We start from the raw sequence: 244,532 nt of genomic DNA, 5'->3' as shown, positions 1-244,532 counted from the left end.
GATTCCATGGCTCCCTTTCCTTTTGCTTTTTCTTGATGTCCAAGAATACTACTGGAGGTTTATTCTTCTCCTTCCCTTACTTCTAGGATTCATTAATCATTAGCTGCATTTGAATACTCATTGGGACTGCACTGTCCTGGACTGGAGAAAATAGACTGTGAGGAGGATTTCTCACAGGGCAATATGGATTGGGGTCTTGGAGGGTTGCTGTAGAGTGCTATGGCCTGGAGAGGCATATGATGAAGGAAGAAGGTAGTGACCCTCTGTGCAGTACATCAGTGGAGTATAAGAAATTGGAGGGGGAACATGTTTTTTGTTGAAAAGGTGCTGTGACTCTGCTTTATCAGGAGGTACTTCTATGTCCGGTGTCCCGAGAGAGCCAGAGGCTGGGGAGTGCCATCTGCTCTCTTATCAGAAACCGCGTAGCCTTCTCTTCCTCTTAACTAATACTCACATAATCATAATCACTAGAAGCCAATTCCTGGGATATGGCAGAATTGTGCTTTTAACATCTTAAGGTTATATGCCAGCGCATGCATATAAGCGTGCATATTAAGGCAGGCTTGAGTAAAGGTAAAAGGAATCAGCTATGACTATGCAACAAGATACAAGAGGTTATTGGAAGCAAAAAAGTGACCTTCGAAAAGCTGAAGTCATATGCAAATGAAGAAAATAGAAATATGTCATAAACCCTGGCTGATAGCATGTAAAAATATAATTAAGCAGGCCCAAAGAAAGAGTTGGAAGGAGCAACTTGCTAAAGGACTCTAAACTAGCACTAAACCTTCTTTAAACACATCAAGAAGCTCAGTAGAGAGTGTGTAGGGCCAATCAACGATCGTAGTATAAAAGGACCACTACAGAGAGCAGGTGACCTTTTCTGAAAAGACATTGGCATTCACTGTGGAAGGAACTGGGAAAACCCACGTGCCGGAATCCTTTTTCCAGCAGGGGACCTGACTGAAACTGTGACTTTAAAGGAGATTTTGTGACGAATTGGCAGCATGGATGTTAACAAATCACCAATACCAAATGTTATTTCATCCAACCAGTTCTAAGAAGACTTACATTAGTCCTTACTGTAGTCCTTGGTACCCGAGGGCTGGAGCGTGGCAAGTAGATACCAGTTGTAAAGTAGTTTTCAGAGAGAATCAAGGGAACTACAGGACTGTAAATCAGACCTCTGGGCAGATTTGTGGAAACTATAATAAAGGATAGAATGAGCAGTTACCTGGGCTAATACAAGTTACCTCAGGAGAGCAAATGTGGCTTCGAGAAAAGGGAAGTCCTTCTTTGCAGTCCTCTTGGAGCTTTTTGAAGGGTGTCAGCAAGTATTGGGATAAAGGCAAGCTGATACAATCTCCTTGGACTTACAAAGACATTTGACAGCACCCTGATCAAAGTTTTTGAGGAAATTAAGTGGTCATGGGATTAAAGAGGAGGTCATTTTATGGGTAAATAATTAGCTACAAGTTCGGAAGCAGAGGGGAAGAGAAGTGGTTGGTTATTACAGTAGAGGAAGGTCACCACTGTCGTTCCCCAGGGCTCTGTTCTGGGATATCTGTTGTTCATTACACTCTTAAGTGACTTGGAAAAGAAGCGAGCAGTGAGGTGAGACAGTTTGCTAGTGTTATGAAGATATTCAGGGCAGTTAAGTTCAAAGGCAGACTGCGAAGGACCACAATAGGCCCTTGTAAGACCGAGTGACTAAGAAATTAAAAGGTAGATAAAATCTGGCTCCTGTAAATGTTAAATGATACTCATGGAAAAAAACAATCCTAACTTCACATGTAAGATAGCCTTCACATGTAAGCGATGGGCTCTGAGCTTAATATTACCATTCAGGAGCAAAGTCTTTATGATAAGCATAATTGACACAGAAAGGGTGGGAAAGGATTGACCTTGGCATTTCTTCCAGTACAAGAACAAGTGGCCATCAAAAGGAACTCATAGGCCCTGGGTTCAATGCTAGTGAGAGGAGATGGTGCTTTGCACAACAGATGAACTTTTACGACTCCTTGCCAAAGGATTTTTGCATTATGGATGCAACAGTTTACACGGCTTCAAGGGGAGAGTGTAGAAATATTTAAAAGAGAGATTCATTCAGGATTAATAGACAAGCCACTCATAAAAAACCCTGAGCTGAAAATAGTCAAATTTTGAGAGAGCTTCCTATACACTTGCTCTGTTCTTGTTCTTCCTTATGTATGCTTATGGCCACTGGTGGTGACAGGATACTGGGATAAATGGACTTGCAATCTGAACCAGCATGGCTATTTGTATGTTCTGATAATCATACCTGGAAAGCATATTTGTGAAACCTGAGGAAATGGGCTCATGGCAGTGTACCATCAGCTCTAGACAGGCTATGAATAGGACTAAGTGTGGAGCCTTACTTAGGCATTCTTAGATTACAAAGAAGCCTCAGTGTTAAAAATCTGTCTCTGGGATCTCACCTGCCATACAGATCCTTAACTGCAGTCATGAATATGTGGTTTATGTGGCTGTAGAGGGGCCCTCATCTTGGAAAAGACAACCCTGAGGTTTTATTTTCTTCTCTGTGTTCTCTTCAGCTCTTCTGCTAAAGTGATATTGACCAGTTGCCATGAGCTCCTGTTGGAGTGGCATTCCCCAAATAATTTCCATATATTTACAAAATTTATTAAGCATTATATCCTTGGGAGCCAAATAGATCCCCTGCTGATACCAGACATTCTCCGCTGTTTAAATCTCATAGACGGAGTGGGTATTTGGCAGCTCACCAGCTACAGCTAATGATGGGGTGTCAGCACTGAAGCAGAAAGATGTCAAGGTGTGGGGGCATACAGAGAGCTGGATGAGGCTGCTAGGTACGATGGGACAACTTTATAGGTTTGGCAGTAGGCCAGTTCAAGTGACCTGTGTGTTGCTCATTCCAAACTGCTTACAGGAATGAGGTTCAAGCACAAGATGCTCTACAAGTCATACCTTAATTCCCTATCATGGCAGCTTACGCAAGTCTCAGGCTTATGTGAACCAGCACATGAGGAATATGTACAAAGAGTGCAAATTCCGGTCCAAACTAACTTGGGGGATAGTATGGACATAGCTTGAGAGTCTCTATGCTTCCTTCTGCGTGTACTGTCATCTAAAAGCTAGCCCAAATCTGACTGCTGCATCATAAAGCCATCAGTATACCTAATTCCTGGAAGCGTTATTGCTGTGTAGGATGAAATATATATTGTTTCCTCACTGGGAACTAATACAAGTTGAGAACAGCCAGAATGGCTTTAGCACAGACACCTGTCTGCCTTCTATGATGAGATCACTGCTTTGGGGATGAGGGATGAGGGATGAGGGATGAGCAATGGAAATTGCTTATTTTGACTTTAGCAAGACTATCAGCATCATCTCTGGTAGTGTACTTGTAGACAAACTTGAGAGATATGGAGTGGGTGGGTGGACTACAAAGTAGGTGGAAAAACCAGTAGGCTCAGAGAGTTGTGATTAGTTCAAAGTCCAACTGGCAGCCAGTTATGAATGGCGTTCCTCAGGTTAGATACTGGGCCTGGTACTATTTAATGTCTTCAGTGACAACCTGGATGATGAGTTAGAGTGTATCCTCACTACATTAGCAGACGACACTAAATCGGGGGAAGAAGACGGTGTCCTGGAGGCTAGGGCTGCTATTTAGAAGGGTCTGAATAGGCTAGAGAAAGAGGCTGACAAAAACCCCTTGAAGTGCAAAAAGGCAAGAGTAAAGCCCTTCATCTGGGAATGAAAAATCCCATGCAACAATACAGGTTGGGGACTAGCAGGCTAGAAAGTGGCTTTGCAGGAAAAGGACCTGGGGGTCATGGTGGACAAGTTGAACATGAGCCAGCAGTTCACCCTCGCAGCCACAAGGCATAGTTGCATAGTAGGCTGCGTTAGTAGGAGGGTAGCCAGCAGGCCGAAGGAAGTGGTTATTACCTCTCTATGGCACTCATGAGGCTGCGTCTTTAATACTGTGTCCAGTTTGATATTCCCAAATGCAGGAAATATTAATGACTAATGCCCTGGAGCAAGTCCAGGGGAGGAGCGCTGAGATGACTTGGAAGCTGCAGCATGTGACAATATGAGGAGGGGCTGGGAGGACCAGATTTGTTCAGTCTGAAGAAGAGAAGGTTAAGGGGGACCTAACTGCTGTGTACAACTTTCTAGCGGGGAGTTATAGAGAGAACGGAGCCAAGATCTTCTTGGAGATCCATGACAAAAGGAAAAGGGGCAATGGATGTAAATTGCATTAAAAAAGTTGTATTAGCTGCTGTGAAAAAAAAAAATTCATGGCGGGTTGAACATTGGAGCAGGTTGTCCAGGGAGGCTGGAGGGATGCAAAACTTGGCTGGAGAAAGCCCTGAGCGTCCTGATCTAACTCTGAAATTAGCAGTTTTGAGCAGGGGATTCAACCTAATGACCTCCCAAAGTCATTTCAGCATAGAGTATTCTATGATTCTAAGGTCTTTATAGCACATGTGTTATAGTTAAATCTCCAAAATATGCAGTGGTACGTAAGGCTTCTGTGTACTGACTGCAAGAGATAAATTTAACTCACTGTGAGAAAGTTTGTTTCATGGTATACCTCAGCTCATCTTTTAGAAGAAAATAATAACCAGATCAGCAGAGATATTAACTCTCAGCAACTTGATTGGTTTACTTATATTCTCATATTTTCCAGGACTGCATGGGGAGAGGAAAGGTAATAAATCTTAGAGACATTATCACTTTAATTTTCATTTAATTAAGTTAAAATAAGTGAAACATATAATGAAAGTCGCATAATCTAAGATAAAGGAGCAAAGCAAAAAAACTTAATGATATCTTCAGATGAATTATTTGAACTGAAAGCACAGCCCTGAAGCTAGTATACTTATTAATGTACCAGATAAAATTCTGTTTTTATTTACATATTCTATTGTGGAAAACAAGATACAGTAACTGTGATATAGCAAAATTATAATACCTGAGAATATACCAATGAAGATGAATATGAACTGTGGAGTGAAAATGCCTTCCGTTGCAGCTAAGAAGCAGATTGACTAGAATTTAATGATATCACAGATAATTCTGTGATTAGCTCTGAACTCCAAGAGCGCTTTTGTTGGTTACAGTGGGATCTCTAGGATAAGGCAAAATTCATTGCGTAGGGCAGTAGTATCAGAATCCAGTTTTTACTCAGCTTGGATTTGTATAAAACCCCCTACCACTGGAAATTGAAAGAGCAGCATATTCACCTTCTTTTAAATATCAGTAGCTATTGATGTTGGTCAGCTATGAATGCAGAATGTCAAAAGAATAGCATAGAGAGTATTATTGATTAAAAATATTTTTTAGCTTTCTTTTACTTGTAGCAGGCAAGTTCCAACTGGAAGATCAGATAAAAGGCACATTTGTGCTTCAAATCAACAAACTGGCTAATCATCTCCAACTTTCAGTGACAGCAAATCTAAATATTTGCAATTGCCAGGTAAAGTATTTATTTTATCCAATGTAAAGACCTGTAGTGTACACAGCTACCTCTGAGTTGCGTAATTACCTATATTTTCAATGAAGAAAAACATGCTGCTAGTACATGATTTATCTCATTCTAAAGCAGACATCTAAAATAGGCCAGGTGAATCATGCCATAGAAGAGGTTGTTTCTCTCCTTTGAATATAAAGAGAGTCTGGCATGACTAGCTCAGATGCATAAGTGTACACAATAAATATCTAAAGTTAGGTAAGAGGAATCCTATCCCACCTGTTTGCACAAGTATTAAAACAGAATAATTCTAATATAATATTAAAAAGAAAAATGAACAAACCGTCCCCAGGCTTTAAAACAAGTTGTTTTAATCTTGAGCAATGCAACTCTTAATTTAGGGTTTGATTCAACTCCCATTGAAGTCAATAGCTGCATGTTTTAAGAAGAATGTAATGAGGTTTGTCACTTATTTGTGTTTACTCTGTCATCAAGTATACTTAATTAAATTTAATGAGAAATGGATACCTAATACTTAAGGAGAAACACATGGATATTCTGTATATGCAGGTTATATTAAATAGGATTTTTTTGTAAATTAGTTTTTTTCCCTTCCCCCTTTTAAGTAAAATATGTGTGAGTAGTCTAGATAAATCCTTAGTTTTATATATATTTAACAATTGCAATGAAAGCAACACCAGAAACTACAAATGTTGGTTCCTTCTGCAGGATGATTAGCCCTTTAATTAATATGTGTAAAATAATAAACAGAATCCAACATGATGGTGTTTCCCTTTAAGTGACAGCCCTGCAACTTCCTTTGCACTGTGTCAGTTTTGCAGAGCGCCTCGGTGACGGACCCTGGCTGATAATAGGTGTGCAGTACTGTTTGTAGCACTGAGTACAATGGAGTTTCAATTAGAAAAGGAAAGTCTCAAAAAAAACTTTGGGGGCCTGCTATAGCTGGTGAAAATGAATGGTTACCTAAACGAACCTAGGTGAAGGTTTACCGTGTAGCCAGGATATAATACAGTCCTGGTGTCAGTGTGGGGACCTGGAGGAGCGGTGGGCATACAGCTGTGTGACTGGGACCACAGTCCAGGATGTATGACGCAGGAGCGTTTGCTGGCACTGCGCAGGAGCATTTGCGGACACTAATGGCAGAGATGAAGCCAGGTGATTTGTCCTCACTTTCCTCCTTGCTAAATTCATGGTAAACATCTAACTGACTTCACAGTTAATTTGTATGTGCAACTAGTGTAAAGGTCTTGAAGAAGAGGAGAGAGGGAATTCAGCTGAAGGAAGGAGTTAGGATCTGAGTGAGATGTGAAGGCTTCCTGTTTCCATCTGTAAAGCTGCTCCAGAGTAGAACAGGCAGAAGAAAGAGTGGTGACCTTCTGAGGCCAGAGCAAAGGCTAAGAGCCGTGTGAACAACAACAGAAGAGAAGGCCAAATTTCCTCGGCTGTGAGTAGCAAGTTCCCCAGCCAACCCCTATTTGACTCTCCTGATGTAAGGACAAAAGAAGTCAAGTTCTAAATACATTGCAAACGGAAGTAGCAGCTCCACATATTAATAATTGGATTAAATTAAAAGAATTGGATTGCCATGGGAGTGGCAAGTGAAGGACTCATCCCAGTGCACCTGGTAGTACAAGAAGAGGACCTAACCAGACGGGGGAATCTGAAGTGAGCAACTACTGCATGTCAGAAACAAACAGTGATGCAAAGTAAAATGCTTTTACCTTTACTCTACCTGCTCTGTTCTTGTGGAATGAGATTTTTGCTTAACAAGCAAAAGTTATCCTGTGGACTAGCTCTGTTTACCGTGGCATTTCTAGCTTTCATCCACTCATCATCCTGGCTACTTCTTATTGCAGGAACGAAATCCAACTACTTGTGGGCGTCAGTCTCTGTGAGTGTGTAAGTGCGAACTGTGCGCTCTGTGGAGTCCTTCAACGATGACCGCTGAAGATAATTACATGCAATGCTGCTGGGGTAACTTCAGCACCTTTGGTGCTCTCCTCCTTGGTAAATCTGTGCTTGAATTGTTCTAATTGTGTCAACCTGTATTTAAGAAAAATTGATACAGTCTTGCTGAAACTCTGGGTCCTGAAGGGATGCAGAATTAAGAAGTCCTTCCTGTTCCAGTTGTATTAATTACATTAGTAGTTTTCCTGCAAATTACCACTTTGTTAATTAACCCTATAGACATTGTATTTCATACTGAGGAAACATGAGGTATCATACACAGTAATGTGTAATACGTTACTCTAGTTTCTTACAAGGAATAAAGAAAAACAGAGAAATAAGATCTATAATCTGCAGGGAGGATGTTAGAGGCTGCATGTACATATATTGATACAATTGCTGCATGTTCTGGTAACTTTTAATGCAGTGACATGCTGAAGAATTTATGTATGATCTCATTTTCTTGTAATACCAGCCATTAAAAAAAACCTACCACTGAAGATATGACCAAGAAGGCAAAGCTGAGCTGAGCTTTACAGGCAAAGCAATTTATATGATTTGTATATTCAAGAAACAATTGTATTCAGTCTGCTCTGCTGGATTTGATGATGGAAAAGTTGCCACATGATCAGAATGGGAACAGTCATAACCAAATTAGTAAAATTGCACAATATAATGATTTTGTGCCATGTGTAGCACGGGTATTCTGCCTGTTATTACAGACTGCTTTGCAGGGATCCAACCACTTGCCTACCGAGCAGGTCCTTTGATGCCCGTCCTATTGCATTAAAGAGATTCTTATAACCAGCTTTGCTGGTATGTCTGATGTCCTGTTTTGAAATCAGCTGCTGCCCTAGGAAACAGGAAATTGCACTGCTAGGACTGACTACCATTTGTGTCTTAGCACTTTGCAAAGCAACATGCTGCATTGCCTGGCCTGGGTGACCCCCTATTGCTCAGCAGCTGCCGCAGTGTACCAGCAGCAGCAGAGCAGTAGTAGGGCTCCTTGCACAGCTGGAAATTTGTGGCTGGTGCTAGAAATAATACTGATTGAAAACTGGATGCAATTGCTGCCTAGCTCTGCTCAGTGGTAGCTATGGGTTGAAAACTGTATCAGGACAACTTATTGTTTACTCCCTTGAGCTTTCTCTCAGTGCTGTTGCAGACTTCCCCCGCTTCTGTGCTTTCAACACCATGGATTAGCCACCCCTTTAGCTAAGGTGCCTGTCCATATCCTTGGCTGCCTGGTTTTGGTGATAGTATTCTTTAAGTAGGAATACAAAAGTGGCAATTGTTTCTTCCCATTCAGCCAAAAAGTTATTCTAGAGGCAGTTAATAGCTGCCTACCACCTTCTCCCTTGTATGGGCCGGCAGCACTGGTGATGGCAGCTGCGTTTTGCGTGATCCTAGAAAGCATGATGCGGTTAGCAGCTGGACACGCTTTCCTGGGGATGGAGATGAGAGAACAGTAAGAAAAAAATAAAGTGATATGTTTCGAAGGAGCAGCTGAATCCTGCTACCCAGAACAGCAAGGTTTCTCTCTTTCCCCCTAGACTTTGGCACTGTGATGCCTGGCAGGAGATGCTCAAAGAGGAGGCAGAAATACTTCTGTCCCTTTGCAATTAACGCCATAGTTAATTGCATGGCAGACATATATTAGCTCTGAGTATCAAAAACACTTTTTCATCTAAACACCTTCATTCAAGGTCAGGAGCAAAACAACTCTTCCTCCATGCTCTGATGGTGACACTTCCGCCCATTTGCAAGCTGCCCTGGTGACACAGCATGGGTCTGCATTAGTGCAGGAAATGAAAACTCTTTGTGAGCCAAGCCTAGGGTAGTTTGAGTGCTCATGGTCTGGTGCTGCTGAAGCAAAAGTCATCACAGGAGAAGGAGGACATCTGTGTGAGAAGAGCTGCCTATAGAGGAGCCTGTCATCTCTGGGGAAGTGCCTGGGCGATGATATAGCACTACTTTGACTTACAGATTAGTTCAAAATCTGTGCTATGTTAGATGTGTGACTGATGCTTAGCTAGGAGAGAAGCATACTGTTACAGCCGATCTTTCTAGCTCTTCACTTCCAGTCTTTACTTTTCTTAAGCAGAGTAAACTATAATTGCACCGACGTGCATGTTGTATCTGCATTCAAAATTTAAAAACTGCCATTGAGCAGCCACGGTGGCATAAGGCAGTGGAAGCTAAGCTGGGCAGATGTGTGGAGGGAGAGCAGGGAAGCGTAGGGGTAGTGGGAAGAGAGCTGCCCGGGCGCAGCAGTGCTGGGCCAGGGGCCAGGCCCAGGGCAGGCTCGACGGTGGGGCCGAGTGTGGGGTGCGGCCCCCGGCACCGCTCCAGAGGTGAGGCAGGCACCCAGACATGAGGTGCAGGGTGGGGTGAGAGCAGCCTGTGCGCTGGCTGCATGCCCGGGGGCTGCTGCAGCCCGGAAAACGATCAAGAGGAAAAGAGCAAATGGCCTGCCGAAAGACCTTCTTACCCCGTGGTATACCTTTCTGGTGCACTAGATGGTGGAGGCAACTGGAAAGGCTGAGGGCGGACCAGCACAGGCTCTAAGAGAGGCACAAGTTCAGTGCAGGGATTCAGTGAATGATCATGGAAAGTCTGATTGGGGCAAGAGTCCAAAGAGAAAGAAAAAATGCCAAATTGAACCTGCAGCTTCCAAACTCCACAATTTCTAGTGTCAGTGACTAGCAAGGAGACAAGGAGAAACTGGTGGAAAGGGTAGTGGGACAGCTCTGGAGAGGCTAACAGATCACTTACATGGATAAACGATGTTTAATCTGACAAAGTGCTGGTGCATAGTTGACCCAGCAGCTCATTTGGAATAACTTTAACCTGGCAGGTTAAAGGTTTTGAATAGGTCATTGGTTTTTACTATTAACCTAGTACTATTAACCTAGCTGCAGGAGGCTTCAACTTCGCTTTAGTGTATGGTCAAACGCGGGACTGACTCCTAGCAAGGGAAGGGTGAGGGTGTGGATTTGATTGTGTTAGAATCAACCTGCGGGAGCAGGTGCAAAAGGAACCGAAATGCTAGAAGTAGAGTATCAAAGTACCAGACCCCACTGGTACTGGGGTCTGAAGCTGGAGGAGCACTGGTACTGTGGTCTGAAGCAGAAACCAAAAGAAGGAGTATTTCTTAGCCACTGTCTTACATCCTTCTTCAAATCATCTATTAGATTTTTAAGTTTACATTATTTAATGATATATAATTCTCTATGAATACTGTCATGTATGTAATTGTTAACTGACAGAAAATAGTAAAAATCAGTTTTGTGTTCACTATTTTATTCCGCTATAGGAATAAAACAAACAGTAAAACAGAGCACTGGAAATGCTACACGAGCCAGAAATTCTGAACTTAGACCAATCCAGAAATGTGATTAGACTTCTGAACACGGAAGTAACCCCCTGCTGTTTTGTGTTGCTACTATATTTAGGAAATAGGACTTTGGACAGATTATTTGCATAAAAGGGTTATGCAGAGAGATAACACATTCATAAAATCATTTTTTTCTTCCAGTGAAAACAATCCTCACAAAATACTCCTGATGCTGTCTAACTTCTTGGCATAAGGGTCAGCATAGCTTATATTTACTGAGGTATTTGCAAACTCGCTCAGTAACTTTGTTAAATGGGGATCCACTTAACTATCCACCTAATGCTAACAATTTGATAGTAGTTTCAAAAAATAAGATCTTGCTCTAGTGCAAAATGATTGTAAAGTGAAGGCATTGTTAATGAAAATGTGAGCACATTGTATTCACGTGTTGATAAATGTAAACAATTGTCCAAAGTACAAGCAGTGGAGCAACGGAACTCATCTCACTCAACGTGGTGTCAGTGCAGCTATCCATTTCAACGTTTGTGCATGATGTCACTTCAACAGCTGTAGAATGGCTATAAAACAATCAACACATCCTGGTAGGTAGCTATACCATGGATATAAATCATAAGCAACTTGATCAGCAAGGCAAAAACCTATAGTGGTATTTGAGAAATTATCACTTAACTCTATTGATTATATTGGAAGCTGTTGGAAGACCAACATTAAAAGTTATTAAATAAGTACATACATACTTTTCAAATCATTAAATAAAATCACCCCAGAATATACCAGTGGTTTCAAAGATTCTGTTTTCTACGTAAGCATAAACTGGTTTTGTCTGTTTTGGAACACAGAAGAAGAGGGGAACCTATGTCGCCGGTTCTCATGTCCTTGGATGTCCCACAGTCGGGCATTGAGTCAGAGGAAAGGTCAGCTAGCATGCATATAGATGCCATAAATGGACAAGCATAGCTTCTCCCTTTCTGTTAATTCTGCACTGAAAAACTGTAAATGTTGAATTCTACATGAGAAATTGTTTAAATAATAATATGTTGGTAACATTTGATAGGAGTCTTTTGTCTCTTGGAGGCTAAAATCCAGCCCATAAAGTACCTTCCAAATTTGCTTGTAAAGGCTGCATTACGGTATTAAAATGAAAGCCTGAAATGCTGCTGGCTTTTGTTCCTTTTGTAGTCATCTGTTTTTCCTCTCTGTTTTATTATTTCCAAATTTACATGCCTCAGAGGTAAAATGATTTGGTTAAGTGATCATGTTAATAAAGTGTGAGCTTATGTTCAGATAATGGTCTCCTACTGCTGAAGATAATCATGAAGTACTTCCAAAATACTTATTTTTAAGTATTTTTAACCCATTATTGGATTTGCAGGGGTTTACACCCTGTTGATGTTGACATTAGACAACAGAATGTAAAAGAAAATTAAGCTTCAAGGTTTCCAGGGCAGCTTCTCTCCACCCACGATAAAGTTAATTTATTTAACACGGAAGTGTCAAATGTGACTATTCAGATGCTTCAGAAGTAATGCACTGTGAATGCTTCTTGCACATTTAAGCTGCTAAAGACAAAAGAAAAGGTGCTAAATTTGCAGGCATAGTCCTTTAACAATCTGCAGATCGCCTGCCACTTCCCCCTGTAGCAGGGGCTGCCTGCCCTCTGAGCACAGCCCCTTCCTGGCGGCAGGGCTGCTGCTCCCACCGGCTCTCCTGCAGCGTGGCGTCTAACCTTTGGAGGGTCAGTAAAACACCTCTCATTTCAGCACTCCACCATTATGTTGGCAAGCAGGGTCTGGGGCCACATAGTGCACGGAAGCGTTTGCCTGAACTCCTCAGATAAATGCCTCGTGCATAGATGTGTGATTTGGTTGTTCATCAGGTGGCCAGTCTGTAATTCCTTTCAAAGAGACAATTAGTTGTCTATCACTGGATGTGTAAAAGCTTTTCTGTCTTTTTAGAAAAGAGCGTGTTTTTCTACAGCTTATTTTTTGCCACATTGTTTGCGATTTGAATTTATGCTCACTTCCTTCATGAGTTACAGAATATCACCGAAGAGGTGTTTATTTGGCTAAGCACATCATTCCCACCCGTACTGGCCCAGAACTGACGCACAAGGCCTGTTCATCCTGTACGAGGATTTTTGTGGGCCTACAGAATAGAGTTATCTGTTCCTTCCTGTAGAAGATGCCTAGCTGAACTTTGGAGGATTGCGAGCAGCTTTTAAACAATCTTTCTGTGGTACCAGCCTGTCTTCCCTGTTGCATTTGCTGCCCGTTGAACCCCTCCCTGCAGCCGCAGTAATTGGATTCACGGCAGAAAGGCATCCACAAGCAGGAAGCTTCTCGTTAATATTACTGCAAGGAATGGGGTGGGGTGGTTAGAACTAAAATGCAAAATAACTGCTACCAAGAGTGAGGATCAAATGATGTGATGAATGAGTGATGAATGGGTGGTTTTGCGTTTTATTGCTTTTGAGAAGCAATCAGAGGGAAAACAAAACAAAACACAAAGAAAAACAGGTTTTTAATAAGTTAAAGCTATAGGTCTCGATTCTCCAGTCCACTCCGTTCACTGTATATTGCACTGTCTAAAAACAATTCCATATTAGAGAAAATACATCCTTTTCAATTCAAATGCCTCTTCCTTCCTCTGAAACTTAAACTGTAATATCTGACTATGTATCCTCTATTTTGTCCTCTGCTCTTTTGTTTCTTTTCAAGCAACATCTGGCTTTTTTGCATATCTTATATAATAGCATAATATGCTATATTATCCTGTTATATATTATGCCACAATTTTATGTCGTGGTAAGTAAACACATGGTCAGTAAGCATAAATTTACAATGAAATACAGTAACTAGAATAATGGTAAGAAGAATAGTTCAATGGAAGCTTTTTGTCAGCCAAAATTTGAGTTCCTATTAGGTTTTCTGTGTCTCCCTTGATGCTATCCCAAGCACAGAGGCAATGCTTGATGAGGAGACATACTGTTGTGAGCGCTACCTGTGATTAGCTGTGCTTGTAAGAGCTTTTCATTAATTTTAGGGAGCTACATTCTTTCCATATTTAAGTATTGCAAACTGACTAAAATCTAAGCCTCATGGAAAAACATACCAAAACGCCAGTGAGGTCTGGATTTCACATTTTGGCAGTGTTTAAACTTGCAGTGTTCCAAGGAGAAGCCAATGTTTTGGTTCCTCTTCTCAGAGGAGTTAAGTTACTTAAACACCCTTTATTTAACCTTTTTGTGCAGTGAGGGAACTACTTTTTCCTCATATCACAAAGCTATTGAGGGACTGGATAGTATGAAAAATTCAAATCGAATGATACAGATTGGATGTGAATTAAAGCATGCAGTTTTCTGCTGGACAGATCAGGAAGCCATAGCATAGTTTGTTCTCTTTGCATTTCACTGAATAACACAGAAGTAGCATAGTAATGTTGTAAGTTTATGGCCCCAAACTGGACTGAGGCAGAGCATGTTACAGAATCACAGAATCGTTTAGGTTGGAAGGGACCTCTGGAGATCATCTAGTCCGACCTCCCTGCTCAAGCAGGGTCACCTAGAGCATGTTGCCCAGGATCACATCCAGACGGCTTTTGAATATCTCCAGGGAAGGAGACTCCACTACCTCTCTGGGCAACTTGTTCCAATGCTCTGTCACCCTCACAGTGAAGAAGTTTTTTCTCAGGTTCAGATGGAACTTCCTGTGGTTCAGTTTCTGCCCATTGCCTCTTGTCCTGTCGCTGGGCACCACGGAGAAGAGACTGGCCCCATCCTCTTGACACTCCCCCTTCAGATACTTGTACACGTTGATGAGATCGCCTCTCAGTCTTCTCTTCTCCAGGCTGAACAGCCCCAGCTCCCTCAGCCTTTCTTCAGAGGAGAGGGGCTCCAGTCCCCTCATCATCTTTGTAGCCCTCCGCTGGACTCTCTGCAGTAGTGCCATGTCTCTCTTGTACTGGGGAGCCCAGCATTGGACACAGTAGTCCAGGTGAGGCCTCCCCAGGGCTGGAGTAGAGGGGCAGGATCCCCTCCCTCCACCTGCTGGCAACACTCTGCCTAATGCAGCCCAGGATCCCATTGGCCTTCTTGGCCACAAGGGCACACTGCTGGCTCTTGCTCAACTTGTTGTCCACCAGGACTCCCAGGTCCTTCTCTGCAGAGCTGCTTGCCAGCAGGTCAACCCCCAGCCTGTCCTGGTGCCTGGGGTTATTCCTCCCGAGGGGCAGGACCCTGCACTTGCCTTTGTTGAATTTCAGGAGGTTCCTCTCCTCCCACCTCTCCAGCCTGTCCAGGTAGGTCCCTCTGAATGGCAGCACAGTCTTCTGGTGTGTCAGCCACTCCCCCCAGTTTAGTATCCTCAGCACACTTGCTGAGGGTGCACTCTGTCCCTTCCTCCAGGTCATTGATGAATACGTTGAACAAGACTGGACCCAGGACTGCCCCCTGGGGGACACCGCTAGCTCCAGGCCTCCAAGTGGACTCTGTGCCACTGACCACAACCCTCGGAGCTGTGCCCTCCAGCCAGTTCTGAATGCACCTCCCTGTCCGCTCGTCCAGCCCGTGCTTCCTGAGCTTGCCTAGGAGGATGTGGTGGGAGAGAGTGTGAAAAGGCTTGCTGAAGTCCAGGGAGACAACATCCACTGCTCTGCCCTCATCTCCGCAGCCTGTCCTTCCAGCAGAGAAGGCTCTCAATCAGATTGGTCAAGGATGATTTCCGTTTGGTGAATCCATGCTGACTACTGCGGATCACCTTCTTGTCCTCCAGATGCGTAGTGAGGAGCTGCAGGAGGAGCTGTTCCATGACCTTTGCAGGGGTGGAGGTGAGGCTGACAGGCCTGTAGTTTCCTGGCTCCTCCTTCTTGACCTTTTGGAAGACTGGCGTGACGTTGGCTTTCTTCCAGTCCTCAGGCACCTCTCCTGATCTCCAGGACCTTTCCAAGATGATGGAGAGTGGCCTAGCGATAATATCTGCCAGCTCCCTCAGTACTTGTGGGTGCATCCCATCAGGGCCCATGGATTTATGGATGGTCAAGTTTGGACAAACGATCTCTAACCTGATCCTCCTCGAGCAAGGGACGGTCTTCCTTTCTGCAGCCTTCCTCTCTTGTCTTCAAGGTCTGGACTTCCTCAGGACTGGCCTTAGCAGTGAAGACTGAAGCAAAGGCAGCATTCAGCAACTCTGCCTTCTCTGTATCCTTCGTCACCAGGGCACCCGCCCCATTCAGCAGCAGGCCCACGTTTTCCCTCGTCTTCCTTTTGCTATTGAAGTATTTGAAGAACCCCTTCTGGTTGTCTTTGACATCCCTTGCCAGATCTAATTCCAACTGGGCCTTAGCCTTCCTTGTCGCATCCCTGCACACTCTGACAACGTCCCTGTATTCCTCCCAAGTGGCCTGTCCCCTTTTCCACATTCTGTACACTTCCTTCTTCTGCTGGAGTTTTGCCAGGAGTTGCTTGCTCATCCATGCAGGTCTCCTGCCCACTTTGCTGGACCGCTTACTCAGAGGGATGCACTGCTCTTGAGCCTGGAGGAAGTGATGCTTGAATATTAACCAGCTTTCTTGGACCCCTCTTCCTTCTAGGGCCCTACCCCAGGAGATTCCTCTAAGTATGTCCCTGAAGAGGCCAAAGTTAGCTCTCCTGAAGTCTAGCGTTGCAATCCTACTCATTGCCCTGCTCCCTCCTTGTAGGATCCTGAACTCCACCATCTCATGGTCACTGCAGCCAAGGCTGCCCCCAACCTTCACCTCTCCAACTAGACCTTCTTTGTTCGTTAGTACAAGGTCTAGCAGCGCACCTCTCCTTGTTGGCGTCTCCACCATGTTAGCAGAGACTGAACGACTGCAGCTATCGAGCTTCCAGCTTCGCAGGAGCCAATGTTCTGTGGAGCTGTGTAGAGCTCTTTGTACTTTTTTGTTGGTGGCGTGGTGCTGTTTTTTTTTGGGGGGGGGGAGGGTCAGTGGGTAAACATGTACAATTTTAATCTGAAATAGAGATACCGATGTGATTAAAAAGTAAAAGTGAACTAACTTTTCAGGACCTAGATCCCAAAAAAAACAGCCACTGGACACAATTGCAAAATTTGTTCAGGCTTTAGCTCAGCCTGTGCTTCAGCCACATCAGCTGCAATAATTCGCTTCCTGAATGTTCTTGTTGATGCTAAAAGGATTTAAAGGATTGCTAAATGAAGTGAAACTGGAAGACTAATCTGCCGAGAGACTCAGTGAAGCTTTTTAGGTCCATGTTTTCACGTGCCTCTGAGTTTGCGTCTTTACATTTTGGCTGGTGAACTCTTTGGGGAGGGACTGGGGGGAACCAGCTCCAGCTGATAGGCACTTAAATGTCGTGTCTGCATGTCACGCTCCTGTTACAGTCAGTGGAGATCTAGTCAATGCAGCTCATGGACTCTAGAGGTGACCAAATGAGATGTCTCTTTCACAGTGAGCCAAATAGCTCTACGGGGTCCAGCGGCCATAAGCATCTGGCGCCCTAGAGTGGATAGGCACCTGCATGGGGCTGGCAGATACAGCACAGGGCATATGGGGGACCTGTGCTCTTCTGGAGAAGCAGGTGAAACTCTGGCAGGATGCCTCAAAGCATCTCAGATGGCACCAGAGAAGTATGCATGAACGAGTATGCGTGAACAAGCCCCTCTATTCAGATGCCTACATGTACGCGTTTACAATCTGGAGCTGAATCCTACCCCTTAGATCTGATTTTCAAGAAATGTTAAATCATAACGTTAGTTTGCCTAACAAAGGTTAGAATTTCCTTTAAAAGAAGAAGAAAAAACTTCCCTTTTCCCTTTTTCCTGTTTTCTTACAACCAGTAATCAGTAGTACAGAAATGTTATTGTCATTAGCTTCAGATATGGAACTCTTCATGCATATGGCTGTACTCTGTTCACCGTGGAGCTGACCTAATACTTCAGTAGGGAACTGCAGACAAATCCGCACCACTTCACCTCCACGCTGGTCCCCTTAAAGAAGACCATATACCCTTTCCTTGCATTAACATGCGTAAATGGGGAGATCTAGTGCAGCATCAGTTTGGGGCTGGTGTGGAATAGTGTCACCACTCTGAAGTCTACGGGATAGCAGTGATTTATGCCCACTGAGAAAATGGCTTACTGCTTACTGCTTTCTGGAATGCTGCTATTGCTCTTGATTTTTGGAGGTCACAATGGTTATTCATGACTCTACAGATACATGGTAAAGTGACAGTATAATTTTCACTTGTGTGTTGACAAGATCTTCTGCTTGAGAAAAGTGGTACAACTGAAATAATAAAGCATGAGGATAACTGTATCTTTGACGTGAATCTACAATTACATCAGGGATGAATTTGGTTTGACAACTTTAACGTTCATGCAGCTGTTATCCATAAGGGTCCATGCTGAATTCCTCCCTGAAGACAAGTGCAGGGATTGTCAGTGCAAATGGTGGAGTGGGCATGGGTCTGGCCACTCCTCTGCTACTGTAAACAGGCGCTGCCAAGGCAGTCTCTCCTTGGTTTGGTTTTGCCTTCAATACAGCCCCTTACTGTGACTCACTCCCATCCTATGTCTCCTGTCTGCAAATGGCCTCATGACCCATTACTATGAAATATGGCTCTAACGAATATAAACATTTACATCAAGTTTAATTACTACAGCCAGAAATATGCAGAAAGATAGGAAAGGTTGGGTGGATTACGCTTCACGGCCACACAAAGAGGTATTATTAAATCATTATAAATAGGAGAGAAATGTGCACCTCAGAGTTGAGCAATACACCTAGTGAATAAACTACAGAATCAACATAATAAGTTATGACTCTTTTGCCTAACACAAGAACAATCAAGCGTATGAACACAAGAATAATAAGGTATAAAAGCCTGCTGCATAAATGTACAGTGCCATTTTTTACATACCGGGCAAGAGCTAAATATATTGTGCTGTTAATGAACTGAGAAAAACAACACATGAACTGTCTCCTTGAATGACTCTGAAATGCAAAGAGTCCAAGAAGTGCGCTAACTGCAAGTCCTTATTTCCCAGAACGTTCATTTCTAATTATAGGATGGCATTTTAAGCAGTGTGTCATTTTTATATTACACCTCAGCAGCAACATCATGTATACCGGACTGTTTCTGTAATGGTTTTTCTTCCAAAGTGTATGATTGTCTGAAAGGTTGAATAATCTTGCCTACTTTGAATTGTCTGCTCTATGTCTGATTTAGATCCTGACTCAGGAAATCAGCTCAGTTTGTGAAAGAACCATCAAACACATTCAAAATTAAACCCATAATCATGGCGTGCCCTGAACTGGGTGGATAACCTCTGCCGCGGGACTATATACAGATCCTGACCAACAAGAAAAGGCAAGCTGGATTATTTAATGGTTCTTTTTAGCCTGTATCTATTACAATCCTAGTTTATTAGTCAATTTTATTGCTACAGGTCCGTGACGGCCCCTAGTGGTTCAGATATACTTAAACACCATCTTGATCCTTATGCTGAAAGCTCTGCAAAGTGCTACGGGGCAAACAGTAGGAAGCAGTGAAATGCCAGGGCTTGCCGACCCTGGGCGTGTTTGACGTTTCCGAGAGGGAAAACATGTTTCAGCAAACCCCATCATGGGTTTCTCGCAAGATCTGTCATGCTTATATTTTTCATTAAAACCCTTTTTGTTGGTTTCGAGAGAAAAAGGTCTCTATTTTGTAGCTGTTTGTTTTAGCCTCCATCTCAAAGCATTCAAAAAAAGCATTGACATATCATAATCTTCTGAAGAAGCAGATGGTTTTATTTAAAGACTGAGAACCTTACAAAGCAAATCACCCATTTTTGTCGTGATCCTAACCGGAAGACCACAGCACATCAAGGAGTTTGTGATCCAGGTAACGCGAGCCGGTGCAGGCCCGTGTGGCGTGGCGCTGTGCTGCACGCATGGCTGGGCCTGCAGGCCACGCTGGGCTGTGCGTGACTGTGGTCCTGGACGGCCTTCGACGGCCCACCACAACGAGGAGCTTGGGGGCAGCTCCCACTCGGCACCAGGGATGGCACCAGCTGCCTGTCCTCGGCTTCATCTGAAAGTGAAGCAGCACGTTCTCATGTGAATGTCCTTTTGCTTGAGAGTAGAAATGATGAATAGGATTGCTTTATTCTACGAAAATCCTGTAAGAGGTCTGAAGACCAAAATGCCGGCAAAGCTCTTCACAGACGGGATTTGCACCGCGTGCCGTCCCCTGGCTGGAGGTCTGTCCGATGCTGCACAGCTCGGGGTTCCTCGCATCTGAAAGTACGTCAGATTATCTATCCTCTTTTTCCTCCTAGTGTTTGCTCTAAGAAACAGCATTTTAAGCAATACCTTAGAGAGTCTAAGTGCCTTTCTTAAACAAACACTAGCCATGGTGCCTTGCACCCATGCACAACAATTTTTAGAATTGGTTTCCATTTTATAGGTGGTTCAGGTGTGTTTTCACTGGAAAGAAGTTTCTTTCGAGGGCCCTGCAAACTAAATCATGCATATTATGATCAACAATAACATATCAGAAAAATCCCTTTTATCAATAACAGGACAATAAAGTCCTTTGTCTTTCCAAGAAGGAATATGTTTATACCATCTTGATAAATAGCTCTTTAGCTTGTATCCTAAAACACTGCTTTGTATCATCTAGCTCTTCCTGACCTAAGTGTCGGTATTCTTTGGCGTTTCTACAGACTCAATAGGGCTGTTTTGCTTTTGGTTTTGAAGAAGCACGGTTAATTTTTCCACATCACTGTGGATGTCCATCACTTTGTCTGCAAAGTCCTGTTTGTTTATTTTATTGTTGGGAAACATCAAAGGTATTTGGAAAGCAATTATTTAAACTGAGGTTACCATCAATTACACCACACAATGTTCTTGACCCTAACAGACAGCATTTATTCATCGTAATTTGCCCATTTGCTCAGACCAGCAGGAATTATTGAAAAGGGTTTTTTTCTAATATGTTTCTGAAAATCCAGTTCCACTTTTAGCTTTTAAATTTAAGATTTTGGATGATAACCCTTTTCCTAAGTTTCTTAAGTTTTCTTAAGGGTTTCTACACCCTCCAGTTTTCATTCTCCTCTGTAGACAGCAGGTGTGCCTCTTTCTTCTTAGAGCTGTATACCCTGGGCCTGCACAAGAGTGCAGAAGTTTCTGTTTTAAACTGACAGCACTGAAGCACTGATTTTTTCAGATTGCAGCGCTCAGAGCAATACTACTTTTGACTTTTCTATTTGTCTTTGCACCTGACAGCTTGCATCCCTGTGTTTCCAGCTCCAGTGACCCACACCGGTCAGTGCTGGTATTCTCTGTGAGTTCTGAACATTTGCACAGGGGAGGGATCCATCCTTCCTCCTGATCCACAGACATTGTGAGGTCTGTCACGGGAAGGGCAGTGTTCTTGCAGCCTGTCCAGGAGGTGCTATACTTTTGAACAATACAATGAAAATCTTTGTAATACATACAGTCTTTCGCATACTTGCAAGTCCATCGATCATTTTGGCCATGGTAGAGTCACATGATGAAACTACATGTTTTGGGGGAAAGGGACAACTCATTGAGATCTCTCACCATACTGTGGTTAGTGAGGTTTGTTTGTCATGTGGCTGAATTTATGACATTAAGAATCTAAAGAAAATTTCATTGCAAGGTTCACTTTCACTGGGGGCAACTGCCCACGAGGGAGCAGGGCACCGGGGGCAGCCGGGGCAGCTGAGCCCCAGCATTGGGCACCGCCACGGGGCCGGGGCTGGGCCGAGGCTGGGCCAGGTGGGTGTCCACGGGCTGGGGTCTAGGGGGCCCGTGGCTGGGCAACGGCAGGGCTGTGATGGGGCAGCGACTGATAGCCCCAGGCTGGGCTGAGACGGGGCCTGGGCTGCGTTGCGGGAAGGCCCAGAGGCGGGCAGCGACAGACTCCTGAGACCTAAATCTTTCAGAGCACCTCTTCTCTGAACGACCACCATACCTAATAATGCCTATTTAAAGTGATTTTTCTTTTCCCCAGTAGGATTACCATTTTTCTGCCTCAGTTTGTACATTCTTTAGCCAGATTAATCTTCATAGTAATTTCTTACAGATACATTGCTGTTACTAAAAGCATCGTTCTTGTGTCCCTGGCCTCTTCCTTGGGGAGATTCTCCTGGGACTTGGCTGTTTCATTGAGAGAAGTTTTAGGGGGATTTCATGGACCTCTTGTGTTTTTGGGGCCGCTCTCTCTGGTGTGCTGATTACTTCTTTAGAGAGGGTGATCAAGATTATTTAGAAAAATGAAAATAAAACTATTTAGTGCAAAATAATCAAAGATTTATTGGAACCCCCCCAACTTTAACTTGAGCGCACACAACTTTACCTCCTCCCCCCCCGTTTTTTTTTAAAAACAAGCCCTTATCTTAAATTCCTGCAGGGCTGCAGCGACGAGGCAGGTCCAAGGTCAAGCTAGGAAGTCAGCCTACAGGGAGGTCCAAACCAAAGCATCTATGGCCCAAAGCAAGCTAAGCTCGTGCCCAGAGCAGCTACGGCATAGCTCAGGCAGGGAGCGAAGCCCCAGGGCTGGGCTGAAGTGGGGCTCCGGAGTGTGTGGGCTGAGGCTCAGGGGGCCAGTAAGGGCTATTAGTGCCCTCAGGGCTCTAACGATGGTATCTGCTGCCCTGTGTTCTCCTTGCCACCGTAAGTAGCCCTGGCCAGACTGTTTGGACACATACACGTTTGTGCTTGTGAGTATGAAAGAATGAATGTGAATGAGAGAGTGAAATCTATGAGAGAATGATGGTTAGTGAAGTCAGTTTTATCTAAAAAAAAAATCACCTCCTTCTTCTATATGGTCTTGCGTTGAGCTTTGTTACATTTATTGCTACTTCCACACTCCCTCCCTTCATTTCCCCAAGATGCAAATAAACAGCGACATATGAAGCATTTATTTGTCAATTTGTAAAAGCAAATTTTTCTTCTTTCTCATGCTTTTTATCACTCAAAAGGATCTCTATTTTTGCCACAGGTGTAGAAATAACATTATACCAAAACAATTGAAATAGTTCTGCATATTATAAACAACAACAACAATTAACAGGGTAACATTTTTTCCTGTATATAAGGCAAACTTTTACAAATCACCCTTTGTTTCTCATGCAAGTCCGTAAGCGTGAGAGGGCAGTTGGGAAAAGAGACAAACAGTGACTCACGGGCCTTTGCAGATCCCCAGATCTCCCATTCAAAGACCCCGGGAGGCTCTCCAGAATTGTACCTTCAGTTGCAGGATGCAGAACAGGCAGCTTCTAACTTTCTGTTTTTCATTTCCTGGTATCTGAACCTCTTGGCTACCTTGTTCCAGGCTGTAGCAGCAGAAATTTTATCTAGGAGAGTTTTTGTTTGTTTACTTACTTTTCTGTTGCAGGCCGACTGGTAGAAAAGTTTCAAGTGGCAAGTTAATCCCCACAACAGTCTGAGAGGGTTGGGCTGAGACTTTGCCTTATGGGATGCTGTAAGGATGGGAAAGATGTGCCAAGCCTCAGAAGCACATCCTTGGGGTGGGAATCCAGGAGACAGCTACCTCCTGCAAGCACTTTTACCAGGTACTTCTGAAGAAAAACTTTTTTAAGAATATAAACTGCAGTATCCTTCCTTATTTACCTCAATAGCAAATAAATGCTGGAGAAAATCATTGCATTCAAACCCGGGAGGAGAGACCAGGGCATGTTTAATGCAGATTTTTCCAGCCCTTCTTGAAATTAGAAACTTAACGTATTTTAAGGGGAAAGCAAACATTTCTGTCATCACAGGTTTCCCTGGTCCTCCCTGAGGAGGAGGGAAAACATCTTCAGTGATATACTCATCATATGCATGGCAAAAGTGGAGATAATTAACAGCCACTCCCTTACGCCTTCAGCCTTCTGGTATCCAAACCTTCATGAGAGACAGTAATTATTTTGGGAGTCTCTCCCTGTTACCCTAATCAACAGGTTTACTTCCTTCTCATGTCACAGACACACACATCTCATAACACAGATAGAAACAAACGTTTAAGCTTTTCTCTTCCTGTTGTGGCACAACAGTTTGGGAGCCTGCCTGTGTTTTTATTTCGGTGTGCTGGTGGAGTGCTCGAACAGACTCAGCGTTAACTTTTACGGCTGCAGAACAACTACAAAATAGCACGAAAAAGCCCTTTGCAGTAGGGAGATGTTAAGAACCTGTGCACCCAGAGACAGCACAAAATAAATTAAGAGGTTGATTAAATTTAGTCACTTTTGGAGATACGTGCCTCGCGAAGACCACCCCTACGCTGCAGAGCCTAAAACAGCTTTGCACGTTTGTCGTTTCCCCTGTGATCTCTCTCTAACCCTCTGCCAATCTCAAGGCTTCGAGCTAAGGTCAGTGAGATTAATTACAGCTCTCTTAGGAAGGATGAGGGTCAAAGCTTATGTCAGATGGAGCCTAAATCCAGCACCTTAAACATATGTCCAACCATACATGTTTCAAATGTTTTTTGCTTTATTTAACTTGGCACTTTTTTGCCAGCATTGACTACCAAATAAAGCACGAACAGACTCATCACAGAGGTCCCCCCGGTGCCCCAACACTGCATGGCAGAGGACAAGATTTATGACAGTAACCGGGGAGATACGGATTTCCTTTTTTATTCACTCTCAAGCTTTTCTCTACCCACCGCTCTCTGCAGCCCCGATCGCCGGCCACGCATTTGGCCTGCGGCGCCCGCGGCTCGTCGCTCTGGTCGGACACCGCGCGGAGCGGCGCGTTTCTTCCCCTCCAGCTCTGCTGCAACCGCGCAGCAGCCGCCGGCCAAGCGCTGCACGGCCAGCGCGCGCCGCCGTGCCCGGCAGCCCCTCCTGCCTGCGGGGCGGCCCCGCTCCCTCCCCCGAGCCGCGGTCCCTCCCCCGCGGCGCAGCCGGCTGACGCCAGGCGCCGGCGCCGGGCCCGCCCCTGGCGGCGGCGGTGCGGGTCACACGCGGGCCGGCGGCGGGCGGCATGGGCCGGGCCGGCGGCGGCGAGGCTGGCGGCGGCAGGGTGAGGGCGGCGGCGGAGGTGGACCCGGTGCGCGACTTCGAGCGCTGGAAGAAGAAATACGCGCGGCGCCAGCGGAAGCTGCGGCTGCGGCGCAAGGAGCGGCAGCGGCCCGAGTGGCTGGTGGAGCGCGAGGGCATCGGCCGCCTGGTGCAGCGCTACCCCGAGGTGCGGCGGGGCCGGCGGGCCGGGAGGGCTCCGGCAGGCGGGCACGGCGCGGGGGCGACGGCGGGGACAGCCGCCCCTCGGGCAGGAGAGCGGCTCCTCTGCCGGTGTGGGGGTGGGGAGAGCGGGGGGGAAGGGGGGGGAGACCGGGGAAGGGGGAGAGAGAGCCGTGGGGGGGGGAAGGGGGGAGAGAGAGCCGTGGGGGGGGAAGGGGGGAGAGAGAGCCGTTGGGGGGGGGAAGGGGGGAGGAGAGAGCCGTTGGGGGGGGGAAGGGGGGAGGAGAGAGCCGTGGGGGGGGGGAAGGGGGGAGAGAGAGCCGTGGGGGGGGGGAAGGGGGGAGAGAGAGCCGTGGGGGGGGGGAAGGGGGGAGAGAGAGCCGTGGGGGGGGGGAAGGGGGGAGAGAGAGCCGTGGGGGGGGGGAAGGGGGGAGGAGAGAGCCGTGGGGGGGGGGAAGGGGGGAGGAGAGAGCCGTGGGGGGGGGAAGGGGGGAGGAGAGAGCCGTGGGGGGGGGGAAGGGGGGAGGAGAGAGCCGTTGGGGGGGGGAAGGGGGGAGAGAGAGCCGTGGGGGGGGGAAGGGGGGAGAGAGAGCCGTGGGGGGGGGAAGGGGGAGAGAGAGAGCCGTGGGGGGGGGGAAGGGAAAGAGGTAAGAGAGACCTCTGAGGAGATGGAGGGGGGGTTGTGAGGAGAGAGCGAGTCGCAGTGAGGAGGGGGGCGTGAGAGGAGGAGGAGGAGGAGTGGGGTCTGCGAGGAGGAAGGGTCTTGGGCCGGGTGCCGGGTGCACCATGGGGCTGCGGGGAAGGGGAGCGCCCTGGCTGTCCTGCGGCCCGCAGTAACAGGTTCGTTGGGTCGCTGCCCTGTGTGGGGCAGGCACGGTGCTCCGTCCCCTGGGTATCGCTGCCCCGTCCCTCCGGGGACACGAGCAGCGGAGCCGGAGCCGTAGGGATTGGCGGAAGGTGCCCTAGTCGTGGATGGTGACTGAGGTGCTTCCTGCGTGGCGTTACACCTCCTGCCCGCTTTTGCGGAGTTGCAGCTGCCGCTGGGGTCTGTGCTGGGTTACAGAGCGCTCAGCATAGCTGGTGGTGTGGCCTCTTTGATGGTTACGTTCTGATGGAGCAGAAGGTAGTGAGATTAGGCGCAGAAGCAACACATCTGTTACCGTGGAAAGGTGGTGATAGCTTCTTTGGTTAAGATTCAGCAAGTTAATGTTGTAAAGCTTCGCGTTGTCATTTGTTTTGCTGACTTAAAAGCAAAGAGTATGCTCCAAAAATGCTCAAATTACTCTTTTGAATTATAGGTCATGATTGATATCCTCATTTTTTTTTCCCCGAGAAGCAAGCTATGTTGGTCGTATGATTAAAAACTGAAGATCATAGCTATATAAACTATTAGTACATTTTGTTGTAGCTGAGTTTTGAGTCTCAGCTTGTTTTAGCAGTATTTTCCCATTGACTCCAGCGATAAACTTTAGATGCTGATTGGGAAAGCAGGCTACCTGAATTGTTTTACAGAGCTTGTGGCAGGATCCTGATCCCTGGGTGCTGAGCTTATTGTTTCTCTACAGTGTCAGTATCCTGCAGTAGATTGCTTTCTATTTCTGCGTCTACGAACACAGACAGGAGGGGAGATGGGTAATGTGAAATTAATTTTGTATATTATCAGGCCATAATAGTTCCTACGCTTGATAATACTTTTATAATACCTTTAGGCATTTTATAGCAATCTGTGGCAATCAAAGGCAATATCTAGTTGTCCTTGCTTCTCTATCTGTTGTTTTGGAGTTCAGTTACTGGTCATGTCATACTATGTGCAGCTGACACAGTCATCCGTCTTATAGATGAAGCGGCTGAGTTCTCTGGATGGCAAAGTAATTTTCTGTATGGGAGCTAACGTAGTAGAGAGAGATATTTGCAAAGACTTAAGAAGTATATTCCTGTATATTGAAATAGAAGTATAGGGATTTGGAAGTATGGAGAGGCAAGAGCAGGATCATCGCAGTCATCAGCTGGAGGAGGTGCTGGTGCTTTCGAGTACATTATATCTGTGAGACTGAATGGCCAAATATGACTGTCATTTGCCCTTACTTGGTCTTGATTCGTTTGAGGAAGATGACGACGATGAACATTTAATTGTTTAAAAGGATGCAACAACACTACTGGGAATAAAAGATTTATGCTGGGCATTTGGTTTCACGGTTGAAATGACTGAAGTCTTTTGAAACAATGACCTACTCCGGAAAGCCAACATTTCTTCCACTTGATGCTGCCTTTGCCTATTCGTCTGCTATACTTGTCTTGCTGTATTTAAGTTGTATGTGTGTATTAAGTCCCTGCACACAGACCCTGTCTATTATATTAGTTCTTATGGAATAAAATTAATTTGCTATCTGTCATGCCACTAACCACTGCACTTCTCAGGAGTGCATCCGCAGCAGATAGCAGGACGTGACTGCGTCACTCGCAGATGTATATGCTCATGAGATTTAAAAGGGACGTGAGTGATGAGTGAATGAAACTATTTGTGTTCTTTAAGGGAATGATGCAACACCCCCCCCCCCTTTTTTTTTTTTTTAATACTGAAGTCACTATTCCTTTCCCTCCCATCCACATAAGTTCTAAGGTTGTATCTGGATTGTGGTGGATAGACATGCAGTCCTCTGGCTTTTTAGTGTAAGTAGGCCTCATTCTTGTTTTCTGGAGTAGTCTGTTCCTCTACTCCTACCTAGCCTTAAATATTTTTGCATAATATTTAAATACAGTCATTTTTCCCTAAGATGCATCGTGTGCGTTTGATGTTTATGTTTTAATTTTGTGTCAGTCTACATAGATTTCTGTTTATAGTGGTCTTACAGACACTTTGTCAATTAATTTCACGAATATTTGAATTTGTTCACCATACGTATGGATGACTGTTACCAGTGTGTTTGCAGAGATAACCAAGATACTTCTGTTACTGGATTTTTTTTCATCGTCCTCTCTTGTCATGTGACGGAGAATGTGTGGCAGCATAAGTAGAAAACATTAAAGTTAACCTCTGTGTCCAGGTTTTGAGACCATTATCTGTGCTGTTGATCCATCATGTTTGTTGCATGACTGTACGGCTGTTGGTGAACGTTTTTTTTCCTCCATTCAGCTGTATTGGTGAAAAGTATTACTGTTACCACTCCTAATGTGCTGGGGAGCTGTTTGTATAAACCCTTTCTAGTCTGCTTTATATTGAATTAGTCAAGTTAGATCAGACTACCATTTGAAGTGTTTGAACTGAGCTGGCTATTCTTACCTGGAGTGGATTAGAGAGAGATTCAGAGGGACAGGTTTTTGCAGATTAGAGGAGGTGATAATTTCTGGCATGGGGGCAAACTTAGTAGTAAAAGTTGAAGTCACTTGTTGAAGTAGTGAAAGTAGAAGTCACTGACTTCCACTGCTGCATGTAGATCTGGTAGACAAGATCTATCAGTTGCCTGCAGTTGAAACAGTAGTTTGAGGAAAAAGTTTACGTTAGAATCTTTTTTGCAGCACCAAATCTTCTTCCTCTTTCCACCTAGATTTCTATGAAAATGAACCGAATTGGTTAAAAATAAGACAATTTTTTCTGGAATTTAAGAGTACTCCAACACACCATTCTTGTGCTCCTGAAAGTTTGTAGGGCAGAGAAATAATGCAGGAAGCTTGGTGACATGGCCTTCCCTAATGTTCCTGTGCCTTGCTCTTTTAATACTTTTCTCACCTTCTTTCCTTCTTGGAAGTCTTTAAAAGAGCTTGGCTTATGCATGCTATGATTTTTAAGTTGATTTGAAAGGGTTAAAGGCAAAGAGCAGAACAGTATTTATCTCTGTGATTAACACGGTTTTTATTGGATGATATAGAGTTAAAGAGTAGTTGTCCACTGGAACACTTAGGGCAACCTTAATTATTTAGAACAATTACATGAAATAGATTATTGTGGCAATATGAATCACAAACTTACTAAAATCTATCCCCTTAGTTGCACGTAATGGATTACTTAAATTCTTTTCTGATATTAGTAAAATAGTTTTTCTCCTGTAGGCAAATTACTTTCCTGTGTGGACAGTTTCTTGGTTGAGGTTTAACTGGAGCTCTCTACATCTTTGAGTTGTGATCCTTTAACATTACATACTAGTAGGATTGCAAATTATCCAAATATGCAATATTGCATGCAATATAATGTCTGCAAAATCACTAACCAAACTGGAGATGTATTTATTAGAAATTCCAGTTTGTTAAACTCGGACAAAGGCTTCAGCTCTCTGTAGTGATTTCAGATGGGAGTGTTTTTCCCTCAGAAATGTACCAGCTTTTAAAGTACATGTTTCTCAGAGCCAAAGCAGATTTTATAAAAGTAATCACCTTTTAAGAAAAGTTTGGTAATGGCTTAATTTCTTTGTTAGGACACCCTGAAAGTTTGAAAGGTACCCTGCAGGTGGTTTGTCTTGAAATGTGTCAAAAAGCAGTTTTAGTAAAGGTGTCATTGCCTTTGATCTAAAGACCAAATTCATGCATTACTTCCTTGATGTTACTAGAGAGAATTCATCTAAAAAGAGCAGTGTTGTGATCTATCTGCTTTAAACAGGTACAGACCCTCCGGAAAATATAGTTTTCTATAATAGGCAGTGTTCCCAGAATAGCTGGTAATTCAAGTAGCTATAGTCCTGATTTGACAGCTCAGGAGCTCTTCATTTGAGGCTTTCTCTGGAATTGCTACGGTAAGTTGTCAGGAACATCTACTGGCTATTATGTGTCTGAGGACCGTTTTGCTTTGTCCCTTTGTTGGGAGATTTCTGTTCAGCAGTCTGGAGATAAATGATACCTGTTAGGAAACCTCGAGTTGTTAAGCTCTGAGCTTGACATTTGGAAATCTCAGTTTAGTAATGCTAGTCAGTGTGCATTTAAAGCAGTGTAGTCTACCTTCCTGTTCATCCATTCAGCCTTTATAGATACACTACTCTTTTTTTCCTGTGTAGTATTTTTTTCCCCCCTCTGATTTCTTTTCTTTTTCTGTCTTGCTACTGTTGAGTGGTGTGAAGTTTGCCAGTAGTAGCTGTCCACCTTTTTTGACTCTCTTATGTCAGCTACAATGAATTTGGAAGTACCACATTCTTCTTATTTCTGTACTTGACATCTCAATATATTTGTAAATCGTTTGGCTAACTTGTGGACTGAAACACGTGCTCATGGGTGTGCATGTGTGTGTGGGGGAGTTCCCATTTCTAAAGTATGCGCTGGAGGTGGACATATGTGGAGAAGTAAATCAGTACGTCTGTTAGGACACTAACTACCTGTTTTTTAAGTTTTGTACCCTGCATGGCAGCTGAACAAAACTGAGTACACCAAGGTTGGTGCATCTGTTAAACTTCAGAACTCAATTGGATTCCTCCTGTCCCAATCTGATAGCTGTGAGGCTGCTGCAGCTCTGCGTCCCCAGGTCCAGCCAGAGGAGGGACTGAGGGACTGAGTGTGTTCACACACGTGAACAGCGTGGGTGACCAAATCCTGTTCTCTCCAGCTGATCAGGATTGATGTCCACTAGTGAGATATATACTCACAAAATAGGAATATATACGCACAAAATGGGTCTCTCCAGTAGCTGGCCTCAGCCACCCAGTCTATCCAGTAGCTGGCAGCAGAGCCCAGTTTCTCCAGGTGCTGGGTCCTGGACTGTCGAGCCCCTGAGGTTCATGGTCCCGCTCCAGTCACTGGCACTCGGCTCTCTTACCCTGCTTGCTGATGAGTCCGGCTTGAAGTTTGCTAGTGCTCTCACCCACAGGCTCAGATCAGAGAGTGCACCCACACAGAAGATAGTTAGAAACAGAATTTAATAAGAATATCGGATAGGCTATGGTGACCAAGCGCAGGGCCCGGTCAGACGAGCACGCTGACCAGCCAGCTCTTTACCCAGGACTGGCCCCTTTTATCCCCTTTTCCCTTGTTATTCAGAGTTATTTCCTAAATCATTTGTTTACCAGGCCTTTATCTTGGAGAAGGAACAATGCACGCATACAATTATTATTATGCCTCTGACAATAACAACACAGAGCTGAGATTTTTATAGACTGAATTTCAGTCAGCTAAAATTGCTTTCAAGTTTTCCAGGTATATCACTTTATCTCTAGAGTTCAGATGGTAGTGGTTTGGAATAGATGAACTCTCAGGTGCGTGAAGGAAAGCATTAGAGCTTTTCTCAGCTTCTCTGCTACTGTCTTTCTACATCTTACATCCCATCAGGAATGGGAAATAATTTTCAAGCAAGTTCTGATTCAGTTATGAGCTTGTTATTTATGGTATTGTTTTCTGTAAAACATGCTTTTTCTAAGAATTAAACTGACAGCCCCAAATTTGCAACGGTAATGTAGAGATGAAAAACTTTGGGAGCCCATCTCTGTAGTATGATTTACAATGGAACTAGAAAGGCCAAAATATTTTAAGGAAAACTTACTTATTTTGCCTAGGGTTGTGTGTTTTTCCACATAAATGAAAATAATTTATCACTAATAGAGACAGTTTGGTAGTTGTGAGCTTTGTAGAAGTTTAATCGTACTCCAGTACTAACCTCATTTAATATAATGTCATAAACATTTATTTTATGGACACTGTTAAGAGAACAAGTGAGGAAAGTGGAGAGTTTTGTGATGCAAGTGTGTAAGCTGTTTGAGTTAAAAAAGATGGAAAAGATAGTGATTTATAAATTAACTTTGTCTTTGCAGTTTAGACAGAGATGACTTGTGAGGAAGAGTTACTGTGAGGGATGAGGTGGGTGGTGGGTGGGTATGTTGTTGGAATCAGCTGTGGGTAGTAACACACTGCTGGTCTGCCACAAAGTGGATCTGATGTCGCAGGGAAGCTGCGATACACATCATCTTATTTCAAGGGATCTGAAAGTATAGATGGGGCAGATGGGACGACTTACTTCTAGCAAGCTTGTAGGCTGTAAGCAGGCGGCTGGCAGTGTTTCCATGTGTTCCTTGCAGAGGAAAGAGTCTACCTTTGTTTCTGGGAACGTTAAAGGCTGGGTTGCTGCAAGTGCGCTTCTCTTTTGCAGGAAGGTAGTGACCATGTATTTTGCAGCTTAGCCATTTTTTTTCTTAAACTGAAATAATTAAAAAAGAAGGAAGAGCTCTTGCTCTTGGGGTTCCAGTTTATGGACTGTGACTATCTCTGCTCCGCTTGTAGCTTGCTAGCAGCTGCGGAAACAGAAACTACTTCTCTGTGGATTTGCCTGGAAAAATGAAGTTATACTTAGCAGTCATGGATCATAAACTCAGTGCTTGTTGCAGCCACACAGAAATATGAATTATTTGTCTAGTTATTGGCTAGTACTTTGATGTAAATACTTTATTATAGTCTCTGTTGGCAGTTAGTCTGACTCGGACAGTTTGGAGAAAAAGGCTGTAGAAGTTGTGATTTTAGGAATACTATTTGTAAAATACTTAGCATGAGATTTAATCGCAGGTTATGCCTGCAGCTTGCAGTGTGCTGCACTGTAGAGATATTAAACCTTGCTTGCATATGGCAGTATCTTTTTAAAGTGTGATTTTTTTTTTTTCCTCCCCCTTCTGAAAAATAACTGTCAGATTTTTGACCCCCCCCCCACCCCCCAAATGAACTGGAGCAAGTTCAGGGGAGGGCCACCGAGATGGGCAGGGCTGGAGCACTTGCCCTGTGAGGAGAGGCTGGGGGAGCCGGGCTTGTCCAGCCTGGAGCAGAGATGCCTTTGGGGCTTTGGGGACATCTGACAACAGCTCCCAGCGCTTATGAGGTGATCTAGAAGACGCAGCCAGGCTCTTCACAGGGTTGCATGGCAAGGAGGAGGAAGGTCAAGGAGCAGGAGTTAAAACAGGAGAAGTTCAGAGTGGAGACAGGGAGAAGCTTTGCCCCCTGAGGGGGGCAGTTGGGCAGTGGCAGGGGTTGCTCAAGGGGCTGTGCAGCCTCTGTCCTCAGAGGTTTTCAGGACCCGACAGGACGAAGCCCTCGGCATCTGGGTCTGATGTCAAAACTGACCCTGCTTGCGAGCAGGAGGTTGGACTGAGACCTGCTGAGGTCCCTCCCAACGTGAGTTATCCTGTGATTCCATGATGATCTGAACTTTAAATCACGCTGTGAACCTGCCTAATTAGAGTACGTCTTACAACTTCCTAAACAGTTTGTTAGAAGAGCGGTTTGACTTGGGTCAAACTAGTACAGATTGCAAGGCCAACTGACTTCGTCAGGTCATACTGAACTAACAAACATTTATGTTAAACAGCAACTTAAAAATGGTATTTAATTTCCATATGTTTAGAGTTTAGCACTTATTAAATTTATTTTATTTCAGATAAATGTAAATGAAATTCAAAGATTTTCAGATTTTCCACTGTCAAAGAAAACTCTAAAAGGTAAGCATTTAAGTTTTCTTCGGAAAGTAACTTAAGTAGAAATTCATATAGCGTTTGTTTGCAAAGAAAGCAATTTTTGCTTTAAACTGATTTTAAATAAATATTACCATATATAGCATTTTCCAAATGGAAAAATACAGCATTAGGCAAGATAAAAATAAAGTTTTCTTCCCTCTCTTCTGCACCCTAATACTAGGATTGCAAGAAGCTCAGTATCGCATGGTAACTGAGATTCAGAGGCAAACCATAGGTTTGGCTTTACAAGGTAAAGATGTTCTTGGAGCTGCAAAGACTGGATCAGGCAAAACTTTGGCTTTTGTTGTCCCGGTAAGTAATTTACATACTTCCATCTACACTTAGGCCAAGTTATCAAAGAAGCCTTGGGTGTTAGACAGCTTAGGTTAATGGATCCTGGGAGAAAGGGTAAAATTGACCTATGTGCTCCAAGATTGGCTCACTTAAGAAAGCTGCCTGAGGTTTTGGATTAAGTGTATTTTTGTCCCTAGAAATATTCAGTCATTTTGAAATTTTATTTTGATCCTCACATTAACAGACCCCATGTGATTCAGGAAGTGCTTTATTTTTCTCTCAGAAATCTGTCTTCCTTGTGCAGCTCTGCTAATGTTGTCTGATTCTATTAAAATTTGAAAACCGAGTGTATGAAATGGGTGAAGTTCCTACAGTTCCACAGGCTTTTTTAGATCAGTGGTTTTCGCCTCTTTAAAATTTTAGGCTGTAGACCTTCTATTGCAAATTTAAGCATAGTGACTGTAGGCTTCCTTTTCTTGGTCATTTTTTGTGGAAAACGCTTCCAGATTTGATCAGGAAAACAGGATGCAAACTCCTGCCGTGGATAATAAATGCTTGAGTGTTTTACTCCAATCATCATGCTCTGTATTTAATTTCTTAAATTAAAGAATAGGAAAAAGTGTACGTGGCTTCAAAAATATTCTTGCAAACTTGAGGAACAGAACAGAAGTGAGATTGCTCAATTAGTTCATCTAGAAGTAGAGTTTTTTGTCTTAAAACATTACCCTCCTTCCCCAAAACTGTTTAAAATAATGGGGAGGAGTTGGACAGGTGAAGAGTGAAGAAAAATTGTATGTGAATGCTAAACAGTATTTGCTATTTCAAAATACTTGAGGTAGGATGATCGGACCAATGAAATCTTTGTGTTAAGATTAGTTGACTAAGACAGTATTTCTGCAACGTGAATTCATTAGAGGAGAAATAATCCTGGATCAAAGTGTACAAGACCTTTAGGCAGAATGCTGTCTGTATAGCATATATGCATAGTACTGCTCTAAATCTGAAACCAGAATTATTAAGGCTGGATTATTTGGCTTTTTTCTAGCTGCTCTTTCTGGTTCCCACAAAACCTTACAAGCACGGAAATTTCTCCTGTGTTTCTGCATCTGATTATACTGATTATATACTATTATTATATACTAGTCAATCATATACTATATATAATGTATAATTATATACTATATACTATCTACTATTGATTATAAACTTCTTTCCTGTGAGCACTGGAAGAGGTTGCCCAGAGGGGTTGTGGAGTCTCCTTCGGTGGAGATACTCAGAACCCACATGGACGTGATCCTGGGCAACGTGCTCTAGAGGACCCTGCTTGAGCAGGGGGTTGGACTAGATGATGTCCAGAGGTCCCTTCCAACCTTGGCCGTTCTGTGATTCTGTGTGATTTCTATTCTCACATAAGTGAATCAGACTTGATTTCCAGATTTTAGCAGAGTAGGATTAGTTGTGCAGTGGAACTTCTACAGTTTACAACCCATTGCTGTCTGTCATAGATTGGTACTGGGGACCTTTACTTCAGCAAGTATCGTTGCCCTCAGTTAGAACTGATATATAATCAAACTGCAGGAAATGCATATTGACGTTTCTCAAATCATTATCTGAATTAACATCACTTTATCTTTTTTATGGCTTTTTTTTGTTATGTGTTTTCCCTCTGTGGTTTTGTAATGAGAAGAAAGCAATTTTTTTTCAGGCTTTGGAAATCTTGTATCGCCATCAGTGGACTTCAGCAGATGGATTGGGAGTTTTGATAATATCGCCTACCCGGGAACTGGCATATCAAACCTTTAAAGTTCTGCGTAAAGTGGGAAAAAATCATGACTTCTCAGCTGGCCTTATAATTGGAGGAAAGGTGTGTCCTCTCTCTGAATCTGCATAAATGAACAAATAAGTGCTAGTTTTGGAAGGAAGCCCTTGAAGGGAAAAGTCAGGGAAAGCAGTAGTTCGTGGGAACCTCTTAGTGCACAGACAGGAAAATGAATGGGTCACTGTCTACCTTTTGAAGCCTTTGTGTATTTATTATCTTACTAGGCTGTGCGACTGGATGGAACTTCCTGCCAAGCTTTCAAGGACTAGCCTTTAATTTAGATTATTCTGAAATACTTTTTTGCTCAAGCCAGAGGTCTGAGCATGCTAAAGACATGATGCAGTATCTGCGTAGAAAGAGGAAAAGAAGCCGATCCATGACTGTTTTTTTTCTAAAAATCATTAATAGATTAAGCTGGCCAGATCATCTCTACCACTAGACTGCTGGCATGAACAATTAGAACTAAACGGATTTAACTTATTTTCAGGATCTGAAAGAAGAGTCTGAGAGAATCCACCACATCAATATGCTAATTTGCACTCCAGGACGGCTTCTGCAGCACATGGATGAAACTTCATATTTCTATGCATCTGATCTACAAATGTTGAGTAAGTTTTTAAGTATTTGAAAGTACTCTGAAATATTTTGTAATAGTTGATAACTGTGTGGGACATTTTTCTTGGCTAAAAAGTTCATTCTGGTTGTGGTATGTAGATGAAACAGCGTTTCAGTTCAGATATGCAGAAATTAAAATAGAAAATAACAAAACCCCTTTCTTGTGTGCCTTTTCTCTCTCTCAAAGCAATTGCTGAGCGTGTTTTCCTTAGGATGAAAAGAAAAAGTAGATGAGTTAATAAGGGACCCAAAAACAAATATGGCATCCCATTATAATCCTTTAGATATGTGTTGGCTAATGCTGACCTTTTCTTTTTGGCTATAGCTCTCTTGTTTTGCTTGATAGGATAACTAACTATATGAAACATTTACTACAGTGTATGTATTTTGAGCCAGTTGTAGAAAATATTTTTCTCTGCATTTTGAGCCGGATTGCTGTTTCTTTCTTTGTTGTGTTAGGCTCTTGTTTCTTTTCATCCTACCAACCTGAATACAAATTCAGCTTATTGAAAAGCTTTGCCTGCCTTTAAGAACTGTGCATAATCTTTAGCATAGCTTGAGGAACTTAAAAGCAATTAAGAAGCTAATGAAGCTGATAAAAGATGAAATTAAGCTTGCTACACTCACTACAGTTCATTGCGGTTAGACAAGAAATGCAGTAAAGATAGGCCCTTTTCTTAATGCTTTGTCTCTGTGCTAATCTGTGTACTCGCTATATATCAGTGGTAAATTTAGCTTAGATACAGGAGAGTCTGTTTTCCTTGGTCATGAATAGTGCAGCACTATTCTTTGTTTCATGGTTTTGTTTCTGTAGTGGGACAGGGATTTTATAATTTGTAGTTTATCTGCAAATTACTGGAAATGCTGATCTTTCTATACTTTAGTACGTGACGCTGAGGGTACGTAATGTTATGGGAAACGCTGTGACTTCTCTATTGCAATATTTTTAACGTTTTATGGAGTATGTGAGTAGCTAAAGAGAATTCTACAGTACACAGCAGTTAATTCTTTCTCTGCAGCTTAAGTAGGCATTGATTTTTATATTATACAGCTCTAAAGTCTGAATTTTATACAAAGCTAAAAACAATGTCTCTCATCTATTTTTCTCAATTCAGTTCTTGATGAAGCTGATAGAATTCTAGACATGGGGTTTGCTGAGACAATGAATGCAATCATAGAAAATCTACCTAAGAAACGCCAGACCTTACTTTTTTCAGCAACACAAACGAAATCGGTGAAGGATCTTGCACGGCTGAGTTTGAAAGATCCAGAATATGTTTGGGTTCATGAGAAAGCCAAATTCAGGTACGTCAGAATAATTTTTCTAGACCTCGGGTTTAAACAGGTGCTGCTTCCCTAACTGTCATCTTCCTGAATCAGAAGTTAAATTTTGCTTCCTTCTCCTTCCTTCAATTTCTGGTCCTGTTGCATGCCGTTCTGAAAGTAGGGAATTTTCAGATAAGGCATTACTTGTTGTGACTGATTTATTGCAGGGAAGCTGAAGCTGCACCTTGCTTGTAGCTCCCCAGGCAACTTCTCTGACTAGTAGTTTTTTTTTCAGGCCAGCTCCAGGAGTGGGTTATAGCCTGGACAGAGCAGTCTTCTGGCTGTAGCAGCAGTCATTTCTTGGTTGCTGCTTTTTTGTTCTTTGGCTTTCTTTCCTCTCCTGCCTCCAAACTCACTATGCAGGACCACCATACCAACAAATAGTGCTATGTTTGTTGGACAAATACGGTTCTTCTGTGTGTCTCTGGTAAATCTGGTGTTCCAAGGAAATGCTGCTCTATTGGGTGTGTGCAGAAGGACCGTCTTGTTTGCATGCTCGGTATTGGGTGCCCTTAGGAAAACATGTGACGTTTGTTCATGTGCGAGACCTGAGTCTCGTGATTCCAGACATGCAGGGTTTGCTGTGCATGTTCAGGACTCCAGCCCTGCGCAGATGAAGTAGGTTTTTTTGTCGTAGAGTTTGGACCAGAATAGGAGGTCCTCCATGGAAGTATATGATCTGCCCAGCTTAAAAAAAATTAACGTGACCTTAAATGCAGAAAGGTGCACAGAGTTCTTAGTATGCTTTTTTTCTCTCAAAAACTGAGTGAAGACCACTATTTACAATTCTGCATTTCTGTGGGCTCTAGTCTCTGAGTGACAGATTGCTTATAACAAGTATGATTAAGTTTTTCTGTTTTATGAAGTATGCATATATTTGCATATGTAAGATGCAGGTGGAGGAAGGTGAAGCACATGGTAAAATGTGAGCCAACAAGGAATAGTCAGTAAAATGAACAGCAGAACTTGAATGAATCCTCAGGCAGGTTTTAGCTGTTTGATGTCAGAATGTCTCTTTGTCCTTTATTAAGTAAGGGATCTCAAATAAATACAATTACGGGGAAAAAATTGTGTGGTTAATATCTTATAGCAGAAGAGGATATAGAAGCCTAGTATATAGTCTTCAGTTTGAGGATTGACTATACATCTGTTTCACAAATCTTGCATTTTTGTGAAGTCTATTTTAAAGCACATTGGAATTTTTGAGATAACTGAAGAGGTGCAGTTAGATGATGAACTGCATCTAAAAAGGAACATATTAATTTGTTTTAGAATTACTGCCTTTGTACATGGTTTGGTGTTATCTTAAGGAAACCGTTTCCTGTGAAAGTTTTACAAGGTGAAAGTACTGTGGTATAATTTAAAGTGACTAGTGGAATAAAAATTAGAGCAATGTCATGTAACTTTATTCTCCCAAGTGGCATCTTCAGTAAAATAAAGTAATTTTAAATACCCTTGGTCTGTCTAAGGTGGAGTAGAGGGACTGAGAGAGAAGAATATTTAAATGCATTTCAAGGAAAAATATGTCAAAGAATATTCTTTTCTTTCTTTGTAAAGAATTGAAAGGTGAATAAGGACGATGATTTGGGGCTTTACAAAGTCACTTTGCATGTCAGAGAGTGATCGGTAAAAATACATCAATGCCTTTTTTTGTGCATGATTAGACTGTGCTTTGACATTGCCTTAGCACAAATGATGGTTTAATAGGACTAATAGACGAAATTGCATTTTAAGTCGAGTCAATTTGAATGTCGCTGCTTAGACATGGAAAGAGTTTGGCCAGCTGCTAGTAACTGAATTTAGAAGTCAGAAGGTTTTTTTTTTTTTTTTTTCCCCCTTCTCTCCTTCCTCCCTTTCTTCCAGGATTTTAGTTAGGAAACTCATTGCTCTTTCAAGAGTAGCTTTCCATTGGAGCTGCTAAGAGTTTTTTCTGCAAGTGGGAGAACCTCCCAAACTTAATGTGTTATTTTTTTCCCTTGGATATTTGTCAGACACTCTTGACTTGAAAGAAAGGTCAGCAGCTTTGTAGATATTGTATGCCTATATAATCTTTTTTTCTGTTGTTTGTTCTCTTTTTAATGTTATGGGAAATATGGTATCTAAATATACTTTTTTTTTAGTACCCCGGCAACTTTGGACCAGAACTATATTGTTTGTGAGCTTCAACAAAAAGTAAACATGTTATACTCTTTCCTGAGAAGTCACCTGAAAAAGAAGAGTATTATCTTTTTTGCAAGCTGTAAAGAGGTATGACTATTTTATTTTTTTCCTTGTAACTTATTACAACTACTAAAATTAAGATGTTCGTGTGGATATCAAAGCATCAGAGAGGTGAGATGCTGGATAAGCTTGCAACAGGAAAAGTGGGGAGGAGCTAAACCTTACCCACATCTGGCTACATGTCACACAGGGCTGATGAGACAGCCTGGGTGTCCGGAAGCGCGGAGACCCGGGCTCAGCGCGGGAAGGTTCCTGCAGGGATCTGTGTACTCAGAGATTGTTGTGCTCTGATGTTGAAAAAGAAAGCTAAAGGCTATGTAGCTAAGAGCCAGCTAATATGGTTTTGTCCGGTGAGGCGTTTCATAGTTGGGTTACAGAGTGTTTAGTAGATGTATCTGCTTTTTTTAAAAGCTTTGAAAGCTTGCTGTAAAGAAATTCTAATTATGAAATAGTGTGTGGAAGAGTTTTTCCTATGATTATATAGGATGTAATTCTTCAGATGCCTGCTCATGTAACTGTCCTGGGAGTATTTCTTTGAAATTATTTGTAAATGTTGGTATGGCAGATATTCATTCCTCTGACTGTGTGGAATATTTTTCCTATATATTTTCAGCAGATTATTGTCTGGTAAATATTCATTTTAGTTTTTGCACTTTTGCAAGAGGTTACAATATTTCTGTTGCTTTGCAGTTGGCTGCTGAGTACAGTGAGGTTGTAGACTTATTTCTGCAGAAATTCTCTCTGAGCCGCAGCTGTTACTGCGATATATGGAATTTCTGCAACTATTATCCTAAAAATTATTAGTTAGCAGTCTGCTACAAAATAATGCTGCACCATGGTACTTCATGTAATAATAAACAGCCAGTTTTGTTTTACTGTTTCAAGCTTCAGCAATTTCTTTGAGAAAGACAATGTAGACTGTTTGAAGTGCAAGCATAAGACGCTACACCCCTCCAGTGCTGTCTAAAAGCAGCATTTCTGATGGACTTTCCATATTTCGGTCTCTTGCGGACATCCCAACTAGTTGTGCCCCAAATCCTTTCTTTTAAGAATGGCATGCCTTTCTGTGGCAATCTTTCCCATGGTCCATTTCATGTTACAGCGCATGGGTGTGTGACAGTGCCTCTGAATTGCATGTCTTCTCTCTGATGTGGCGAAAACTGTACTTCGCTTTATGTGCTAAGACTGTAGCTGTCTACTGGATACAATCATTACCATGTAATGTTACATTTGTTTATTTTCTTCTGATTTGTTGGCAATAGGTCCAGTATTTGTTCAGAGTGTTCTGTAAGCTTCAACCCGGTGTGCCTGTTTTGGCACTCCATGGCAAACAGCATCAGATGAAGAGAATGGAAGTCTACAATTGTTTTGTTCGGAAAAAGGCAGCAGTACTTTTTGCTACAGATATCGCAGCTCGTGGCCTCGGTAGGTACCCATTAAAGCATTAGAATATTCACAAAGTGATGATCCGGTCCTGTTCAGACTTTATCAGTGCCAGTGTGCTCTTAAGGCCATGTTCATTTCTTACAAATCATATCGTAGTTTGTTACCGCTGTATTTAAAAGCTCATTAGGGTTACTCAGAAAGAAAAAGGTATGCTTCTCAAAGAGTTCTGCTGTTTCCTCACCAAAGAGAGGTGCAGTTCATTTGTGCTTAGTTTTCCTTTTTGTCCCTGAAGGACCTAAGCTGTCGTTAATCTTGTAAAGCTGTTTTTTTTCTCCAAGTCTGTAGATAATCTAGTTCTTCCAGCAATGTTGTGTGACAAATATCCAGAACAAATAAAAATGGAAATGATGATACGTAGGCTCCCTACGCGCCTTAAGGCAAGATTTCAGCAGCTTTTAAGTATTGTCGGTTATGTCTGCGTCCTGTGAGTTATTCCAAAGTACATGAAAAATGGCTAATCTGCCTCTAGAGGGAAATGGAAACTTAGAGAGACTTTAATATCTGTGGACTGCATGTGGGATTATGGGACTTTAAGGAGGCAAAATAATAGATGAGGCAAAAGCAAGAATATTTTATAGGAGCTGTTTTGGCTTCAGTTTGTCTTTTCTTCGGTCATTAATTGCTAGATTATAACTTCTGCAAATGCTTTGCTACTTACGACTTTTTTAAATATTTGATAGAAGAATTTTGAATATATGATAGAAGAACTTTTCCAGGAGTCTACTTGTGTTTCTTTGGAGTAGCAAACTTTCATTGTCCAAAACGTAAGGTGTTGTCGGTACATTACAGGAGGAAATTGCTCCAAAATGGAAGCGAGCAGAAATGAAAACTGTTTATCATACCTTCTACATGGCTGAAATCTTGCTAGTGAGGAATTCATGTGGGTATGGTTGCCTGGGTTTAGAGGGTAGGTATGATTGTGGAACGCTGCGTTACTACAGACTTGGTCAGGAAGTAACAGTGGCTCGCTACAATGCAAGTTAGATGAAATAGAGCAGTTGGAAATTGCCATTTAAAACTATAATTCACTTTGAATATTGAGTTCTTGGTCCGGCTTGGTGACCTTCCCTTCCTGTCATTGAGAGGGACTATGATATTTCTGTACGTGGCTAGCTAAAGCAGTGGTATCTGACCACAGCTCACTTCAAACCCCAATAGTGTAGAATATTGAAATTCCAGGTAAAAGTAGGTCAAATCCTGTTATTTAATTATTAAATGTTGTGGTGTCTTATTATCTGTGTGACGCAAAACATTTATCTTTCCGTGTCAAGTGTAAAATTGTGTTCCATTCGGTGCACTTTCGTAACTTAGGAAATGAAGACACCGTTAACTTTAACTTTCTTTGACGAAGAGGATGGTTGTTTATAATGTGCTAATACATACGGTTAATTTTATTTTTAACTCAGAAATGGCATGCAGGCAGTGTCTATAAGTTGATATCTAAATGATAATTCTTTACAGGAAGTAATTCTTCAAAATAACGTGTTACTCTTGAGTAGGAGGATTTTGAGTCCAGAGAGCTTAAAATTTAACATGTTTTTTCTTTACATAGATTTTCCCGCAGTGAACTGGGTCATTCAGTTTGATTGTCCAGAAGATGCAAATACGTACATCCACAGAGTAGGAAGAACAGCCAGGTTCGTATTCATTTCTGATTAATATTTTAATATTAAAAGCTACAGGCACTGCTACTTGGCTAAAGACTTGCTTGAAGGAAAAAAAAAAAAAAAAAAGAGTTGGAAGGAAAGAAGGCTAAAATCACCAGAAGACCTTTTGATTATTTAAAAGAAATGCTTTAACGTAATCAGAGACTTATGATGTCTAGTTTAATCTGACAGACAAGGTTAATAGTGAAGAAGCAAAAGTCATCTTTTGTACTTGGCAGGATTACTGCAATGGCTGATTGGACCACTTGTGTGTGTAGAAAAGCTTGTGTTGCCACTGCCATTTACAGATAAATAAAGCTTTAGACTTTGTGGATCCAGTTTTTTTCAGTGTCATTGGAGACTCATCAAAAGAATCATATTATTTCTGCCTTATTTTAATTTGGGAAGTAAGGAATCAAATGTTAATTACTGGTTATTTTTTTAATTTGTTAAGTCTTTTGTGGAATTATATTCTTGAGTTTAGCTTTAATTTAAATTATTTGTGGCCAGGCCTTTATAAAGAAAGGGAGTTACCTGGATACGCTATGGCAAACTGGTCCTTGATCTCTGAGGTTGATTTTTTTTTTTTTTTAAAAAAACAGGAGTTGTTATGTTGTATAATTCAATAAATTAAGAACTTTAACCATTTATCTGAAGGATGGAATGCAAGACCTGGCATTATATCTTGTACCTAATTTATTTAATATGTTTGTAGTAGGGCTTTACCATCTACTTTGCAGCAAAGGATGAGGTCAGATATAATGACTGAACGGTCTCTTAGAACAGGATATCAGTACTTTGTACTGCAGGGGTTTGAGATTTGTGTTTGGATTGGACAGCAGTAAGTTTTGGTGACTCATTAGTAGGAACACGTGTACTTTCAACGCTTTTTCCGAATGTGGAGTTTTTAGGTATGTATGTATTGTAATCGGTTACATCTCTGCTCCACTTTTCCCTATGTCTACCTTTTTCCTATCTACCCTTTTCTTATAGAAGGGAATAATAGTTTTTTTTAATAGCTTTTGGAAATATGTTAGCTGTGAGCAAAATCAATGCATGTTCTGTATAATTAGATGTAATATGTAGTCGCTTACGTATTTGAATTTAGCTAATCTCATTGGTCCTGGCTAAAAAAAGACCATAGGCATAGTTAGAACTTTTTTTAAAAAATCCCGTGTAGCTTCTGCAGAAGGCTTGTAATTTTGTATGGTATGCTGTATGGTATACTGTCCGTCATGGACGGGAAAACAATATATATAGCATGGTTTAACTGGCAGCTTTGAGAAGGATTGTTGAACTCTTTTGTAGCTGTGTTACTAAGTTGAAGTACCTGTCCGGATCTGGAGTCCTTAGGCATTTTCCTAGTACTTAGTAGGTGCTGAGAAGAATGATTGTAAGCAGCTTTAGAGATGGGGAACAGCTATATAAAGGCAAATAACCACCCCTTTTTAACGCTACTTTTAATAAAATGTCACTCTGACTAGCATGTTAGCCTTGCAAGGTTATGGGTCTGTCTTCAGAGCCTCTTGAATACAACCTTCTGTGGTTGCTTAAGGAACAGATTTAGGCAGAGTATGGGGGCAAAGGGTCTACTCTGCAGTACATCAGCTGTGCTGCATATCTGTCCCTTGCTTCGCCAGGCTGTCATTTAGATGTTTCTTTACATGAAACTTTCAGTAGCTGGATCTTACTGAAATTATAAGCATATCTGAGCAAATTATCTGAGCTGGCAGAACTGTGGTTGATATTGAAAGCTAATTCTTTCTGTAGGAAAAGCTTTGCCAGGTACTTTCTGTCTCTTAACCTCATACAGAGATCAGTGAAGGTCCTGCTCTACGTTGGACTTTCATTATGGAGAAACGTACAGAGTCTTTGTCCTGAAGTTCACTGAACAAATCTGTTTCCAAGACTACAGTTAAGGGCATGAACTAAACCACTGAAAATAAGATAAGGAAAATACCTAATAGTTTTAGGTATATACCGTGCACTAAGTAAATAATCTAATATTGAGGAAGAAATGTCACTTGTTTTCAGAAGCAGCAGCTAGTATGAGAGGAGCTCATATTTTCTCTTTAAACTTAATAAAAATTAACTGCAGTTTAATAGTTGTCATTAATGAGGTTAGAGACAATTACGAAGTTTCATGGGTTATGAGAGTGTATAATTGCATGGAATGAAACCTAAATTAAATATCTCAGCTAATTAGGAGACTGTTAAGCTGTAACTGAAACTGGGTTGCTGAATACTGTCTACTTTTGAAATCAAATTATTTTGTGACTCAAAAGTAAATATGAAAGTCAAGAGAAAATATTAGTTTGAGATGGGGGTTGAAGAGTATTTGACTAACAGTTGTTGTGGTGTTTCTACAACACTTTTACACTTTTGCAAAGCCTTACCAAAAATGCAAGACACTGATTGATTTAAATGGATAAGACCTCTGTGTTCCCTAAGTAGGATTTCTCTTGCACTTCATGCTGCTGTGGAACATAAATTGCAACTTCTGCATTTTTTGTCTTAGGGTAAAGTAAAATCAAGAAAATCTGGGTGTTGTCCAGTAATGCTTTTACTTTATAGCAGAGCTGGCATCTCCTAGGAGTGTGTGCGTTTTTTTTTTTTTTTTTTTTTTTAACTTGGAAGATACGCTACTATTGTGGTGACTGGAAAAAATGTGGAAACTATTTCCTCCAATTGCATTTTTAAATATTTATTTAAAGTCTAGCTGGTATAATAACATGATTTTCTGTAATACTGAGAATATTGCAACCATATCCTTAAATATTTTGTTGACTATGTTCTTGTCATACAGTCTCCTAGCAAAGACTGCAATGTAAACTATTAGATCACAGTGATTTTCCTGTGGATTTTAGTTTAAACGTTCTAAGCAAATAAGAGATACTTCTAAAGATGATCTGCAAAATTCAATTCTGGCTTTTAATTTCTATTGATGCCTGCTGTTCTCTAGCCCATGAAGCCTACTGTTGAAAAAATTCCTTCATCAGTTTTGTGAAACAAAACTGCAGTGCCACTAGAGGACAGCAGAAGATAATAGTTTCTGAAGCACAACCATATGCGTTTCCCCTGCCTCCCCAACTGTCTTTCCAAGCATAACTTGTAAGTTGTGTGGCATGAAAAGGAACATATATAGGAATGTTTTTCTTTCAGTCATGATTGCATTGACAAGTAGGATAGATATTGGAAGGTCTAGTCTGTCTTTCTGTTCATGCATAAGTATCTTGTATTTTGGATGTACTCGTGTCCTTTTATCCTGGCGTGTCTCAGTAATTAATTTCCTTCTTTCCAAGCGTTATCTGCCTCCTTTCCCCCCTTCTTCAGAGGAGACTATAGAAGCTGTTACTTGAGTTTAGTGATTTTTCTGTGTGCAGAACATTTTTAGACACTGACAGTTAAATGTAAGACAATAAATCTGTCCCTCTGCAGTTTTTATAATCACTGTGGTATGTCCAGATCTTTATATAAACTTCGAGTCTGGCTAAGTCTCAGACTTCTGATATTAATGGTATTTAATCTGGGCTAGGTTTTTTTAGGTGCTTAATCTGAATTAGGAAAGCCACTGTAATTTTTTTTGTTAAATGTAGTATATGTATGCATATAAGCATGCACATTCAGTCTAACTGTACATAAGCTCTATCCTTTAGGTAAATTATATTCTGAAAATAAATGGAATAAAAGAATCAGTATTCTAAAACCAGGATACTGTAATGCCTTTACACTGGCTGATAATGTCTTTATACTGGCTGATATGATCATCACAGCCGAAAAGCGTGAATAAAGACTTAGAAGATCTGTAGTCTTTTTAATGTGTTGTGAGTACTGAAGAATGTACGCACAAGTTTTGGAAAGGTGAAAGGGGTCATCTGATATTACTCTGTCATGAAGTAAACTGCTTTGAAACATGCTCTTTGGGGCTCCCCTTAACTGCACATTATAGGTATGAAAGTGAGACTAATAAGCCTTTAGAATAATCTGTCCACGCGGGACTAAAGCATTTAAAAACGTGAGTGACTTAACGAAACAGTTTTTCAGTGGTGGTAGCTTGATTTCACATTGGGAAACGTGTCTCAGAGATGTGTGTCTTGGGTTGTCAATGAACTGCGTAATCAAGATGGCAGCTTCTTGTTTGTTTGTTTTTTTTTTTTAATATTAAAGACTTGCTGAAGCACTTTTACTGATGTTTCTTTAAAAAACAATTGTAGTATTTAAACCATCTCTTATATTATATTGCAGTCAAGTCATTATCTTAAGTAAAGTAAAAATAGCTGCCAGTGGAGGTCACAAGAAATTGTTGACACTACATATTTAACTTGCAATGTATATTATTAAAAATCTCTAAATACTGTAACCTACCTACGTTCTTGACAGTATCCTCTGGGGCTACAGTTGCGTTAACTGGAACTATATTATCCGTTAGAATTTTTTTCTAATAATACGATATGAATGTTCTAATATGCTAAAATATTAAGTGGCGGTGGTTATTACGTACTGATGTGAAACTATCCTGGAAGCTATAATAAAAAAGAGAAGCACATGTATTTCAACGCAGTAGAGTGGACACAGCTGCTGTGGGAAATGGATTGCTTGCAAACTAGCTGGAGGACTCAGCAACCTCCCAAGGCCTTTTAATTCAATTTGTTTTGAAACTAGCATGATAAGGTTTGTGAGCCGCTGTCTTTTCTTGTCCATTATTTCTCCTGACTAAGTCTGCTCAGCAAACAAGATGAGCTAGTATGACTGAATGAAGGGGGTTATGATATTGTGGCATACCTAAAACCTAGTTACATGGTTCTCATAATTTGGCTATAGATATAAATGGGCCCTATTGTATAGACGGAAGGAAGAGGATATGAAGGGATCAAAACAAATCCCTACAAACCCTCTAAGTGGTCTCTAACTTGATAGTAACATTTACTGATGAGTTTTTTAAGGTCTGACTGAACGAAGGTCTGTAGACTTTAGACTGAACTAATGCCTAAACAAAAGAGAAATAGGAATGAATGAAGTACTGGAACTAGGATAATGTAAAAACAAAGTGAGAACTGCTTTAACTTAGTTTTTAGTTTTAAATGCTCTGTGAAGTGTCAGGTTATTCACAGGCCATGATAGAGAGAGCTCTTCCCAGCAGTTTAAAAACCTTCATCTGTGGGCATAGGCTGTCTACAGCGTTTGTTCAGCTGTGTTTGGAAGTAAGCTTTCTGCTCTAGTGTAGTTTTTGCTGGGCTGCTTTGGTAGGATTTACCTTTGATGGTACAGCCCAGTTTCCAGTTAGCAGTGCAGACCACTTGTTAAAGATCGTTGTTTTGAAGAAAAAGATGTTAAAGAGACCATTGATTATGTAGATAGGATAGAAATACTGATATTCATGCATTTTTCTGTGTTCATTTGTCACTTTAAAAAAAAAAAAAAAAAGGAATATCAGATTCCCACAGTAGGGAAGAAATCCAACAGTGTGAAAAGTATAATAAACAGTAGATAAAACTCTTCTTGCTCATGGGCTAGGAAAAACAATTTTTTTTTTTGTTGAAACTTATATGTCACCAATCCCTTTTGTGACAGAAGGCCCGGAAGGTAGTATAATTGGAAACAAAATTTTGTCTAAGTTGAGCCCAATATGAGGGAGCTAAAGTTATTACTTTAAGAAGTATATGTAAAAATGATAGCTTATATAATCAGATGTAATAGTTGAATTTTAAAACAAAACTATGACTTACTGTATTTCTGTGGAAGGCCTTAGGGATAAGTATAGATATTATTTTCTCTCTGTTGAAGGGTAGCCTGTGGGTGAACAGACTTCTTCATATGAGTATTGGATTGAAATAAGACTTCTCATAATAAAAGTGCCCATTTTGACTTTTTTGGGTTATATTTTCATAGCTGTTTAATATTATTCCTTTACATAAAAAGTGCAGCACAGACAAACGTGTGCATCAAATTGAAATTTTGCTTCACTGCTTTAGGTGTTTTATCAAGGAATTGAAAATCATTAAAAAAAGAAAAAGTAACATGCTAGAATTATTAGCAGTTGTTATTAAGTGTGATTGTTGAGGTTTGTAACTAACTTATTCAAAATGTAGATTGGGAAGTCACTGTTTATAACCTACCTTTTAAAAATTAGATCTATATTTGCATACACAGCTGGTGATTCTCTATTTTCAAATACTTCTTATAACAGGTGAAGAGTTACTATGCCTGTTTTTTCCTCCTCCTCCTCACATCTCAATTGCAGTCTTACGTATATCAATAAATATATAGAGAATTTCAGTGGAAAAGTGGCGCCCTCATGCTCTTTCCACCTTTACAGGGATAGGTAGATAGCTGTAGAAGCAAAGATCTGTGCTATTTTTGAATTGTTTGTCAGTTATTCCATATGACGGAATTGTTTCATTCTAGATTCTTAATGAAAACTAAAACTGTATGCAAAGGCTTAAAGAACATTGTTGTTGTAGAGTCAATTATTCAGAATACTTGTGTTCTGAGAAGGGTCTGTGCAGTGAATAAACGATGGCTTTATATGCTGAATACTTAGGCTTCCCTATGGAACTAACTATTCAGTGATTTTGCACTCATCGTTGGGCCATCCTGTATGATGAATTAAAGGTCCTGTGGAAGAAGTATGAAAACATGTATTTAGATTGGTATCATAATGCACATGCAAAAGGGGGCAAATTTAATGGCCTTAGTTTTGATGCTAACTATTTGAAGTGGTCAAATAGTGTTCAATTTGAAGGTTTAGTAACCTTAATGCTTTTGTGTTTATTATATCTCAGTGGCCTGACATACACTCAAAATTTCATCTCATCTTTTTTTAATTTACGTTGTTCTGGGTTGCTCTTACTTTCCATTTTCTTTAAGCTCTGCATCTAATAGAAATTTGAGTGGGAAACACAAGGAATGGCCACCCGTGGTGCATTAATTTTATTAATCTGCATATAGTCTTTTTTGGAAATGCAATTTTTGATTTGCTAGATATGAGTGTTGGTTTTTTTTTTTTTTTGTTTCTCAGGCCTTTCAGAAATCTTGACTTCCTAACAATAGCTAGATGGACGTTCTGGTCGCCATTCCCAAATCTTCAAAAGTGCTGGCCTCACGCTATTTTCATGATGTTTCCTATTATCGTCTTTGATTTTTGTCCGAGTTTGAACAAAGCATATCTTCAGAGCTAAGTTATTTAATAAGTGAGATCGAAACTCAGATCTTGAGTTAGTAGCTATGTAGGACTGGAGTTCAATCATCAAATTAATGCTAGGAAATCCAGTCCTATATAAATTCTAATAAAGTAATGTCTAGTTGTAAATCTCAGAATTTTTCCAAAGTCAGTGAAATTAAAATTTCAATTTTGTTAAGGAACTTAATATTCAAAATCAAATTATTGAAGGACTGAACCATAATCTCGGAACCGATCACAACGTTTCTTCGATTTGAGTCCATGCACACTGACTTTCTCCCCGAGGTGTCGTAGAAATACAACAGAAATGTTATTGAATAGACTTCAAATGTAATCATTACGTTTATTAGATATGGATGATTACCACAAATTTTTTTAATGGTATGAGGCAGGCTTAACTCAGGTCCTTATAAGACAGTATGCAGCAGAATTTCAACCATTAAAATTCTTCCTGGTCTTTTCTCTTTATTAATTTTATGAGCATTTTATGTAGTTGTGGATCCATAGCTATGCCTTTGTCCCTGAAATAAAGTAATAAGACTGAGACTTCTTCTAGCAAATGACAGAAAAAAATATATTAGAAAAGGAACGATCTCAGATTCTTCAGTTTTTTCAGCTTTCCGAAATTCTGTAGAACTGGAGCTTGGACTGCAGACAGGGACCCGGAAAGCAGCGTTTTGCCTACTGCCCTTGGCTCTCTGTAGTGAATTTCATCTGAGGGAGAAAGAGCCTTTTCAAATTTGATTTGGTGTCCTTGATGTCTGACTTCCTTTCCCTGAAGGAATCTGCTTTCTTGAGTTTCTGGAATACTGATGTTCCCTAAGATGGCTTGTTGGTTTGGAATGCAAGGTTTTAGGGATGTCTTTAAACTCAAGAGCTTTTCAGTGGTACCTTACTTCTTCCTAAGTCTTTTGACAAGTAAGCTGATAGCGTATGTTGATGCTGTGCATGGTGGCCCAGTTATGCTTAAATTAGATCTTCAGTGGCAAAGGTCTGCTTGGCAAAGTCATATTTAAGCAACAGATGGGAAAAAATACCTGTATTTTTGGTTATGGACGTTGATTTGTGACCTTCAAAAGTATAGAAATTCTGTACTTGGGTTCCTTGCATAACTTTGTGTGTGGTGAATATCTTCAAAAGCAGTCACCTGCATTATATTGAGTTTTCTGGAAATGGGAAATATGCAAACACAGGAAACTGTCAGGCGAGTATCTCTATATCTGTGACCTTCCTACCCCCAAATTTTACAGATATCTTATATGCGTCTTTCTCCTTTGCCAGTTTTAAAAATAGATGATTTTGTCCTTGCCAAAGAAAACAAATACTACTTTTAACTCTCTTGAAATTTGGCATCAGTTTGTATCTTCTGAAATGTAAACGTTAGGGAAACAAGTTCCAATACATCTGTTCAAGATGGAATCCGTATAGTACTTCCTTTACGGCCCGCATGTACACACAGACCGTCCTTACAGTTCTCTGCCCCTTACTTTCCCATCGTTTTTTTTCCTACCAAATGTCTACCTTCCTGCAGAACACTGTTGCCTGATGACCATCAATCAGACAGTTTCCGCTCGTATTTTATTCTGGTATCACCACGACTCATATATGACTGACAATTAAGGTGATACTTTTCACTGAAGTGTATGTTGCAGTGGTCATGGTGGGGACATAAAATGGCTCTGGCTATAGTTACAACAGGCTCAGCTCTGGCCGCACGATATGGCGGAACTGATTAATAACCAGATTATATTTTAGTTTGTTGCCTTGATGATAATGGCGGTGTCAGTTTGCTTTAATAGTATTGGTTAAGGGTATGCATAGGCTTTGGCTGGTAGTGAGCAAGGTTGGGTTAGCATGAACTAAAACTTACTGTGTTTGGCCTATGTGAAAAGAATTTTTTCTCATCCTGGCCTCAGCGTGGGTTGCCATGCTCTCCGTTACTTCCTGCTTCGTACCAGCTGGCAGCTTGGGGCGATTTTTAGCAGATTAGGATTGAGTCTGTCATGGTGAATACAGTATCCTCTCAATTTAGTGGCTTTTTTTTTTTTTTAATTGATTTCAAAGGAAATGAAATTATCCTGCAGCTCTGCATATTTCTTTGCTAGGGAAATAGTGCTGTTGATGTTCTTCGCCATTTTTGTCTACTTTTAATTAGTCAGTACCAGGTTGTCTTAATTTATCCCGTTTCTTTCTTATCCAGCCTTTGGTGATTGCCCTTTTTTTGTAGGTCATCTTTCTCATCTGCAATCAGTGTAAATATGTCATCCTACCCTTTGTTTTGTAGTGCTAATGATGTTTTGTCACTGCTTCCTTTCTTGTGAGTCAAAAGTGGATTGCAGAAAAATTACTTGCCTTTTTGGTAAACGCTGAAGCCTGTGTCTTGAATAAATAAATGGGACAGGTATGAACTAGAAGTATATGAATACATGTGCTTTTAACATAAATGTTCCCTTTTGTTGACAATTTGAAGGCTGCAGTCAGCAAGAACGAGGAGAACTTCTGGCTTCTTCTCTTCTGCAGAAAGACATAGTCCTTCCACAGAAGAAATTTTGTAGCTGTGGTTGACTCTTTGCTGTTTTATAATATTTAAAGGTGTAAAGGTTTTATTTGTGTCTCTTGGAGAAAAAAAAAATTACAGGAATGTCCTTTTTTTTTGCCTTTAGCAGAGAACTTTTTTCCTTTAGGAGATGGAAGGATTTTTTTTTTTTCTCCTATATTTTAGGCATTGTAATAGAAATGAAATTTTGAGCAAACAGTTAAGTGTTCTTTTCTTTTTATGACACTTTTCAGAGGCTTGTGTTGTGAGTTTGCAAATAATAGCAGTTTTTACTATGAAAGGCAGAGGGAAAACACTTCTTTGGGAAATTAGGAGGCTTTCCATGGCAAGAAACACCCCTTTTTTTTGCAGGTTGTCTTTTTAAGACCATAGCTTTCTTATTAGCACATTTGTTACTAGATTATTCATTTCATTTTGAGAAGTATGATAAAACTTTGCCCAAGTAAAACTCCTGTTTTATAGGCTTACATTTTCCTCTCTGTAACTAAATACCCATGGGAGAGGCTAAGTAGATACAAACCTTTCCAGATGGTGCTTAAGATAACTTGTTTTTCAGCTTACTCAGATCAGTAATGATTTCATTTTTGTTTTTAGCTCTGAAGAACAGCATTAATATTAAACCAGTGGTTTTCACACTTAATTAAATCACATTTGTTGTTTCAGTCAAACCACCAAGGCAACTTACTGTTCTTCTTCCTTTTCTATTCAGTTTAATTTAAGTGCATTTAAAATATTGACATTTAAATGAGTGAATGATTTCAGAATATCTAAGGAGAATGCTTGAACTGCTTTGATAGTTATCAAATGTCTTTCTGTCTCTTTGAATTTCTGAATGCATCAACTCTAAGGAATATTTTTAATGTTGCTTTTTTTCCTTAGTAGTTGCCAAAAGATGAGAAAGGTTTGTATATCTCTCTCTGTTCTTTATTTTATTGTGATTGTTTTCCTTTAGCCATTGTACTCTTCTCTCTGCATAAAAGCTTTGTAAGATTGAATGTAAGCTTTGAAATAGCTACTCTCCATACATACCAGGTTTAATGCTTTCTTTTTTGAATCATCTATGGAACGTGCCTTCAGAATTACACGTCGCGAACTGATGAAAAGATGTCTGACTCGGCACAAAATGTATTTAGCACTAATAGCACAAGAGTACCTTTCACTAGTCAAATGAAAGGTTCATCTGATCTGTATGGTGTTTTGAGTGGCCTAGTGGATACTGAGGAAAAATCATAGTCTAATATGCTGTGGGAATTGTCATTGTACATCACTGCAGCGTTCCGTCAGCCCTCGATGGGTATTTTTTTCCATGATTTGTATAGCACAAATGTGTATCTTTTATAATATGTTTCACAGAGAACACAAGAAATACGTTAAAGCAGTGGTTTAGGAATGCTAAGTCAAGCGCTCAAAGATACTAAATGCTGGAAGCAACAAACCTGTGTGAGCCACTTCCTAACTTTGACTACATTTAACGAACCTACAAAGATCATCCTTTGTAGATGTTTATGGGATGTGATTGAGATCTTTTTTTTAATCTTGATAAATGGGGAAGATTCTTACTGAGAAACTAAACAAACATTTTTTCCAGATAGCAGATTATTCTCATAGACCTTTTCTGAATTATTTCCTCCTATAGCATCTATTTTGAAGAAAAGAACAAAACTGTATATGTTATTCGATAGAAAGAACTGAAGACACTGTTACTCGCAGCAATACCATCTCTGTTCCCCTGTCTGATACAAGCTTTGGGTAGATAAGAGAATATTTTCTTCCGTATTTCCAACAGTTCATTGGGAGTTCAAGTTCATTTGATGAATAATTATCTGCCCTGGAGCTGTGCCCATCAGTTTTTTGCCATAAAATTCAAAGTCCTCCTTGGTTCAATTGTTTTCCAGGATTCCATTGCCTCTTCAAACAGTGCAGTGTGTGACATGCACCTACTTTTATTGAAATACCATTTTGAATTTGGCTGTGGTTAAAATATATAGAGCTGTTTTGAAGTGTGGACTTGGTCTATATGAAATAGATAGTCCAACCTTAATTACTGTGTAAGGGACCCAAACAGTCAGTGACTGTTTTGTCAGCACTGACTTGTGGTCCCTTACCGTGTTACTGAAGATAATAAATTGCCTCACCCCACACGTATGGGTTGCTTTAGAACTTTTTCAGAATGATCCTGCAGGGTGATATTTCTACATCGATAGTGTTTTAGACCTACTAATTAAAGGGATTAAACTCAAGTTAATATATTACACATTAGTTTTTGTACAGTACCTCAAACTCCTAGACCTAAATAACACTTTTGGGCAGAGTCCAAATGTCTTAGCATTTGTTTCTTCTCACTCTTACCAAACACTCTAAATTTTCATGATGTTGGTGTGTGACAGAGGCTCTTCTCTTGTGTCAATTTGATTTCCCTGTGAGATTCTAGAATGTCAGTGTTAAAATTTCAGGATGAAAAACATTTATAAGGATTAAAAAAAGGGATTTTTTTTTTTTCCTGGAATTATCTTTAGAAAACAATCTGCAAACCAGTATACCCAGGAACATTTTATTGTGTTTGGCAAATTCATCAAATGAAAGCAGAGAGCTGTAATGAAAACTGTCAGACTGTTTTTACTGCAGATTTTGTGGCTACTTGCATTGCTTACTACACTGTGCCAGATAGTGCTTGTAGTTTTCAAACAGTTTTGCAGTACAGTTTTTGCCAAGTGATAGCTGTTTTTACTTGGAGAAATGTGGTCTCCCTACATTCCATCTCAAATGGTTTTTTTTATCAGTTAGTGATACAATTCTCATCTAGCGTGCCTGAGGATATCCTTCCATACTGTCTGGCCTTGCACTTAAAGCTATCTTAAGTCAAGGAGCCCTGGCTCCAACACTTCCTTAAATAGCATTTCTATCCCCTTCTCCATCCACAAAGAGGCACTGGTGTTTTCTTCTATCACTGCTGAGTTTTTATTGGAAAGAACCCTATATATGTGACCTAACTTGGACCAATCTTATTCTCTATGTGGTTTCTAACCCAAAGACAAAGTAATAACATTTCCTATCTTCCCGCTGAAACTTCATACCTTTTATAAAGCTCTCCTTTCCTTGATGTTTCTCTTGATGGAGAAGAGTTAATGCAATTGGAGCACAGATCCAGCCAGAAAGATGTGATGGAGTAAGAGAAACCAAAGACTTGCAGAATGGCAAGAAAAGAATGGATTAGTGATGGACAGAAGAGGGAGAGGTGTTGATACAGAAACAGATAAACAGATTAAGAGTAGAATAAAGATAGAGTGAACAGTAATTACCTTACAGAAAACAAAAAGGATACTCAGATATGTTTAAAATAGATGAAAAGTTTTGCCGGCATAGAAGAAAAAGGAAAGCATGACCGGAGTAGGAACAAAACCAAAGGCATGTTAAGGTAGCAAATGATTTGATATAAAATAGCACTTGAAAAAATAATATAATGAGTAATTTGTTTCAAATAAATGCACTATTCATAGTCATAGCAGTTCATGTATTACAGTCTGCTCCTCCCAGGGATCCTGAGAGTAACTTTGTTAGTTTATTGTTGCTCTGCAGGATGACTGTTTTCTGTCTTATTTTGCTTTGTCCCACAAGTTACTCTCCTCAGCTGTGTTGGGTTCTGCTCCATTTTGGCACGTTTCTGAAATTAAATGACTTGTTGTTTTTTATACGTGAGGACTCTATGCAGTATCTTCCTAGTAAGCTGTTAACTTCTTATTAGCTCTTAAGCATATAAAGAAGAATGAATATACCTGTTGCAATAAATGTGGACTTAGATCTAATGCAGATCAGCTAATCCATCACTGTACTACTTCTATAGTAGGATTTACTGTTTGTTTACCAACACTATTGAGTAATTTGTTCTCCGTGAGCTTCTTCAATTTACTAAGTTCACCAAAAGTAGGAAGTGACACTTTGTTACCTCAAGAAGGAGGTTACTTCAATAAGATGGTTTAAGAACAAAATAGAAGAATTCTTATTTTTTTACCAACCCTAAATCTGAGTAACTGTCAACTCAGTTACGTTTGATGCATCTGTTAAAAACATTAATGAGAGAATGCCAGGTATGGCATTCATGGAATTGATCTGTTTGTATTTTTTCTTTTGCACCTAGATGGAAGAACTGCTGTTTTTATGGTTTTTTCTTTCAGTGATGCCTTTGTGACTGGTTAGACCACTAGGCTTTTTTTGAGATACAAGTAGAAATTATTTGGGATGAAGGCATTTAATCCTTTCCTAGCCTTTACCTCCTTTCAGTTGGAGGATGTGCAAATGAGAACCAGTGGTAGCCAAGTGTTAAGAAGAGTTGCCTTTTGATGAAGAGTGAATACAGTTAACTAGATCTGCTGGTATTGTAAGTTTTGATTAAGTGCCCTTGGATTACCACAGAAATGTTTTTAATGCAGAGAAGAATAAGAGCAGCTGATCTGAATCCCTGTCTTAGCTCCAGATAGTTAAGGTTCTGTATATAGTTTTGATACTAGCTCAAGCGGTGGTGTTGACAGATCACTTAAATGATTTGCCTCCTTTTCCCTTTGTTAAGTGAGGATTGTTGTCTGCTAATTATATTTGTTTTCTTATAAGCACTCAATTTCTCACTGGTTATTGAGAACTGTGACAAAAATGTGTATTTTTGTATGTTTACTTAGAGCCTCTTTTGTTTTGTTTTTTTGTTGTGTCTGATCAGATACAAAGAAGGTGGTGAAGCTTTGTTAGTATTGCTTCCTTCAGAAGAAAAAGGCATGGTGGAACAACTGGCACAGAGGAAAGTACCTGTCAATGAAATCAAGTAAGTGACCAATGGCTTGTCTGTAATTTGGCCTCCTTTCCGTAGGAATATTATATGATAGGTCTACTACAATTGTGATCTAGTCAGGTGCTGAAAAGCCACATTAATTGCCTGTAGTCAGACAAAAAATGGAGATCACTTGTTTTTGACGATATTGTTCAAAAGACCTTGGGAGGTTACCTGTTCCATCCTGCTTCCCAAAGGCAGGATTGGCTGCACAAATCATTCCTGACAGACACTTGTTTAACTTGCTGTTGAATATCGCCACAATTTCCCAAGGTGATCTCGTCTATACTCAACCGTTCCTGCCATTAAGGCTTTTCTTCAAATGTCTAATGGGCATCTCCCTTGTAGCAATTTAAGTGAAATATTTCTTTTGTTCTGTGCCAAAAATATATGGAAAATGACTTATTCCCTTGCTCTGTGCAACTACTTTCTACCTAATTGAACATTATCGTACTACCTTTTACCTTTTCTTCTGCAGATTAAAATATTATTTCTTTAATCTTTCCTTATATGATTTTTAGACTTCTTATCAGTCTTATTTCTGTTCCCTGCCTTTTCATTGTTCCAGACTATTTTTCCAATGTGTTATAGTCTTTCTGAATCAGTTAGTTGAAGGGTAGGAAATAAAAGATGGGACTAAATGATCCATTTTTTTTATAATGGAGAGGGTATATCAGTGGAGTCCTGTAGGGATTTATACTAATTGCACAAATGGAAACTGACTTTAAAAGAGTTAGAAAAGGAGATAACAATACCATGTAACAATAAAAAAGCATCTACGTTTCCAATATCTGGTAAATGCGGAGTAGTGCGCATATATAAGAAAGACAAAAACCCTAAGTGTACAAATAATAAAAAAAAAAAGAAGAAGAAATCAGTGGTGATTTCTTAGTTAGCTATTATAGTTTGGAAGGGTCCTTTGTTCTCTGAGGCTGTCAGCCCAATGCTAAATCAAAAGGGCAAACAAAGTGAAGGAAATATGGGAGAGGAATTGAAAGCAAGCCAGAAAATATGCTGTGATCTGATTAATTTTGAATACTGATAGAGTTCAGGTTACCCCATGCCAAAAATCATAGATTAGAGCTAGAAAAATGCTGGACTGACAAAGTCAAAAATAGTTTCCGTGCATGTAGATATGAGGAGGACTAGGACTGTTTTATTTTGAAGAGCTATGATTTGAAGGGGAAGATTTGAATTTCTAAGCATGAAGATAATTAACTGTATGCAGAGAGTGACTGTGAAATAATTGTTTTTGATAACAAAACAAAATAGGGTGAAACTTTAAGCAGTTATCATTACCTCATCATTTAAACCTTCATGTCAGCTCAAAATTAACTATGCCCTTTTCTTTGCATTCTAGTGTGATGCGTGATGGCAAGAAATGGAAATTTCTTAAACTATTTTTTTAAATTCCGTTGCACACATGTTTATTTCAAAACTTTTTTTCCTCATAAGAAGTGCAAGTGAACATTATACTTTGGGACTTGCCATTATTAATATCTACCAAATATGAGTGTTTCATGGCATCAGCTTTTTCAATTGCAAGTTCAATCATAGGATGCGTTAATGAAAGTCAGGGAAGGCTGGTCAACTATAATTTGATATGGTGGTGACTTATAGCAAGCTTCCCTTTTATTTTGTTTTCAGGGAAAAAAAAATTTATATGATCAATTCTGTGATCAAAAGTGGTGTTGGGGAAGGTAGAAATTTGGAATGATAGCTAGGTACCTAGCCTGATTGTGGTAGAACTTTTAAATATTTATAACCACAAAATAGTGACTATTTCTACTGAATCTTATTCTTTTGCAAATATTCCAATATTGAGCTTCACTAGGCATGTGACGATGAGCCGGACTTTCCTGACTGGTTTCCGTGATGGTTGCCATTTTCCTTACCACAGTAGGATGCTGTATTCCAAACATGCCACATCTGGGCACAAATTCTCGTCTCTGCATGGAGTGGAAACTTGCATATAGCACTTTCCAGATTTAAGAGTGGTTTTTAAGTCTGTGTGTGTGTTTTTTCTTTTATTTTTGCTACAAAGGTTGTGTCATTTTGGGAGCATTTGCAAGCTGTGCTTAGGAATTTGTAACAAACTCAGTACACAGCAGCTGATGATGTAAAAAGACCTTTATCTGCGCAACACTGGTGTCCGTTCTATGTTTAATATGCATAAGGTTCAAACATAAGATTATTTTTGCTATTCTAGCAAAAATAAAGACTAGAATGGATTTAAACAACTACCGGAGAGTCTAATTATACCAAATGGTTTCTTTTGACATTACTGTAAACATTTACCACAAAAAAGAATGTGGTCGAGATCAGTAAATGAGCCATATTCTTTAAATCTGAAATTTTTTTTTGCTTTTAAGTATCACTGTGCCTTAAAAGGATCTGTTGTACATGCACCACAGTCTAAGAAAATGGTCTTTTTTTCCAAACATTGTTTTTCCTTCTTAAAATGATAGTTAATCGAGTCATTTATCTCATTTTAAGTTTCACTAAACAAATGTCTGATGTAATGCGTTTGAGAAATACTATACCTTACTTTGGCAGCTAAGCTTTTAAATTCCTGAACAATATGGTTAATTGTGTGAGCAGCTTATCCTAGAACGTCGTTAAAAGGCCTTGTGTTCCTGTGTGTATCTATGTGACTCCAAATCGGTATTCTTGCACCAAAAAAAAAAAATTTAATAAAACGAATATTTAATTTTTCCCCAAATATCTCTTGTTTATTACCCAAGTTAGATATATGTCTCTGGAGGCACACCCATGGCTGCATCTCTAGCACAGTCTTGTTAGCAGATGTTACACCAACTGAAGGCTCCTTTCACTCTTTCTAAAACCCCCTCAAAAATCCATTCATATACCAATTAAATTCAAAGCCCTTGGAGTGTGTATATATATAACAAATAAGTAATTTTCTTAACTAGAACCAGAATAAACAGAACTTTGATAATATTTTTTACTGCCTACCTCTGAGACCGCTTTTCGGTCTGTGAAAGGAACCTTATTGGTAATAAGGGGAACGCTTTTACATAGAATTGCCTCTCTGGTGTGATTAATGTTAAACGGATATTGCATCATACTTCCAAGAGACTAACTAAGCTTTTGGAAGTTTTTATTACTTGCAGATTTCAAACTAGCTTCATCTTAAAAGTTCTTAATTACAGACTTTCTTAGTTGCTTTTCTTCTAGCCAGTTCCCAATTTAAAACAATCCTGGTGTGTTTTATCAGTCATTAAATTGTTGAAGAAGTTCCATCAGCCCATGAAATATTTTCCAAGTTTTGAAGTTTTCTTGTGTTGTGTGTGTATATTCATCTAATTATGGATTCTCAGTAATTGATATAATTGATTTGTGTAGAAAGTTAGAATGAACAGTTGGCATTGCTCATTGAAAACAGACTTTAACTTTTCAGATTTCTGAAATTCACTCTGAAAGCTTTTTAATTCTAAAACATCACTATATTGAAGTGTTTTGCTGCTCTTGTTAAGCAGTGTCCTGCATGGGGATCAAGGTTTTATGTTCCTTTCCTCGTTTTGTATCTTCTGACATACAAACAGCTGTTGAAATCTCTTTATTTCTTTTCGATAAGGCTTTTAAAATAATTACATAATGGGAAGGGAGAGGAAAAGAACTTTTACAATACATTTTCAAAAGCTGGAGATGCTAGAGTTTGATCTAAGTTCTCCATAGAGCCTGTTAATATACCATTCTTTTCTAATCAGCACAAGCTGCAAATTTATAATTAATACTTTTAACAATACATCATGTTTTTCTCCGTTGTTCGAACAGAGCAAGAGAAAATGTACAATATGAAATAATAAATAGCATACTTTAGAGCACTCAAAGATGACAGAAAACTACTTTGAAACTTTAAATACTACATGCATATTTATAAGCAGTCTATAATTTCAAAAGTTTTAGATGCAAACTGTAGACTCAAATTGTTTTCGGTGGTACGTTGAGACTGGTTCCTCACATCTAATTTTGTTGAGTATAAGATAAATGAGCTGCTTCCCAAGGGCATGTCCTAACAAATGTTTGTGCCTCTAGAAAAGTTTAGCAAAGGAAGGAGGTGCGGTGCTGCTCTGTGGCCCAGCGCTTCCTAGCCCTCCAGCCTGCCAGATTGTCTCCTGTAACTGTAGGTAGCCAGGACCAGACAGAAAGCGCTGAGCGGTTGAGGCAAGAAGGGGCTGCTCCTTGGAAGCTGGCTGAAATATAGGAAAAATTCTACTGCTGCTATATCAAAACAGTATATGTGATACAAATATATACATATATTTTTGAGTCAAAATTTACCTTTTGGATGTTATTAACAAAAATGAGTGGTGGTGGTGGTGGTTTTTTTTTTTTTAAACTTAAAAATTGCATGCAGTGCGTGCTTAAACAAATAGCAATAAGGTCTTCGCGTTGGTCACCTTAGAAGCGTCTTCATGTGGGTGTGCTCTCTGAGGATTCAGTGTTGGTTGAATTATCTTTCCAAAACCCAGGTGTCTTTGGTAGTGTGTAAGGTTAAAAAATATTAATAAGATGGAAAGAAGAGTTAAAATCACTTCTAGCTCGTTCTATGCAATCTTGCAAGTTCAGAACATTAGAACAAATTTTCCTGCTGACATCATAAATTGTTTGAACTGCTCTTTCCTCTAGCTATATTGTATACGCGTGAAATGAGGATTCTTGCCTGATTTCTTAAGAATGCTTACAAGCATTCTTAAACATTACTTGCTGCTATAATTACAGGAGAAAAAGAGCTAAAGCTGGAATTTGCTAGGATACCTGTCTTACTCCCAGTGCATCTCCATGATGTGCTGGAATTTCTGAATCGTACGTCCTCTGCAAGTTTTATCCCTCCTCTAAGGAAGCCTATGAAGAGCTTACCTCTTGTGAAAGCAGAGAGGACTCTATGTGCTGTTTTTCCTATGAAATTGTTATTCAATAGCAAGCTACGCTCTGTAATATAGTGCATTATGCAATTTATCTTTTTCTGATGTTCTCTAAAAATGAAGTGGTACCAGGAGATTCACTCTTTAAAGGCCTTTGAAATATGAATAAAAATTTAAAACGTGCAACTTCCATGTGCTGCAGCTAACTATGTATTTTATGTGCTTGAAAGTGTAATGGCGTGTATTATTAATGCAATACCTATTTCTTTTCGGAAGTTATGTTTAAAAAAGAAAAGTGCAGGCATGTTCCCATGGGTTAGAAACTGCTGAAGCCTTTTGTGTGCTTTGCTGTGCTGATCATGTTTGAACAGCTGCATGTAAGGCAAAGTATTTTTAAGCCAGTGACTGATAAAGGGAAAGCACACTGTGTTAGGGTACGATTTTGGCAGGGTGTTGTTCTTTGTTGATGCCTTTTTTCCCTTTTTCTTTTTAATTCCACTTTGGAGAGGATGGGGGAGTGTGTCTGGTTAAAGCAGTGCTTGCATTCTGATATTGAAAACGGGAATACACAGAGCGTGTATCGACCAGCAAACTTGCAGAGCAGATACACCTGATCGGTTCGTAAGACCAAGCAAGCAGAGTTCATGTTTACATCGTGGCACAATCAGATGTGGCCATTTATGCAACTGCTAGGCGGAACAGTGCCGTTCTGTAAATGCAAAATGTGTATACACAGAGCAAGAAAAGAAAGAAACAACCTAGCTAGAAGGACAGACTGTATCATCAAATCCGCCTCTTTTTTTTTCTGTAGTTTGCTTTAGCTTGCTTACTCTTAACTGTTTAAGCAAGTTTATAAATTATGATAATGATTTAAGTTTTTAGATTTATTAAGTTTGTCTCTTCGAGTAGTCACATGCACAAAATTAGTGCAGGGAGCTCTATTCATTCGGAAAGAAACATGCAAACTCCCTATTAAAACAATCCATTTTAACGATGACCAAGTTTCCCATTTTTTTGGAATCCCAGCATGCGACAAAGAAGATAGAGGATGGGTGTCATGATATAATACTGAAGCGAGAAGAATCCAGTATTATGACTTTTTTGAATATTCCAGTTTGCAAATGTATCCATTCATTAATAGATGCGTAACCTCAGATTGCACTCAAGGCACCAAACCCTATCTGTTAACATAGTATTAGAGTTACATCAGTGTCTTGCCTTGCTTTTAACTGTAAATATTTTGTATCTTTTTCAAAGCCTTTTATTGCAGATTTCAACAAAATTAAGCTAAATCTATGCGTAGGCAACAAATGTTGTTGTATCTTGTCTAAATTTGTTTTCCATTATGCTTGGAGCCCCACTGACATATGGTCTCCTGTAAATATTTAATCACATTCTTACAATATTCAAGCCATTGTAGAAAATAATGAGTAGCAGTGGGCACAGGTGAGAACTGGAGGTTGCTGTGTGCTTTGTTTGACAGTGAGTCAGTTGTGACTAGACTTTGAGTACAGCTCTAAGACCAGTTTTGCATTCACTTAGAGATTTCATGTAGACTGTTTCCCTTGCTTATTTATGAGAATGAATGTGAGACTGCCAGATGTTTTGTTGAGATCAAGATATGACATCTGCTGTTTCTTCCTATTCTTAAAACTTGTTATCCTACTATGAAGGGTAGTTATGCTTTGCTTCTCAGTGAGCTATGTTGGCTGGTACGTATCCACTTTTTTTTTTTTTTAGGTACTTACAAATTGCTTTTTCAGTATTAAGAAAACTGTTATAATTGTTTAACTCTTCTTTTCCCCCCTTTGAAAATGAATACTGCGTTTACCTGTTCTATCTCATGGAATCATCAGATCGTCATCAGATGAGTTCTCAAAAATAAATACAACTATATCTCAAAGTATCCTGGCTTATTTTGTAGTTGCTAGGGAGCAAATTTCTTTTGGCCCACCTGATTATCTAAGTACCTGTTACCTCGTGATTTCCTATTCTGGTGTGAGCTTGGACGGTGGTGTAGCTGCTGTAGCTAGCTGTCTGATTGCAGCTGCTACTTTCAGTGAAGACAAGGGAAAAAAGGCTCTGAATAATTTAAGTGTTTTGATGTCATCTCTTACTACTTTCCTCATAACTTAACAGCAGTCCAGCAATTTCCTGGGCCATCTTACCACCAGTGTTAGTTTTAAATGCTCTTTGTTATTTGTGTTGTCCTTTGTTCTTTGTATCTCATTTTGTGCCTGTGTTTCTTAGTGTATTCATGCTATTTCTTATACTTGTCTTCAGTTCGACTTTAAGATTTCTTCTTGAGTTTCAAGTGATTGTAAAGCTATTGATTTCATCTAGCTGGAGTTTTTACTCTTCTTTCTGTATTTCCTCTGCAGTGAGGTAGTATATTTTGTGTTTATACTTTTAATATTATTCAATATTAATTAAGTCATTGCATTTATCTTGCTGTTCTACCATTTTTCGTGTTAGGATCATAAATATTTTCATTGCCACTCTTCTTAACTGCTGTTATCTTTTTCGATCTTTGGTAGAATAAAATCTAGAAAATCTTCCTCTCTGTTTACTTTTTCTACCTTTGATGTCATATATGCATTCCAAAGAAGATTTGTTGGTCAGTCTGTGTCCTGCTGAATTTTTAATGTCTCTTGTTACCTGTTTTATATCTTTACATATTCAGAGCAAATTATATGTTTGCTCGAAACTGGAAGTCGGTATTTGGTCTTTGACTAAACTGAAGCTAAATAACTCTTGCCTGCACTACAGCCTTCTAACACCTGTATCTGACAGTTATGAAATTTAAATAGTGAGGGAATAAAGCTTGATGTCTTTGTAAATTAAAGCATTCTTTGGTAACAAAACCCCCTGCTTAATTGGTGCTTTCAAATTTGGAAACAAATTTAGATCATCCTAATGGCTTACATTACAAGAAATGACTATGTAATGTTTCTCATCTAGCATTTTAATTAGTCATGTTTTCTAGACTAACTTAGTGCAAGGTGAAGAGCTCTGATTTTGATTTTATTGTCGTCTTTTAGCAAAGACTGCATCCTTTTTTGTATGTTATGAGATGACATGACATGCAACAGCAAGAACTAGATTAAGAAATTTGGTAGTTGTGCATCTGTTTTGACCTTTGCTTGAGGGGTACTTTCCTACCATGTTTGGAAGGTTGTATGATATGTTTGGATGGCACTAGCAGATAGGAGACAGAAGTAGGTGAGAAAAGACCCAGGCAATTAAACCTGGAAAAATGCAAATGTCACCGGAATAAGTATAAAAATACAGAATTTGAGAAAGGACTTTCATAAGTTTTTACTAGGTTTAATGGCATTTTCTGTAATACGACAACTGTTACTTATTCACTGGATCAATATCTTGAGGAACTCCAAAATCTGTTTAATCTCCACATCCTTTACTTTTACTCATCTGAACGTAACAGAGAAGTACTTTAATTTCAATGCTGCCAGGCAATGGATCTTTAAACTCTGAAAAATGCTGAGAGATTTCCTTATGAAGGCTGCTATAATTCATTATGCTTTTTAATTTCTTTCTCAACATTTTATGAGTTCGGGAAGTATTTTAATGTTAATTATGACTTTACTTTGGAAAAAGTTTCACCTCTCTCACCGAAAACTTGCTCTGGATAAAAATTCTGAGCTTTTTGTTTGTCTCCTCTGTATTATTCATTTGAGGAGTGTACTCTTCATCCTGAATATGGTTCCAGTCTAACCTTGTTCAGAGAAGTGATAGTTTTATGCGTATTAAAACAGTGTAGAGGAAATGAAGATACTCCTGAGAACTTAGCAGGGGCTTCTTTGTGCATATTCTAATAATTAAAGCTAGTTTTCTTCTTTTTATTTATTAGAATCAACCCTGAAAAACTTACAGACATTCAAAAGAGGATGCAGGCTTTTTTAGCCCAAGATCAGGAGTTAAAAGAGAGAGCTCAACGGGTAAGTTAATGTACTGCAATTCCTGAGGGCGTGCTGGTTGAATAGAACTGCTATTGAAATAATTGACCTACTGATATGTACCCTATCAATGGTATTGGGAACTGCTAAGTCGTTCTGTTCTTAAACTTTAAACCCTTGCATCAGTAGAAACAATGATCGTATCTTAATGTTGGTGGTAAATATGTCTGTAAGGCCTGTGAGAGCTGAGTCTGAACCTGGGCTCATGCCCTTAGAGTCTGAAGATCCATGTGACCTGCTGCTTTACTGCCCAAGTTAAGACATAGGCAGGAACCTGTTTCATTTTAGAATCTTGGGTACAAATGTAGTTACTACCTCACAGGAATTTGAGTCTTTTTTTTGTTTATTTATTTGTTTTTGAGTATTTCCCAGCTGTTTGAGTCGAGGTTGGAGGAACCTTGACAGGCTAGAGAAGTGGCCTGACAGAAACCTCATGAAATTCAACATGAGGAAATGCAAAGTCTGCACGTAGGGAAGAATAATCCCATGCACCAGCACAGGCTGGGGGTTGGACCTGCTGGTGAGCAGCCCTGCAGAGAGGATCTTGGGATGTTGGTGGATGCCAAGGTGAGCGTTGGCCAGAAGTGCACCCTTGTAGCAAGAATGCCAGTAGTATCCTGGGCTGCATTAGGCAGAGCATTTCCAGCAGGTGAAGGAGGTAGTCCCCCCCCCGCCCCCCGCCTCTTCTCAGTGCTGGTGAGGCTACGCCTGGAGTGCTGTGTCCAGTTCTGCGCTTACCCTGTGCAAGAGAGGCATGAACCTGCTGGAGTGACCCTTAACGAAGGGCCTTGAAGATGATTAAGGGACTGGAGCATCCAACATGTGAGGAGAGACCGAGAGAGCTGGGACTGTTCAGCGTGGGGAGGAGCAGGCTTACGGGGATCTTATCAATATTTATAAATACGTGATTGGCGGGTAGTAAAGGAGAGAAGCTAGACTCTTCTCCGTGGTGCCCAGTGAGGGGACAAGAGGCAGTGGACACAAACTGAAGTGTAGGATATTCCATTTAAACGTAAACTTTTTTCCTTTGAGGATGATCAAATATTGGAGCAGGTTGCCCAGAGAGGTGGTGAAGTCTTCATCCTTGGAGATATTCAAAGTATGTGGTCCTACACAACCTGCTCTAGCTGACCGTGCTTTAATCTTCAGAGGACCCTTCCAAGCTCATCTGTTCCATGATTCTGTAAAGCACTAAGTTTTAATTCACTGCAAATGTATCTCATTTCCATTGTATTTCCTCAGTAGCACGATGTAGAATAGGACTGTGTACCCTTTTCAGTTCAGTAATCCATTTAATTGAAAGGATTGATAAGTTAGTAGTTCTTCTTGATAGGAAGTTGATAGACCATTTTGAAATAATAAAAAAGGTTACTGAAAAGTGACAAATTTCATTCCTGGGCCTAAAAAGTTAACAATATAAAACCATTGAGGCCTCACATACCCATATATTGAATCAATATTTTTATTATTGTGTCTTTTGAGTATACTTGACAGCCTTTCCTTTCTCAGGTGGAAAATCTATATCATTGAATTGAATAAAACCCTTTAATTTTTGTTTGGTTTTAAATGAGAACCAGAATAGGTTAGAATAGCTTTTCCTGGGAAGATGGAAAAGTGTATGAATGGGATTTCTTTGCTATGTTGATTAATGTTGGGAGAGGTCCATGAACAACAGGTGAATTTTGCTGAGAGGTTTGGGAAAGGTAGAAGACGTATAATAGCTCGGATCTAGGCAAATTTCTGGACTGGAGTAAGGTAGTTGTAAAACGTGCTTCCAAATCCTGCCCTAGAAAATGGCCAATGAAACCTTTGCTGGGCATTACTCTGCCTCTTCTGTTTGTGTTTGCTGACTTTTCCCTGGTCTTATATCATCTTTAGATTGTGAGCTCTTTGCACTTATATCTTGTGTTGAATTTGGCATATTTTTGAAGCACGGTCAATATCATGAGCCTACTGTTTCTGCAGTTACCCTGCATGTCTTTCAGCAAGATTAGCAGTTCAAATTGAGATGCAGGGAAACAAGATGAGAGGAAAAATCCTAGAATCTTTCAGGTCTTTTATATTACAGAATCACAGAATCGTTTAGGTTGGAAGGGACCTCTGGAGATCATCTAGTCCAACCTCCCTGTTCAAGCAGGGTCACCTAGAGCATATTGCCCAGGATCACATCCAGACGGCTTTTGAATATCTCCAGGGAAGGAGACTCCACTACCTCTCTGGGCAACCTGTTCCAATGCTCAGTCACCCTCACAGTGAAGAAGTTTTTTCTCAGGTTCAGATGGAACTTCCTGTGGTTCAGTTTCTGCCCGTTGCCTCTTGTCCTCTTGCTGGGCATGCATATTATAGATATAGATCAAATATAAGTAGTATTATCAAAAGCCAAAGGATCAGAAATCTGGAAGTGCCAAAGCCTGAGAAATAAAAGAAGCTTTCAGTGAAAAGATTGCTGAAATTCTGGATTAGTGTAATTTTCTTTATTGTCTGAGCTACTATAAAGATTTATGATACCTGAAGATATTCTGGTGAACCTGATGAGTAGAGTACCATGAGAAGGGGATCATGGACATTTGAGGGCAGACTAAGAGTTGCAGCTTTTCTGCTGAACTCGGATGTAGAATGAGGCAAGTTACAATGTTTGAAACTCTTCTGGTGAGATTCATCTCGCTTAACTTTGGATGTACTATATCTATATCTGAGTTAGACTTCCTAGGCTTTCATTTATAGGCAACAGAGAAATGAATGCTTCTAGGATGCCTTCTGAAATAAATACCTTAAAAATTCATCTAGGTAGATGAATTTCATAGATGAAAAGTCCTTTAGAACACGTTTCCTCTCATTGATTGTAAGGGTAGCCTGCAAAGCCTAGCTTGGATGTCTGCAGGAAACACATTTACTGGGTTAGAGCAATATGTTACTGAAAAAGGAGCCTTAAATCAGACAAAATGCCTACGGAAGTTGCTGAGAGATTTGTAAATGAAATCTCTAAGGAATGTTCAGGGGACTATTCTTAAAACAATTTTTGACTTTAAAGTATCCAATATTGCTGTGATGCACAGAATATTACTTGTAGCATGTGGAATATCAGTGCAGGCCTCATCACAGCATTTTGCAGACCAGATAGACTAGTGACATGATCATTTGCAACTGCCACAGGAAGTTGCAGCTATACGATTTACATCAGAAGTGACAAAGCAGCTGGCTAGGGGAGGATGAAAGTAGGAGGAAGCCAACATCATCTTACTTGGAATGAAAACAGTAATAAACCTTTTTCTTCTGTTTCCGGCTTTGATTTTTTAAGATCCTTAAAAAGGAGAGGAAGATCATTCTAAATTGAACAAAAGAAAATAATGAAAAGGTTTCAAAATAGCAATAGAATTAAATCAAACAGAGCCATTTGTCAAAGTGACAGATAGAATGTTGAATTCATTTTGAAAATCCAGTCTTTATTACCATTTCAAGCCTTTTTTATTGTCATTTTTCATACATGTTATAGCAGTGCTGTGTGATCTTGCAGATAAATTGTAAACAGATCCAGTTTTTGAAAAATATGGGGAAGTAGATTATTGTAGCAGGTGCTCTCCCTTCATAGGATGTGTGTTTACTATGTAAATGCCCCCCAGTAGTCTTCCATATCAGTTTGAATTAAACAGTAATCATATTGCAGCTGAAATCTTGACCTTAGAACCTTATTAGGAATGCTGGGTCTGTCAAAGGCATGTGCATTATGCTGTCTAGCCTGCCTGTTTCAAGCTGCCTGTTTCTTGACATTTATAAGAAGTTTCCTTCTGGAGTTCCAGAATGGAGCAGACAGCAGAATCACAGCATAGATACGTGCAAAAGTCCAGGTAGGATATAGTTTACTACATTGATGACATAAGATGTCAGCGTTTTCACCCATCATTTTGGGGCCCAAATGTGAAAATCCTGTTTGGGAAGCCTTTTTCAAAAGGAGAGAATTATCTTTTGTTTAATATCACAGAATCACAGAATGGTTGAGGTTGGAAGGGACCTCTGGAGATCATCTAGTCCAACTGCCGTGTACGTGTAGGGTCACCTAGAACATGTTGCGCAGGAAAAAAAAAAAAAGAAACCTGAAAGTGATACCAAAACAGCAGAGAATAGCAGTGGATAATATCAATTGACAAAAGAGCAGGAAATGATAGTTGACGAAGTTCAGACTGACTAAATTTGTCCTATTTTAGTTGTCCAGTCTATATGCATAATTGTGTCCAGGTCTTAAGAGTACTGAACAAAATTCAAAAAAGATGACATTATTTCAAAGGCAGCTTGAAGTGAATGCACTGAAATTAAATGAGGTTTCAGTTTATGATATTGCTGCACTTTTGAAGAAGTCATTTGGTCTTCCTGTACTTCATGTCCCTTCTTGTGGAGCGGAACAACTCTACCATGCTATATCTAGCTTTTCTACTTTGGCTGTAAGCTCTTGGAACAGGGCTTGTCTCTTGTTGGAAGCATTTGTAGTGCCTAACATGATAGAGAATTACAGAATCACAGTATGGCCAAGGTTGGAAGGGACCTCTGGAGATCACCTAGTCCAACCCCCCTGCTCAAGCAGGGTCACCTAGAGCATGTTGCCCAGGATCACGTCCAGGCGAGTTTTGAATATCTCCAGCGAAGGAGACTCCACTACCTCTCTGGGCAACCTGTTCCAGTGCTCTGTCACCCTCACAGTGAAGAATTTTCTCCTCCTGTTCAGATGGAACTTCCTGTGTTGCCGTTGGTGCCTGTTGCCTCTTGTCCTGTCACTGGGCACCACGGGGAAGAGTCTGGCCCCATCCTCTTGACACCCTCCCTTCAGATACTTACATGCATTGATGGAATCCCCCCTTGAGCCTTCTCTTCTCCAGGCTGAACAGCCCCAGCTCCCTCAGCCTTTCTTCAGAGGAGAGGGGCTCCAGTCCCCTCATCATCTTTGTAGCCCTCCGCTGGACTCTCTGCAGTAGTGCCATGTCTCTCTTGTACTGGGGAGCCCAGCACTGGACACAGTAGTCCAGGGGAGGCCTCCCCAGGGCTGAGGAGAGGGGCAGGATCCCCTCCCTCGACCTGCTGGCAACACTCTGCCTAATGCAGCCCAGCAGACCACTGGCCTTCTTGGCCACCAGGGCGCATTGCTGCCTCATGCTCAACTTGTTGTCCACCCAGGTCCTGGTGCTTCTCTGCAGAGCTGCTTTCCAGCAGGTCAACCCCCAGCCTGTCCTGGTGCATGGGATTATTCCTGCCTAGGTGCAGGACCTTGCATTTGCCTTTGTTGAATTTCAGGAGGTTCCTCTCCGCCCAGCTCTCCAGCCTGTCCAGGTCCCTCTGAAGGGCAGCACAGCCTTCTGGTGTGTCAGCCTCTCCCCCCAGTTTAGTATCCTCAGCACACTTGCTGAGGGTGCACTCTGTGCCTTCATCGAGGTCACTGATGAATAAGGTTGAACAAGACTGGACCCAGGACTGCCCCCTGGGGGACACCGCTAGCTCCAGGCCTCCAAGTGGACTCTGTGCCACTGACCACAACCCTCAGAGCTGTGCCCTCCAGCCAGTTCTCAATGCACCTCCCTGTCCACTCATCCAGCCTGCGCTTCCTGAGCTTGCCTAGGAGGATGTGGTGGGAGAGAGTGTGAAAAGGCTTGCTGAAGTCCAGGGAGACAACATCCACTGTTCTGCCCTCATCTCCGCAGCCTGTCCTTCCAGCAGAGAAGGCTCTCAATCAGATTGGTCAAGGATGATTTCCGTTTGGTGAATCCATGCTGACTACTGCGGATCACCTTCTTGTCCTCCAGATGCTTAGTGAGGAGCTGCAGGAGGAGCTGTTCCATGACCTTTGCAGGGGTGGAGGTGAGGCTGACAGGCCTGTAGTTTCCTGGCTCCTCCTTCTTGGCCTTTTGGAAGGCTGGCGTGACACTGGCTTTCTTCCAGTCCTCAGGCACCTCTCCTGATCTCCAGGACCTTTCCAAGATGAGGGAGAGTGGCCTAGCAATAACATCCACCAGCTCCCTCAGCACTCGTGGGTGCATCCCATTGGGGCCCATGGATTTGTGGATGTCAAGTTTGGACAAAAGATCTCTAACCTGATCCTCCTCCACCAAGGGAGAGTCTTCCTTTCTGCAGCCTTCCTCTCTTGTCTCCAAGGTCTGGGATTCCTGAGGACTGGCCTTAGCAGTAAAGACTGAAGCAAAGGCAGCGTTCAATAACTCTGCCTTCTCTATATCCTTTGTCACCAGGGCACCCGCCCCACTCAGCAGCGGGCCCACATTTTCCCTCGTCTTCCTTTTGCTATTGATGTATTTGAAGAAGCCCTTTTTGTTGTCCTTGACATCCCTTGCCAGATCTAATTCCAGCTGGGCCTTAGCCTTCCTTGTCGCATCCCTGCACACTCTGACAACGTCCCTGTATTCCTCCCAAGTGGCCTGTCCCCTTTTCCACATTCTGTAGACTTCCTGCTCATGTTTGAGTTTTGCCAGGAGTTCCTTGCTCCTCCATGCAGGTCTCCTGCCCGCTTTGCTGGACTGCTTACTCAGAGGGATGCACTGATCTTGAGCCTGGAGGAGGTGATGCTTGAATATTAACCAGTTTTCTTGGACTCCCCCCCCCCCCCCCCTTCCTTCTAGGGCCCTGCCCCATGAGATTCTGAGATTCCGCTAAGTAGGTCCCTGAAGAGGCCAAAGTTCGCAACCCTGGACTTCAGGAGAGCTATCTTACTTATTGCCCTGCTTCCTCCTCGTAGGATCCTGAACTCCACCATCTCATGGTCACTGCAGCCAAGGCTGCCCCCAACCTTCACATCTCCAACTAGACCTTCTTTGTTTGTTAGTACAAGGTCTAGCAGCACCCTTGTCCTTATTGGCTTCTCCACCACCTGTGTTAGGTCAGCTGAAGACTGTATCATCCTTATATTGTTACTGAATGAGCTTGTAAGACCCTGCACTTAAGTGGATGCCTATTTCTTTGTTTGGACATAAAGCGATACCATCCTGTATCCAATCCATATGAAGCTTGTAAAATTGTTTGGAACCTCAGTGGGCTGAGCCCTATCGATAAGTCATAACAATTATCAGTTATCTATCGTTTATTAATTTCTAGACTGCACTTGCAAAATAAATATAAGCAAAGTAGATGAATGGCTTTGTAAGTTATCTGAAAGGTGAAATGAAGTTTCTGCCATGTGGAGTGTAGTGACCCATGTAGATCTTCCGATCTTTAAGTCTTGCAGCTCTCAGATTCACAGGAAAGAGACCTTTATTGAACCTACTATTTTTTTTCCCATTAGTCTATCAGTCACTGCAGAGAAAAAGGAAGCTCTGTCATTTGTTGTTGTCACTGCTTGCTAGGCAGCAATGAATTGATGAGATCTGTCAAATTTAAGCCTTTTTTTCTGAAAGATGCTAGTTATGTTGATAAAATGATGTGAGCAAGCGTTTTACTCCACACTTAATTCTTGATAGCAGCAGAACTGGGTTTTGTTCAACTTTTCCACCCCTAAAATTAATTGAAACAGATAATCAGGATAGGAAACTTCACTATTCCAAATGATAACCTTTTAGGGTAAATAAGCAAATGAAAATTTACTTCTATAACATAAATTGTTGAGCAAATTCAAAAGCATAGCTGTTAGCTCTACTTATTTCAAAACTATTAGTTCTTTTTCAGCTTCCCAAAGAAAAGGTATAGCTTTGCTGTTTCTTCCTTTAAACTATCTCATCTTTCTTTTCACCTCTGGAAATAATTTTTTTCTTACGAGCGTTTCAAGAACCCCGATAAAAAAAGGTGCTGTGATGCATATAGAGAGATAGATATCTCTCTCTATTGAGATATATATATATATCTACAGGTAAATATATATATATCTATAGATATATGTATATTATGTATACATATACGCACACATATATTCTCCCCACTACCCCCCAGTACTGCCAGTGAATAAGAACAGGATTTTTTTTTCTTTTTAACTCTCCTCAAATTATTAATGCAAAAATTTTCTCCAGCAGGTGACAGGTACATAGCACAACAAGGGTGTGATTGTGGTATGTTTGAATATAACCATACTATCTTAATTTGCTATTGTTGTTGGTGCTTATTGGTTTAAGCCCAGTGGTAGGAGTTTTGGCATCTGTCAAAAATTAGATTACAAATAATAGAAGATCTTCCAATGATGTTTTTTCTGACAATTAACATATTCCAGTACTTGTGCTGTAGCATCCTCGCTGTTGCTGTTATTTGGGGTAGTTTAATTTTGCTGGCTAGAGGTGTCCCAATGTTTTGTCAGTAGATTTTATGACAAACCTTTTTAAATGGAGAAAAAAACCCCAACTTTGCTTTCATTGATGTGTTTCTTTGTATTAGTTTCTCGTTAGTCTAATTCTCACTAGTCCAAACTTGTCTGATGAACCTTATTGTAAATCAAGAGTATGTAATTAACGTATGAAAAAATATTGAACTTTTTTCCCCTTGCTTTTCTGGATTATGTGTAGTAGACAGATGAAAAGATGTAGTTGTTTAAAAAACAGTGTTAGAAACGTTCAGGCTTCAATTTCTAGAGGTTTGAAAATTGTTTTGCTCTCACTAAATCCTGTTATTTTTTCCCCTTAAAAAAAAAAGCAACTGTGCTTCATATACAACTTAATATTTAAATAAGAATTGATAAATATGCAAAGAGTTTTTCTATAGCAGAGATTGTAAGATTTTTTTTTTTTTACTTGTTTTGCTGCCGCTATATGCCAGTGTAGGAACTTCCAGCTTTTGGTGCTGCTGCTAGATGGTGAGATATAGCCATGGATTGTAAAGACAAACCTTTGGGTGTGAGCTGAATATATTTTAGTAGATTTGAATGAAGAATAATGTATAGAACTATTAACTAATACATGTGAGTCAATATTCCTATGCTACTGCTGGATGAATGGCAATGTACTACTTTTGATACTTTTAATAGCCTATGTATCTGGATAGCATCATATGTGTATTCAGCTGTTTTACAGCAGTATTTCTTGGAAGATCAGATTAAGACCATTTATCAGCAAATGCTTGTACTAATGATAAAAGCTGTTCTGATACCTTGCTTGAAGGATGTAAGGAATCCGTTTTTAGATTAGAAGAATGAAAAAATAAATGTATAGTATTGAATGTCAGGCAACAGGAGGCCATCTCAGAATTCTGTTAATGAATAGGAAAAGTAGTAGATTCCTGATGTGACTTTTTCAAAATAGTGCTCCAAAACAAAAAACACAAAATACTGCATTGAAATAAACAGAATGACTCACTGACTAATGAACATAACTTATCGTAACAGCCTCTCTGCTTTGGCAGCAAGAGAAAGCTATGAAGTTTTTAAAGTGATTTTGTAGGGATTCCTTTTCTCTTACTGCAGTTTGAATAGAAATAAGCTGCAAGCAGATTTACCTAGTAGTATGCACCAGTGACAACAGAAATACATTGCATTTTAATAAATATATTCATGATAGAAATATACTACATAAAGGTGTAAAGATGAGAAATTCTATAAAATATGGAAGAATGAGACCTCCTATCTCCTTGGAAGGGATAGAGGGAAGTATAACACAGGATTAAGTTGTCCTGTTACACAGTGCTTCAAGTTTTCCTGGTGAAAGTCTGAGATTAATTGAAATGTCAAGCTTGGACTCATATGTTAGCTAATATTGTATAGTGAATTTATGCTGGTCAGCTCAGCTACGTTCGTTGGCCACGTGTGTGCGATTAGGTGATGGCAAATGCAAGACTGTGAATTATCTGAGGCTACAGTGAGTGAAAGACAGCTAAGTTAAGTTGAATCACTTTCTGTCAGTCAGTGGCTAAGATTGTCCAGCCACCTTGGATAATAGCAGCAGTCTTACTTATTTCCTTGTAATTCTCACGTAAGGAGCATCAACGTTTAGAAAAGCTGTACGAAAAAAGAGAGCGAGAGTTCCTCTTGATTTATTTGCTGTATTTTCTTTCTAGTGAAAATAAAATGACATACCACTGGCAAATTTGTCCAATTAATGTACTTTTAATGAAATACTAGAATACCTGAAGTTTAGTCACTTCTGTAGTAGTGATAAATTTTTGACTGATTTTTGTATTGGGTGAAAGAATTTCAGTCTAAAATCTGTATTAGACCAATTACCGCTGGCATTCTATTTTATGTTTAGAACAACATAATGTTAGTTTTATGTGTAGGTAAATGAATGAATAATTTATTTTTTTGTAAAATACTTCTATTTTCCTTTCAGTGTTTTGTATCTTACTTGCGTTCAATTTACTTAATGAAGAATAAGGAAGTATTTGATGTTTTCAAATTGCCTCTAGCAGAATATGCCCTGTAAGTATGATCAATAGAAAACATAGTATTGAAAGTGAAAAGTTTATGATAAAAGTTTTGCCATGTATGATAGCTTTAAATACTTGTTTTAACTATGTTAAGACACAGAATTTGAAAGTTTCTTGTAATGCATTTGCACTTTCATGTTTGTGCTGTGCTTTTGTCTATTTTCAAAGACATATTCTAAATAGAAATTCTCTAAAAACTGTATACCTCTACAAAGAGAAAAAAACTTGCAGCAAAAGCAACAATTGCTGTATACAATGAAAAAGACTGAAGTTATGAAAAAAAGAACAGAGAATGTTTTTTTTCAGTGATGCCATTTAGCCTCCTAGCTAAATGTTAACATATTTAGCGTATTGCTTAAAAAAGAAAGTGTAATATGTAAAGATGGTACATTGCAATCTCATTTTGCATGTGATTGGGACATTGCTCCTTAAATATAAATCACATTAAAAAAAAAAAATCACTGTGTTATGGGGAAGAGAAAATATTTCTGCAGTGGACTGAGTCGTGTATGTTTTACTGTGTCTGTTTTCATATATGTGTGTGAACCATTCCACGTTTTGCGTGGGAGGGAGCTTAACTCGTGACAGGTTGACTTGGAAAAACATTGATCATCTGAGACTGTTTTCAAACTTGAAAATTTAGAATAATCTCATGAGAGACAGAGTAGTCAGAAGGGAGCAGGAAGGTGCTCAAAGATGCATGATAAACTAATTCTTCATGTCTCTGGAATTTCATACGCATATGACTTGAATATTCCAGCTTGTCAGCATGTGGCACAGTGAACTAAAATGTGACAAATTACTTGACTGTAGAACACCTGGTCTCTGTGCTGTAATTAACATGATTATGTGTTTTAGACTATGTAAGCCTGTTCTAAAAGACACGTTCTCGCTTTATGAATTGAAGAATTTTTAAAAACAGAGCTCTCAAAACCTTGAACAAACCTTAGTGTGCTGAGTGAAAGGGATAGTAGCAGGCTTTTCAAGAAGATTGACTTAGAGGGATGTGCTCACAAATTTCACAGGTGTGGTGGTAGTACTTGATTTAAGGAATCTCTGTCTCTTTCTGGATTTCAGCACGCTGTGTTGTCTAGCAGCTGATATTTGTGTAGGCTGAATAGTCTACAGACCAGTCAGGCGTTGCTGCCAGGATTTGGTCCTTCATGAAAGAAGATTCAAATCCCAACTGTGCCAAGTTACTAATAAGTCATTTCTGTATTAAAATGGGAGAAATTAGATGAAGTTTTTGGATAGAGAAGGAGATGTTTAGTTAGGACTGTGGAATATGTGGAAGTGTAATCAAAAGGTCAGAAGATACTAAATCTGAGAGAGAATTTAGAAATTCTGCTCTGAGGATCTGTGAACTCCTTCCACTGGCATTCTTCTTTCCCACTCTCCAGATTGTTAATCTACCTAAATACACCCACAGTCCCCTGGCTTTCAACTGAGTGCATACGCCATAGCAATATAGTGGATCAGTCAGCTTAATTTGTTTGAAACGTGCAGTGCCCTTTGTGGTTTGCTAGGTTTGAGTTCTGCATTCAAAAGCAGCTCTGTTGTTCACAGACTCAGGGCAAACCTAGAATAAGAATCCTTTCTTCCATTCACCTTCTTCATGTATTCTCCTAAAAGTATTTCGGTCTTTCTGCAGAGTTTTACTGCTTACTTGATAAAAGTTACTTCTCTGAAAATTCTGCAGAGAAAATGGGCTGCTTAATGCCCCTGTCAGGTTTGCATTTCAGTCTGAGGTAGTTGTCTGCTGTTTCCATTGCTCTCTTGCATGGCATATCTGTGCACAGAGGTTCTCTTCAGCTCTGCTGATTGAGTCTCTGTAGGAAGGGAGTGGTCCTTTTTAAATATAAATCTATATTTTAATATAGATATATATTCTAGAGATTTATCACCATCAAGCTTTTATGCATTAGTATTCTATCCAGTACCTTCTCATAACAAATGGCTATCAAGGCTAATTTGCTGGAGAAAGCTTGCATAGGCCTTGTGCTGGCCTTTACAGAGCCAGCCTTTAAGTTTCTTCAAGGAGACCCTCAACTTCTGAATAAAAGAGGAATTTGTCTTTTCGTTACAAAAGACAGCTTTGAAAATATAGACAAACATAAATACCAAGGTCAAAAGGAATAATTAGTTGATTTCCTCTCCTGCATAAGAGACAAGATAAAGAGAAGGCAGGGAACCTAAATATCTTGCTCTTCAGGCACTTTATTCTTTTAAATGCTGACATATATATCGGTCTCTAGAGGTAGAGCAGGCAAGTGCCGTAAGGGCCTGCTGTGGAAGGTAGTTTCCTCTGATTTTCCTGATGTTCTCCAGAAGGAGCAGAGGAGGAAGGCAGCATATTCTTCTGTTCAGCTGTGCATTGGTACAGAGAGGATAAAAGAAAGCAGGTAGAGACCAAATTACTTGGGAAATGTCTGAGAGACACAGCTTGATACCCAGCTAATTTACCACTGTGGCTTATAAACCAGTGTTACGAAGCAGTGGGTGGCGGCAGATGCCATCAGGCCTGGAACAGGCACCAACATGATGGTGTCAGGATACTTATCTGTCTGTCTGCTCCTTTGCTGGCCAGGCAAGGCACTTTCCCTGCTCCCAGCCTGGTCCCGCTGACTGCGGGTGCAGGCCTGACCCTTACGGCACGGTCAGCAGAGCAGGTTTGGTTCGTTTCCCTGCTCCAGCTGTTGTGAGCAAGTGCAGAGCTGCCTGACAGGTATTTCCAGACTGCACCAATCACAGGATTTGCACACCTGATCATCCGGTCCCTTTCCTGTTTCTTGGCCCTTCTTTTCGCTGCCCTGCACTTCCCTTTCTCTGCCCCAGGCTCCTCCCAAATAAACAACTGTTTCTAATTACTTTTTTCCTCCTGTGTTTAAATACTCTCATGATGAAAACATTTTTCTTTGTAACAAGTTGGAATTTCCACTGTAACTTACAACTGCTGGTCCTTGTCTTTTTGCTGCACTTCTGCCTTTTGAATACTTCTTTAATACTTGAGTTGAGTCAGTTCATCCATGCTGGCCTTCTGCCATGCCTGCTTCAGTTTCTGTACATCAGAATGGACCACTCTGGGGGTTTTAGGAGGCTGTCCTTGAAGATCAACCAGCTCTCTGAGCTCCTTTGTTCTTCAGGGCAGTCTCCAATGTGATTCTGCCATGCAGATCCCTGAACAAGCTGCAGAAACTTTGTGTAAAGTCTAGGGTCGTTATTCTGCTTTTCCCCTTCCTCATCCTAGGATCTTAAACTATCTCATGGTGCTTGCAGCCAAGGCTGCCACTGACCGTCACTTGCCTGAGCAGTACTTGTGCATTCGTGAGTAGCAGTTCCAGTAGAGAGCCTCCCGTAGTTGGCTCATCCAGCCAATTTGGAAAAAATGGTCTATAATGTACTCTAGAAATCTCTGTTGCTTGTGCCCTGCTATGTTGCGCTTTCAGCAGATGTCAAGGTGGTTCAGTTATCCCATGAGAATCAGGGCCTGCAATAGGGATGCTGCTTCTGGTTGTTTAAAGAAGCTACGTCAGCTTCTTCTAAGTAATTGGGTTGTTTGCAACAAATGCCAGCCATGACATCCTCTTTGTTGGCTGGCTGACCCATAAACTCTTTTAAAAAAAAAAAAAAAAAAAAAAAGCATATAACCAGTTTCTGATTTGTGAATACTTAGTTAATTTTTTTCTTCCAAGTCGAGATCCTCTTGTTGTCTTCTTGTTCTAGAGTATTGAGAGCTATTTTAGTGGAAATGTTTTTTTACCGTAAACATAGCAGATGATCTCCTTTATAGATGTTAATATGGACTTTTGAAAGCACAGTGCAGTAATCACAGTTGTTCATCATGAGTAAGAGCCCATCCTGAAGTTGGCTAATCAAATAGGTAAAACAGCACAAACAATTTATCTGTTCATTTTGCTTATTAATCACAGCCATCTGGAATGTCTGTTTAATTCAGACTTGTGTCACTTCAGTTGATTTGATTTCTCCTGCTTTCAAATATTTGCACATCTTGTCTTCTGAAAACCTTTTGAGTGTGGATGTAATGTATACTGCAAGGCAAATGACATGCATTTCTTCTCTTGAAATGGCTTCTGGTAGTATTTAATCTTTTGGGGGCTATTTGAAATCATTGTCTGTTCCGTAGTAAAGGAAATCCCTGTGCTGTACAGCAAACTTTTTTTTTTTTTTAATTCAGATCATTCTGAAGAAGTTTACTAATGGAATATATCCTCTAGTTTGTATATGTAGTAACTTAGTATTAGAGTGAAGAACTAACTTGTGTAAAAGTTGCTGTACATCAGCTCTCTGGCAGAAATGAGCTCAGATCCTTTACAGCTAGCTCATCTTTCAAAATAGGACTGGAAATCTCGTAGGTACAGATTAGGCAAGGATATTGTTGACGCTTATAAATTAAAAGATTGTAATTGTCTGAAATTTTCTGTTAAATTTTTGTGCTCAAGAACAGATTTTGCTATGAGTGTCTAAAACTCCATCTTTTTGAAGAGTTAAGAGGTACACCCAGCTTTTCACAAAATCCAAATAGTGGGATATGAAAATTACTCTGTTAATGCAATCATACCCAAGATCTTTGTAGGAACGTAGATTGACAAACCTCAGAAGAGGCAGCATTTAAGTCTGATGCACCATTCATTTGAATTAGTTTTTAAAAATGTTTACCGTTTTTTCTCTTTCCTCATTCAATAGCAAACAGAAGTGGTATTTTACTTAAAGCTGTATAATATCCTTTCTGCAGAACTTCTATTTTGCTCTTTTAAATTATTTCCTGAAAATTGTGGTCAACTTGCTATGAATTGAATGAGGTGCTGGAGCACTGTGCGGTATTCAGTTACTTTTACACATTCCCTGATCAGTACTGCTGTGCAGATGATGCCTGGCCATTTCAGTTGTCACAGATGAGGAGAGCTCTGTGTGTCAACTGTGCTATCATTTGTAGTAGAAAATAATCAGTTTCAGCACTGCTTTTAGAAGTTGATGTAAAACTTTTTTTTTATGGTGCTTGCTCGAAAGAAGTCATTTCACATTTCACATCCAATTTGGAGTAAGATTGTTTGTGGTTTGTCAGCTGAGTCTGAGTTGCCGTTTTAAGGCTATCATAGTTTGAGGACTGCATTATGGTTTTATTATGTTTTTAGTGTTGTGTATTAGAATTTAACAAATCCCACTCAATTTGCCTGCTTTTTATCTTTCCTTGTGAGAAAATCTTGCACGTGTCTTAGAAGAATGTGTCTGCTAGAACTGAAAGTCAAAGGCAGAACAGCTGTAACTTCAGGTTGAGTAGGACTGTGGTCTGAGTGGCAGCTAACGAATAAATGAAAATTGACATTGCCTGTTACAGCTGATGGGAAGAAAAGCTGGTATATTTTCAATTTTTTGGTATGATTGAACTCTAGATTTGACAAATGACTACAGGAATAAATTTTAAAGAAGCTGTCAGAATCTTACAGCAGGAGGAAACTTTCAGCAGTCGAGGAATGTTTCTCCAAAACGATTCTCCATTTGGAATATACTTTAGAAAAGAACCCGTAATGAGTCAAAATACTGATGTTTCTCTGAGAAGTTATATAAGAAAGAACTATGTGGGGGATTATTTGTACACAGCTTTCATTTAAGGTTAGCTGCTTGTAATTGCTTAAAATTCAATCCTAAAAAAACAAACAAACAAAAAGACACAGTGCTTCCTCCTCTCTGTGCCCTCCAAAGCGTCCAGGAGCTAAATTTACTGAAGTCGTCTACTTTTAAATGATCTGGAGACAAAATATCTGCTGCCATGCAATGCTCTCCAATATTGTTCCTGTTTAGTATTTACATAGGTTTGTTTTAGGGCTAATTTTTGTCCCTTGCTTTGGAGTATTAATATGACTTTGAACTGTCATGGCTACCTGGGTGCAATAATAGTGCTGTTGGCTTTGACGTTTACATGTGTCGTGAAGATGAAAGCCTTACTGCAAAGGAGTGCAGGCAGGTGAGACTTCCTTTCAAGGCACAGACAAAGGACAAAAAGCTCTTGGCTTTTTCTACAGTTAGCCATTCATCCATATCATGCTTGTTTGCATAGTTATGGGCACTGACAGAGATGAGTGCTTCCTCAGTCCCTGACGTGACATCTGTATTCTTCAATACAAAACTGTATTGATGTTTCTTCTACCATATTACATTATAAATCATATTTAATTTGCTCCTGTTTTTAGCTTTAAGGCTATTTGTTTGCTATCTTCTCCTGGTAGGTTTTCTAATCATTCTTATCCTTCTCAGTGCTTTGTTCTCTATCATTTCATCTTTCTTTCTCTCCCAATGTTCATGTGTGTTTTCAAGGTAGAATATCCTACTGTGTGTCACAAAGCCTGTTTTCTAAATATGGGGGTCAAAATGCAAAAAAAAAAAAAAAAAAAAAAATTACCATAATTAAACTCAAAGCGCTTGAGCCATTGAGGAAGGCTTCTATTTTAGTCAGATTTTGTTTTGTGTCAACCTTTCAGAGTAATTTCCTTGTTTAATTCCATGCTTTAGATCACTTGGTCTTGCGGTGGCACCCCGTGTGAGATTTCTTCAGAAAGCTCAGAAACAATTATCTGTGAATGAGATAGCTGAAGAGACAGATCACTTGAAGGAGACAAAGCAAAATAAAAATGTCAGCTCCTCAATAAGCAAAGAAGTAGAGAAATACAGAACTAATTTCAGTGGAGAGGTATCTGTTGACAAAACAAATGAAGAGGATGGAAGGAAAGAAACCGAGGAATATCCTTCTTCCAGTGGAGGTACTGATGATGGTGAGTCTGAGGAGGAATTGAAAGAGGTATTTGAGGAGGAAGAGGAGAAGGAAGTTCCAGTGTTAAGCAGGGTTCCAAATGCAGACTCCATGCCGTTCTTTGAAGATGATGACGACGACGATGATGATAGAGATCTTGATTTGCTGACAGTGAAACGACGGAATGTTTTTGGTATCGAAGCTAGAGATAATCCAGCACTGGTAAGTGCACGTTATATTAAAGCTCATTAATCTTGATGATTTTATGTTGGACAGACTCCAAGTAAGGAGGAGAAAGGACAAAATTCTGCTCTTAGAATAATGCCCACTTGACTGACTACATAGTTAATTTATCAGTAGCAACTTGAATACCTAGGAAATCTTGCCAGTTTTAGTTCTTCTTGTTTACTACTTTGCTTGTACCTTCCTAAAATAGCTGCAACTTTTAGTCCTAATTTTGATAGGTGCTGCAGTTTATGGCAGTGGGAACCACGCTGCGATACATGCTTTCTAATACAATCCATAACAAATGGTCTTTACAATAATGTAACCTTCAAACCATAATTTTTTCCTTTTAACAAGATGTTTGGAGAGAGAGGGAGAGAAAACAATTCTTGTAAAGCATAGTTATAAAGGTTTATTGGAAGTATTCAGGTAGATGTTTCATTTCCTTGGCAAGTAGCTTTGTATCTTGGGTTCTTCTCTGCTCCGTGTTCTGAGAAATGTTGTTTTTATTTAATCTTTAAATACAGCATCATAGTAAGATTTTTTTTTTTTGCACTTATAAAAAGTGATTTTGGTAAGTTTACATTGTACTTTTTTGTGTGTCCTCTCCTATCCAACAACTAAAACTCTGTAGTAAAGAGATGCAAGTGATACGGCAATCTGTTTCAGCAAGGTGGTGTTCTTAACTTACATGCATGCAAAGGGAGCCTTCTGTTAAGCAAAGTATTTAGTTTTCCAACTGATATTTTAAATCTTTCTTTTCACGGGATGTTGTTTAACAGCACAGAGCACTCGTCATAAATTTAGGCTACTCGTCCTGCTTGCTACCTATATAAGCAGCGTTTTTCCTTTTATATTTAGTAAATAGCCTGTAAACTAGTTTATCAGCTAACTTTACTGAAGATGAGTAGTTATTCAGTAATCTAATCCCTCCCCCCACACATGCTGTCTCCTCTCTTGAGGAGACAAAAATCTTTCAATTTCAAAATTTTGAAAATCACCGAGTAACCTTTTTAACAGCTTTCCAGCATTAAGCATTTAGAGGTTAGTTTAAGCTCAGACAAGTCAGCAATTATTTTCTCTGATTTAGTGTTAACATACTGCAGTAAGGATTAATTTTTCCATACTTGTTATGCAAGTGTGGGAAGACCATGTATCTGAAGCCATTTGTACGTAAAGGCATAATGGTGAAATGTTCAGTTATTCTTTTAAGCAGCGGCAGACTAGAGGTCAAAAGTTGGAAGATTTATATCATTAGGAATTTAGATATAATTTAGATAATCACCTACATAAATGCCTACTATAGTGAAAGATGCAAGATGCAACTTTTAGAAAGCAGAAATGAAGGGCATGCAGTGCCTAACTGCAAGCTGGTCCTGACTGATGCATTCATTAGTGTGGTGTTTATTAACTTCTGGTAGCATGAAAATTGTTGATAAAATGTGAACTGCTTTAAACTTATGGTTTCTTTTTCAATAGAAATAGAAGAATGAAGGTTTATATGACTAACAAAATGTTATCTTTTAATATTTTAAAATAAAATGCACACAATAGACATTCTGTAGGAAGATTCAGGAATCTTCCTGAATAATCTTTGTTATTTTACATAGATAGCTTAAGACCACATTTTATGTGGCCTTTATATTTATAAAAATATATAGATAACTTGCAACAGTTTATTTTTTTTCTTTTGTTTTTTTTCCTGCATAAAAGTTTTCAAGGGATTATTTCTGCATTAAGGTAAAACAGTTCATATGAAGAATTGGAAAAGAACTGGAGAGAGAGAACCAGTCCTTTGGGGATGTAAGAAATGAGGGACTCGGCAGTACAAGTGCAGTTTCCCTATTGCTGTATGCTGGAGTGTCCTTCCAGGAAGGACTCAGAAGATAGTTCGAATACGATATGCTGGATCCTTGCCACATTTCTGAGATGAAGAAGTGCATTAATTAGTAGTATCAAACGCTGCAGAGAGTCTAGGAGTAGACAGTGGAGTGTGCTCTCAGTTGAATCAGTTACTTTTTTTTTTTAACCTATTCTGCACACTAAATAAGGTAGGAGTCTTGTGGAAAAATTAATGTGCGATCATCCAATTGTGGGAATATGCCCAAGAAGGATGAATTAAATTTGCATTAACGCTTTAAACTTGTGTGATTGATTTTGCAACTTTAACATTCTTATATTGTGCTTCTTGTTGACAGCAAAACAGTCCCACTGCCTCTGTTGAGCTTGAGCATGTTTCTGTAGATGGAAACTTTCCATTCAGGTTCAGATTTTGACACTGACGGAAACTACTGTTCTGGTTAAGCTAGTAAGAGGTAATGGATTCTGATAGGGAAGAATTAGATGTTCAGGTTTGTTATGCAGAATTTTTAGTGTCCCTTTGAGCCAGAAAATGCTGCAAGTATTGCCTTCTGTAAATTCCATGGGCCATATAATTTTAATTTCCTTCAGTGAGCAGCAATCCATTTTAATAAATAAAAAGCATGCGGTGTGGTTAAGGGTGAATATGGAAGTAAAGAAGAAATCCTTCTAGCCGGCCGTTCCAGAGGTCTGATAGGTGTTGTCAAACACGCCGTCGCCTCCTCATCTTTGTGTCTTTCCTAGCCCCTGCAGTCTAAGAAAGAGGAAGAGGAGGTATTACGCTGGCCTTCGGTATCCCCGTGTGGTAGTGTAGCTCTTTGTACCGGGGAAAGGATCTGGGCAGATGGTGCACAAGCCATTTAAAGTGGTCATGGAGTAGGAGGAGACTTGTGTGACTCTCTTGGAACTTCTTGTTGTTGTTAGGTGCTGATGTTACCTAACCTGACAAAGAAAGCTAGGTCATGGTGTGAAGTGAGACAAGTCAACCATTCGTTTCGTTCACGACACGACTTCCAGACCTATTTCACTCTTCCCCTTAAGTGTTTCTTTCAATCTCCCTCTCCCTCTCCCCCCACCGCCCTTACACACACATTCTGTCTCCATGTTTTTGTGACAAGAAGTATAAAACAAAAATTGGATCTCTCTGTACTGCCATAAAGAATGAAAGCTTAGGTAAGGTGGAAGATCTTGGCACATATTACAATTCTGGTATAAATTTCTGAGCTCATTTTTTAAGAGGTAAGTCGTACTCACTAGCTGTCCTATTTATAAGTTTTACTTAAATATGTCAGGATTTTAAACTGGTGATATAAGTCATGCGATTTGTTTAAAAATACAGTGTTCTTATGTATAAAAAGAAAATCAGCTGTGTGCCTAGAGCAGTTGGCAAATATATAGTGTTATTTTGTTGTACTGTTAGCTTTATGGAGATTATTTGTTTCAGGTGCGTTTAACCGTATTGATGCCATAAAGACGTTGAGCATTCCCTGGTTAAAAACTTTTTTAATGTTAATTTTATGAAATTGGATGTTGCATTTTCAAATGCAAAGGGTATATTTCTTAAACTTTAAGCACTGTTTATCGGAGAACAAAGATTAAGGCTACAGTAGGTTTTTCTTTTTTTTATTTGCCCATTACTTTAGTTATCTTGTGAGAAAGATTTGCCAGATCTGTCTTCTGCTGTCAAAATTCCTTTTTTGGGATACAGAATATTAAACTACCTAATTTGTAGGATTGCTGTGATGCCCTCCCTGCCCCCGCCATCTCTTAATTTTTTGGCCCCCTAAAATTTTCTGCTGGGTACTGCCCCCTTGGAGAGCGTTGTAGTAAGCGTGAGCCTCTGGACGGAGGGCTGCATTAAATCGTACTCGCAGATTCCTAGTCTGTGGGCTCGCCGAGCTTGCTCTTTGAATACTGTGGCTGTGGAGAGAAGTTGTCTCGTGTAGTTGGCTTGGTTTGTAGTCCAAGAACATTAAATACAATGAAATTTTCTTACAGGCTTGTAAACCGTGTGATTTGAAACATTATGACCTGGGTATATACTTGTTTATAAAAGCAGGAAAGAACAGATAAAGGTAAATCTCCCTCAACAGTGATGATATGGAGTCTGTGCTAGGAAGCAGGAAGGGGTTGCTTGATGTAGTGTGGACTTGGTACAGAAAATGCATCAAGGAAACGTAGTTTAGTACGCCGCAAAGTGAGGCCATAGTTCTCTAGACTTTTCTTCTATAATGTTGAGAAGAAAACTGTTACCGTGCAGATAACATCACTTTTCAGAGTTGTGATTCAACTTGGCTGCTTCTCTTACACTCTTTTCTTTCTGAATTCAGTCTCTTCCTCTCCCACATCATGAGGTAAATTCTGACTCATCTTGTGTTCATATGTTGCTTCTTCTCAGTGAAGCGTCTTTTAGTTCCTCTTACTTGCTCTTGTTCTGCTACTTACATATTAATTCATATTAAATAGATGACTTTGTCTCCTTGGCACTTTTTTGCTGGATGCAAAGAAAGCGAAAGGCCAGAGGAGGGAAGAGGCAAGGGAGCTGCCCGCCTGGCTGGCAGCGGTGGCGCTGGCGCGGTGCGGTGTCCGGTGGAGCAGAGCCGCTCCACTGCGGCCGGGGGCTAGGAGCAGGCACTCTGCCCTGGAGGCATGCTGCAGAGCTAGCATCCTGGCAAAGGGAGCACAGAGGACTGCTTATTTTTAAGTTAAATAAAAGTCACTATGGTGATACATGATATACCACAAATTATCCTTCCTACAGGATGTAAGTGCGTTAGGGTGTAGGTCTAGTACCAGTGTGCTTGTGCATTTCTAGCTGAATTACAACACGTAATGATTTATTTTGAAGTGTTAAATATTTGCATACAAGTGAAGGGGCCTGCACTGGACACTAGCCAAAGTGCTTCCAGAATGCTGTGCACTATGAAGAAATATCTTTCATCAACCATGAATCAAAGTGAAACCTGATGACAGAGTCTCAATCTGTGCTCAGCAGTGAACACTGAATGCTTGCCACAAAGCTGATGGAAAATTTTAAAGAAAGCACATTTTCTTGCCATGCAATTTCAATAACTTAAGTCCAACCAAAACTTGTTTTTTAACAATGGCTGTGACACCTAATATTGTTTTATTCTACGTAATTTTAAAAATCTTGTCATTCTGGAACGCTTCTGTACGCTACACAAAGAGGTAGCGCTAAACCCAGGGACAGGGTTCACCAAAATGATTTCTTCATGTTCTTGGACAACCTTTGTGCTCGAGATTACAGGGATGTTTGACTCCCTGGCATCTTTATTTTCAGGTAAAATATTCATGAATTGCTTGCTAGCTGAAAGAGTGTAACAGAGGCTTTTGGTAAAGTCCTTTGTAAAAACCCGTTTTAAACCCCAGATCCATAGATAGCTTTTTTTAAGTGGTTTTAATCTTTCTTTCCTGTTCCTTGAGGTTAGCCGCTTTAGCAGTCTTTGTTTACTCCAGTCTTTAATTTGTATTCTCTAATGACTTAAACTTCTATTTACTTTTTTAGCAATTTATTAGAAACTTCTGTACTGTATGAAAAAGTTGATGTAAATGTTTGGATCTCTTGCACCCTTAAGACAGCATTCTAGATGTTTGTGTCAGCTCCTGTGATGTTTAGGAAAACTAGAAAATCTACAGGATTAAAATTCTGTCTCTGGGAATTACTGGTGAGCTATTTATTTCAAACAAATGGCTGCCCTATATCTCTTAAGCGATGGGTGCAGCGTAAAATGGTCATGCTAGATATTTTTAATCTCATTTAAAATCTGAATAGAAAGTGACATTTAGGGTTTTTATTTTAAAATCTGCCCTTATTGTGTAGTGTAGATTTCTGCATCGTAGGGTACAGAGTACATAGTTGTGATGTGCAGCAGTTGGCTTCTGTTAAAAGCTCTACATTTGAAAGTGTATTTGAACCACTGTGGATGCTACAGCATTTTTGAGGTCGACAGTACTTGTTATGGACCTTTGTGTTTTTTGTGAATAAGAATCCTGTAAAGAAGAATGCCAAAAATATAGGGGCCTTATTTTAACATTTAACAGTTTCAGCTCTTTGAAAAGCGTGTTCTACTTTGAGCAAGGAAAGGCTTCCCCAGTTCTGATGTGAAGGTTGTTCCAAAGTCAGTAGCTTTCCCAGTTAGCGGGAATGGGCTGCTTGTCTCTTAGAACAAGTGATGTTCAGAAGTTATGGGCCGGTATAGCAGAGGTAGCTTGAGCTAAGCAGTGCCACCTTTTTACTTTGGTTACTGAAGCTGTGGGGGAGGGGGGGAAGCAAAGATATTTCTGGTAGATTGATCGTTTTTGCAGTGCAGAATGATGTTGGCAGTGTAGAATATTACTTACCTGCGAAATCAAGCTGTAACGAGGAACATTTTGTTTTGTGGTTGAATAGACCAGAACTGACTGAGATGCATGGTCCTGTATTTCAAGAAATATTAGGTAGTGAATAATTTTGAATCATACAATAAAATATCATTTGTTAAATACTTCCAGTAGGCTACTCAAGCGTGCAGTAATACCCTCGGTTTTGTTGTGCTTTTATCATTTATTAAATGCATTGCAGTAGTTCTATAGGTGAGAGTGAGTGACCCAGGTACTCTGCGTTACAGTGGCCTTGCTTTAATCAATATTCTTTGAATGCATAGGGTTTGTAAATTTTAAAATTATACCATTTTCTTTAAAATGGTGAGTGCCTGAGTACTTAGCAATGGCTGTTGGAAGTATTTGTAACTACAACATAATTTTTGGAGGCATGTTTTTCTGAAGGTTGAGTGCTGAGGTTAAAATGGTACTTGAAATTATACAGCACTAATTTGCAAAGGAAATGCTGCTTCTTGAAGTAGTAATAAAGCAGACCAAGTAACAAATACATATCCAGAGTCTCACAACTACTGTCAGCACAGTCTATAGTTAAAAGTAGGAAAATTACTATTCAGTTGTGTGTATGGATGTCTTCTCTGATGCAGGCATCCACCACTTTCAGCACCTCTTTAGAAACTACCGTTTAAAAAATATTTTGGGCAGTCTTCTGAATTTACATCTGTGCTATGTAATTTTTAATTATCTTGTGATTCCAGATAAAGAAACAAATCAAATCAACAATCAACAAATCAAATCATGGTTTTGGTGATGATTCATCAACTGTTAGCCAAAATGAATTCATGGCAATTCATTGCAGCACCACTAACATAAAAATTGTAATTTAGTTGCTATTTTAAAATAGAAAATGTATCATGCACTGTTTCCAGGTAGTGACGTGCTGACTGCCCAGGAATTTGGACAGTGATGACAGAAAATCTGATTTGTCACATGGAGCTGATACTCCTCATTTCTATGCGATTTTGATTTGTCCTGTGAAGAGTCTTAAAGCCAGCAAGAGTGGCTGGGAAGGAGTCTCTTACCTCTGCGCTCCAGCTTAGGTAAAGAAACAGCTGCTGCCTCTGGGGTTACCATTCTCTTCCAGGGGCTTTATTTTGAATGAGTGAAAGGAGAACAAAACAATTAAGGTAACAACCTTCAGCCTTTTTTGAATGAAAAGTAAATGAGTTATAAATTGCTTTGAGCCAGCCTGAGGGGGAAATTTTAAAAGTCTTCTCTTCTTTCATTATCTATACCCTGCTGCTCCAATGGTAGCTCTCAGCTTGTTTTCAACACGAGGTTTTCCTCTCCTTTGCCAGAGCTGTGTGTTTATTTAATCCCCCAGCTGGAAATCCTGATCTAGCTGATTCTCATCAGAGCACGACATGCGCCTTTGCCAGCTCCTCGTATCCCCAGGCATTCAGTGCAGTCCTCTGTGAAGTGACATCCTGGGAAACGTGACATCTGGCAAATATGTCTGAAGAAAATTGAGGGGCGTGTTAATAAAGCCCTCAAAAAAGCATATAGAAGTGGTGGTGTCTTTGAGTAGGAGAAGCTGATGGGGAAAGAAACTGACAAAGACAACTTTGAGGACCCAAGAAAGCAGTATGGTTTCTGTCAAGTCTGTCCCCTATGTGAACAAGACCACAAAGTATTATTTAAAACACTCTGTTTCATTGTATTTTTCTGCGGTAATGTTGAGTGTGCTTCTTGTAGAGAGGCAATGCAGCTAGAGAAAGAAGGCTGGGGAAGAAAAGCCAATCTCGCTCTCATTGTAATAAAATGAATTTTATGAACCTGCGGGGTAGACCAAAGAGAAGGAGTAAGTCTGAGTTACTTCTGAAACGTTGGATCTTTTTGACCATGCTGGGAAAGGAATACAAGTCGAGATGTGTTTGAGATAGTAGCCAGTACTGCTACAGTTCGTTTCTAATCTGACCTAGAGTTGCTGAAACTTCCCACCTGCAAAAGCATATTGTCTGAGCTGTGCCCTGCCTTGGTAGCGTATCAGTTTAGTACTCGAACTGATGTTTGGAAGACACCCTTGCAAATAGTTCAGTGTTTGACTGGTTGCAAGACAGAAGAAATATCTCTGCCCTTCTCTGATTTTTAGGGAGATGTTGATGAAAGACTGTAACAACTTTGTCTCCATAACCTCCTCTGCAGAGAACAAAATTAATAATAGTTGGTGTTTTGTTGATACTAGCACTTCTCTGAAGCAGGGATGCTAGTGTCCTCCTCGCTAGCCGACTTTCCTTTGACAGCTTTCCATCAGAGTTACAATGGAAAGGCTCTGTCTTGCAGAGCATAAAAGGAGAGTATGTATTTCTGTTTCAATTAAAATAGCTGCCTTGGTGAAGAAATAGCGTATCTACTGCATGATTTTTGGAAAATACTGTGTTTTCAGTCATCACTCTTCCCATATATATACAGTCCTAGTCTGAGTTTTATTAGTCTGTACTGCTGGGTGATATTTTCACATTGGCTTCTTTACAAATCATTAATTCGGGGCAATAGGTCTTTTTAATGAAGTCACAAATCCTAATCTCGCTCCCAAGCGTTTTTTTGTAGCAAAGAGAGAGAGAAGAACAAGCTGTTAATCCTCAAATGGATCTTTACAATTGTCTTAAGCCTTTGGGTCTGAGGTTTGTTTATGTTAAGATACACTGAAAGCCAAAACCTACTTCAGCCAAAGCTGTTGGCAGAATTAGTCAAATTTTAGACTGGATTCTGTTATACTCCAGACTTTGGAATTCATTGGTTTGGATTTGCAGAAATGTGTAATTCCTCAGTTTGCCCATGTATTTTGGAAATTACATGCTGACCTGGAATTACATGATTTCTGGTAAAGTATAAGTCTCTATGAACTGCTGTTGTTAGTTCCTGCAATGTCTAGTTAATGTGAGACTGGATATGGAAAGAGTGCAACTTAGAAGCTCTGTGAAAGTTTACAAGTCCTGGCTTATGGATGGGGTACTGTATTTGCAAGACAGGTATTCACTGCAATTTCTAAAGTCCTGTTACTTAAGGTTTTCATTTCAGGTTGAAATTTGAGCCTCAGTTGAATTGGATGCGGGATATTTGCAGAATGAGATTTAACATTTTGGTTTTTATCAGTCTTCGTTTTTCATGATATTTTCATTGCCATTTGTGGAGCAATTTTAGCATCTGAGCTGAGATACTAGATTTCTTTTAATTTAACAACTGTAGGTTGTAGTAATTTGTTACTTTTCTCTAGCTTTTCGTGCAAAAGGTTCCCCAACAATGTAGCCTGAAAAAGTGTAAGTTCTTGTTAGCCTGCTGATTTAAAAAAAAAAAAAAAAAAAAAAAGCATGCTCTCTGGAATATATTTGTATGTATGCTACGTAACAGAATGATGCAGTAGCAAGAAAACAATATCCTGTAGCAGAAATCAAGAAGTGCCATCAGTAGGAGTTTGTGATGGGTCAGTGAGTGTTGATGCAAAATGTTATTTTCCTTAATGGACTGAAAGGAAATGTTAATGTTATTTCCAGCACTAGGACACAGCTTTTGAATGGACCTTTCTAGTAAGTCCAGCTTTTAGACCAGTTTAGGGCCAATGTTGTAAGAAAGAGCCATTGTGAAAGAAAGCTTTGTAGATAGCTGTGACAGAAGTGGGTAAATATACGCTATTGAGACCGATGTTAAGAGGGGAGTGAATGGAGAAAGGGAATTTAAGACAGGAGACTAGAGCAAAAAGGTGATAGTTGTGTACAGGAATGACAAATTCACAAGACATCTTTTCAGCCGGGTTCTTGGGGAGCCCATAGGATATTGTTAAAAGAGATAGGAATCTGTTGACAATGTTAATGAACATTTGTATCACCTCTTCTGTGCTGATTTGGAACGTGTGTTGCAGTGTGTTGCTCCATACTGCAGTTTTGAACGCTGACTGCTTATCCTAGTGTGTCATTTTTTTCAACAGTTCTTTAGTACTACAGTAGTTAACGTTTTATAGATTTAAACGGTCATCTGGTCTGACCTTGTATATCATAAGCCTGTCATTTCACTCTGTCACTCCTGCATTGAATGCAAAAATTGAATTTGGCTAAAGTTCACCTTTGAAAAGGCATCCTATCTGAATTAGTAAAAGACTCGAAATCCACCACTGCTGTTAATTCTTCCCAGTGATTTAACTCGTTTGTTAGTGTTACGTTGAGGAGGTGGAGGTGGTATTGAAGAAGAAGGGGGAAAGAGGAAAGGAATACAGGATAAAGAAGAAAATAGCCCTTTGGCCTGCAAGAGACTTGATTTTATTCAGAAGAATGTGAGAAGCAAATGTGATACTGTTATGGAGGAGGTGAATGATCTGGTACAAATTGAAAATGCAATGTGCAAATGCAAATTAAGACAGCATTTAGATTAGGGACACTTCATTACTGAATGTTATAAAATGTTGCAAGTAATTTGGAAGGCATCCCACGGTTCCTTAAGTGTGGAAGGGATGGTGTGGGAGTTGAAGGTTGAATATTTTGACTGATTGAACTTGAGTCAAATTTCTGTTCCTTGCTGGTTCAAGTATTATAATTAGCTCAATAAGACAAGTCAAAAAAAAAATTGTATGGGCCACATCAGCAGGCAACTTTTCACTCTCTGGTTTCAAGATCAGTATTTACACTAAGTCAAGGAAATGTTGTGTTTTCATTTGTTAACATTGTTCTTGTGGCTCTACTCTGACAATCCTTTTTGGTGTGGGAAATTTAAAGCATGAATTACTTTAACTTCTCTCCATTTTCAAGAAATACTTTCTTTTTAGTAGAGCTGAATTTTTCAATAGGTCCTTGAAGCTAATCGATCTTGACACTTCTGTGATACTGCTAGCCTTTTTACGGTTGGAAAAATAACAGCTGCATATATTTTACCTTTGGATGCTTTGTAAGGCACTTATGGGCAATAATGTTCTTCTAAAATGTTCTGTGATGTAATGTAGAACAGCTGCTAATGGTTAAGAAAGCTGTAATGAAATATTTGCTGGGTAAATTGAGAAGAGAGAAAGTGGTATGAGAAATGTTAAATTCTTCTAGTGGAAAACACTGGAGAAGTGAAATGTAATTTTAGATTGAGAGTTTGTAGTAATTAAGTGTGAACATATCAATGAAACACAAGTCCTGGCGTGCTGTTTTCAATTTTTGCTTTAGCTGCTGGAATAACAATTGAAAAGCATTAATGTCATTCAGTACTCACCTTAAAGTAGTGTGAGTCCTGTGGTCTGTGAAATGGGTGGTGCTGTACCAGCATTCATACAGTGCTAGCATTAGGGGAGGTGGTGACAGATCAGTTTTCAGCCACATCACTGTTTGTTGTCCTTTCTGTGTTGGTCTTCAGCCTAGATGAATTCCTTGTCTGCATGGCTCTGCAGGCGTCTCTGATTTCCTTCAAGTATCAGCATCCTTTCTTGTCTTGGAAGTTCTTGGCCATAGTATCTATAGAACTAGACAATTCCTCAGATATTTTATTGTAAAAAGACAGAAAATAAATCAAAGCAGATCCTATTTTACAGGAAGATTTTGCCTGACGGAAGTGCCTGACGGAAGTGCTGAAACTGGTACCTGGCCTCAGCTGCTAAAAAGGTTGAGCTGCCCTGACAGTAGTAGCTTTAGTTTTTTCAGAAATACCATAGCATTCCCCCCTTAAGGAGTTATGTTACGTTGTGTGGTTCCTGAAGAATTAAATTGCAAATCTGCAGGTACTCAACTAGTTAAAAAAAGGGGAAATAAAGGGTTTAGCATTTAAACTGGACGAATAAGTAGTTAAACTATGGTTTCCAACTCTCACGTCTGAATATTAGGAGGAAGATGGGCCAAATTGGCAAAAAAGAGCAAAAGCAATTTTTATGCCAGTATAATGGTATGTAAATAAAGCTTTTACTGCTAAAGAATTACTAGATCCTTCTTGATCCATCTGTCAAATGCAGTGCTTCTGAAAGACCTATTTCCAGTAAAACCCGTTCCTATTTTTGCAGCAGTAAAGCCCAAATCTACTTTAAAGTATTTTTATCAAATCAGGTTGTATAAAAGTTTTTATACAGAGCTCTATAAAGGTACATATTCAGCAGGTTAATGCTTATGTTAAATACTCAAACTATTAAATCGTGGCTAATGATTGAAGTGTTCCTTTCCTTGTGTATTTCAAATAGTCTTCAGTGATGCTTGTGTAGGGTTTCACAGGACTTGGGGTGTGTTGTGGTGTAGTTTGGAGTTGGTGACACGTACAGAAGTAACAGTGCAGGTGATGAAGCGTCCCAGGTGAGCTGTCAAGAAATGGGGTGCACGTGTGCACAAAGACGGGGCAGGAAGGTAGTGTCCCAGTTTGGGAGCGGGGGAGAGAGAAGGAGATTTGTGAGCTAGGTTCCTAATATTGTTACAAAATCAGTAAAATGTGGCAGGTATTTCCATCACATCCATCACATCTCTCAGCATAATAATGAACCAGTTACTTAGATACGTATGACATGAAGTTTTTCACCAGTGAAGCCATGCATTTAAACATACCGACGTTAATCTGTGGTGACTCAAGTTACTTCTTCAATCCCATGAGAGTGTTTAGTGGTGAAAGAAATTTAAGGGGATGGGAGAAGCCTAGGTTGTTATTTTTAGTTATGAACCTGTGACTGGTTTGTTTTCCCATATTTTGTTTGTTTAATCTCTTTGAGCACAAACTTCCTGCTATGTAAAAATATTCACTAGGTTGCTTAAAATTCGCTCGATCGTTCTGCACACACTAATTTCCTGTGTGCGTGAACTGAGTGTCTGCAGCCCTTGTTGACTGCCTTTGTGAAAATGGGAAACTGTTGAAGGTCAAAGCATGTATGTCTCATGACAACTGTCCGTGCCGTTCTGAACTGTGCTCTCAGGTTTATTATACAGGCTTATCCTTTCCCTTTTCGTGTATTCTTTTTGTATATCTAAAAAAGTAAAAGCTATAACTGATCATCTTTGAGTGCTCTGAAGCAGTATGTAGACTGATGAATTGTAACTGAGTATCACTGTCATGAACCAGACTTTTACCATTCTCTTATCTTCAGCCAAGGGCCAAATCTATTAGTGGGAGCAGTTTATGGCTATCTATCTATCTGCTTTTCCAAACTTGTACTTCCTGAAATCCTACTGAAATATATAGCTACTGTACTTGCATGTTCACAGTCTAAAATGATTCAGTACAAAATAGAAATTCAGTGCTTGTGCTGTGAGACCTGGGGCATCTGAATGTCAAACTCCATCTGATGAAATTGCATTCTTCTCCTCCATTAATAGGATTGTGGGCATAATATAGTCTAAATTTATAGTTGTCATAAGAATAAGGTCAACAAGTTGATCAGAGATGAATTGGAATTGACCTGGTTTTCTTTTCACTTCAGTTAATTTACTGACTTACTAGGCTGTGTTCAGTGCGTAGTTAGATTCTGTGACATATCAGGGTTGCCTTAGACTTAGTAAAATAATATCTTTGAAAAGATGCTGCTGAAATGCTTTGGCCCCTGATGTCTTTCCTGAGAGCCGTTATTTTTATACCCCTAAACCTGGCACATTTTATAGGGCGTTAAATTTGCTAATGTAGGTGACGAGAGCCTGATGATTAATGTTTTACTTTTTGTGGTACTTCATGTGTCCCAGCTAGGAGTACCAACTCTTGATAAGAATTTCTATGTTTTATTTTGCCATTGTTTGGAAGATGCATTGTTTTAGAAGGCAGGCAGCAAAGGCTGAAGAGAAATATTGTGTACCTCTCAGGCAGTTTAGGTGTGAAGATATTTCACATGATGGTTACAGGTTAAACTGTTGTTGTACAGAAGCTGTGCCTCATTTTGTCTTCCCTTTTGCTTTGTCTATATTTTTCCTTTTATTAGGCTCTGTCACAAAAATAAGAGCTGGTTGACTTGGAAGAAAGAATTTGTTACCCATCAGTTCTCCTCCTGTGAAAAGATAAATGCTGACTCTCCCGATGTGATCTTTATTCTGAAATAATGCTCGTTAGATTCTTGGGAATCAGAATGAGGTGATGCTCTCTTGAGTTTGTTTTTATATATAAACAAGACTGGGTGGGAAGATTTCCTGTTCCTCCTTGAGAGCCATAGTCCCGTATAGCTTCAGGTGTAGACTGAGATGCTCGAGATAGGATTACATGATCTGGTTATGCGTGGTAACGCGGAAGTGGACTTGATGAAAAGCAAGTGGTCCCTTTTGGGTTTTCAAATTCCTTCAGTGTAAGTGATTATAGTCAGTAGTTTGAACTGCAGCAGGAACCCCCACCCCCGCACCTGCAGTGGCAGTTCATGTCTTTTATCCACTGTTTAGTCTTAGCTTGAATTACCTGCAGGGGCAGAAGGGTATTGTCTCAAGGCAGATAGTCTGCGGACAAGTGTCTGGGTAAGATCTTGCTAGTTCTCGGCAAGTTTCAGAGAAAGTATTGCTCATCCAAAGGATGTATAGAATAATAATACTAGTAGAAGTCTACTGGGAAGAGTAGGTTATACAAGAGAAAGCAGAAACACAGTTAATTAAGCACAAACAGCATTTTATCCGTGTCAAAGAGAATTTTTTAGCTATTCTGGGACACAAGATATTTTAAAATGTTAATACTTTGCCTTTTTATTGTCCTATTCCCTACTGTGAACTGACATACTAAAGGTAGTTAGTTAAGCCGGTGAAACCTGCTTCAGTTTTTTCAGAAGGCTTTTGTGTTTGTCAGAAAGTGTAAGATGTTAACCTCTGAACAGCTATCGTTTGCAATACTAGATGGACAAAAATCTAAATATTTGATGAATAAATGAATTCAAAATCTGAAATGTGCATGTAGTATCAAAAAAATTTTGGTGCCTTACTGCATGTTGTGCATGCAGTAAGCCACCTTTCTAAATTCTGGGTCTGGACTAAATAGGATAGGCTATTCTTATGAAAGCACTTAAAACTTTAATTAAAACGGTCTTTAAAAAAAAGAAACCAAGCATACTGCCCGTTGAGATTCAAATTGAGAAGTATTGATAATCCCAGCTGCGTAGCCAACATAATACAACGGCTGTCCAAGACATGGATTTGTCAGCTGACTTCTGTAGGTAGAGTGTTTGAAGAGTGGCAGACAAGAGGAAAGAGAGCGCTTTCCATACTGACGGAAAAAAGAAAAGCATGAAATGTTACTTTTAACAGTTGCTCAGCACAGAACGCTTGAGGAAATACTGAGGCAGGGGTAGTAGCCCTTAGTGTGGAAAAAGATGTTGCCAAGCAGGGAGTGCAGTAAAGCGCTGGCATGAATGAATATGTCCTTTTTTCAACAAATGAACTATTCAGTTCTTGGAATAGTCTGGCCCCATCCTCTTGACACCCTCCCTTCAGATACTTTTGCACATCGATGAGATCACCTGTCAGTCTTCTCTTCTCCAGGCTCAACAGCGGGCCCCAGCTCTCACAGCCTTTCTTCAGAGGAGAGGGGCTCCAGTCCCCTCATCATCTTGGTAGCCCTCCGCTGGGCTCTCTGCAGTAGTGCCATGTCTCTCTTGTACTGGGGAGCCCAGCACTGGACACAGTAGTCCAGGTGAGGCCCTCCCCAGGGCTGAGGAGAGGGGCAGAATCCCCTCCCTCCACTTGCTGGCAACGCTCTGCCTGATGCACCCCAGGATCCCATTGGCCTTCTTGGCCACAAGGGCACACTGCTGGCTCATGTTTAACTTGTCCACCAGGACTCCCAGGTCCTTCTCTGCAGAGCTGCTTTCCAGCAGGTCAACCCCCAGCCTGTCCTGGTGCCTGGGGTTATTCCTCCCGAGGGGCAGGACCTTGCGTTTGCCTTTGTTGAATTTCAGGAGGTTCCTCTCCGCCCAGCTCTCCAGCCTGTCCAGGTCCCTCTGAAGGGCAGCACAGCCTTCTGGTGTGTCAGCCACTCCCCCCAGTTTAGTATCCTCAGCACACTTGCTGAGGGTGCACTCTGTGCCTTCATCGAGGTCACTGATGAATAATGTTGAACAAGACTGGACCCCGGACTGCCCCCTGGGGGACACCACTAGCCACAGGCCTCCAAGTGGACTCTGTGCCACTGACTACAACCCTCGGAGCTGTGCCCTCCAGCCAGTTCTGAATGCACCTCCCTGTCCGCTCGTCCAACCCTCACTTCCTGAGCTTGCTTAGGAGGATGTGATGGGAGAGAGTGTGAAAAGGCTTGCTGAAGTCCAGGGAGACAACATCCACTGCTCTGCCCTTTGGTGAATCCATGCTGACTACTGCGGATCACCTTCTTGTCCTCCAGATGCGTAGTGAGGAGCTGCAGGAGGAGCTGTTCCATGACCTTTGCAGGGGTGGAGGTGAGGCTGGCAGGCCTGTAGTTTCCTGGCTCCTCCTTCTTGGCCTTTTGGAAGACTGGGGTGACACTGGCTTTCTTCCTCTGCTTGACTTGCAGAATAGGGCTATTTTTAAAAAGGACGTAATAGAAGAAGTCTAGAAGGAAATGTAGACTGTAGCACAGACTGAGGTTTCAAGTAATGCCGCTTCTGCTGTGCAAGAGCAACGTTCTGCAGCATCAGAGGTGGTGGATATTCTTACCAGGTTTTTTCCACTGTGTTTGCTTCAAAATATTCTGGAACTGCTTCAGCCTATAATTCTGCATACATCCATGTGTTAGGGGGTTCAGAACATAAAAGGTAATAATGTACCTTTTAGTAAATGAAAGCATGGAGTAAAATTTATTATGGCTGTCTACTGAAGACCTAGACAACCTTCTTCCAGCAGTTGGAGACAGGAAGTAAATAGGCACGTTGCCTGCAAAAGTTTGCAACAGAAATTTTACTCAAGGCTAAAAACCTAGATTGTGGTAGCACAGAATGTACCTGTTTCAGTGTGTTACTGGAAGAACCCTGTACTGTCTGTAGGGGTGCTGTCTGATATTGCCTGTGAGGGGGTGGGGAAATAAAGTTGTGCAGCAGCTTTACTTTTCAGAAACTGTTCTAACTGCCTGCTGTTTGTTAACCAGCTTTCCCTAAAACAGTTTTAAGATATCATTTTCAGCTTTGCTTTTTATTTAGGAGAATAATACCATTTGAGAAAGTGATTTATTTGTTTCAATAACCCATGAAGCAAAACCAGACTTTTTATTAGAACTAAAGTACAATTATTAAAGAACCTCTACATCAGTGACTGTTCACATAACCATATTTATTTGCTTTCATGCCCTGAAAATACTGGTGAAATTGATGACACCAGTGAGCCAAAAACCAAGCAAAATGAAGAGGGATTTTTTGGTTTGTTGTTTTTTTAGATGGAGACCAGAAACATTTTTCCAATTTAGCTCCATGTTAATGTGCTAGTTAGAGATATATTTTTCTTCCATCGTTGAATGTTCAGTATTTATTCTCTACTTCCTTTTAAGCAGTTTTATCCTTTTTAAAGGGCAGGATTTTCTCTCTGGCAAACCTGAATTTGGAATTGGCATCTGTATTTTTATCTGTATTTTTTTTTTTAATATTGTTATCTACTTTAGCTATCATCTGTATTATTCAAGGATGTTGATTCTGAGCAGTTACTTGACAAAGAAGATTGAGAGAGGAGGTACAGCACTGAACAACACATTCTTACAATGCTGTCTGAGTGAGTATAGTATTTTCTTTTTGCAGCAGAAAATAGGACAGGAGGCAACTTGATAATAGCTGTACTGTAATAGCTGCAGAAATGGTTAACTGCTGTACTATAAATGAGTAAGCTCTTTGTTAAAATGCATGCTATCTTGCTTATACTAGAGTTTTACAGTTTATCACATTACACAGAGAACAGTTATGTCTCTGGATGAGAAGCAAGGTTAGGTTTAAGATGTGTAAAACAGCTCAATATTTTGCACCTGATAGCTTGAGAGCCAGAATTGATATAAAACATTTCCAAAGAGCCAGTGTAGAAAGCAAGTGCTTGCATGATGTTCTGCGTGATGGGCTGTCCAGAGTGTCCCAGATGCAATGGATGATGCCAAACTGACACCTCCCCAAGGCCTTCAGGCAGCGATGTTTGGGCTTTAAAGGGGATAGAAAATCCGTGCTGCAGCATGATGCAGAGATAGTGATGTTGTAGTTGGATGCAGTGTGCAGCATGGTCTAGAGATGATTTCTGCTGTGCAGTCAGCAGGAAAAATGGAGTAGCTGTATCCTGGAGATGAGGTTATTGACTGTATTTTGGTATCAGATATTAGGTAGGCTTGTTTTAGTAACCATGCTGCTTTCATTGACTCTGATGCACCCAGAGTAAGTTTCAGTTTTTGTTGTAGATGTGTGTCTTCCAGTTTAGAGTAGGAAGAGTTTCACAAAACCAAGGGATGTTATTCCTCAGTTGAGCAGCACAGATTAAGTCCTGAATTTCTTGATGTTTGTCTGCTGTTTCTGGGCGAGGTTTTTGGCCTTGCTTCTGTGAGCCACTTCAGAGAAGTGGCATTAATACAGTGTAGATTCAAGGTTCACCACAGATATATTAGTTCTGATGTCTATACTGGCAGCTCAAAACTGCATCAAGCTCTGGTTCAGACTGTGCATAACATGTTGTGTGCTAACGAACCTTTTAAACACATTTATAACTGCTGGTCTAGACAAAGCCCAAGTGAGAAGATAACATCTATTAAAACTTCTGGAAATATCATTTCTCTTAGTTATGAAAAATGCCAGCATAAGATTTCTAACAATTTATTATTCGTTATATTGAATGGTTTCTAATAATTTCCATTTGCATGAATTCCCTTAAGAAATAATGTTTGAACAGTATTTAGAGTAGGAACAGCTTTTAAAGGATGGGGTAACTTTTGAGAATTTTAATTTGCTTTTATATGGTAATACTTCACTGAGTATATGCAAAGCGATACAAAAGTTAGAGAGAATATACCATCCACTTGTATGTATACTAAGAAGTACACGTGCAGATTTTTACCCAAACCAATGAATATTTAAAACTACTTTGATTTTCAAGTTGTGCGTGCATGCTCCATATTTTTAACAAGAAGCCAAATGGTTTCCCATTAAATTGATGAAATGGAGAGCATCCGAGGCTTTTTGCTTCTGTAGCAAATGTTTGCAACCAGCACTGAATTGTACTGGCAATTTCAGTTTTGAGTCAACTACTCAAGACAAATGCAGAGCCCTGCATCTGGGGTTCAAGTAACCACATACAACAGTCCAGGCTGGGGACTATTTGATTAAAAAGAGATGTACAGAGAAGGATCTAGGGGTCCTTCTAGACAGTAAGTTGAATTTGAGTCAGCAGTGTACCCTACAGCAAAGGCAGCCAATTGTATCGTGGGTTTTATTAGCAAGAGTATAGTCAGCAGGTTGAGGGAAGGGATCCTTCCCCTTTCTCTGGCACCTTGAGGCTGCATCTGGAGCTCTGCACCCAGTTTTGGGCTTCCCAGTACAAGAACGACCTTGTCACACTGGATTGTAGTCCACGGGAGGGATGTCAGGATGGTGAGGGGGCTGCAGTGCATGACATTCAAAGTGAGACTGAGGGAAGTGGATTTGCTCAGCCTTGAAAAAGAGCTGGGGGGTGGGAAATTTTATTACTGTCTACAGCTGCCTTATGGGAGAGCATGGGGAGGATGGAGCGAGAATCTGCTCAAAGGCATGTGGAGGAAGTCCGAGATGCAATAGATACAAGGTGCCACATGGAAACTTTCAACTTGATACAAGGAGGAATTCTTTAGTGAGGGTGGTCAAACACCACCACAGGAGCCCAGAAAGGCAGTGCAATCTCCGTCCTTGGAGATACTCCCCTCTCAGCTGGCAAAGGCCCTGAGCAATCTGACTGAAGTTGCTCCTGGTCAAAGCAGGAGGTTGGACTAGGCTAGGCAATCTGTGGAGGTTCCTTTCTTAGCAACATGATTATGTAATTTTGCAAGAAGAAAATCCATGTTTTTTGGAACTGGGAAAAAGTAAAAATGGAAGAGGTGGCTATCAACCTAAGACCGGAGGGGGAGAGGGAGGGTTGTGGGGGTTTGGTTTGTCTTATAAGCTTACATTGACTACATGGTAAACTGGATCAGAAAAGTGATCCAGGTTATACTTGACCCTTTTTTCCTGGTGGATTACTTCTAACTGAGATGGATCCAGGTCCCAGTGCAGTGGTACAAAATCTTTGCATCAATACAAAGAAAGAGTGAGGATGGTGGAACTAATTCTGAGTTGAGACGCTGCTGGTCTAATGTGACCCAAAACTATACCCCGGCATGCATACTGTTTCTCTACCTCTTGCAGCATTTTTTTTGAAGGAGTGGGAACATGGGATGGGACTGTCTGACAGGTAGCTGCTGCAGATTGTGCCCTGCAATCCCACCTGCAGTTGGATGATGCCACGTTTCTTTAGTGAAATTTCGAAGTACTGTTTTTATTCCAGTACCTTTAAATTATATGACCTTAAAGGAACTTTTCTTTTTCATTGACTATCATTTTGCTTTTTGAAGCAAAGTTACTGGTATGCTGAAATTTGCTCTTTAACTCATAAAATGCTTAATCAGTTCAATGAAAATATTTTTAACTTTAGTAAATAGTCATGCGCTTTGCGCTTGGAACCTACTGCACTTTATTTCTGTCTAGACTCCTATGTGAATCATTGAGCTTTCTGTAGCTGATTCCATAAACACTCAATGGTTAACTGTTTCTTTGACTGATTAACGTGCCCATGGTTCTGTGCAAGTTTTTTAAAAAGTAACCTATGGGAGAAGGGAATGGCAGTGTTCGTTGCCTCATCAGTTAAAGCTCTCTGGCAAATCTTTCTACATCAATTTAAGGTGCCTGTGGTTGTCTGTAACCCACTGCTGCAGGTTATATTTTCCTGTTATAGGATTGACTGAATGTGTCAGCAGTTCAAGCTTAAATGCCGGACCCTGAACTGTGGGCTCAAGTCCAAATTTCTTACCCTTGTTTTCAATACGGTAACCTCTTTGGGCTAGTTGGAGAGACAACTGATTTTTCAGAGGTGCTCTCTGAGCCATGATGTATTCTACAGGGAACCACTGCATGGTGAAGTGGAAATATATGTTCAGTGATGATCTTGCTTTCTTCTTACCCAAATGTATTCTTAGTAACTGAGAACTTGAGATTCAACTTGTGACTCTTGTTAACTCAGGACTTGAGAGCTCTTGTTAAGCTCAGAACTTGCTATATTATTTGATAAGTAGCCTCAGACCTTTTCTGCTCTTAAGAAAAAAGGTGAAGTCATCTTACTTCCCATGCCTCAATCTGAAGCAAAAGAAAAAAAACCTAATATTTTGCTTTTGTTTCCCAAAGTAGCAAGGTGCTTGGAAGAATATGTTCCTATGCATATTTTTGCCTGCAGAAATTTTTCCTTTTACTGAAGACCACCAATTTTGTGTGTGATAAGAGTATAGTATCTCCTAAAAGATAGGAGATACTTATCCTGAAAGTCTTATCTGACTTTTCTGATAAGTAATATCCTATCCCATTACAGATCTTGGCAACCACCAAACAAGTTAATTTAAAGGACATTATCTCTTTTCTGGAGATGGTCTGAATAATTTAAGCTGTGGAATTTTTCTCCTCTCCATTCAGTAATTTTCCTCTGTTTTATTCAGTAAACTTGAGTTACTAAAATATTTTTTGTAAAGGAGCTTGAGAGAAAACAAAACTAAGAGGTCACATCATTTCTGATAGGCCACGTTTCTGCATGAGACTCTTTCCTTGGGCAGACTTATTATTAATTCCTAAAAGTTGCTTTATCAGCCCATGGAAGGCCTCCTGATGTAAGCAACAGCCAAGATACCCTTGTTAGTTTTCTGACTCAGTTATCTCATTCCCTTGTGCTGAAAAGTAAATGTCAGCATTAACAAAAATTCTTCAGGGCATGTTAGTTTAACCTGTACTGTGTGTATATGTGTAACTTGCATTTCATTAGCCTACTTGTGGTTCTCGACTAAGTATTCTTTCCTGGAAGAGAGCAAGAGAACAGAAGTAGATATCTTAAGCGGTCACAATCATGGTTTAAAATAAACTGGGCACTGGACAAGGGTAGGTGGAGCTTATAAAAATGTATTGTTATGTTTTTATGTCATGCAGAAGTAGTAGAGGAGAAAGAAGTGCTCGTTTATTCCTACACTGGTGCCTTCACAGAAGAGTAGGTTTTCTGTTGTCCCTTTTCTAGCAATAAATTACCAATGTGGGGATCCTCTCCTCCTGCCTTCTCTGCCCTCTTTTTGTTCACTAGAAGAATTGGATGCATTTAGTTTGCCTTTGCTAGCAGTTGCCATCAGCAGTGAAAAACAACTAGAAGAGTGTGTGCCTCTTTAAAGGAAGACACAGGTGCACGTAGGAGAAGGTGGCTAGTTCTGACAGGTTACAGTGCTCCCATTTGGACAGAGAACAAGACGCTGTTCACAAGATCTTCCAATCCTGTGGAAGTTACTTTCTAGCACTGTTAATTTAAAAGGAAAGCATAGTTATCCCTGACTTAAGAACAGGGAAACAAAGGTAGAGCGGAGTTGTGGTTTGCCTTGTGCATGTCTTTGCCGTTTGAGAACTCTCACGTCAAGATCCTGCACGGACAAGAGTTGCGGAGCTAGTCAGGTGGTGAAGCTAAGGCCGTGTACAGCGTGTTCGCATCTCTCTTACGCATCTGATCAACATACCAGTGGGTGTAGAAGTGAGATCTTCCTCCTTATACATACACTTCATTAATATGGAAGTCTCATCTGAGGTCTGCAGCTTCAAATGATTAAGACCGGAGTTGTAGCTGGAGTGTTGCCGTTCCTCTGTTTTAAGGAAGCAAGCCACTACCTGCGTGAGGGAACTGCGGAGCAGAGAGGGTGCAATTTAGTATTACTCTCTGCAGTTCTACTGAAGTCACGATCCTCCTGAAATACTTCTTTAAAATATTATGTGTTCCTGTTTTACATACTCTGTTGCTCTCTCACCCCTCTTGAAATCAGCCGAATTCAGTGCCAGAAAGCTTAGGTTGTTAAGAAACCTTAGGAACGGTTGTAGTGCATAGCAAAGGTGACTTTATTTATATTACTTGTAACCCCTTTGTGGCAAAGTTGTTGCGAAACATATTCTTTGACATGAAACCTTGAAAAACTTCTCAGCTGTGAGAAACAAGAAAAGTTAACTAATATGAACCCAGTGAAGAGCTGGATTTTGAAATAAGGTTGGTCATTTACCTTGGCAGTTGCTACGTGTGTGCAAATCTTTGGGATACCACTAAAAATATAGGAACTTTAATCCTTCCATTACCTACATAAAAGCAAAACACAATAACTTTATAGGAATAGCCTTTTTATGGGAAGCTTTATGAAAATGTGGCATGCTGTTGCTAGGTATAGGTCAGTTTTGTGGGGCAGGCTGAGGTACAGCAAGTTACTTGCGCAACTGAGAAGAAAACTTTGACCTCAGCAAATGGCACGTTCATAAATCAGCTAACTAATCTGATGTTACATATAAACTTCAGAGCTGAAGCTGACCGACTGTTGAATGTGTGTTGATTGCTGTCAGCATTTTAAGTATTCAGGAACATATGTTCATTTAGTTAATTTCTGTTTTTTCAGTAGGAATCTTACTGTAGGTTACTGTGACGAGGCAATACGCTTTCCAGAGCTTATGCACAGTTATGATATTTCTGTTAAAAGCGAAATAGGCCCCCCCTGCCAAAAAGGTCAGATCTTTAGACTGTAACAGAAACTTTTTATCCCTGTTGCATGAGCTGAAGAATCTTAACCTTGCTCAACTTATGTGGTTGGAATTGGTACTTACATATCTGAAACAGAAAGGTTTTTTTAAGTAAAGTAACATAAAATACATTTGTATAGTCACCTCTGTCTCTCATGCCAACAAGTTAACATGTTTTTCATTGTAGAATTACCAATTACCCCTTTAGTGTAGCTTGTGGCAAACTTGCTACTTTCTGTTTGCTGGAAATGGTTCCCAGTAGCTGCGGTGGCAGCCAGCATGCAGTAGCTGTCGGAGTATTTCTTTGCTTTCATTTGAGTATTAAGATGTACTTCAAATAAAGAAAAGTTTAAGAGTACTTTGCCTATGTAGGTTGTCAATCAAATAATTGAATTTGTAATTTTGCAATTTGCTAAGACTCCGTGCGTAACTTGTCTCGGCAGCGTGTCCCAAGAGATGCTATTATTATTTATTGAAAGACAATCTAAGCACTCCACTCAACTGCCTTAATGAGAGGGTTGAGCATATTATTGCAGAATGTAGCTGTAATTGACAACTTGTTCTATTTAGATTTGGTTAGGGCAGTAAATAAAAGGTACTTAATTTGCATAAGCTTATTAAATGGTATTCTCAAGAGGAGTACCAATAATTGCAGATGGTGTTTTCAGTGCTGACAGCTGATCCATGTACAAATTAGGTTATTGAGAAGGGTGACAGTGGAAGGGTAAGGTGGAATGGCTCATTCCTATTGCATTGAAGTTTCAGGGACATGAAAACAGTGTAAGTTATCCTGTGGGGAGTGAGTGCTCAGCCTAATAAATTGTCTGAAGTGAACAGAAAAATCAAATAATGTTGTACAGGTTCTACAATTTGAAGTTTAAAGTGGTTTCAAATATTTAAATGCATGTGTAAAGAGATTCAGTTAGCTCAGCATAAATTGCATGTGGATATCTGTTTTAACATGAGAGCTTATATATGTTTGTTTTTCTGCATAAAATAAACTGAAATGAATCATTCATACTGAAATTGGCTGTATGTTATCTGCTTTGGTTTGAGTAAATCTATTTCAAAACAAACCTATATTGGAACCACTGCAGATCTGAATGAGAAAAAAGCTTTTGTGATTCATGATGTTTCTTGGAGTGGCAGATTGAAAAAGTTCAATATATCATCCTCTTTGAATAGAAAGCTTCTCTTTGCTGTCTTTTCAAGAAGTGAGTCACAGATTAACTTGAATTGGTAAGATCTATAAAAATATCATACAAAAAGCCAAAGTAAGCTTTCTTTTAAGTCTTTATGTCATCATGTCCAATTTCTCATTTTAGGTCTCCTCTATACAAGCCCTCCCTGTTTGTTAAGTTGCTATTCAAGAGCATAGCACAACTGTGATGTAGGCCAAACTTTTTGTACGTGCGTTTTGTCTATGACTTTCTCCCTAGAATAAAAAATGATTTACTGATAAGCGTAGTTATTAAATGCATATATTAAACTCTTCCCTCTTTATTCAGAAATGGAAAAGTAGTCTGGCCTGAATTATTGAGATGCTAATATGTGCTCAAAATAGAGCTTTAACATTTCCCTAAGAGGTGTCAGAAGCAAATGATTTTGCATTTTTAAAGACTAGTTTTACTGAAAAACCTTTTATACCTTTATATTAAAATACAACGAAAATTTTGAGTGGTGGAGGGCAATGAATCCCTAGAAACAGAGGGAAAAGAGTCGATCTGTTTAAAAAAAATCTTCATTATTCTAAGAAAATATTTATCATGGCTTAAAATGCAGAATTTAATTTGCAGAATAGCCAAAATATTATTCAAAATCAACATCAGATAGCAGTCTGAATTGCAATTAAGATTTTATTAATAATGCATAGTTAGAATAGCAAGTGGGAAATGAGGTCACGCTATTTGGGAATAGTTTCACTGATAAGTTTTGTGTGCTGATCCAGCTTGCAAGTGTGTATAACTTCTTAAACTTTTGTCCATTTGTTAAAACTTAAATTAATGAAAGCTTTTTCAAAAGGTACTACAGAGGAGTTAGTAATAGAAGTTTACTTTGTGGTAATGTTTTATAGTTATGATTACCTCTGGTCTCTTCGCACATTATGAGCTAATTTTATAGGTATTGCACAACAGCTTTAACAAATACCGTTCATTTTTATTGAACGCTTTCTGATTTGAAAATGTAGTGCCTTTATACGCAGAATTAACATGTCGTACATTACTGTGGCAGCAGTTCTCAGTTCCATGGCAGTAAACAGGCAGCTTTGATTAACTGTTGCAATGCAGCCTGCGGGGTTGTAATTTGTCAAATGAGACTGCCTTGGTTTCAGCGTGCAAACGTTTGCAGTAGGAGTAGCTGAGAGTTCTGCCCGCTTGCCTGCGTAGCTGATGTTTCTCTGTTGTTTCCCATCTTAAATAGCAAGATCTACAGGATGAGGGCTGTCATTCTTTTAGGCACTTGCTTGATCCTTACTGGAATTCTCAGTGCTGCACAGTGTCAAAATAAAGCATTTTTTGAAATAAGTAAGTGTGTTAATGTGCTTATGTGACAAATCAATAACGTACCTCAGGAACAGGTAGGTAAATTGAGAGACAGAGTATCGGGAGCATTTCAGAGGGGAGTCGGGGCTCTCAAGCATCAACAGTGCAGCTGAGTGACCTTAGCTTGCAGCATGGCCAGCGCTGCAGGATGTCTAACAGACTCAGCAGTCGCTCCTGAGCACGTCGTTTACGGTATGGCATTTTACGGTAACACATTTTGATAGGCCAAAACCATTGTTATAAACTCCAAAAATTCTGAAACTGATGGTTAAACAGTTAATGTAGCATGAATGCAGCAGGCAGCACAGTCAACATCAAATTGTCCTAAGGTGAGACATTGGTGTCCCCAGTCTTCATTGTCAAAACATCAACAGAATATGTTGCTGCTCTTTCAAAAATGTTAAGGAATGATATAAGATTCAAAATTATTTTGAATCTAGTTAAGTAAAAGGACTTGTGTGTGTGGAGGGGGTAAGTCTTCATTCCAGTATGTGCTTCATTCCTTTTAAATGTATTGGTTTGAATTATGTGGATGCAGAAAAATTGCCTAAGATTGCCTGGACTTCAGCACAGAGCTAAACTGATCTGCTTGTTTTGCACAGACCATAGGACTTCCTAGTATTAGGTCTGGCTCTGTAGAAGGATGGGAAAACCTGAAGTACCTGTAATCAAGTCTGTGAAGTTAATTTTGTGGACTGACTCATGTACGTGAAAGAATGGTTTGTGGTTAAAGTATAGCACTGAGGACATTTTTCATTCTGTCCTTCGTGCATCCTCCTTTCATTGTTCTTAAACAGCCTAACTTAATTTACCTCATTTTCATTTATTCCGTATAGCAAATAGAGCCAATACTTGCCCAATTTGTAGAGTTGATAAAAAGGTCAGTACCACCCAGATTCAACAGAATATTCCATTGACTTAACTGTATAGCGTAAACAATCAAAAAATGGATTCAAGAGCTGTATGCTGCTGTGCTTAATTTTGAAGGTGAATATTGCTTTATAAGTGCCACTCTACTTGCTTTGAGGAGTGTGGAGAGTGTATGTAGAGCTGCTGCGTACAATCAGACAGGTCTGATTGTATTTCCAGAGCACCCAGTGCAATCTTCATTCTCTGTTTCTGTGATCGATGCCATTATTGTCATAGAATTTAGAAGATAAAACTAAAATGGCCCCCCCCCCCCGTCTTTCTTTAAAAACAACAACAACAAAACTAACAGATATTGTCTTACCCATTCTTAGGTCTCCCTTATTCTAACCTATGCTCTTACCTAGCTGTAGGAAGTCAATTGTCAAACATATGTCTGTAGCTGAGACTTCAATGGGCAATTCCTAGACTTCCAAAAACAGGATGCAAGTTGGAATGTTTTCCCTAGTATTGCAATATTCGTCTGCATTGCGGACCAAGAACTGTAGTGTTAAAATACGGGTCTGTTTTGAAACACTACTTCCCTCTCCCCGCTCTCAGTAATAAACCTTGAGATATGGATGAGACAAGTTACTGTAATTGCTTTTAACTTTGTGTATTTAAGTAGCAGCACAATAACCTATTTTGTAAATTAAGGTATGGTAGTTTACATGCCCCTATGTCCATGTTAGTGTAAGCAAGTTGCTGTCTGAAATAGTAAGGTGTGTACTTAATTTGGCGTTTTATTACTTATCCGGTAAATATTGATAATATAGCTGATATTAAATGGTTGGAAGTTTACCTGTACACAAGTAAGCTCAAAACTAGTTATAAAGGTTGTCTGATGCTTTCTTAATTTGATGAGGAAGTGGTATTTTTATGAGAGTTGATTTGAATAGCAGTAACTGATATTCAAGCAGATTTTCAACCTAAAAACGTAGACCTAGCGATACTGGGCCTTAACTTTCCGTCTTTGGCCTGAAGTTCTTACGATATTTAAAAGAAAAACTGACTCTTTATCTTGCTGTTTATTTTTATGTCAAGAGCAGATTATTCATATTGATATAAACGTATACATTATGAAAAGTTAGAGATTTTTTTGTTAATCAAGGCCTGATACAAAGTTCAACTGTTTTTGCTGTGTTTCCAGGCTGGCTGAATACTTTATATTTGCTTTCTTTAAAAAACAAAACAAAAAAACAAAAAACAAAACAAACAAAAAACAAAACAAAAAAAACCACACACACAAACAAAACCCTGCAGATTTTATTCTGAAACTTTTGAAACTTTACGTAGATAATTCAGTGGTAGTTCCCTCAACTGGAGAAAACAAAGGAACCGTGGCTTCAGTACTTGAGCGTCACAGTTGTCGTGTGTGGCATGCGGAATGAGACCTACCTACTTGATTCCTACCTCTTCTTTCCCTGTGGCTAAAGTTTGTATGTCCTCAGGGGCGCACCACGTGCTCTTTCTGTCGCCGTGTGACAGACCGTGTGCTAGCAACTCCCGTGGGGCGAAGGGGTAGCGGGGAGGGAGCATGGCATGACCGCCCCAGCCGTCGCCGGGAGCTCCAGCCTCTTGCCACGAGTCCCCGGTGCAGGCAGTATTGCGAGGTACCTGCCTTCGTAGGTTGCTGCCTCAGTCCCTGGGAAAGATGACGGCTGAGGGGTCTGGGCTTAGTGCCTTCTCTTTTAAATACTGACAAAAACGCCGATAGGGACACATCGCTCAATGTCTGCAAGGTTATAAAGTTCCGCTGTGCGTTTTATAACAGTGGTGTATTTACTGTATATGATAGTGAGCCGTTGCTTATACAAACGGAGAGATTCTAGGGGTCAGTACTTAACTAGCTGTCCTACGTTACAGGATGTTCATGTGTCGACAGACTAACCTGTAAAATACTTGGATTTGAGTTACTTTTTCTGACTGACTGTATGGTATTTTTTTTCTAAAGACAAAACATATTTTAAAGAGCTGGAGTTTGATGAAGGCAGGAGCCCACCTACAGAACGCTCCATAGCACTTTTAATAATCTGAAATGGTCTTCCCTTTTGCATTAGGAAAAGGGACACCTCTAAGCATTCAATCCCCAGAATGTTTTGGAGCATTTATTCTCATTCTTCAGCTGTTCTGCCACTGCTTTTTTGCTTGGGAACTATGGACCATGTCGGAAATCTGCTTAATCGAGATCTGATAAGGGCATCTCTTCCAACAGAGTTTGTTTAATTCTAGATTTATCATTATGAATCTCTTCCTGGCAAGGCACTACAGAAAAACAATGTGCTCTCATTTGTGTGTGAATAAATACAGTCTCTTGTGCACTACCTTTGTTTCTCCAAAATCCTCTGATCCTGTGTTATTTCAATGTCTGCTATTAGTGAGTTCAGCAGACCTAATCTCTGTACACAGCAGTGAATTATGTGATGAGCCAAGTGATTATGGATTAGTTTTGTGGAAACTAATGCTGAAATTCAAAGGAGACTCTTTGTAGGCAGCTTGCAAGGCTTTTTTGCTGTGCATCTGAATTTCGCTAGCAAATACAGCTTGATTCTGTCCTGCAATCACAGAATAATTAGGGATGGAAAAGACCTCTGGAGATCATCTGGTCTAAGCCCCCTGCTCAAGCCAGGTCACCTAGAGCAGGTTGCCCAGGGCCTTGTCCGCTCGGTTCTGAACATCTCCAAGGATGGAGACTCCACAACCTCTCTGGGCAACCTGCTGCGGTTGTTGAGCACCCTCACAGGAAAGAATTGTTTTCTTGTGTACGTTCACAGCAAAGAGGAGTCTCTTTCGGTGAGACCAAAGCAGGAGACATGGGTTTGTAATTGTTTACTTGGAGTGGCTTATGAAAGCTTCAACTGTAAAGTCTGAACACTCAAAGCTCCTATTAGATAATAGGTTGAATTGTTTTGTTTCCGTTGGTGACCTAAAAATGGTAAGCTTTTAAAATAAAAGACTGAGATCAGGACAGAAAAAGTGATTTTACAACCTACCCAGCCCCAGTCAGTGATCCAAGTCTGGGTTACAACGTATAATTGGCCTTGTGCAATCTCGGCTGGTGTACTTTGTGGGATTTAAGTCTCCTCGACCATATGAAATGTAGTTACTTTTCTAGGTGCACATGGAGCTTTTGAGCCGCGTTGATGCTGCCTGGTGGTACGAACCAAATGGGGATCTTCTGCAAGGCTGGACAGTAAAGGCGTTCTGGAAGCTAAGTAGTTAGTTTTCAGTCATGTTGAATAAACTTGCAATCTGCGTTTCACTTCAAGGTTTGTGGGGGTTCAAGTGTTTGCCCCTTTCCTCAAAACTGTAGTGTCAACGCTGCTGATGCTGATGGAATGGGGAAAGCTTCTACAACCGACCCCTCTAGACTATGAGGCAATTGCACTATTAGTAGTCAGGAGAACTCTTTAAGACCTTACTTCTCAAGCGCTAAAACATAGTGGAAGTTTTAGAGGGAAGGTAAGACAGAAGACTTCATTTCTCTCTTCTTTCTTAAATTTACAGTTATATCATTGGAGGGAAGAGTGAAAAGATTTTGTCTCTTTGCCCCCAGCCAGAGATTTAATTTTAAACATTATTAGCTATCTGATGCTGTTTATAAAATAGTAGAGTTGGAATTTAATAGTTCTACAGATGAAATTTACTGTACAAAAAGTATATTTCTTGCCTTCTAGCTGTATTCTAGAAGATTTTAGTATCAGATCTGTATTCCAACTGTAGTGGGTTTGTCAAGTCTTCGTAATCTTATCTCTCTTGCTGATTGTGGCATTATTTCTACTCTCCAAGGTTACACTGAATCTTGTATACCAGGGTATTTGTCACTATACAATCCTTAAATTTTCTCTTTTCTCTTTTTTTTTTTTTTAACGCATACCTTGTATCTAATGGCAATTCAAGTATTTTTTTTTTTTAATTCCAAACACGAAGTTTGGAATGGACTTTTAGGCGTCTGAATCCAGATACCTAGTACTGCAGATAGAATCACCATCACAGAACATGCTTAACCATCTTCAAACAGGCGTAGACTTCTTGCCTGAATTATTGTTTGGGAAGCCATACTTTTATTCCTCTAATGATTAAAACTGTCTTCTGATTTGCAGCCTAAATTTTTTTAGATTCCATTTATATTTATCTTTTTCCTGTCCAGGCTTTGTTTTTGAATCTTAAACTTAGAAACTTTTATTTACTTACCAGTATTTTAGGGCGATAACCTTATCCCCACACATCACTCACTTTAATATGCCTTGTACGATGCTGTTTATATTTCCTGTCCTGCCCAAATATACCTTTCAAAGTATCCTAGGATCACGTTTGCTTTTTCTGTCAAGGATGATACTGACGTTGGATAGTCATCTTGCAATCAGCTCACATACTGAGGACTTGTTTGTATGTCTGATCTCTAGAAGAAAGTTACTGTGTCGTTTAGCATCTTCCTCCCCCCCAACCTGTGATCTGTGAACAAGGAGGACTCGCTTTATACTGAAGCTGTTCCATGCCTCAAATTTGTGTCGCTTTACTCTGCGTCTCCTGTAAATGGCTCATATCTTCGAGGCAAGGGGATCAGAGTAGATGTAGCTATCAGAGTGCAGGGTGTATTGTGAATTTATAATGGTATTTGGTTTTCAGTTTTGTTCTTGATTTTGTTTCCCTTTTTGAATGCATGTAAGTGCTTAGCTGATATTTTCAGAAAACTGTGTGTGCTGATTTTAAGATCTTTCAGTGGATGATATAGCTAATGTAGAACTTGTAATTGTGTTTATAGAGCTGTATAGCTATTTTTTCCCTTGTATTTTGCATTTACTGTCATTCAATATGCCATTTTATTGTCAGGTTGCTTAATAATGCTGTGATCATTCTAAATAAGTTTACAAGTTTTTTCACCTTGTTATTCACTCCCTCTTCCAGACTTCTTGTGAATGTGTGGAACAGTGTAAATCCTAGCTGAAATCCTTGGAAGTCCTCTTAGCAAGCTTCTTGCATTATGAAAAATGTCTGTTGAATTTTTACCCTTTTCTGTAACTTAACTGTTTGTTAACCTATAAGAGGATCTTTCCCCTCATCCTACAGTATATCTTCCTTTGCGTTCTCTGATCTTTCCAGGCTGTGGCTGTCTCCCTTTTCTTTCCATCATTAGCATACCTGTTATGCACAAGCCATTAATTAAAATTCTAAAAATAGCAATGCCAAGACTGATGCTTCTGGTGTCAGAGTGATAGATGGGGGCAGTGGGCAGCTGAGCAGTCGGCAGCCACGGCAAGGGCAGTTACTCCCCTTAATAGAGAAGCTTCAGGATAGGTCCTCAGCTGAGCCGAATGCCACTGTGATATGTAGTCCTGGTTTATAAGTGATCGCTGATCCATAGCGAGATCTCCAAGGAGTCCTGAGGACGTGGAGATGGCGTATTGCATTGGGCCAGGCAGATTTGGCTCCTTTAAGTGTGTCTGCAGTCCCTTTACTCTGGTCAGCTTTTATAATTTTTCCACTTTTTTGTTTTTGCTAGCACAAAAAGGCTGGTTGTGCGTCAGCTTCTCTTAGCAGGTTTTCCCTCCCTCCTCTGACTGTTGCATGTTTCGCCATTTTTCCAGGGGCAGTTTCCTTGGCTTGCCTTGCTCTCTTCTGTTATGCTTAGGAAGTCTCAGTCACACAGTGCTGGCAATTCTTGTTATTTTTGGGACAAACTTAAAAAGCTTTTGTCCTGCTAACATTAACTTTTAGCTTTGCACAACTGTTGCATTAATTTTTTTTTTGAAGAGCGAATGCACTGTTCAGTGTGAATTACAGGAAAAATATGTTGGGCACCAACACAGGCCGTTTTTTCTTTAATTCTTTCTTTTATGTGCGTTTTCAAAGTGAGGGATCCTGGCTGAAACAGTATGAAGCCGGTCCCGAAAATAACACAGCGAATGCTCCTGAGTTCTGTGACTGTCACTGTCGCAGCTGGAATGATGACAGCAGACCCGGCATGCCGTGGCATGGGCAGGATGCCAGCAGCACAAATCAGGGTCTTCTGAGCCCTCTCCAAGCTTTGGGTCTCCCTTGTTGTCAGGATTACTGCACGTCGAAGTTGATTTTGGGCTCTAGCGCGCTAACGTTTTGATTTTAGACAGCTTGAATGCCTTGTGGTGATGCACCTCAACTTTACTCCTTCCCTTTCTCACTGGATCTTCTTGTTAATTCTTTTTTTTTGTATCCTTTTGTTTTGCATCTCTCCTCTCACTTTATACCCTTTCGCAGTTTCACTAGGATCTGGTGAAAATGATACTGACAGCAGTTGTTGACCGTAGTTTCTTTTCCTCCTGTCCAGTGGCAGTACTCTTGTAAAAAGCTGTGTAAGGTTGGGATATAACACGTGCAAGGAAACAGTGATACTGTAAGTAGTTTAGGTAGGATTCAGTAGACAAGCGAATGCAAGAACTGTTTTGGGGTACTTGATATTTTTGGACTAGTAAGAGGAATTTAAGATGATACCTATCTAGATTAAGGTAGTTTTTTAAAGTTTTTCAGATGGCTTTTGTTCTTAGAGCTTGCTATTTGTCCTCTGTGCTTTTTATTTAATCTAGCAAGTAACCTCTGTTTACTGAAATCTGCATTTCTGCCTTCATGAATGCATTATTTTTCAGAAGCATTTGGTGTAGACACAACGTTTTATTGAAATTTCTATTTATTTAGGAAATGCATCTCTAGAGACTCCAGAAGAAACAACGTGCTACAGTATTTAAGCTATAGTGTTTCTGAAGTATTTCCTTAAAAAGAATTTATAAAGGAGGAGAGTAGTAGGACAGTAAGTTTGCAATTAGAATAAAAATTGCCTTATGGATATAATTTGAAAGAAGCCTAAGGTATTAGAGTAAATAATGCCACTATCACTACTTTCGTTAAATGATGCACAGGCAAATACTGTAATGGATTTTTAAACATAAAGCTTGCTCCAGTTAAAGGTTAACAATTTGCATTTGAAAAAGAGACCAGTATAAAGGCTTAATGCATATAGTTTCCTTTTTAACTGCTTATTAAAACAAGCTATCAAATGCTTTCCATCAGATTTGTTGCTTGCTTCCATCTTTTTTTAGCTATGTATTTCACTAATGTAGAGTAATATTTAGCAGAGCACTTTGGTAATGGTTCAGCAATAAGACTGCATTTTTATCTAGGCATAAAGGTTCTCCGTTTGATGTTGTGGTTTTTTTGTATAGTGCAGCGTTTAGAACACAACTAATGAGGGCTTGTAAACTGAAAAGGTTGGGGACCCAAAGGAGATGTGCTGCTTCGCAGTGGAGGTTACTGAAGAGTTAGCTGATGGGAGGCCCGGAGCGCTCACCCAGCGGCACGTCCGTCCGTGAGAATTCCCCTGCGCCCTGCAGCTGCTGACACAAGACGTGGAAGAAACCCTGGGTGAGGGTCGCTTATTGGAGTCACAACACTGGCAATGGGAAAAGAGCAGGATAAAAACAAATGCCTCATATATTACTGTGCCTTTCATTACTGTAGTAATGGAGATTTTATATATGTTATGAGGAATGAGAATCTTGTGTCTATGGATATTTTGGGCAGATTGCAGTAGAATTCTCGTGAAGGATTTCAGCTCTGAAATGCATCTAAATCGCTGGTTCCTGAAGTCTGGTCTGTAGACCAGCACTAATCCTTGACCCTTATGGAATAAGGGAAGCTGAACACTAAATAGCATTGGAAGAAGCTGGGAAGCAGGAAAGGAGAGGGAGTCACTTTACTTTGAATTCTGTAGATTAGATTGTAGAAGAGGAGTTGCAAATGTAAAAAATCTTGTCTTTGAAGACGAGTGTACGCTTAAAATACAGTTTTCTTTTAGTAACTCAGCAGAAATGTAACGTGTAACTTGTGGATGTTGATGATGTACGTTTTAAATAAACCCTCAGTAAATTCAATTTATGTTTTGGTTAGTGTAGACTGTAAAATCTTCACATAGTGACTGGGACGTTGTTGTTCTAGGCACTTAACATACTGTGTACATGCTATGACAGAGTTTACAGTTCAAGAATAAGACAAGAAAACAGGTGGGGATGCAAAAGACAGATGGGGAAACACAAGGTAATGAAGACCATTATGCCTAGCGTAATAAGCTGTAGTTGTGCTGTACCATCTGCCCAACTATGAAGAGAAATTCTGTAATATTGTTTTTTTTATTGTAGTGCAATATTTTCTCTTTCTGCCTTAGGCATGTAGCTGTGCATGTGCGTATTTAATTACATGCCTGAGCAGTGCTGATGGGTAAAGCTTATTATGGCTGCAGTGAGTTGTGTTACTGAACTCTCAGATGAGTTCAGCACACGTATATTGTGTGTGTGTGTGTGTGGCATGCCTAGTAGAATTACATTTTGTAAGGGGATATTGATAAATGTCAATATATAATAATAATCCAAATAATATTTGTTTTAGTCTTGGGGTGAATAATTTTTTGTGGCTTTTCTGTGCTGACAGACTCAGAGTTAGCAGTAGTCATCTTCATACAGTGCAGAAGTGCTACGGACATAAATAAGACCACTTGTGTCTAATCTGTGGAGCTCCCAAGTCTTCCTAAATTAGAAAGCTCACATGAATTTTTAAAGCTATACGCAGCTGTGCTTCCCCAGCCCAGACCATGCTTTAAGCCGTGATAGGTTGGTCAGCTCAATTCCAATGCTGTAAGTGTGCTTCTTGAGCTAAGTGATAGAAATTTTTCTTGCTGAGCGTAGGAGGAAAGTTAAATACTGTGTTATGTTATATATCACTGTTTCCTCAAAACACACTTTCCATCAGGTTTGGGAGATTGCTGACCAGTTTGACATTAGTTGACTGTGGTGACTAATATTACTGTAAGATCAACTGGACTGGATATATAAAGGGATGCTGAAAATTCATTTTCAAGATAAAGATGGGTGGAGGAGAACAGTTAGTTAACTGAATGGTTCTTTAATTGTAAAGTTACCACTCGGATTTGGGCCCCTACTGAAAACTCAGATCCGTTCTGAAGAAGGGATTTAGATCACTTACTAATGAGTTGACTAGCACGGAAAGGAATTTGCTATTTTGCTAATTGTGTTTATTATTATTAGAAGTTAATAATATTAGAAATTAATTTTTTGGCTGTCTTAGGAGATGTCTGTGGGTAGCATGAGGAAGTGCTACAAAAAGTAACCAGACTTCAAATAAGAACCTGAAAAGGAAATTTATGCTAACATGAAATTGCCTGTGGTGGACCTCAGTGGGAGCACAAGCTCTTGATCCAAGAAGAAATTTGTAAACAATGTATTTTACTAAATTACCTGTTTTCAATCAAGGGAACTTTAAGTTAGCATTAGGACAAGGTGCTTTATTCAAAATAATTCCATACTTTATTCAAAGAAGGGCATGTGCTTTCTATTTCTGTATCTAGCTTAGTATTTATGCAGTTCACTGAAGGTTTTATGGTACGGCGGTGTTTATCATAACTGAGAATCTCTGATTTGTTATGGTTATTATTTTCAAGTATATTTTGGTAGGAGTCAGGTTTGCCTCCATACCCTTCTTTGATTGAAATTTGACTTTTGAAGACTACAGCGTGAAAATACTGTCATAGCTAGATGTATCGTAAGCATTTGTAATAGTCTCTTTGGGGGTATTTAAAGTGGTACATCCAGGGCCTTGGTTTGTGTTTTCTATCAAATTATGCCTTTACATATGTGTTCTTTTTTTGGTGTTTTGAGTTCTTATATTCATCCCTATCCAGAGACTGAAAATCTAAGCAAATGCCTGCAATTTTGCAAAATTGCTGTTAGAGTTGCAATGAAAAAATAGAATCTGTTTTTCATTCTGATTGCATTTAACATCTTAATTCACTAACTCTTTAGAGCTAAACAATCTTTCTTTCTTGTTGGAATATTGACTTCCCATGGTAGAGAAACATTTGGACCCCCCCCCCCTCCCCAAATTTCCAGATCTTAACAAAACAGAGCATAGATCTTCTGAGTGTTTGGCTCTTGTTACAAAGCTGAAATGAAAAATCTCCAGTGCTGTATTTTCTTTTATTCTATTGTATTTTAGAGGTGGCAACTTCAAAAGTTGTGAGGTATACGTCTGTTTTGCAGAACTGTCCGTTCTGCACACTGCTTGTGTTATCTGCAAAACGCGCAGCTGCGTCTTTGGCATTGCACTCAAATCCCTCTCCCTAATTTCAGTGTTTAGGAAGTAACAGAGCTGCTCGTGAAGAGTGGGAACGTGTGGAGAAAGACTGTGCGAGTTTCAACAGAAAACGTTGTACTTGACCTAGTTGTTCTCTTACCCAATGATTTCTTTGACTCTTCTGGCCATCGCACATCTGAGAGACTTTAACAGTGTTAAACCAGAGGAAAGTTTTATGTATGGAAAATTTTCAGGAATTCTCCCGGTGTCCTGTCCTGTCCAGATAACTGAGTCCTGCCAGTGCACGTGTGCCATCTGCAGCCCGTAGATTTTAAAGGCCGTGCTTATACCAATGTCTTGCTCATGGGAAGCTATTTTACTGTACCATAGCAAAATATCATTTTTTTTCTGCAGTAGCTGTGCTGATTTGAGGAGTGCCCTGCTGGCCCTAGCCCAAGAGCTGTAGTGCGGCTTTGACGCCGAGGCCCTTCCCCAGAGCGCCGGCTAGGTTGCTCCCCGTATCGCTGCTCCCAGCTCTGGTGCCTGCGGTGTTGGCAGGAGCGCCTTGGTCGTCTGCAGGCAGCTCTGGATCCACCGGGGCAGGATGGCCTCGTGGTCTTTTCTTTCTAGTTGCTGAAATGATTTCAATGTTTTTAAATTATTGCTATGCTCTCTGGGCTACTATGCGATTGTGAATATGAAGGCATGAGATGCATCCCCAAGGTAGTTGTCCTTACGTTGCAGTTGGCGTATCGGAAGGGTTTGAGGACTGTGTAGCAAATCAGAAGCCCCATAAGGTCTGCAATGAATAAGTACTAGTATTTGTTTCTTGTAGCTTAATCTGACTTTTGTCTTTTGAGCTTTCATATGTCAGAACGTCTTTCAAAATGTTTCGCATAGGGAACTTTAACCTGAAACAAAATTTGTCAATGAAAACTGAATGCAAGTACAAAAATGAAGCGTGCCTGCTTCTGAAGGCAAGCTCGTTCTTTAGTGAGGATTTGAAAAGTGATTCTGAAAAGTGAGAAAATAGCAAGGAATCAAGATAACTGTGTGGAAAGACTGATGCTAATAAGTTGCCATTTGAAATAAGACTGGTGGTGCAGCTGAAAAGTAGTGTGTCAAGTGGTAGCTCCCCCCCCATTTTTTTATTTTTGTTGTTTGTTTTTCTGGTGGCTTTTCGGTTTTTGGTGGTCTTTGGAGCGGGGGCAGGTGAATGAGCTAACCCATTAGCAAGGCAATTTACTGCATAGTGGTTAAAACTGCTGAAGAAAATCTGTAGCCAAAAAAGCTGCTGAATCATTGTCCTTTTAAATGTGGCATAGTAATTGCAGTTCCTTACAGGATCTGATCCGAAATGTCATCTTAATGCTTCTGGCTGAAATGACTTTGTAATAATCCAGAAGGCTGTGCTCTAACTACTGCATAGATACCTGCTGGTCAGGAAACTTCGCAGCGCTATATATTTGTGTCCTGAATTATGGCAGTAAGAGCCGGTTTCTGGCTAGAGGAGCAGTATGCCTGAAGCTAGAGGTGATGAAAAATCTTTTGTGTTGCTAATCTAACATTGTAGTGTAAGTAGATTGTTGAGGTTTTTTTTCAGCTTACCTTTGTAAGAAAAATAAGTCAGACATTGTTTAGATTCATTGTATTTTTCTCCATTCTTTCTCTTACCTTTCTCGAAATGTAGTCATTTTTTAGATAGGATTTTCAAAACAGCCCAAGAGAATCTCGTGCCTGATTCCCTTTAAAATGAAGTAGGAGATGTTCTTTTCTCAAACCATCCAAGGATTTAGGAGCATGCTAGCTGTCCAGAGTTTAAGGTACTTATGGTGATTTTGAAAATCCTAAACTTAGAAAACAGGCTCACCGTGGCTGCTTAATTTTTCAAGTGGAAGATTTACTAACCCCAGATCTCAAGAGAGAAAACTTTGAGTCTGTCTGGATCCTTGCAAATGATCAATCCATGAAACTATGAACAAGTAAAACCTGCTTGAGCAAATGCGCATGGAAAAGGAATTTATCTCTGTTGTCAGAAGGTGCGGTCATATTTTAAATTTGAATTTTCAAAGTCAGGAGTTTTTTCATGGAAAATACCTCAAGCTGCCACTTTCACCAATTTTTTGGTTTCAAGGAAGAGAAATATTTCTGTGCCTGGTTTTCACAAGTCAGTTTCCTGGATGAATTATTTTTTCAAGTGCAAGTATGGCTTTTTCTGCACGCTTACTTTAGTTAAGCAACCAGTGTGTACATTGACTGGTGGGGACTTATCAAAAGATAAATTTGATTAGAGTCCAGTAAGTGAGCAAATGGGTTCTAATGTTAATCATCTGTCTTGCATAATCATGTATTAAAGGTAGGTATAAAACTTACTAAGAGGAAATATGTACTTGTAGACCTAGCACTGTGTAGTACGTATTTTTGATTACTGAACATTTCAGTCCTTTTCCCAGCGAAACTGTTACTGCTTTGCATTAATGGCCTGTAGCTGCCTCATTATTTTTCCCCTACCTGTACTAAATATTGAAACCTACTGATGGTCTAAACAGCAAAGTAGATGGATAAGATAATAAATTATGCCAGTTATTGTCTGGGAGCTGCTAAATGGATAGAAAATATATTTTGGTTATGCCCTTGGAAGAAGCTTGCTTTTGCAACGAAGAGCGACCTTTTTGTCATACCTCTCATGAGGTCCTAATTATTGACCACTGAATACATTGAACTGCTTTTTCCATTTAAAATCACATCAGTCAACTTTTGTTACTTCTTGGACAAAGCATAAGAGATTGGTGCTCAGCAGGCTGAAATGAAAGATTGCCTTTTATCCATAGTGATCTCAAACTCTGCCTGCCTGCCTGCCTGCAGTAACCTATGCTTGGATATGCTTTTCTTTGTTTTAACTCAAAGCACTTGGAAACAATAGTTAAAAAAAACGAATCTTATCTACATTTTTGTAAATGGCTACGGGAGCAAAATCTATTGAATGCATAGTAAAAAGCTACTGCAGCATAAAAAGGCATACTGTTCAAGCATAGAAACACTATAAAAAGTGCTTGTACATGCATTTCAGATTTTTTTTTTCCCTTATTAGAGGAGGAATAAGTCACAGTATCTACTCCATTTAAAAACAAATCAAAACAATATTTATGCAGCAATACGATGAGCTAACCTTAGTTTCTGCAGTGGAATGGAAAAAATTACTTGAGTTTTCCCCCTGTTGTATATGATATTCCACCTTTTTGAAAAAATGTATGAAATACTATCTCAAAGCAATATCTCAAAATAATACTTTTTGTGGTTTTTAAATTCAGTGGCTTGCACATAAGGTCAGATTGGGTGTTCTTAGAGACAGTTCTGTTTGTTGCAACATCCTTATCGGGCTGCAGTATCCCAGTTACATAACTTGAGAAACACTTACTTTAGAGAAGAGAGGGAATAATTTAAATCTATCTGAAGCGATTCCATCTTGCATTGCTGTTTCTTTAATAGAAAAAGATTACTAGCAGTACAAGAGAGAACACAGATGTTTTCCCACTCATCAGTGTTTCTTTTTTAGGCTCACAGATTACAGAAGTAATTTTTCTTACCAAAAGTGTGGAGAATATGAATTTGTTTAGTCTTCTAGAATAAGATGTGGCAATGCCAATGCACATGTTCAGAATTCACTTTCTGCATTGGCAGTTGATTTGCCATTGTTGCTGATTTTGTCACTTTTGCTAACTTTGTTTCTTTGCATTGACTTTTAAGTCTGACTCTCTTTCTGTCATTCTAAAATCATGTTCTTTCAGAATAAATAGTAGTTGGGGTTCTTCCAGCTGTGACCAGTGAGTGGCTCTTGGCATAAAGAGAAAACTGTAGCAACTGAAGTGGAGATGTTTCCCCCAATGCTAGAAATCCTGACTTTCAGGCAGATTATTCTTAATTGGATAAATGTCATCTACCATACTTAACCCATTCATCCTTTGAAATTACTTCAGAAAGTATTGTTTTTTTAAAGAGGTGACTATTTCACTTGTCTCCTATGGTTGTCTTTCTGGAGAATTTTTCATCCTTTTTTTAGGGAGTTCTCTAGTGAGACGGCAGTACAACCAATGTGTTAGCACCTTGAGACTACCTGTAAGGAATAGACTTGTCAGCAAAAAAAAATTGTTTTTTAAATAGCTGTCACGTTTTCCAAAGCAGGAACCTATTTTTGCTCCTTTGCTCTCCTCCGTTTCAGATTACGTTTACAAATCCTTATATCCTTTAGTCCTTAGTCCTTTAAAGACCACGAGGCAGAACTGGAGGGATCGTGATTGGATTCCGGGGGCCCAGTTGCTCTAACGCAAACTGCTGCATCCCCACTGCATTACTAGCTCCAGGCTATTTCCTGTGGTGTCCCTGACGGTTCAAGCTTAATTCATCACTTAATGCAATGCAGAATTTTTTGTGCACGCCCTGGAGCTTAGCTAAGGCTTGAACTCAGGTTAATTCCTTGGAGGTAGAGAAATACAGTAAAGTCCATCCAAGAAAGGTATATTAAGAGGGATTTCTTAATTTAGAGGAGTTTCTCAGGAGACCTGTTCCTTTCTTTGAATTACAAAGATGGAATTAGGTCTGAAATGGACAACTCTGGCAGTATTCAGAAAAGTGCTTCAGGGACGGGAGTGTGTTACTCAGTCTTGTTACTTAAATTGGTGTGGCCCAGCTGTTGGCCGGTGTACCAGATGTGTCCTACAACACACTTCCCAACAGTTCACTGCGAGCCTGCTGGGAAGACTGGAGAGATCTCTTTGGACATCAAAAACATCTTCCACCACCAAGTGTTGCTCTGTTTCCTGCAAATGGCCTGGCACTTGCAGCCCAAACTGCGAGTGCCATTTTAGGGATTTTCAGTAAGCACAAAAGACTCTCTTTCAGGTCTGAGCTGTGTTTCAGTAAATAGCTAACAAAGAACACATTAGCTCATCTGTGATCTCTGTGGATTTATTTTCCTCTCTATTCAAAATGTAAATCCACATATGTTTCAAAGTTACACAATTAAACCAAGAGAAGAAGAGCAAAAAAAGTGTAATGGTATGTAAAAATGAAGTTACATTATGATGATGAAATAACTATAACAATTAGATTATCCTCATTTCTTAATGTCTGTAAAGTCCACTACGTTTCTTTTCAAATAATTTCTAGTTCGTGCTTTCAACTTACCTTTCTTCCAAGGTTCTTTAAAATAGGGGTACTACTATTCAGATAGGATAAGTAGATGAACGCAACTCAAGAGAGGAGATTCTTTTGCCTGCAATTAGTTGTTCTCCACAAATTTTAAGACAGTTAGTATTATGATTGACAAATATTTGTTCCTCTTTCAAAACAACAGTTATGTAAATGAATAGTGAAATTATTAAAAGCGTGAAAGAGTGCTATTTTCCAAGTTTTCTTAATGTTAAATAGAACAAAACATAGTTTTTGGTTTTTTTTAAATCTATTTGTGCAATGTTATTTGCTCAATTTGCCAAAATGTTTTATTATTTGCAGTGCTGATATTTTAACTCAAGTAATTAAAATCTTGTAAGTTCAGTAATATGAGAGGTATATTGCGTTCTGCAGAAAATGAAGATTTAGTCAAATACTTCTTTTTGTATAGAAGGTCACTGTTCCAGGTGGAATTCATACCAAGTGTTTACATTGTGTGTTGCCTATGCTCTTGAAAATCACAATGGCTGAAGAGAGAGAGAGCCCGTCATAGTGCAAAGATTTGTCTAATTTGTCTTCTATCTTTAATCTCTTAGAGATCAAATTAGGAATATATTGCCTTCATTATGTGGCTTATTTAAGATACAAGAAGTTGATATTTGAATTGAAATTCAAGTTGGTTCAGAACTAGCTTGATATGAAGTTCCTGTATGTGTATAATTTCATAACATGCTCAAATGGAATAAATTGCGTCTTCTGTAAAAAGATGTGGAAGAAGCCTTAGTACAGATTTAAAAAGGAGAAATGGCTGGTTTTTTTCCCCAAGACCAGTCATTGCCTGTCATGATCTTATGTATGTGACATCTCTGTGGCATAAAAGACACAGAGGAGGTCCTTCTTAGTACGAAAGTGGGACTAGTTTGAAGAACAGGAGAAGTGGTGTATTTGGTTGAGAACTAAAGCTCAGTGGTCTGTCTAATTGATGTGACTCCTTTCTATTCATCGCTTTGCAAGTTTAGAGCTTTTTTAAAAAAAAAATTAAGCCCTAATACTTACCTGCAACTTCAGAGGAAATGAGAGTTTGGTTAGGTAATTAACTTTGCGAAGTTATTGATGGTTAAAAGTAGTCATATTTGGTCCTGCAGTGTATCAGTTCTGTAGACGCATTGAAACTGAGACTGAGGCCTGGTGGTGCAGAGCTGAAATAACCTACTTTTGGTTTTATATTTTTAATTTTAGCATCCATCAAACTCTGGTTTTCACCTTCTTTCTGACTATATTGGTCAGGAAGAGAATTAGTTTGTGACAGCAAATACCTTTTAAGAAGGCGATTTTTAAGTAATGCTGAAGATTCAAACTTCAAAGTGAAATACTGTGAAGTCAAAATCGTGGAACATGCACTACCAGTTTTTAATTTCTATACTTTTTGTTAGTTTTATTGTATGCAAAGTGAAAACATGGATATTTTGTAAGAGTTTCCCCATTATATTTTTAATGCTGCCTGTATCAGAATGTCAATTTGTGCAACAGTGGCATGCAAAGAATATGAAATGATGCAGAAATAATAGACACACTGTATTTTAAAAGCAATATTAATTAGTATCTGGATGTAAAATCAGTGATTTCTTTCAATAATTGATAAAAAGACTTTCCTAAAAATCTTAAATACAAGAATTTGTAACATAAGGAACATGCACACTCTTGTGAAGAACAGAAATGTGTCTTCTAAATTCCTTGTAGATAAAACTGTCACAGCAATTGCTGTGGCAAGGTCAAGCCCAGTCCCTGGGGTATCGCAGACAGACATATCTGGTTCTTTTTATAAAATTATTGAGGCTGTTTTCACAAAATGTTGGACAGATTTTCTCACTACTAATCCCATTTGGAAAGGCTGTTTCTAAGATTCCTCTGTATCAGAAAGAAATGTTTAATTTTCAACATAAATATTTGCATGGTGAGTTTATGCCCATTTATTCTTATTCAGAGATTGTCCTTAACCTTAAATGGCTCTTCTCCTTCTCCTATATTTATCCCTGATATATGTATATGAAGGCAATCAGAATCTCTCTAAGGCTTCATTTTGCTCTTTTCATTTCCTGTGAAGAAAAGACATTTCCTGAAGAGCTGGGCTCTTTAGTCTAGTAACTCTTCTTTGTACTTACTCCGTCAAAATTCACCTGTATTCAGCGTGGGAAACAGGAGCGGTGCAGCGCTCCGTGGCAGTTCGCACCGCTGCCTTCTCTAGTAGCATCAGTACTTGTCTGCTTCTGCAGGCAGCACCTTGCCTGGCAGGGTGTGCTGTGCGGCTGTCCTTTTCATAGCTGCGTGTCAGTGGTGGCTCACGGTCATCCTGTGGCTGCCAGTGCCTGAATCCCCTTCTTGTCCTCTCTCACTTCTGTTGGAGGCGCTCGCACTTCATGTTGGAAATTCAAAGTAGCCCCTGCACTTTGCACTGTTGAATTTTATCTCATTTTAATTTGTCTGGTTTTCAAGGTTGTCTTGTTCTTTTGAGTAGCCTGTTGCTCATTCTCTTGTGTTGGCAACAGCTCCCACCATGTGTCCTTAGCCCGCTTCATCGCTGCGTGCCTCTAGGCAGGATGGGAATCCCGGGAGTGATCTGCGAGAGTCGTTAACTCCCTGGCAATTTGTCTTTCAGTGCAACCCACTGTAGAGTACTTTTGTACCTATCCTGATCCTTGACCTTCTTTTTTTCTCTCCTCTTCTTCAACTAATACTTTTCTGAATGGCACTGTATTAAATTTTCCACTGAAATCAAAATGAATTAGTGCTGTTATTTCCTTTCCCTAAGGAGCCAAGACACCATTTTTATTACGATTCATTTTCCATTCCATTCTGTCTTTGTAATTCATTGTTCCTCCAATACTTGCTCTTCTTCCTTGCACTCTGCTGAGGTCAGACTAATGGCCTGTAATAGTCTGGAATAGCCTGGGACGTATTTTCTTTCCCTTTTCCTCACCCTTTTTTGTAAGTACTAGCATTTGCTATTCTATATTACCTGCCAGTTTTGTTGAGAGATTTATTCAAATAAATCTTGCTAACAGATTTGTAACATCCTATGTTGGTACTTTCAGAATTCTGAGAAAGGGATTATCTGATCATTTCGTGCCTGAATCGAAAAAATTAATTTGGTTTTGCTTCCAGTTGAGTGGACGATTTGTGCGCCCTGTTTCCTGGGAGCCAGGCTGCCTTTGCCTGCATAGTACCATAATAGACTTGCTGAGAGCTGAGGGGAGTTTGAGATCATAACAGGTTTATCTTCAGTGTCTACTTCACTCATGCTGCTTAGCAGTCTCACTTTTCTTGTTTGTTTTAATTGCAGTTATTATTTTGCCAAGGAACTGTATTACTTCCTGTAAGGTGTGAAGTCTTGGCTTATAGTGAATGTATAGCTTGCTTTGCTGGTGAAGGGAGTTCTCCATTTTCTTCTGTCTTCTCTGGTTCTTCCATTTGAGGTGATGGTTTTTCCATTTCAGTCTGCGCCTTTTCTCTATAGGTAAAGGTCTAAATCCTTCCTGAATGTTTTACCATAAGGACTTTTGTGTTGAATTAATGTAGTTTTTACACCTAATTTCCTTTCTTAAAGGGAAAGGAAGTTGTCACTAAACTGAGCATGCAGTTGTTCTTGCCTGCTTCTTGAAATCTGCCCGCTTTTCCAAATATATGCAGTGAAGAAGATCATTTCCACCTTTTCTGCTGCCTCAGATGCAAGAGCAAAAATTGATTAGGGTAAAGCAGCATAGCAGCTTACTAGACTTTGGTCATTGTACCCTGGCGACTGAAAGTATTTTTAAACGAGTGTTTTAGTTTTCATCAGTCTGTAGTTCTCCTCAGTCTAAGAACTGTGAATTTGATAACTTCATAATGGTTTGTTTGTCACCAAAAATTCTAGAGAAGTGAGAAGAATGGAGAAAATAAACATTTATTTAAAAGAACCACCATCACCTTCATGCATGTTTTCTTCCAGCGCTGTCCCCTCATGGCTAAGGCATGCAAGAAGACTGAGTTATATGAAAATTATTGAAGGTGAATGCTCACCGTAGAGCTGTTTTGGGGCTGGCTGACCATAGCCCCACATTTTGTTGAAGTCCTTCTTCCTTGTTCATTTATAAATTAGTGCTGAGCCCTCTGATTTATTGTTAAGAAGTTCTTAACTCTCCCCATTAACTAAGCACTGGGAGTTAGGTAGAATTTAGCCTATCTGAACATATCACTCTTACTATCTTAAGTGCTTAAACAATTGAAAATTTTTGACTGCTTCTAATGGAGACAGAGGAGATGTTGCAATTATTTTCAAACAACCTTTAAAAAAATATGTTGGAAGTATTCATTACACAAACTTCTGTATGGATCAGACCTCATGTGTTAAAAATTAACTTCTGCAAAGAAAGAAGGCATGGAAGTTTTTGGACCAAAACCTAGAATTTCAAAAGCTATGGGAAAGGAGGTTCAAGCTGGAGGTTCAAAGGAGGTTCAAGCTGGAGATAATTTTGGAACCTTAAGAAAAGCAGTTGCTAGTGTTTGGAAATCCAGTACCTGTTTCGATGTATGGATATGCTTATCTCTTTATCAAACTCTTTCATACAACTCCTGAGTGGACGTTCTTTTTGGCAGTAGATATATAGAAAGCAGAGAGTAGCTGCAACTCAGAAATGCCCCTTGTGGCATCAGGAGCAGAAATCTAGCTGTGGTCTCTGGAGGGGTGTGCGGGAACGTTCGCTCCCACTTCGTCACGCGGCCCTGGAGGGAAGGAGGCTGCAGCCGTGGCTCCCAGCTCCGCTCTAAAAAGCCTCATGCAACAGGGCATTTCTGCAGTGAGACAAAAGCAAAATTCTGGCAGACTGGTACAGTCACTTTAGCTGTGTCAGTTCAAGCAGATATTGGCCCCCTAGTAATTTTTTCTCATCATAATCTACTGGGTTTGGAGAGCACCGTTGCTCTTTGGGTTCACGTGCTTATGACCACAGTGGCTGCAGGCAGCAGAAATAAGCGTGCTTATCCCATACTGGAGTCCAGAAAGTAGCTCTGCTTTTTTTCTTACACTTCTTAATGCTTCTCACTGTGTGGCTTAGGAGCTCAAGGTAATTTTTGCTACTTCTCTGTTTCTTTCCAGGTTTCTCAATTAATTTAAGATGCAATTAATGCCCTTTACAGTGTAGCAGAGGTACATTGGCTAGCTGCTGTGGACGGGGTGCTTCCTGCTGCTTGCCTATCTCCTGCTCCTTTCTAGGAGCCTACAGGAGTGCCAGTCTGACCCCGGCAGCTTAAATGGCAAATACAGTTTGCTGTCATCTTAGTGTTAGTTTTCTGCCAGTTCAGATCCTTGGAGCAGCTTGTCTTGAAGTCAGCCAAGCACCTGTGCTAAGGGGAGTGGGGGGAACGTTTCTGGAGGAGAGTGCAGGAAATACAAGACCACTTCTGTTGGCAGCATCTTTAGTCTGCATTGAAAACATGGAGAGAGGAATCAAGTTACTCCTTTTTTAAAGAAAGCAAATAATAGACAAGGAATATTTAAAAGTTTACTATTGTGGCTTATGTATCAAACTTTATGAAGAAATTCTGTATTTCAAGATTATTCTAGAATATGACATCTGGCTGGAAGAACCTTAGATACATCCCTTTTGGGTCTCTTGCAAACTATGAGCCACTCATTCAGGTGATACCGCTCTTTCTCTCCTCTTTTGTGGTATCTCTGCCTCACATGTTTGCAGTGCTACAGCTTTTGCCCATGGCTAGGTTTGTTTGGTGCGTGGGATCATGGAGGAGGCCCTGGTGCAGTTTTGAGATAGGTTGTGCACTCCCTGTGGGGAATCTAAATTCAAATGAGCCTGGTTTTAAAGATAGGCCCTCTCAAATTACTAGTGTACAGTACAGTGTCTAGTATTACCACTTCTTTCTCTGTTATATGGCCTCACATGGTGACGTGGCCAAGCACGTGCCAGGTGAATGATCTAATTGGTGTAGGGTCTTGCAGATTGAGAGAAATGAGTTTAGAATGGGAAGGAGTAGGGACCATCTGTTTCAATCTAAAGATGAGATAAACTCACACCACACCTTATGGCTGAGAAACTAACACTACTCAAATAAAAATCAATGTAATAGATGTTTTTCAAAGGAGTGCAGTCTTTGCTGTTTACAGTCATAGCTTATTAAAAATATCATTGTGGTGGGATTATTTCATGGGCTTTGGTTTTGGTTTTAGCACATGCAGAAGGAGGAAGGGAGAGAGCTGAGGGAAATATTATCTCAAAATTTTAGGTAACTTCTTGTGGGAGCTGGATCTTGGCTATCATCTTTTCTTTCTGATCAGGAGATCTCAATGAATAAAATGTTTTAAGGAGCTTCTGCCTTGGTTACTTCTGTGTCCCTGCTGCTGTTCTTAACGGCTTTTAAGGGAGAAAGGGTAGGTTACAGCACTCACAGATGGGAAAATATGTTTAACCTCAAAGTAAAACAGCATGCAAGTGTGATCTTCTCATCTCACCCTTTGACCTAAGATTCCTCTACGGAGTACTTTAAACCATAATTTTAATGATGTTATGACTTTTTATTTAAACTGTAACTGCTTTAATGATTATGCAACAAGCCATTTTTTGAAGTAACTTTTTCTTACTTTTGGGTAATACAGTGGCATAGAAGAACCAAAGGATCTTTATTCTTTGACTTAAAAGCCCCAAACTTTCTCTGTTTAGTTCATTAAAACATCTCAGCATTGGCTTCTTGCTGTAGCAGTCAGTGATTACATTTCTCTCAGTATTGCCATTTAACTCTCTTACACTAAAGTATTAAATGCATCCAGGGACAGGTGGAGTAAGTCTGGTTCTTTTGCAGACTGAAAACTTAGAGGTATGCCTCAGCACACTTTCAGTATACTTGAAGGACTTAACATTTTTTTAAATCCTAAAACCAAGGCAGCACTCTCCTCCCCTCCCCTTCTTACTTGACTGTCCCCGGCCGCCTTCCCCCCGCTCCGTTTTGGGTGTATGCCTTCCTGCATGGCCGGTGCTGGTAGCGGGGTAAATAGGCAGCGTTTCCCACTTGCTGGGAAGTGAGAGATGATTTTGACGTTGTCACTGTTGAAGAGCTGTAACAGACCGAAACGTGAAAAGCAGATTCAGGTTTTCCTCACTCCTCAGCTCTGCTTTGGTGATTTATTTGTTTATTGTTAAGTGGCAGACTAAGATGACATTTGAAATACTTTATAATTTGGTTCAATATACAAGATGTGTTTATACTTTCGTTTCTAATTTGCCTTATTTTTTGAAAATAGCATCTTCGTGATGGCCTTTTCTTGCTTCGTAATGCAAGCCCTGGATAGGGGGTGCGAATAACAGTCAAGTAAATCACATTTTTCTCCTTGTTTAACTGATGTCTGAGGAACATGCTGCTGTCACTTTTTTCTTCTCCATTCACTGCAGTTGCTCGCCTCGGGTAACGGCCACTGAGTCATCTCCTCGACGTTTTTCCACCGCTGTAGAAGCGGTGGAGAATTTGCTAGTTACTGTGTGTTTCTGTTGGCTTTTGTCAGAGGGAGGTTACGCGTTGTAATGACGCGTCACCTTGTAATGATGTAGGGAGAGGGGGAATGAAAACACTTCATGTCTTGATCTGGCAGTACAATTAATCACTAGTGTTAATCATGATTGTATACTTCTTGTATATTATCAGTCTCAGGCAGCCTTTGGGTTATTTGCATGTGCGTATTTTCTTGAAGTATATCCTTCTGCCAACTCCAGGTCAGCTCCAGAAGGAACCAGAACTGTGCTAGTATGTTTGGGTTAGAATTACAGTCTCTTGGAAAGGTTCTGCCCTCGTTTGTTCAGACGTGCTCAGTTACAGCTGAGGTTACTCTTGGCCTAGAAATATGTGTAGTTCACTGCTCTCTGTTCCATCTTTCTCCAAACAAAACAAAACAAACCCTGCAGGTGAAGTCATGGTGTCATATCGCTAAAGGCTTAATGTTCTAGGAAGGGATATCGTCCTCACTTGTGCTGCTAGGTAATGAATGTGCAAGCTGACACAAGACACCTGCTGTGAAGTTCTCTGGTCCAGGGCACTGACACCTTTCAGAGTGAGGTATTATCTAATCACTATTATTATAAAATAGAAGTCACAGACTTCTTGGAAAGTGGTTTTGTCCATATTAGCTCTTGTAATGACAAACTTTGGTTTTTAAATTTTTCCCTTATTATGATGGCTGTGAACATGGAAATGCTGGAAAAAGAAGTTTTTTTTATAAAATGAGTTGCAGTGACTTTGCAGATCTATGCCAAGGACCGTTTGCTGACATACACAGAAACTAGAGTCGTGTTTATGATATATATAATTTATAGTAATCAAATCAACTGTTTGTTTTGTGGAATGGGGGAGTTCAGCCCTTCACTAAAATGTTCTTGAAATTCTTCCTGTTTTATGGAGAAGTCATGGATATATTTCAAATACCCCCCCCCCCCCCCACACACACACAAAAAGGAGGAGGAACCCGAAGGGCGAGGAGACGGAAGAAAACCATGAAACATGATTGTACAGTGCTGCTTGTTCGTAGTTTTTTCTAGGATCATGGTACTTTATATCAAGCTAAAACATTAATCCTCTTTTTTTCCCCAGCAAATGAAAGCAGTGAAAATTTCCTGAGGGATGGAAGGGCACAGACAATGCCTCCCTCCCCCCCCCCCCCCTTTTTTTTTTTTTCCCCAAGATAGGGTTTAGATTTGTAGCTGATATATAATGCAATGAGGATATTGGAGTTCCCTTTTAAAAAGAATTTCAGGAATAGGAATGATACCCAGGCATTTCTAAATTAACTGTAAAGAAAGAAGAGGAGATGTTTAAAGCAGAAGCAGTAAACCTGTTAACATGAATAAGCTAAAAAAAAAAAGAAAAGAAAAGAAAAGAAGAGTCCTTTCTCTAATCTGAAATCATAGTTCAAAGTGCAGTGCTGCTGGTGGAGCCCCCTCAGGCGCTATGTGTTGCCATGATAGTTGTGATGAACATCCTCAGCACAACATGATGGGTTTTTTTTGTACCAGAAGTGTCAGTTTTCAGATAGTTATGATTTCTAAGTTCATCATGCCTCTCGTGATTCATACAATAAGTTCATTAATATAAATTTTGCTACCAGCATTCTTGATTTTTGATTGACTGTTGGAAAGAGAAATTCAATCTTTACTACTTAGCTTTTGCTCAGGATCCCAATTTTAAATTTTGATAGCAGTTGTTGAAATGAACAGCAAAGAGTCTTGTGAAGTATGCTTTCACTAATACAAAAAGTGTAATAATTCAGTAGAAAGTTTTATGAAATGTTTTCGGTGATTTAGAAGTGTTCTAGAGAAATGCCATTATGTAGTACCAGCGAGAAATTGGAGCAAGATTTATCTTTGAAGAGTTATTAAATAAAACTTTCTGTTCTAATGAGTTACCTGGGTTTTTGTCTCTGATTGGAGAGAAATACTGTGCATGGATCCACTTGTTGGCTCCTCTTTCTCCTTCCTTAAGATTTAATTAAAAAAAAAAAAAAGGAAGAATACTTCATCAAAACCAAATTAGCCTTGCTTAGATGACCTTTTAAAAATAATTTTAAAAAGAGAAGTTTCTTTTTCCAGGGAAGGGTTGAGGAGCTGTGCTGTGGGAAATGGAAGGATGGCTTGAAGAACTTTGTGTTGTTTTGTACTGCTGCTTCTCAGTGGATTCAGGTTGCTCTGGTTGAAGATGGTTCAAAGCAGCCTGTGGCTTGTGAGCAGTCAGGAGAAATAGGGAAGGACAACACAAGAGCTGTTGTTGTAAAAATGTGGGCCTGAGAGTGAAACAGAGACCATCTAGCTACCACAGACCACGAAGGAAAGCGGCATGTGTGGCCCTGTTGCATCCTGAGGCCCCACTTTTCAGCTTCCCTGCTTCTTGCTATTCGACAGACAAATGGCTAGTTGAGTACAATAGTATTATTAAGGGGAAATTTTTTTGAATTTTCTGGATACTTGAAGTGATATAGACTAGACTTCAAACTGATCACATTTTGCTTCTCTTGATATTTTTCCCTCTCATGCTCTGCAATGGTGTACGGTGGTGTGACGTTTGGCATCTCACTGCTGCTTCTATGGCCGGATGTCTGGGAGCAGGAGTGAGAACCCCTCCACCCTCTAACCCTCTCTTTGGTCACTAATCTAAGTGTCATAGTCGGAGTTTTGAAGGTTTATGGGATTAAGAAGTAATGCTTTTGCTTAGGCTGTGTTAGACTAGTGGTGGGAGGAGACCGAATTTTCTACAATTTTAGTAGCAATTATCAGGTGAAGGCAATATCAGTATGCAATGCAAGGCACAAAGGTGAAGACAGCCCTTCTCCGTGTCTAAGATTTGGTAGCTTTAATTTGACAAGACCGTGGCTCGTTCTGTGAAGAATGACCTCTGAGGCTGAACTAAGCCGTTTGACTGGAGGATCCAGCTGCTGGGTGATAACATGCATGTGCTTATGCTTGCTCCTAGTACGGGTACTTGCTGAAGAAGTACAAAAACAACTGTGTGAAACTGGGTGCCAAATCAGTTTTGTTTCTCAGAGGCAGTTGCTGTTGAATTCTGGGTAAAAGTAATATAATAGTGTTGGAAGAGACTGAAAAAAAATTTCCAAGTACATGACCGTTCTTCCTAATAATTCTAAGGTATAAGGGGAAAAACTCTTACCCCCCCCCCCCAAAAAAAAAAAAAAAAAAGCAGTAACACTTTTTGTAGCCAATGAGAAGGAAGAAGTGATTATAATTTTTTTCTACTGATATTTTACTCTGCTACGATAATTTAGTCCTGTCTTTAGACACTGCTGTAGTGAATATACTGTGTTTGCTTTCACAGGCTAGTTGAGTTGAAATTAAAAAGAAAATCATAGTTAGAAACGAGCAACCTTTACATTTCATGATTCGTAACACTCAAAGCACAATGTCCAAAGCAAACGCATTTGCCTCGGGTACAGTTAGAGACGTAAGGGCTTTGATTTTGAGTTATTGAGGATTATATACTCAAAGTCCACACTATTTACTTCATAAATTTTATTAGTATGGAAAGCCAGTCCTTATTAGAATAGCAAAATGTACTGATACTTCTGTTTCTGATGCACTGTCTTTACTCCCCGCACCAATTAAACGTAATTTATGGAAATGGTTAGAATAGTGTAGTTTAATAATTGCATTAAATAAGTTTTTAGACAGGAGAAGCAGATTGAGGATGTCACCCATTTTCTAATCTATACTCCAAGCAAGAAATATTTTCTCAGCAAAAATTGTAATTGAAAGGTAGGAAAATCAGAGGTTTTAAACTTGCTAGTGTCTTCAGTTAGAAAACTTTTTTTCATAGAGCCTTAGCTAAGAATATCTGATCTCTTAAAAACAAACAAACCTGGTTTTCTGTCAAGAAAAATAAAAAAGAACTTGTTTATTAGCTCCATTGCTTCTGCTTATATAACAAAGCATTTGGATTTTCTCAGCTGCTAAGAGCTAATTTTTATTCTAACTCATTAACTAATCCAGGAAAACATCTAGCATGTGCATGTGCGAAAGGAGAAGGAAATTTAGGCTTTTGATTAGTAATAATAGAAAATCCTGCTGAGCCCACGTGTAATGATATTTTGATAAGCTCTTGTGTGACTAACTTCTAGTTATATAGCATTTTAAAGAGATTGATTCTTACTTTAATCTTGTTCGATAGTTCAATTGTTACCACTTCTTTATAAAAGAAAGCCTGAGACTTAAGTGCCTGTTTATATTGAGTATAGGGCAAAGTGTTCTTAGTATACGTTGGTTAACACGAGGTAGCCTCTTCTCGTTGCCAGGCAAGCGTACACCAGCTGTGGTTTGTAACTTGTGTTAACAGCTCGAGTTCAACCTGAGATTCTCTTTAACATCTAATAGCAACCTAAACCCGTGCCTTAAATCCCTTCATGTATTCCCGCTTTTGTTCTCATTTGTCTGCTTTGATGGTATAGTTCAGCTTTGGAAATAGATTTACTGTGATCGATATTAGTAGAGCAGGTTTTAATATGCAGTGTTTTCTAGTGAGCCCAAGCCTTGATCTGGCTTTAGGAGCAAAGTCTAGCCAACAGCAGAAACTTTCACAGAATCACAGAATGGTTGAGGTTGGAAGGCACCTCTGGACATCATCTAGTCCAACCCCCCTGCTCCAGCAGCGTCCTCTAGAGCATATTTCTGAGGATCACGTCCAGGCGGGTTTTGAATGTCTCCAGAGAAGGAGACTCCACAACCTCTCTGGGCAACCTGTTCCACTGCTCTGTCACCCTCACAGTGAAGAAGTTTTTCCTTTAAATTCACTCGTGTTCACTGGAAGATACTACTTCCAGTGGATAAATTGGAGCTTGCCTTGATGGGGAAGGGATGCTTTAATGTAGCAGTTCAAGTGCAGGGTCAAATGGTGGCATTGGGACCGTGGGTGAGGGCCGTGCACTGGGCATGAATGGCAGGGCTTGGTGGGACAGGGGTGCGGGGTGCCCTGGATGGAGGAGGCCAGGGACCGAGCCTGGTGCAGGCAATCTGTCATGCACCAAAGCTGCAGCTGGTTGCAGGAGCCCACGGTGCCCCGGCTCAGACATATTTAAGTGCATTCAGTTTAGCAAAGCAACAAGAGCATCCCAATAGAAAATTCGGATTATTAATCTGTGGAGTGTGGAGAAGTTCATACTAATATTATTTTCTGTATATGATTTTTGAATAAATAGTAATCCAATCTCTTACCTTTCATGAATGCTGCATTTCGTAAATGTGCAGAATTTGTACAGTGATCTTATACTATGCTTGTTAAGTGTATGGTGGGGGAATTTAGTGTCCCACTCATTTCCGCCCCCTCTTTTTCCTGTTTGTTTGGAGATTTTGGCAAAGGGAGGAAGAAAGTGGTACAACTGAAAATACTGCCTATGTGTGCATGCTAGGAGAATCAACCCACTGAATATTTGTATTCTTTAGCTGGAAGAAAAACTCTTATTTTGAGAAATGCAAACAATTAAGGTGCAGTTACACATTTAAAAATAACCTTACAGAAGACTGATGTGCCAATTTAAAGCATTCAGTCCTTTTTTACATTATTTTATGCTGGTACTAATTAATAATCCTGGTAGTGCGAAAAGGGAAGAAGATTAAAAAAACAAAGACCTAAGCAAATGGTAAAAGAAAATGTTATGTTAGTGAGAAACGTTACTCCTTAAGCTTGAAGTAACCAACTCTTTAAATTCTTCTCTGGACAATTCCTATTGTTCTGTGAAGTAGCTCATGTTGTAAGGTAAGAGATTTTGCTCGTGTAGATGCTCAAACAGTTTGTGTTTATAAGGTAAGCAACAGGAGTGAGGGAGCAGCACAGCTTTCTGAGCTATTAAAGATGTGTGTGCAGCACTCCTTAGTAGTAGCTGCATAGTGCAACAAAAAGTGGTATGGCAATACTTGGATCATAAGTGCTGCTACAGTTACTGTTTTCTGTAAGTTCATATTTTCCTTTTTCTCTCTGGTTTGATTTGATCACTTGTATTATTTATCAGCAGTTTATGCTGTTTCTCCAGGCAGCCACTTTTTGCTGAATAGTAGAGCTTTGCAGTCTTCACAGGACAATGAGTGGGTTATGTGTCTTCTCCTAATGAGTCTGCGTGTATACCCGTGGGACGTCTTTTGCTATAAAACACTTGCTGCAACGGCAGTTATTGCTGCTCTCTGCATCGTATGCTGTTTGATGCCTGCATACGTATGGCTTTTGTTCTTGAAGGCAGGGTTCTGGAGAAGCGCTGGAGGTCAGGAACATCCACGTTCTTTGTTTCCATGGTGTTTTGATGTTACCACAAGATGTATGGCTCTGCGAAACCTATGTGGGACCATCTATGGACTTGACATTAGTTTCTTTTCTACTGCATTTAACATTGAAATGCTCATCCTACAGTTGTAAATTACCTCCCAAATGCAAAAATACTCTGGATAAATCCTCTTTTTTGTCAAAACCAGCCTCGACCTTCTGCTTTCTTTCCAACAACAACATTGCACACAAGGAAAGTAAATGTAACTTCATGATCAGAGAATTTTACGCAGGGATCCTGATTGTGCTACTTGCAGTTTCTGGACAGTTTTGCTTTTTCCTTGGTAGCGAGCAGAGAACAACCTCAGCCTGTTGGAAATGGTATCAAAGCCTGTGAATTTCACAATTTCTGCTGACTCTGATTAGTTTCCCTGGTGTCTTTGGCATTTTGTGCTTCATTTATAAAGTTTTCGTAGGATGCTGATAGGTTTGGTAATTTTGAATGTTGTTTAATGCTGAGTTCACTAAGTCACTTCTAGAACTTACTTGTTACCCTGTGATGGGATTGCAATGAGCAAGAGTTAGGAAAGAGGAAGGTTTTTGCAAGAGCGCTTGTTCCCTTTGTTGATGCAGGAGTAACTCAAGCTGGTGTGCCGCAACGTCTGCGTACGCCCTCATCGCAAGCTGCACGGAAGTGGTATCGGAGCAGTTGTGCTTACCGTTGTGGCTAGTGGCTCCAGCCAGTCATGCTGGATCTCCTATGTGACAAGACTTGTTAGCTGACAGCATCAGTTACTAAATCCAGTGCCATTGTTCCAAATAGGCTTGTGAGATTTGGATGAGATAGGTGCCTTGCTGCTGGTAGGAGATAAGTTACGCTGACTTTTTTTTTTTTTTTTTAAGAGAATAAAGCAGTGTTTTTTTTTTGAGGGGGGGGTGTTTTTGTTTTTTTTTTTATGACCTGGTTAAGGCAGGCTATGAAAAGGCATTTTGGCTGATTTTTATTGGACCTCATACTCACATTCATATGTTTTAGGAATTATCCTTTTCTTAAAAGGAAATGCATATATTAAAGTGTGAAGAACAAACCGAACAACAGTAACAACAGAACATAAGAAATCTCATTTCTTCTTTTATGCAGAATGCCTCAAACTCAAAGGTGAAGAAAAAAGCAACTAAAACACAAGAAGCCAAAAAAATCTTAAAGAAGAAATTTAAAGTCAACACAAAAATAGTCTTTACTGAAGACGGAGAGGTAAGATCAATTCAAAATAAACTGTATTTTGGTGGGGTCTGAATTTATGGTTTTTATAAAGACAAATATACCTATAGTTTTATAGATGTATGAAAAGATAATATAGTTTTCAGAAGCATGTGGTTTTCGTAACTGGGTTCAGTTCTGCAAAACAGTTCAGCTTGCATTTAAATTCAGTTCCACTGAGGGGAAAAAAAGAAGTGCTGAGTACTGACCTCTGCTCACATGCTATGTACATATTTGTATGAGAGTTGTTAGCATATGTATCCAACTCTATCTCTTTCCTGCCTGTTAAATCCAATTGCAGGTGGAATAAAGATCCTATTCTTCCTTACAGAAGTGTAACCTGACTTTCCTGCAGACGCTTGCTTGCTTGCTTCCCCATAGACTTGAGTGAATATATTGGAATTAGAGAGAGTCCCGGCTTTCTTTCCAACATTCGCTATTTCTAGTTTGAAAGTGTTGTCAGAAAAGCTAAGGGGGAGCGCCAGGGGTCTACCAACTGGTGCTGATGTAGCAGGGCATTGAAATTTGCCAGTAATTTAACTGGATCTTTTGATAGGCCCTGGAAAAATGTATTGATTTTTGTAACAGAGAGGAACTATTGTAAATTGCTAGTCACTCTAGGATTTTGTTGTGGTGATAACCTCGCAATAAAATCTGCACGCTACGCAAACTTTTCTGATGTTTGCTTTCACAGCTTCAGATGCTGCGTACATTGTTTTTCCATTTCCAGTATTAAAATAGTAATATTTTTTTCCTTCTCTGGATTAATTTCAGTAAAGTCTAGACTAACAGAGGTGTCACCTTTACAAATTTCACTTGTTTTTGTGACCTGACAACGGGGTATTTCTAAAGTATATTATATTAGGGGTGAAGGGAGCATAGCCATATTATTACTGTTGTTTGATGAAATATAAAAGCTTTGAGAGGTTACCTAGTTGATTAGAAATGGTATAATCAGATGATATTGGTTATTCAGAACTAGTCATCTCATCTCTGAAATGTACGTGCAATATTTAGATTATTCATACTTAAATATTTATATCTAGTTATAGATTACGTACTTTTCCAAATAACTCATATTAAACTGATGTTTTGAAGTAAAGTTGTCATATAATCATCCCTGATCAGGGGAGAAAGAAGTCTGTATTTGGGTTTGTAAGACACTTTTATACTGGTGTTTCCCATCCATTTGCATGGAGCACTGGACATCACGAGGAGACCATGAGAAGAATCCCCACAAACATATAAACATACGATTACACAGGCACATACGCTCATATATAGAAGTAAGCAAAAAGGGAAGGAAAAATGAAATTAATAAATGAATGTTCAAAGCTTAGCTTAATTTTTATTTGATTGTAAATGGAAAATGTTGTGATGACACTCCACAAGATAATCTGTAAGTTTTACTTTGAATACGCGTAGGTGTATTTGGATTTAAGTGTTGGGAAAGCCTGTGATTCAGGATTGCCTGTGGTTCTCTCTGTCTACATACTCCTGCCAAAGATGAATTGCTCAGTTACTTATAAGGATTTTTCAGAGGAAAATACCAAATATATTCTAAATAAGCTGAAATTCAAATGCCTTTTTCCCCCTTTTTCTTTATTGGAAGAAATAAAGTTGTTGAACTATTTTAGTCGTTGGGGGGCGCAGGGGGAGAATGTGGGGAACCTGAATATTGTAGAAATGGTACCTGTCTAATGGCTACCAGACGTTCTTTGCTTCAATTTTTTAGCAAACGATTGAAGAATATTTCTGCAACATTCAGCTGATTTATCATTTTATGTAATTAAGACATTGCAGTAGAACTTATTCATGAATTTTCATGAAGGATGATTGTAGTTGTAGTAACACACTATTCAAAATATCGGATAGTACAGTCTTTGTTTTTTGATGCACCTGGATTTGTGAGTGATCAGTTGTGTATCTGACTGGCTACTTCACAGGTATTTTAATTGCACGTAAATGTCTTCTTTTTAATACACGTAACTCTGGCCCATTAATTATAGTCTTATCTGAGCCCAATTTATCAGGTAAAGGTGAAAGACTGTTAGATGTTTTTGTGGGGGGTTCGCTTTTGTTCTTAAACTTGGATAGAAGAATTTCTGAAAATGGGATTACCTTTTTTTTTTAAAAATTCGGAACTGTTTTTGCGAGGTGAGCCTGTGGAGGAGCAAAGCATTCAAATTTAAATTAGTCTTGATGGTCGATAAGCAGGTGTTTTATGTGTCCGTGCAATGGAGTAAAAATGAGCGAGCGTCCAGACTAGAAGTTAGCACAGGGATTGTACTTACAAAAGTAGCACAATAGAGAAGAGGGTTGAGTCACTTAAGGAAACATAAACTGTGCATCTACAGAAATTATTTGTGCTTTTTTACTGAGCTGTTTGAAACTGTCCTTTAAAGTTGTACTGTGCTATTCCACATCCTTCTCTTTGATAAAAAATAAAACTTCTTAAGAAAAGTGTCGTCTTAATGTAAGTACACAAACCCCTTTTTATGAAAGGAAGTAGAAACAGTAGGTTTGACTTGGGATCATCAGGTCCCAGGTAAATAACACCTAATGTGCGTTACAGCATCCTAAATATGTTTTTGCCTGTTATACAAACTATTTGAAAGGTATCCTATATTTTCTGTCATATGCCGTTTCTTTTTAAGAATTCCTACTCTACAAATCCATAAGCAAGAATGATTTTTCACAGACTACCCTCAAAAGAACTACTGCTCATACAATTAGGTAGAAGCTGTGAGGTCATAAGATAGATATATATCTGTGTGTGTGTGTGTGTGTGTATATTTTTTTTTTGATTAATTCTTACTTAGTCCTTGTCTTCACACTGGAGTTCCAGATATTTAAGTGATATTTAAGATATTTAAGTTGAGTGTGTTCAGCTTGTTATCCACAAATCAAGCTTGAATCTTCAAGCATTTCTAATCCAGTTTTGGTACTAAAGCCAGTAGAAGGCTTTACGTTTGCCCTCCTGCTTTACCAGAAAACATGACCCTGCAGTCACTTTTTTTTTCTACGCGCTATGTGATGAAGGCTTCTCTCTCATTTTTATTTCGGTTAATATGTTGGAACATTGGTTGTTTACATGGAGGCCTACTGTTTAAATCTACCATGTTCTGTTGTGTTGTGTTTATTGTGGAGAGTATTTTCTTGACAGCAAATACAGTGGTTTTTTTCCACAAAGTGACTAACAGGATTATAAATTATTTGTGTCGTTGGTAAAGTGAGGAAAAATAGAGGAAAAAGATCAAATGAATCCATTAAATCGTAAAATGGTGTAGTCGAGACTTTATTTTCAGAGCTTTATTTTTGACTGAACGTAATCTATCTAAAATGTTAAATATGATATCTGAGTTTCTACTGTACGAATGTTTTGTTTTTCTTTGCAAATGGCGTTTTTATTTAGTCTAGAAAAGTAATGTATGGCTATGTATTGGATTGCTTAGGACATTGAAACTTTGGTGTTGGAAAAGCATTTCTCTTCATTGCTTTTTTTGTTGTTGTTATGCCTGATTTAGTTAGTGCAGCAGTGGCCGCCTGTGCAAAAATCCAGTTTGGCAAAAGCAGATGAGGAAGATGACGCCAGTGGTATTAACTTAGATAAAGTGAAAGAGATACTGCGGGAAGAAGACAAATTTGACAAAGAAGAATACAGGAAGAAGATTAAAGAAAAACACAGGGTAAGTTGATTTTCTCAATTACTGAAGTGCAGAACTAGATGCTGCGGTATGTTTGAATAGCTCAGTAGGGATACGTACCTAAATATATTAAGAAGTAAGTGTGTGCAAGCTTGTTTGTTTAAACTCATCAGTGGTGTAGGGTTTTCTTTTTTTTTTCTTTTTCTTTTTTTTTTTTTTTTTTTGGTCATTGTCCAAAGCAGAGTTTTCTAACCTTACTAGGTACCAGGTGTGCGGTACACAGCCAGATCTCTTTAATGTTCAGTGACCATTCTGGTAGTCACTGTGGAAGGGCTTGAATTTATTCAGATAACGGATGCATGCTAGATCCTGGGACCATGCGTTATTAAAGGTCTGTTTTATACTCGGAGTTTCTAATTTCCAAAGCGTTTTTAAGCGTTGTTTTATTGCCCTGCTCTGTAAATGCTGACTTTGTTCAGTTTGACTAGATCCACTAAATCACTACTGATTAGTGCTGGGTGTTCTGGTGTGAGTTAAGATTTATATTTGAAGAAAATAATTTGGAGAGGATTTGTGAAAGCTTCAAGTTATGTTTACGCACTGAAGTATTCCATCTATAGTCAAGTCATACTTAATACACTTAATTTGAAAATCTATCCCTATAGTCCTGTAACAGTTGTTTGAGGTCTGTGAAAATCTTACCTAATTTTTCCGTTAACAAAGTGTTATATTTGAAAGTGGCTGCAAAGAAATCACGTTTTCTTTACTGAAGGTGAAATTATAGTCAGTGTTTATAGGAAACTACTATTAGTTTTCAAGAATGCGGCACAATAAACAGGGAAGGACTGATTGATTTATAGCTTCCCAATCAATCTACTTTTTAGTGACAAATTCATATACTTTGAGTGAAGCTTTTGTATATCTGTCATCAAACTGTAATGATTAAATACTTCATCAGTTGGTCCCTTAATGCACCTTCATCTTTATAATGCCAAGGAGACCAAGTGACATTGATCGCTTACTTGCATTTTTAAAAATTATTGTAGCTGTAGAGATGCTGTGAAGAGAAATGTCTCTTTTTGAAAGTGAGACAGACAAACAGGACATGCCACAACATAAATACTCTTTTTTAATTATGGAAAATTTCAAGTTAGTTATAACCTCCCTTATTGCATAAAGAGACGATTTGTTTTTTACACTCCACCTAATTATTATCCTTTATGAAAAGAAATAAAAGAAATGCATGTACTATTGACAAAAGAAAAAAATAGGCTTCTGTCTGAGGGACTGCGAAACGTCTCTGGTTTTCAGGACTACCTTATTGCCTTCAGTCATTGCATGCAAATTCAGATTCTTTATCTCTGGTTTAAAAATTTGAGGTGAAAAATGCTTCATACGATAAGTTCTTTATACATGATGAAGTATTCAATTTCTTGGTTGTGATTTAATTTGTGAAATGATTTTACAAACTGCTTAGTATCCTAAATTTTCACTTCTGCATACTTAAAGGACATGAAATTTAAGAGACAGAAATAGCAGGAAGATGACAGATGAGAATGCAGGATTCCCCTCTGCATACCCTAGTTTGCCTGCGTTATCTTACTAACCTATGATTGAAGGTGGTCCTCAACCCTGATTCTAGAAGGCATTCAGGTTTGAGATGCCAATTCATTTTACTTATAAATTAGCAAACCACTCCAGTGGTTATATAAGGTAGGGCTGCTGTGCAGCTTGAGTATGTTTATGTTACTGTACCTTATTACTAAGCTGTCCTTTATGTCTAGGTTTCTTGGCAGTTGACTCTTGCGGCTTAGGAAGTAGATGTAATAGTTGCAGTTAGGAAAATACGTGAAGTCTTGCTCTTTTGGCTGGTCCAAGCAGAGGGGAGTGGTACCTCCTTTCTCTTGAGTGATCTTAATCTGGTCTGGTGATCAGAAGGTCCACCCTTCCAGGCACCTATGAAGAAGCTATGTTGTTGTTATGTGGGGAAGATGGTATTCAAAAAATTTTAATAGAAAATATGTAATTAAATTCACGCTATAAGGGAGGAGAAGTTCCTTGACATAATTTAGAGAGAGTAGATAAATAAGTAACATTAGATAAATTAGAATATTGTTTTTTTATTTGAGCCTTTGGTTTATCACTAATATTTTTTTCCTAAATTTGTTGCACTTGTTAGTGGGGCAAGTCAATTTTTCATTTTCAAAAGAATGCTAGGAAACAGGATAGGATTTGGGAAGAGATGTCTTAAGACTGCATCAAGAGAAACGCCATTATCTAGCAACTTGAATTGGCTAACAGTAAAAGAATTACACTTTCACATTGACTCCCCAATGATGTTCACCCACCTCATAAGGTTTCCCTTCTCAAAAGATACAGAATTACTCAATGGCAGGTACTTAGTGTAGATCGAATCTTTGCCTATGATCTGTGACGCTAGGGGAGGGTGACTACCCGAATGACACGGCGTGACTGTATTGGCTAAACTTAATCAGGTGCCTGATCATTGTCTGAACAGGCTGGTTAAAGTTTGCTTGGGTGCGCAACCTCCGCGGACCAGCAGTAGGGGTTATTTTTTAGCCTCATCTGGAGGGAGAGGAGGAAGGCTGACGGAGGTTAAAGGCTATTACTAACAATGGATGTGAAAGCAGCAAAGTATAGGAGGCTTTTTCTTCTTATCCTATTTTCATGACTTCAGATTTTGGGTAAGTAGGGATGGCTTAGTGCCTTTTCATATGTCACTGAATAAAGTGCTTCTGTTCCATGATCCAGAGCAGACAGTGGGTAGCAGACTTATTTGCTTGGATGGAACCGTACGGTGAGGCGTCCACATACTTTTTCTGTCTAACTAAGGTTCCTATCTCAGCTGTGTGTATGTAACAGACGAGAAACGTAAAAGCAGCACGACCTGATCGGTTAAAGACGAAACCAAAAGACGGAAATTTTGGCATGTTTCTGGCTGTGGTATTGACTGGTGGGAAGTCCTTAAGCAAGTCACTTACCTGCTCTGTCTGTGTTTTTTTTGCCTGCAAGACATGGTTAAGTTGCTTATGCTCTCGCAGATGTACAGTGAGCTGCTGGATGCTCCCAGAGAATTCGGTGAGGAAAGTCCCATCACTGATGGATGATAACACATTGAACTAGATGGTGGATGGATTTTAGTTTAAGTGAATGCTGAATCAAAATGGACTTTTGCATATATCTTTAAGCGTTGACTTGGATGGGACTGAGTTGGGCATATGGTTAATAGATTCCTCATGTTGAGTTTTATTTAATGGAATTAGTCCTGTAACTACTGAATTCAATTTAGAGAAGTCCCATGGCAGTCCACGACTCAGAGTAATACCTCAAGAGCAAGTACTTATGCAAGCAGTGCCCTACAAAATCCGTGATTTTGTGAGTCTGAAATTCCTAGTCTTGGATGATGTAAAATGTGAGAAATTCTCTGCTATATGATGGGAACAGGGCAAAACATTTTAGGACTTAGATATGTGCTGTAGAAGCAAGAGCAATGTAGATATGTTGTACGTGACCTCAGCAGAAGTTAAATTCATAGAGACTGACTGCTGAAAGCCAGAGAATTGAATTAAATATATCAATTAAGCTTCCAGGTTGAAGATGTTTTAAATTATCGCTAGGTTGTTATATTGCTCAGTTGCAGTTATTTGACAAGAGGGGAAAAATGTTTTAAAATACAATATTCTTAATATAATAATTCTGATCGTAAAGATCAGTTTCTGTAGCACAGCATACTGACCTGTAGATGTTTGTTATGCCTGGAAAACCTAAGTATGCACCTTAGAGTCCCCCCTTTAGTGTTAGGAGATGATGTTTTACGAGACACTTTAGTAGAATAATAATTACGTATTTCCAGAAATTTTATTGATGAAACTTGAAGACTTTGCATATATGTATATGCATGAATATTACTACTGAGCAGGAACATTTTAGAGCTATGTCTTTTTTTGTATAAGCAGTAGGTTCAATACCATTTACCTAACCTAATAGATTTGACCTTAAACTCAAGACTCTCTTGTTCATGCCAGTCTAGTGCAATAAATGTTGCCTTTGTTTCTCTGTGATACTCAGCATCAATCAGAAAATGTATAAAAGGCGAAACCTAGATCTATGGCGTTCTTTATTTATTGAATGTGGTTACTGTTTATGTGTAGAAGATACCAAATCTACGAATGAGAAATGCCAGTGCTGAGTGATGCCAATTAGCTAACACAAAATATGATCACAAGAGAAATACGGTAAAGCTGATTAAGGAGGGAATTATAATTTAGAAGAGAGGCTCTTCAGATGCTGTACTTAGCAATGCACAGTGCAAGAGATTGGTTATGAGAAAAATTTTGGAGAAAGAAAATTAGGCTCAAAGGAAAATAAAGGTTTTCAAGTGTCAAGAAGTGTTGCCTTTAAATATGTATTAATATTGCTGTTAGTGTATGCTGATTGAACTGAACCAAGAATGGTGTCTTAAAGAGATCTTTTAAGAATCTCTTAAGAATGATCTCTTAAAAGGGCAGAACAGAACCAGGTGTCTGATAATGGAAACCAGACCGAGAGAAAAATATCTTGAAGTAAAAATGATTCTTCCACTAACAGTATGCTGGGTCACTGGCTGGGGGAAGGGGTGCTGCTCTGTTTTGGCAGTCCTTCAATAGGATTAGGTTGTTGCTAAGCTTGCAGCCTAGGCCCCACTTCACTGGAGTAAGACTTTGCCTTAATAAGCTGGCTGCTGGGGGGAATACTCTGAAGGAGCTTGCTAAATAAAAATTCGAAACTGCATTTGGAAGATGTGGCCTGATGCTTGTAAGCAAGGCTGTGGAACAATAGAAAAGTCAGCTTAGAAAGCAAACAGAAAATTAAATAACCCTTTTTTTTCCTCTCCCCCTCCACCTTCACAGTGTTTCCTAAAAGACCTGTTTCATTCTTGCTTATGGCATATGTTGAATCTAGAATATATAACAAAGACTCAAAGCCTTTAAAAATTGTAACTTAGGAGCAGATGGAACATTAAATTGCAATGATTGTAGTTTACTGTCTAGGAAAGATGAACAAAAGTACAGCAATGTGCAGGAGATGAAAATGAAGAGTGGCCCTTCCTCAGAGTTTTTTGAAGAGCCCCATCGCACGTTTGCAGAAAACTCCTTTTGTTATTGCCCGTCGTCTCTTGAGACGTTTCTTGGCTTGCGTTTCTAACATGATATTTGCCAAAATTGAAAGCGCTTTCTCTGTAGAGCGTATTCTTGCTATCATTACTCCATCCTATGCTTTTATTAAAAAAGGACTGTTTCTCACTACTTTTTTTTTTTAATCTTTACTTTCCAATGGGTTTCTTCAGTCTTTCATATTGGGTTCTTTCTATCTCTTTGCTCAGGCTTTTACTATTTCTTTCATGGGGAAGATTAAACTGTCAGTCACAGACTTCCATCCCTTCCTATACACTTCCTCACTGGCATTCAGGAGTCCTTCCTATAGAGAATCTTAAATCCGTCTCCTTAACTGTGATTCCCTCTCTTAAACTCCTCCAAACTTCACTGTGTCCCACTGTCGGCTAACATTCACCATGGCACAGCATGAATTCTGTCATCACACCTTTCCTTTCTGCATTAACATTAATTATTTCATTCCCATCTTGGTTTTCTTTTCTCTCCCCCAAGTAGACTGGTAGAGACCTTGTCTCTATCCAGCTGGCGTGTTTTATATCAGCAGGTGGGACAGCTCTGCTTCTTGGGCCTCTATCTTGAATTATCCTACAAGCCCCTCTTTCTCCTTTCCAGCTTATAGAAAAAGCTGTAGCTAAATTTTTCCTCTCTACATTTGCTTCAGATTTCCATCAAGTTCAACTTTCTTCTGCTTCTTCATGTTCAGCAAGGTTCATACTTCTGTATGTTGATTTGTACTTTCTCCTGTTCGTTTCTTGCTTTGTTTCCTACTGCGTCTGATGCTTAGCCCTCTGTTACGTGTGTTTGGCAGTATTTTTATTTCATTTCATTTCTTCCTTTAAATCACTTTTTGAAACATGCAGAGTCTATTTAAACCTTATATAGGTAGATCAGAAGATGACCAAAACACAAATGCATTTTGGTTTTGCATAAACTTCCATGGCAATGAAAATACCTTTCTAATGTAGCAGTCTGCTGCATGGTTAGGTGCATGCTGTAATCAGAAAGGCCTTTGCAACTGAGCGTGTGCTAAGCCGTGAAGTCACTACACAGCCTTTAAAACAATGATTTAGAATATATAAAGCAAAATTACGGAAGGCTATGAGAGCATATGTTATTTCATCTGGCATTTTGTATCTTGCATGTGGATTCCGATTTTGATTTAGATTGTAAGTAAATGGATTTAGAAAAACTAGCGTGCGTTATCTTAAAGCTTGTCATTTTGTGGGTCATCTTGCACTGAAAACCCTTGCCGTGTGTTTTCTTCAGTATAATCTTCAAGACTGAAGTTCTTGGGGAAAAATCAGAACTTTTAAAAATCAAAACTTCCCTGAAGTATAGCTTTACACTTAAAATAGCTTTTTAGGGGCATGAATATGACTATCAACTCAATATGAATTTTCTTCACTAAACACTTTTTCTGATGAATAGCAGAACTATTTGAGAAAGTCTCCACAGGCCATTGCTTTTAGACCCATTTCTGAATGTCCTTTAAATGAGGGGAATTTTCAGTATGATTAGAGATATGTTTTGGTGCGTTCATGAGGTGCTTGGTTTAGATGAGATGTGTGTTGCAGTGCCGTAAGGCTTGTGGAAACTTGCAAAGCATCTACGCTATAATTAGCTTTCCTTCATGAGTCTTACATTTTGTTGTTCTCTTCTTCCTCTGCAAAAGTGGAAAACGTGATGGATAAAAATAACTAGATAAAAATACGAGGTATAATTACAATGTAATTAATGCTTACTGAAATTTTGGAAACAAAGTAGATTTTAGCAGTTGACAAGGGAAAGGGCAGTGATGCTGATCAAGATGATATGAGAAGAATTCTGCAGTAATGGCTATTTAATGAGAATGCAGCAAGAGGCACGAGTCTGAGCTCTTTTGAAGTGTGTAAACCTTATAAACCACATAAATGGAGAAGTGAATGTAGTATTCAGAACATGTTTTTATTCAAGTTCTCAACTGAAAATGCCCTTTTGTTGGGAAGTAAACAGTTGCAGAGATGGATTCATCTTGCTGCTTAATGGCCTCTTTCTGTATACTGTCCTAAGCTCAGAAAAATGCTCATTGGTGCTCAAGGAAAAATGAATAAATTCTTGTTTCTTACCTCACCTTCCAGCAAATAAAATATGCTCTCAACTTGGGATGATCAACCAGAGAAGACTGCTAGAAGTAATTTTTTTTTTTTTTTTTTTGGGGGGGAGGCATAGTAGTCCTGCGCAAACTAATGCTCCTTTCAGAGGCCCGATACTGCAAGGTACGGACAGTACCTTCCTGGCACAAGATGGGCAACCTTGATTCTATAAATATGGCAGCAGTTAGAGCTCAGATCACTTGGGGGATGTTTCAAAAGGTGTTGCACTTTAAGCATTGTGTCTCAAGTCTGTATTTTAAATGTAATAGGTATTTTCTATCCCTGAGACTCATTGCAGAATCTTCCGGGGACAGTGGTATTTTCCACTGCTGGGGAAGCAATGCTGTTGCTGTGGGGAAACTCAAGATGTTACGTGGCCCTTATGTTAATGAAGTGGTGCACTAGCATTATGCAACCTGAAGACTGAAGTTATGTGATCTCTCACAGTTTTGTTCTTGCTTTTCTTAGTTCAGTAGGGAATACGGAACTATTTTAGGAACTGTATTGAAACTCTCTTTGATTTGTCTTCTGTTCCCTAAATACAAGTGTTAATGGGAAAGCAGGTAGTTTGTATCAGGAGGGTACATTGTGGTATTTCCTTCTGTGTATGTTCTCTCACCAAAGTGTTATTTCTTAATTAACTCTTTCTGGGGCTAAGTGAGGTAATGCTCCATACTAAATGTTATGGAGGTGACCTTTTATATAGTGAATAACTTGGAGTTTCAGGTTGAGTGTACTTACCCCAAGGAATTTATTCAATAAATTTCTGAGTAAAATTTCATTCTTGTAAATGCAAGGTTGCAGACTGTTAAGAGAAGCCAAATCTGTGGTCTTCAAGACCCAGGGGTTTTCTCCTCCTGGTCTGTTAGGTGGAGACTGCTGCTGTTGCAGTTTACAGGTCCCGCTGTAGTGAGGCTGAACGTGTATCCCAAAGATATATGCACCCAGTACACGCATGACTGGCCACAGAGATCCACGTTGACAGAAAACAGAGCCTTTGCTCGCCTCCACATAAATACAGACAGCACCCACATAAATGCAGACATTATCCACGTAAACATGAACGACACAGGCAGCCCAGTCCTGTTCCTTCTCTCTGGCTGATCAGGGCTGAAGTTCGCTGGCAGAACGTACAAGCACCTTCACTCCCCTGATTCATAAGCAGACTCAGCACATTCCAGATCCCTTGAATAATAGCATGGGCTCTAAGTCCATCCAATATCCCTATCCAGACAGTAGGCCTTTTATCCAGGCACTGGCTTGGATCTTGGGTCTTTCCAGATGCTGGTCTTTCCTCACTTGCTGTTACTCCGGATTAAAGCTCACTTACAGTACCTACATGCACACGTGCACGCACACACTCAGAACAGAAAGCACACTCGCACAGAAAAATAGCTAGGTATAGAGTTTAATAGGATGGACTGTGGTGGTCAGGAGCAAAGCTTGATCCAAGAAATGTATTGACCAGCACTTTGTTTATGTGTGGCTGGCCCCTTTTATGTCCTTCCACTCCATTTTCCCATGCTTGTTTCTCTCCAATACCCCTTGATCCCTCCTTTTCCCTGCTGTTGGTCTTTCCTCTAAACATACCATAATTATTTTGCACGTTCCCACAATCTCTTCAAAGCGTCCCATGATAAGTTCTACACACTCCCACAATCCCTTTCAAATATCCTATAACAAGTGTGCTCTTTTCTATGGGACCCGAGATGATCTTGTATCTTGTTTTTAACAGTTACAAAGTTCTGGGTGAACCTCTTCAAGGTGGGTCCTTTAGTGGGCCAGCCGTCTGTGACTTACGAATCCCAGTCTCTGTTATTGTCTCCGTTTTTCACTGCCAGTTAGGGTTTGTGCATCTGTGTTCAATTTATTACTTTTCTGTTTCTTGTCTTTGTTTCACCAGTTAACCAGGTATCCTTACAAACCAAATGTCATTACAGTTCAGATACCGTTAAAGAGCCCATCCAGGTAGATTTAAATATGGAGTTCAAAAACAATATTTTCAAAATATTTTTGCAGTAATACGTAGGAAGAAAAGTAGGAGAGAGTGTAAATTGATTAATATTAATTCATATGGAGTTGTTTAGAATCTGGAAAGGATGTATCCTCTCAGGAAGCAAAACAGGATTTCCTAATAGTTGGGATGATGCAACAGTCACAGTACTGAGTTTAGAACAGATGCTTAAAAAGCATGAAGATTTCTGGATGCGTTTAGGGGAAAGACGATGTAGTATACAACTGTACAGGATATTGAGTGTGCTTGGAGAGAGTACTTGGAGAACTACAGCCACCTCACCAAGATTCAAAAGTGAAAAGATCCAATGAAAGATGTACCTGATATAGGAACTTGTATGTGATCATGGAGCTTAGACTCTTTTAGACTTGAAAAATAGATGCAAGCTTACCTACGAAGAAAGAATACTTTTCTTTCACAGCCTGGCATCGGCCAAAGGTTAGAATCAAACTGAATTATTTAAAGCAATAATGCTGGTAATTTTACCTACGAGGAGAGGAATGATCTTATCGAATTAGTTAAGGTGTCAACTAATATCTACAGTGACTTGTTTTTCCTGTGTGTGTGTCATACAACATTGGCTTCCTTGGGGTTTACTGTCTGCTGTGATGCTGTAGCCTTTGTCTCTGTGCAGCCGTAACCCTACTCTAGCCTGGCCCTCAGCACTGGCCGAGCTTAGCCCAAGGCCCCAGGCCTGGCCCACATGAAAAAGTTCTCGGGGTGGGGGTATGGGGGGGGTCCCCCTGCCTTTGGCAGCCCTTTGTTAGCCCCCCTCCACCTGGAGCTCAGTCTCTCGCCCAGTCCTAACCTGCTTTTGCAAATGATTTCTTTTGATGAGAGATTTATAAACACGTTTGGTATCTAATTTTATTTAACTGTACTGATTTTAAACAACATACTGTAGCAAATAGTAACAGATCATTGAACACTGTCTAAAATAGTTCAGGAAACAGAGTAGACCCCTCAGCCGACTTCCTTTTTATTTTAGCAAATTTTTACTCATCATGACAACTAACATAATTATATCCGATTAATAAGAAGAAAAACAGATGCTATACAGCACGAACCATTCAGTATGCTAGAAAGTAGAAGCATTCCGTAAAAATATTATCTGTAGTTTGAAATCAGTCAATAGATTAATTCTGAAGAGAGGTTATATCATATTTCAAAGATAATCTGACAAAATATCAGTGCAGTATTATGTTCTTTATTAAGTAAAGCCCTTGAGCACTTCTCCTGTTTCAGGTAAAATATGACAAATTTCAGTGTAACTCTGCAGTTGGTTTGATGTGTTGCTGGAGGGGAGGTGATACAACCCTCTCATATTAAGGGTGTGCCACTGTGGGAACAGATTATAAAAGGAAGAAGATAGGAACTGAGAAAAACGTTTAGCTGAACTGCAAAGAGGAAAAGTGTTAGAGATGGAGAGAAGTGTGAAATAGATCAGGAGAATACTGCTTTGTTAGAAAGCCTGTCTGAGCCCTGTCCCAGCTATTGTGTGCAAGTGCTGCCACTGTTCCACGTCCCAGCGCAGAGCTATTCGGATGGGGGAACGGGTGCTAATGAGTGGCTTGACAGACATCTCTCTCCAGCCTGAGCACCAGACCCCACCAGACCTTGCTGGGCTGCTGGCAGGGCACTGACTCGGTTGTTGCTTGCTTTTTTCACTTGGATGAAAGCTGGATGGACTGCACTTAAACCTTGAGAGGCCCTTGAATTTTGCTGAGAGTTTTCCAGCAAAAACACTGTTCCTGGCCTCATCTCACTGATGTGAAAAGTAAAAAAAAAAAAAAAAAAAAAAAAAAAATAAGGGCAGGTTGCTTGTGTACAGCTCATCAGACCAGCGCCAGTGACAGCCAAAAGGGAGAGAGCAGGAAGGGGCAACTAGAAGGTAGGTGGAGGCTGCAATAATACAGGCTTAAATTGACATAAACTCTGGTGGAGATGCAGCCTTTGTGTTGTAAGGGAGCTTTCCTATACGAGCCTATTGTCCTGTAGATGGGTGCAATGACAAAAGGGCAAGGAGGAGGAGCTAGGAAACGACAGGCCTGTCAGCCTCACCTCCACCCCTGCAAAGGTCATGGAACAGCTCCTCCTGCAGCTCCTCACTACGCATCTGGAGGACAAGAAGGTGATCCGCAGTAGTCAGCATGGATTCACCAAACGGAAATCATCCTTGACCAATCTGATTGAGAGCCTTCTCTGCTGGAAGGACAGGCTGCGGAGATGAGGGCAGAGCAGTGGATGTTGTCTCCCTGGACTTCAGCAAGCCTTTTCACACTCTCTCCCATCACATCCTCCTAAGCAAGCTCAGGAAGCACGGGCTGGATGAGTGGACAGGGAGGTGCATTGAGAACTGGCTGGAGGGCACAGCTCCGAGGGTTGTGGTCAGTGGCACAAAGTCCACTTGGAGGCCTGGAGCTAGCGGTGTCCCCCAGGGGGCAGTCCTGGGTCCAGTCTTGTTCAACCTTATTCATCAGTGACCTCGATGAAGGCACAGAGTGCACCCTCAGCAAGTGTGCTGAGGATACTAAACTGGGGGGAGTGGCTGACACACCAGAAGGCTGTGCTGCCCTTCAGAGGGACCTGGACAGGCTGGAGAGGTGGGTGGAGAGGAACCTCCTGAAGTTCAACAAAGGCAAGGGCAGGGTCCTGCCCCTGGGGAGGAAAAATCCCATGCACCAGGACAGGTTGGGGGTTGACCTGCTGGCAAGCAGCTCTGCAGAGAAGGACCTGGGAGTCCTGGTGGACAACAAGTTGAGCAAGAGCCAGCAGTGTGCCCTTGTGGCCAAGAAGGCCAGTGGTCTGCTGGGCTGCATCAGGCAGAGTGTTGCCAGCAGGTGGAGGGAGGGGATCCTGCCCCTCTCCTCAGCCCTGGGGAGGGCCTCCCCTGGAGTGCTGTGTCCAGTGCTGGGCTCCCCAGTACAAGAGAGACATGGCACTCCTGGAGAGAGTCCAGCGGAGGGCTACCAAGATGATGAGGGGACTGGAGCCTCTCTCCTCTGAAGAAAGGCTGAGGGAGCTGGGGCCTGCTGTTGAGCCTGGAGAAGAGAAGACTGAGAGGCGATCTCATCAATGTGTACAAGTATCTGAAGGGGGAGTGTCAAGAGGATGGGGCCAGTCTCTTCTCCGTGGTGCCCAGCGACAGGACAAGAGGCAACGGGCAGAAACGGAACCACAGGAAGTTCCTTCTGAACAGGAGGAGAAACTTCTGTGCTGTGAGGGTGACAGAGCAGTGGCACAGGTTGCCCAGAGAGGTAGCCTCCTTCCCTGGAGCCTCCTTCACTGGAGATATTCATAACCTGCCTGGACGTGATCCTGTGCAATGTGCTCTAGAGGACCCTGCTTGAGCAGGGGGGTTGGACTAGATGATCTCCAGAGGTCCCTTCCAACGTTAACCGTTCTGTGATTCTGTGATACACCTGTCCCAAAGGCTCCTTTCCATAGTTTTCGTGGGTCTTTGAGACATCTGAGCAACTTCTGGTGGGGGCTGCACCATTTTTTTTACCCAGGAGCCAGGTAGTGCGGGGTCCATACCTGCCTGAGCGGAGCAGATAGCTCTGTGTTTTTTTTCCCTACTTTCTGAGTTCGGTGTATACGAGCCAGCTGTTTCCTTAAACTGTGCAGGTGCATTAAGACAGCTCAAGAGTCTGTGGCCTCTGTAGATAATGATTTCCACTCTGAAACGATGTCATCCCTCCGCAGCAGAAAGCAGTGACAGCAGCAGATGAAGTGCAGTTTGATGAGACTTTTTCCTCTACTTTTCTTTAGAAAATATTCTAGGCTTTTAGTAGTGCAACTCTCATTGACTTTATCACTAAAAGTTCTGTTTACAGTTTTAAATGTTACTTTTAGACATCATTAACTAACTTAATCCCTGGTGTAATTCTATTGAAAGTGTACTTTAAGTTGAATTAGGGTTACCTCTGTGTGTGGAGATATGTGTATCTATGTATATATACATATAGTGTTTAATGGAAAGGTTTGTGAATTCATCTGAAAGAATTCCCTTGATTTCTGTAGGTTCAGTAAACCTGCAGTCTGTAGGCTCAGATTGCAGTTTGCCCAAAAAAGAATGTTACTGGAATGTCTGTTTGTTTTAATTACCATGATTTACGACCTCTTTCTCATTGAATAGCTATTTGTGAAAAATAAACTGTGTGTATATACATATCCATACATGTGTTACACATATGTTCAAACCAGTTGGCCTATTGAAATTATTTAGTAAAATTTATATCCTTAAGACAAGTTCAGTGTGTTCAGATGATGGATGAGAAAAGCATCTTTTCCAGTTGATCAGCTGGTTTCTTGTGTTGGCTTTGTTCCTGTATTGTCCTCTTAAGGAGTCAATTTCTGCTGTCTGCTTTTTCTTCTTTTAAATGGGGATGCCTTTTTCAACTACTTCTAAGACCTTGTTCAGTGTTTTTTAACATTTAAGATTAACTGTTGTTGTGCTTTCACTTGCTCTTGATGCCACGCTTTTCCTGTACCTCTTAAATAGGTCACAGTGTGCCTGTTTGCTTCAGTTTCCCTACCTAGAAAATAAATGTCAGATGCGGTTTGCTTCACAGTCTGTATACAGTTTGATATCTTGTGGTACCATTACAGCAGTACTGACTGTTGTGACATGTAAGTGAAGATCGTTACTGCGTGGGATGGATGTTCTTACCTATCAGACTGGCATCATTTACATAGCTAAGTAGAGAACGGCACATTGTTTTGAGTTGAAATCAGATACACTCTACAGTCGGATTTGTAAGCACTGCTATTAACCGTGACTTTTGTCCAGACCATCAGAAACTGAGAAACTTAGCATCTTCTTTTTACACTAATTTATGCGTGAGTAACAGAGTAACAGGAAGCGAAGTGCTTGCAGCCTTAGATTTGGCGAGACGGTAATGAAAAGACCTCTTGAGAGTTTTCAGGGTTATGAGATAGGCCAAGGAAAGAAAGATACGGTTACCTGAACACAAATGTTGCTTATTAATTTGTCTTCAGTCACTTTATTTACTGACTATTTTTTTCTTTAATTAGTAATTGCCTCTTGACAGAGGCAACAAGTTGAGGCTACATTGACTGTGGCATTAAAACAAAGAGTGTGGTGATAAATGTGATGATAAATGTTGGAGGCCGTTGCAGTCTATCTGAAATCTTGAGTTGGGACAGTTCTTTTTTTGAACTGAAAATGTTGTTTGTTTGTAAATAACTCTTTTGTAAATCTGTTTTCCATTTGAACTTCTTTTGCTTTGAGAAAGGAATTGTGTTAGCTAAAGGTAAAGCTGACTTTGAGTCACTTCCTGCCTTTTTTTTTAGTAGGATCTGCACAGTTTTTTTCCCTCTCTCTTTTTTCCGAATCAACTTTGTTCTTGTAACAATTAAACTCACAAGGATCATTTAATAGATTTCTGAAATGAAACGTTAACAGACAAAATCACCAAAATCATCAAAAAACTTTTACTTTTGTTCCTGAAAATATTTTTTATTCAGTAGTGACCAATTTTGTACTTTATTTCCATTTTTTCTTTGTTTGATTGAAAATGATACTCAAACAAACTCTAATAACTTGATTCAATTTTATCTTTCATTTGGAAATATTCATTTGTTTTGGTGGTTACACCAATATGATTTGCTAATGGGCATTAAAAAACAAACATTAAAAGAAATATTAATATAAAATGTAGCTATGCTAAAAAATTGACTGCTGAAATGGAATTTTCTTACTCAGTATGTATTTAGTGTCCCCTCCCCTGCCATTCTGTTTATTTTTAAGTAATTAAAACTAATGAAAAGTTCTAATTAATTCTAATTTTTTTCCCCTCCACCCCTGCAGAGCAAAACCACCATGGAAGAGGGCATGATTTCATTCTGCGCTGGCTCACGGGTGTGCTGCTTGTGTAGCTAGAAGTTAATCTTGCTGTACGGGCTGGCGGTGTGTTTATTAGAGCTGGCTTTCCAGATCCCAGGTTGCTCGCAGTGAAAAAAAAAAAAATTTTGTTTACAAATAAGCGGTGAATACCTGGTGTGAAATGTTTTGAGAGGTGACAAACATGGGATACCACAATGCCATTTATTGAGTCACTTTTCAGAGCACATCTGTGCTTTAATACCTGGGTGAAAACTAGCTCTTGAATATGATGATGCCACTATATCAAAGAAATGCTATGAATTTTTGAAGACTCTATTTGCAGTTTGTGTACCACCGCTGACCGAGTCCCTGTGTCCCGTTACTGTAACGCGAGAGAGCAGAATCCTGAGGAACTGCAGCTACAAAGTCCTTGTTAGTAGATGACACCAGATTTTTTTGAGGCTGCTGGGTGATTTGTTCCAAACCTCAGCCGCTTCTAAGAACTGTTGCGTTGCAGACCATTGCCTCTGCTGTTAAATGCAGTAGATGGGTAGCTCTGAGTTAGGACATCAGCATGTAAAGGATCAGTTACAAAAAACGCAGTCTTTAACATTTTCGATCAAATCTGAGGTAGTTCTTGAGCATTTAAATAAAAAATGTCAGACTCGGAGACGGACTTGAAATCCATATAGGAAGAGAAATAAGTTTCGTAGGCTTTTTTACGTACTAAGGGGCTAAATGTGGAATAAAGTGTGTTAGTTATATTGCGTGAAACTATTTCATGCCCAGAGTTAAGCAAAATGGAAGGGATCAGATATTGAGCTGGTAAAATTGTATCTCTCACTGCATATCACCAACTGGAAAAAAAGTTTTTTCATGTAAGTCTGGACAGTTATAATCTTTGTGCAAATTCTTTAAGAAAAAGAACGGAAACTTTTATTGTATCAATGAAAAAGCTAAAAGAAAATTATTGTATCAAACTAAGGTATTAATAACGCACGACAGTAAATATATTTTTGAAAAATTACAGGTAACCCCTTGCACAGAATGAGATGAACTGTAATCTACTGTAGAAAGAAGAGAGTCAAAGAAAGTGGGGATTTGCTGGGGGAAAAAAGAAACTTTCAGCTTTTAGAACGGCTGTTTTTTTTTTTTTCCAACTGAAAGCTTGGCTTTTAAACTGCATGTGTATGGATCTTTCACGTCTTCCCAGGCTCACTGACCAGAGAGGACTGTCATGCCATTATTCTGTGTGTGTTTTGTTTTTTTTTTCCTTCAGCTTAAGATCATGGAATGTAAATGTTACAATTTTTCCTTTTAATATATGATGTTAGATTCTTGAGGGTATGCTTTTTTGTTGAAAAGCCCAACAGTGATGTTCAGGGAAAGAAAGAGGAAATGAGTGCAATGAGAGGGCAGCGGCAGGCAGAGTTGAGAACAGGTAGAAGCTTTTCCGTGCATTAGGAACAGAAGCAGCTTTACCTCGCTCGCTGTTAGACAGAGATGGTTTTGTTGTCAGGTCTAATGCAGAAGAGGTAACGGGCTCAACTGCAACTCTTCTATGTTCAGTGAAAAGTCACATGATACAGTCATGCTCCATGGTGATGAGTAAATAATTTAACATTCCTGTGAGTGTTAAGGTTATTAACCGTCCTTATTAACTAGCCATGTGTAATTGGAAGGGAAAAAAGATTATTTGCACCATGGAAACTTTAAAAAGCTGATCCAGAAGGTCTCTGACCTATGTGATACCATTGATGTTGGCTTGAAAAGGGTCTTGAATCAATGGGAGAGTTCTGGAAGAGTTTGAGAGCTACAATGCAAGTGCTTTTAAGGAAAATAACCTGGTAACTTAGCCTGGGGTTAGTCCATGCCCTATTGGAGTGATCAACGCAAGACTATTTTAATAAAGAACTAAATTAATGCTAACCAATGTGGCTTTGTGGAACACAGATATTCTAAAATGTGTGTATATGTATTTTTATCAGACTAGAAACTGCTTTGTTAAGTGTGTCTATGGAGTACACTGAAATTGCTACAAGGCTTTTCAATTTGTGCTTAAACATTGTGATTAATAAACTCGATTAGTAAAATTAACATGGCACAAATTAAATGGACCAAAAACTCAGTGAGTGGTGCATCTCAAACTAGTGGCTCCTGACGCAGTTACATGTGTTCTAGTGTGCCCATGGGATTTGTTTTTTATGGTGTACTATTTCAAGTTTTTATCAGTGATACGGAAGAAAGCTTTCTTGATAAGTTGAACTAAAACAATAGCTGTATTTTAAAACAGGCATAAATATAAATTGCTAGGAATAGGAAATATAGGGCATAATTTGGAGCTGGGAGCTCTTCTCTTACAGATGGAGACCTTGAAAAAGATTTCAGTCATGGCTGATAATCAGGTGAACATGAAGTCCTTTGGCAGTGGGATTTTTCTGGCATGATCAGAAGGGCTAATATAAGCACTGAATAAACATACAGAAATACCACATAGGGGTGGGAAGGTGTTGAGATCTTGGGTATGTCTGTTCCTGGAATATTTTGGAAAGTATACCTAAATGCTGACAGTCATTTGGAGTTGATTTTCTTCACTTTGCAAAAGAGGAAGTTAAGAAGTAACATGATTGGGCTGTCTCTACATGAGGACCTGAACTTTGATAGAGAGCTTTTCAAAGTGATAGAGGAAGGGAGACAAGTTTCAGGAGCTAAAAATCAAAGATAAATCTATTCAGACTAGTATAAGAGGGCAAAATCATAACTGAGTAACTGCTGCTAATTTTGAAGGATTGTGATGGATTGTCCTTTGGTGAAAGCTTTGAAATGTAGAATGAACATTTTTCTAAACCAGGATGGGAACGTGGTAGTAGAAATGGTGTTTCAGTCCTATAGCCTGCATTGTACTAGGCAGGCATACTGATCCCATGGCCTCTCCTGCTTTGTAAATCCATGAACCTGCAGTTCGTGATGTATCCAAGTTGCTCCTTGAATGATGCATAGATCATCTGCATTTAGCCACTGTGCAAAACCTGCCTACGCTATGTTGCTGACCTAAAAGATAAATGCACATTCTCACCACTGTCTTTAAGATGCGATTTCTTGTCCTTGCTCCAAAGGGGCTGGAAGCACTTTCTTGGAAGGAAAGTGACAGCTACAACAAATTATTGTCTTGCTTTTTAACTTCTTTCTTATGCTCACTGTTCGCAGCCTGAAAAGGAATTGAGTAGGTCTTAAGCTGTTTAAGAAAGGGAGGAAGTGGGGGCAAGGCTCTCTGGGTGCAAAGGAAAGTTGTTCAGGTATAAGCGCAAAATAAAATACGAATACTATATTTCATCAGTTTGTGATGTTGTAGAGGTTTATCTGATAGCCTCACAGTGCTGTGTTATAAAGTTATGCTTTACAGATAGTTAGCCAGTAGCATATATAATTAAATATTAGCATATATAATTAAACCTTGAAACATAATCTTCTGTTTTCCTACCCTAGTGAATTTGATTTTCGTCTCTAAATTATGTGCTATCCTTGCAAGTAATGATTTATTGCTTGATAGAACAGTGATAAAATCTTGTATTCTTATCGCGTTGTATTAGGTATTCCAAGAAAATCCAGGCCCTTTTTTTTTGTGTGTGTTTAAAAGCTAATATTGGACAGCTCAATAGTTAGATACTTAGAGGCTTATCCATAGGTGAAGAGGATATGTTGACATGAAATAAATTTATATCAAATTGTTTGACTGGTTAAACTTTTCCTCATTTGTTTTTTTCAGCTGTCTTACAGCTGTAAAACAGCTCTTGTCCATGTGTGTTCAGCATGTCCCCATATTTCTTCCTAGCAGTAGAAAGGGGAGAATGACTGACATCATAGTTGAAATAATCACCTGAAACTATGGAGAGTGATACTTTTTTCTGGCGTAGAGATTCCCTGTAACCTAAGGCAAGTTAGTTAATTTCTGGTTTTATGTAGTTGTATGGTATGTGTGTCATTATTACATGGCGAGACTACCTCAGCACAGTGCAGTACACATTTGTGGCCTCTAGGTAATACAAAATTAGATCTTGACTGGGAAAGTATTTAAGCATTTACTCAGCGTGTTATTTTTCAGGATAGTACACTTCATGTACTTATGCATATGCTTGAAATTGTGCATAAATTTAAGTAATTTCCTTAGTAGGACTGTTTTCTTGAATTGAAGCTTATGTTAAAATATTATGGCTATGCCTATATTAGCAAGTGGAATAGGTCAGTACATGAAGATCTGCAGAGCAAACCATTTGGTGCTGAGGAGCAGAATCCACACTGTACATTGAGGGGGTAGTTACTTTGGGCCAGCTCTTGTCTGAGCCTTTGAACTGAATTGCTTTGAGGGAAGTCGTTATACCCTTCTACTCAACTTTCATGAGATCCCGTCTAGATACGGCATCTGATTTTGGGATTCTGCCCCCTGCCCCCCAGTACTTAAAGACATGGACAAACTGGAGCGAGTTCAGGGGAGGGCCACCGAGATGGGCAGGGCTGGAGCACTTGCCCTGTGAGGAGAGGCTGGGGGAGCCGGGCTTGTCCAGCCTGGAGCAGAGATGCCTTTGGGGCTTTGGGGACATCTGACAACAGCTCCCAGCGCTTATGAGGTGATCTAGAAGACGCAGCCAGGCTCTTCACAGGGTTGCATGGCAAGGAGGAGGAAGGTCAAGGAGCAGGAGTTAAAACAGGAGAAGTTCAGAGTGGAGACAGGGAGAAGCTTTGCCCCCTGAGGGGGGCAGTTGGGCAGTGGCAGGGGTTGCTCAAGGGGCTGTGCAGCCTCTGTCCTCAGAGGTTTTCAGGACCCGACAGGACGAAGCCCTCGGCATCTGGGTCTGATGTCAAAACTGACCCTGCTTGCGAGCAGGAGGTTGGACTGAGACCTGCTGAGGTCCCTCCCAACCTGAATTATCTTGTGATCCTACGAATGCCCATTAATGGTTGGAGTGAGTTAGCGCTGCTCCTGGAGACTACTCTGCAGTGTGAAACAAAGCATAAGTGGGGCTGGTTAGGACGTTAGCTTCTGAAATGCACTTCTTATTCCAAATGAATGCTAATGTAGATGCATCCTATGGGAAGTCTGCTTTTCTTTTTCATTGATGAGGAACTGAGTCCTCTCAAAAAAAAAAAAATCTTGGTGGCATCTCTCTTTCTGTCTAATTCTGCAGTTTGTTGTTTTTCTTTTATATTTCTTCTCATTTCTGTTTCTGTACCTATTTATCATCTTTTTGTGTCTTGGCTGTTCTTTAAAGACATATATATTAAGCTGTCTGGCCTACTCCTTCACTTCTATGGCATTATCTCAATCGTGCCCTTTCACAGCTCTCTCTGCAGTGCTCTGTTGTAAATCCCTTGAGTAGGAACTTCAGCTGCTGTTATATTGGGTTGAGCCTGTGGCTGTAGTTAAGATACTGTCTTTTCATATACTGTAGAATTTTCCTGTCTTAAATTTTCTGCGCTATCCAATTGAAAAACTGCTTCATCCTGTTTTGTAATGCTGGTGGGTTATTTTCTATCTCTGTTCTCTTTGACTCTTCCAAAGGTAAAATTTGAAAAGGATCACAGTTTTAGCAGAAAACTAAGAAACCAACTCTGATTCCAAAGAGCAAGGAATGTACAACTAAACTATTTAGAAACTAGGTGGGAAAGAGTGGAAAAGGAAGTATATTATCTCCCTCTGGAATATGATAGCCTCCTTTCTGATATCCTTTTATCTTTCCTGAAGCCTGTATTACTGGCATTCTGCTTGGGAAAAGTTAATTCATTGACTGTTTTTTGACTTCTTTTTTTCCCCTTTTCACTTTTCTTTTTGCCTTTCATAAACGTACCTAAGCTCATATTTGAAGACAATAACCCATCTAGCTACTGTCTTTCGTATTGCTGGAATTCTGGAAGAAGCCAGACGCGTTTGCCGTGTACCACCACCGTGTATGCTGGCTGCTGGGTTCTCGTGCTCTCCGGAGGCGTGCTCTGGCAGTGCAGCTCTCAGGGCTGCCGTAACAGTTCCTTACGGAAGCTCTTCTCTGAGTTACGAATGGGTCCCTGTCCTGTGCGTTTCACAACCCCCTCTTCCTTAGCTTTCTCCCTGTTCTGGTGATGGTGTGGGAGGCTCCTACAGCTGCTTCAAGTTCTGCTTCCTTCTACTAGGAAAGTACCGGCTCCAGTTTCTGCAGGTTCTCTTTGAAGAGGAGCTGTGTTTCTAAGTCTGTTGCTTTTAGTATCATTTTTCACCTGCCTTCATGACTTTCTTTTTTCCTTTATGTTTTTCTTTCCCCTAAAGCTTGCATGCTGTTGAAATCTAACTGGTCTGATGTTCTACAGATAATATTTTTTAAATAGATCCATCAGTATTCATTCGTGTTTGTCAGCTGTGTCATGGCATCACCGGCTTAAGGATTTATAAAAAAGATTCTTGTTGTTTCACTTGGAAATTCACGTGTGAGGTGTTTTTAGAATTTTTGACTGGAGATGATCTAGTCCCTTCTGCTTGAGTGCTCTGAAAGTAGCTGCCTTTTCCTTTTTCAGACTACCCTTGCCTTTGCCCTGGTGTTTCATTACTGTCCTAATTGCTGAGGAAAATGATCATTTAGCTTAGAGATAGTGCTAAGCAATAAAATCTCTTTGGCTAAATTACTTGCATAAGAACAAAAAAAAGTAAAGCTGTATTCAGTGAGGATGAATGTAAGATTAAAATATAAAGAGATTTTACTGCTTTTTCTGATTGAAACGTTCTAGTTTTGACTTCACTTCTCGTGTTCTCACTTTTATTCCTGTATTTCCTGATCTCTAAGATGTAATGTTCTTTGTTGATCCACCCTTTATCCATTTCTTTTATGCTAGCTATTTAGTCAGTACTCTCCTGTTGAAACTTGTTTGTTGACATCGGTGTTCGTTCTGATGAACTGGTTTTGTCTCTTTTGTTTTGGCAGTTTAGCATCTATCAAAGACTTGCTCCAGTCTGTTACCTGCCCTACTTTTACTTGGGGGTTGCTGCATGTGGAAGTTATTTTAAGTGTACTCTGTGGCAAAGTTGCTGTGTTTTCATGATATAGATTTTGGCAAAGTTGCTGTGTTTTCATGATATAGATTTTGGCAATTGCAAAGGTAGCCTTAAAATCTGACATCGATTTGATGTAGCAAATGTGTATTGGCAAATATATACTAAATCAGTTTGACTTAAAATATGGTAACAGTCAACAATTTGATGATGGGGGGAAAAATCATTATTTTAATATCTGAACAGCTGGATCAAAATGGAAAAGAGTCTTTCCATATTGCTAGAAAAGAAAAAAAACAGAGAATTCTACTTCTGAGCAGGGTTTCCAAGCTCTGCTACACATATATCAGGAGTCTGATCCCATTATAGTAGTGGACTTTTATGTTTGCTTCCACTTATTAAAATTTGCTTTGAGATTCATATGTGGGTTGTTCTTCAGTAGTTGCTTTGGATTGCCTTTACTAAGATAAGCCTAACTGTTGGTTCAATTAAAAAATTAACTACAATAAAACTGAATGGATGAATTAACTCTTATTTTAGCACGACAGAAAGCTAAAGAAGTGTGACCCAAGTTAAATAATGGTTAGTACCATGATGTACTAAAATTTGCAATTATACTAAAACTTTTATCTAAAGACTTCAAGTCATTCTGAAGATGGCTGAACAGCTGCCATTCCCATTTTACACGTGGGGAATCTAAACCACAAAGCAGTTAGTGGCTAGCACAACACAGTGCTGTGAGCCAACAACTGGCTCTGTTCTCCTCTGTGTCTGGGATTCCTCAATATAAAAATTATGGTGTATCTCCTAAATCCAGTTTTCAGGCGTTTTAAATACATGTCAGTTTTCCAGAATGAACCAGTCCTCAGAACCTCCCTTTTGAGGTCTTGGAAAATTAGAATCCTTCTTCAGGCTACATCTGCAGCGCTGACTGCGTCTCTCAGGGAGTGAGGGCCTGGGGGGATAAATGGTGCAGAGGGTTTGTGCTCATGGTGCTCGGGTACAGCATGTTTTTAGAGCAGACCGTCTCTCTCCGTACAAGATAGCGCCTGGTCCCCGTGACTTTTTTGTCCCATATGATGCCCTTGCGACCTTAGATGTAACAATTATTTTTGTCTTGTTTTGGTTTTGGTCCAAAATACCTGAAATTATAATATGATGGCCATGTTGCGTCCCATCACAGTATTTTTTTATATAGCATGTGTTGCATATGCTGGCATATAGCTCAGGGTGTATTGAGGTGTTTGAGCGTGAAGCCTTCTGGAATAGCGCTGGAGAACTGCACAGAGCAGAGACAAACCTCAAGCAGTTTTGTCTGTTACCTTCTTTGGGAGTTGGTCTTTATCTGTTGTTTCGATTTGGAGGGAAGTTGTTTATTTACCCCCTAAAGAGAGCTTGAAAGTAAGCTAACATGTATGTTGTTTGGACAGTCAGGGGAACAGGGAATGGCAGATACCAGACAAGTCCCAGAAGAGACTGAATTTAGACAGCAGATTTTTGAAAGCCTTGGCAGCTGTATTCTCCTTTTGCCAAGTCTGCGCTTCAGCCATACTGCTTTTCCAAACAGCTGTGGGTGACAGCTACTGATCTGCTGTGATAAAACTGGAACCATCTGTTCTTGGAAAAATAAAATGGCATGGCACTAGTATTTGTGTGCCACAGTAAGCTCTTGTGTGTCCCCAGCAGAAGAGACTGCAGCAGAAACATCTGCCAATGCCTTGACAGCACCAGAAGGAAAGTGAAAGTCTGTTGGGAACTAGTAGTGAAGCAATAAGGCACAGGAGAAGAGGATGAGTGTTGACCGAAAGAAACACCTGAGCCATTGGGACTGCGAAAGCTCTGCATCAGAGCCCGTTCTGAGGTTCTCCGTGGAGTCCCAGCTGTAACGTGGTCATGCCTGGCTGGCACTGGCGTTCTTGTCTCGGTTCATCCTGACCTGGTTGCCTGTCATTGGGGAGCTGCAGTTTTGCAGCTCCTGAACGTGTATTGGTGAATCAGCTGTCGAGTGTAGGATGACATAACTTTTTGCTAGAACCTCATTTTTAGTCTGTGTTAATAATTACTTGGACCTGAGTAATTATTGCAAACTTCCTAGGGGCCTTTCCTAGCTCGGTCATTATTTTCATGGAGTATATTCTTTGTGGCGATACAGCGCCACGACTGCTGGAGCTGTAGTAGTCTCGTTATTTCCACAGGTGAGCTAAAGTGTGACAGCTCTACAGCCTTCTCTGTGCTGAAGTGTTGCCCCTTAAAGTAATATGTTAAAGTAATATGACCATTTATGTGGACTTATCTCTAAATGTACTGTGCTTATGTTATCCAAAGCAACAAAGGCTGTATTGGATTGGTGTAAGTAGTTTTATGCTAGCATAAAAAGGTTTCTATACCAACATCATCAAGCACCGCTAAGACAAAAGAAAGTAGTGTGATTTTCTTCCGGCTAATGTGTTTTAGTTGTAGTCTAAGACATTGTGCCCTCACCTGCGTTTCTTACTTCATGAAATAGATAATTATATTGACTCCACGGTTATTTTAGCAGTTCTGAAGTTGGCAAAATTGTCAATGAAGTTTGTAAATGGAGTGGTTTTCATATGAAGTCAATGGAAAAATATGAAAAGCGTGATCTCTTGGTGTCATTTCTACTAACCTGTTTTAGGTAAATACTAGCTTTGTCTAAATACTGCATGATTCCTTTAAGAGTTACAAGCCTTGGTGAAGATAAAATATGTTTGAATTCTTCTTGTATTTTTGATTTCCTTTAAGAGCAAGGAGAAAGAATAGTACCTCAATCATATCTTTTTTTTATTTGTCATTTTTGATCAATAATGTATAGGATAAATGCCACCAGATAGTGTGGATGCATTAAAAAAATTAAGGTGATTCTGCTTTAATTTCAAAAGAGTAAAAGAAAAAAACACCAGGAATTTGACTTTAAGCTGTGGATCTTGTTATTTGTTCTAGGAGAAAAGGCTAAAAGAAAAAGCAGCAAGGAGAGAAGCCAGGAACCAAAATGCAGAGGTAAGGATTTGTTTTGTTTTGATCAAGCTTGAAACTGCTTTTCAATGACTACGTTCCTAGAATAAACCATGATTTAGTTAATAACTCGTTAAAAATGTTTTCTGTTTCCTTTTTCTTTTTTATTCCCTTACTTTGATCTGATTATAATGACTAATGGTGGAGAGAGATGTAATAAGCATATATATATATGTTTTTGCCCAGTAACACTAAGATGCTTATTTTATTTTTATTTTTTCCTTTTGAATTTCATCCTTTGCTTAGAGGAGCCTTCTGAAATTGCAGTCTCTTTATTATGTATGTCAAATGAGTTGCAATTTCAGCGGCGGTGTGCATGCCATTTTTTTCTGAATGCTTGGGCATGTACATAACTTGCTACAACATTGCAGGCAAAAATGATTTTTGGTGAAATCTCATTTAAACCTATTTCTACTGAACATTTTCTTTAAACAGCAAGTGTTTACATTCAAGCTTATTCCTCTCCCCTGGTTAGGCCCCCATACAAACCCTTTGCAATCCCTTGCAGTGTCAGTACATTGCTAGTTTTCTGGTTGCTTATTTAGTTGTTCATATTACTTGGTTTATGATAAACTGAAATTTCATTTAACTGCAGTGCTTTTTCTAATATATGGACACAGTAATGTGTGTGGTTTCTCCTGCTGAATCTTATTATGTTACACACGAGTAGTTAGAATTTGTTCTTGGCAGTTAGCAAAGTTCTTACTCCCTTGAATAAACCCATAATGTTCTGTGTCAGATTTTTCCTAGCTGGCCATGGACTGAGAGACTTAAGTATAGGAAGATAACTCATACTGTAGTTCTGAAGTGGAAAGTAATTACAGCTGAATGAAAAGATGAAAAGCCTAGTTATACTAAGTATTAAGTATGATTCTGTCTTCAAGGATGGCAAGCTATGAGAGCTGTTGGCATCATGACTCCCCAGTCAAGCAATAGCAATGCTCTGAATGTATAGAAAATGCATAATTTTTAATGTATTGAGCAAACATTTAGGAAAATTGTGGAATGAATGATTAACAAATGTCTTAATATAGGGAGAAAATAGCGATCAAATCAGGCTGTATCACATTCACAAATGTTTAGCAGCTTGTTAATTTCACCTCTTTTTAAGGATAAAAAAAAATCCCAGTGTCATATTATAGAGCCGCTGGAGAAGTAAACCTCTCCCTTTGAAAGGAATCTGTTTAGTTACCTGCTTACCCGTCCTACTCTTTGCTAATCAAATTAATCCCTCTTTACTATTTGAAAATGAATTAGGTTGGTTTCTATTACAGAATTATCTGTCTTTGTTCTGTGAGCGTGTACGTGCATATAGTATGCGTTAAGAGCAGAGCCTCACCCTAAGAGTCGTATACAATAAAAATGCAATCTGCTATCGCCCTTTTCGCCCTTCTCTGCAGCGCTTGCACTTTGAATTCTGTCTGTCAGATTTACGAGTCCTGTTTCAGTGCGAGAATGGCAAACTCTTTTTCAGAGCGCACCATGTAAATCTGTTATTACTTTGACTTAGTTCTCTTCCCGAACTGCTTATCTCGCTCCGTGCAAGATGCATGAGCTTGTGAGGCTTGTGACTCCTCTGCGCAGTGAAAGCGGCGGGGCGTTTTGTTTGGAGGCTATTTTTGCCGGAGCTCTGTCACCTTCGCTGCGGCTCACCGGAAGGGGACGCGCTGCCCCTGGGATGGGCTGGCGGTGGGGAGCCGGCACGCGGGCCTGCAGATGCAGGGGAGCAGCACACAACAGATGAAGGTGGCGGTTTGAGGCTGCTTGGTGCCTGAGGAATTAATTAAGAACACTCCCGGCCTCAGAAAATCTTGTCGATGAAGCTACAGTAGCCGAAGCTCTCCACAGCCCATGTGGGATATGACTCAAGCAGCTTCTAGGAGGCTCTTGGGTTTCATATATGAAAAAAAAAAAATTAAAACAATGAAACAGACAAAGTATTGAAACACAAATATCAGGAGTTCAGGCACTTTCACGTTTTCACTAGTGCCTTCAGAATATGGCTTGTGACCCACTTACTCTGCCACACACAATTCCTTTGGCAGTTATTTGCTACTATTATTTTCTTAAAAGGGAATGCAATATGGAGAGACCAAAAAAAGCAGAAAAGGTGTTTTCAGCAATATTAATGCAGTTTAGCAGCTGGGGAAAAGGACTAGATCAACAGCTACAAGCAGCCCATCACTTCAAAGCAGCTGTGTTCATAATTTGTTACTCCTTCTACGTACTTTATTCCTGTTGTTTGTATTTTTATCTGCTTTTCTTTCATACATAAAATTCTTTGGGCTACAGAGTATTATTTCGCATACTATTGTTATTAATATTATTTTTATTATTATCTGTATGCGAACAGGGGATTAGATGAGTAGGTGGCTTCAGTGTTACTAACTCCACCTTGGGTGATCCCTATGTGATAGATAAACTGGTAAGAAGCGAGGACTCTTGAAGGATGCTTTAGAGATGGTATTTCCTGGAATTGATGACCATTAATTATATTTGAATGCAAAAGGCTGTGAAATCAAATAAAAGAAGGGTTTAAAAATATATATTAAAAATATAAAATATATGATGTATGTATCATAGAGAGAGAGAAGACAAACTGGAGACTTGGTCTTTTTTTTCCCCTCTCCATTACAGATATTTGATTTTCTCCTAGTTTAGGATAATTTCATAACTGCAAATATTCACTACTTGCAAATGTGGTGTTTCAATATACAGAAAGTAAATCCTTTCCCGTCACTCAGTATTGATAACATTGTGGTCCTAAAGGCCTATCGTAGTCTTTGATAAGATTTACTGTAGGCTGTTTGAAAATGGTTTTGGGAAAATTAGGTAGTCAGGTTGTATTTTGGCTAACAAACTATGCATGATGCAATATGCAGAATATGTAAAAGTATAGGTGAATGTTTCAAGGCAATAGCTGGCATATTATAAAGGCTGGGAAGCTTTTTATAACACCACCCCTAGTCTGAAGCAGAGCCAGCTCCTCTGTCTTGCACCCTGAGCTGGGAGTGCTGACAGTGCTGTGCAGGGGCGGTGGCGTGACTCCGTGTACAATAGCGCTCACTGGCGTTAGTTTGGCCTAGAATGAGCCTGTCTTGCTCCTGCACGTGGCTGGAGGTGGCATTTCAGCTAGGAGAGGAAGAGCAAGGAAGTGACACTGGTGGGTGCTGCTGCTCTCATTGCCTCTACACAGCATCCCTCGCTGCTCCCGCGTGCCTTTGGGCTCATGTGAAGGGTTATGGAAATGCAGGGAGCCTGGCTGGGTGCAGGCCAGCAGCTGAGATGATAAGGTCTTGTGAACCATTGCTCTCTAGGGAGCTTGTTATCCATATTTCCAGGTAGCTCAGTCCCCCCTTGCCCCAGTAACCAAGGGCTGATTGTGGTGTACGTTACCAGAAGCAAGAACAAAGTCAAATTTCTGTAATCTATCACATACTTATTTCTTGATATAAATAATTAAAGGACATTTAAATCTCATTTGAAATATAAAATAGAGGTCGAAGCTGCAATGAAGCTAAACATGACTCTATTTCTCATTTAGTGAGTTTAGTGTTTTGCTGTTCTGTGCCTTAGAGCAGTTCTGATGAGTTAAGAATTCTAAAGTGAGGAAGGGTTTTTTATTTTTAAGAAAATTACTTTTCCAGTAAAGGTGTTTTCCAGAAGCATTTGAAGAGGTCTGTGCAATGGGAGGGCGACTAGAGCAGGAGTCAGGATAAGGTGCTTTTTCCAGCTCCAACACTGATTTACTTTGGGATCCTCAGCTGTGAACATCCAACATCATTGAAAAAATAACTGTATCCTAGAGGACATCAGCATCTGCTAGAAAAAGTTCAGGCAGTGTCTGTAAGCAGTGCCGGGAGATAAATTTTGCTCAGTCGTGACAGTTTGATGGATCAACTCAGCCATTGACAGTCCTGTAGCAATTGCGAGAGGGGAAGTGTTTGTGTACTAGGTATTAAGATAAAAGTAAAGCGCAATTTAGCTATCTTCCTATACCTGTCTTCTTGAACCTACCGCTATTCAGTCATTCTGAGAGTAACCTTCCCAAGCATTTGATGTTTTAGGAGTTTACAGCATAAATCATGTAGACTGGTTGTGTAGCAGTTGTCATCTGTCTAGTTGCTTAATAAAATCTTTGAGTGTTGTGGGTTTGACAGTGGGTGGTGATAGTAACTTCTGTTTATGTTTGACCCTCGGTTCCTGTGCCGTGCAGGCTCGATAAGATGATCAGTGTACCAAAGCTTTATACTTTATGACTTCATATTTCGTGAGCTTATTTTCCTCTTTGAGTTATTGCATCAATCACTTTATTCATTATTTTCTTAGGGTTGCAGTCTTAAAAGAGTCAAACACCACAGAAAACTGATTGTGTTGCATGTTATAAAAGTAATGTAGCTCTCCTGGGTAATTTGCAAATCGCTTGTATTTGTCAGTATGGATTACTTGCTTTATGGCAGGATGCAGGCTTTTGATAGGATTTGCCCAGTGCTATTATCCAAAGCAAAACAGAAAAATCTGAAAAGGGACAGACTGGCAGATCAGAGACTCCAAGGTCCATAAGAAAAACGTAGTCTGCTAAAAACCTAGGGAAATCCAGCTTGAACACATACTCCTTGGTGAGAGCGTTTTTCTTCTTAGAAAAGAATGAAGAGGACAAAGCAATGGAATAAAGTGGAGGGTTGGGAATGTTATCAGGCCAGAGAACTGACTTCCTCCTCTGAGTACTAAGAGAGATCCAAGCACTCTGTCTTCAGAGGCGCTTTTCATAGGATTGAATTCTTGCTGAATAATTGTAGAGCATTAAAAGATCAACAGCAGCATCAGTATAATAAATATGCTTTAACTTTTTCTCATCCCCTGCCCCCAACATACTTTTCTACTCCCAGAGGAATTACTACCGGAGTATGACATTTTATATATTTTATAAAATGTATATTTAATATACACACGCATATAGGTACATAGTTTAAGATTATCACAAAGTAAAAATGAAGTTAGGAATCTTGGTACTCTCTGTTATGACGTGTCTTACATGAGCACATTTGCAGAATACACCTGGGTGAGCAGGAGGCGCATACGGAAAGATGAAAACGTGACACATTCAAGCATTGATATCTGCGTGTATCACGTCACTGCAAGGTGTAATCCTCAAAGCAGCCTTACATTTTCCTCTCTTTGTGCCATGCTCTGTTGAGATCTTAACCAGAAGATACTTTAACCTCCCATCTCCTTTTACACTTCAGTACTTACCCTCCATGTGATTTGAGATACACGGGCTGAATGTACCTCAAGAAGTCTTTGTGCCGGGTGGCAAAATTCAAATGAGAAAGGGACTGGGATTCTAATCTCTTGGGAACCTCTGGCCAAGAGTCCATTGGGAGAAATATAATCTTCAAATTATCCTGAAAATTGTGCATCTGCTATGTAGTATTCTTGCTGTTGTTGGAGCTGGCTTCTGTTCCCTAACAGCCCCACTTATGCCTTGAGTTTGCTTGAGATTTAGCCCACAGCCTCATGGTTAGGCTGGAGACTCGAGATTCTCTGTATGTGGGAAAAGTAATTTCAGTGTGGAACGGGGTGTATGAAAGTGAAGGAGCAATTTGGCCCATGCCTCTTGTGAATACTTGAAACCAGTGGTTTCCAAATCCCTTTGATTTTATCACTAACCATTTCTGAGAAAGTCTGGTGGAATACCCTGCACCCTAATGACCAGAGAGTCAATGGTGAAGGGAAACGTGCTTTGGTTGTGGTCGCCTCTCGTGACCCAGTGGAAGGTGTTGAGGAACCTTTGCTTTAGATCCCTGCAATTTCTGCAGTTCAAGCAGGGTTTCAGGGCTTGATCCCTCCGGGGATCTGGAGTATGGGGAGATTGTGCGGTTCCTTGTGTTCACGGGAAACCTCAGGAGAGCGTCTCTAGGCTGTATCTTGTTAGCACTGTTTGATAGTTGCAAAGAACTTAAAATTGTTCCTCATATCAATTGTTCTTGATTGTGCACAGCAAAAGAATAGCAAAAATGTATCTGAGCAGTTCTACTCAACTACAAAATCTTCCTGTTTCTCTTGTGTGGAGAGGTTGCAACTGAAATCCTATTGAGTTAGATCCTTTTAATTAGGTTATAGTTATACGTCTTACTGGAACAAATTACTTAACCTGTAGTTTGGAAGTTGCTCTGGTCTGTGAGCACTTGCATGCTGTTTGCATATCCAAAAAGTGTAAGTAACTGGTGAGGTTTTTGTTTTGGTTTGTTTTACAATTTTGTGTTTGCATAGTTTCTGAATTTCGTTAAGCTCTGTGAACGGACAGAGTAATTGGGTACTGAAGGACGGATAGGACGTATTTTAACCTACTGACTTAGTAACTTTCCTAAGGGAGAATCACAATTTGAATGTCAAGTTTTAGAGTGAAAACAAAAGTCACTGATTCTGAACTACCTATGTTCTGAAATATTTTTAAATCAATGAATTCTAAAATATGTAAGTTAATATTTAAAAACATGGTAATGTGTCTCTATAGAAATGTTATGTACATTTTGCCTATTGGAAATAATTTGTTGATGATTCCCGTTAATACAGGACTTGGTTTTAAGTAAATAATGGTTTTAAGTAAAGCTGTAATAAAACGTATCTTTCTGGCTTTAAAAATGTATATGATCAAGTCAGTGTTTCCGTGTCGTATACCTGAACATATAGCAAGGAAGGAATCTTATGGATTAGTTTGCCTGTTATGCACGTCTGTGAACCTTTTCATTGCAACCACCAGCATGTGGAGAATTCTAAGTATGTTTACAAGATTGATCATTTAAAATAATAAGACATAGCCGTAGTAATTGCATTTTGCGAGGATAAAATTTACAACTGTTATTTTTAATCATTTGTGATATGTAATGACAGCCTACTGCTCTGTGCACAGTTAGCTGATGATTTACTAGTCATTGAAGTGATTTCTGTATAGTCTTGGCAGAAGCATACGTTTGAGGGGATGTGGCCCTTGCACGTGCCCTCTTATCCCCTGAAGGTCTGCTGAGATGAGGTAGTTGCAAACAGGATCAACCGAACTGCGTTTTCATTACAATGTCTGCTGTATCTTTTCACAGATTAATAGACGATGTAATCAATACAACATCTTTGATAAGCCTTGCATGATTAAATTTGTTTTAAAAATATAAATATGTTTTTAGTAATTTAGGACTTTTCTTCTTTATACTTCAGATATCTATATAAGATGTCCCTGACACCAAAAATCTAGGTTTTCAAAAATTTGATAAGTACCTCCTGAAAGTCAGAAAATAACACTTCTACTTCAATATGCTGTCATATTGTTATCTTTTTGGAGGAGATAATGAACTTTACCTAAAAGAACAAGTAATTCAGTAATTTTTTGTGGTGACCTGCAAAACTGACCCCTATGAATATAGCGGTATTTTCTAGTAGTAGGATTTTAGTAAGAGGCTTTGACAAATTGCCTTTGACTTAAGGATCTAGTCCTTGCGTTACCGGTTTAATAGGTTCGAAATAAATATTCTGCAAATGGTTGATCATTAAAAGAGTATCTCTGAAGATAAAGTCTGAAGACTTAATAATTTACAACATCAATTTGACCTTTTTTTTTTTTTTCCAGCTGACAGAATATAGGAACACAGATTACTCTTTTCGGTTGTATTCGTTATTAAGGCATTCCCTGAATTACTAAATTTTAATTGCTGAATTTCAGAGAGCTCTCAGTGAGTGTTTGATATACACTCAATGTTTTGAGAAGATGTGATTCTGTATTCAGTGAAGCATACTTGCTGCACTTTAAGTATTACACACTGGTCTTGGGTCAAGTGTGGTCTTTCCATAGAGAAGCAGCATTTCCCCTTAGGCACGCCTGCCTTCTGCCTTGTGATGGTATTATAATTTTTTAGATTTTTTTTGTATAGCTTAAGCACAAACTTTCCTGTAAAATTTGTTTATTTTTTCTTGTGTATATGTGGATTTTGTATATGTTAGAAGGTTGGGCCTCCAGAAGATTAAAGCATGGCTGCCAAAAGCAGATGATTCAAAGACTATAATTTCAAAGTCATGCCACAGTTGTCACTGAATTAGGTGATTTTTAATGCCAGCTTGCTTGTTTAGAGGCCTAATCTACTGAGTTTCATGCTTTTAGCTTTATATCGCAGTTTCTGTTCTTCATTTTTTAAAATCCTCATTTGATAATCTGATTAGTTAATGTTTCTGGTTTTTGTTAGACTCTGATAAAATGAATATCTCAATTCTGTTGGGTGTTATTTACATCTCAGTTTCCCCAGGAGAAGTAGTATGTTGGTTTCTCCCTCCTCTAACGTCTTAAGACGTTGATGAACGTCTCTTTCAAGAAACTCTTAAAACTGCATCTGATCATTTAGTTTTTAACCCCCCTCTTTTTATGTTTTCACTTTCAAATTTATGGTAAAGAAACAGTTGAAAAAATATTATTCCCTTAAGGGTTTTTTTTTGGTTACAATTCTGGGGGAGCTTTTGATGAAACATGAATATGTGAGAACAGAGGGACAGGATGGATGTCCCTTGTTTTTCTGCCATGTTAGCAAAGACAAAAGCTTATTGTCTGCCTTTATTGCAAATTACTTTCTTAAACTTCTAGGGTGTTACTCGCGAAACATCTCCAGTAGTTAAACTCCAGGAGGCTTACACTGTTTAATTCATTAGTCTTTAGGGAGTTTCTCATTTCTAGATAATCCCTATAAGTTTGGTAGCATTGGAACAGGAGCCATCCTTGGAGCCATCTTAACTTTACTGCTGAGCTTCAGCGCTTTCACATGCTACAAAATAAATGCTTTTCTTCATATCAAAAGAACAATATTTTGACATTGAGAAAAAACTTGAGTGTGTGTTTTTTTTTTTTTTTTTTTTTTTTACTAAAGCTTCATGTTATCAAAGTAGCAAGACTGGGAAATGAACTGAATGTGTGGCAATATACATGCATTTCATGTGTTTCTCTTGAATCATGTGAGTTTTGCTGTGATTTATCTGGATTGTATAGTTAACATTAACTCTGGATAGTTGGAGAATTAAGGCCTGCTTTTGCATCATTCAATCCAGGCTCTTGAATGTGGTTCAGCAAATAACTGAGAGGCTGCTTGAGTTGCTGTTTGAGCTCTGCTGCTTCTTTGCTCAAGGGAGGTACATATAGCTCCCCTCCCTTTTCCTCTTTGTCCTCTTTGCGTTTGTGGACATCAGAAGGAGCCGCGCTGCACTGCCCGGTTCCTCTCCACGTGTGAAAGTGTGCGGTAGCACAGGGGAAGCAGTAAGAGAGCTCTGTTAGTGTCTTGCACGGATGCCTCTCTGAGGCTAATGACTGAACCCCGATAACTAAGCTTATATGTATTTTTCTGTTTGAGTACACATTTTATCAATTCAGACAACGTATTTCAGCTCAATACACGTATCCAAAGAAACAGTAAGCCTACAAAAACCGGACAGAACTCTGTGTATTGCTGAGTACAGACACGTACAACTGGGAGCAAAGATGTTCCCTCCTGAGCTTGGCGTTTCCACTCCAGCATGGACTGAGTATTTTCACGCTGCCTGTACAGCTCTGACTTCTGTAAGCCTACAGGGGGAAGAGGAGTGCACTGGGCCTTAGTTTTGAACTTCAGGCCTGTTGCTCTTATTTCTTCCTCTTGGGGGAAAAAAAGAAGGGAGACTCTGTAAGATGCTGTGATCACAGTGTACTAATAAACCTAATTATTCTACCCTTTTTGATATTGTGATATTCAAATGTGCTGAAGAAGCAAACGGTAAGTTTAAAAAAAAAAAAAAGAAACCGGCAGTTCTAGAGTGTTACAAGCTGTCCTTTCTTTAAGTGTTTCTTTATGTTGTCTTGGACAGTAAACACAGACCATTGTTTGAAGTTACTGCTAATGATATGCCGTTTGTGGATCTGTTGTCTTCTATGTTGACTTGTTAATAGTGTCTTGTAGCCAGTATTTGAGATTTCTCCTCCTCTTAGCACAAATTTTGAAGCTGTTACACCAAGCTCATTTTTTTTGTTCCAGAAGCAGATTCCATATATGTTTTTAGCAGCAGATCAAGCTCTTGTTTGTTAATGTGGAGTTCTTTGTTGTTGTTCTTCTTGTCTCAGTATGCTCTTTGGATGCTTTTCCTAATACGCTATGTTAGACTAGACTGGAAATGAAGTTTTGAACGTCTTAATCTTCTCTGCCTCCACCACCGAACCTGAAGACATGGGAAGCCCAAAACAGAATCCAGAGCTAATGACCTGAGGTTTGCAGCAGCTCTCATATAAAGCTTTTATTTAAGAACATGAAATTCTGTCTGTGTTGGACTGCTCACAGAACAAGGCCTGCCAATCTAGTGAGAACAATATGTTCTGTTGTGAACAACATGGGTATGCATATGCCTCAATCCTGGCTATATAAATGTGATGCGGATGGCTGCATTTCATAAGTAAGCTGAATCAGAACTCTTCAAACTTCTTTATTTTGCATCTTGTTTTTTTTTTTTTTTTTTGTCCTGGTATTACTTTGAGCTTCTTCCCAGCTTTCCTTCTGTGTATTAAACTTTCTTGGAACATACGCTTTGGATGCAGGGACTCCACCTTCCTGCACATTTTGTGTATGAACTTCTTAAGAATGAGTTAGTTGGCAGATGAGCTAGTGTAGTCTTTCAGATGTGTTGTGATGGTACTGACATCCTCATGCAGTAAGGAATCCTAGTTTTAAATGAAGCAGCTCTGTTTTCTCAGCATCCCTTCTGTTTATATTCTTGGAATGTGTTGCTTGCAGCATTGTATGTAGACTGTTATAGCTACCGTCAGCAATCATAATTGCTACTGTGATGAAAATTGATTTGTGCAATCAGAAAACCATTATGTACGCTCTGACTGATAATCCTGCAGTTGCCAACGTTTTAAAATTCTTCTGGTGGCTGTTTTCCGAATTCTCCAGGGTCGTGTAGGCACCACGATTCCAGCTGCTTGCTGCTAAATTTTAAATGAGCATTGAAAGAAAAGGAAAATGCTCTCAATGACTCTCTCTCTGTTTTTTCCAGACAATTTTTAAAGATCTTGTGTTTTATCAGATTCCTTCTTTACCTGATATACTGGATCAGTCGTGCAGTATCCCATGTTTTACCCCAGCAATGCAATGCTTGTAATGATGTTAAAAAGAACAGAATACCTATCAGATGCATTGATTAAACCATACAGTTTGTTATTAGAAAACCCCAAACTAGTAACTAGCATATATGGTTATTTAACATAGTGCATGGAGAATCTGATAAGCCTCATGCTTCCCCAGGCAGAGCACTACCTTCTTTTTGAGGGAGTCCGGTAGGACTGCTGATGTCTTCCTGTGTTGCCTCCAGTTTTCCGTCAAGGTTCCTTTTCCTCATGGGAATGCACGATTTTATTTTTCCATCATTTCTCCATTTAATGTTTCATTTTCCTCTTGTTTTTCTCTAATCTTTTATGGGATGTTCCTTTTGAGTTTCCAGATTCTACTTTTTTGTTCCTCCATCCTCTTTTCTGCTTCTTCTGAAGGAGCTAAATTCAACCTGCTACTGCTTTCATTTGGTTACTTTCTGTCTTGTGGAAACTAAGAGCAGAAACTATGGAGAATAGCAGGAAGAAAGGTAATAGCATCATCTGGGAGCAAAACCTTAATAAATGTTTAGTTTTTTGGTGAAAAGTTTTTTCTGTCTGTACTGTCTGGTCAGGGGAATTCATAACTTTCCTGATGTTCCTTCAAGTAAATATACAGTTTATATTTTGCTGGGCTGTACAATTGTAGTACTGCTGGATAAATGTTTTTTTTCCAACACCACCGTTCCATTGTTCTAGGAGGAGTGAAAGATGAAGTCTGCCTTACAGCTCTCACACGTTCATACTCTCACAGGAAACCATCTGCTAAAAGAAGATCAGCGAGGATTCAAAGCTAATCACTCGAAAGCTTAAAAAAAAGCCAGAATTAAAGGTGTCAGTGCTTGTCCCTTTCTGTATGCATTTAGTGATGGAGATTGAGAGAGATCATTCTCTTCCTCCCCCTGTGCTGGGCCGCGCTCCCTGCTGAGCAGGGTCTTCTCCACGGACTTTGATTAGTGTGCAGCAAAGCAGGGAGGAAACTGTACGTAGCGCAGCTCTTCAATGCGTTCGTTTGCTCATAGCGCAAGTGCTGTCCGTTAGATAAGTGAAGTAGAAATCTTCTGAGAAACCACATGTACTTGTAGATTATGAGCAGCACCGCTAGCATTCAACCTTATTTGTAGAACCTGACTACTTAATTTTTGCAAATTTGATAGCGATCTCTTAACAGAACTTTTTGACTGTAGTTTCCCCAGAATATTTGGGTTTCGTTCTTTGCTGACATATTTATTTTGGAAAGAAAGGTTGGGACCCAGGAATCCTGGGTTCTTTTTTGGACTGCTAACTGTGATGTGTAAATTCTCTTTCCAACTGTGTTGGAACTACTATGGATTAATAGGACACCCAGTTTTTTGAAAAGGCTTCTTTGGGAGGTGTGAATCCATCGGGTTGCCACATAATTGTGAAACTATGCACAGTTCTGGTCCCCCTTCAGTTCAGAAAGGATGTAGTAGAAAGAGGTCCAGAAAACATGAGGAGAAAATTAAAAAGCTGAATTTCATGTAGAAAGAAGACATCTGAGAACAGATAGTCTTCACCTAAGTTACTGAAGCACGTAAGTACAGCTCTTTATTAACCTTTTCATAGGGCAAAGTCCCCCATCTTGTATAATTCCTTCTGAAATCAAGCTTATGGTGGACTGTGTGGAACAGTGTGGATTTGGCCGTGTGAAGGGATTGAACTCATTTTCCTCTTCTCCTTCCACCAGTCACTCTGTGCAGAAAGCTGTTAAAAATGGGCAGAACATTTGCTTTTAGCTGGATATGTGGAACGTGGCGCAGAAGGGCATTGTAGGGCACTCGAAGCTTGTGCTTAAAGCTGTTAATCCAAGTCCAGTGAATGACTGGTTTGCAAATATTTTGTTTGCCAGATATGTGAGACTGAGCTTCTCAACTTGTTTTTTTTTTTTTTTTTAACTTCCTTAGCATAATTTCTGTGCTTGTTATCAATGGAAAACGCAGTTTGCTGTACTGTAACAGCTGAGAATTGTGACTTGGCCTATGCGTTACTGTAATGTGTGGTTGGGGTAAGTGTATGCAAGCCAGGACTTTACAAACAGTTCTTGCAAAAGTGTTTGTGCCATTCCTACCCCTCCTCTTTCTTTTGTATAGTGCTTTCCCTAAGATCTGGAAATAGGTTAGCTAACTTTATGGTAGCGCCTGAGACGCTTAGTTTTTAGTGATGCTTTCTGTTTCATAGATGATCATAGCTTGCCTTGCCATGTGCTTGGTATTTTTCTGTGGTCTTATTTCCTCTATTACATTTGTGATTTTTTTCCTTTTGCCTTTGATACTTGCTGTTCCCCTGTCTTTGAACTTCCATTTTAGTGAGGAAAGGAGGAAGTTAATGTCTTCCCATGTGAAATTTTCTAAGTTGCTATTACAGAAATGAATTGTATCCATAATAATCTGAGAGATTTTTGTTCTCACATTGGTTTGCATTTAGAGCAATGACTGTGTGGGGCTCTTTGTAGTTACGCAGTGGGTTGTTCTTGTTCTGGGCTTCCCTTGTGCAGAGCTTTCTTGTCACTTCACATGTCGTGGTAGATTTGGGATGTAGTCAACTGACTGTTTAGACGAATGTGAGAGCGCCAAACGCAATTCTGTTTGTAACATGGGAGAAAATAGTTTTACGTCTTCAAAAATAGGTTGCAATACTTTCCCAGTACATTGGCACTGATCTTCCTCTTGGTTTGTGGAAAATGCTTCTGAATAGGTAGAACTACCTTGAGAACTGTTGTGCAAAATAAATGTTTACTACTGATAAGTAGAGCATTTGCCACAGAGGAGAAAAATCTCAGTGTAATGCTGAGATAGTATTTTTAATGCAGTTATTTGCTACTTGATTTTCTGTGTAGTTTCATAGATGGATAGCAACGTAGCAGTTGGAACTACTCCATAAATATATGTTCTTTAGGTTACTGTTTATGTGGTACAATATTTCAGTATATTGTATCAAAAATCAATTTTTTAAATTGATGTTCCAACATGAATTGATTTAAAAATTCAATGAGCAGTTTGTAATGAGATTAGACTTAGTTTGTGCAAGAAGAATGTGAAATATCTGACAGTGCATATTGCAATCCTCTGTTCGTTCTTGCTGGACAAACTGTAGGGGTCGGCCAATGCTTTGTAACTTTGGGTTGGCAAGATAAATTGTGGGTGGACAAGGAAAGGTGATTGACTAATTACAGTCAGAGTCAGCTTACATTTACTTGATTGATTTACATTAGTGACATTTGAGCTGAAAATTAATAAAGATCATTAAGTTTCATTTTAAATGGTTGTCTCAAACAATCCATTTTCTTTGATAATTTGTGTGCTATTAAAATGTCAGAAGTTATTAGCGTTTTTAGTTTCCCATCCTCTAATATGCTAGCAGATCACATTTGTATTTCTAACACTACTGCTTAAGAAAATCACCACTGTGTTCAGCATATTGACTAACTCACAAGATGCATGCAGCTTATGAAATTCATGCTCAGGCACTTGAGCATGTGTGGCAAGATAGTACGAATATTACAAGATGTCACCCATTTCTTTGAGTTTATATTATAATATTCCATTATTCTTGTTTAATTTTTTTAAATCATTCTTATGCTTATAATTAATGTCTGTTCAGTGCTTTCAAATAAGAGGTATTGATGTAGATGTTTAGTGCTATTACCTAAGTGGCAGATTTAGATTTTCCCTTAGTTCATCTTTTCTGGTCAAAGATGATGTCTTTTTAGATGTAAATACTTGAGTTTTGGGATCTTTCTAAGTTGCTTCCGTCTCCTTTGAGGCGTGAACGTTTTCTTTGTATTAAATCACTTTGTTTTGAATTTCAGTTAGGCTGTCAGTCAGGCAGATATTTTGATATTTTATTTCAGTATTTGTTTGCAACTTCCTTCCTGAGCAGCACAGCTTTTTACAGTGGTAAAAATTACTGTGACGTGGTTATTATACCCAGAAGTAAAGAGCAATATAAAGATGGATGGTGTTTCATTACAGAGGTGAAACAAGTACTGGAAACTGGCTCCACTGAATTGAGGGGGAGGAGGAAAGGGGCCTTGTTGAACATTTTAGCACTTCTTAGCCTCCCCCGTGCCCTCCCTCAGAGCCTCTTTGAGTCATATCTGAAAGATCTTATTTTCAGTGTCAGTTTCACCTTACTGCTGGGATGACAGGCACAACAGAAGCTAGCAGAAATTAAAGTAAAGTAGTATGTTGTAGCTCTATTGCAAGGCACGAAAATAAAATGAAAAAAACAATAATTTTTCTCTCTTTGTCTCCCTCCCTGTAAGCCATTACCAGTCTTGTGGACTTTGAGAGATTCGATATGCTGTTGTCTCCTTTGGCATAACTTTCCACAAAGGAATTAGCAAAGTGAAATAAGCCAAAAGATGAGTGAGTTTAAAGGAAATCCATAAGCTTCCCATGGTGGCAGGAATAAGAGGTTGCAATGGAGACTAGTTCTTAGTAGACTATGAGTAGATCAAGTTGTGCTGTATATTAAACAAAAACAACAAAAACAGGAATTAAAAAATTTGTTTTTCTGTCTACCTGCTTATTTTTTTTATGACTTCTGTGGGGCAGCACTATTTATTTCTGCCTTTTGAGAGTAATATACAAGAGGAAGAAGGAAACTGTCCTCACGAGAGAAGGAGCAAGCAGAGGTTCGTTGCCCTCAGCAGCTGAAGCCAGAAGAAAAGGAATGCCGGTGCTCCCTGCTCTCTTCATTTGGTTAATTTTTAATTGTCTTTGTGCAAATTCCTGGGATAGGAAGGTTACTGCAGGAAAGGAATTTAGACTGAAAGGATATACATTTTGAAGCTGGATCTGGAATGGTGAAACTGTAGTCTCAAGAACTTTTGGACTGATAGTACCTCAACCACATTCATCAGTAGATTGTTCCATTTATCTGATGCACATGATTTTCTTCTTCTTTCTATATTTGAAAGTTTCTTTTGCTTCTACATGGAACATACTCTCATTTCATTTCTTTTTCTCTTTTTGGTCCCTGAGTGCGGTCACTGTATTTCTTGAGATCCCCTTTTCATATTCTTCTCTTGGTTGATTATTTTAAAAAGGATTACTCTCTGATAACTTGACAGAAGTCCTGAATTGTTGACTGTCTGAAAGTGAGATTTTTGTCCCATTTCTGACTTCTCAATTTTCAATTCGTAAAATTAAGATTTCAAAGAACATCAAGCGATCTTTAAGGTCTTAATCAGGAGGGGAAGAGAGATGCTCTCCTTAACCAAAATGTGGTCTAAATTTACTATTGTCCATGAGAGTAGTGGATCTGGATGTTATGCTGTTAACGATATTTTTTTAAAGAACGTCATCTGAGTGTTCATTTGCGGTCAGCAAATGAAATACAAAGAATGACTATAAAAGAAGTACAGAACAAAGCAGAAGACATGTCTGCAACGCTATGTGTATTTCTCAGCACCGCATCTCAAAAAGGATTTAGAAAGACTGGAAAAGATGCACAAGGTGACATGGAATTATGACTTTCATGATTTCAGTGATTTTCATACAAGGTTCTCTATTCATCTTGGAATACAGACAACTAAAACTGTAGGCACACACAATACTGGAGCTTGTGGAAGGAGCTGACAGTTGGTTTTGCAACAGACAAAAAATTAAATATATGGAAATATACACTTAAATTTTTTATGAAGGGTATACTAGCATTTTAGATCTTATTGTGACCGGATAATAATAAAGTTTGAGTGTGTTTAAAAATAGAGCAAACAAATTTAGGGAGATATCAGTTCTCATTACCTTTAACTGTCCAAATGCAGCCTCTGCTTAGGAAACCCTACTGTTAGTCAGTGGGGATGGAAAGGCACAATAGGGAAGAACCCTTCTGTATGTCCCGTTTCATAATTTTTCTCTAAACATCCAGTATGGTTGCTCTCACAGGCCTTTCAGGATACTGGGCCTGCAGGACCATTGACTTGACTGAGGATGAATATTTTCATGTGCTTATTTCATGTTGAAGTAAATCCTAACATTGTTGTTTGTTTCTCACTCGTGTATGGCTGTTACCCTGACATCCTTTCTGTAGTTTGACATTATCAATCAGTTTGAACTTGATCTGAAGAAAAACACAGCTAGGCTGAGTTTATCATCATTATGCATGATTCATACTAACATTTAGCTAGAATTTATGCTTTATTGATTGCATCTTTTACTACTTTTTTTCATCTCCTTTTTCTCCAAGGACATTCTTTTTTCTGCCAGGCTTCTGAAGTGATCTTTTGTCCTAACTGTTTCATTTTCTTTTCCAAATTTCTATATTTTTTGTGGTGGTGGTTCCTATCTTGTTCTCAAAGTATTGTTTCCTCTGTTAAGTAAGAAAGAAGACATTGACATTGTTTGGGGTCTCTGTGCTCCTTTTCTTTCTTGTTCATGAGCTAAGCTCGTCGTTTTGCCTCTTAAGAAACTCTGTGAATTTAAGGCCTAAGGCCTTAATTCCCGAGAATTATCCAGAGTGATGATCCCAGATACGCTGGAGCAGACCTGTTTATTTTTCTTGTGTACTTTTCCCTTTGCTCTATCAGATTTACTGAATGTCTTCATATTTATTGATTAAGCATTTTCTTATTCATGATTCTGATTCACCTTGAATTTCCTCAGGTCTCCATACATTAACAAGCACGGTTTTGGCAATAAGAACGTCAGGACTGTGGTAGGACTGGAATTATGGGCCTTGGGAGGACAGTGTATGTGGTTAGAGTATGGTCGCAGGATGGATGTTCATGGAGGATAGGCCGGAGGAAGAGGATGAGGAGTCGCACTCTATGCTAAGGAGCCTCTTCATTGCACAGAGCTCACAGACATTATGCCAGGAAGTTCACAAACTGCACTGGTGACTGTTTCCTGGTGCAAACATAGGAGAGGTCAAACGAGAATTACTGTCCTTGACCTGCTGCTCACAAACAGAGAACAGCTGAATTGTGGTCATAGATAGCAGCTTGATGGCAACTGAAGATGGGTGAGAACAGGAAGGCTGTGAAGGTAAGAAGCAGAGTTGGGACTGTGGACTATAGGAGAGCAATTTTTGGTTTGCTGAGGGAATTGCTAGGCAGAATTGCCTGCAAAAAGGCTATGGGAAGGTTGTCTAGAAGAACTGGCTGATTTTTAAAGAAAACTTACTAATTGTTCAGGAATGAACCATCCCATTGTGCAGAAGGGCTCAGAGGAGATGGGCAAGGGTGATGTGCTCCTGGAGCTCAGGGAAGAACGTAGGGAGGGACTGACTGCAGAGAAAGCTGAACTTAACACAGAGGGCTTTGACCAGAGGGTGGTCTTTGTTCTGGATAAATAGCTACATCAATTGAGCTATGTATCAGCTGAATGAATCAACCAGCTGTGTAACTGTTTTTGCCTGAGTTAAGCAAAAGAGAGCAACTGTCTTCTTGAATTAGCTAGATCAGCATGTGAGAGTGTATACATGGCTCAGCCTAACATAGAGTATAAAAAATGAGTGACAAGCAAAAAGAACTTTGAAGAGAACAACAGGATTGAGCTGACTTCAAACCATGTATTCCTTCTTGGTGACTGGGGATGCCTGGCGTCGTGATGGTAAGTAAGCATGTTAGAGAGACCAGTAAGGAGAATCATATACAGCTGAATCACAATACAAATATTGCCATTGCTATACTCTATTAAGTGTAATTTGTACTTGTACTGTGATACATTGCTGTATCACTCTGCTAAATCAAAATCCCCTGTAATGTCAAATAACTTCAGATAAGCATGCGTGGTATTAAACATCAGACCCTGCACATCTGAGAAGTTAGTCATAGCATATTGGACTAAGCAGGGAACATCTCAGTGATCTAAAGCACAAAGAGGGAGTGTACAGGAAGCGTATGTTGCTTGGGTACTTAAGGACAAAGTCAGGAGGGCCAAAGCCTAGCTGGAGCTGAGACTAGAGAGGGAAATAAACGGTAAGATGGTTTTCTGAAGATATGCTAGCAGCAGCAGAAGATTAAGGGATTGACAGGGAGACTAGCTTGCTGATGAACAAAAAAGTTGAAGTCATCAACTCCTTTTTTTGTGTTGGAACAAAGCCTTTTCACAGACCTCTGGGTATACCCATATGGTTTGGGAAGGAGAGATATCAAGGAGAAATCAAGACAACTGGAAGGATGCAATGTTATACCTATCTTTAAGAAAGTTGAGAAGGAGAGCTCAGGGAGTTACAGTCTGATTAGCTTTACTCCAGTCCCTTGAGAGATCATGAAGCTTGTCCATTTTCAAACATGTGAAGGATAAGAAGGCAAACCATGCTTGACAACCTGCTTGCCTTCTGTAATGAAATGACTGGCTAAGTGGACAATATGGGGAGCAGTGCATGCTGTCTGCCTTGACTTTAGTAAGGCTTTTGACCCTGTCTTCCATGGATTTCTCTTTTGTAAGCTGAGGAGGTGTGGATGGAAGAACAGACTACCAGTGTCAGCTCATGAGGTTCAATAGGACAAGTGCAAACTTCTGTATGTGGAGCAGAATAACCCCATGCAAGCTGAGGACTTGCTGGCCGAGCGGCAATCCTGCCGAAAAGGAGCCAGGGGTTATGTGGGATACCAAGCTGACTATGTGTGAGTAAACGGTGTGAATAAGGCAGAGTGGGTTATAGTGGGTCAATCTGCATGGTCAGCAGATTGAGGGAAGCTCGTATTCCCTGTTTTGACTCTGGGGCTCTACCCAGTATACTGTGTCCAGTTCTGGGTTCTCCAGTTCAAGATGGACGTGGAGAAAGTGGGGAGGGTCCAGTGAAGTCTACTAAGATGGTCTCGAGCACATGTCTGTGAGGAAAGGTTGAGGGAGTGGGGCTTGTTTAGCTTAGTGAAGAGGAATCTAAAGGGCAATCTAAAATTAGCTTACCTGGAAGACAGTTACAAAGATGCTGGAGCCAGACTTTTTTTTTGTTAGGGTTAGAAGATGCAACAAGGGACGGCAGTCAAAAACTGTGCCTTGGGAGTTTTGAATTGGACATTAAGAAAAACTTGTTCACTGGGAGGGTAGTGCTTGAACTGAAACAGGTTATCCAGAGAGATTGTGAATCTCTTTCCTTGGAGGTTTTCGAGGCTTAGCTGGACTTGCCTGGTGATAGTACCACTTTGAGTGGGAGGTTGGCCTAGGAACCTTCAGAGATTTCTTCCCACCAACATTCCTGTGACCTACCATAGTCGGTTTTTGTTCTTTCCTACTAACTTAGAGTTAGGACTTCAAGTTTTCAGTCAGTAGGAGGTGAGCAGATACCAAGCAGTAGCTATATCTGGCACTCAAAAAATGACTGTGCCACCTGCTTGCTCCTCCAGAACTCATGTCTTAGCACTATATTGCTACATATGGTATTTTCTTTCTTTAAATAGTTGTGTTTTTCCCAGCAAAATTGTACAAAACTTACATAAAGGTCACAACTGACAGATGTAAAGCAAAGAAGCAGCTAAAATTAGAAGAGGTAAAAATAGAGGTAGGAAAACTATCTGGATGATCTTATCAACAAACTTGTGCTGAATTATGCTCATTAGATTTGCTCTGTTTATTAGGTCAGACTCTAGCCCAGACCTAATTCAGCGATATCACATAGAAGAGAAAGGTGCCAGGCTGGAAAACATGCATTTTCAGTTTTCACTGAAGTCCATCAAAAGTCATCGTGTTTCTAAAACTGATTGATATGGTCAGGATGTTGGTGTTTGGCCCTTGGCAGAAGGGAGGTCCGCTGTCTGACCCTCAAGAGGGGAAGAAAGATAATTTATGAACTTCAAAGATATTTCACTAATGAGATGATCTTAAATGTGCAGATATAAGACACGCTGGATTGTTGGTGTGTGGACTTTTCACACCGTATTGTTGCATTGCAAAAAAAGTCTTATATTAAACAAACTTTGTGGGATAATTCTGTCTAATTATGTCTGTGTTGTTGGTAAGTGCATCGTTCATATACGCTATGGCAGATGAGACAAGTTCCTGTATTTAACTTACCTTTGAAGGTGCTGCTACATGGACAAGTTATGTCAGGAATAAGTTAGGGGTTGTACTCTACAGCTTGCTGGCCTCTATGTGAACTTTATTCATTCATTCATTTATTCTTAGAAAATGCTAGGTTTGCTCCTCTTGAGAGTGATATATTTTGATTACCAATCGGATAAAAATATTCTTATGGTTAGTCAGTGGGGAACTGCTGTAAGTTCATGCTCTAGCTTACCCTGTGGTGTTTTTTAATGTCTCTATTCTCATTATTGGTAATACCAGCGATATTAAAAATAGTCAGAAAAAAGTAAATGTAGAGAAAGACTGAGAGAATTACACAGATAACATCAGTGTCTTCTGATCCACCAACTGAAACACCAAATAGGAGTGACATTTATAATTATTACAAATGCATGAGAATAAGGTTTCCCAGCTGCTAAAAAATATGCTATATTGTTTTTTCTGATATGCATTTGAAAGACAATTCCTTGTATAATTCATTAAGCATTGCATTTCAAAAACATTCGGGTTGAAATTGTTCGTATTTTGACTAGTCGTTAATGGCATTTGACTGTCAGACATTGAGTGAATTAAACTGCTAAAAGCCTCCTTGGTAGGAACACAAAACAGTATTAAAAATAAAGATGAATGCAGTCTGCGTGAGTAAAAGTGTTTGGTTTTTTTATTCCATGTCACTGAGAGCATTCAAAGTAGCATCAAAATATTTCAGACTTCTAGAATGATATCCCATTGTATGCCTGACTGCAAGATAAGTAAAAAAAATATATATATATCGGTTCTTAAATTCTCAAACAGAGAAGACATCCCATTTAAAATAGTGGTATTTTCTGGTTGTTTATGAACCATCCTCATGAGACTTGTTTTTAGGAATGCTTTCTAAAAGGCACTGGTACGGATTAAAGTAGGTCTAATGTTCTTGATTATGGTCATGCTTAGTATCCAGTAGTTTGAGGAACATCTAGAAGGTTTTTTTCTTTTGCACCATTGCATATCTGCTTTGCAATTATATTCACCTTTTGGTTATTTTCCTTCATATTGAATCTTTAAAATGCATCCTTTAAAAAGAAAAGTTCTGTCCTAGTCTGCTATTGGAGCTAAGATAATGACTTCATGGAAGGCTTTAAAAGCATTTAAAAAATAACCTCCAAATATAGTTTTCCCTTTTTTCTATCTGGCAATAGACTTTAATTTTACACAAGTAAATGTTACGTATCTGTTTGGATAGTAGCGAGCTCTTTTTCAAATCAAAATTCTTCTGGTATTATACATCCTCCTCGAACAGGCAAATATTTTAGAATAGCTGAATACAAAAAACAGATTTGTCACTGAATAAAACTGTTGATGTATTAGGTGAAAGTGTAGTTTCTGGAATTTTTGGAAAATGTTTTCGTATACTGTGGGTTACTGGGCTCAGTGACCGAGGCAAACCCCCTCCTTTCCTATATTACCTGAATTTTGTGTGCTATCTTACGTTTTGTTTTCAAGGAATTGAATTGTTGTTTCTAAATGGTTAAAGGGGGCAAACAGTAGTATTGTAGTAATTTTCTCTACATTTTATCTCCAGAAGAAGTTGTTACTGTCTTAGGGAAATTCCTATGGGAGTTGGCCACTGTTTTGAACCTATCTAAGGTCAGTTTTTGTGGGAAGAGGTTCAGTGAACCAGGGGACGCTGAGGATTGCAAATGAAAAGGAATTTTAAACATGTCAACATATAAAAAATGGTAATATTGTCTAAGTTGAAATACCTGTCAAAGACTTTGTAACGTAGTGGCTTTTCTGGCCTTGGTACTGCTTGGTCTGGATGTGATACTCACTTTGTGTGGAATCTGAGTTTACGCAAAGATCACAAGCAGTTGTCTCAGCCAGGTTTTCTGTACTCTGTAATCTCATTTTCTTGAACGTATCCTCAGAGTGAATGTTTTAATCTGTATGTTTTTCTATTGCAAATATTATCAGGCCAAAAAAAAAAAAAAGTTAACCTCTAAATTATTTTTGCGTGTTGGGATTTCGCCTTTATACTGAAACTGTGCACACGGTGAAAAGATTTGTTTCTGCAGTTGTTGTGACTTAGGCTTTTTGAGTTCAGCTCTGGTTGAAAAAAATGCAAAAGGATCAGGTCTAGAGTAGCACCTTGTTTAAATAAAGAGAGAAAATAATTGTAAAGCAAGCAGTTTGATGCAAATGTATTTAGTTGGAAGTGTTGACACAGCCTCCAGCTATCCAAATGTTATCCTGAATATTTTTGAATAAATGCATATGTCCTCATGGCAGCTACATTAATCATAATTCTATTAAAGCAGTCTCATGATGACAACTATTTTTAATTTATTTTTCCTAAATGGGGAGTTTGTAAAAAAAAAAAAAAAAAAAAAATCTACGTTTGCTGTGTAGCACATTTCTTGAAGTATCACAACATTATAAATGTAGGAATACATCGGCTGATTGATGCAGCTACCTCTTGGTTGAAACACAGAGGACTTTCTAGCAGGGAAACTTGTCTCTAACACCATCTGAGTGGTGAATTGACTAATTTATGTGGTGACTGACAAAGAATTAATCTTTTTTAAGAAAAAGGAAAACATCTTCCACCAGAGAGAACAATGCAGATTTTTTTTTTCCCTTGTTAATTTTGGTACACTGAGCTTTTGAATGAGTTTGTTTGTTTTATAACGTGTTAGTGTAGAATGGGTTCTACATCACTAAGGCAAATTAACTAGTAAGAAATCTTAAGTAGTGAAAGTGGAAAGATGACCGTACTTAAGCTAAATCTTAAAATGAAGAAAAAACAATAGCAACACTGAAGATTTTAGAATTTTGGGAAGAGCTGAGATTTTTGGTATTTGTGTGATATTTTTGATATCTTAATAAATCATGTTGTTAAAATGTGGAAACTCATGGCAAAAGTGGAAGGAAAATTCAACCACAGAACTTCTTCTTAGAAGTTAGTTTTCCAACTTCCTTTGACAGCAGATCTGGTTTAAGAAGTCTCTCTATCCTGATTCCTCTGTCACTTCTTCCCCTCAACAGCCAGAAGTTACCTCTATCTCTCATCTGTCCCCAACCACCTTTTTGTGTAACTACATATCAAACCAGGCTGTGGAGTCATCTGGCTTAAAAATACTTTTTTTTTTTTTTTTGGAGTGGTTTTTAAATCACAGGCTGTTTAATTAGGGTTGATTTAGGGTGTCACCACATAGATAGTTGAACGACTAAAGGGGGCAAGTTTCTCGTATCAAATGTGGTTTTAAAGCAAAAGTATTTGGAACCAGAGCCTAGCTTAAATGCTCCAGATGAGTCTAGTAACTTGAATTTACGTTTTTTTCCCCCATCTGCCAGTAAAGAGATTAAAATGAAGAGAGTAACCTTGTCATTTTCTAAATTCAGTGCATTTAGAAATAGGCCATCATTTATCAGATTATGCATTAACTTCTAGAAATACAGCTTAGTGTTTTCTTTAAACAAATTAGTGTAAATGTTTACATTAAAGTATCACCTTTGGAACTGGCCTGTGTGTTGAGGAAAATAAGTGGTAAACTTGAACAGCTTGTGAGAAAGCAATGAGAAGCTGGACCCTCAAGATATCTGCTGGTGTATTTATAAGTAACCACGTATAGCTACGTTTTCTATTAGTCAACTTTTATAAATAGAATTTATTTTGAAAGTGTATACTTACTCATGTAACTAGCTAAGCATAGTTGAACATGGTCTTCGTTTGAGCTCCATCTAAGCTAAGAGTAAAGGTAGGGCACTGTAAATCAATGACGTATAACATTTTACAGACAAAACGGTTTCACTTGAATATGCCCAGAACATACCGAGTTCAATTCTAGGCTGCCCTGTAAGTTGTAACTTGATCAGTGCAACATGTGCTAAAAATACAGGTGCTTTGTCTTGATGAGATTATAGAAGGTGTTTAGATTGCAGAATTTGATCAGTCGTGTGTAATATCAAATCGATAATGTGGCAGTTTTAACACATAGAAATACCTGTGAGATCCTGAAATGTTGCAGTGAGATATTACTGTAACAGGCTAACAGCATTTGCGTGCATCAGGATTAGCTTCACCTAGGAGAAGGTGGACACATGACTGTATTTTTCTGCTTTCACTTAGAGCAGATTAAAGTAAATACACCTGCCTCCCCAGAGCCTAAACTAACTGTAAATTGGCTGCTTTCTGTTCATAACTTATGAATGTTGATTACTAACAGAGGGATGTCAGTTGATTTGATTGAGAATGACTCTCATCTGAGTTGGTAGATACAGAATTAATCTTCTAAAATGAAATTGCTGCCGACCATCTCCGTGGGAGTTCCAAGCTGTGCAGCGGTGTGAACAACACTCCTCTGTTGAATGAAGGTAAAGCGAATGGTTGTTTAATTTTTTGCACTGGATGATATGGGACCCTGTTACTATCCGTGAGAAGATAATTTGCTTGTTGAAAATGGTGTTTATCTCAGTACTACTGGAGAAATAAATAAGTCTGATATAAATTAGGGTGGATAATAAACTTAGGGATGTGTTTCTCACGTATGAATTCACTGACATAATCAGTCTTTCTGCCTTCCAGGGTAGTATATTCTATTTTCTTTTGTGTGCTTGTACATATTGTATATTGCTTGTATATTGTAAATTCGTAACTATAGGAAAACGCCTAATTGATGTAGCTATGCAAATATTCTCTAAATACTTGGTATAGGATAGAGTAAATCGCCGTTCATATTAACGGAGCCTAAATGGAAATGAGTTGAGATAAAAAGAATAATGCAACAGGTAGTACAAAGCGAGAAAGAAAATCTGTAGACCAGCATTAATTGGTTTGGTTAAATGCTCAGGTAAATAAATTAGTAGTGATAATTATGCAGAGGGTGGTGGAAACATTCATTGAACTGTTAACAGTGTGAGAGTTTTCAGTGCGTGAGTGGTCCATTTTTTTGTTAGTCAATTATTTTTCTTTAAGATCTGGAAACTTCAACCAGTCAGTGAGCAGAGGAAGAGGAAACATCAGCTTCCATTTCCTTATGATAACTTTTCGGTCATTGGAATAGCTACTGCAACCCATTTCTTGATGCTGATCTGTAATAGCTGCTCCTGTGATGCTCCTAGAATACCCAAGTGTCGAGATGAGCATTAAAGCTTTAGATTCCTGAGGCAGCAGTGGATGGCATGGTCCAGCAGCAATGCTGTTTTACAACCAGCGTAGAGAAAAGTGAGAAAGCGGTATGTTGCTTATCGGCCGTTGAGTGTGAGGTGGTGTGACCCTTGCAAGGTGTGTCTTCAGGTCCTCTGTCTCCAATGCTTTATCTGTGTTCTTAGCCATCCTAACCTGTGTGTGCATCCTTACGTTCAGTGATTCCTTTTTAATAGTTTGTTTGAAAAAGTGACAAAAATAACGTGCATTCTCTCTTTCATTTTTAGAAAGTTGGCTTTGGCAATTTCCACTTAGAAATATTTAAATTCTGATGCTCATGTTTCTTTGTAAGGAGGGTCAAAGATTATATAGCATTTTTTATCTTTGCGTTTTGGACATCCTTTTCAGAAAAAATAGGGAGTTGAAGAGCATTTTCTTCAATCTGGGTCCACAAAATATGTTTATGATCTATAGAAAAGTGCATAGGTAATATGCTTCTTCATAAATTATCCTATAATTATACATATTTTTAAATGATAGTGTAAATAAAATGCAGGGACTTGAATGCGATAACACTATCCCTGCACTGAAATTCGCAGTTCAGTTAAAACAAATAAAGGTCATCATACTCTTTCTTGGAAAGCTTCCAAAATTAACGGCTCTCAACTGTATTTTGTGTTGAGTGTGCCATAATGGCTCTCAGATTTTTCTCTGAAATACTGATCTTGCCCCTCTGTAGAATTATCCTTTCTGTTTATACTCTTTATTTAACTTTGATTTCTTCAAAAGGTAGACAAGAAATTTAAGACTATGGGTGGAAACTTGTGACTTATTAGAGCACATGCAGTACTTTGCAGGTGGAATGGCAAGAAGCATTGGGAAGAAAATTCATAAATACAGAACCTGCAAGTGGAAGACTTAGTTTGGAAAATCTCCGTTTAAGTTTTGTCTTCATTCAGTTTCAGTTTGACATCTCTGAATATGAACAAATGTGGCTCATTAGTGAACTAACAGCAAGAACATTTTGGCCCAGTAGCTTTTGTACGTCTTGTAGTCAGTGGCGTTATTTAGCATGCAAGAGGCTTGTTTCTGCTCACTTCTCATTCTTTCCAAAAGCTCTGCCATGTAATTTGGTGCGTCTTCATTTCCAAATGATCTTTCTTTAACAAAATGGAAGTGACTGCAACGTGCATTATGCAAGCCCTGTTAAAAGCACTGACTAGATTAGAAAGGTGAGGAGGAATGTGAAAATAAAGTTAATAAACAGATTTGACAAACTAGTTGTCCAAAATAAAGTAAAATAGAAAGCTGCAGATAGAGGCTGAGTAATTTTTAATTCTCTCCAGAAAAATTCTAGATTGAAGAACAGTATATTTCACATTTGCAAAATGAAATTAATTGATCTTGAAAATGCAGTTTACTGCAATGCCTGCAATAAAAGCAATTTAGCAACATTTTAGCATCACAGCACAAACAATAAAGCTAGATACAAAACAACTTTCTAGTGTTTAAATTTATTCTGATGCTGATTATTTGACTGTAGTTTGCAGTTTATCCACTCACATTTTTAAATTTTTGCTGCTGCTTTTTTGTGTTCTTAACTTGACATGCAGCATGTCATCAGCATTTAAAAAATCTTGTTATAGGAATGATGTAGTCAAGAAACATTACGGAAGTACTTGTGCTTCAGGTTATTTTCTGCGCAAAATCTTGACTTCTCTGAAACTTGTAATAGCTACTAGATATTACTTTTGTCCCTGACTCTCTTTGCGATCTGTATGAGACGCTTGTTTGTACAACTCAAAACAGCATGAGTGTTGGAAATACCAGCACGTGCCTGTACTCAGCCTCTGGCTACCTTGCCGTCTGAAAAGCAGGACAAGTACATACACAAAATCAGAAATTTCTAGTAGTTCAGATTACTCCTTAAGAAAAGGCAGCTTAAAGCACAATGTAAAGATATTAGTACTGAAATAAGATATCAGTACTGAAATGTTAGCAGGTGCTCCATGCTAGCTGTCTGATTTTCAGGAAATTCAGTGAAATTGTTCAGATAAACCAAAAGTTGTTAGCTTCTTGGCCTGAATACTAAGTCATTTTCTCTCTAGCAGAGAAACAGCTTTTTCGTCTTTTAATAAAGCCCTTCTTTTTCTAAAAGAGAGTTACTTTCAGCTTCTACTTTACAGCCAAAATACTGGTTAGTAAATATATGTTTGTGCATGTGATTGGGATCAAAGAGGAAACGATTGAGGATTTGTATAAATAAATGTACTGATTCAAAGGAATTTCTGGACTGTTCTGAGAGAAGATATTTATCCAGGACAAAAGCTGAATATTATAGTTTAGGCTCTGTTAATAAAACAGTTTTTTGACAAATGTATAAACAGCTTAAACAGTCCTCTTTAAAGAGAGGACTGTGATGTTAAGGACTCCTCTTCTGTGCCCCAGTCAGAGTATCCCATTCCCACAGATTCCCTGAAGCTCAAAATACTGATTACTTTAAAGTAGGCTTCCTTTATTGTTTAAGAGGTAGTATTTGCTGTTGGTAATTCAGCGTGCTGGTTATCTAGATTTCATTTCTTGCTTGAGACTCATTTGAAATTGTTAATTTTGCAGGGGGAAACTAGAGGGAGAATGTGGTAAATTCTCAGCTGTTCTTTGTCGAGTGGGTGATCCACCGTGCTCAAAAGCTGAGATCTTGGATTTAGCTGGCGTTGACAACTTTTTCTGTCTAGCAAAGATGCTAATGCTTGTAACATCTAGCTATGTACAAGCTAGCACAGTATATAATGCTTAATCAGCACTGCATGCAAACCCCTTCACTATGGACCTTCTGTGGAATTAGGGGCTATTTTCATGCCTAGGCACTTAATGCCAGGGTAAAATATAGTTGCCTACATTTACATTAAATGGATATGATGCTGGTAGGCTAAGCAAAAGGACTTCTCGTAGCTACAAGGTGTCAGAGAAAAAGCAAAGAGGGGGAGGACCTGGGCACGCCGATGGGATGAGCTTGCTGAAAGGATCGCTTCCTCCTGTAATAGGGTAGCCACCTTTCTTGAGGAAATTTCCGCCTTCACAGTAGAGATGGTTGGGGTCAACTGAACTCATCATGAGTTACAGCACAGCGCAATGGCACAATCCGGAATGAAGGCATTTGGTTTTTGTATGCAGAGTGGCATATAAACTGGTGGTTTAAAGAGCTACTTTCTATGCAGTTCTGTCGTCTCTGCTGCCGAAGATGCAGCTTCTGAGAGCAAGCAGATTACGACTTCAGCCTTCTGACCTTCTTCTAGATGCATCTTTGTATTATTTGTAATACTAGGAAATGATAAAGATTCCTGAAATGTGATGTAGTGTGTGGAAAATGGAGAGAGAATTTGACCTCATCTGTTTAGTGGTAAAAGATTTTCCATAATAAAGAAAGGGAATTTATGGAATCTTAGAGTTAGTCTGGTGTGTCCAAAGTGCCTGGGAATCTCTTGTTTGTGTGTTTGTTTGTGTGTTTGTTTTTTAATAATTTACATACTGGCAGAAAAATAATCCATCCTCTGTTTAATCTAAACATCTCATTTATCAGCTTGTCTTCCCATGTAGAAGTATCTGTGCTGAAATAGATTGCTGATGAGGTGGCTGAAGGCCTCGGAGAGGTAGCTTATGTTCACTGGTGATGCCACTTCATCAGAATTGTAAGGAGAGTTTATGGAACAGTGACTTGAATTATGATATGCTTTTAAGAGAAGGCATTTACAAATAACTTTCTTGTCTCTTTTTAGTTATGCATAATGTATGAAACATGATTCTATGCCTATTTAATAAAAATGGATTTAATACAAAAACAAGTTTAATTAAAACTCATAACTGGAGATATCAGAATGCTGATCACAGGTCTGAATGTACTTCTTTCTAAATGTAGTTATATATTCTGAATTTCATGATGGATGTTATGAACTCAGTGCTTTGGGGAGTCATGCATAATGTAACAAGGATTTTCACTTAACAGTACCTCCAGCAAATGTTCTCTGCACTAATATTGTATGCCAAGTAGAATTTGATGTAACAAATGATTTACTTATTTTATATAAGTCATTAAATTTTATCCTCAAAATTTTGTGAAACTGCAAGAACTTAAAAAGGAAGCTTAACGCATTTAAGTTACATATGTGAAGAGATAGGTTTGTGGATACAATTAAGTCATAACATGATTTTATAATCGGGTAGGTTTTCTGAGGAAGAAATAATTTTAGTGACTTCATAAAGCTGAAATTCTGAACTTGTCTACTCTGAGGATTAGTAGTCTTGAAGAAAGTAAAAATATTGTTTTTAAGGTTAAGTATTCCATTTGCAAAGATGTGTAACTTGTGTAAAGAGGACCAGGCACCTAGCTCCATCATTTCTCAAATGGAGAAATACTGCTAAGTCTCTAAAATTGTATTAATGTTAAAGCTTGTTTCAGGGTCACATTTAAAGGGTTTTTTGTTTGCCTTTGTTTAGCATAGCGGATGAAAAAGGTTTCTAAGCGCCCTCCCCCACCCCCAAAAGGTTTTCACCTGCCATTTTAAGTACTCAACAATTTAAGAGTTTGAGGAGTTATGTAAACCTAGGAAACTGTATGACAGCTATGAGAGAAAATGGCAGCTAACTGTAACTTTTATGTACAGGATATTTTATAGTTACTGGGTTTGGATGGTTGTTGGGATTGAGTCAGTAAATATCAGTGACTTCTAATTGCCTTTTTAATAAATCCATTTTGCAGTTTTGTAGGTTCTCTGCCCCGAGCGTATCTTGAGAAAGGGTTTAAAGGAAATAATAGTAGGACTCTATAGTAAATCCTGTACCTTCCCTAAGCTGTTTAGGAAAGATTTCTAAACATTTATTTCTGCAATGGTGAAACCTTTTTTACCAATGTTGTTATGATTATTATTTTTTCTTGGCTTAAGAAGTAGTGATTTGCTGTAAAAACAGGAATTACGGGTTAAAGTGCCATCCTGCGATCTGATGCATTGGGTGGACTGTTATTTGAATCCCCTAAAGACTTCGGTGGGACCTGTAGAGAGAGATGCAGTAGGTTGCATGTGTGCTTCGGTAACTTGGAGGGGATATATAACTCAGCATGCAGAGGTACGTGCCTGTGAGTTTGGTACTCTAGCGATGGCATATAGCCAGGACCTTCAGTGCTCCCTGACAGACTGGGTCCTAGATTTGCTTTCAGGGTGCTCAGATCTGACTATACTGGCACAGAAGCCAAAAAGTTCTGTGAAGGTTTTTTTAAAAGTTACCATATGATATGAATGTGTTCAACATGAAAACAAATAACACGGAATCTCCTGCATTATTTGTTATGTATTTTACATCTTTTATGCTGTGTCCAGGCTTTCAGTGCTCCGCAAAGACTGAAGGAGCTGAACAGTTCTGCCTCAAGCAGGGGAGTCCAGCTTAAACGATAGGACTGGACTGTTTATAACCCGCAGTAGCCCAGGACTGTTAATAACCCACAGCATGTTGCACCATTCTCCTTCCTACAGCCGTTCTCCTCTCCTCTTCCAGCTTTGTTTGGTTCTTTGTCTTCCATTTCCTTTTCCATTTTGCCGCGCTCCTCCCTATACCCTCCTACCACCTTCTTTATCTTTCCAGGTCCCTCCTGCTTTCTCTTGGCGCGAAGCGGAGAGGCTGGGCTGGTGCCCATGCCTCGGCAGCCCACTAGGCCAGTGGAGCTTGCGCATGCTGCTTGGTTGACGTGGGCACCATGGGGCAGTGCGTCCTTCTCCCGAGGGCTGGCCAGTGTGGACGGGAGCATTTCTTGTCAGTCTGATCAATCAGGTCTGCTGGGTGGGAGCCAAAGGGTGTTTTACTGGTGAGCTGCCCAGTATGTCACCTTGGAGAGTCTTCTCGTCCCTGAACAGGACAGCTGCGCCTCAGTTTTCAGCTGACCAAAAAAGTTACCCTGACAGCTGTATCCCAGCTTATGAGCTACGCATTCGGAGGCCTGATCTAGAGAAGAGAAAGTCAGGAAATAGGTAGAGTACTTGAAAAGTAAAAGTGCAGTCTGACCTTGCAGCTCATTGCCTGTGGGGCAAAAAGTAATGAGTTTGTAAAAGGGAAGATCGATACAGATTTGAGAAATAGTAGTCCAATGCTAATTTAGTCCAATGAGCTAAATACTAGTATAAGTTGTGTGAGGAGACTGTGGTTTTCTCATCACTGGAAGCTTTAGAAATAAAGATAGGAATGTTTCAGCTGTAGCTTATTCACTCATGGAGGAGGAAGAGGATGGAGGAGGTGACCACCAGCTCTGTTTTTTCTGCAAATCCTGTAGGTTTTCTCTTGACACGATTGCTCTGTAGTGTGTCAAAGAGAGGCCTCTGTATCAGCGTTGGAAATATCCTATCGAGAAAGGCATGAGACAGTTTGGGTTTATGGAACAAGCCCATTCCCTGGGTGTTTCTTGGGAACTGCTGTGAGTGAGCATTTGACAATATTTATCTGTAGGTTTTGGAATTACTGGCGTACTGAGATTAATGGAGCAGTCCACATCCAGTTGCTGTCAGTCCCAAGAAGTTATTGTTACATCAATTTACCTAAGTCATGTCTTTGAGCTTTTCATGGCAAAAAGTCTGGAGTGAGTTGATTTTATTCATTTAAAATAAAGATTTTGGAGGATGGTGCCATAGGGAGGAGTTAGAGTCTAAACGACCTGCTTGAACTCATGAATATTATATAGTACATTGTTGCAGTCAGGCATATGTTTTAATTTTTATTTAGTAGGCTATATGTATTTCTAGTAAGGACAGTAGTTTCCACTGTGTTATGTATACACAAAGCCTGTCTTGGGTCTGTACTAAATTGTTTGTTGTGGTGGCACATTAGGATGCTCTGTGGCTGGCAAATTAATGAGAACTTGCAATATGGCTACACCTAAACCAATAGATCTTATAGATCTTGTTTTCGGTTAGCTATTTCTATTTTCAGTATTTACTAATGTACAGCAAAGTGTGGTTGCAAGCAGACTGTATAACACAAAGTCAGTAGAGCAAATGAGCTGTTTGCACTGGAGTTTAAAATGAGCAGTAAAGTTAGGATAAAATTACTTTTTGTGACAGCTTTCTAAACATGCTATGATTTATTTTAAGTAAATGAGATTAACATTTACCCATCTTGCTTTTACTCCCCTTTTGCATTTTGTATGTGTGTTGCAAGTATTTGGGGGAAGGATATTAAAACACAAAACAAAACAAAACACCCAATCCATATTCTCTCTTACGCTTATTTGGAACGTGGTAAGTGAAAGTCAACAGCTCAGTAAAAAGATCAAAACGGTTATTTAAATTCACAATTTAAGTTAAATACATTTTTTTTTCTTTATGAGAAATTAAAAATATTAGGTTACTTGAAAGTGGTAAGGAACGGTCTACGTAGAATCTACTAAAATAATGTAAAAATGAACAATTCAAGCAATAAATACAGATGTTGATCAAGTTCCATGATTTAGAGAACTGTTCCAAAAGTGTGTTTTCATAACAATTGCTTCCTTTCCAGGTTCAAAGGAAGCAATATTTTCTTCATTTGAACATACTCGATTGGTTCAATTCAATGTATAGTTAATTGGAGCTTGAAAAATGTTATTAGAATTTAAAGAACTAGGTATCATTGTTTATTCTTGCTTTCCTCTTTCAGTTGATGAATAGAAATTAGATCTGAGGGTATGAGCCATACCAAAATCTTGTAAGAAGGAATGCTCAGAGGCCGTAAAAGTTCTTTGTTAGCAGCAGAGAAGGAATATCTTAATAAATGTTAGTTTAAGGAATAGAAGCTGTTTGGATAAATTTAATTTTTCTTGTGTGCAGCAGTTGTATTTAAGATGGTTCTACTTCACTTATTAATTAGCAATAGCTTGAAAATAATATACATGAGGTATATATTTTATATAAGATAATGAAAGTTCTGCTTGAAATCTGTTTCCATTTCAGATGGAATAAAAGTCAACGTGACACTAATCATGATTAAAAAATTAATCATTTGGTAAATAAGCAATGGCATATTCACGATTTGCTAATGTAATGGAAAAGGAAATATTGAAACTTTAAATAGATTTATGTTCAGCTGTATAATTGCTTAAATAAAAGTGATGTGCATTCTGGTCAGCCTAAAATAGTACCAAATTCTGTGTAAAAGCCAGTGAAAAATAGCCTTGCTTCAGAATACTCACAACTGTAAAACAAGAGAAACATTGTTTACTTGAAGTGTGAATGAAGTGTTTGCTGATTTTAATTATGATTGCAATTACAAATTTTAATCGCCAATTTAAGTTGGTGCACCCTGATTTTACTGCCTCTAATTTCTCAAGAAACAAATGCAAAGTGGCATAGGTTTGGTACAATATGGAAAATTAAAGTTGGTATCTTTCTGTGAGTTAATAACGTTTTGTCTAACTGCCCATAAGTTTGATCCCTCAGACAGTTTTACCAAAATGTAATTTTCTGAGCATCCAATAGAGCCATGTTTCACAAAAGCTATTCTCCCAAGAGCTAAATGCCAAGGTAATCAATCATGCAGTGTACTATGTCCTGTTGTTATGGATATAATACATTATTTATGCAGTATAAAGATTTTTCAGATGTTGCTAAAATGAACAGGCAAGTGAATGAGCAAGTGAGAGGCATACTATGTCCACAGCTGAAAATGGCATTTGCCTAGGTTAAAATTTGTAAAGATGGTTTCGGTGCCTGTAATGTGTTTGAGACTGCTTTGCTGCAAGTATGGGGTAGGGGCTTTTGGCGGGTGGAAAGAAATCGGTTAGAGATCTGTTATATACTGATTACATATTCCGATGAGTGCCAGATTTTCTACTCTTAACATTTGTATACCACTTGTATTTCAAATACTGGAAACTAAAGTTGTTAATAACTGGAAATACATTAAAACATTTTAACAGTACAAAAATGAAAGACTTTTGTTTGAGATAGTACAATGTGATTCCTTCATGATCCATCACTGATATATTTAATTTAATTAATAATTTATTAAGCAGATGCTTAGGCTTTTGATGGGAAGTTGTCTGGGGTCTTTTTTTTTTTTTCCTCCTCCCTTCACCACATTGCTCCAAATATTTTTGCACTCTGATTTTCCTCCTACATGGATCCTGCTCTCTGAGAGGCCTGATGTTAATCAGGCTGCTGCTTACTCACTGGTTGTTCACTTGGCCTCTCCATGGTGTCTGCTCCAACGGTGCTGTTGATTTCTGTCTTTTATCTGCACTGCATTGTTACTTATTCTCTTGATGTGATGCTCTTCTCCATTCTAAGTCTTTTGCTACCATTACAAGATCTGCTTTGCCAAACCGCTCCTTAGCTTTCTCTCTTTGTTCCTGACCTTATGCTGGATGGGATCTAAGGTAGAAGTTCCGTGATCATGCTGGCTTTCCTCACTCCAAATTTACTCTCTCCATCTGCAAACATTTTAACCTCACATATCTCCATTGCCAGATGCCATCACTGCCTTTTTAAAATATTTCCCCAATTCTTCCCTCCTCATGCTTCCAATTCTGTCTTTCCTAATAGGATCTCACCAGTTTCTTGCAAGAAGGATGAGTGAATATAATAACACTTTCTTGTAATGTTTGGAGACTAACTGTTCTATTTGTGTTAGTGATCTCATTCCCTCAACCTATTGCCCTTCCTTTAACTTGCTGTCATTTTTTTCTCTCTCTGTATTCTGAGATTTGCTTTATGATACACACATGCTTTAGACTCAACAATTTTAAAATTTCCCCGTCGTCCTCATCGCTCACCCTATTTGCATCTTTCACCTTCTCAGCTTCAAACTTACTAAGGCTCCTTCTGGAGCTGATGTCTCTGATTTCTTTCATGTGATTCTACTATGAACCATTTTCTTTCCAGCTTTCAGTTTTTAGACTTCATTGATTCTACATTTGCGTTTCTCAGAAGATTGTGTATGTCTTTGCCTTCCCTGGCCTTCCGCCTTCATCTGTGTCACCAGCTTCTTCATTTCAAATCTTGGGGGTAATTTTTTTTTTAGAGGTTTTTCAGGTAGATGTGCCCACCCTCACTTTCGCTCATTGTCATCTCTAGTAATTTCTCCTTCAGAATTTCAGGAATTTCATAATCTTCAGTCTCCTTTCATGACAACGTTTTGCACAGCTCTGCCTTTTGCTTTTTTTCCTCTCCTCATCAGTGGAGAAATCTCATCCATGAACACAAATTCATTTCTGTGGTAATGAGTTGCAGTTCTGTCTTTCCACTCCAGCTCTATCCTTCTGTCCAAATTAAGATCTTAGCTTCTTTCTCTGATGTTTCATGGTTTAGGCAGTTCTCAAGAAAAAAATTGTACCTTCTTTGGTATCTTCTTTCTTGGTCACTGTGGGTATCATCACTATCTCTTGCTTAAGCCTATACCTTAGTATCATCTTTGATAACTGCATATCTAAATGTTTCTTAATCCTCTTTTTGTCCCTTTATTTTCCACAGATGATAAATTACATTATCTGTTTCCCAAAAGAGAATCATTATGTTGCTTCTCCCTGTACCTTAATAATATTTCTGGTCTCTATTGCACACATGCTCTTTCCTTTGTCTCAAATTCCCTGAATAACAGTAACTCTCAGCAATTATTTTTAACTTATATTTCACTTTGAAGTTACCTTTTAAAAAAAATTTAGAGGAGAAAATTGTGTTTCTTCCATATAGTTGGCAGGTCTAAAAGATCTTGCCTCATGTATATATTTTCTTTTTCTTCCCATTTGACGTTTCTGAGGCATGACTTTCTATTCATTCACATGGATAAAACTATCATCAAGGGATATTGTCATTTTATGTCTTGACTTCTTCATCGTCCTTTCTGCCTTCCTTTATGAATGCTGTTTTGCTCCATTCATATGTATTCAAAAAGCTGCTGCAAAGTTACCACTCTTTGTGTCTCTCTACAGGCCCTTCGTGCTCAGCATCCTTCATGGCCTGTCATCACTCAATTGGTATCAAGAGCTTAGTTCTCGCCCCTTATCACCCGCTTGCTCACTTCTCAAACAGTGATTTTTCTTTCCTTTTTTTCTTTTTCTGGTCTCCGCTTTTCCTCTCACTCAACAAAAGCTGCCTGTGGATGGCTGCCAGTCTACCTCCGAAGCTTTTTCCAGTTCTTCGTTCAAGATCCTCCTTGCAACAAAGCCTGTGGAAGTATGAAAGGCAGGCCTCCTGATGTATTGTGGCCAGCGCTCATAACCTGTCCCGGGCAGCTCGCTTCTGTGTACTTCATCAGACTGTATTCATCTGGTCTCACTAGTCTGCTAGTTAACCCATACGCTCTTTGGGCCAGGAACTGTCTTTTGCACAGATTTACAACACAAAGTAGAATGGGATCCGTGACTTGGGAACATGGATTCTACAACAAAACAATTAATAATAAATGACTCTCAAATGTGCAGCTTTTCATAGTCGAATAAGCCTCAGCTAGGCAGTATCTTAATTATTTACAAACAGGAAACTATTGCTACTGTTGAAGGGGGCCTCATGAGTGCAAGTTTGTTTCTCCTTCTAACAGCAACCAATTAAGTAAGTACCATAAGCAGCAATAGTTCTTACTGTTTCTTTTCCTGTGTTCTGTATGTAGAAGCACCAGTGGCAGTTCAAATGAATTTCAGTATTTCAGCTTCAAATAGATGTGGGGAATTCATTTAATTCATATTTTTGCTCCCTGTAAACATGCTATTTTACAAACCTATTTTGCACAGTGTTTAGAGTACATAACTTGCCCAGTGTAGTGAAAATGAGTCTTACCATCATAGGAAAGCTTATCCAGTGAACAGTACCAATGTTGTTCTTTCTCTCATTCACTGAATACAAATCGGTTGTTTCAAGGGAAGAGCAGCACTAACTAGTTTAAAGGAATTGCGTGACTTAACAACATTTCTTGTGATTATTTTGTGTTAAATGCTGCTGTTGATCTGTTTATTCAAGAAAAATATAACAGTTACTGAACAAATGATGATCTTTGCTTTCAGTCTACGCTGTATAGTCCTGGCTGTGGGTACTTTTGCTGCATAGCAGGAAAGAATGCAGTTTCTTCTGCCTCGTTCAAAAGTGCCGCAAAGGGATACAAAGAGAAATCTTTTCTGCGGGGGCTGTCTCAGTGGACATGTGCAGGGGTTCCCTGGAGACGACTGATGTGCTGAATGTGTGAACACAGAGAGAGAAGTCTTTGGAGAATTGTTTTCTGTGTTTGGGCTGACAGCCATGACTGCTGCGAACCTAGAAGTAAAGAGAAAGAGAGAGGAGGGGAATGTAAAGAGATAGGTCAAGGATTACATGTGTAGAATATAAATTTAAAAGCAGTGTTCCAGGATGTCATTTTTTATTTTTTGTAAGCGGCCCTTAGACTTTTGGACATGTATTTGACATGTTTGATTCTCCTAGGGCTTTTTTGCATTTTTTTATAAGGCACGGGGAGGGGGGGGAGGTCCTGTAGTACTTGCTCCCTTGCACACAAAGTAATACTTAACAATCTGGTATTAGAAAGATTTCAGATTAAAAATTGTTTAGACTTTTCCACTTTGGAGCCTTTGCATTGTTAAATGTTTTGAATCAGTTTTCATTCCGACGGTGATTTGATATGCATACTGCCTTCTGTGTCCAGGTGCTGGCATGGCAAATACTGGAACCTTTATACTTTTCTAGAGATTAAGCTATTACGCTGTTAGCTGAAATGCCAGAGGTTTGCTTATAGTGCTAAACATCCTAGGCTTGATTCTTTATGGCAAATAAAGCAACTGTGTGCCTGTGCTCCTATTTCATTACACTGGGCTTTCACTTTTCAGTTCACTGTAAATCTGTGAACTATCACTCTCTGAAATCAAGGTTGTTATGTGCAGTAGGATGAACCCTTTTGTTTGTCAAATTTTTATGTATTCTGTTGTGTATTTTGCTACCAGTGCTACCTACCTTCGTTTTCATAGTAACTTCATTTATCTTGTTTAAGTTGTATTTTCATGTCGGTAACATGAATCAAATTAACAGTATAATTGTTTTATCCTGACTTTTAACATCAGAATTGTATTAGGTTGCCCTTTTATTGTAATCACATTGAAAATTATAGCCAGTAACAATTAAAAAAATCTTGTATTTACAGTGAGCATCTATGAAGGGCTTTTAGGAGTAAAATAAAGAATTAAAAGCATAAGGCCTAATCATGAGATGTAGCCATTATATAATTCAACTGCAAAGAAGAGCAAATACGCTGGAGAAAAAAGTCTTTGGATGATTTTCTCAGAAATTTGCAGAATTTAATCTTTAGGTTAGCAGGAGTTTGTAAATACACTGCATTGCAAATTGCTGCTGAAGAAGGTCAAAGTCCCATCCTAATCAATGTCATTTAGATAACATGGAAGTGCACTCACAAATCCTTCTCAATCAGTAAAAATATGGGGTGGAACCCTCCAGGAGCTTCACCTTGTCTTTTTGGCCCGAGAACAAATGGGTATAAACGAATATGAGCCAAAGCAGGTTTAATTATAAAGGGATTTTTAATCACTGTATAACTGACTTTTTGAAAGAGCATTCCCATTTGAATAATGGGGCAGAACTAGCCAACTGGTTATGAGATGCAGATCAATAAAAGCATGAGGTTGATTGCTCAAATGGTATGGTTGCTTGTGGCAATAGAGAACTTGGCCTAAAGTGATAGTGCAGTTTCCTGTGTTCTGGTGTGATGTGATAGTGTATAACCCGTGAAAATGAAAGCTTAAACCACTTTCTACCCAAGTCAGATTTCTAATGCTCTCCTTCTTTAAATGCCTTTGCAGTGAATACTTTAAAATGCTGTGTACCCAATTTAGAATAATTATTTCAAACTAGATTGCACTGGCTTTCAGATAAAACAGGTATATAATAGTTAAGTTAATAAAACTGTTGATGTATTCAGAATGTGTTCTTTGTTCGTGTGAATTTCATTTGTAGAGAGATTTTTTTAGATCAAAATTTACCCTTGCATAGGTCACAGATGAAGTGCTAGGCATGATAGAATCTTTCTCAGTATGCATTTATCATGTTTGTTATTAACTCTTAATACAGAATTTAAGTACTTTACAAAAAATCAGGTTTACCAATAAATGTATGCCTTCTACTATGGTATCTAGAGGAGCTTTACTATCAAAAAGTAGAATGTGAATGTGAAATTTTTATGATTTTTGTATTTTCCATGGTTCTGAACTGTGCTGGTAGCAGGAGAAATTTTAAAAGTAGATTCCTTTGTTACATTTACGCTCTAAAAATTGGCATGGCGGTATATATGTATCAGCATGTACTGGTTTGGAATAAAGGCTTACCCGTTCACTAGCCATAATATGTTGAGCATATAGGAATGCTCAGAAAGAAAATAAAGTATTTTTAAGGACATTCTTTTAGATCACTGGTATACAGTAAGATTCTACTGCATCAGCTATGCTAATTTTATTTTTGAAGATGTCAGATTGCTTAAAAATAAACAAAGAACAACTGGATGAAATCGAACGTTGGTGAGACTGATGCTGCTTGGGAAGGGTGAGCGCTTTGAAGAAGCAGCCAAGACCTAGCTATCACCTCCATTGAAGAACAAGAATGGTCTCCCTTTAAAGTGACGTGAAATCCAGAAGCTCTGATTGACTCCTTCCAACGTTTGGAAGACAAGTTAGAACATCTCAGCATCAAAGTCTATATCTGTCACCAAGAGTTAAACTACCACCGTGGTTTCTCCAATTTTTGTGTACCAACCTTCGGTAGTAAACACATTTAAACTATTGCAGCCATCTGGCTAGACCCTTGAAACTCCAGAAATAGTTGACCCTATTCACGTCCAAATCCTTGGCTTTCTGTTGTGTGCCTCAAAAGCATCTGCAAGCTTCAGACCGTGAGATCAGGAAGTCCTGCAACAACAACATGTTCTCTGCTCTTCCCACCCTTTTGTACGCTGCTTCCTCTTACTACCTACATGTAAGAAGAAACAAGCCTAGGAGGAGTGACAGGACAAATTGCAGAAGAGAAGTAGATGTCACCTGTTAGGATTAATGTTCAAGATGATTTTGATGCAAGTGACAAATGGTAGAAGATAACAGGGAGAAAGCTCCTGTGACTTGATCGCAGTTCATGAAGGTTGACATTAAACATCATCTTAGAAGTATGGCCTTTTTCCTTTTAACTTAGAAGAAAAAATGATCCTTGCCTCAGTGTAATGGTGCTCTATGTGTTTGTCACCTCCAGGCAGGACCTTTGTAATTCAGTTTAGGTCGAGCTGGATATGAAGGCTATTGATGACCTTTAGATAGTATGCAGTGTGGCTGACACGTTTGTAGGTGGTTTAGGCAGCTCTTTGTACATTAGATCTGCACTCAGTTTGCTCCACTGGCTCCCAGTCAGTATCCAGGCTGAGGTCTGAGGCTTGATCTTCCAAGCAAGTATTGGATCAAACACCCCAGCTACATCAAAGGCTGCTTTTCTATTTGTGAACCACAAGAATAGCTGTATTTCCTTAAGGCAGTGTAGATGATGAAATAACAGAGCAACTGTGTATTAGCTGGGGACAAAGTATTCTGGGTTAAGAGATCAGGTTATGACCCCCCACAAGGAGGTCAGGGCAATCCAGAGTCAGATGGCTTTGAAGAAATGTCCCAGCACCTCCCTTTCTGTGAATATGTTCCATCATAAAAATGATGCAAAACCAGCTCTCACTTTTGTGTGAAAAATAATTGTGGAAAAAAGAAAATTAATAAAATTTGGAATGCCATCAGTTTATGAAAGGGTTTATATTATATTTTTAAGTATCCTTTTATGTGAACCTTAATACGCTAAATTTTGAAAAGTTGTGTACTTATATGGAGTAACTTACTAACAATATTTAAAGCTTACTTTGTTTAATGTTAAGCCACAAACATCACTTACTAGGAGAGGCCACATGCTTTATTAACAAAAGCCAAAGGTGACATATCTCAAAAGGAGCTGATTGTCTAGACGAGCCACAAACTTATTTTTAATTAATCGGCAACACTCCTTCACTGAGCTTTACATAAAGTACTGTGGACAGACTTGGCAATTCTGAAACAATTCTTTCTCCCCCTCAACCCGGTTACTAGGAACTGATGAATTGCTTAAGGGTTTGGACATAGGAAGTGCAACTCAATAAAATTTAATCTGATTAAAAAACACCTATTAAATTAAATTTGCTATAAATTAAATAACTATATTATATATGAATTTTATTAATTAAATCCTGTAAAATGTAGCATCTTTTATGTATGTGCAGTCTTTCATGGTATGTTTTTCTGCCCTCCCTGTTTATCTTATTGTAATAGATACTTTTCACCTGAAGGCCTAATGCCTGGTAGAAATGAGACATCCTTCCACTATTCGGAAGATTCTAGTCCCTCGAGTGTCTGTCTCCTTAAAAGTGCCCATCAATTCCTTCATTTTTAAGCTTCTATTAGCGTGCCTAACACATTTACATGAGCTCCATGAGCTATTCGGGCTTCTTTACGAAGAAGGGAGGTTCTCGTTTCATCTCATAACAAAGATAAGTAGAAGTTGAGCTAATGGTGTTCTGTCTTGAAGCAGGACAAAAACTCTGTAGAGGAGCCTGCCCTCGCCTTGCGTGCGTTTCTAAAACGTATAAAATTAGGAAGAGCGTGATCATTGCTGAATTGGTACTGCGTAGAGAGCCGATGACAGTAAGTTTTCCCAACACTCCAGCACTGAAGCTTTTGCTGAATTTTCCTGAAGTTTTGTGTTTGTGTAAAAAGCATCTCCTTATGCCTCAGAGGGATACTGTGTGAATGCAGAAATGTTTTCATGTCAGTGCCGTATCGAAACTGAAAGTCTTCATGCCAAGTTTCCATGTACTAAGACTAGATTGCAAAATGCACAGACCAACCTGTGGGCTGTAATAAAAGAGGAAGCTTGTTACCCCTTGGCAGAGTGCAAACAGCAAGATATGTGACGCTGCGTCCTGTTTCCCGGACCAACCTGATTTGACATCTGAATGTATTTCCTTCTGTGGTAGAACTTTATAGTAGTTTGTGCTCCGAAGAACGCTGTCATCTACCTCAGACTTAAATGACAGAAGGCCCAAATCTGTTCCTCAGTTAATCTCTTATTTGATAGTGATGATTGCCATAGGAAGCAGCCAGTCCAAATTTTGTAAATTGTATCCTATTTGTGAATTTTCTCTGGAGAATTTTTACAAGGGTTTATTATATGGAACTATGTCTTTGACTTTTTGGCTCCAGTTCTTGTGGTAAGTAATGCGAAGTTCAGTCATAAGATTTCTCCTTCCCAACTGGCTGATATGAGCTTGAAGCAAGAGTGAAAAATAATGAGTTTCTCTTATTCAACTGTGGTTGATAAATGTTCATTTAAAAGTTTCTGACAATTTCAGAGACTTACAAATATGTTAATTGAATATGTAACAGGCAATACTTACAAGAAAGATGACCTCATGATTCCTGGTGAACTAAAGAAGTATTTTTGTCAATTATTTCTTACAGCGTTTGCCTAACTACAGGTAGTGCCTTGACTGCGTATCTGCAAATTTCCTTCTAGAAGAATGACTGTGAATGTGTAACAAAAGTTAAGCTCTAATCAGTATATGTTTAATCGCCTTATATATGCAGTACATAAATGAAAAAACTTAGGAGACAATGCAGTGTCAACGTTTTGTTGCTGTAAATGAGTATATGAATGAATGGTCCAAATCTTCAAAAATAACTGCCAATAAATGTTAGTATCACATCATTCTGTAGTACAGCCTCACATCCGCATTTTAAACAATGCTTTGTTCCATACCACAGCTTTGAATAGTGTTTCTCTTTGTTTATTGCAAGTACATAGTTAGTATGTGCCAGTTGTGTTGAAAGAATAGACACAATGGGAGGGACAAGTAAAGAGCAAATGTTTAAGGTTTACAAGAAGCGGAAGTCAACTACAATTTCATGTACAATTTTTTTCAGATGTGGAAATGCATTAGTAAGAAGGTAACTTTAAAAGTAGTTTTCTGTTGAGTTAATAGTGCTTTGTAATATTGTACTAAAAGATGAACCAGAGAATAATATTTTTGCAAGTTAGAAAATAGTGTCTAACTCCAAATGCCTTTCCACTACTTTTTATTTTTTGTGACTTTATAGTAAAGTAGCACCTGAAGTTCCCAGTAATCAGCATGGTTTTCAGTTAGCCGTTATGGTACCTTAGGTAGTTTACAGTGCTGCTGAGTCTGATGGTGCTTTTAGAGATTTTATATACCCAGCCATTCAGAATAGTCAAGAGCAAAATGCATGCTTCGTATGCTTTTCTTCTGCCTTGTGATTGCAAATCTCTCTCTTACCCCTTTCTCCTGTGTGCTCCTTTGGTGACCTTCCAATGCGCTGTGGAAGTGCTCCTGGATGACCAGTGAGGGACTCTGTGCAGTGGGGACTAACCTGGGCCCTGGCCAGCCAGTTGCCTCTCTCTCCTTGTACATCTAAATATACAGGGGACCTTTGGTGTGAGGGTTTTTTACTGTGGTGAGCTGTGTACATACCTAATTGCAGCGGTAGAGCCTGGGGCTGGAGAGAGATGGACAGATGAAAAACCAGAGGAAGAATGAAGTATTTAATGATGTAAAATTATTTGTAGAACGATGGATCATTTAAACGGGTACTGCTTTGGAAATTCAACCATATATGTATGTTGTTTAGATATGTAAACAAAAGGTAGCAACGTCTTTAATTATAGGTTCTTTGCATTTGTTTTTCTTTTTCCCATGTGAAATGTATGGATCTAGGAATCATAGTGCTTAGAAGTGCCTGTAAGCTTTTTGGTTTTTTCCCCCTATGTGTACATACACTGTTGCATATGACATTCATATATCTGCTTCCTTTGTGCTTGTTAGCAAGAGAAACACGTACAGAAACATTACCGTTAGTTCAGCACTGCAAAAGCAGTTGGCCTTATTATATTATCTAGGCCTTTATGGAGAAGTAGCTTCCTGGTGCTCTTTGTTAAGAAATTAGAGAGGCACTCCAGCACCCTTGGTGAAACGTGCCAGCTCCAGCAGCCTTTCGAAGAAGTGCTGAGGAGACTGAGGCATGTTGAGCTCTGGAGAGGGGAGATGGGTTCTTGGAGGAGGCCTAAAGAATACGCATCCACTGTGGTGCATGGTTGAAACTCCTCTAGAACAGTTAGTTCAGCATAAGCAGCATTTTGTTTAACTGCAAGGAAACCTGACGGAGTTTTAAATCAGAGCGTTTTGTAAAGTGCATTGCACACAAGTGATTAGTGTGTCTGTAGGCTCATCTCTCTTTGCCAGTATGTTTCTGGGAAACAGTAAAGTTTCACGCTACTTAAGGGCTTTCTCTCAGATGCCTGTTGATTAGTTGCTGCCAAAACCTTTTGTAGCTTTGGTAGATTTAAGTTGGTAAGGTTGGGAAAGTAGTATTTGAACATATATCAGTGAGCTTTTTTGAACAATGTTGTTTTTGTTATGGCATCCTGCTCATGGGGTTGTGGGACGTAACGTGGACTCGTTTGTTTGTCTTGTAACTCTCCATTTGTCACGTTACAGGATGGAGTGGAAACAGTGGCCTTTCTTGGTCACAGTGGAAGTGAAGAAGAATTTGATCCAAGTACTCTTCCAGATCCTGATAAATACAAAGATTCTGACCAGGAGCGTGATTCAGAAAGCGAAGACAGCTACGGGTATGCCTTTTATTTTTTTCCATGATATATCAAGATATATTTATCTTTTCTATCCTCTCACTGCTCCAGAGGTTATCCCTGGAAGAGGTCTGGTTTAGCTCCTATTAAAGGAAGGACAGGAACTGTAGTTGTTCATATTTCTTCTTTTATCAAAACACATTTTGCACGTCCGTTTTGAAATGCTCATGCCTTTTTAAAACTACTTTGTTTAAAAACTCATTTTACAGTCATCTTCTTGCTTCAAGGGTTTAATATTTAAGAATTCACTTGCAAGCTAGGTACTGAACAGAAATCTCTGCTAAGGATATTATTTTCTTTTGTGAAGATGTATTACCAATATTTTTGAGTCCGTGTTGAAGGGATCTCAGTGAGACTATTCCACATGCAAAAATCTTGACTAATTCCCTGGGGGTTTCTTGTGTTTCAGAAATACATGTCTGTACTGTTCCATTACAGATTTTGTTTGGAAGGAAAATATTGAAGTCATATGAGGGTTTGGATGAGCCCTCTGTAACGGCACTATATTAAACAAATTTGTGCAAGGTGAAACATAAGTTGCATGATTCAGTGTTGCTCAGGTTCTTCAACAGCACAAATGAAGTGGAATCTAAGTTGCAACCACATGTGTAATAAAATTAACAATACTAAGCTTTTTATTGTAATTTAAAACAATATTTTTAATTATTTAGAAGGGGAGATTTTGTATGCTGTCATATAATGGAAAAGCACAGGGTGGGGCTGAGGATCCATAGCTGATGGCGATGTACTGCATTTTTAAACACGTACTGCAGGAAAGTCAGAGGACGTGTCCTGTGCGGTTTTTGTTATTCACTTCACAGCAACAAGTGGGCTATCCATGTGTTTCTGACAAACAGCCTATTGTGTAACAGATTCAGAAACAGGTCCACGCACTTAGTGCTGTTAAAGGGGAGTATAAACCTTTATTTTGCCCTCTTCTAGATGTCTAGTTTTATAACATCTCTTGCTTTTCAGGTCTGAATCAGCTAAGTCCTAGTGGCTAGATTGTCACAAGCTGCGATGTGACTGCACGGTGTAGGGGCGGTACCTAGGGCTGGGTGGTGTGACATGGATTTAAGCTCTGGATAACCCTGAGTAAAGAAGCTGGTGACTGTGTCCCCTCCAGCCTGCTCACCAGTGTGCTGGTCAGCCGAACTGACAAGGATGGGGAAACACATTGCCTTTTCTGAGCTGCGGTAAATTGCCTCCTCTTAGTGCAAGGGGGAGCAAGAGGGTAACTGTAACTGAGTTAAGAGTTTCCTCCCTTTTCCCTTCCCTGAGCTGGTTCAGTACCTCTGCTCCACGTAAAATGAGTGTCAAAACTGAGTGCACGGTGTAAAATAAATAAATAATAAAAAAGAAGGGCAGAAAATGAAAGAGACCCACGACTGTATAACAAGATTCTTCCAGTTTCTGCTGTATTTATGGCAGCTGGGCCTGCCCATTAGCTTTTAATGGGGGAAGCAAAATAATGATGTCAATGAAGTTAAGATTCGGCATTTATTGATGAGGGTTATATAAGAGGTTTTGTTGTTTGCTTTTCACGTGTTACTGGAGTTCTAATCTATCTATCTATACTTGATAAATGCGTTCTCTAGTGGTATTTTTATATTGCTTGGAGTGGAATGAGGTTAATGGAATGAAATTTTATTCTTGGCTTCCCCTAGATAACATCAGTAATATTGTTAATGTTATCTTTTACTATATGAGGTTGTGATCAGTAAAACCTGGATATAAGACAGAGATTTTAGAGCTGGAGAATTCTGTAAAACCCTGTTTTATTGGAAGAGATCATCTCTGTTTGTTTACTCAAATGCTGGCTGTGGGATGAGAACCAGCAGAAAAGTGAATTTTGGAATTGTGATTTATGCAGAACCCTAAATGAAGGCGCCGGGAGAAGTATCTTAGGATGCTAACGCTTGTCCGTCTAGGCCTGTAGTAGTGCAGGTTCCAGTGTTTTGCCGGTCGGAAGGTAAAGTGTGAGCTGAGGTCTGCAGTAGTGCTTTGCTGTAAGTGAAAGAGTAGAGGGGGCATCTTGAGATCAGCGGGTAAGGTTATCTGCAGTTTGTTTCTTGGAAGCACTAAAACCAAGGGTTTATTGAAAAAGTCTGAGGTAAAGCTGTGGTAAGCGGAGAGGCGCTGAAAACCACTTGTCTCGTTTATTAGCATATCACTTCACAAGGACAGATTCCTGGAATACTGGTAAGCTGGTGGGAAGGAGTTACCAGCAACCACGTACAGGAAGCCTGCTGTCATTGATGCTACCTGTTAAATATTTAGTAATATCAGGCATTTCCCAATTACTACTGAATTGTTGCATACTTTGTGCAGGAAAAAGGCAGTATTTTAATAGCACAATTCTTAAACAAATTTTAGCATTATTTTAACTCGTAGCCTTAGCTAGAAAAAGCTATCTTGACAAATACCATGGTTTCTAGCATAACTGTTTAGCAAGTATTTTGAAAACAGTCAGGGGACAGTCAGTTTAAAATTTTTGTTTCTGTCTAGTTTACTTCCAGTGCCATTGAAATAACCATTAATCTAGGGAAGATCACCTCGGCCGTTTTCTTTTTTTTTAATGTATTCAGACATCACTTTTTATATAGTCATTTCCCGTAAGCCGTCAGCTAGACTCAAGATTCGCTAAGCTTTTAGAATAAAAGTTGATAGAATTGGACAGTTTTTTGGCAGTGTTAATCAGTGTAAATTTTTTTGGAACAAGTAGCTGAGCGGCCCCTTGGAGTCAGAGTGTCAGCTCACGCGGAAAGTTAAGGACTAGGGCCTTGGTTAGCTCCCCTTCCTATGAAGTAGGATGGAAAAGAAAAAATATATTTCTCAGGAAAATATATTTTATCAGTTTAATAATAATAAGTTCTGATAAATTATTTTCATCAGCAAATCTCAAAGCACTTTACAAAGGAGGTCGTTCTCATTTTCATAGACGAAGTCCAGGACTGCGGGCTTACCACGCGCTCTGTCCACTGAACGTGCTGCATTGCCTTTACAACCACAACAGATCGTGTGCAGGAACTGACTTTAAAAATTTTTTTGTTACCTGTTTTTCAACATACTGTGTTTACTGATGTAAACTTAAGCCATGCAGACACATTTGAGTCCTTTTTGATTTTCCTTTTTATTGGTTTTGTTCTCACTTGAATTGCTTTTTTAGTGAATGTTTTCTTGGAGGTTTCAATGCCTGCAGTATTTCGGTTACATCAGAGAGATTAGTCTTGAATGTAATGTGGGCTACAGAGGGTAATTTTGAGCTGAAAAAGTAGATTATATATATGATCTAACTTGAGATATGTGGGTTTTTTTCTGCCATATATTAGGGCTGGTCAGGTTTGTATGTATTACTTTTATCGTAAACATATCATACTTTTAATTTAGTCAATGTACTTTAAATATGTTGTTTTGACTATGTTTGCGAGTGACTTTGGAACACACTACAATTGCCTGCTGCAGTACTGTCTACCTTGTGTCTGTGTATTTGAAATACAACTTAAATCTTAGGAGGGTTTTAGTTACGTAATTTTCTTTTTTTTAAATTGGGAACTTTGACTTGAGCTTTGCAAAGGATTGCTTATTTTAAAGGACAGGTTTTATTTGATCTTTGGAACCTAGCCGTGTGTGGAAGCTAATTGTCTAAAAATCATATTTCAGATACTGAATCTGAGAAGCCAAGGCACATCAAATAAAGCATGTTTTATATTATAATTCCTTTAAGATCATCATATATAGATGTAAGATTTTTAGATATTTGAAAATGTAGTGGAAAATCATTTTAAAATCTCATCACTATTCATTTCTTTAAATGGTGGTCTTGCAAAGAAATTGGTGCAGCATAAATTTTGTCCTAATTTTCACATGCAGTATCAGCACATTTTTGCCATGAAAACCCTGCTGACTTGGAAAATGACGTTTTTTAGCATTCATTTTTCTGACTGTGAAGTTGCTTAACTTGGTTTTGCTGCCTTGAGTGAAATATTTCTGTGTGAAGCTGTTGTGTGAGGTCTGTGCGTGCTAGGGGGTTACAATTTGCTTGGGTTATTTTTTTGCTGTGAGTTTTGGGATTTAAGCTTTCTCTGGGTAGTAGGAAGACGTTCCTGGGGTAGCAAACATCTCTCAGGAATGCTGTCACTTGAGGCTTCATAGCAACTTCAGGACACAGTGTTGGTCTCAGTTTGCCCAGACTTTTAGTTGACTTTTTAATAATAAGGGAGGTGCTTAACCTCCTTCAAAGGGATTGGAAAAGGTTTGTATTCATTCTTTCATCTTTACAAATTCAGACAGACTCCTTTCCTGCTTTTAAGTCTTGATTGTGTGTGCTGGAGGACTAGAACAGAGAGTACATATTCTCAGCCTTTTTGAAGAAGACAAGAGCCCTGAAATTTTGCGCACAAGTCAGATTGCTTCAGATTCCTCTCCAGCATTTAAGCTGAATGGAAGTTAACAAAATGATACATAAAGCAGTTTTGAGCAGCCTAGCCAAATGGGACATTTAGAGTTTTCTGGGGGGAGAGGCCACATGAGTTTAGGCACTGCTGTGATGGGAAAAGGACCGCAGATAAATGTGCATCATCTGAGACCACAACTTTGAGTTTATTATTGGCAGAGAAATCCAGAAGTAAATAGCAGAGAGACCAGATATAATTATTGTAGTGGGAAACAGGTCAGGAGTGGACTTGTAAGTCAGTGGTAAGGGTGGTAATTAAAACCCAGAAGTGGAAAGAATGGCCAGGGCAGGTATGCTAAAAGAGGAGGAGACTAGACATGTGTGAGATGCTCCCAGGGCAGGAGCAGAAAACAGTGGGGAATGACTAGATGCTGATAGATGGATTTGGAGCTGACAGAGTCCAGGACAAAACTAGATTTCTAGGAGCGCCTCAGTGGACTGCGTCAGCATTAAGAGCCACGGAGGGCTCTGGTGTGCAGGGCAACTTGTTGCCCTTAATCTAGTGCAGGCTTGAGCCTGCTCAGAAAACCGTAGTCATGTCTTTACAGGTTAATTAAATGAGGCCAGAATGCAGGCTTAAGCCCTGGCACATGACTGCCCGTATTGTTGATGGCTCTTTGGTGTGGTTTTGCACTGTACCAGAGAGCTCTCCTGGGCAAGGTCCCAGCATATTTTGGGATGGTAGGACAGGCCAAGGACAGTTCCACCTAGGTAGTATTGATGAAGCCACACTTTGTTGAGCTGTATAAAAAAGTTTAGCAGTATGCATGGGAGTTGTGTTACGTGACTTGCCTTTAGAGCTAGAGAACAGACCCTGTCCCATTTCTCTTTGCTAGTAAAGGTATTGTCAGCATGGAATCTGATTAGACCAGGGCAGCACAGTGCTAATAAAGCTGTGCAGCTTCTGTGATCGTGTTAGGACCTGCAGTCTTCCAGATAAACACATCAGTTCATTTTGAGCTGGCTGAAATAACTCCTGCCATGATATCCCCTGCAAAGTGTGGCTAGGTAGGTCCTAGACCTCTGAGGTGGACTGGAGGCTGTAGGCTTAGGTCTGTGCATTCAGTAGGAGCCTTTTGTGGAAGCCGTTGCAAGTGAATGGGGAAGTTGAACTGAAGGAAAGTAATTCAGAGCTAGAAAAAGAGGAGATCAAGAAAACAAAATGAATTGTAATGACAAATAAGCCTAGGGGTAAAGGAAAGTGGTAGCTGAAGAGGCTGGTGAGCATGAGCCCGTGGAGAAGCAGTATTAATTTTGTGCAGGGGAGGAAAGAGGTGGGAGGAATGTATGCACAGAGGGAGGAAGGAGGATAATGGGGATCTGGTGGGACGAGAAGAATAAGAGATCAGGCAAGAAATCTTGATATCAGTGGGGAGGAGGGAGCTCTAATAAATCGACACTACCGCCTCATACACCTCCCTTCATTCAGCCACTGAATTATATAGTGAGTCACTCTAGGGGCTGGGAAATATTAAGGTAATAATTTTATCAAAAGCAAATCAGCTGAGAGTTGTATACAGTGAAATTAGGCTTTGAAATTAGAAAAATACAACTCTATTCTGTTTTAGTTTTTCAACATTCTGAGTTTTTGCCCAAAGTATTGGAAGAAAATGGAAATACATTGGGCAGCACCAGCTGCTACTTGCTTTAAAGGAAAAAATGCTTTTAAAAGGGCTAATTCAAAGCAGGTGCGTGACACCTAGGGCATCATCCTTCAACAGTCTTTAAAAGCAGACCATCTGTCCATAGTTTAAGAAGTCAAGAAAATTGTTCATCTGTTCTCTTCCCCTTAGTATTTTTTTTTAAACTGGGGAAGCTATACAAATCATGAGCTAAATTTGCCTTTGAATAAAATTCCCTTCCAGCCATACCTCTACAAGCTGAGTAATTAATGACTCCAAGCATGTAATATGAGATTAAGTTTTGTATATCTTGCAACATTCATCATATTTGGTTTAAGGCTATCAAGGTAAATTGTTAATGAGGTGAAAAATTTAAATGTATCGAATAGGGTGAAGGAGAAGCAGCTGGATTTTCTAGATATTCCTGTTGCAGGCAAATTGAATTTCTGATATTTCTAATCCTTAAACCTCTTTAAATAAAAATGTTGAAGAAGAACAAAGTTCTGATTGGCCTCATCATTGGTCTTCCTTAAACCTTTATGAGGTGCAACTGATTATATTAGCTTTTTTTTTTAGGTCTGCGTGGAAAAGGTCTTGGTCTTGAGGGGAAAGGAAAAATGCTCTAAAACTTTCTTTTGTGATTTTATGGCCTGGTCACTAGCCGACAGGTGTGCAGGTCAGCAGTCACCCTGCTGAGTTATGTAGCTTTCTTTATTTTTGAAAATTCTGGATAAATTGCAGTTTCTTATACCTTCTTTAATACCTTAAACCTGGATGCTGATGTTGACCTGCTAAGTTTTATGTGATTCTTGATGCAATTGGCGTTACATTTTCTTTCAAGATGATTTATCTGCAGGTTACGGTGATCCCTCTAAAACATATTATTCAGGCCACATCTGCGACGTTATGAAGGCCTTAACTTAATGTTCTGGTGGCCAGAAAAAACACTGTAAGAAAGACCTAGTAAAGGTTTATCTTTAAGGCTGTACAACTGTAAAGCGCTCATGGAGTAGAGGAGTCTTCGTATTTCCCTTCCCCTGAAACAGTTGCACAAAAATAACTTGTTTGTTGTTTTCTTGTCCCCAACCAACGCTGTCCATTGGAATATCTGAATTACTTCATTCATTTTTTTGAATATATAAGTTAAAGGTGTCTTTCCACATTTTAATAGAAATTGTAAAAATTTTAGGTTAGTTAAGAAAGAAGGCTTGCAATTACAGAAGGAATCTATCTGAATACTGTATCACTGTTTTATCATGGTTTTTCCTTCATTTCAACCCATTCAGAGCTGCTTTTTCCTAATTAAGAAAAGGAAACTTGATATATTTACGTTATTGATTGTGTAAGTGTTGTTTCATGTACAGTTACGCTAAATATATGCTTAGTTTCACCCAAGGCTAATCTGTTTTATCAGGCTATTCTTTAGTGTTAGGGATCTTTCCAGGGACACTTTTTTCATGATTTAGACTTTACAATATATATATTTTTATATCAGATCTATTGTTGACAGCTGAATGATTGATTATGGAGCACATTTTTTTAATTACCTTAAAAAAAAAAAAAAGTATGATGTGATCGTATCCCTGGTCAGAAAAGGCACGTTATTATTCTTCCTACTGCATATCAAATATTCTGTTTTTTTAAAATTTTTTTGAGAAAGAGACTTAATGTAAATGTTTGCACTGTCAAAAGAAATTTTACATAACCTACCTACTTAAAGTCATAGCTAGAAGGGTGTTCAGCTGCTCCCTTAAGAACAAACGTTCTCCTATTGTGTTTGGTGACTGCACGCTGGCTGTAAGTAATATGCCTCATGTGAGCGAAGAAGTAACAATCACTGTTTAAAACAGGTGTTATAGGGTTCTTCAGAATATGGTATTTGACCTGTATTTTGAGTTGAAATGTACAGAGATAGAGAATACAAAGTGAGTAAGAGGAAAATGAAAGATCCAAAAACATATTAGAAGAAGGGAGGTTTGGAGGAAAAGAGAAGATGCGCAAAGGCAAAAATCTGTATGCAGCCTATGGCTTTTTCTTACTAAGACTGAGTAGAGAAGGTGACGTCCTTGCTTGTAAACTTCATCTATTTGTGATGTTCTTAGTTTTAAAAGGATGTTGCGGAATGGGGATAAAGCTGAAAATAATGTATAAGATCTGGAAACCTCACTTCATATTAAGTTTTAAGCTGCAGTCTTTTTAGTTTATCTGGGAGAAGTGTGAGAGGTTATCTGATTGTTGTTTAGAAGGATCTATAGGGAAAGAAGCCTTTCAATACTTGAAAAGTATTTGACATGTAAATACGTAATATGTTTCAGTAGCTGGAGGTTGAACAAACACAGATCAGAAATTAGGTGATTTTTTTTTTAAAACAGTTATGAAATGTTCGATTGCTGTTGAAAGAGATGTGATATTCTTCTGCCCTGCAAGTCTTTAGAATAGCTGTGCTCTAGCTCACTATAACAGATGGACGTTCTCCTGGGAAATATGCTCTAGGTGACCCTGCTTGAGCAGGGAGGTTGGACTAGATGATCTCCAGAGGTCCCTTCCAACCTAAACGATTCTGTGATTTTGTGATAGAAAATCTCCTAGTGAAGCTCTGTAACCTATACTGTGCTGAAGGCCAGCCTAGGTTCTTCCTGTGCTTCCTATAAACCTGTTGGCCAGAGAAATTATCTAAAGAAAAGAGATGTAGTATTTCATCAACCAGTTGTCAACAAGTTATTTGCATGAATGGAGGAGAAATGGGAAGAGTATTTGGTCAAACTGTGGCTCAAAAGTGAACCACCAATTGAAGGATGATGGTAGTCACAAGAATGAGAAGGAGAGAAACAGACTGGAAGAATGCCAGTGTCAGATAAACCCTAGGGGGAGCAGATGGACACACGGGATACATAGATGGTTTAATAGTTTCTCCAAAGGCAACAGCACATTTCAGAGAATGTGGAGCCTCCAACATACAACAAATGAAACGGTGCGAGTGTAGCCATGGTCACCTCCAGTTGGAGCAGTTTCAACCCAGGGCAGTGATAATTTGATCCATTAATCAAGCCCCGAATGATTTCAGTTTTCAGACTGATGTGTTAAGGTAAAATTGTTTTGCCTGGATACACTGAATGAAAACTCCAGTGGTCTCAGGTGGGTCAGATATTGCTGCGCTGTGGTCAGCAATGTCTGTGGCAGGAATAGGGAAGAAAAGGGCTCTTAGAGCTTCAGACAACTGATTTTTATCTACTACTGCATATCTGCTAGAGCCTTTAGAAAATAAATGCGTCCTTGGAGCAGAAGCAAGATGTTGATTGTGGGGTAGGTCTCCTTTTCCCATCAAAGTTATACTACCCATGCAATAATAAGAAATATTAAACATACTGTCTTGCTGGTCTGGTTTCCACTTGAATATTTGTTCTTTTTCCGGACTGTGGTACTTCAGCTCCAAGACAGACTCGTCTTGTCTTTTGCTTTTAGGGCAATTGCACTTGTATTTCATTACAGGTAGATTAATCTTCCCTTTCCTGCAACTGTTTTTGTAAATCTAGTTTTAGTGCAGTTTTGATTTACATCAGAGAAATGGCCAGTAAAGGGAATAACACAACACAATATATTTTCATTACCATTTCTATGTGCTGTAGCATTCTGACAGCAAGTTAGAAAGAAGCTGCACTGGGCTTTATGGAAGGGATGGTAGTAATTAATCTTCATTAGGATTGCTGCCATGGCCTTGTGAATTAAAATTTATTACGTGAAAGGAGGTTTGTGGCACAACATGTTTGATTAGCAAAATGCCAATATTTAAGGGATAAATTATTCCTAACTTTTCTGAACTGTATTTTATTAGTAGATTCATTCATTATTCATGCACGTTTCTTTGAGAAAGAGCTCGTGAACTACATTACAGTCTGGAAACTCAATCTATGGACTGCAATACAATGACAAGGGCAGTTTGTTTCAGTGCAGTGTTGGTAAGTCTAGATGGCAAAGCATGCTCTGATAAATGTTAACTGAAACAGCCTGCGGTCTAGAGGTCTTGGAGTATCATGTTGTATGAAAAGCAGTGAAGTGGCTCAAGATCTGTGTGGTGTAACATCTCAGATGACTGACTCAAAAGCACTAAATGGCTGACTCAAAAGCACTTGAAAGCTAAACGTTTAGGACATGCTGCGAACACTCCTCAAAACACACTGTAAGACTGTTTATTATTAAGAGAGTTTCCTGGTGTATTGCTGTCAAGGTCATAGTTAAATCTCCTGCTTCCCAGATACCGTTCATTTTTGCTGCCATTTATTTCAGAGACGGGATGCATAAACTGTACTTTGTATTTCCGCAATAAAAATTATCTGTCAAATGGTAGTGCTTTCTGTTGTTGTTACAGCTGTGTAAATGGTGGCCACGGAAATTATTGTGTGTGTTGATGAAGTCGGCTGTTCGTACCTCATCGTGTATGTAAACACAGCCAGCCACAGTAAAGCATGCCGTCAGGCAGCTTCAGACTGTGGGAGTAGTTCAGGCTACAGCAGCAGCGAGAAGCTGGGTTGCACCAGATGGTACGAGGAAGGACTTGTAATCCAGCTGCACATGCCACTTCTAGATGTTATAAATAGGAAAGGAAGAGACACGCTGGTTTTGGTTGGGATCCCTCTGAATTGTGAGTTTGCCTTCTAACTACGTTTTTTATGTTAGAAAATAATTCGCCTGAGAATTACCCTATTTTGTTTTGGCTGTCGCAGTGGATGGCAGCCAGTAGCGTGCGTGCGAGGAGGGGTGGGCACTGACCAATGATGAAAAGGTTTGCTCTTCAGGGCGTGCTGACAGCCCTTCAGTCAGCAGAGCCCAAAGAGGAATTCATTTGGCAATTCCAGGTGCATAAGTCACCCCAGTAGAGCTGCTTTCACAGGCTCTGCTTTTTTACGTGTGCACCTGGGCATTGCACCTATTACACTTCCTCCCCCAAAACTTTCTGTCTGAACGCTTAAGGAGAAGCACCCAGAGGGTGTGAGGCGTGCACCTTGCCCTCCTGGTGTGAGCCGTCTTGCTTGGCAATACCCGGCTTCCTTTTTAAACCACCATTCTCACCTTCTCCTCCACAGTTTCCTGTATCTCCTATCGTTTTGCTTTGACTTTTTGTGCTTCGTTCAAAGCCTCTGTTTCTCTTCATCATGCAATAGCTTTTTTACCATATTATCTTTTCTGTTGCTTCCTGTCTTACGCATTCCTCCTTATTCCCTTCTCAAACTTACTGCCTAGCAAGGGTCAAATTAGTGTGAAAATATGCCTACTGCCGACATGCAGATACGTCTTCAGTACGCACTATTAATCTAGCAACGTGACGCCTTAGTAATAATAAGAGACAGCTTGACTCAGCATAACCTTCCCACAAAGCTTATGATGGGAGTTCTTGTGTTGCAGGCCTTCTGTTTGTGGGAAAAAATAGAAACCTCACGGTTCCTTCTGATTGCTTTATGCTTAAATTTTATACCTTACAAACATCTGGGCCTATGGTCACCTGAAACTCCACAGTGAAGTGCTAGTTTTTATTATTTAAAGTCTGCTGTTCTGTAATTTGTAAGGTTTCTGCGTTGTTTTGGTTGCTTGGATTGTTGTGCACTCGTGTCCCAGGTGAAGCATTAGTTGACTCCAAATGCAGGCTGAGCTTCGGAGTCCAGCCGCCTGCTGGGAGTAATTGGCTCTTTTGCAAGCAAGCTAAGAATGCTTTTATTTGATGAAGTTTCAGCCTTGTGCTTTTAAAGTGAACCCTCGTAATCTGTCCTGGTCAAAGAGAACCGTGTGAAGCTGCAGCCCGAACACACGCTGGCCACCTGCAAAGGGAGTCGTCGCGATTTACAGTATTTTCATATACTGTCAGTATCGCTTTAATATTTTTGAACTATTTTAAGCCCTGCAGAGAGAAATCACAATCCCTGTCCCAGAAAAGCAATAAAATAGGTATTGGTAGCAAACGCTGAAAAACCAGCCCATGCAATTGATAGCTCAAAAATGGCAAGATGCTGTATTGTTTGAAATGTCGTTTCGTGAAAAGTATTTAATGTGCAGGCATCAGGTGTTGCTTTACACTGTTTCTGCTGGATGGGCAGGGGAAGAACAAGATAAAACTAGGGATTTTAGTTCATCTCTGGGAATATTAGGGGCATCTCAATGGTTTTTCCTCCTCTCTCTGTTGTAATGAGTAGGCAGTAGGCACTGCTCCTATATGAAAGGGGGGGGGATGGAAGAGAGAGACAGGCAGGTTACGTGTCCGCAGTGTTGGTGCAAGGCTGCCCAAACTAACGCTCCTCCCTTGTCTTCGTGGCGAAGCAGCCAGAAGGTGCAGTGACAGCTTCTAAACAAGCTAGAAAAAAGGGAGGAAATTTTGTACTGCTAGTGATTCTCCGAGAGCAATTAGGAAAATCTTGAAAACTGCCATGTTCTGAGCTGCTTTGTGCATAACTCTGTTTTTCAGCAAGTTATGAAAGCAGTATTTCACACGCTGGTAATTAGTTCTGTTAATGGAAAAAAACAAGGTGGCCAGGTAAAGTTGGTTTGTATTGGGCATTAGGTTCATGTACCGTATTGGTTTAGAGCACAGCGTTCACCAGTTTAAGCTGTTAGTAGTAACTGCTGTTTGTAATCGTTAAATCTCTAAATCAGTATTTCCCAATGAAAAAATTCCCAAACGTGATATTTACACTTAAGTTATTGCAAGTGTTATTGCAATTTTAAAAGCTTTTGTTGAAGCATTTTTTGAAGAAAATTGAATTTTCTGTGAACGCTTTCTGGGAAATTTGCCAAGTTTTAATTGAAAATTTGAATTTAAAAATCTAGTTTAAAAAGCCTAGACTCAGTCTTTGAAATTTGGGTTTTCTTTTTCCTGTATTGTTTAAAATACAAACATGGGAAGTGAGAATGCCATCTCATTTCAGCTGTCTTGTTTGGAGGGAGTACTTTGAGGGGGGGGTTACGGTATGATTTGGGGGAGACGGGTTTGAATTTCCATTCTTCCGTACAGCGTAGGAAACCCGGGTCTGTATAACCTGTTAAACAGATGTAGTCAAGATTACTTAAAACAATTTTTTTTTATATGTCAGGACAAAAACTGTGCAAAGAAACTGCAGGCAAAGATGACAAAACTGTCCTCGTGCCGGTGGCGTTGCTGGCTGGCGTCGCCGGAGGGGGTGGGAGCGCGGCTGCCTCGCAGGAGCCCCGCGCCGGACCCGCCAGCCCCGGCACGGGCACCAGGGCAGGGCTCGCCGCCTTCCGTGGCTGCTGTTTGGCTGTGTGACAGAAGTCAAAGTAATAAAACAGATACACAACCGTTTCAGCTAGATTTAAGGCTGCAGAAGGCAATTCATTCGAGTCTTACAAAGGCAGCAAGAGAAATAGAAATTCACCAGGGGGAAAAAATGGGTTTAGGTTTGTGTCTTCCTCTCAGGGCAAGACATAATTCATAACTTACCAGGACTTATTTTGAAGGAAGGAGGAAGAAAGGCTTGAAATGAGGTGGACCCAAATCAAAACTTAAATCTGTAATAATAAGTGTAGCCAATGGAATGACAGTTCTCATATTTTTATTTTTGTTGCGTATTTATTTTAGACGTGATGCTGAATGCATGTCAAGTCAACTCACATATATTACTGGATGAGTTTTGTCAAGTTGTCTGTCACTATATAAGGCAACAAATACTGAGTAAAGCTGATATCAGTATCCTGATATACTGTAATCAATTAAGACAGCAGAATAGCCACCAGTGCCTCAGCCTGAAAGCAGTTCTAATTTAGACATTTAGAGTTCATCTGCTCGTATTGCTTTAGCCTTCCGAATTGTAATTTTATTTCTTTTATCTTGACATAAATTTGCCTTGTTTAAATTGTTTGATTGCATGATTTATTTCTTTTATCTTGACATAAATTTGCCTTGTTTAAATTGTTTGATTGCATGATGATATCGATTGCCACAGTTGTTGATAAGAGTAATTGATTTGTTTCTGCAGTGAACCTGAGGAGAGGAGTGGAAGAGAGAAAAGAAGCTGTAGTAACAGCAGTGCAGCAGAAGAGCCGCCACTGAAAAGAAAGAAGGCTAAATTGAGCCATGAGGAAGACCCCTTTATGCCATTAGATACTGGGCTTTCCCTGGCAGAGGATGAAGAGCTTGTGCTACATCTGCTCAACAGTAATAGCTAATAATTTTCCTGCAAGTTTTCTTTTCTGGGACATCTTCACTCTTTTGTCAGTAATCTGCGCAAGAGCAGTTTGGCATCTGGGGAGACGGGTACCAGTGGACGGAGATAAATGAGCTCATGGACAACGAGCTTGCCTCTCATCAGCTCGTAGATTATAGACAAGGTTTAGCTGTTCCGTGAACATATTAGGATATGTCGTTTTGATTTATAAGGATTTCTAAAGCAACTTTCCAAACGAAATCCGCAGATGACATTTTACAGTATAACATTTATAATTGGAGCCCTCCAGGTTTTGAAGAAATCATCATTTTTAAAATTCTAATGTTACTTTAAATAAAAACAGGATGTGCCCTTTTTGGATGTGCCCTTTGTTATCTTAGAAGATAAATATATGCTAGAATTATCAAAGAAGAAATGCTATTGGCAGCTCAAATCATACTACTTAAAAATAAGATGCATTTTTTTCTTCTGTGTATCATGCACATATGTTTAAAATATTTTATTAAAAAGCCTGAAGCTTTGGTATAAACTTTGTCTCTTTCAGCTTTGTTATGAAAGCAAGTTATTCTTCCAGACAGCTATCATTTCTCCTATAATTCTGTCACCTGTGTTGGGCAATTCAGAAACCACTTTTATAAGCTAAAACTTTGATTCTTGGGTTTTGATTTTGAATCCTATATAGATCAGTATGCAGTGAGGCCATGAACAGTACAGCATAATACTGCCTGATAAAATTGGTTACAAGGTACAGTTTTTGTGGCAGGAGTCCCTGAAAGATTGGAAACCAGGATTTTCTGTTATAACCAAATATAACAAAGAAAAGAGTATTTACCTTTGTTTTCTAGCATATTTTACATCCCATCAAATCCTGCAGTTTCTTGCAGATTTTGTGCATGCTTTCCCATAAGCTCTGCACTGTGATAAGAGCAATGAGACATATCATGTGCTGGCCCTTTCCTGCAGGTGTTTTGAACTCTTTGGAGGCTTTCTGGTGTGCAAATACAAAAACAGGAAAAAATGGAGCTGTGAGGAGACAATGAAGCTCCTTTCGAACATATGACATGAGGCAGCGTAGTCGCCTGGATTTCTCTAAAGAAATCTGGCGTACGTAATTCAGCCATTAATGTGTTGCTTATTTAAATTTAAAAGTGATGATTTAATGAATTTATTTTTCAGTTCTGGTTGGGTCTTGAAACGTTTGCATCACTGAATGCTTCCGCATATGTGGAATTAGCATCGGATTCTGTTGTGTGCCTTTTGCATCAGAACTCACAGAGGGTTTTGGTTTTATCACTCTGGCTCCTACTTACGCAAGGATGCCCTGGAACAAGGGACTACCTGACACCTGAGGAAACCTCCACAATATTGGCCCATCATTCAGAAGAAAGCATGATAAACCATTGCAGACAATATGGAGAATGATCAAAACTGCTGAGTGTTTTGCAAAGTTAAGAAGTGAGCTAGGTAAGAGGAAGGCTGCTGTGTGAGAGAACAAAGGAGAGCAGGCAAATCCAATGTTTTGCTTGTAGACACAGTTTTGTTGACAGCAAACAGACATGCAAAGTGATGATTGTCTGTTTTCAGCAGACTTGTATCTTAGTGAAGTTTACATGGTAAATTACAGTGCAAAAAGTAAAACACTGCATAGATATAAATGCCTGTGGGCTTTCACCCATTGCTGTTGCTATTCTTTAGCAAATCAAGAAGTATAGATTGTCTGGAGAAGCTTGCGTACCAGTGGTCTTCCTTCACGAAGAAGGCTCTGATGTGAAGCTGTCGTGATCGTACTTACCCTTCGTCATCTGAACAGCTGCAATGACTGTGATGAGCAATGTCAACAAATGACTCTGTACTGAAATAACGTTGACCCTGGCTCAGGAATTGTGAATGAAGGTGATAAGCTCACCAAATCGACGCAGGGAGCATCAACAGCAGGGAGCTTTTCAAAGGTGAGCTGGGTGAGGATGATAATACAGCGGGATATAGCCTGTCTTGTTCAGATGGATTCATGGATCCAGAGTGTACTTGGTGTGGTAGTGAGATGGTTTGTCTGTCACCAGAGTGTGCCAAGTCAAATGTTTGCTCTGAGAGGCTTTAACATAGTTTGTTGGAGGAAAGAAAGTGTAGTGAGCAAAGATTTACCATTTTGTACTGAAACATCCATATTCATTTTCTTGCCTTGCATGGGAGAGAGAGAAACGTTCTTACTCGGTAAACAGAGTAAAAAATAGGTTTACGTATATTGGAAGAACTGTACTGCATTTTTGTTTTTGCAATGCTTTCATTATCGGCATAAAACTATTTTCCAGTTGCTCTTACTTTTGTATTTCTAGGTAATGTAGTTGGCAATGCATTTGTATTGTCTGATGTGGAGTGATACTTTTTGAGCCCTCACTAAGTTTGCCCAGCTACTTGAAATGTACCTGTCCTTGAAGAGGAGAAATTTGTTATCTAGAGTACTTACAAGAGTGGAGTCCTGTGAAAAAATGGGGGAAGAAGCTTGCGGCAGATGCTTCATGCTATGAGTGTGCCCCAAATTTGGGAAGTGCTAAATGCACTATAAAAAGTGAAAAAAACAGGATTCAGCATTTTGAGGCAATGGCTGTGGTTCTGGGTTGTCATTCCCCTCATTCGTAGGTCTGGGTTAAGAGGTTCCTACCCAGCTCTGCTTATAGCTGTGTTTCTGAAGTGAGAAAAAGTTACGCGTGCTCCTAAATCACATGTGCTTTAACAGGAGTAGCCTCCTCCTTGGCTTCCGAATGGGTGCAGCAGTGCCGAGTGCTGCGAGGGCACCCAGGGCTGCAGGACAGGGTGGCAGGCCCCCACTCGCCTCAGCTGCAGCGCCCACCAGCTTGAGACAGAGGGGAAGGATGGCTGCTCCTGTGGGAGCAGTAACAAGCTCCAGGTTTGGAAGGCTGCTGGCCTGGAGAAATTGTCTTGAATCATCAAGCAGGAAATCTTGTTTTAAATAATGGATTTTCATGATGTTTTGCATTTTTACTTAATGATTGATTTCCTTCTGCTGCTAGAATGGTTCCAGTGTCTTGATTTATACCTAGGTATATAGAGTTCAGACTAAATCTAGTACATTTAAACTAATTCTGAGGATTTATATTACACAGGTATGGGGCGGTATAGTGTAGCAGGCATTTATTCCGAGTCTTCAGTTTTCTGAGTGTTGCATAGAAAATAATTGAGTCCTTTGTTTAGTGAATAATTTATTACTCACAATTTGTTTCAAGCCTCTTTTAGATGGAAAGTGCAAATCAGTTAAAAGTCCATATGACACCATTTAAAAGCTGTTTTTTAAGATTAGTTTAATAGAGTGACACTAAATGAGCTTGCTACAGAAGACATGCAACTTACAGTATTTCCATGAGGCATTGTTGCAAAGATGCTTCCCTGCCTCAGCACTGTAGAAATTTCTGTTAGGTATTCATCTGCACTTTGTCAAGAGCTGATTGCTGCAGCATATTAAATTGAATGAAGAGTATGAGAAATTTAGGCTCTAACATAGGTGGTTGCAAATTAATATTTAACATTTTAAAATGAGTTTATTTTCTCTTAAACATGAATAGAAATAGTAATTTTTATTCTTCCTGCAACTGATCTGAGTCCAACTAGAATATTGACTGCTATGTCCTGCTCTCTGGCCAGCCTCGCCTCCCGAAAGGAAAGAAATGCCTGAAGCAAAACATTAAAAAACAGAGAGCTGTAGTAGGGAACATTCAATTCAGAATATATAAAACGGTGCAAGGTCTGAAGATAGGAACCTGCAGGGTGAGTTCACTATATTCTGGTTGCAAAAGGGTATTTTTGCAAAAGAGTTGCAAAGTTTTTTTTTTTTTTTCCTTACCATGCTACTCTTTATTTTGACCTCATTGATGCTCGTTTCTTGTGAGAGAAGGCTGATTACGCCTTGAAGCGGGAATGGTAAGCTAGAGTGGGCCCTTGCTGCAGAAATAGCCACTGCCGTTAAGTGAGTTGCTGGTTTACTGCCCCTGCAGAAACCTTCTTCCAAAGTAGTAACCTGAGCCTTGAAAGCACAATTTAGATTAAGCTGGTTGATTCTGTGCTGAGAGAGGGACCCCTGTCCCTCCACTCGGCTAACTCGGCAGGAGCTGGTCGAAGAGCAGTGGCGTCTTCTGCTGCTGCAGCCAAATTGCTGTTGGTTTGACGGAGACCTTAGCCAAACCTTGAACCTGCATGCTTGCGCGCATCCTAACTCCAAGAGAACTAAAATTTCCAATCAATAGTTTTAATAAGAAAAGGCTATTACCCTATCTTTTTGGCCATCTTTCATTAAATTTCTTGGTTTTATTGCTGCTTTCTGCTCTGGTTTGCAGCTTCTTTGAATTTAGTTTCGTCCTTTCAGATTAATTATTTATTCTCAGAAGGATCAGCAAGTTTTATCTTTAAAAATTGTAACTAGATGCCAGCCAAAGGCAATGTCATCTTCTTTGTAGATCATAAAATTTGCTGTAAAGACTTAGTCCCCAAACTTTCAAGGCAAAGGAGTCAGTTAAGAACAACAAATTAGCAAGGCTAATGCAAACAGAGAATTTTTTCAGACCTGTTAGGAGATGGTGCTATGATTTATCAGTAGGGAGAAGTTGATTTGCTCTGAGAATTCGCAGTGCGTTGCCTGTTCATGTCCACGCCTGGCTGGAAGCCTTCTTTTGCAAAGAAAACTATTCATCAGATTCAGTCACGTTAAAATGATTGCTTAAATTACACAGGGCTGGCTACCAGATAACAGATTACCCAGGAGTGGAATCTCTTGGGTAGATGCTATCTTTTGGTTTTGCACATCGTCTAAGGTTTGTTTTGTCCATAAAATATAGATAAGTTTAAACCAAATTAGTTTTGTTGAGCAATATTTGAAATCCTTGCAATTTGAGAAGGAGCCTTGGTGAGATTTTAGCTGCATTAAAAGAAAACCAGCGAGCATAGTTCTAGTCATGTGTGGGATCCTGAAGTAAGATAACGTTCCTGGCTATGGCCTTTCTGGTGCTACAGCATGATAGTTTTTTGCTACCACTGCACTGAGCACAGTTTATATTTAACTGAAAATTTTACCAGGCCTTAAGGGAAAACATTAGGTTTTGTTTTTAAAATAACTTTGTGTTCCCGTCTTACAAGTCACATAATAACGTGGGAACCGTTTCTCCTAGCAATGAGGCTATTCCAGCAAGCACTCAATTGCCCTGAAAGATTTGCTAATGTATTTCAAGCTGATGCACTGCCTTGTCAATGGAGGGGCTGCTCCCAGGCACGCAAGCGTGCCTGGCCTTGGGGCTTGTCCTGGATCCGGCAGCAGCGGTGTGAGCTCTGCCCTGGCTTCCCAGCACAGCCTGATGCAGTGCTTGAAGCTTTGCAGTTACCCCTGTCCTCTCCTAAGTATTTTCTTTCAAGAGTAAAATGAGAGGTGGAAAAAACATTTCCTAAACCATTCATAGAGCCATGGAAAACTGCCAATGTAAATAAAGAACGTCTTTTTTGACTAAGGTGGCAAAACCTATGAGACGAGTCAGTTTTAAGTATGAAAATCAAGTTTGCTCTTTAGTTATAATTGTATTGTAGCTGGCTACCAGGGCTGTGCCTATATCCACACCCGGTACGCTTAAATCATTAATTCATGGGGTGGTGCAGGATCTCCCCAGGCAGTCAGGACTGACTTGAGACAAGGGATCTACTTGAAACAGGGCAATTGACTGAACCTTCACAAATACCTTCAGTATTTGACTGACTGAATTTTGGACAGTTCTAGAAATTTTCCCTGAGGCAAATCCCGCTGTGTCTGGTCCAATTTGTATGCCTAAATGTGTTGATGAGCGTCCTGGGTGAAGTGTCCCAGAGACTTGCCTAGGTCATTGTGCATAGATTAGACATTTGTAAATAGTCAATAGCAACTGTTCCTGCAGAAATGGTCACACAGGACAGCCTTTTCTATGTAGTTGAGATATTTAAGAGATATTTTGTTTATAGTTAGAGTAAATCAATAGCAACATATTATGCGTGTGGTGGGATGGTCGGGTAGGACCATGGCCAGCTGGATTGCAAGAACTGAACAAAACAGCGGTTTGAGGAATCTCTCTGGATCAAGCTGATGGTGTTGCTGCAGGAGCCTTTCAGTGGAGACTCCCATTGCCACTGGACAGTGACTCATCATTCCGTTTGGGAGATTTGATTCCCCAGGAGAGCCTTACCCTATGCCAAGACCCCAATAATTTTTTTTCCCCTTTAACAAGCACTCTATCTGAGTGTCTGTGCAACATTAAACATCGTTTTTGCCTAGAGTGGTCATTAATGAGTGCAGAGAAGGTGGTCGAGAGAATACTAGGAATTGAGTAAATGATTTAGTGCCATCCTACACAATATTGCACACTCAAATGACTGCCAGTCAGCTTGCAAATGGATCCTGTTTCCTGAAGGGAAACCACATCACCTGCCCACAATTCCCAAGTTATGGTAAACGGCAAAATGCCGAGAGGGATGGTGTTAAGCCTGCCCTTAGCATTTGAGACCTGCAGGGGTGCTTGTGTGATGGAGAGGCCTTGGGTGCAGTTAAGAAACAGGAAATAGCCAGTGAGGTTAGTGTGAACGGCAAAAATCCCATCCCACCCCCTCCCACCCCATCCCATCCCACTGTATCGGTTTGTCTGAAACACACACAGTGGCGCACATGAGCCTCTTTCCCTGTAAGAGTTAGATAATAATCTTTGCCCTTGTCTGACTACTTTTAGGATTTTCCTCTGCGAGTCTCTCCATCCCACGTTAGGACCATACAAATGTGTGCCAGGCCAGCAGGGAGCTTTGTGTCTTTGACACCCTCTTGCAAAAACCTCCCCTATCACGGGGGGAAATAATCCCTCATAGAGGCTTGAGACTCCGGGTGCTACAGCGTACAGCAGCAACGGCCTGTCTGTCTGCCTTGCCCTGGTACGGATGTCTGCAACGGGGGTAGACGTGCTGGTGCTTCACCTTCTGAGATCTGCCCTGGCAGCTTTCATCTTTCCCTGAACATTATATGATGATGTCAACTGTCAGTGACTGGACCCAGGAACGTTCCTTCGTGCCTACGTCCTTACTGACAGCTTTTTCAAACCCCAGAGACTTATTTTCCTCAGCTTACCTGTGACAGAAGTTTGGTGGAGGAGACCACCCAGGTACACGTGGGCAGGAGAGGCTTGGCATGCAGGGGGGATCCATCACGACTTTCCCGCGTGTTACATTCTCGTCCAGCGTCTCTTGCCAGCCTCGGGGGTGACAGATCACACACAGAATCACACACAGAATCGTTTAGGTTGGAAGGGACCTCTGGAGATCATCTAGTCCAACCTCCCTGTTCAAGCAGGGCCACCTAGAGCATATTGCCCAGGATCACATCCAGACGGCTTTTGAATATCTCCAGGGAAGGAGACTCCACCACCTCTCTGGGCAACCTGTTCCAATGCTCAGTCACCCTCACAGTGAAGAAGTTTTTCCTCAGGTTCAGATGGAACTTCCTGTGGTTCAGTTTCTGCCCATTGCCTCTTGTCCTGTTGCTGGGCACCACGGAGAAGAGACTGGCCCCATCCTCTTGACACTCCCTCTTCAGATACTTGTACACGTTGATGAGATCCCCCCTCAATCTTCTCTTCTCCAGGCTGAACAGGCCCAGCTCTTGCAGTCTTTCTTCATAGGAGAGATGCTCCAGCCCTCTAATCATCTTGGTAGCCCTCCGCTGGACTCTCTGCAGGAGTGCCATGTCTCTCTTGTACTGGGGAGCCCAGAACTGGACACAGTACTCCAGGTGAGGCCTCCCCAGGGCTGAGGAGAGGGGCAGGATCCCCTCCCTCCACCTGCTGGCAACACTCTGCCTAATGCAGCCCAGGATACCATTGGCCTTCTTGGCCACAAGGGCACACTGCTGGCTCATGTTTAACTTGTTGTCCACCAGCACTCCCAGGTCCTTCTCGGCAGAGCTACTTTCCAGCAGGTCAACCCCCAGCCTGTCCTGGTGCATGGGATTATTCCTGCCTAGGTGCAGGACCTTGCACTTGCCTTTGTTGAACTTCAGGAGGTTCCTCTCCGCCCAGCTCTCCAGCCTGTCCGGGTCCCTCTGAATGGCAGCACAGTCTTCTGGTGTGTTAGCCTCTCCCCCCAGTTTAGTATCATCAGCACACTTGCTGAGGGTGCACTCTGTCCCTTCCTCCAGGTCATTGATGAATATATTGAACAAGACTGGACCCCGGACTGCCCCCTGGGGGACACCACTAGCCACAGGCCTCCAACTTGACTCTGCGCCATTCACCACAACCCTCTGAGCTCGGCCATCCAGCCAGTTCTCAAGCCACCTCACCGTCCACTCATCTAGCCCACACTTCCTGAGCTTACCTAGGAGGATGTGATGGGAGAGAGTGTGAAAAGGCTTGCTGAAGTCCAGGGAGACAACATCCACTGCTCTGCCCTCATCTACCCAGCCAGTCATTCCATCATAGAAGGCTATCAGATTGGTCAAGCATGATTTCCCTTTGGTGAATCCATGCTGACTACTGCGGATCACCTTCTTGTCCTCCAGATGCTTAGTGAGGAGCTGCAGGAGGAGCTGTTCCATGACCTTTGCAGGGGTGGAGGTGAGGCTGACAGGCCTGTAGTTTCCTGGCTCCTCCTTCTTGCCCTTTTGGAAGGCTGGGGTGACATTGGCTTTCTTCCAGTCCTCAGGCACCTCTCCTGATTGCCATGACCTTTCAAAGATGATGGAGAGTGGCCTAGCGATAACATCCGCCAGCTCCCTCAGCACTCGTGGGTGCATCCCATTGGGGCCCATGGATTTGTGGATGTCAAGTTTAGACAAAAGATCTCTAACCTGATCCTCCTCCACCAAGGGAGAGTCTTCCTTTCTCCAGCCTTCCTCTCTTGTCTCCAAGGTCTGGAATGCTCCTGGCCTGGATGCTCTTTGACCCGTGCAGCTGTTCTGGTGTGCTGTATAAAGAGTTCTCCTGAGTAAGAAAGCAAGTGTGCTTCGTAGGATGAAGAGCTTGCATTTCTTAAATATATGTAAGAATGTGCTAATCTAGTTCCTTGTCTAGTGACTAATTAGGCCCATTTACTCTTTCTGCCTCTTCTCATAGATGCTGATGCATTTTTTCAAACTAGTGTGCTGCTTCAGCACCTAATTTCAGCATAAATGATACCAAGCTGTTAATGACACGGAATTGCCTGCATAAGAGAGCAACTCTCCTCAAGAAGCTTGCTAAATAAAATCAAGGAAGGGTGAAATTCTGCATTAAGCTGTTTTTTTTCCAGTGAATTTACCCCACTAAGTATCCGAGGCGCTTGTTTCTATTCTCCATTTTATACAGGGGAAGCGAAGGAAGGGAACACAGGACTTGGCTGCTTTCAGCCTGCTACAAGCCCTTGCTGTTCCCCGAAGCTGCCATTAGTCCCACCACAGCGTGGACTGGTTAGAAGAAAGGCATGAAGAAGATGTCTATAAACCCCTAAAAGTGTTTCCTGTGTTACAGTAGCGGTGTGGTGTCCACATCGAGACAAACTGAACAGAAGAGGATTGCTGGGAGCCTCCTGACAAAACGGCAAAGGAGTAAGAAAACTCCAACAAGAGCAGAGCCAGAAAGGGTCAGAGGGGGATGAGGCTCGTGCCTGCTCCTGCCCCCGAAAGCCTGGCTGTATTCACCTTGGCTCTTGCCACCGTGGCTTTGGCCGCTGTGGTCTGCGGGCCACGCACAATGCTCACAGGTGAGGTGGGAGCTGGGGCCCTGGGGCCAGCGCTGAGCTCGGGGTTTGCCTCTTCGCTGACCACGAAGACAGCACTGAAATCCAGCAGCTGCCTCAAGATCTTTCCTTAGCACAGAAAGAAAAGCAGTCGGCTACTGAGGCCAAGGGAAATATTGCTGTTCCCTTCATAGGGACTTGCTTGTTAGAGAGACCTACCAAAAGCGCAGGCAAAGGTGCAGAACCATCTCAGACAGGCAAGGCAGAGCTGCCCGTTTCGGCTTTGTAAGCAGTGTGACGTGAGCTTATAACTCCCAGGCTTTGTGTCAGGATTCATGGCTGTCTTGGAGGGAATTAGGCTACTGCTCGCTGCAGCCTGGCCCTGAGTGATGCTGGGAACGCTGCAGAGCTGCAGGTGGCTGGCTTTAAATGTGTCTGAAGATCCCCACTCTGGACAGCCAGCTACTGCCCGCTCCAGAGCTATCGCTCCCAACCTTGGGGCGCATCCACATGCTGCCTTTGCTGGGGTCTGGAGGTGCTCAGTTGTCCTCTAGGGTTGCCAGAGCTGTCAACAAAAATGCAGTTGTTCGGTTTCTTTTGACATTTGATAGCTTGCTTTCTGTTTATTTGGTAAGTACGACTGGCTAAGCTAGGCTGATTTGCAAGATCGCGTGTTAAAGATGAGCTCTTTCATTGCAGGAGCTACTCAGGGAATTACGTTGAACGTTCAAAATATGACACCCTCTGTGGTTTTAAAAGGTCTTAGACATTTAACAAAAGTTCCCACTCGAATTTCTTGTGGATAATATCCCACCTAAATATTCTCCTCTATGTTGTAAATATTCCTTATTCTCCCCTTCTACTCCTAACTGTCTGCACAGCCAGCAAAATTTTCTTTCTGTCAGTGAAGTCATAAAGCATTAAGAAGGGCAGTTTTTCTTAACTAAGTGAAAATATGAGCCTGTCTGTTTAGCTCTGCAGAGATTTTAGCATCCATCCTATGTTCAGTTAATATATGGGGCTGCAGCCAACACAACTTCTACAGGAATAAGGGACACCAAAAATCACAGAATCACAGAGAAAAATCATATGCTGAGTTTTTTACTAGGGGGATACAAAGCTCAGCATAGCTCTTCTCTCTGCTCGTCTGTGGTAACTCATCTGAAATTCTCACCATGCTCACCAGGGCTCTTAGACCCCGATCCCCCCATTTTTCTAGCCTGTTGTGTATTTTCACCCATTATTGCTAATTTTACAAGTAATATCTGTTCTGGAATGGTCCAGCAAAACCTCTGCTGTCCTCACCCGAAAGGGATCTGGGGCAGCTCCTAGGGCTAGCAAACATCTGTGCTGGCCACTCTGCCTCTGGCTGTGGTGGCCCTATCCAGCATGTTATGACAATCTCCATAATGCCCATAGGAACACCTAAGAGATGTCTAAACTCCTGCTATGGCCTTGCAGTGGCAGGACCTCCATAGGCTCTCCAGGCGAGTGGGTCCAGTGGGCAGATTTTTTTTCCCCTCTCCAGCATCCCTTTACAGCTGCCTTGGCTCCTCTTGGCCCTTGGGATTTGCTCCTTGACTGGCTGTCTGTGTCCTCCTCAAAGGGCAGCCTGCAAGGCAGGGCTGAGCGGCCCCTCTGGGGATCACTGGGGCTGCGCAGAGCAGATGAGGACTCTGCAAACCTCTGGCCAGGCTCCTGGATATACCTGCCAGCATGAGGATGATCTTCTCGGAAATGCAGAGAGATGCTGATTCCTAGATCAGCTGATGATCTGTTAAAACTTCCCCGTCTTCTTGTAGGAGTACCTGGTTGGTTGTTGCCTATTCTGCTGAACTGCAGCCCATTTAATCTTACTTTCCAAAATATTTGAGTTTCCCTTGCTTGGTTGTCATCTGTAAATTCATTACACGCCTTCCCCGTTCCATCATCCAGGTTAGAAATGAACAGCTCAAGTGGTTTTAAAAGCAAACCAGCCCACTGTGGAGCCTCAATCTGCACATCCTTCTGTTTTAATACTAAGCCACTGATAGCTGCTCCATGCATATGGTCTTCTATCCGGCTTTGGAACTGGTAGATGCTTCAAGTTCAGGTTTCCTAAAAGCTTTCTACTAGCAAAATACCACTGATGAATGAGTCAGCAATAGCTATATTTTTATGTCTTTATCTTCATCAAGGTTTGGGCATGTAAGTTACCACAAGGAACAGTATGAATTGCCACTTGTGAGTGTAAACGCTCTCTTCCCACCAAAGGCAAGGCTGCTCCACATTAGTCCTTGCATACTTCAGGGCCAGCGTATGTGTGAAGACAGCTATCGTGGGCCAGCTGCAATGTGCTTAACTGGCTAACCATGAAGAGTGTCTTTGGTTGTCCATGCATTTATTTTATAATTACATACAACTTTGCAGCGTCATCACGGTTCGTGTGTGCTTGAAGTGTGGAATGTGCCACCTCTGCGCTGCTGGCTCTCACCATTGCCCATCATACATGATCTGAAACATGCCTTTAAAGTCTGCTGGAGCAGAGGCTAATGAGTGAATGTGAAGGAACAGATACGCTCCCTAAAGCATAGTGTCCCATCCGACAGAGCCGCTGTTGTTTGGGGAGTCTCCACTCTGCCATAGGCTTGTTCACTAGCTTGATTCTTATGTTGCAAGTTCAGAGTGCATTAGCATAGGGGCACTGCTTGCCTGGAAAGCACCCATTGCGCTGGGTGCTTTCCAGGCAAGCAGTGCCCCTATGCTAACGCAAAGCTTATTGGCCAAGCACTGAGAAAAAGATACGAGCTCTTGAGAGGCTGGTATTATGCTCAGTATAAGAGAGACTACAGTGAATGTAAATGTACATTGATCAACTTTCCTTGGAGTGAGAGGGAAGAATTTTCACTTTACTGGAAATGTTGCATTGAGTTGCCACATCATTAAAAAAACCATGATCTTGATCAGATTAATGGGTGATTAGCCTATAAAGAGCAATTTTACTATTATGTATGAACATTAATGAAAGTCTGTCTAGTATGGCTCATTTCAATTAAAAATAGGTGTTTCAGCTGCCATTTACCAGTCTGGGATTCAGCTGCAGCTAATTAAAATACACCTATTCTGCTGAAGATTTTAAGGATCTTGTTTTGTAACAATTCTGGGAAGTGGTAAATATTGTAGTCATTTTATGAGCAGGGTTATTCACCCCAGGTCATCACTGAGGCAGAACCGGTGTCTTGGTGCAATGGTCCTTTAGGAGCAAATTCAGTCAGTGCCTCTGCCTTCCTTTCCCCAAAAGACATACCATGTTTGGTGTGTACCTGAATATAGTCTCGCACTAATTCCCTCTGATTCATGTCAGTGCATTTAAAAACTGCTTCACTGGGTCCAGCCTATAAACCTCATCTGAAAATTGCAGGATGACCAGGGCTCTGTATGTGTTTATTATATTACCTTAAGTACAGCTCAAAGCATCTGAAAGTCACGGGCTCGACTCTTTGCGATGCTTGGCACTTTCTGTGCATTGAGAGCAACAGTAAAACCCTTGCCGATTCATTAAGAGCTAGGCTCAGGGCTGACATTTCTGAAAAAATACCACTTTTGACCCCAGCTCAAGAGAAATTATCCCCCAGCTTGTGAATTCTAGCTCCTATATTTAGGCATAGCATTGTAAAACAGGAGCCAGAGAGGCCGTGTCAGCAGTAGCTTTTGGGGAAATCTCTTTGCTTCCTGAGTAGTGATTCAGTTGTAACAGCAATGGTGGGAAGGCTTGGATGGACAGGAGAGCTGTGCTTGAGCTGCTGAGATCACCTTATACACTGGTGTAGGTTTTTTAAAAGGTCTGTGTAGCTCCTCACTGGATTGGAGAGGAGAAGGGAACACACATTGGTAGAAAGACTTTGGGAGATTGTGTTTATAGTCGTAGGTTTCTTGCAAAAACAAATAGAAAAGAGTGAACCTAGTCAAGAAAAATGAGGCTAACTGTGACCCAGCAGAGCTTGCGTATGGGGCTGCAAGCCAGGCAGAGGGATAGAGACGCATGTTTAACCGGTGAGCTGACTAGAGAGGAGTCCTCAGCACGTCCTGCTGTTGTGGTGACATGAGACAACGGGCAAGGCTAACATGCCAATGTGCATTTACTCAATAGCTCTTGATCCATCAAAATCCCCATTTCTCCTAGCTTTGCTGGTTTGCTAGCAGTGTCTGTCATTAATCCTGCCTGGGGCTGTGATTCCCTGTGCGGTTGCTGCCCTTTGATCTCTGTGCTCGCAGAAGAGGAGGCTGCGGGGACATCGGCACCCAGAGGCATGGCGCCTCATGGAGCCTCACGTTTGTCACGCTGCTTGGGCGAGAGGTGTGGTGGCCATCTGTCCCTGCCCAGAGAAGGTGCTCATTTATCAGCAGTAGCTTCAGAGGTGGAGAGCCAGGATAAGGATGGAGAGTGGGTCCTGGGGTACTTTCACCCAACAGTTAGAGGTATAAACTTAAAGGTAGACTAATGGGAGGTTTGAGAAGACCTGTGATCCAAAACTCATGCTGATTATGTCCCCCAAAAGATAGAAAAGCTGGGCTGATAAT

The 244,532-nt window shown here is 39.8% G+C and overlaps 1 protein-coding gene across 3 annotated transcripts; it reads left to right on the top strand.

Moving 5' to 3' along the window:
• Positions 1 to 24,754: 24,754 nt before the first annotated feature.
• On the top strand, positions 24,755 to 230,784 carry DDX10 (DEAD-box helicase 10). Of its 3 annotated transcripts, none has more exons than XM_068930311.1 (18): positions 24,755 to 25,001; positions 33,324 to 33,384; positions 33,581 to 33,711; positions 35,399 to 35,557; positions 36,000 to 36,120; positions 37,243 to 37,432; positions 39,574 to 39,700; positions 40,936 to 41,098; positions 42,672 to 42,756; positions 57,211 to 57,312; positions 66,079 to 66,166; positions 76,417 to 76,505; positions 83,042 to 83,501; positions 141,046 to 141,159; positions 144,693 to 144,854; positions 169,954 to 170,010; positions 215,858 to 215,991; positions 230,067 to 230,784. In XM_068930311.1, exons 1-18 carry the CDS (start codon positions 24,798 to 24,800, stop codon positions 230,254 to 230,256), a joined length of 2,637 nt encoding a protein of 878 aa, XP_068786412.1. In that variant the 5' UTR covers positions 24,755 to 24,797; the 3' UTR covers positions 230,257 to 230,784. The 3 variants fall into 3 exon arrangements, with proteins under 3 accessions (XP_068786412.1, XP_068786413.1, XP_068786414.1); XM_068930312.1 differs by lacking the exons at positions 215,858 to 215,991; positions 230,067 to 230,784 and adding exons at positions 207,234 to 207,278; positions 207,394 to 210,215 and having other exon boundaries at positions 24,757 to 25,001; XM_068930313.1 differs by lacking the exons at positions 215,858 to 215,991; positions 230,067 to 230,784 and adding an exon at positions 207,394 to 212,007 and having other exon boundaries at positions 24,757 to 25,001.
• The last annotated feature ends 13,748 nt before the right edge of the window (positions 230,785 to 244,532 follow it).

Source organism: Struthio camelus, chromosome 1 (genome assembly GCF_040807025.1).
Source record: "Struthio camelus isolate bStrCam1 chromosome 1, bStrCam1.hap1, whole genome shotgun sequence".
Lineage (NCBI taxonomy): Eukaryota > Metazoa > Chordata > Aves > Struthioniformes > Struthionidae > Struthio > Struthio camelus.
Note: the sequence above shows the minus strand (reverse complement) of the source record. Positions and strands in the feature narration are given on the sequence as shown.

Coding starts and splice junctions, on each gene's coding strand:
- DDX10 (XM_068930311.1), top strand. CDS start 24,798: ATGGGCCGGGCCGGCGGCGGCGAGGCTGGCGGCGGCAGGGTGAGGGCG. Junction 33,712..35,398: donor CTTTGGCTTTTGTTGTCCCG/GTAAGTAATTTA, acceptor ATTTTTTTTCAG/GCTTTGGAAATCTTGTATCG. Junction 83,502..141,045: donor CTAGAGATAATCCAGCACTG/GTAAGTGCACGT, acceptor TCTTTTATGCAG/AATGCCTCAAACTCAAAGGT.